The sequence below is a fragment of the Neovison vison genome, chromosome X (assembly GCF_020171115.1).
Source record: "Neovison vison isolate M4711 chromosome X, ASM_NN_V1, whole genome shotgun sequence".
NCBI lineage: Eukaryota > Metazoa > Chordata > Mammalia > Carnivora > Mustelidae > Neogale > Neogale vison.
In genome coordinates, this window is record NC_058105.1 from 26,192,672 (window position 1) to 26,481,029 (window position 288,358).

General features: G+C 39.1%; 2 protein-coding genes, 2 long non-coding RNA genes, 1 other non-coding gene and 1 pseudogene across 9 annotated transcripts in view; 3 read left to right on the top strand and 3 right to left on the bottom strand.

Moving 5' to 3' along the window:
* Nucleotides 1-10,068: 10,068 nt before the first annotated feature.
* STAG2 (stromal antigen 2) lies at nucleotides 10,069-153,284 on the bottom strand. Of its 5 annotated transcripts, none has more exons than XM_044235378.1 (34): nucleotides 153,201-153,284; nucleotides 96,778-96,921; nucleotides 92,824-92,902; nucleotides 87,219-87,383; nucleotides 77,048-77,144; nucleotides 73,043-73,119; nucleotides 68,527-68,731; nucleotides 64,351-64,502; nucleotides 62,225-62,298; nucleotides 61,015-61,138; nucleotides 60,103-60,201; nucleotides 59,925-60,004; nucleotides 53,444-53,551; nucleotides 51,548-51,659; nucleotides 49,694-49,811; nucleotides 48,932-49,035; nucleotides 47,793-47,885; nucleotides 47,568-47,657; nucleotides 46,741-46,944; nucleotides 45,044-45,114; nucleotides 44,435-44,522; nucleotides 44,265-44,345; nucleotides 42,568-42,660; nucleotides 39,423-39,597; nucleotides 34,625-34,764; nucleotides 32,645-32,746; nucleotides 30,661-30,809; nucleotides 28,907-29,035; nucleotides 24,645-24,868; nucleotides 21,117-21,306; nucleotides 20,916-21,026; nucleotides 17,790-17,916; nucleotides 16,803-16,880; nucleotides 10,069-11,999 (listed from the first exon to the last, which is right to left on the bottom strand). In XM_044235378.1, the coding sequence occupies exons 2-34, from the start codon at nucleotides 96,819-96,821 to the stop codon at nucleotides 11,976-11,978; spliced, it is 3,807 nt and encodes a 1,268-aa protein (XP_044091313.1). In that variant the 5' UTR covers nucleotides 96,822-96,921; nucleotides 153,201-153,284; the 3' UTR covers nucleotides 10,069-11,975. The 5 variants fall into 5 exon arrangements, with proteins under 5 accessions (XP_044091313.1, XP_044091315.1, XP_044091314.1 ...); XM_044235380.1 differs by lacking the exon at nucleotides 153,201-153,284 and adding an exon at nucleotides 153,125-153,198; XM_044235379.1 differs by lacking the exon at nucleotides 153,201-153,284 and adding an exon at nucleotides 152,208-152,338.
* Nucleotides 152,823-155,173, top strand: LOC122897191. Its single transcript, XR_006382479.1, has 3 exons — nucleotides 152,823-152,877; nucleotides 154,265-154,576; nucleotides 154,675-155,173. It is a non-coding gene; the product is annotated as an uncharacterized LOC122897191 (long non-coding RNA).
* Nucleotides 155,174-199,826: 44,653 nt separating this feature from the next.
* On the bottom strand, nucleotides 199,827-257,680 carry LOC122896474 (X-linked inhibitor of apoptosis). The gene is made up of 8 exons (XM_044234676.1): nucleotides 257,615-257,680; nucleotides 257,234-257,360; nucleotides 219,522-220,430; nucleotides 218,377-218,476; nucleotides 217,246-217,324; nucleotides 216,504-216,546; nucleotides 210,481-210,681; nucleotides 199,827-200,758 (listed from the first exon to the last, which is right to left on the bottom strand). The coding sequence occupies exons 3-8, from the start codon at nucleotides 220,396-220,398 to the stop codon at nucleotides 200,565-200,567; spliced, it is 1,494 nt and encodes a 497-aa protein (XP_044090611.1). The 5' UTR covers nucleotides 220,399-220,430; nucleotides 257,234-257,360; nucleotides 257,615-257,680; the 3' UTR covers nucleotides 199,827-200,564.
* Nucleotides 223,639-225,951, top strand: LOC122896519 (annotated as a pseudogene).
* A 199-nt stretch (nucleotides 257,681-257,879) lies between the features above and the next one.
* The window catches only part of LOC122896475, a 71,784-nt gene continuing 41,305 nt past the window's right edge, over nucleotides 257,880-288,358 (top strand). The window contains exons 1-2 of the long non-coding RNA XR_006382419.1: nucleotides 257,880-257,968; nucleotides 258,772-258,856. This is a non-coding gene — a long non-coding RNA (uncharacterized LOC122896475). The remainder of the gene's footprint in view (nucleotides 257,969-258,771; nucleotides 258,857-288,358) is intronic.
* On the bottom strand, nucleotides 271,976-272,083 carry LOC122897787. Its single transcript, XR_006382629.1, has one exon. It is a non-coding gene; the product is annotated as a U6 spliceosomal RNA (small nuclear RNA).

Sequence of the window (288,358 nt, forward strand, 5' to 3'; positions counted from 1 at the left end):
ACCATCTTATCCAGGAAGAAATCAAAATATAAAATTAAGATACAGAAATCAATAGCCTTCATATATGCAAGAAATAATCAGAGAAGATAATGGTAGAGAAAAATTCCATTCAAATTGTAATAACAAAGATAAAGTACTTAGAAACAGACCTAATAAGAAATGTGCCAATCCTCTGTGATGGAAATTTCAAACACTCCTGAAAGACACAAAGTAGAGTTGAACAAATGGAAAGATAGTGCCTGTTCTTTTTTTTTTTTTTAAGATTTTATTTATTTGTCAGAGAGAGAGAGAGAGAGAGAGAAGGGGGAGTGACAAGCAGCGGGAGAGGGATAAATAGGCTCTCCGCTGAGCAGGGAGACTGATGCAGGACTCCATCCCAGGACCCCGGGATCACAACCTGAGCTGAAGGCAGACACTTAACTGACTGAGCCACCCAGACGTCCCAATAGTACCTGTTCTTGAATAGAATAACTTTAGCACCATGAAAATATTAGTTATCCTCAAGTTTGTTTTTAAATATACCACAAACCCAATTAAAAAAACAAAAATTTTATATGGAACTAGACAAATTGATACTATCTATAGGGAAAAATAAGCATGCAACAATAGCTAGGAAAACACCAAAAAGGAAACCACGTTTGGGATGTTAAAGCATACTATAAAGCCTTTATAAATAAAACAGTGTGGTACTGCTCACATAAATAGACAGACTGGTGAAACAGAATAGGAAGTCCAAAAATATAAACCAAGTACACAGAGAAACTTAGTGTATGACAAAACTGGCATCCAAAAGCACTAGGGAAAAGTAAAGTAAAATAAAATCACTAGGGCAAAGATGAACTTTTAATAGATAGTGCAGGATAGCCATTAAAGGAAAGATAAAATAAAATAAGAGTCATACCTCACACCACACACAAGAATAAATCTCAAATGGATCAGAGAGCTGAATAAATACAATGAACCATGTACGTCCTGGAAGAATATTGTGAATTCCTATATATGCTGGGTGTAGAGAATGGTTTTAACTATGACTCAAAATCCAGATGCAAAAAAAGATTGATACATTTGACCACATATAAATTGTAAGAACTTTTGCATGGCCAAAATATCAGTTAGTCTCATAAACAAAGTCAAAGACAAATGACAAAAGTGCCTGACTGACTCGGTAGAGCATGCCACTCTTTTTTTTTTTTTTGACAGAGAGAGAGAGATCGCAAGCAGGCAGAGAGGCAGGCAGGGACAGAGAGAGGGGGAAGCCGGCTTCCAGCTGAGCAGAGAGCCTGATGAGGGGCTCAATCCCGGGACCTTGGGATCATGACGTAAGCTAAAGGCAGAGGCTTAACCCACTGAGCCACTCAGGTGCCCCGAGCATGCCACTCTTGATCTCAGGGTCATGTGTTCAAGCCCCATGTTGGGCATAAAGCTCATTAAAAAAAAAAAAAAGACAAATGACAAACTGGGAGAAAATATTTGCAACATGTATCCTAGATAAAGGACAAATGATTTTAAAATCTAAGGAACTCTTTAAAATTGAGTGGAAGGGGCGCCTGGGTGGCTCAGTGGGTCAAAGCCTCTGCCTTCGGCTCAGGTCATGATCCCAGGATTCTGGGATCAAGCCCCACATCAGACTCTCTGCTCTGCAGGGAGCCTGCTTCTCCATCTCTCTCTGCCTGCCTCTCTGCCTACTTGTGATCTCTCTCTGCCAAATAGATAAATAAATACATCTTTAAAAAATAAAATAAGGGGCGCCTGGGTGGCTCAGTGGGTTAAGCCGCTGCCTTCGGCTCGGGTCATGATCTCAGGGTCCTGGGATCGAGTCCCGCATCGGGCTCTCTGCTCGGCAGGGAGCCTGCTTCCTCCTCTCTCTCTCTGCCTGCCTCTCTGCCTACTTGTGATCTTTCTCTGTCAAATAAATAAATAAAATCTTTAAAAAAAAAAAGACATTTAAAAAATAAAATAAAATAAAATTGAGTGGAAAACATGGGGCACCTGGGTAGCTCAGTCAGTTAAGCATCTGCCTTTGGCTTGGGTCATGATCCCAGGGTCCTGGAATCAAGTCCTGTGTCAAGCTCCCTGCTCAGTGGGGAGTCCATTTCTCTCTCTCTGCCCCTCTGCCCCGCCTGCTCATGCTCACACTCAGTCTCTCTCTCAAATAAATAAATAAAATCTTTTTAAAATAAGTAAATAAATAAAAATAAAATTAAGTGTAAAACACAAACAAGCCTGATAATACATAAACAAAAGACGTAAGACAATTCACAATAAAAGATGTAAAAAGGGCACTTAAACAATAAAAATATTCAACTGCACTTCCATAAAAGGAATGCAAATTGATGGGGTCGCTGGATGGCTCAGTTGGTTAGTCTTCTGACACTTGATTTCAGCTCAGGTCATAATCTTTGGGTCATGGGATCCAGCCCCGAGTGGGGCTCTGTGCTCAGCAGGGAGTCTGCTTGGGATTCATTCCCTCTCTCTTTGCCCCTCCCCCCACTTATGTGCTCGCACTCTCTCTAAAATAAAGTTTAAAAAAATGCAAACTGAAATTACACTGAGATACCATTTCTCAGCGATCAGATTGTCAAAATTTAAAAAGTAAGACAAGATAGGAGCACCTGGGTGGCTCAGTCAGTTAAGCGTCTGCCTTCAACTCAGGTCATGATCCCAGCATCCTGGAATCAAGTCCTGTGTCAGGCTCCCTGCTCAGTGGGGAGCCTGCTTCTCCCTCTGCCTACTGCTCCCCAGGTTGTGTGCTCTCTCTCTCTGACAAATAAATAAAATCTTAAAAAAAAAAAGACAAGACAGTTGGTGAAGCTTTGGAGAAATAGGCACTTGTATATTCAGTACCATATGGTGGTGAATGCGAATAGATACAAACCTTAGGAAGAGAATTTGGCAATATTTAACCTAAATACACAGGCATTTACCATTTGATTTACTTGTTTGTTTTAAAGCTTTCTTTAAAAAAAAGATTTTATTTATTTATTTGACAGAGAGAACACAAGCCAGGGAGGGGCAGAAGGCTCCCAGGGAGCGTGATATGGAGAAGTGTGCATATGTATGTGTATATGGATGGGTATTTCCCAACTCTGTCATCTAAGATGGCCTCTAGAAGCAATCACAACTCAGTACCAATGAACACGTGTAGATCCTATATTCTGGTTTCTAAAGACCATTCTCCAATAAAAGGAACTGGGGCTGCTTGGAAAAATGGCTGATTCCAAGGGTGAGCAGGGGAATACAAAAGGAGCCTGGAATATCTTGTGGTATCAGAAAGTAATGAAACAATCAAAGAATTATGAGAACATATCAAAAGATAAACAAAAACTTGAAAAAAAAAAGAGGAGGGGAGCCTGAGTGGTGCAGTCACTTGGGCATTTGACTCTTGGTTTGGGCTTGGGTCATGATTTCGGGGTCCTGTCACTTAGCCTTGCAGCCAGCTCTGTGCTAAGTGCAAAGTCTGTTTGAGATAATCTCTTCCTCTACCTCTACCCCTCCCGCTTGTGCTCTTTCTAACATAAATGAATAAATCTTGAAAGAAAGGAAGAAAGAGAACATAAGACACAGGAGCCAGTTTGAAAGGACTCCCATTGGCCAAATCTGGGACAAATTGATCAACGAAATACTATTAATGAATTATAACCATAGATTAAAATAAATATTGCTGAGTCCATACTGATATAAATAAATAGTAATAACTGATTAAGACAAGAAAGTTGATGAGTTATAGAGTATTTACATGGACTCAAAGTATCTCCCCACAAAGTACTTATTAAATACAAGGCAAAAAAAATAGCAACTTCACAGTGGAGAAACCCAGCATCATCTCAACCAAGTAATCGAAGTTAAATCACCAGTACAGGGACAAATCAACATCATGTGCCTCCTGATACGATGCACTGAGAACACATTATTTCTGTAGTACTCCTCCTAAAAGTGGGTAAGCCCAAGTCTATCTAATCATGAGGAAATATTAGACAAGCCCAAACTGAGGGACATTCCATAAAACAACTGGCCTGTACTCTTCAAATATGTCCATGTTATAAAAGACAAAGACTGGCGATATTTCTGGATTAACAGAGACTGAAGAGACATGATAATTACATGTAATATGTCATCACGAATTATTTCTTGGACTAGATATTTTTATTCTCTTGATATAAAGAACATTAATTGGACACTAGGAAATTTTTAAATAAAATCTGCAGATTAAATGATAGTGTTGTGTCAATGTTAGTTTCTTGATTTTGTTAATTGTACTGTGGTTATGTAAGTGAATATCCTTGGTATTTTAGGAAATACATATTACTTAGAGCTAACAGGGCATAGTGTCCACAGCATTATTAAACCTTTCAGGAAAAAAATGTGTGCATATTGAAAGAGAATGATAAAATATGGTAAAATGTTAACACTTAAAAATATGGACACATGGTTTACAAGACTTCTATGTACTAATTCTTGCAACGTTTCTAGAAGTCTGACATTATTTCAAAATAAGTAAATGTAATATATAAAACATAGGCAAAAAAACCTATAAATATTGGACTCTATTAAGTGATATGCCTCCTAAACAAAATAGTTGTAAAAAATGACAGAACTTTCCACTGTCAGCCCAGAATACCAGAGAAGAGGAGCAACACCCTAACCTAGATCAGCTACCTTGGACTGCAGAAGGGCAGAGAAAAGCCTCTCTTATGTAAGCAACTGTATATAAGCCATTGTCAGGTCTTGTAACAGCAGTGTAGTCTACATCAACTAATACAGATCAAGTACCTGCAAGAGGAGAATGCTTCCAAACAAAATAAACTATTTGTCATTGCCCATGGGTGGCCATGGATAATGGACAAGAAAAAACTGCCAGGAGGAGGATAAGGAAGACAAAAGAAAAGGAAACCCCATCCAGAGAACAGAACCAGAAGTCTTCACAATTTCTGTCTAGCTGGTTTCCTATGAACCAAGTGACTGCTACATTTCCCATCCTTCTGTTTTCTGAATGTGAGTCCCTGTAGTCATTCAGTCCATGCTTCACATTTCTATACTGGGTGTCAGAGGGTATCTGTCAGTATTTGGACCTGATGGAGAAGACTGGACTTGGAGCTGCATGTAGTAACTGGGATAGGACGTTAGGTATGTCCTAAGGACTTCAAGTATGTCCTAAGAATGGCAGGATGGATATACGGGGATGGCAAAAGGGAAAAGACTGAGGGAGAGACGGCCAGTGGTCTGCGAGAATGAGTTCTTTCCTTTGCCCTGGGCATATGACTAAGGTACATTCCCCCAAACCCCTGCAAAGTTAGATGTAGCCATATAACTGAATTCACTTCAAAGGAATGTGAACAAAAGTGATAGATACCACTTTCAGGCCTGGCCCATGAAAACCTCCCAAACACACTCCTCCATGATCTTTGGCCACCTCCAGTGGGCTAGAATGGTGAGGACGAACGACTCTGGGAGACAGGTGTTAAAGATGGCAGAGCTGCTCCCCATTAGCCAGTGTTTCTCAACAACTATGCAGAGAAAAGGTACCTGCCAATTTGGAAGAGCCGACCTGAATTGCTATCAGAAGGAGAAATAAATAAATGTATTAAGTCACGGAATCGTTATGAAGTCTCCTCTTACAACAGCTTAGCCTTCTGCATACAGAGGCTCTGAGGCTCTCAAAGCATGCAATTCTGAATAAAAGGACTTTGAAGGTGCTAAAATCCCGAGAACATGTCGGATAAACCTTTAAACGCTATGGAAGGGCTGGTTAAAATGTGTCTATACTTACACCAAGACTTGGTACAAAGGACCCAAGAGATTTAGAGTCAGAAACTGTGAATCTGACCCAAACAGGTTTTGGCAGGCATTAAATTGAATGCCATGCTCTGCTCCAAGCTTAATTTTAACACCCCATCCAATCTTCTCAACTCACTACCAAAACCATTTGCAAAGGAGGGGAAGATGATGAAATTGGTTGTTCCACTAACACAGGAAGCCAGGAAATTACTAGGCAATTTCCATGTGGCATAAGCCAGACTCTGACAGCCATGGAGGTTAGCACAGTTACAAGTTCAGTTACTCTTGTGCAGGCTTTGGGAAAGCCCCATGGGAACACCCTTCTGTTGGTTCCCTGTGATGGCAGCTGGAAAAAGGGCATCCCCAGAACTCCACCAAAAGGGCGCAACATTCAACCTGCCATCCATGGGTTAGCATGGGGCAGAGGGAAAAACTGTGATTTGGAGGACAAAACTAGTTCTACAGATAGGTTAGAGAGAATAATACTGGTAAGAAAAATTGGCAAAATGCAGGTCATTGGAACACTGAAGTGTTTTGATGGAGTGGTAGGAATGAAGGCCAGATTGGAGCGTATATACAAGAAAGGATGGCAAAGAGAGGAATCCAGGCAGCAAAGGGAGAGAAACAGAGCAGTGGCTAGAGGGAGAGGTTTAGTCAGGGGAATGTTTTTCCCCCTAGTTCTAAGGATGAAAGATGTTTTTATGTTGCTAGGAATGATTGAGGGGAAAATTAATAATGCAGGGGAGGCAAGAAGGGGAATCCAGTGTCTCATATACAGCAACAGCTTATCCACCTACAAAAAGGAAACGTAGTATGTAATACTAGAGGCAAGTAAGTCGGTACATTTACTAGCACAAAGATGAAGGGAGGTGGTTAAAAGCATGGACTGTGAAGTCAGATGACGTGGGTTCAGATCAAGGCTCCATCACTTATGAGTTACGTACACTTAGGCAAGTTGATTTAACATGGGCATCAGTATCTTAATCTGTAAAATGTGTATACTATTAACTATAAATTCAGAGCAAGAATTAACTATCGGTGAAGTACTTTGAAGTGTTCAGCACACAGTTAACACCCAACAAATACTGGATATTTCTTCAAAATTACTTACAATTTCGCTACAAGTACTGTGAAATTATTTAAAAACTAGCTTACCAAAGATTCTTTAGAATATACTTCTCATGCCTAAGATGGCAGAGGGTAAATAAGATAAATTCAAAAATAAGTAAACTTACTGTAGCTGACTTTTTTTTTTTAGGAGCAAGCAAGTGCACAGGGAGGGGACTGAGGGGCACAGGGAAAGGAAGAGAATCTTAAGCAGGCTCCACACCCAGCACTGAGCGCAATGCAATGCAGGGCTCAACCTTACCTCCTGAGCCAAAACGAAGTCGGATGCTTACACAAATGAGCCACCCAGGTGCCCTGTTGACCTTTCATGCTTGCACTATCAGCCCCAAAACTGACTTCAATTGAGCAACCTACTTTTCAAGAATTTACAACTCATTTTTAATACAACCACACAACTGGTGAATTGTAGGAAAAGTACTGTATTTCTCAATGGTAGAATAAGCCCAATGTGACTCAAAGATCCATTTTAGTAAACCAATCAATTTATTATAACTCATAAATGTACCCTACTATGACTATGGACATTTGCCAATTCTAAGGATATTGCATGTAACACTTCAATTACCAAAGGTGCCAAGTTGTGAACACACTTTTTCATTTTTTAAAGCTGATGTAAGGAGGTAGATGGCCAACTATCTTCCAGTTTTGCCCCATCCACCCTGAACAGTTACTGAATAGTTCTTACATCCATGACAGTTGTTTATGCTGTGGCCCTTGCCTGGAATTCTCAGCCTTGGTTATACCTTTCACCTAGCCCACTTCTCAGCTTTTAAAATTCAACTCAAGTAGTAGCTTTATTCCTAGAGCCAAAAGGTGGAACAATCCAGATGTCCATCAACTACTGAATACATAAACTGCAGACACAGACAACATGGATAAATCTCAAAAACATAAACTTTGCAAAAAAATACATATTGTGTAACTCCATTTATATCAAGTTCTAGAATAACCAAATTTGATCTATGGTGGAAAGAAAACAGTTGTTGCCTCTAGAAGGGATGGAAGCAGGGATTGATTGGTAAAGAACATAGAGGAACTTCCTGGATTGATGGTAATGTTCATTACCTTTGATAGGGATTTGGGTTAAACAGCTGTTAAGCATTTATTAAAACTTGGCAAATATGTATGCATAGTATTTCATCACGTATGAATTACACATCAAAAGAAAAAGTGGTAAACAAGTATTTAACTCCTTACTATGACAGGCACACTAAATACTTAAATGGTGGACCCATGTTTGCAATTTTGAAATAAAAAAAAATTTAAGTAGGTTCCACACCCAGTGTGAAGCCCAACACAAGGCTTGAACTCACAACCCTCAGATCAAGACCTGAGCTGAAATCAAGAAGTCGGGATGCTTAACTGACTGAGCCACCCAGAGGCCTCTACTTTGAAATAAACTCTAAAAATGAGACCTATTGATAGATGGGTATGTGGTAAAGCAAATTCACTGTAAAATTCAGCATTGCTGTGTGAAAACCGACATAATAAAATGCTGGGGAAACGAAACCTAAAGTGACCACCTTACAGGAACACTTCTCCCAGAGCACACCCAGTTAGTGCCACCCTCTTCTGGGGTCCCAGAACACCCAATAAAAACATTGACTGTACTTCATTTTGTTAGTTTTGCATCTACATCCCAATCCCCCAGAACCATAAAAAACTTAAGTCTGTCTTATTGGTCTTTGCTTAGCAACACGAGGCCACGTACATAGTAGACAGCTGAGACCTGCTGAAGTGATAGTGAACTTCATCACCTAGTTTTCTCATAAACAAAGGCCTTGTACTTCATTGGCTCTTTTTCTTTGGCTGAGTCATTACAACTACTAGAACAATCTATCTGACCTAGAACTCACTCATGTGAATCCTTTTAAGTTCCCGTAAGGGAGGATATTGAAGGCTATTGAGGCAGGATATTGAAGACCTCTCTTCTGGGTTATTCTCTTCTTTCCCAGTCACTTTAAAGACTATCAACTGGTAACTATTCATGGGCTCAGGGCTCAGATTTAATTTATACTCTCTACAGAAGCCAACTGGGTAGCGTATTAAGGACAATGTTGCTTCACACCACTCAGTTCTATAGCCAGCTGGATTCCACAAAGATGCCCCATTTCCTCACCATGGCACAATGAATAATGTGCCATTCTATCTTTATGCAATTATCTATTATCCTTATGTATCAGTTTCAATCCCTCTTGGGACTTACTGCAGCCAGACTTTCTGAACTTAAATGTCAACTCCCATCACTCACTAGCCATATATCCCTCGCCCAAGAGATTTTAACTTCTTTGTGCTTCATTTTCCTCACTGCCTCCTCATTTAGAAAAAGGTGGTGGGGTGGCAGATGGGGAGATGATAATAACAACTTGTATCACCTACTGTCATGACGTTTAATAAGTTACTGCATGTACACTGCTTAAAACAGTCCCCCAGCTATTAACTATCATTTAATATGCTTACTTCGGAATCACCAATGACAGAAGACTGGTCTTATTATAATATGATGTAACAACTAGACTAACCAATGTGCTAGTTTTACAGTGATATGAAGCCTTTTCTAAGAGTACAATGTAAATCTTGACACGTTGAATAGTTTTTTTTTTAAGTCAATTAGAAAGTTCTTTTTCCAAAAGTTGCCTTTCACTCACCTCCAAGCATGAGCCCCTTGTCTAAGGGAGGTTTTACACACACACACACACACACACACACACACACACACACACACACTCTCATTCTCTAGCTCAGCACACACTGTTAATTTTCTTAACACTCCTTACAAGTTTAATTATTTTATTTTTTAGTCCACTAGATCTGTGAGGGAGGAACCTTATCTATCTTGTTCACTGTCAGATCTCTAACACATGTCTAGAACATAGCAGGCATTCAAATGTATCCTGGATGAACAATGCAGACGTTTTAACGAGTTTTTAACCCACGCCAGATACAAACTGGAGCAATAATGGTTGCAGGCTTCTATTTTAAAGACTGCCCAATTAGGGATTCAGTCTCATTTAAAAATACATGATTCATTAAACATGTAAAATGGCAATGTTTTCTATAAATTATCCCCACCCAAACACGTTAAAAGCTGTGATAAGAAATATGTTTTCTAAACCATTCATAGCCACCCTCCTCCTTTAATTATAAAAGATAAAACATACAACATGCTGTAGGTTTATTTTTATTCAAAAAGTTACTGTCTCAAGACATAAATACAAATCAGAAAACAGTACAATTAGGACAATAGAATGTGGAGGACAACAGGTTAGAGTAATATATAAAACATTTTTAGCTGGTTGAAAACAAAGCTGTAAGAACTGCTTTCACAAAGAAGTACTCCTTTCAAGAGTGAGGAAAAAAAAATCAACTTAGGTTTAAAATCATATATACAGTCCTCTCAGCAGTTCTAGTAAATGCAGTGGTGTGAAAAACAACATAGGCAGTACTTTTTGCACATAACAATATTCGTAGATGGAAAATCTGTTAGACAAGTCTCGTTTCATTTGTTATTAACCATGATTTAATAAAACAATTGTATTGTATCATGATCTTTTAGCTAACCTATGGTTTTTGGCTACCACAGCCCAATGCTTGTTGATTTCTGACTCTAAGAACTGAAAGCCTTTTGGTATTCACCCATCTGAAGATATTCTCGTATTGCAAGCATATTAAGGCATGGAATGATTAAAATAATATACCTCAAGAACTGAGAGACGACTGACAAAAAGATAGATATACATGTAATATAAGTTAATATTTTGTTTTAAACGATGTCTAGCTGCCTAAGCTTCGCAAAATGAGTTGATGTCAAAATGGCAAGTAGCCACTTTCTGTTTTAAACTAATTTATTTGTGAAAGGACATAAAATGAAGTTTAAAGCTTAGCTTTCAAAGAATATTATGGGTTATGAATTCTATTATCCCATCTAATTTACATACAGAGGAAATGTACTGTAACCTGTTAGAAGTATCTTTAACCTGAAGACTGCTTGCAAAGACAGATAGATAAAACAATATAAAATACAAATTTAAAAATCATTTTAAAGCATGAACACTCATGCTTTTCTATTTTTAAACATTGTTAAACTTTCAATATATTTCTGAAACCTCATAATTTTAAGTTGGAATTTAAAAGTAAGAAAAAACTAAACAAACTGCGCAATTATAAAATCAGCACCAATTTATATATATATATAATTTTATTTAAAATTTAGATCCCTATTCCCACACTCTAATAAGCTGTATAATTTTTGTTTAGAATTTTTCTGCAAACATACTACAATAAGCTTCTTTTATTTGGAGACAAAATACAGTGGCACTACTGGAAGGAATATCACAACATTACATTTTTATCTTAAAGGACAAGCAAACTTTCAGGGTTGATAATGGGATAAGCATGTTTGAGACTGGTTACCTTCTGGCAGTTCACTGCATCTGGATTATTTCTGAAAAGTATAGAGAAGCTCTTGGATTTTAAAAATATCTTAAAATACATTTTAGATGAAAAAATTGTAAAAGTTCTGCTTATAAGTTTACTTTTCTCCACAATTACAATATTTAAAAGAAAGCTTTGTTGATTGATGTTTTAAGCATTTAAATTTAGAATGCTAAAAACAATTCTATCCTATAATTTCAGGGCAGGGGAATAAATTCATCCTTAACTTTGTTTCTTGGATGTAAACAGAAATCCAGCAGAGGTCATCATTACTTAGTACACCCAGTAAATAAATGTGAGAGGATTCATGTCTGTACCAAATGCCTCTTTAGATTGTTATATTTTCTTTAAAAAAAGCATGAAATAATTGATTCAAAAGCCAACTAACAGCGCATAAATAAAATATTTACTTTCTAAGAAAAACTGTAGCTTATCATCAAACTGTTTACTTGTCCTTTACTTTTTTCAGGCAAACAAAACTGCCCCTCAATGCACTTGATCTTGGTAAGCATAAGCATGTCATATTCTCCTTAGAGAAAAATCTGTACAGAATTTCACTGTATCTACCACACTTTATTTTAAAACTTCCTCTTCCACTTAGAAAATGACTTCACCACAGATTTAATTGAGTACTGGTATTAAAACATTGACACCCCAAGAACCTAATGAAAGAGAAAAAAAAAATCCTTGTTAAAATTATCATTCATTTCTTTGTAAAACGCATCTGTAAATGTTACATTAATATTTGTTAACATGAAGTTTAATAATGTTAATAAAACCACTCTGAAAAATGCCCCTCCCTTCAGATACATAATTCTAAAATTAAAATTACCATGAATATATAATGAAGTAACAATATCAGGCCTAATCAAGATGTTACTTACCTCACAAATACAACTAAGAGCGGGGACCATGTCTCATTTTTATGTTTATTCATACTCCTGATGCCTAGATAATGCCCTAAACCCAGCTACTCAACATTTGTTGAATGAACAAATGTATGTGCTTCTTTCACATATACTTCGGGCACAGGGTCAATGGAAAGAGCTTAACAATGTCTTGCAAACTTGGTCATCTACCCTGTGGAGTGGGTATAGCTTTTTAAAAGGCATTTGAACATGTAGACCAAAAATATCCAAGAACAATACAAGTATGTAGAAAATTCAGAAAATCTAGCCTGAGTGAATAAAGAGAACTGTAAATTTTAAGAATTTAAATAAGGTGAAATCTGGGCAAAGTAACATATACTGATGACTTTTTATACCACTCCTTTTGGTAAAAGAAGGATAAAATCTAAAAATTATCTGCTATTCAACTAAAATTCTAGCACTTACTATGCTAAGTAATATCTTAAAATAATATAATGAGCTAGTAAAAAATGATTATAAAACCAGAGGTTAATGAGCTAAGTAAGATTAGGAATGCAAAGCGCCTTTATTTGTAAATGAGGTCTCTAAAAGTCACAGAACTCAGAAATTGTTCTGATCTGAAGGAAGTGAGTATTTTCAGACCAGGAAACAAGTATCTATCTGATTACTTAACAATTCATTACAAGGAGGTTGCAAAGTGTTTGGAATGCCCAGTAATAAGAACAGAGAGGATTAATGTGCCCCACTTCTTACCTGTCATTCACCAAAACCACCACTACTCACCCCTTGTTCTCCCCTACCCTCCAATAAAGTGCAGGGGCCTCCCTTTTTGGTTAGAGTCAGAGATTAGATGCTTAGAAAATATTTCCACCAAAGAAGCCTAGATGATGTTTAAAGGTCCCTTCTAGCCATAATACTCTGTGACTCTGGGTAAGGGAAAGTCTGGTGATGAATCAAAGGATATAATCTTAGCTGGCAACTCTTAGTGTAGAGTGTGGCATGAAGATAAACTTTTCAGAGTGCCTAACCAGAAATCATATCAACAGTTTTTTTTCCTGTTTTTTTGTACAGACTAGGTTATAAGTAGATTCTTCTACTAGAACATAAAATTAGCTCCACTAGACTAACCCCTTCTTTCACCAAGTTTATAAGACAGATAATTCTAATATGAGAATCGCAACACAACATAGAAGAATGACGTCAATGACAATTTCTGTGCTAATAAACTACACCTGTTTCTGGTGTTAAAAAGTATAAGGTATAAAAAGTATAAATAGTAAGCTTTTGTGTGTTGTGGCAATACTGACCCACTAGAAGCAGAAAGTAAAGACTGCTTTAAAATGTATAAATAGTACAAATAGCAAGTATAAATATTTAAAAAGTATAAATAGCAAGCTTTAGTGTGTTGTGGCAATTCTGACCCACTAGAAGCAGAAAGTGAAGATTGCCACAAATAAACCAATATTGTTTCCAAATAAAACTCACTAAAACATAAATCTACTATCTTGTGCATATGTAGTAACCCAAAATTGAGCTGCTCGGAGTTCTTACACTACCACTTCTGAATCATGTGGATATCATGTTCCAAGTATATTTAGATTTAGTAATAACTTAGAGCATCTATACTAGGATGTTTTGGGTTATTTCACTTAGAACTAGAGAATCTTAGAACTGGGTATAAAAGGATTTAAGTCCCAATTTTGTTATTGTTTTGATGACTCACATATCACAGGCTTGAGTAAAAACAGATGTAGACTACTGCTTAAAGATAAACGATTTTTACATTTAAAAATGTCCGTCATTCTATTTCTTAAGTTACTGTTGAGACAATAGGTAAAGTCTGATATATATTTTAAAATAAACTAGTATTAAGTTAAATATATATTAACCAATAAATATAAAGTAAGTACATACATATGGTCAAAGAGATCTAAAGATACCCGAACCTTCAAAGATTATTGGCACTCAGTTATGTGACTGCTGCCATCATGTGGTAATACTATAAAACTACAGGAATAGATGCGTGTGTTTATTTTCCTAATTTTAATAGAAGCAGCTACACTACTATCATCTTAGTTATAACATAACATAAAAAATCTATAACAAGTAATTATTAGGCTCCTATCTTTGGCCTCACTCAGATTGTAGTTTTCCTTAAATGCTATCAAAAATACACACACAATTTACATACACAATTTACACTGCTGTTTCATTATTTTAGAAATCTGAAGAACACCTTTTTGCACATCTAGTAAGGGACTAAGGAAACAAATGCCTCAAGCTTTCCTGACTTTAGGTGACCACATGAAAAAATAAAGAGATCTCTAACTGTTCTTATCAATGCTGACTACAGTTAATCATTTTGATTTCTAAATTACTTTTCTTGGTGTTTCTTATAAATGAGGTCTGATTTTAGTTCTGGAAAGTACAACAGCAGAGACAGCATGAAATTTTTAAGTAAAAAAGGAACTTGGATCAAATTACTATTCTGACACTAGACTCGTAAAACTGAACAAGTCAACGAACCACTTCTTCAGTCCCAAGTGTGCTTGAGTATAAAAGTGAGATCCTTTCTCACAAGGTTGCTGAGAGGATCAACTAAATCATGCCTAGCACAGCATCAGGCACATTAATCTCTCACATACTAGCTTCCATCCTTTCATTTCAAGGAGACAGTCAAGGTGAACTAGAATACAAACTCCTGCAGGGCAGGGAGAGCACCGAACTGATTTCAGCACTAAATTCCAGCTCAATAAATTGTCGAATTAATATATCCCATCATAGCTGCTTGAAAAGATTCTTTTACTCCCCATCAGTCACGACCTTCACTTTTTTTTTTAACGAACCAGAAGATACATACTCCTAGATTATCAGGGAACCATATACTTCAACATGCATGTAAACTATAGACTTATATGAGTAGGCCTAGATCACTTATGCTACTGAGAGTATGGACTGCAGATAAGAATTGACAGCACTTGTTAAGATGCAGAATCTCAGGCCACACTCCAGACTTACTGAAGCAGAATCTTTAATAAGATCTCCAGATGATTCATGGGCACATCCAGAGACTGAGAAACACTTACTTACAGGATCTCAGGGTGGCTTATCCAAAGATTCCTACACCTGCTATCCTACGAAATAGTGCCTTCTGACTCAAACATTATTTATAGAATAAATAATTAACAGAATATGTTGGTGTGAGTTAGTCTGTCAAAATTTTTCGAAGAACTATCTGAAAGCAGATTATGAGGTGAGGAAGGGCAAGGAGAGAATAGTAGAAATTGGGGCGTGGGAGGCAAGCCTCAGCCGACGGTCACCAAAGGTAGCAGGTGTTAGGAGGAAGGAGCAGAAATAGGTAGACACTAGAAAGTGAGATGGAAGGGGACTTAACTGGTTTATTCATTTGACAAATAAAACTAAACACCTATTATGCTAGGCAAAACTCAAAATGAATAAAATCATCACTGCCTGGTACTCAGCTTACTGAGCAAAATGTAGTATCTATTTCACTGCACAGATCTGGTAATTATCAAAATAAAAATGTACACGATGTGTTATGAGAGCCAAGAATAAAGCATCTATCTGGAGGGGTCAGCAAAAAGTTTACAGAGAGTATCAGAATTATTAAAGGATGAATTCACTAGGATGAAAAGGAAAGGGACAATTCTGGCAGAGAGAAAAGCTTATTCAAAGTGATGGTGTCATGAAAGAGTTTAGTATGTCTAAGAGGAACATTAAGACTTGATATGGTTGGAGAGCAAGATGCATATAAGGAAAAAGCCAAGATTAACAGGCAAAGGACCAAGAACACAAAAGTCTTTGTTCACCACACTGAGAACCCACAATTTTTTCTTAATGGTAATGGCGAAAAAATCAGTGGAAGACCTAAAACTATGAGGGACAGAACCAGATCTGCATTTTAGAAAGATGACCCCAAAAGAGTTTTAAAGGAGTGCTGTAGCAGCAAGATCAGGCTAACAAATAAATCTAAATGCCTACTATGCTAGGCAGTACTCAAAATGAATAAAATCATCACTGCCTGGCTACTGCAACAGGCCAATTAAAAACTGAGGACAATTTATACCAAGGCATTGTCAGGGACAATACAGCAGTGGGAACAGACAGGAGAGGTACTTAAGAAACAGAACTGACAATACCTAATAATAACCAGTAATCTCAATTACCTTCTCTTTATTATCAAACCTTTATTCAAGTTCTATTTTTTATCATGTCTTCGTATTATGATTTCTCATTCATCCTATCCATCCATAAATGCCAAGGAAATCTTTCTGAAACACAATTCTGATCATGCCACTCCCTCATTCAAACTCAAGCTTACAGGAAAAGTCCAAATTCCTTAACATAACACTCAAGTTCCAGTTGGCCAGGGATTCAAAGGCACTTTTAATCTGTCATCTCCACTGAATCACCCCTCCCATCCTCCTGAAAGCCCTCCTGCTGCCTGACTCCTTTTCTCCTGTCCAATTGTTTTTAACCACTCTCAAAGTGCTGCCCCAGCTCTTCAATCTCAAATTTAGGGATTGCCTGTACTTTTGATTTTGCAATCCTGGGGTACATTTAAATTGAACGTACTGATTCATCCATAATTGAAGCTGGATCAAAGAAATCAGGTTTCAGTTCTGTTCTTTCTCGTCTGTTCTTTGATGGTGGCTAAGGAAAAAAAAAAGGGGGGGGGGAGTTGACAATCGCTATTATCTATAAACCAGACAGCAGCTGAAAATATTAAAATTATTAAGTCTTCATGTGGCATATGTAACCATGCAAGTATACTTTACAATATTTTAAATACTTTACATTAAAACTACAGAATGCATAAAAATACAAAAAGCAAATCATTCACAGGAAATTATTCTGAAAGATGAAAACTAGAAAACTCATTTTTATTTTACTCTAAAAATGCCATTCTCATTTTCCTTTAAAGGTGCCAATTACACTACTCTGAAGAGAAGCCATATTTAATTATTTCTTCCTTTTAAGAAGAATACAGCAAGGTACACTATGAAGTACAATCAGAAGACCTAGCTTATATTAAGTCTCAGCTTTACTGCTGCTTCTTAGTTTTGTCTCCGTGGACAGGCTGTCTTAAGTTTCAATATCCTTCACCCTCCTAACCTACTTCACTAAGTTGAATGATATATGTGGCAAGATGAAATATGCAGAAGCATTTCATGTATCTGATAAAACCTTATTCATATATATATTTAATATGGAAATTTGTCTCAATAATATGGTAATATCAAGTTACTCATGTATTGTTTTGATAATGGCAAATAAATGGAAAATAAGGTGGATATGATACCTCGTATAAGAGAAAGCAAAATATATACTTTATATAGTCCTAAATTAATATGAAAATCTACCATCTTAAACTAAGAGTTAACACCCTCTTCAACCCTACCCTCTCTTCAATCCCTTCTCATATACCAAAATATCTGGCAACTATTTTATTTAATCTTTTTTGCAAAACTTACTTTTCATGGCAGGTATTTCCTTGAATTCCAACTTAATTTCCAAAGGATCTTAAACGAAAATCTGACCGAAATTATTAAAGTTTCTTACCAAGTCTATATCCATGGTGTCAAAATCCATTCCTTCGTTAAGATCTTCAATCCTCCCTTCTGAGGACATCATGACATCTTCAACAATCGGCTCTTCATCATCTTCCATTAGGCTTGTACCACGCCGACTAGAGAAATATAAAAACAAAGTCAAGATCTGAACCAATGTTGTGACTATTAATATACTGGCAGCAACTATGTAGCTCTCTATATTGAAGTGTAATGGAAAATGATGAAATTAAAGGTAAGGGAAAATGATTAGGCATTGATCATGTCATCAATGATGTCAAAACCCCAATGTTCACTTGTCTAAAAATGCTAGGAGCTTTTATTCTACATTACTTCAATACATTTAGCTTGACAGTTCTGATATCCCACATAAAAGTTCAATGAGAATTTCCCACATGGGAACAGACAAGATACCTCAAATCCTTTTTGAAGTAGGCAGGGTACAAATTAATAAACAAATATAAAACAGAGACCAAAGAAATGACATTTTCAGAATACATATATTTTCACTAATATATATTAGTTTTACCCATCATTCACTCATTCACTCGGTACCTAATTTGTACCAGGTACTCACTCACTTAACTCATTCACACAGTGCCTACTATACGCCAGGCTTCTTTTATGTCCTACGAACGGGGAAAAAAAGGGAAGTGAGACATGGTTCCTGCCCTCAAGGAGCTCACAGTCTACTATGGGAAAACAAAGATAATTGTTACAAAATGTGACAAATATCACAAGAAAGGTATGTATCAAGTGCTATAAAAACTACTGAAAGAAGAAATTAATTCTGCTTCAGGTAGAAATGAGCAACACTTAGGATGAAACTTGGATTCTGTGTCCTATGAAACTCAAAACTAAGATATATGTGGAAAAGTAAAAGTAAAAACTTAACACCATAAATGCTGAATGTTATCACATAATTTTAAGGCATAAACTCAGATTTCAAGTTCATAAATTAGCCCAGATCAGCATGAAGGAAGTCAATGTAATAGTGAAACTGAAGGTAACCAGTTGCCCAGTTTGCCCAATACTGCCTTCTTTCTCATTCATTTAACTCTTCTCGCCACTATCAAAATAAATTACTTACAATTTAAACAACACAATGTTGAGTTCTTAAAAAAATAATATAAAGATACCAAGACATGATGTTTAACCCACACAATCTGAACAAACATGTTAACAATGGTCCCTGTTTTCTAAAAGTTCTGGAGAGTAAATGGCAATTTTACTCTATTTGGTAGAGGCAACAATGAAGGAAGTATGTGTACTTTGTGGACCATGTTACAGAAAACCTGAAGTCCATTCTGCATCTCATCTGGAGTAGAAGATATGTGATAGAAACTATAAAAATACAAAGAGATACTTGGAAGTATTTTCAGTTATAGAGCAGATACCATTACAGAAAAATCATTGTAAAACAAAATTTTTTTAAAGTTTCAGGCAAAAATCACTTATGGCACAACAACCAAAAGACTCTTATGGTAATAATTATTTAAATAGGAGAATCTCTTTCAGTCACCTCGGGAAGTTTATCTCTAATGGGAATTAAACTACAAACAAAAGAATAATGATAAATGGTACTGAATAATGAGATGCTATGGAAGATCTTAGGGACTAGCAGAAAATTTTCACGGGAGAGGTAAGGACCAAATAACTGTATGGTAGAATTCCAGAATGGCTGAATTGGTGATGGGCTGGAAGCTAAAAATTAGCTTGTTGAATTCGGAATGAAACAAGGATATATTACAGGGAAATGTGGTCATAGAAACAGAGAAGAAGGAACAGAACCAAGTCATAAAAAAGATGATGACCATATCAGACAAGTTAGGATCCAAATCTATAGATTTAATAGAGTGTACTTTATCTGTAGAGGTTCATAAGAACAGTATAGAAATAACTAAAGCAAATTTTAATAGGTTACCATACATATGGTAAATAATCATTTCTTTAAAAAAAATAGGTGAAATTCTCATTATTTAAAAACCAACAAAATAAAACATAAATTTTAAAAAGGTAACAATTACTATCTCCCAGTATTAAAACATGTGCTACATTATGTTACAAATATAAAGCTTCTGAACTCAAAACTTAAATAATCAGAATCATATGTTTCCTTTTTTGTACTAATCACCGAAAGACTGCTTTTCTGCCATCTCTCCTAGACCAAAGCTAATATTCATAAAAGTCTCATACAGATTCCAGTAAAAAACAAAGTATTTGAAAGTCAAACTACAATTTTTTGCATTGGACATTTATTCATTCAATGAACATTTAACTTAGCACTTTTTATGTGCCAAGCACCAACAGGCAACAAGGTGGTCCCTGCCCTTAAGGAGCTCACAGTCTAGAAAAGGGATAAATTCATAAACAAATATTAATAATACAATGTGGTAAGTGCTACAAGAAATATGAACATACATAGTGTTAATGGGAGCATAGATGACCACAGCTTCACTTAAGGTGACACCTGAGCTTATTCTTTTACAACGATTTTACCACTTGCCAAGAAATGGGGGATACGATACTAAAATGTAGGCAGGGGTCATATTTTGAAGGATCTTGCATGCCATGAGCTAAATAGTTTGGACTTTATCCTGTAGACAATGGGGACCATGGGAAGGTTTATGTCAAAGAGTTACATGACCAGATTCTTATTCTAGAGTTGTCATTTTTGATGGCAGTGTGAATGATGGAGTGGTGGTGGGGAGTGAGGGGAGGAGTGTGGTGAGAGGATAAATGGGAGATTTGAGGGAGGAAAACAAGTTAGAAAGCTAATACAATGGTTCAGATGAGGGATGAGGACCTGAACTAAGCTGGGGAATCAATTAAGATGTAACAAAAGGGGATTTTTAGCTATAATTCTGTGTACCAAAATAAACAAGGATTCAAATTTAAACTTTTTCCAACAGATCAACCTAAGATTGGTCCTTTAGCTAACTGGTGAATATTTAACTTTCAAAGTTTTCTTCTGTTGGAAAGACCAAATTTTAGTTCCTTGATTATTTCAGCTAACTCTAGAGAGTCTGCTGAAATTTTTAGGCAAGGCACACATCAAAATATGTTAAAATGAATTAGTGAACTTCCTAGACTCAGACAATAAGGCACTCTCACTTACATGGCATGCTGAAGATTAGTTCGTAGTTTAACATAGCTCACTGCTGCTCTCTCCTGCTGTTGCCTTGCTTCCTCGTGTTGTCTTTGAGCTAACATCCATGTTACCTGCGTGCTTCAAGGAGAATTTTATTCTTCTTTTAACTTAACTTTTTTCTATGTAATTAATAAAGTTATAATACAGAAAATGATCAAATGTACTTACTTATAATCCAGAGGAGTTTGATGATGTTCAGTCTGCATGGGATAGACACTCATGAAGCTATCCTCAGGTCGTAATCTTTTGGGCTCTCTCATAATCGTTGAGGTGAGTTGTGGTGTCTGCATCATAACTGGGGTGTGCAGTGTTTGTTCTCTGCTTAACCACATACTGTCACTACTACTGCTTTCTTCAGCTAAAAGAGAAAATTAATCGCAATAAAGTTCAGTCACTAACTCTGGCTAACCAAATGTCTACTACAACCTACTCTGGTCAACAAACATCTGGTTACCTTCCATATGCTAGTGCTTGGAACAGGGGAATGTATACCAAGGTATGTAAGGTGCGATCCCTGTCCTTGGAGACAAAGAAAACATGGGCAATGACAACACAGTGTGTAGTGCTACAAGAGAGGGCAGCACAGGTAGAATGGGAGCAATCAAAAGGATCAGAAACAACTCCCCAAAAGTGACTTCTAATTAGTGTAGATACTGTATAAACAGTGACATTTTTCAGGCAGGGAGAAGAACAAAAGCAAAAACGCCGAGGCATGAAACTGCAACGACTGAACCATATCAATTTGCTGGTATTCAGCAGTTTTTGACCTACAAAAATGGCAACTTCATATGGTTCAAACTAAGAGTTTGATACTCCTAGGGTAAGCAGCGAAGGATAAGGCTGAATAAAAAGACAGTAATCAATTTACACAAAGTCTTATAAGCTGTGCTAAGGTGATGGGAACTACTGCCAAAGGTTTTATGGAAGGAAACAATGTGGAAGTTACATGTCAAAGATGGCAGTGTGGAAGGTGGACTTAAGAACATGAAGACTAGTGAGCAAACAGGCCAGTTAGGAGGCTAATTGTATAGCCCAGGTGAGTTAGAGGTGGGAACAGGAATGAATATAATGGAAGAATAATTCCTAGTTTACAGGATGCTCGCCAACTCCAAAGGAAGCACAAATCCATATACACATTAAGCACTGGACCAAAAACACCAGATTTCACACCTGCAAAAGCTATTTGTTTTCAAATCTGTAGATGCTGCCATGATTAACAGAAGACAAATTCACATGCAAGTATTACTGAATTCATAGTGATATTTTAAAAAAGATTTATTTATTTGAGAGAGAGAGAGAGAGACACACACACACACACACACACAGACAGTAAGAGAGAGCATGACAGGGGAGAAGGTCAGAGGGAGAAGCAGACTCCCTGTGGAGCTGGGAGCCTGATGTGGGACTCGATCCTGAGACTCTGGGATCATGACCTCCTGAGACTCTGGGATCATGACCTGAGTTGATGGCAGTGGCTTAAGCAACTGAGCTACCCGGGTGCCCTCAGTAATTTTTTTTAAACCACTGATGTGGGAGGTGAAGGTGATAGCACTTGATGACTGACTGAATATGAGTTTGCAGGAAAACTATTTTATTAGAAGATTATACATGTGCACACAGATGTGTTTTTAAGAAAAGAGTGGACAGGAAAATGTACTAGTACCTCATTAGGTGCCAGATAGATTAGACATAAATTTCACAATCTGTAATATAATTTTATCAGCCCTTAAGTTCTACTGTGTTTAGGCTCCAATTTTGCCTTCAACATTGCCCTGAACTAAAAGAAAAAAAATGCCCTGAACTGGCCAGTCTGTCAGCATCATTCTTCCTTCTTCTAACTTACTAATGCCCCAATTTCTATGGTTTTCTCCAAAAACCTAAACAAAGAATATGGACTCTTTCTGTAAAAGCTGAACTACCTGGTTTGATAATCTATCTTCAAGATATTATATAAATACCAATTCATTTGCTCTCCATGTAGTCTAAGGAAAAGGAGAAAATTGATGGCCCAGCATAAATCTTCAACAATTAACTATTTGTTCAGAAGAGAAATACTTATAGTGATGTGCAGGAAACATCATCTTTTAATCAGATAACTTTTGGACTTAAATCTAAGGTTGTATTGGTTTTAAGTTTATGCAGGGTTTTTTTGAAGATTTTATTAATTTATTTGAAATAGAGAGACAGCAAGAGAAAGAACACAAGTGGGGGAGTGGGAGAGAGGGAGATGCTCCCGCTGAGAAGGGAGCCTGATGCGGGACTTGATCACAGGACCTGGGATCCTGACCTGAGCTGAAGGCAGATGCTTAACCGACTGAGCCACCCAGGTGCCCCAGTTTATGCATTTATATTATTGGACAAGAGATATAACCATTACTCTATGGGACAATCAAGTATTGAACACTATATACTTGACAATGGCTGAAGAATTATGTAGCAATTAGAAAATATGGCCCCCAAATCTTTGACACAACTCACATTAAGAGGTGGACAATTATGTCCCATCCCTCTGAAGCTAGGCCCTGATTGCTTGATCAAGAGAATATGGTGGAAATTATGCTGAACCAGTTTCTGGCCTTAAAAACCTGGCAGCTTCTACTTCTCTCTTCAGACACTTGCTCTTGGGAGCCCAGTAACATGCTGTGAGAAAGCGAAAAGCCATATGGAGAGGTCACATGTAGGTGTTCTGGCAGCAGACAATCCTGCTAAAGCCCAAGCTAATAGCTAGTACCAGGTAAGTAAAGGTGCCTCCATAGGATTTGTCACCAGCCTTTGAGTCTTCCTAGCTGAGGCATCAGACATCATGTCCCTGATATGTCCTAAGTTTTGGGGTAGTCTGTTATTCAGCATTAACTGAAATTTTGGCAATTATGCTAATTTGTTTAGAAGTTCCAAAGGAGGGGCGCCTAGATGGCTCAGTCCTTAAGTGTCCACCTTTGGCTCGGGTCATGATCCCAGGGTCCTGGGATCGAGCCCTGCATCGGACTCCCTGCTTGGCAGGAAGCCTGCTTTCCCTCTCCCACTTCCGCTGCTCATGTTCCTGCTCTCTCTCTCTCTCTCTCGCGCGCTCTCTCTCTCTCTCTCTCTCTCGCTGTCAAATAAATAAAATCTTTAAAAAAAATAAGTTCCAAAGGAGAGTGAAAAAGTCCCCAGGCCCATTACAAACCAACCCTACAGTGCTAGGAGTTCAAGAGACTGAAATGTCATTATTGCATTCCTACTTCTAGGATTACAGACAGAAATCTTTATCAAGTTCTTCATGATATTCCCAGAAATTCAGAAGTCAGAACCTCCCTGAATCTGTTGCTCCACACTTAAACTAGATAATCTGATCTCTTAAGTAACAACTAGCTCTATAATGCTGAGTTCATATCCCTACGCATATATAGTATGGCATACTAATTAAAAAGCAGAGGTTCCAGAGTGAGACTGCCTAGCCACTGAATAGCTGTGTGATCTTATGTAAGTTACTTAACCTCTTTGAGCTGGTTTTCTTATCTGAAAAATAAGGACATACCTGAAGAGTTATGAGAAATGAGTTTATGTATATAAAATGCTTAAAACACAAACTTACACATAACTGGACAAACTGTGCAAGATATTATTTAACAACACACATCTCAAATGTGAACCTACTGACAATTCGGTTGGTAAATGTAAGGGGTAAGTATAAAGAGAAATGAACCATGTTCTTACTGAGTGCAAGTTGCATGCCTTCAACTACTTTCCGTTTTCCTGTAGATGGTTTTGACTTTTTACTCCGCACAGTTGACCCCCGACTGCTGATTCCACTAATGACTGACATGGTATCATCATCACCACCAGCTAGCAAAGAATTTCGGTAAGACATCAGAGGAAGCCACACATCTTCTCTTCGGAGTGACATCTGAAAGGTCATGAACTTTTCCAAGTAAACATACCTTAAAAAGAAGTAGAAACCTTTAATACATAAAACTGCCACAACTCTCTTTCCTCCTTTTTATTTATTCCTCCTAATGATCTTAATGTTCACATGCCATATAGAACATACAATGATTTTATTACAATTAAACAAAAAGTAAATTAGAATGAAACAAAACAAACATTTCCTCAAAGCATATAGTAACAAATGAAGGCGTTAACATTTTCTTTCCTAATATGTCTCTGTTCTATCTTAATTTTACAGGTCTTCTGATAGAAGAACAAACCCAAGTCACATTTCTGGAAAGAAGACTAATTTAAAATCATGCAGTTTGGGTCCTAGTACCAATTCCACCAACCCCTAGCTGTGTAAGTATGGGCACATTACTTCACAATTCAAACTCAGCTTCATTAGTACCCTGACGAGCACTTCTGCAGCTGTCAAGAGTCTCCATTAAATGAAACAATCCAGAGCATTTCAGCTTAGTATTTGTCAAGCATCCACTATGTCACTATGTCTCTGGCACTGGGGATTGGTACAAAAATGAGTTAAGATATGGCCTCTATCTGCAAAAAAGCTTCAGCCTGATGGAAGTCACATATTTGCCCTTGGATGCAAGTATCACAAGGATTCTATGGGTTACATGTAATGTAGCAATCAAAATTCAACTAACATTTGTGTGATTACTTATGTGTTAGTTATTTTTCTCTTGGGATCTTTAACTTTATTCTTACAATCCTGTGAGAAGAGACATTTTCCTTGTTTGACAGATGAGGAAGCAAAAGATTAAGAATGAGAAAGCAATATAACCATGATTCAAATCCCAGGCTTCTGACACTAAAAGTTCAGTGCTTTATTGTCTAAATTATGCTTCAAATACACGAACACAATTTTTGTCAACTAACTATAAAAAGTGCAACCCAAGTAATCTGTTGTCATAATTATGACTAATTCTAATCAATTCAAAAGCACCAGTTTTGAACACCATTAAAGAGAAAGGATAAGATAAATTTGTTACAAAGATATTACTTGGTGTTAGCTCAGTATTTCTTAATTTTATTTCAGCTACACACAGTAGTACAGTACTCCTCCTCAAAGTGTGGACTTTAAACTGGCTGTCAGTCTAAAAACTGTAACCAATCTGTGACAAGATATGGAGCTTGAGCCAAAATACACTCACTGGTAGAAAGATTTGTAAGTATGTATCTACCACATAGCTTAACTGAACATTCCAGATAAGGAGCCCTCCCTGATGCTACTTCCCTCTGATGCTATTTGTCCTCTTCCCTGCCACAAAGGCTACCACTAACTTGAACTTATAACCCCACACAAACTTCCATATTTTTAACATATTTTTTTCTCAATTTTTGATTTAAATTCCAGTTAGTTAACATACAGTGTAACATTAGATTCAGGTTTAGAATTTAGGGATTCAACACTTCCACAGAACAGCCAGGGCTCATCACAAGTGCCCTCCCTAAGACCTTTTTAACCCATCCCCTCACCCACCTCCCCTCAAGTAACCATTAGTTTGTTCTCTATAGTAAAGAGTCTATTTTCTTGGTTTGCCTCTTGTTTCCTCCCATGTTTGTTTTGTTTCTTAAATTTCACATGAGTGAAATCATAATATACTTTTGATATATATTTGTCTATAAACATTATAGAACAGTTTTATACTTTGCTTTTTGTACTCAACATTATGTTTTAAAAATCTAACCATTTTTGGAAGAGTGGCATCAGCTAATGTCATTGTATTAATCATTTTCCAACATGTAAGTCTATCAAATCAACATGTTGTTCACCTTAAAATTATACAATGTTATATAGGTCAACCATATTTCAGTAAACTTAGGGAAAAACTTTTAAAGATGAATAAGATCTGAGGATATAACATGATTATAACTGATGATGCTGTTTTATTATAACACTGAATAGGCTCCGTAGCTCAGGGGTTAGAGCACTGGTCTCGTATAACACTGAATAATTGAAATTTGCTAAAAGAAAGCTGGCTCAGTGGGTTGGGCCACTGCCTTCGGCTCGGGTCATGATCTCAGGGTCCTGGGATCGAGTCCCGCATCGGGCTCTCTGCTCGGCGGGGAGCCTGCTTCCCTCTCTCTCTCTCTGCCTGCCTCTCTGTCTACTTGTGATCTCTGTCTGTCAAATAAACAAATAAAATCTTTAAAAAAAAAAAAAAAAAAAGAAAGCTTAAGTATTCTTAAAAAAAAAAAAAAAAAAAAGCCAGAGTAAGTATGTAAGGTTTTGGATGTGTTAATAACTTGATCAGGGAGATCCTCTCATAATATATACATATATGAAATCATCATGTTGTACACTTTAAATATATTACAATTTTATTTGTCAATTATACCACAATAAAGCTGGAAAATTTTTTTAACATTTTAAAGACAGAATAATCAATTTGGATGTGTGACTCTTATTTCAAAGCCAATTCAATCAAACTGTAGAAATAAAAGTCATTTATGACATGAAACTACCATAAATTTCAAGAATGACTCTGTGTTTAAAAACATTAAGGAATTATATTTACTTTGGAAAAAACCTATCCATTTTGACTGCTCATAATATTCCAGTGTACAAAACTCTATTGATCTCATTTTCTAATTAACAGATGTTGTTTTGAGCTTTCCTCTATCCAAACAATGCAATGGTCAAATTCTTTTATGGTTCTCCATGTACTCACATGTAAGAGTTCCTCTAGGGTATCTACCTATGAACAGAATTACCGGATCATGAGATAGGGAGAATCTTAAACTTTACTAGACATTGCCAAATAGCTCCACAAAGTGGTCTTATACAATTTTATAGTCACCAACAATGTATAAAAGTTTCTTGCTGGGGCACCTGGGTGGCTCAGTGGGTTAAGCCTCTGCCTTCAGCTCAGGTCATGATCTCAGGGTCCTGGAATCGAGCCCCACATTGGGCTCTCTGCTCAGCGGGGAGCCTGCTTCTGCCTCTCTGCCTACTTGTGATCTCTCTCTCTCTTTCAAATAAATAAAATAGAATAAAATAAAATAAAATAAAAAAATAAATAAAAGTTTCTTGCTTCACATCTTTGGCAACACTTCAGACTATCAAGATGCCTTAACTTTTGCTAATCTGCTAGGTGAGAAATGGTTTTTCAATGTTTTAATTTATATTGCTCTGATTAACAGTGTTTACATTAGTTTTTAAAATTGGGATAAATTTATATATAATAAAATGCATAAAATGCACAGAACATTAAGAGTATAGTTGGCTCATTTTGCAAATAAATGCAGTAATATAATCCACACACCTATCAAGATAAAGAATAGTCCTACAAAACACCTTATGTTCCTTTTCCCATTCGATATCCCAAACTTAAAGTATTCACTATTGTGATTTCTATCACCAGAGATTAGTTTTGTCTGCTTCAGGATTTCATGTAAAATGTATACAGTCTTTAAATGCAAAATATTGGTAGACTTTCAGAAGCGGTACATATACTAGGAGTTATTCATATTCTCCTGCCCTTTTATACCTCAAACAGGGGAGTGAATTTTGAGTTTAATTCCATTAGTTGGGTTCTCTTAAAACATAAGTCACCATTTTAGGATACTACACTAGAAAAGTATTCTAACTGGTCTGCTGAGGATAAGACTAGTAGTTAAAGCAGAAAAGATAAAAAGGAAACCTACTTTTCAGGGCACTCACAGCTCAGCACAGAGACTAAGATGCTCCTGGATGAATTACCAATATTACTGTCTGTTAAAGGTTCCCTCCTTTGTTAGACTAAGTGAAGAATGCAGAGAAGGATACATAAAGCATTCAAGTTACACCTCTAAAGCCACAACTACACTGTGAGGGGAACACACAGAATTAAAAAGGAGTATTATGCATAAAATATAGTTATAATCCTTAAATCATAAATTTTCTGAAGCGTAAATTTTTTGTGCATTAATGTAATCCTGAATTTAATCTGTGTGTGAGCGCAGAAAGGAGAAAAACCGAGTATAACAATTCATCTTTAAGAATTTCAAAACAAAATTAAATACAATTATTTTTAGCAAATACATACACTGTTCTTTTGTCTTGTCGGAGTAGTTTAGAAGAAAATTCACTCAAAATATCAAGAAATGCCAAATTTAAAGGTGGATGGCTCTCTCCTTGTGGGTTAGGCTCTTTAAAAGCAAATTCTATGCCATCTCTGCAACAGTAACAAAGAGACAAACATTAAAAAGACTACAATACAAATTTGGTAACTTAGGAAATTTCTCTCTACAGTTTTATTCCACTACTAAGATATTTCCTCTGCTATGTATTTAATCTGAGGAATAAAGAAAATAAGGAGGCTATAGTGTGAGAATGAGCAAATATATTTACATTTTATGTCACTATTACTTTAAAACAAAACAAAAACACACAGAGGTACACACATACACACAGAAGCCTTTACTCTGAATGTGGTTTGGTGTATCTACTGTCCTTCCTTGGTTCTCTTCTCCATAGAAAATAGCCCAAATTCTCTCATGTAATGATCAATACATTTTCTATATTTTTCAAGACATAAAAGGAAAACTAACTTAAAAATAATTATTAAAAACTATTTGTAGTGACCCACGTAAGAGTAAATTTAAAACTTAAACTTCACTCAGGGCCTATTTTAACTATATTTACTTAATAATAAATACCTCTAATCAAAACAACAACCCAATAGTATATTCTTATACTATACTGAAAATTAACTGTGTAAAAAAAAAATCCAGATGAAACTGGAAAGAAGGAAGGTTACGACATGAAGAAAACAATATATTACCTTCCCAAAATAATCACTAATCACTACATGTGTGGTCCTTAAATATTACCTATTATCATCCAATGTATTAAGAGGCATAAAAAGGAATTTGAGCCTTTCAGAACAAAGTGAAAGGAGAGAGTAAACTGAAGTTGGGGAAGGTATGGAACTAACTTAAAGAGCAGGAAAACATCTGTAGGGAGACAATTAACATTTTTATAATTAAGTAAGAAGTATGTGATGCTTGGGTGGCTCAGCTGGTTAAGCGTCTGCCTTTGGCTCAGATCATGATCCCAGGGTCCTGGGATAAGTCCCACATTGGGCTCCTTGCTCAGCAGGAAGCCTGCTTCTTTCTCTTTCTCTGATAAATAAATAAATAAAATCTTTTAAAAAAATAAGTCAGGAGTAAAAGAGACACAGACCAAACAAGAAACCTTTCATAAAATTGGTTGGCTCAGAGGCTAAGCTCTTCATCCAGAATTAAGAAATTATCTGTGTGTTGGTTATGTTAAAACTCTAAAATATGCTCATTATGTGAAAGTATGATTATCAGTAAATTTCATGCCCCAAATAAAATCAGATCATTTCCAGTATTAATAAGGCAAAGGATATATGTAGACAGAAAGGTGGCTATGGCTCAAAACATGGGAAAAGGTCACTACAAAATAGAAAACAGAACCAGAAAGAGAAAAACTGCATCAAGTCTCAAAAATTTCTCTACCTAGCAGTGAGATTATAATAAAAGCTGTTAAGAGATTTTATAGTACCTAATGAATATGTGTTTTTATTCACATAACTTATAAAGATTTTGTATTGCTTTAATTAAAGCAAAGACTTTCTATAAAAGAAGTTTTAGTCCCAACACATGTGTTAATGGAGATAGCATTATTACTGGTTCTCAAGAAAGGATATATGCCAGAGATGTGAAAAAAAAAACAAAAAACGCATCAACTGAGTTTGGTTATTCTAAACAAAAGAATACAAAAAAATTTCATGATTAAAAAAGAGGAGAGCTGAATAAAATATTTGGAGATTACTTGTGTAGCATAGCAATGGCCTCTCTTGTTTTCAATTGATCGAGTCCAAAAGTTAATGCAAAACGTCGAGCAAGCTCTTTTATGCCGCTAAATGTTGAGGATGATCTATCAAAATTATAGCCGTTTTCTTGTATCATTTCATTAAAAAGCTATTTGGAAAGAAAGAAAGCATGTTAAAGAAGTTTTGTTATAATTACAGATTACTAACATCTTTTAAGAATCCCTTATTCTCCACTTTAAAATATAGCAGATGCTCATAAATGAGGCATTTCCTTTTATTCTAAAACTTGGATTTTTAAAAACCCCATGATACAAATGAACAAAAACACAGTCCTTTATCTATTCTGACCAGAGGTAGTTATGGACATTAGACACTCTTAAGGTTATGGCACAATTCTGTTGGGCTGGTGTTAACTGGATCTTAAAACAGCATATAAAAATATAAAGTAAAAAGAAACCCATCCAATTATTAGGCAACTATGCTGTTACTCTACGTTTACATAATGCATTTTCACATCAAGAACTTCTATCATAAATAAGCGCAACAAAATACAATTTTTCAACTACCAAAGAGCCAAGGTTTTTAACAGACAATGGCTACTACTGCTAAGAATATTACACAATGAGCACTCTGACCTGGTAGAAACAAAAACGGAGATAACCTTTCTACGGGGGAATCTGTACTGAAAGCTGTAAAAATTCTCATGTCCTTTGACTGAACAATTCTAATTACTGGACTTTACTCAAAGGAATTATAATAATATTTGTGCATGATACAGAAGTACAAAAATGTTTTAGTGTTATCTGTAATAGCAAGAATGGTAAAAGACCTGAACACTGAACAAGAGATCTTGGTTAAATCATGGTCCCTCTATAAAATGTAGTACTATACGGTCATTAAAAATGCTCAGGGAAGTATTTAATTGCATGAAGGCAATATGGTTTTATAACATGAAAAATTCAGGCTTACAAAATAGCATGCCCAATATGGTTTAGTTTTTATAAAACTTAAGATTTCATATAGGCATAAAAAAGACTAAGAAGGCTATTAAAAACTAAAAATGTATATAAAAGAAAAACAAGAATAAGTTGTATTTTTTTCTAGTTCTTGTATTTTCTAAATGTTCTACAGCAAAAGTCCATTATTTTATAGGAAAAGACTTAAATGTTACCTTTCAAAACCTTTTAAATTTTATTAACTTTAATTAGGAATATCTAAGTATGCAAATGGAACTAAGAGTTTTAACACTTAGATTTCTTAAAAACAAGAAAACTTATGACATTGAAATAGGTTAGGTTATATTCTGCATGCATTTGGTCTCCAAAGACAGAAGTATATTAAGCATATGATTTTTATGCAACTAAACCTACCTCACCACTGTCAAAATGAAAATGAGTATTGCAGTTTGATTAAGATTGATAAATGGTCATTAAAATAAATATGAAAATAAAAAAAGTAAAATTCACTTGAACCCTACCAGAGCAAGTTAGCCACAACTAAAATTTTGGTGATTATTTTTCCAGATAGATATACAGATAAGTACAATTTTATAGGGATGCTATACTATAATCTTTTAAATTTTATTCTCAAACTATGTGTTGTGATCTTTACATATAGTGAATACAGATCTACAATAATTTTACCTTGGATAAAATTTTAAAAGTAGAACTGCTGCCACAAATGGCAAACACATTATAAATTTTAACATATACTGCCAAACTGCCTACCAAGGTTATATCAACACACAGTGCCGACAGTACTATTTCCCCCCAAACATTAGATAGCTGTTACGTTTTGCTAATCTTACCAATCTGAAAGCAAAAAATGGTCTCGCTTACAGTGTCTACTACTTAGATTGAAAATCTTACATTTCTATTTTTATGAACTGTCTACTGCATCCTTTGCCCAGTTTCCTACTTGTTATCTTGAAAAGTATTAGGTATTAATTACGTTTGCCTAACGTTGAGACTCTTCATAACTTACCTGCTGCAAACTGAGAATGAGGGTCTTTGCACACTGAATTTTGTCTATCTGCCTTGTTTTACTCATTGTTTCTTTGATGATATCTCCATAGTCATTATAATACTAGAAAAGAAATTTGTACAAATTAGAGCTTTATTTCTTAAAACTCCTGGACAATAAGACTAGTTTTATGTTAGTCATGTGAGTAGTATATATTACAAAATTCTTATTTGGCTAAAATTATGCATTCAAACAGAGAAAAGAATGTTACTGAAACTTGAATTTCTAAGCATATTAATCCCTAACACCAAAAATTCCAAAATAGACAGTTGAGATCTAATCACCTTAAGCTCCAGACCGGTTTTAAGGAGGTGTGGAGTAAAACAATAATCAGGCTCTACATGCTTTCAAAAGTAACAAAAAGGACATAAACAAAGTTCTTCTGCTCTTTGTGAACTACTAAGACAATGAATATAATCAGTTACTTTTATAACTATTTCATTGTTAACTGGCATGCAGATCATGTGCCATTTCCAACCCTGTTAATTTGGCTTCTAGAAACTAACAGCCTGGGGCCCCTGGGTGGCTCAGTCATTAAGTGGCTGCCTTCAGCTTGAGTCATGATCCCAGGGTCCTGGGATCAAGCCCCGCATCAGGCTCCCTGCTCAACGGGAAGCCTGCTTGTCCCTCTCCCGCTCCCACTGCTTGTGTTCCCTCTCTCGATGTCTCTCTCTCTCTATCAAACAAAAAAAGGAAGAAGAAGAAGAAGAAGAAAAAGAAGAAGAAGGAGAAAAAGAAACTAACAGCCTGTTAATACGTAAAAGAAAACTCACTGTGTCAACATTTATGTTGTCATATTATAATCTAAGACCTTGTTTCAAAATGAAAACGTAACAACTCTCAGAGATAACAGGAAACCATGCCCTTAAGACTAATAAAATTGACTTTACAGGGGCGCCGGCGTGGCTCAGCGGGTTGAAGCCTCTGCCTTCGGCTCAGGTCATGATCTCAGGGTCCTGGGATCGAGCCCCGCATCGGGCTCTCTGCTCAGCAGGAAGCCTGCTTCCTCCTCTCTGCCTGCCTCTCTGACTACTTGTGGTTTCTGTCAAATAAATTTTTTTAAAAATGGACTTTATAATACGTAAGCCTAGAAAGTTTAAAACTCACAGAAACAACTTCACAAACCTTAGTTTTTTTCTTAAAAATCTAAAAATGGTAATGCCAAATAACTTAAGTCCCAGAGTGATTTATGATGGTGTTAGAGTTCTATCATGTGGCAAAATATTTCAAAGAGAGAATTCATTAATTAGGTTTTTGACAAATTTATTACATATTTAACTGGTGACAGCAAGGACTTAAAAAAGTTTATATTCATAATTAGTTTTTCTTTAATCCTTTCTCAAGTAAAATCTATCTTATCATATTTAGTTATATTTCATTAGTATAATTAGTAATATCTTTTCTACTACCACTTAAATATTAGAGAATCTCACAGATACTTATGAAGACTGTGAATAACACACAGTGAATCAAATCAGATTTTCAAAGCCTAAAGGAATCTTAGTTATCACAGTGGAACAGATGAAGAAAGGCAGGATACAACAGGTACTGAATTACTCAAGGTCAGGAGCTACATAGTAACCAAGCCAAAACTATAATGGCTAGATCTCCTGATATGCTACATCAAGCAGAGGAGGAACACCATCCTACTGTCTTAAACTACACCACAAAGATAAAGACTAACAGTGATAGTTAACCCAAAACATTTCCAATATTCTAAATGAAGTGAACTCAGTAAACTCAAAATGTCCATTAATGGAAGACTAGAAAAACGAAGTAATATTACAAAAAATGTTAAATTTTAAAAGAAATTTATTTTATGCTAGAAAAGTAATTTACTATTTTAAAAATCCAAAGGCAAGCAGAAATAAAAGCCAGTGTTACATTCATTTTCTTTTAAGCATTATAAAAAATAAGTTGCTGTCCATTTTCCAACTTTACCTTCATATACTGCTTGAAGATATCTGCAGCAGTATTCATCTCCACCACAGTATATACAATTAGCTTACAAAACGCTGCAAGTAAATTTCTCCTCTTGTGCAGAGCTTCAATTTTACTGGCTTCATCCTCCTGCTGACCATCTGGGAAAAAAGTTACAAACATTAAGCCATCTGTATTTTACTTCAGCCATATGTATTTTTTAATTCTTACTATAAAATACCTTTATTTTGGAGAATTTGAAAAATACAGTAAGCACATTCAAATAAAATACCAATTATAATCACTCCTAAGATCTCAGTGAATGACCAGTCCATTAATCCCAATACACAAAAGTTTTGTGAACTCAAAGAGTAAGCATAAGGCTGCGTATTGAACATGTAACAGGAACCAGTTGAGTGAGTCAGAGGAACTGATGTTTAGTGAAGTCAGGCTTAGCCTGCCTAAGGCAATCATCCACCTCCCTACTAGGATTGCTTGCCAATGAGATCTGCATATTCAATGTTCACTGGTTAAGGCCATTGGGGGCTGGGGGCAGGCAACCTCAGAAATTCTCCTATCCTTTCCAAGGATGACCCCATCCCACCTGAGCCCCAACTCTCACTGACACATACTTACTTTATATATATTACATATACTCATCAAGTCTGACCTAGGAACTATTCTGTCTTTTTAAGATAACTTCTTGTGTTTCTGCTCTGACCCATTATGTGAGATGCTGACATTCAGAGTTATCACGGAAATAGGCTTATTTCCAACTTTGTAGTCAAGGAAGCCGGACTATAGCTTCCAAGTACTGCCAAAAGACTATTTCTGATTATTTGATATTGCAAACAAAATTGTGATGAAGCCTTTTATACAAAAAGCTATGTAAAGAATTTTCCTCTGAACAAACTTTACCAACAAAATTCCTTATTAAAAGCGACCTTATTCTGATTTACATTTCTCTGGTTAGAAGTGAAGTTCAAATTTTTTGTGCATTTATTAGCCATTTATGTTTCCTCCTTTGTGAACTGTAGGGGTATACCCTGTCAGGTCTTCAATATAAGGTTCCCAATATCAGAAAAATAATTTGTAAAATAGGAATGTTCTTTAAAACAAATGTTTATTTTTACCCTACCTCTGATAATCTTCAATAACTGCTATTAAGTTAAAACCAAATTCTGAGACTAGGAATTTAAGACAGACCATAAGAAAAAGTTTTATCGCAAGTGCAGATTCCAGAACCCCAAAGACATTTGCTTAGAAACCTAAAATATCTTGTTTACTCTTTCAGAAGATTACCCTGAACATATCAACTTTTTAAATTGTCTCTGTGATTATAATGGATTTCTACACAATACTGTTACTAATCACTGTTCAGTACTACTCTCAGAAGTACACGTATGTAGAGGTTTTCCCCTACAGACTAAATTATCCAGATATTAATTACCCAGGTTTGAGCTCTGATTTTCTTTTTTTTTTTTTCACCTTTTTCTTTTAAGGTAGGGGTGTGTGTGTATATGAGTGTGTGTTAATCTCTACAACCCAACATGTGGCTCTAACTCATGACCCTGAAATCAAGAGTTGGATGCTCTTCTGAATGAGCCAGTCAAGGCACTCTGGGGTTTTTTTCACTTCTCATCAAAAACTAGCCACCTTTTATCTTGAGGGGATTAAAGAATGTTAGAGAAGTATCCAGCATACTGGGCCTTTCATATATGTCAATTGCCTTTATTATTCTGTGTTATCAGTGCCTCTAGAAGCATTCTCTTTTTCTCACCTAATGTACATGGGCTAACACATCAAATAAATAACCATGGGTCTACAACACCAGGGGTTAGATGAGAATGAAAACCAATGGAAACTCACCCTGTTGGTGGGAGAACAAAACAATACAACCACTCTGGGGAGTATTTTCACAACACGTGGTAGAATTAAGATGCACAAAGACTATATAATCTGGCAATTCCTCTCTTAGGTATGCACTAGAAAAGCATTTGCACATGTGCTCAAGCCGGTAAGTTTAAGGACATTTATTGTACACTATTTATATAATAGGGAAAAAGTGGAAAAAGTTGGATAAAGTAGTCGTGCCTGAGTGGCTCAGTTCGTTAAGCATCCAACCCTTGATTTCAGCTCAGGTCATGGTCTCACAGTCATGGAATTGAGCCCCACTGAGCCCAACGGGGCTCTGCACTTGGTGAAAAATCTTCTTCAGATTTTTTCACTTTCCTCCTCTGCCCCTCTCTGCTCATGCTCTAATATGAATAAATAAAATCTCTTTTAAAAAGGGTAAAGTGGGGCACGTAGGTGGGTCAGTCAATTAAGCGTCTGCCTTTAGCTCAGGTCATGATCCCAGGGTCCCTGGATCCAGCCCCACATCAGGCTCCCTGCTCAGCAGGGAGCCTGCTTCTCCCTCTCCCCTGCTTGTGCTCTCTTGCTCTCTGTCAAATACATAAAATCTTTTTATAAGAAAAAAGGATAAAGTAGGGTTAATTCATATTACATAATAATTCAGCAGTCAAGATGAATAAGCTAAACCATATGTCAACACTGACAAATTTCAAAAATGTTAATGCAAAAAAGCAAGATGCAAAATAAAATGTTCAACATAATAAATACCATTTATATGAGAGCTAGCAACAGAAAATAAACTATATATTGTTAACAGATACATAAACTCCTGGTATAGTAAAATTAAAATGCAAAGGCATGATAACACCAATGCAGGATAGCAGTTATCCCTAGGGAAAAATAATAGGATTGGACAGGGATACAACTGAGAGTTTCATCTGTATCTATACTTTATTCCCCCCTCTAAAAAAACTGCAACAAAATTTGACAAATGCTGATGGCAGATATGGACAAATATGTTATATTTTACATTTTTCAAAAAAACTGGAATACATTTCACTTTTAAATAGGGGGAAAAAAAGTCCAAGAAGGTAAGACTGAGCATAATTTCAAGAAGCTTCTAGAAAATTCAGAAGTATTGGCGAGCTTATTCTCATTCTAGTTCTATGGTGTAAATGAAGCAGAGGCAGTCCCCCAACTAAAACAAAAGGATTATAAAAGAAAACTGATTTTGTATCAATTTTTGGAATACAGCTAGGGTTTCCCAAGAAGTTTTAAAAACTCCTACTCGTCTTTTAGGATCCAATTCAGATGCTAGCTTATTTCAATGTTTTGACTGCCAGACCAGTTAATAGGTCCTCTACATGACCACAACAAAGTGGACATGCTTCCTTATCAAACTGCATTATAATTATTTGTGTTTAGATATTTTTTGCACTTGAATTTTTTTGAAGACTTTATCTACTTATTTAACAGACAAAGATCACAAGCAGGCAGAGAGGGGGAAACAGGCTCCCTGCTGAGCAGAGCGTCCCATGTGGGGCTTGATCCCAGGACCCTGGGATCACGACCTGAGAAGGAGGCAGAGGCTTAACCCATTGAGCCACCCAGTAGCCCCTGCACTTGAATTCTTTTTTTTTTTTAATTAAACAGCTTCAGTTGTGTGTGTGTGTGTGTGTGTGTGTTTCATGTCTTTTCATGTGTCACTCATTTGTACTTCATTCTCTAGGGTGCACTTGAATTCTTAAAAGGAACGGTCTCATTTTTTGATATCCACAACATCTACTTCCTGACCAACAAATGTCAAATAAATGTTAAAAATAAAAGTGTGACTAAACCATCAACTCCAAATAAAAGGTAAAAAATTTTAAGTATATAAACTTTAGTACACGGACTTTTGACAACTGTTTTTGCTACTCTAGGTTTCTCAATTCTCTTCTGGCTAAGTTTTAAATACTTAATAACAAGCTCTTATTGAAAATAAGCTACAAGTCATTTCTAAAATTATATGTATTTAGAATCTAATTTGCAGTGGTACGTTAGTGTATGTATGGAGATTCACATATACTGATGTTATATTTTTTTAAAAGATTTTTTTTATCTACTTATTTGTCTGTTTACCAGAGAGAGTGAGCACAAGCAGGGGGAGCAGCAGGCAGAGGGAGAAGCAGATGCCCCGCTGACAAGGAGCCCAATGTGGAACTCAATCCCAGGAACCTGGAATCATGACCTGAGCCAAAGGCAGATACTTAATTGACTGAGCCACCCAGGTGTCCCTATAATGATGTTATATTGTACTTCAAATTAAGACCAAACCCAGAAAGAAGCCACCCAACACTTTTTTCCATGACCTCTTATTTAAGTAAGACATCTGCTGTATGTAATTAGGGAAGAAAGAGTAACTTACCACTAGGGAAGACTGGTGAGATTATTTTCCTGTGAACATTCTATACTGCCCCAGACATTTACAGAACAATTTCAAACATCTTCTAACACTGAGAAATTACAAAGTTTAATAACCCCCTCAAAATATGAAAACCTGTGTTACAGAAGTATACAACAAAAATGTCACTTAAAGAAATACTTTATTCTGCTCTAACTACCTGAAAACTGGTTATTACCAATAACTAAGGGGAAGAGGGACTAAATTTTACTGAGTACCTATTTCATGCCCAGGCACTGCACAAAGTCACTTTCCTCAATTAATTCAGACAGTTCTGTAAGGTAGCTACAAATTAGAAAAATAGGCTTGGGCTAGTGAGAAGCAAAGATCTGACTCCAAAGCCTATGCCCTTAGATATCACCATGTTTCTAGACTATTACAAAAATTAATATAAATGTGCTGGAACATGCACTTGTTTCATGTTTTCAGAATAAAATATCATATATCACAACACTTTACATCACTGTTACTTCAATTTATGGTGGATGCAAAGACTTAACAAAAAGATGCCAAAAAAATTACCTGCACTATTGTTATCATCATCCTGTTCAATGAAGACATGATCCAGAATGAAGCTGAGCAACTCAGATTGCAATGAAGAATCAGGGGTGTAAACTAATGGCTCTAACATGTCGCGCCCTCCTGACATAATTTGATGGCTGAAGATCATCAGAATATCACACAGAATAGTGAAGGCCTATTAAAAAAAAAGTACAGTGTGCTATAATCCAAGTTTCTCACCAACTGCCACAAGTAACATATATTTAACACAGAAACAGAACCCAACTTCTAAGAAAAATCAGTGTATAGTATTTTCTTAAGTTTTTAGAGCTGAGGAATAAAATTTCTGTAAAAATGATTTCTAGTATTTGCAATCATGCTTTACTAACTGCAAGGTAATTTCATTAAGTATTATTTTTAACAACGTTAAGTGACTTGTGTACAATATATTAACACTACCAAAACATGCAGTCAGGACTCAACTTCAGGTTTTCTGACTCCAAACCCCACTCTCCAGTATATGACAATACCTCATGGTATACATCCCTAAATAGGGAATAACATAAACTTGGTACCATTCCTTTCCTCTATGAAGACAAAAACATACCAAGGAGATCAACTATCTCCCAGAAGAGAGATCACAAAGTCCTTGGTACTTTTTAAATGCTCTCATTCTCAGTATGTGTAGTGATTAAGTAGGGGAAAAAACCACAATAAACTATGTGCCTGCTTAGGTACTCATCTGACAAATCCAATAATATCATAATAAACATAAAGCCAAAGTTGTATCTCAAGAAGCTTATAGAAAACTCTGCCAGGAGTTTTAAATGGATTCAAACATGGTAAAAGTTTTCAGAAGAAAACTGGAAATTTTTAATTATCTGTTATGAACGGGTAACAAAAATAGAATTTAGCAGTCACAAAAATCAATAGCAAATTACATTAAAGGAATTACATTTAAATTACTGCTAAGACAGGTTAACACAGAGCACAAAGCAGATCTCAATAATGTTTTCACCTTCTTAGAACTAACCACATTTACTTCTTCTTCTTTTACTTTATGCTTTTACTTCTTTCAGTTTTTCCTCATTTTACTATGATAGTAGTCATTTACACCCATCAGGATATCTGATTTTACAAAAACTTTCGCAACATACGTGGTAAGAAAAAAAGAGTGATAAGCATGGTGATATTGACTAAAAAAGTAAACTGGCAGGTCAAGTGAATTGACCAGGACAAGAATTTCTGGAAGCTCTTAGGAAGACTGACACACAAGGTATTTCATGACCAAATAATTAATTGCCAAGGACTGAAAAACAGATTAAATAGGAGGTCACATATGATAACCCATAAGAAATTATGTTAACACTTTAATAGGGAATATTACGCTCAATATCTTGGTGGCATATGAAAACAAAGAGGAATACTTCATGTTATTAATTTTGGATCAATCTATACCTCATTAAAATCTATCCTAAGAGTTTAACTCTAAATTGAATTTACTATATACGGAAATTTTTGTTCCTTTCATGTGAACTATACAGATGAAAATTAAAATTTCCAAATCCTTTATTGCTACAATTCAAAACTACATACTTAACACTGGAGAATTTAGCAATGTAGTAATTACAGGAATATACTTCATACTTTTGCAAGAAAAATGTGGAAGTCAGTTACTGGATCTTGGCCATTTAATATCTTCTAATTTATTTATGCCTAAGCATACAGGTATGGGAGTGACAAATGGGAGTTGGAAGAAAAAAATAAAAATTAACAGCTGGATAATAAATGTGAATTTTTAACTATAAAACTCTAAAAGTATTTCACTGAAATCAGTTTTGATACTTTAAAATAAAATAAAATACAGACAAGGGACACTCACAAAGGTTGAAGGACTTTACTAATCGCTTTATAGCTGGATGACCATATCTGAATTGTTTTCATAGTAGCTTTAAGAAGGACGGGACTGGAAGAGACTATGCTGAGTGAAATAAGTAAAGCAGAGAGAGTCAAGTATCATATGGTTTCTCTTACTTGTGGAGCATAAGGAGTAACATGGAGGAAATTGGGAGATGGAACAGAGAAGTGAGTTGAGGGAAACTGGAAGGGGAGACGAACCATGAGAGACTGTGGACTCTGAGAAACAAACTGAGGGTTTTGGAGGGGAGGGGGGCAGGGGGCTGGGTGATCCTGGTGGTGGGTATTATGGAGGGCACATACTGCATAGAGCATTGGGTGTGATGCATAAACTATGAATGCTGGAACACTGAAAAGAAATAAAATAAAATAGAAAGAAAAAGAAGTATACCCTAATTTAAAATGAGTAGTAACCCCAAAAATTAAAAAAATAAATAAATAAACAGTCTCCAACAGAACACAAACTGTTAAAAATAGCACTTCTGATGACGGTTGGGGCTCTCCCCCAATATGCAAAGGTTAAACAGAATGAAATGGTCAAAAAAAAACCTTGAAATCACCATAACCACTTTGACTGTATCATTATTAATATTTTTTATGATTATAAAAATGTCTTCTCCATAGAAGCATTTAAAAAGCAATTGTACAAAAAAGCTTAATCCTCTATTAGGGAATTAAAACTAAATAGGCTCTCAGTCCCAGGATTAGAATTGATTTTACAGATGGGAAAACTACCTATGACAGCAGTTAACAATGTATTTCCACAAAGAGAGCATATGAAGTAGGAAGATAACACTTTGAAGGCAGGGGAATGATTAAAATGTTTATTTCAGACAAAGTCCACATAACACAAAAATAATGTGCACAGTCAGGATGGGCAGGAATGTCAATATCTATCTGATAATATTCTCAGAGATGACAAAACCATGTGGACCCGTTGCCCTCCCTGAGGCATACTTCACTTGTTAAGTTCAAGAATAACTTATGTAATTTCATACATCTAATTTGTATATATGGGCCTGTTTACCAAGTCATAAATAATAACACAGAATAATTTCAATGAAGGTAATCTATAATACAATCTATAAACTCTATATGAAATTATTAATCTTTTTTACTATCATATACATGGACAGATATAAGACATTTCTGCTTTGTTCAACCTCAGTATTACTTAAATTTTCTGTATTAGTTCAGATATTTATTAAGGGTTGCTTACAAAAGATGGCTACCTATGGTAATTACTAACCTGTTCCTTAACAGTAGTATTCACGTTGGTCAGGTAATGCTGACATATCTGACAGAAAACCCTCATCTGTTTCTTTAAACGCAGCAAGTCCTCCTTAAAAAATTTAACATGAATAAAAAAAATTAAATTAAATTAAAAAAAATTTAACATGAACAATTGTATAAAAACCTCATTTAGTACTTAACATACTTCAAATTACATAAAATATTATGATATATTTAACTATACTGACTCCACTTATACATTAAATTCTTTAGTATTTATAAGAAAGAAAAAAACCCAAATTAGACCTTTTTTTAAAAAAAATAACAACAAACTACAGGCTTAAAAATAACAGGTATATTACTGCATAATATCCAAAGTGGGCTGGGTCCTTTAAAATGAGAAAACCTATTATGACTGTATATGGCTATCTTTTAATGAATCTACTACCTCAGAATGCTTAGAGAGTAAAGATTAATGCTCCATCCTTGTTTTGTAATTTGAAGCATAGCCAACTGATGAACAGAAGAAATTAATTAATAAAAAAGACAGCATCTTTCAGTTGTACTTTTTAAAGAGATGGAAAATCAGTTTTGTAGTATTACTCCAATTTAAACAAATTTTAATGTCTTGTAAACTTATATTAAAATGATAAAATCTTTTCCTAAAAACAGGTTTAACTTGATTGATTTGGTAAAGAAAACTTAACCAAGCTTCAGAGTAATTTTGTATTTAGTATCATTCATTTTCACCCTTTCCCCTCTACTCAAAATATAATCTTTTCCCACTTTAGTTTTTATTTCAATGCTTTTGACTTAGATGAGCAATCAAATTTGGTTGTTGTTCCTGCTATAAGCTTGATATTGAGTTAAATGAATTTCTTAGCTGTCTGACAAAAAATACACTAACAACAATACTGAATTGCTTTTTCAAGGGGAAAATACCCATTTCTTGCTCTTTAAAAGCTCACAGAAATTCTAAGCATTTAAAATTATTCTGTGATTTTACACAAAAAATACTTAGTATCAAGACAATTGTTTTTGAGGAAAAAAGCTATGAACAACGAATTCTCTATCTCCAAGATATTACATAGTACCTATAAAAATGTACCTGAATAATCTTTACGGCTTTATGTACAGCAAGTACAATCTTTTTAAGTTTCCAGTTTACAAATAAAAAAAGACAAGGGGCACCTAGGGTGGCTCAGTCAGTTACAGATGAAAAAGGCAATATTGTTTTGGTTCAATTACTAAACAAAGTGACTTAAAATGAATTTGGAACATCAGTAGAAAGATCCTGCATATGAAAAACGTGATCCCAAAACAATACTGAGGCGTAAGAAGATCTAGGGGCAGCTGGCTTGTTATCATCAATTTATATAATGCAATAGCTGTAAGCTTGTTTCGAAAGCTCTTGATCATAATTTACAAAATCTGTATTTCTATATGTTCTCAATACTTTTGAGAACATGAAAATATATAAATTATGCCACCTTAAAATGTGAAATTTTTAAATTTAAAATCATACCTTGAAACATATTAATGTTCTTTCACTGAATATACATCAAACTATAAACATAACTTTCTAATGGTACACATGCCTAAACAGTAGTTTAGAAATAAGCAAGACTTTACCAAAACTGATCTCACTGAAAGTTTGCTGAAAACAGTTAATGATATTTAATGTAATAAGAACTCCACTGGACTACCACAAACCTTTGTAGAGCTGCTTTCAGTTATCTTTGCAAGCTGCCAAAGGATTACATAGTGAGTACACTGCAGTGCATGAATAACTATCTGTAAAAAGAAGAGAATACAGTTAAAACTAAAAAGTCCCAAGTATTCATTCTCAAAGTTAAATACGTAACTTGAAAGTAAATAAAAACCTGCTCAGGCATGTCTCCATTTTCAATTCCGGTTTTCAACAGTTTGTAATTACAAGCAAACAAATCCCACTTTGAAAGATCATGGGCACTGTAAAAAAGAATCAAGTTTTATTTAAAAGTTAAGCTTAATCACTTTTATTCTGGACTTGAATGTTAACAAAATGCTGTCGAAGTAAATATAGCAAACTTTGTAACATGCACCCACAACAACAAAATAATTTATTTTTTTTAAAGTATGCTGGTTGACAGTCTATCAATTATTTCTCACTTCAAAACATGACTGTCACTACTCTTTATATGTAAGCACAAGAAATCTAGCAGAACTGGGACACCTGGGTGGCTCAGCTGGTTAAGCATCTGCCTTTAGCTCAGGTCATGATCCCAGCATCCTAGGACAGAACCCTGCATCAGGCTCCCTGCTTAGCTTCTCCCTCTGCCTGCTGCTCCTCCTGCTTGTACTCTCTCGACAAACAAATAAATAAAATCTTTCAAAAAATATTTAAAAAAAAGAAATCTAGCAGAACTGATAACATTATAACACTAAAACATGCACATTGGTTTTGAATTTGCTACAGTTTTAAGAAATCAGAACATTAAAATTCAACTTACTTATGAAAAGCAGTGATTCTCTTCAATGTTGACAATACCTGATATGCATCATCTTCATCAGGTTCTTCACCCTATGAATATCAATTATATATAACATTAAATCTTAATAACCACCAAGTGAAAAATCTCAGACTATCACATTGGTGGTAACACCTTGAAAAGAAAGAATAGCTTAATACCACAAATTAACTCTGTCATTCAATACCTAGATCTGTCCAAATTTAAAGCAATATGGCTGGAGTAATGAATCAACACAGTCATCATCACAGGTACATTACACCCAAGAGATAAACACTGAATGACATTCTCCCCTCTCTTTGGAAGTAATCTTGACCCAAACTATGAAGACATTTAGTCTTTCACAGTAAAAAATGTATTAGGACTATAAAGAAAAAAAACAGTAAAGGATAAGCAAGAGATCACAAAAACAACACCTAAAAGACAAAACCTTAATGAAAGAAACATAGTGCCCAAGGAAGACATACCAGACCAGTAACAATTTGGATAAAACCTTCTGAATAAAGAGTAGATATGCATAGTCCTTCCTGGATATCAATTTTCCAATTGAGAGTAACTTAAGTTTTTGAAAAACTTAGGAGTCTTGCTGCATGAAACTTGTAAATTTTTCTAAACACTACCAAATATACTGTACTGAACCCCAAGTCTCAAAACATGCTTATTTCTAAACATGGTTTTTCTACATTAATAAACTTAACTAACCCACTGCTTGATTTTAAATTAACTTGTCCTAATCACAATCATATCTAGCCAAGAGTAGAGCCATCACATTTTTAAACTAAGAATGTGATCACTGTACATTAACTTATTTCCACAAACTACCAGTTAAGCAAACTTAGTAAAAGCATGGACTGTTACACAAAAAAGAAAGCTTAAGAAGCAATTATTAAAAGGAAAACTGAAAATTACACTGTTCATATGATTTTTACAACATTAATGACAAAACTGATGTGAAAAAGGCTAAATGTATTGAGAATTATGACTTTATTTTAATGCAAGTCAATTAAACTGTTAAGTACATACTTCTTTTTTACTATGTTCACTTAGCCACTATACAGTACATCGTTAGATTTGATGTAGTATTCAATGATTCAGTAGTTGCATACAACACCCATTGCTCATCACAACATGTGCCCTCCTTAATCAAAAAAGATAAAAGTAAAAAAACTGAAAGTGTATTTGAGTGCCACACTTTAACTTTCTTTGGAAATATTAATAGAACAGAACACAGGAAATGACAAAATCAACAGTGGCTCTAACAGCAATTTATCAAGGCTTAACAATATCAAAGATTATTACCTTTCCTTACTAACACTGCAAAACAGTTAAGAAACAGCCTACTTTTTGAGGCTAGATAGCCACAGTCTACTCTCCTTTTCTGTTTCATTTACACTGTGTTGCCTAACAGCCTCTAGTTCAGCTAAACTCTGGTAACATCTGAAATCATTTCTTTAAAGTTAAAAAAGTGTAAGGGGTATTAGTTTTGCTTTTACCTTCTCCAAGTCACAGATTCTTACCACCTTCCCATTTTGGTGGAAGAGTAACAGTAGTATGATGAATCAAAGAACAGAGTATCTGAATATTTTTCAACATACTGCTAGGGACTATCACCAGGAATGGTGACTAATTCAGTTATTAAAGGGGAGGGACCCAACTGACAAAATACTTTTAATATATACCTCTTGCAGAAAATCTTCAAGAAGCCGGTTAAATTTATCTGCCAACTCATCTATCAGTTGACTTCTTGAAATATCTACCCTGTTGAAGATTGTGAACTCTTCATTACAGAGTGCATGGTAAGTTTTAGAACATGCTTCCAAAACATCTGTATCTGTGTGCTTCTCTACAATATTCCGGATCTGTCGTAGTAAGGCATCCAAATGCTGCAAAATCAAAGTTTTTTTCATTAAAACTAAGGTACATATTAGAAAAAACTAAGGTACATATGATAGGCACAGAAAGCCTATACTAACTTGGTGTAAAGCTTCAAAAACAGTAACTCTACAAGTAGGGCATACATTTCAGTGTGTTTTCCTATTCGTGGTAAATAAATACACTGACCCAACCATACTTATTTCCTCAGCTTTAATGGGAACAATATTACCAACCCCATAGGGCTTTGGTAAGAATGTTAATACAAAGAATTTATATTCCTGGATATATTATGTAAGTATCTATATTCCTGGAACACAGTAAAAGTCCTTACTAAATATTAACTGATTTCATTTTATAATTATTATCCACTTACCTACACCCAATCTCCATAAATCTCTCAGATATAATCAAATAATGGCTAGGAATGAGGGCACGGGTATGGGTATGAATCAAAGGGAAGCCTCATTAATACCATTCTCTAAATCCAACTTATAAAAAACAAAGAAGATATATAAAATGTAGGTTTCCTTTAAAATTAGAAGTTTCAAAAACATAAAGAAACAATATGATGGGACAAACTAAACTAGTAGTTTTTCTTCAAGGTTGTTTTTATACAGAGAAAACATTGTACCTTTTCTAATCGTCCAGTGGTATATATTTCCAAATCAAAATATTGAGGCAACTGCAACAAGTTAGTCACCTTTTCTGCATCTATAGAATACTTTGAAATAAAAAAAATAAATCATGTCAAAACATCACAATAATGTTAAGTAAACATCATGATAAAAATCGGTTTGACATTTCCAAACAAAACCCATTAATTTCTTAGGAATACTCTTCTATTATACAAACTTACCTTAGCTAATAACTGAGGAAGGGCCACAGCAAAAAGTTCAGTGATTTTTGTCCTGTCATCCAACTGGGTCTTCTTCTCCTTTGCTGTCAGCACCTAAAGCAATACAATGATACTTCTAAGCATTTATTAAACCTAATAACACCGTTAGGTGCTCATAAGACATACAAAATAAGTAATGAAACTACAGTTTAAATGAAGGACACTAGAATTTCTACCGTAAAACATGAAACCCAAAAGTAACAATTACTTGCACAGTATTTTTTAAAAGCCACCTAAAATAACAGCACCAAAAAAAAAAAAACCTCTCTAAATAGTTCTAGAGGCAAAATCAGTACCCAATTAAACTAACCAATGCTACCATTAGACAAATAAGTCAACAGTTAGGAACAGGAAAAATTTAGGAGCTTATACAATAATGGGACTGAGTAGCATTTCAGCCTATTCTAAGCTGTAGGCCATGATGCATGGATTATGAACTCAACATGAATTCACTTAGGATAGCATGAATTCTATCATCAATTAGAAAAAGAAGAAAAAAAACAGAAAACAAAATAAAACAGAATGTGTCACATACCATAAGTATTATTTGAAGAACTTTTGTTTCAATTATACACAAACACACATATATAGAGGTGTATACTATGTGATAAACCATGTATTTTTATGCCTCATAATCAAAAAGAGCTTCAAAGGTTGTGAAATTATTGGTCTACAATACAAATATATGTGAACTTTGTAGTGATGAATTAAAATATAATCCAAGGAAATAGAAATTTCTCCATTTTGATGAATAATTATGTTTTAATTCCTTATTTTTATTAAAAGAAAAAGCAAATCTATAAGTAAACCAAAATGCAAAAATGCACCATTCTAAAATGGTAAGCTATATTAAGTCTTGAGAGAAGTCAATCACTTTATCTTCTATAGTAACTAACAAAGTATCTCAAGGAAGGAACTCAGAATTTCCCAAATTGTTAATGCTTTAAAATTTATGTCTAACATATACATATGGGCAAAGATCACCTGAAAAATAAAATGTTAAGATTCAATAATTTGGCTTTATAGTTATATGCAAGAATTTTAAAAATCCTATCAAAAGGAGAAATACACCTTAGAATAGTAAAACTATACCAACATACCCTTTTTCCTGTCCCTCTTCCCACAGGGGGATGACATTCAGCTGCTTGTCTAATGGTACAAAGCATTATTTCAATCAGAGCACTCTCTTGTCTATCTGTTAGTGCTGAAAAAAAAAATCAGAAAGAATTACCCTTTTTATTTTTTCTCTATATGTTACTTACAAGTATTACATAACAATCCTGCCTGTGACAGAATCTGACTTAATGTACTAAAGAAAATCCCATTACTGTATCACAGCTAGGATGAGAATTAAACTTTACTGAACAATACAAATCTGTGTACCACTGGTCCACAATTTAACCCAAGAAAACATGAACAGAGATACCACAAAATTTTTTTAACAACTCAGTACTGACAGCAAGTACATTTTTCTTCATAATATTCATGTATATGAAAACAAAATTATTCATGTAAATTTTCAATTACTTTTTTTATAAAGATTTATTTGAGAGAGAGTGGGAAAAAAAAACACTCACGCAGGGGAAGAGTAGAGCGTAAGGGAGAGATTCTCAAGCAGACTCCATACACAGCCCGAGGCCCAATCTAAGGACCCTGAGAAAGTCATATGCCCAACCGACTTAACCACCCAGGTTAAGTTAACCACCAGGTTACGTTAACCACCCCTCCATTACTTTTTAGTGTATGTGCTGCCAAAGCAAGCGCTCTCAATTACTTTTTAGTATTAAAGAGAAACAAATGGAGTAAACTCTATTTTTAAAACTGACTAGGTAACAAAACACCATAATTAAACATCCATTTACCTTCTTCTCCACTCAGCGGCTCCTCCAGCAACAAGCTATTCATACATTCCCAGTCTTTCAGTAGCTCGGTAGCGCAGTCCCACATGCTATCCACAAGGTATGCTGCATGCTCATGTAACTAAAATTTAAAAAGACCAATGCGCTCTTAGACAAACAGCATACTAGCCTCAACTCAAAAGAATGGAAGCTTTGCTGGCACCATGTACAAACTCAAACAGTAATCTGGTTTTTTAGGTCAAATGGAAAAAAGAACAAAGAAGAAACTGCCTTAGCTTGCTGAGTATAAGTAAACTCACAATAATTATTACAAGAAAATTAATTCTGAAAAAATTATATGCATGTATATTTAGTACCCATTTGGACTCAATACTATATGAGTTATCCACACTAATTTATAAAACACATTGTTAATTTAATGGGAGTAATTATGGTTACTTAAACATTTTTTAAAAATTTACTTATCAATTCAATATATAAGCATATTATTTCTCTTCATTTTGTGAAGACTAAAAGGCCCTACAGATTCCCACCTTGTTTCCAGGGACTATCATTATAATGATACCAAAACCTATCAAAGACATTACCAATAAAAAAATATGGAGGCCAACATCTAACATGAACAAAGAGGGAGTATCCTCAAAAACTTAGCAAAATGAAACCAGCAATATATAGAAAGGGTAACAGATCATGACTAAGTAGGTTTTATCCTAGGAATTCAAGGTTGATTCAACAGTAAAAAAACTAGTCAACATTATTCAAATATTAACATAATGAAGGATAAAATATTCATCTCAATAAAATAATCATCTCAGAACAAGTACTGGACAGAATTCAACATCATTCATGATAAAACTCAACAAAAGGGATAAAGGAAAACATTCTCAAAATAAATAACTACACCATGTTATTTTCATGGTCACATGAAAATGGTCTTATTTAGTTTACCATGTGAACTATTAGGTTCACCATGTGACCTATAACTAAATAACAATGTAGAAATACTGAATGCTTTACCCCTAAGATCAGGAACAATCAAAAGATGTCCACTCTCACCACTTCTATTCAACATTCTACTGGATGTTTTAATCAGTTCAATAAGGCCAGGGGAAAATGGCACAAATATAGGAAAGGAAGAAGTAAACTGAACATTATTTACATTATTATAGATAATCCCAAGGAATCTATTAAAACCTTACTAAAATAAGTGAATTTAGGAAAGATACAGATGCAAAAGCCAACTATATTTCTATATACAGAAAAAAAATTTAAATTTAATTAAAAGACCCTAAAACTGACTGAGTAATACATAACATGAACACGAAAAATGTTATGTTGGATCCTCTCAAATTCTGGTTAACAGGCAAATTTTCAATCTGAGGGAAACCTAGAAGAGCTGAGGTTAAATGTAAATCCCTACCTTCAACAAAAGTTTAAAAAGGAGGTACCAAATACTGAGAACAAAGCGCAAGGTCTATATTAACAGTTTCGCATGAAAAATAAAGAGTTTTACATGGATTAGCTCAATGTTACCTGAGAAATGATTATCCACATTTTTACAAAGAAAATGAGACTTAGAAAGATTAAGCAACTAAACCAGTTACACAAGTAAGTAGAGGAACACAATTGGTAATAAGGTCTTTCTGACTCCAAAATTCATACTCTTAGTACTATACATATATCCCATTATTTGAACATCTTACTACAAGAATGTTTCTCTAAATTTTGTGTAATGGGTACAACTTTATTCTATCCAAGATTTACTATGATATATGGAAGATTTTAAGATGTACGTCATTTCAACCCCTTCTCCAAACTGTTCTGAACTTAAGTACAAAATGAACAACATCAACTAACCTCACTTTCCAGAAAGAAAAAAACCAATGTCTTTACAAGGTTAGCATTTGGACCTTGTCGCCCCCTTCTTTTCATCATTCCATCGTCCTCTGGATCTCTACGACTGAAGAGCCTATGATCAAGGAAAATATTAACTTTTAAAACAAAAAAAACCATTATTTCCTAATTTTAAAAAACAGTTTGGATTCTATATTTAAGCATCTAATAGAATAGAGTAAATGGAGCCTGGGTAGGTATTCTCCAACATGATACCCAAGTAAATAACAGTTATAAATCCTTTTCATTTCATACTTAATGGTACTTCTAGGTCCTCTTCAATTAACTTCTCCAGTTAATTTCATGGAGTTATGGCTTCTTTCTTTTTTTAAAAGATTTTATTTATTTATTTGAGAGAGGGCAAGCGAGCAAACAAAAGAGCACAAAAGCAAGGGAGGGGACATGAAGAAGGAAGAAGGAGAAAGCAGGTTCCTGGCAGAGCAGGAAGCCTACTGCAGGGCTCAATCCTAGGACCCTAAGACCAGAGTCCCAGCCAAAAACAGACACCCAACTGACTGAGCCACCAGGCACCCGTGGATTTTTTTTTTTAATATTTTTATTTATTTGATAGAGATCACAGGCAGAGAGAGAGAGAGAGAGGAGGAGGAAGCAGGCTCCCTGTCGAGCAGAGAGACTGACGCGGGACTCGATCCCAGGACCCCAAGACCATGACCCGAGCCGCAGGCAGAGGCTTAACCCACTGAGCCACCCAGGCGCCCCTGGATTATTTCTTTTTAAAAATATTACTGCATTTTACGCAACTATTTCCTTTTGTAAAGTTATTACACTAGCCCATACCATTTATGCACATTAACCTATGAATAGTCATCTCTTTTAAACTGAACATATATTTTCCTTCTATCTTTCTTGCACAATTATCTCAAAGTGTGAATACAGTGGCATCTTTCTATGGATACCACGGTGGTTTTTCCTTATAAATAACAAAGAAATACCACTGGATAGCAATGAATAGAAACTGGACTATGAACATTTTACATCATGTACTCTAATAAATGCTACCCCACACGCATTTTAATAAAATCCTACCAGAAAGATACAGTTTAGTCCATGTGGTTCAAACTGTTCTCTTTATTTTTTGTTTAAAGAGAAACCGTCTTTTCTTTTTTTAAAAGGTTTTCTTTATTTGAAAGATAGAATGAGAGAGAGAGAGAGCACACAAGCAGGGAGAGGAGAGGGGCAGAGGGAAAGGGAGAAGCAGATTCCCTGCTCAGCAGGGAGCCCAAGGCTGGGCTCAATCCCAGGATCTTGACCTGAGCAGAAGGCAGACACTTAACCAACTGAGTCACCCAGGTACCCCATAAACTGTTCTCTTTAAAAGCCATTACATAACATTTGCCGAATGTTTTCTGTGGTCGGATATTCACACTGCTATCCATACTACTTAATCTGAAGTGTTATACCAACATAAAAAGGACTATGGGGTTTTAGGGATTCTTACATCAAACTCTATCAAACACATAAAGCAAAGCCCTTTAATATTTTCTAAAGCAAGCAATAAGACTTAAGACTAAATATAATAGGGCAAGATTTAGGAACGGACATTGGCAAAAACAATAAAAAATTAGGAAAGGGTCTTAGCATGATGATTTTTATATACTTTGTATGATTTTATATATTTTATTCATTAAAAGACATTTCCCTTTGAAGATTTCATTTACACAAATCAAGTAAATTGGAGAACTGAAACCTCTGAAGGAAAGAGTAAAATGTGAAAGTTTCTACTTGACCAGCATGAATAGATTTTTTTAATGAATTATATATATTTTTAATATTGATTAAAGTATAATAAATTATGGTCATAAAAGTATATTTTAAAGAATAACAAAAATGGAGGTTTACTTTTTGTAGAGAAATTCCCCAGCTGCTACTGCTACTGGCCGGTGAGCTGAATAAACCAGATGGTAGACATTTTCACAATCTTCTGCAGTAAGAACTTCTTCACTACTCCTAAAAAAAAAAGAAAGAAAGAAAAAGAAAGAAAAAGAAAAAAAAGAAAAGGCAGTAGCAGTTTCAATGACTTAACTTTAAGGGTATTGAGTACAATGATCCATGCTCATACATTAAAAAATAATACGCTTTTCACTAACGTGTGTTTAAAAAAATAGACTTCATTTGATTATCATCTGTCAGTAAAAGCAAGCCCTGATAAAAGAGCTGAATATTTTGTCAACATCTAAGATCAATGGGAGGTAAAATGAGAGTGAATACCAAAATTCAAAAATATCTGCTGAAAAGAAGTAATAATGTGACAAGGATATTAAAGAGAAAGGTAGACAAAATAATATAAACTAATGTAAAAAAAATTAAGTGGTGGCATTCTAAGAGCTTAGAGTTAATAATCACAGAAAACACTATATTTCACAGTAATATTAACAAGATAATATCACATTAAAATATACTAACAGCCCAATTATCTCACAATGATAAATACTTCATGCACCATGTACTGAACACCATATGAAGAAATGCAAATGGTTTTTTGAAATAATCAAAATTTAAATGCCGAAGACCTTTAATTACAAACTACCACTAGAAAAATCTTACTGAAATGTACTGCTCACTTTCCTGATCTTACTTTAAAAAAACAAAATAAGCCTAATAAAATCTTCTTGGTAAATAAAAGTCATTATTAGGCCCATCAACCACAGTACCCAAGGGTAAACGTTGTCGAGTTCTTCCCTTACAGACTCTGCTTTCAGGGTCCTGGTGTCTCACAGCTCTTTACCCCCTAATATGCTTTCCGTCTGCTGTGAAATAAACAACCTAAGTTTTTAGCACTCTATATAAATTGAGAACCACAGGACCACCACCAGCAAAAAAGGTCTAAAGTACATTAGATGGTTAGCTGAGGAGCTCAGATCCTTTTTGGTTTTCTTCTCTTTTTTTTTTCCCCCCTTTTTGGTTTTCTGCTATGTCAAGGTTTCCAGAAGTCTGATGTCTAAGGAAACATTACCTCTTTTTGAGAAAAATAAAACCAAAATGTTAAAATTCAAGTTTGGAAAGCATTCTGACTTAAATTACTCTATGTAGAATACTGAACTGTTACTGGAAAAACCACTTGTGTCATTTTACAATGAAAAGATATATTGGGACACCTGGGTGGCTCGGTTGGTTAGACGGCTGCCTTCAGCTCAGGTCATGATCCCAGGGTCCTGGGATCGAGTCCCACATCGGGCTCCTTGCTCAGCAGGGAGCCTGCTTCTCCCTCTGCCTCTGCCTGCCACTCTGTCTGCCTGTGCTCACTCTCTCTGACAAATAAATAAACAAAATCTTAAAAAAATATAATCTTAAAAAATCTTAAAAAAATATTAAATCAAACCAGTTAAAGTATAGTTAAACGTGCAGTAGTCTGCCCATTTTAATTGTTTGAGAAAGACTGTTCTTGACAAGTTTCAGTTATTAGGTATTTACAATGGCCAAATCAACATAAATGAATCTATTATCCTTCATAAAAATATGAGAAATAAGGAAAAATGTCCGCAAGGTATTGAGGAAGAACCAGCTACAGAAATACATGTAGAGTACTATTACTTTCTTATTTCAGAATTCTTCTGATACTTTCATAACATGTATATATATTTACAATTTTTTAAGTCCAACTAGAAGAGAAAATGTCATAGTTAAGACTGCTCAAAATAGCTATTACATATTTAATTCTTCCTCTACTGATAATCACTTATGTTATTTCAAAAATTCTATTAAAAACAATGTATTCGAGGGGCGCCTGGGTGGCTCAGTGGATTAAGCCGCTGCCTTCGGCTCAGGTCATGATCTCAGTGTCCTGGGATCGAGCCCCGCATCAGGCTCTTTGCTCAGCAGGGAGCCTGCTTCTCTCTCTCTCTCTGCCTGACTCTCTGCCTACTTGTGATCTCTGTCAAATAAATAAAATCTTTAAAAAAAAAAAAAAAAAACAATGTAGGGGCACCTGGGTGGCTCAGTGGGTTAAAGCCTCTGCCTTCGGCTCAGGTCATGATCTCAGAGTCCTGGGATCGAGTCCCGCATCGGGCTCTCTGCTCGGCAGGGAGCCTGCTTCCCTTCCTCTCTCTCTGCCTGCCTCTCTGCCTACTTGTGATCTCGCTCTGTCAAATAAATAAATAAAATCTTTAAAAAATATATATTCGTTAGAGAACATGAGCATTTAAAATTTTGAATAAAGATTCTGCCAAGCTTTTCTCCAAAGAGGATATACCAATTAATAGTCCCCCATCACAATGCTTAAGGACCTGGTTTTACACAGCTTCAACAACACAGTATACTATGAAACACTTTTCTATCTTTGTCAAGCAACAGGTTAAAAAATGATCTCATTTTAATTTACCTGTCTCTGAGTGTAGGTGAACGTGTTTTCATATATTTAAGTTTTTATTTTCTTTCTGTCCATGATTTGGTTCTCTAACTTTTGACCATTACTGGGTTTCCATTCTTTAATTTATTGAATATGACTCCAATGGTAAAAATATTTTGACCAATCTGTCACTGGTTTTCTGAGTTTATGGTATTTTCACTTTTCATTTTTATGTAGTTAATTCAATGATTTTTTTAAAAGATTTTACTTATTTATTTGACAGAGATGACAAGTAGGCAGAGAGGCAGACAGAGAGAGAGGAGGAAGCAGGCTCCCTGATGAGCAAAGAACCCAAAGCGGGGCAATCCCAGGACTCCGGGATCATGACCTGAGCTGAAGGCACAGGCTTTAAACCACTGAGCCACCCAGGTGCCCCAATTCAAAGATTTTTTTTAAAGATTTTTATTTATTTATTTGATAGAGAGAGATCACAAGTAGGCAGAGAGGCAGGCAGAGAGAGGGGGGGAAGCAGTCTCCCTGCTGAGCAGAGAGCCCGATGTGGGGCTCGATCCCAGGACCCTGAGATCATGACCTGAGCTGAAGGCAGAGGCTTAAACCACTGAGCCACCCAGGCGCCCCAATTCAAAGATTTTTTTATGTCTAGGTTTTATTTCATGTTCAGAAAGATCTTGTTTATTTTACATATAAAATTATTTACATATAAAAACATTTAATCTCCCCAAGTTTTCATCTAGTACTTTAATGGTTTCATTTACTTACATTTAAATTTAAACATGTCATCCACCTAGAAATTTTTTTTTCCATTTTACTTTATTTCTTTTCAGTGTTCCAGCATTCATTGTATATGTACCACACCCAGTGCTCCATGCAATATGTGCCTTCCATAATACCCACCACCAGGCTCACCCAACCCCCCACTCCCCTCCCCTCAAAAACCCTCAGTTTGTAATTATTTTTATATAAGGAATGAGATGGGAATCTGATTTAATTTTTCCCCAAATAGAACCTAGCTGTCACAAAACCATTTATCTTTTTAAGATTTCTTTATTTGAGGGGCACCTGGGTGGCTCAGCGGGTTAAAGCCTCTGCCTTCAGCTCAGGCTACGATCCCAGGGTCCTGGGATAGAGCTCCACATTGGGCTCTCTGATCAGCGGGAGCCTGCTTCCCCTCCCTCTCTCTGCCTACTTGTGATCTCTGTCAAATAAATAAATAAAATCTTTAAAAAAAGATTTCTTTATTTGACAGAGAGAGAGAGAGCCCGCGCACATGCATAAGCAGGGGGACCAGCAGGCAGATGGAGAGGGAGAAGTAGGCTCCCCACTGAGCAGAGAGCCTGACATGGGGCTCGACCCCAGGACCATGAAATCATCACCCGAGCCAAAGACAGACATTCAGCCGACTAAGCCACCCAATACCCCAAAACCATTTCTTTTTTTTTAAGGTTTTATTTATTTATTTGACAGATCACAAGTAGGCAGAGAAGCAGGCAGAGAGAGAAGGGGGGAAGCAGGCTCCCCACTGAGCAAAGAGCCCGATGCGGGGCTTGATCCCAGTACCCTCAGATCATGACCTGAGCTGAAGGCAGAGGCCCAACCAGCTGAGCCACCCAGGTGCCCCAAAACCACTTATTTTCTTAAAGGAAACACCACCCTCACCCTATACTAGGTTCCTGGATTCTTTATTCTCTGCTACTAATCAGTCTATTCACACACCAGTACCAAAATTTAAAAATTACTAGTTTTATAATCTGACTTAAAATGACACTGGGCAGTCATCACTCATTAGTTTTTATCACAATTTTACTGGCTACTACTACATGATGAATTTTCCATAGGAATGCAAGAAGTAGTATGCTGTATTAAAAAAATACCCTTTGGCAATTATTATTTGGATCATCGGAACAACCTAAATGTCCACTGAGAGATGAATGGGTCAATAAGATGTGGTAAAAACATACAATGGAGTATTACTGATGAAAAGTAAGTGAAATCATGATACATGCTACAACATGAATGAGCTCTTAAGATACCATGCTAAGTGATATAAGCCAGATACAACTGGACAGATTCTTATGTGAGTTACCTAAAATAGTCAAATTCATACAGACAAAAAGTACAACAGTGGTCACTAGGGGCTGGGCAGGAAGGAAGGAAAGGAGAATAGTGTTTAATGGGTACAAAGGTTTAATATGGGATGATTAAAAATAGTTATGGATATGGATAAGGGTGACGGCTTCACAACAAGGTGAACATACTAAATGCTACTAAACTACATTTAAAGTATATCTGAAATTGTAAACTTTTTTTTTTAAGATTTATTTATTTGACAGAGGGAGAGAGACAGCAAGAGAAGGAACACAAGCATGGGAAGGAGAGGGAGAAGCAGGCTTCCCACTGAGCAGGAGCCTGAAGTGGGGCTCCATCCCAGGACCCTGGGATCATCACCTGAGCTGAAGGCAGACGCCTAACGACCGAGCCACCCAGGTGCCCCTAAAATTGTAAACTTTTAGGACTAATATTCCATTGTATGCATGTACATGTATGTGTATGCATACACACACCCACACACTTTTCTTTATCTATTCATCTGTTGATGGGCGCACTTATGTTGTTTCTACGTCTTGGCAATAGTAAATAACATTTCAATAAATATAGGGGTGCATATATCTGTTCAAATTAAGTGTTTCCACTGTCTTTGGGTAAATATCTAGAAGTGGAATTCCTGGATCCTATGGTACTTCTATTTTTAGTTTTTTGAGGAACCTCTATACTGTTTTCATTTATAAAGAACTCATATAAGTCCACATCAAAACTAAAGAAAAATCTGATTAAAAACTCGCCAGAGGGGGTGCCTGGGTGGCTCAGTCATTAAGCATCTGCCTTCAGCTCAGATCATGATGGCAGGACCCTAGGATCAAGCCCCACACTGGGCTCCCTGCTCAGCCAGCCTGCTTCTCCCTCTCCCACTTCCCTGGCTTGTGTTCCTTTTCTTGCTGTCTCTCCCCCACTCTCTTGCCAAGACGTAGAAACAAACATAAGTCAGATAAATACATCTTTTTAAAAATAAAATAATGTAAATTATATTTATTTATTATAAAATAATAAAATAAATCAAATAAAATAAAACCTCAGCAGAAGACCCAAACAGACATTTTTCCAAAAACATACAGATGACCAAATGACAAATGAAAAGGCGTTCAACATCGCTAATTATTAAGGAAATGCAAATCAAAACCATAATGAGGTATCACTTCACACCAGTCAGAATGAAAGACAAAGAACAATATTGGAAAAAAAGGAAGCCTCGTGCACTCGTGCAAAGGGGAGGTGGGTAGGGGAATGGGCGAAATGGGTAAGAGAATTTAAGAGGTACAAACTTTCAGTTATAAGTAAGTCACAAGGGTGGCAGTATGACGACAAGTACATCGTAGGGAATACAGTCAGTAATACTGTAATACACATACTGTGGTGAGGATTTCATAAAGTATATAATTACTGAATCAATATGTTGTACACCTGAAATGAATTTAATATTATTTGCCAACTACACTTCAATTTAAAACTTTTAAATGTTTTTAAAAATTAAATGGTAAATTTTTCAAAAGAAAAAATAAATTACATCATTATTACATTTTAACATAACAGAATGTTTTAAATTCAGATTGTTTCCAGAGAAATTTCAGTAAATACTAATTTCTAAAAGTGTAACAAAATATAATAAGCACATTTAATACACTCAGGTGTTTAATTTTATTTCAAGGGCACCTAAGACAGTGAAATGGTAAGGAAACTGTTAGAATGGGAACACATGAATTCCTAGCACGGTTAAAATTTTTTACTCTAATGGTTTTTTTTTTCCATTTTCTGAGACTTACATGAGAAAATCAAACTTCCAGCTATAAAACTTCCATGACTTAAGTTATTAAAATTTATAACAGATAAATTTAAACCATGTAGTCTAATGTATTATTTAAATATCTGGACATTAGTAATATGCAATAAGAACATACTTACTGTAAAACAAGAGTTAGTAATTTTATTGCTTGTACTGCAACATCATATTCTTTGTCAAGAGTCATAGACACAATTCTATCCTAAGGACAAAAGAAAATTAAGATATTTTTAAAGTAAAAGTAAGAGAAAAATATTTTCAAACAACAGGTAATTTTTAAATACAAAAAGGAATACTAACCTTGAACCGACTGGTAAAAAGCTCCAGTTTGGAATTAAGCTCTTTGTTATAATAAAGCCCTTGTAGAGCAGTGAGACATTTGAGTCTTACCTCACCTTGCTAAATGAAGCAAGAAGAGAAAATTCATTAAAAGTTGGCATATTTTCAACTTGAATATTCAAGACATACATAGTATCTTTTACTTTAGGTTTTTAAATATGTTCCATACAATTCTTCAAAACTCTCATTCTAAAAAACTCTCATCTTTGATAACGAAAAAATAGGAATCAGTACATACATTTAATACTAAATACCTTTGGGGTTACTATTTCTGTATGTCAAATGAAAATTTTTTGAAACTCTGTTCAGAGCAATACTATTGTGAAGACAATAGTAGCATATTTCACAGTAAGTTTTCCCTTACAGAAAGCAGTATCTGTAAAGGATATATGCAAAGAACTTCAAGTCTAGTTAAGAGGCAGCCTAAGAGAAAGGTAGAATAAAAAAAAGTAAAATAAAAAAATATCAGAAACCAAGTTGTAATTTATAATCTGGCTAAGATACATGTTTATAAAGAGAAAAGAAAAGTTATAAAAACTTTAAAAAGTATATAGCACTCACATAGTAAGAATAAAGGCTCTTCTTACGGTTCTAAGAAATGCCTATCCACCACCACCCACATGATTCTAATGTTTGTTTCACTATAAAAAGATTGAAGTCTAAATCAGTTACTAAGATTAAAAAAAATCTAGGGGACCATAGAGACCATGTTTTCATGGTCTTCTATTCAGATAGAAAAGCACATAAAGGAGAAAGGCCTATAGGAATGTGGCCCCAGGTATATCTATACACAGATAACTCATTAGCAATGAGAGCTATAGATAGCTATGCCTATGTATAGACATATAAACATTCTGTAGGGGCATATCTTACCTTATCATGCATAGTCCAGCCAACATATTTTAAATAACTGTCATTTAGAAAGGCATCACTATACATCTTCATCCAAATGCCAATTTCTTCAATGCAAATAGCTCGAATTTCAGCTATTGCATCACTGAATGGAGGAAGGAAAAATTATGTATATTAGTGCCACTATAACATCAGGATTTGTTATTTATCCAAGAGCTGCCAAATACTTCACACCTAGTATGAACATAGCACTAACTTAAAGATCACTGGGGATTTAAAAGTAGAACTGAAGCATGACCCTGAATGTTTACAAACTACTTGGCAAAGCATAATTCTCATCACATATATACTTAAAATTAAACAAAATTACAAACAAAATTAGATCCCCACCTTTTATACCATGCCATACCCCAGCCTCTGCTCACACCTGCTGGGCATGGTGTGTTCAGAAGAGAGCAGGCACACTAGTTTGGTTAGAGCATAATTTTCCATGAGAGAGTTAGTTACATGTAAAACTGAGGCCAACCTTCATTTGGATTTGAATGTCAGACTAAATTATTTTTGATTCATCCTGTAGATACTAGTGAGTCACTGAAGACTTCTGAGCAGAGGAATAACACAACAAAAGAATGTTTTAGGAAAACTTCAATAATCTCTAGGCATGAGAATGAAAACAGACTAAGGTAATGGTGACAAGAGAAACAAAGAGGTAAGAATGTACCAAGGGACATTACAAAGAAAGCGATTCAGTAACTGCCAAGTTGAGGAAGTGAGGGAGAAGTTGAATAAAAATACCACCAACATTTAAAGAATAGGTTACAACAGAAATAGTGGTAAGATTACCTATTTCTTTCCTCTGCTCACTCAAAAGAGTAAAAGAAAATACTTAAATCTATCCAAAATTTCCCACTAACATGCAAACGGTAGAGTCTGGAACGATTATGTATAGCTTCTGCTAACTTAGTACATCCAAAAGCAATTAAGTGTTTTGTACCCTGACTCCTTATCATAGAATTAGATTCCATCTGCTGGGCAGTTACTAGTCAGGCACTTTACCCCATTTTTTCAGAGAGGAAACATCAATTTCATAGCAGTTAAATAACCAGAGTATCTCAATCCGTGGAAGACCTTACCTTCTAACACTGATCTTATTCCAATGTTCTTTCTACTACTTTATACTGCCTAAACCACTAAATATCCAAATCTGAATAGAAGAAATGTCGTGACTTACCGGTATCTATGTACAAACACGCCCTTAAATATTGCATTCATCATATTTTCTATTTCATCTTGATTTTCTTGAAGCTGAAAAGAATACAATATTTCTTTTCAATTGTAATGGAATACAACCAAAATAACATCTAAAAGTCATACAGGTTTCTCCAGTGTTTTGGTGATTACATCTAATTTTCAATTCTACTAGACAACAGTAACCACACAGAAAAATTAACAGCTGTTATAGGTCAGGTAGCTAAAGTCCCTTGATACCTGAATATTTGACTTGGCTTTTACTGTTTAGCTAGTAGATTAGCCTTTCCTAAGGCTCACAAATTTCCATTGCAAAAAGGCACATAAAAATTTGTTAAGTAATTTATTAAAACACGTATCTATTATATAACATATATGTTCATATCCAAAAACATTACAGTATTTCACTATCTTGGTCATTATGATCTGAAAAAGAAAAGTAATGTTAACTAGTACTTGCTCAAAGAACAAAAGAGGTTTCAGTAAAGTAACTTGGTGAAAACTTACGCTACTAAATTCTTCTGAAGGAAACAAGGCTCACCTTAAATAATCAAGGAAACATTTCAAAATCTTGATTTACTTACCAACTCCTATTTTTTTCAATTCAGAGTTTGAGAATTAAGACAAAATTGTTTCAGAGTTTAAGAGTTAGGAGAAAAATCTTTCTCACAGTCCAAATATCAATTAGCTCTTAGATTAGTTTCTGTAATTTTGTAAAATATATTTTTTCTTTTCATGAATATATTCTTGCATTTCCAAGTAATGCTAACAAGGGTATGCACTTCTTATATTCATTAGCACAGAGAGTCAAAGGTACTAAGTGTTCAAAAACTTAACCCTAACCCAGAAATATCAGTATCTTGTATTTGCACAGGAATTTTAACCTCAAAATCCTTTTACCTATACACACTCACTCAATGCTCACAATCTTAAACTTATGTCCAAGAATTGGGCCATAATTCCAAGGCCAAAGACATGCATTATATTTACCTAATAAATCACCTGATGAAATTTAGTAACTAAAATTAAGAGGCAAGAAGGTCAATTCTTCATTTCAAACTGTATGAAAAAGATGAGGGATTTAGGTAGGGGGAAATATGTACAAGATTTTCAGGCTTTTGTTGAGTCAGGGCATTTTAAAAAGTTATTGACTATCTCAGAAATAACCAACTAAAAACTATAGCTATTACCAACCCCAAATAAATCCAAATCAAGTAGTAAGTTCCGAATTACCATGGCAAATACTACCTCAAATGTATTTGAGGTAAAACATTTTTGAAACATCAGATTTTGCCTACTAGAAAAAAACATCACCAATATTAGATAACAAAATACTGTTATCACTAATGAAGAAGAATTTAAATCACGAACACAACAATGAAAGATTTTATTTAGGGGGTGCCTGAGTCAGTTAAGCTTCCGACTCATGATCTCAGGGTGTGAGATGGAGCTCTGCACTGGACTCCCTGCTGGTGGTAGAGCCTGCTTAAAATACTCCCTCCCCTTTCCCCAACAAAATTAAAAAGATTCTCTCTCCCTCTCCATCCATCCCTCCCCTTCTTTTAAAAAAAAAAAAAGATTTTTATTTAGTATTATTTAGCATAAGAATGAATAAACATCTTCCTCATTCAAAGTTAAATTTGGTGATCAGTCATGTCAATCAACTGCCTCCTATACTGCCAAAAAAAAAAAAAAAAAAAAGACAACAACTGAGACACCATAAATAGCCTGTTAAGTTATTTTTCAAAGTGATGTCACATAAGTGAAATCTGAATTCATCCTGACAGCTAGTTCAGGGAATAAGTTAGGAGAGACATGTTCATGGCAGAGATGAATAATACTAAGGCTTAAAACAACTTGTCCAATTGATCCAGGACCTTACTGAAAAGCCTTAAACTCTTAACCCTAGTCTACAAAGAAAGAAAATACACACAAAAGGTACTGTTGGCATGGACAGTCAACAAAACTGATATTTAAACAACTTGAAATGTTATTTAAATTTAAATCTTTCCAAAAAATGTATCTGATAAACTAGCAACATTATTATCATAATTAATATTCAAAGTTGGTCATGGATTAACAGCTCAAATATTTAATGCAGAAGTTTACCTCTTTCCGCTTCTGTAGCAAGAGTTCTAGCCTCTCATTGGCTCGTTTTCCAATCATTTTATTCCGTTCTGCCTCATACTGTCTTTGTGTATTATCCATATTAATGCTAAGATTTAGTGCCACATTCACCAAAGCGGTCATCAACTTCATAGCTATTTTTAAAAGGAAAATTTTAAAATTAGTCTCACAGATGCTAAAGTTTACAATTTAGTATCAAATTAAGAGCAATTAAAGACAAGATGGGCTGTTCTGCTTCTAAAAGAAAAGTACACCTGCTACAAATGACAACAATAAATGACAGCTATTCACATAGACCAGTGGAACAGAGTAGAGAGCCCTGATATGGACCCTCAACTCTATGGTCAATTAATCTTCGACAAAACAGGAAAAAATATACAGTGGAAAAAAGACAGTCTCTTCAATAAATGGTGCTGGGAAAACTGGACAGCTATATGTAGAAGAATGAAACTCGACCCTTCTCTTACACCGTACACAAAGATCAACTCAAAATGGATAAAAGACCTCAACATGAGACAGGAATCTATCAGAATCTTAGAGGAGAACATAGGCAGTAATCTCTTTGATATCAGCCACAGCAACTTCTTTCAAGATACGTCTCCAAAGGCAAAGGAAACAAAAGCGAAAATAAACTTCTGGGACTTCATCAAAATCAAAAGCTTCTGCACAGCAAAGGAAACAGTCAAAAAAACAAAGAGGCAACCCACGGAATGGGAGAAGATATTTGCAAATGACAGTACAGACAAAAGGTTGATATCCAGGATCTATAATGAACTCCTCAAACTCAACCCACACGAAACAGACAAACACATCAAAAAATGGGCAGAAGATATGAACAGACACTTCTCCAATCAAGACATACAAATGGCTATCAGACACATGAAAAAATGCTCATCATCATTAGCCCTCAGGGAGATACAAATTAAAACCACATTGAGATATCACCTTAGATTCTAACTGGCCACCAGTTAGAATGGCCAAAATTAACAAAACAGGAAACAACATGTGTTGAAGAGGATGTGGAGAAAGGGGAACCCTCTTACACCGTTGGTGGGAATGCAAGTTGGTGCAGCCTCTTTGGAGAACAGTGTGGAGATTCCTCAAGAAATTAAAAATAGAGCTTCCCTATGACCCTGCCATTGCACTCCTGGGTATTTACCCCAAAGATACAGATGTCATGAAAAGAAGGGCCATCTGTACCCCAATGTTTATAGCAGCAATGGCCATAGTCGCCAAACTATGGAAAGAACCAAGATGCCCTTCAACGGATGAATGGATAAGGAAGATGTGGTCCATATACACTATGGAGTATTATGCCTCCATCAGAAAGGATGAATATCCCACTTTTGTAGCAACATGGACGGAACTGGAAGAGATTATGCTGAGTGAAGTAAGTCAAGCAGAGAGAGTCAATTATCATATGGTTTCACGTATTTGTGGAGCATAACCAATAGCATGGAGGACAAGGGGCGTTAGAGAGGAGTAGGGAATTTGGGTAAATTGGAAGGGGAGGTGAACCATGACAGACTATGGGCTCTGAAAAACAGTCTGAGGGGTTTGAAGTGGCGGGGGGGAGGTGGGAGGTTGGGGTACCAGGTGGTGGGTATTATAGAGGGCACGGCTTGCATGGAGCACTGGGTGTGGTGAAAAAATAATGAATACTATTTTTCTGAAAATAAATAAATTGGAAAAAAAAATAAACGACAGCTATTGTGTACTGAACACTTACTATGTATCAGTTACCTGTGTTAAGGATTTTTCATGGATTACCTCCCAATCCTCCCAACAGCCCTCAAAGTTAAGTATTATCCCCATTTCATCCACGAGGAAACTAAAAACCACAGAGATTAAGAAATTTCCCTTAGATTACACAGTTCACATAAGTAGTTAAACCAGTATTCAAAACTAGGTGATCTGACGTCAGACTACACTCAAATCCCACTATTCTAAAATGTGTCCCCTACAATGATCTTTTTCAAAGGTTATAAATTCATCTCAGAAAATTGTGGCTCCTGTGGCAGTACTTAGCTATTTTGGTTACCAAAGGGAGAAGGAGCTTAAGTGCTTCATATCAAACCACAATATGTAAAAATTAGTTTCATCAGTATTTGATTTCTTTAAATTTTACTCTATTGCATATCATCATAAAGACAATGGTGAAATTACAAAGAAAAGATCTAGATCTAGATGAAAAGTCAAAGTACAGGGGCCCCTGGGTAGCTCAGTAGGTTAAAGCCTCTGCCTTCTGCTCAGGTCATGATCTCAGGGTCCTGGCAAAGAGCCGCACATCAGGCTCTCTGCTCAGCGGGAAGCATGCTTCTACCCCTCTCTCTCTGCCTGCGTCTATGCCTACTTGTAATCTCTGCCTGTCAAAGAAATAAAATCTTTAAAAAAAAAAAAGTCAAAGTACAAAGAAAAAGATCACTCAATAAAGTCCGTTTTATTACACTTCTTCCAGATCCCCTTACGTTCTGTTACTGAACCCTTGCTCACAGACAAGACTGTGATTTAAAACTTATTAATTGAAGTATCTCACCATTTTATGCCTTTTTAGTTTACTCCAGACTATTTCTCAGATCTGGTTCATTGCGTAACAGAACAACACAAAACTGTATCTCTATCTGTGACTACTGGGTCTCTTTAAAAAGGATTCTCAACTTTATCTTTGGAGCTATTTCACTCTCTTAGGAAACCAGTTTGTTATTCTGATCTAAATTATTCACCTTGTGCCATCATACTTATTTTTATTTGCTTTAGCCACCAAGTTCTTAACATTAAATGCTACCTAAGTTAATAGAGCAAGATCACATTCATATTTTGTGACTTCCAATCTAAAAACAAAAATCCTAGGGAGCGCCTGGATGGCTCAATTGGTTAAGTGTCTGCCTTAGGCTTGTGTCATAATCCCAGGACCCTGGGATGGAGCCCCATGTCCAGCTCTCTGCTCAGCAGGGAACCACCTCTCCCTCTCTCTGCCTGCTGCCCCTCTGCCTGCTAGTGCGTGTGCATGCTCTCTGTCAAATAAATAAATAAATCTTTAAAAAATAAAAAATTAAATCCTATAGAAAGATGGTCTCCATTTTTTTCCTCCACCTCCTTCCTCCAGATTACCTGCATTTTGTTTTTTGAAAATTGAGGATTTAGCTAAAGTACAGCTTTAATTCTTTAGGAAAATGCTCTGGAAAATAATATCCCCATACTTGGAGAACAAAACTTTTTGTATATATCAATATATTCTACCATTAGGGCTTATGATACTATAATAATGCCCAGCTGATTTTTTTCAAACTCCAACAAAAAAATACATATTCAGTAATAGTGTATCAAAAATTTTACCTTCACCACAAAGGAGAATCAAAAGATTTTATAAATACCAACATCAAAAATCACTATTCTAGAAATGTGTGAGGCTTAAAAATATAACTCATTTCAAGAAGCAAAGGATTTAGCTCAGCCTAAAGTTACTGAGAAAGGTAAGAAAAATCAACTATTTTTTTATTTTTTTTAAAGACTTTATTTATTTATTTGACAGACAGAGATCACAGGTAGGGAGAGAGGCAGGCACAGAGAGAGGAGGAAGCGGACTCCCTGCTGAGCAGAGAGCCCAATGTGGGGCTCGATCCCAGGACCCTGGGATCATGACCTGAGCCGAAGGCAGAGGCTTTAACCCACTGAGCTACCCAGGCACCCCGAGAAAAATCAACTCTTATGGTATGGTTAAAGAGTAAACATCATCCTGCAGGGACCATTAAACTAGGAAGGACAGTTCACATCACAGACAAAGAATAAGGAACATTAGAACTACGTATCTAAAATGACTTAACAGTCTCCCTAAATTTTTTGTTAGTATCATCCCTGATAACACATCTTTCACGAATGCAACACATTCCTATCCACCTCTCTTCCCTTTCTGTGGCATGTAATCAAACAGGCTGAACCCAAGAAAATCACCATATACTAACTATAGTATACATTCACAGAACCAAAACTGAAAATAATCACTGCATTCCCAGTAATTCAGAGAGGGAGAGGAGAGAGTGTTCTGTTAGTGGTTACTCTATAAGCAAAATTCATTAATGAGTTATCATTTCTTTTAATGAAAACCATTTTCATCTCTAACCTAAGGAAATATGCAAAAAAACACTTCTAAATACTGACCTGCCAAGGTGCTCGTATGCCGAAATGCTCTGACTTGTGAGTCAGACAATCCTGTTAGAAGTGAAATGACCGTATCCATCATGTACTCATCATATATGATACTATATTGACACTGCCGTACTAACACGCCAATGAATTCACAAAAACTGGATTTGAACTTCTTCCACTGAGGACCAGCCATGGTAAGTGGATAGTCTCCACTATCCTAAAACAAAAATTTTAAACAGTAATTTCATTTAAGACACATGACTTGACAAAATTTTGCTTGTTTATGAAATACTCTAGGCAGAAGCTGAAAAGACTACTTTATCCCACCTTTCTTCTCCAATAAATCCTCAAAGTAGGAAGGAGTTACTTTTGAACAGTTCTGCTCTTTAAGACCAAAATGGGTATTAAGAATTCAATTTAACGAATAAAAATATACGCTAATTACTCAAAGTTAAAAAAGCTTCTCTCATCAAAGCAAAATATTACACTGATAAAGATATACTCATTGAATTTCCTTAAAACAAAAGCCTAACAAAAGCATACCAAAACCAAACCAAAGTTATATTTTTAAATGGATTCAAAACAATGAAATCATATTTTCAACCAGTGTGATGTTATGATTTATAAATAATCAAAAGATTACAATGTATATTTCCATTAGCCTCAAGGACTAGTGGACAGACATAAACAATGACATAATTTTAAAAAACGAAATGGAGGTGCACCTGGGTGGCTCAGTCATTAAGTGTCTGCCTTCAGCTCAAGTCATAATCCCAGGGTCCTGGGATCGAACACCACACATCGGGATCCCTGCTCAGCGGGAAGCCTGCTTCTCCCTCTCCCACTCCCCCTGCTTGTGTTCCCTCTCTGTCTGTCAAATAAATAAATAAAATCTTAAAAAAAAAAAGGAAATGGAAATGTAGCTAGTATAGACTGGAAACACTAGTACTTAAGTATTCTTCTATACAGAGATGAGGCATTCTCCAATGAAGTTACACTGAAAATCCCCATAAACCATTAAAAACAAATCCTTAAATGGGGTGCCTGAGTGGCTTAGGGGATTGACCTTCGGTTTTGTCTCATAGGTTGTGGGCTCGAGCCCCATGTCAGGATACGTGCTTAGCAGGGAGTCTGCTTGAGTCTCTCCCTCTGCCCCTCTCCCCACTTACTCTCTCTCTAAATAAATTAATTAAATCCCCCCCCAAAAAAACCAAATCCTTAAAAATAAAAAGGGCAATATTACACAGAACTTCTAAAGGCAAGAGTTGCTCTGAAGGGTATTCTAGAGACTTAAGATCATTTTATCAGTAGAGTTTACCAATTTTTTTAAACCACTATATATATATATATATATATATATATTTTTTTTTTTTTAAGATTTTATTTATTTGACAGAGAGAGAGAGAGCACGCATAAAAGCAGGGAGAGCAGCAGAGGGAGAGGGTAAGTAGGCTCCCCGCTAAGCAGAGAGCCCAACGTGGGGCTCTATCCTAGGACCCTGGAATTATGACCTGAGACGAAGGCAGTCGCTTAAGCAGCTGAGCCACCCAGGCGCATCCCAGCCATTTTTTTTTTTTTTTTAAGTAAGAGAATGGTAGAGTTTCATTCTTCTGTATATAGCTCTCCAATTTTCCCAGCACCACTTGGTGGCTTAAGACAACAGAAATTTGTAGTATTATTTACAATTGTCAAAAGGCAGAAACAACCCAAGTGTCCACTGATGGATGAATGGATAAACAAAATGTGTATACATACAATGCAATATTATTCAGCCTTAGAAAGGCAGAAAATTCAGATACATACTGTGACATGGGTGAAACTTTAAGGCATTATACTAAGTAAAATAAACCAGACACCAATCAATCAATCAACGTAAGTAGAGGCCCCTGGGTGACTCAACTCATTAAGTGTCCGACTCTTGGTTTCAGCTCAGGTCATGATCTCAAAATCCTGAGACTGATCCCCGTGTCAGGCTCCCTGCTCAGTGGGGAATCTGCTTCTTCTTTCTCCATGCCCTTCCCCCATGCTCTCTCTCACTCAAATAAAATCTTGTTAAAAATAGATAAATAGGGACACCTGGGTGGCTCAGTTGGTTGGACCTGAGCCAAAGGCACAGGTCATGATCCTGGAGTCCCGGGATCCAGTCCCACATCGGACTCCCAGCTCCATGGGGAGTCTGCTTCTCCCTCTGACCTTCTCCTCGCTCATGTTCTCTCTCACTGTCTCTCTCTCAAATAAATAAAACTAAAATCTTTAAAAATAAATAAATTAAATAAACTCTATGTCCACTATGGGGCTTGAACTCATGACATGAGAGAGAATCACATGCTCTACCAACTGAGCCAGCCAGGCACCCCTATTATTTTGTCATCAGAGCAATTTTTTTTTAATTTTAAGTCATGTCACATATAAGCTGAACTACTATTTCTGATTTATGAATAGGATCCTAATATTCTACAAAAAGGATTTCTTCCATATTCTCTGAATCTTTTAGTGACTACACTGAAATGCATCATCTTAATTGTCTGAAACTTTGTTTGCTTACAATTTCAAATCAGATCTCAAGATTCTTAAATAGCTGTTTCCTTTTGGTAAGAAGGTTCTCACTAAAACATTTAATATTAGTAGGTAAATAAAGCAGTCATGTTCCCTGCCCCCTGCTGCCCTTTATCCATAGTTTCACTTTCCACATTCTAGTGACCCCATGGTCAACCTCCATCTGAGAGCAGATGATCCTCCTTCTAAGGTGTTGTCAGAAGGTCAGTAGTAGCCTAAAACTATGTCACAAGGCCTATGTCATTCACCTTACTTCATCTCATCATGCAGGTATTTTATCATCTCACAGCATCACAAGCGTGAGAACAGAAGATATTTTGACAGAAACTACATTCACATAATTTTTTACAGTATAGTATTTAATTGTTCAGTTTTATTATTGTTGTTAATCTCTTACTACGTCTAATTTATAAATCAAATGTTATCACGGGTTACGTATACACAGAAAAAAAACCAGAATATATAGGGTTTACTACTATTTGTAGTTCTAGTCATCCACTGGAGATCTTGGAATGTATCCCCCGAGGATTGGGGGGGGCTACTGTAATACCATTACTCGTAATTACCCCTCAAGTACTTGTGACTGATTAATAGCACTTACTGATCATCAAAGCCTTTTAAACAACTCTTGTCTATCTTTTAGAATGATCACTGAAGGCTCCTTCATCAGAGCAAGTAAGAAAAATGATAAAGTAAAATTCAAATGGGACAAGAGTTTCTACTTGAAAATTCACAGTGACAAGTTTTGAAGAGTAAAGCTGCTGCTGCTAGAATGCAGCTGTGAACAAACAAAAATCTCTGCCCTGAAGGAGCTCAGATTATAGTAAATATAAATGTCTTATTAGTAACAATACTTCAAAGGCATCACTGTGATAACGGATTCACTCAAGTCTAAGCTACTATTTTTTATTTGTATTGTTTTTATTACTCACACTTGAACATAAAGGAGATTTTTTTTAATTTTAATTTATTTGACAGACAAGAGATCACAAGTAAGAAGAGAGGGAGGCAGGGAGAGAGGGAGAGAGAGAGAGAGGAAGAAGCAGGCTCCCCGCTGAGCAGAGAGCCTGATGCGGGGCTTGATCCCAGGACCCCGGGATCATGACCCAAACCAAAGGCAGAGGCTTTAACCCGCTGAGCCACCCAGGCACCCCAAGGAGATATCTTTTTTAAAGATTTTGTTTTCAAGTAATTCTCTATCTACACCCAATGTGGGACTCAAACTCACAACCCCAGATCAAGAGTCACATGCTCCACTAACTGAGCCAGCCAGATGCCCCCATAAAGGAGATTTTAAATAACAACATGTAGAGAGTGGACCACTAAACAACATGAGTTTGAACAGTACAGGTCCACTTATATACAGATTCTCTCCAATAAATATACCTACGGTACTATAAATTTATTTTCTCTTCCTTATGATTTTAATAACATTTTCTTTTTTCCAGCTTACTTTATTCCAAGAGTAAGTATGTAATATATTAACATACAAAATGTTTGTTAATCACTGTTTATCAGCAAAGCTTCTAGTGAAAAGTAAGCAAGCTATTAGAGTAGTTAAGGCTGGGTGGGGAGCCAAAGTTACATGCTTATTTTTTACCACGTGGAGGGGGCGGTAAGCATCCCTAACCCTCATGCCATCTAAGCGTTAACATTATAGTCCTTTGCCTAAGCTACCTGATTCCCCAAATATTGACCAAATCTATCTTTGACAATATTCTAAGACATGTTCTTAGGCACTAAATTTTACTGAAGTTTTAATTTTCTGACAATAACAATAATAGCTACCATTTATTAAGTTCTTATTATAGACCAGGCACTGTAAAATGCTAATAAAGTTTTCAAACATTACTCATTTAAATCCACAACACTAACAATCCATTAACACTCATACTCAGAATTTAAGAATACTTTTAGGTTATATCAAGATCAATATGCATAAAATTATCAAAACATTAGGGTAATAAGTTACCTCATCAAACTCTTCAGTCATTTTTCGAATTATTTCAGAGTTCTGCATATGTCTAAACATTTCTGCTGTGACAACTCCTGAAATTTGCAAGTGTAAGAAGTTAATATACATTGTAGAATGAATAAAAGAAAGAGAATTTCTAAGTCAGTCTCTTACACTGTTAGTCTCCATCACATTCCTACCTGACTTAATCGACTCTTGCCTACAATATGTATACTGGCTTAGTCCCTTTTAATATAATACACGTTATCAAGGGTTAGGCAGCACCCAGGATAACAATTAAAACTTTAAGGATACACCTGAAGACAAGAAAAAGAGTGATAGGTAGAGTTCACTTTAGCCAGGTTTCTTTATTAAGCATTGCCATACACACACACACACACACACACACACACACACACACGACAACTACATCCAATCATCCTCTAAAAGGGCTTCAAATAAACATAAACAGTAAGTTGTAGTTTCCGTTCATCCATAATCTAGCTGGAAGTTTAAATAAAGAATAACAAAAACAGGAAGGAAGGAAGGAGGGAGGAAAAAATAAAAACTATTAAAGATAGTACATAAGAAAAGCCCTAATGAGTGACAATGCCAATAAAGGCCACAGGTCAGAACTAACTAACTATAAATAAATAAATAAGCATAAGTCAGGTGGTTTCACAGAAAAAGAATCTGATAAGAATATTTAGAATTTCAAAGGAAGATGGGAAAGGGGAAGAAGAAGGATGCACATTGTAAGAAGTAAAAGCCAGGTAGAGATCAAATATCAGAAAAGGGATTTCTAGAAGAAATTATGAGTAGGAGACAATACAAGAAAAAATATGCGTGAATTTCCACTGATAGGGTATCTGATTATTTTAAAAAGAACAAATGTAGAAACTGGATGCTCAAAGCTGGATTTTTACTGCTGGATTACTTATTCCTTGCCAGTCATATTACTACTATGAATACCATAAATATGAGGCAGGTTCTACAATCCTGGCTTTACTGATGAGGAAATAAAAGCTAAAGCAAAGAGAAGTTAAATACCTTGTCTGAGATTATTCATCTACATCATGATGCCACCCCCAAGTAAGATCAACTTCTAATAGTGCTGTGAAGAGTCTGCCCTTACCACAACATTAAAGAACTACATGATTATTTTAAGATATTAACAAATCTGGAAGAAGGCACCATTTCTCTTGCTAAAGAAGCAGCATTCTCAAAAACCTTTTGAAGGGTTAATTTTAATCAAGCCACGGATATATCTTCTGAACCTTCCTGTACTTTATACCCAGGTGTTATAAACTTGGCAAAGCTATAGAAGAACAAGTTACTCAATCCCTGAAACAATTTCTACAAAATAAATATGTATATAGCAGTAAATCGCAAAGCAAACATACTGCATACATTTTGACAACTGTCCTATTTCTAAAGCTCCTCTCTCATATCAGACCATTTAACACCCAGAAACCCAAAAATAAGCAGGGAAAAAAAACAGCTTTCACAAATTCCATGCATGTAACTCCTGGGGCAGGAGTGAAGGTGCCATTAAGACATCACGTGTGAGCCCCATGCCTTGAAATTATAGCAGACATGAAGAGAGACTGCTAAAAACTGGCAAAATGAAAAGTGGCAGATGACCAGGAAAGAAGAAAGAAACACTGGTCACAGATTGAACACCACAAAGCAGTCTGGAACCATTCAGTATATAGTCAAACATCCCTTCACACCTCAATAGCTGCTGAAGGCAAAAATACAGTAAAATAACTGATGCTCGCAATGACAATCCTGAGCCCAAAAGAAAAAGCCTAAAGTATAGCACATATAAAGATGTTTCTAAAAGAATTCAATCAAAATAATTCTAAGTATGTTTTGAAAGTACTTAATGACCTTAACTTTGATTAGATGATAAATTCTCCTTTATGGAGTTTTCTTGATTCTAAAATAAACATTATGACAGTGTTTAAATCTACCTGATAATTTAAGTTTCCAACACTTTCGATTTTTAAAAATCCAGACAACCTGATATATGACAAAGTACATCCGAAGGTTCAGTTGGCAAGCTCCTGATTCACAAAACAGAATGGTGCCAGAAAAGTACAATCTGATAAAGGGAAAATGTTCTGACTATAGCCTTGTTTTAAAATTACAATTCAGAAGCCCAACTAGGAAACTAAAACTGACCAAACTACTGTATGAACAAGGAAGACTAAAGATAGAAGTCAGAATTTCAGCTCATCGAGTTATTTCTGGACCTGTTCAGTTGTTCAGCAATCAACCTACTTTCACAGAATCTGAACAGAAAGGACAGGGTCCTTGATTACACAATACAACAAACAGGTTCCTGATTCCTTCTACCCCAGAAAGATAGACTGGACACAGACAAAATAAAAATAATACCAGTATATCCTTTTTTTCAAAGTGTTAATCTGATTCACCATATTGTCATTACTACATTTCTTTTGAGCAGAGTCAAATTTTCTATATTGATTTGCAGCTACCTATGGCTAAGAAGTCAAATTAGGCAATTCTCTGTACTCCAAGGTTTTAAATTCTCTAAAAAGTTTTCAAAAAATTTTTCTTTCTCAAAACTGACCATGTTAATGGCATTACGCAGATAAGACTCAAGAAGTTAATATATTTCTCTATCAGGCCTCATACATAGTATCTAGTATGCATGCTGCAATGAATGTTGTGATCAACCTCGAATAAAAGGCATCAGTTCATAAAATATTGTTAATATGGAATTGCTAAATCATGGTATTGTACAACTGAAACTAATAGAACACTGTATGTTAACTACACTGGAATCAAAATAAAATTTTAAAAACCTAACTGAAAGAAAATCTTTATATACAGTCAGATTATCTAAATCTTACACTGAGCAGTATAATTTTAAGAGTTAGGATTTTAACCCTATGCTACCTGAGAGAAAAAGTAATGTGGAAAGAATGTAACTCAATTTATTTTCAATAAAATGTCACTGAAACAAAGTTAAAAAAATTAAAGACTTTTTAAAAATGTTACTTGTTTTACAATTCCAATAACAGTATTTCTGAAGTATTACTGTAGAAAAAAAGCAGTAGACATAAATAAATTGCTTCCTGGGATTCTTTTTACAGATTTGTTTAAGTCATTCTTTACCATCTTAACTTCTGAGATCTATTTTTAAGCAAACTTCCCTCCTTCTGACTTCTGATGTACATGTTTTTGGTGCCACTTTCATTAAAAAAATGTAATACTCTTGGGAAACTTTCTAACATTTATTTTCCTGGACATCTTCTTAAATTTCAAGGATGGACCAAGTATTAGAGAGAAACAAAATAGATCAAAACTTGTCCATGATTTTGTCTGAATCATTTACTATTTCAGATCAAGATGTATGACACCACCCCAACTTACCTAATTGTGTCCCCCTGCTCAATGTCTGCACTAAATATTTTTGCCCCAGGGAAGACACTACTGTATTTTATATTTTCCCCACTCATACTTCAAAATCTTTTTAAATAAAAAGTGAAAACATTTCCAGTAAGACCCCACTCCAAAACTTCTCTACTTTTTAAGAAAAAAAACTAGAAATTTCACCAATACCTTACTTAACTTAGTTACTTACCTACCTACTTACTTAGTTACTGTCATTCATGGCACTTTTAAACTCCCTACACTTTACAATTCCCTGCCACTTGAACTTGTACCTCTTCGTTATATTCCTCCTCCCATTTTAATCCATTTCTTTGGTCCTAAAACCAGATGCTAAAAGTGGTAAATATATCTAATAAAAGTAATAAATGTTACAAATTGCGAAGCTTTTGGTTAATTTTTACACATGAATACACAACTGTCTCAACAGAGTTTCTTTCTTTGTTCTTTGATCCTTTTTCCTTATACATTCCATATGATTATAATGCAAACAATTCCATATCTTGGCATTATTTTCCATGTAAAGTGCTAATATATATTTAGGTGGAACAAAAAGAGACCATTTCAGAACATTCTGCTTCCAAAATAAATGTATCTTACCTTTACAGCCTGAACACTGAATAAAAAAGTTGATGAGGTCAAGAAGTGCTATATCTCGGTCATGCTTGTATGATTCTATCCAATCATCTACCACCGACTACAGCAGAGAAGGAAAAAAAAAAAAAACATTAGCTTTTGCTAATGTTCTAAGAATTAAGTCTGATTCAAGTCATTAAATTTCAAGATTAAGTAGTATCACATTTCTTCAAATTAATATACATATACTTGTATACTAAAATTTAAAGTTAAATTTTAACAATAAAAGAAAACCAAATTCAGTAAAATAATCGCCTGATAACACATAATGATGATCAGTCTTCTGTTTATTTTGTATTAAAAGGAATCTAAAAACTAACTATGGGACCCAACTCTATAAAGTGTACTTATTTCTTAGTGACATTAAGGATATCCTAGAAAATGTTAAAAATCACACCCATATTTCTTTTTGACTAAAATAGTGTACTAAATACAAATAACACTTAAATATTAACACTGCAATGGAATGAGAACAAAAATCTTTCTAAAAAGATGTAAATGCCTCTGTCAATGAGAAAATGCAGAACCAAATTTTTTTCAACAGTGAACACTATTGGTCCCATGTTAATAACAAAAGTAAATTAATGGCTAAATAAACACAGTTAAGTAGGACAGTTCATGAATCTGTAGACAATAACTCTCCAAATAGATATACAGAGTCAATGCAATCCCTATTAAAAACCCAGCTGGCTTCTTAGTAGAAACTGGAAAGCTGACCCTAAAATCCTTATGGTAATGCAAGAGATCTAGAATAGTCAAAACTATCCTGAAAAAGCAGTGCAAAGTTGGAAGACTCACATTTCATTATTTCAAAACTTACTAGAAACTACAGTAATCAAGACAATACTGGCTTAAGCACAAAAGTATAGATAAATGTAATAAAAATGCAAATCAAAAATAAACTTTCATATTTATGGTTACTTGATTTTTGACAAGGAGGCCAAGACAATTCAATGAAGAAAGATTAGTCTTTTCAACAAATGGTACTGGAACAACTGGCTATATATGCATGCAAAAGAATGAAGTTGGGAGTGCCTGGATGGTTCAATAGGTCAGTTAAGTGTCTGACTCAACTTGAGCTCAGGTTATGATCTCAGGGTTTTGAAATCAAGCCCCACATGGGGCTCCACACTGAGCGTGGAACCTGCTAAAGATTCTTTCTCACCCTCTCCCTCTGCCCCTTCCCCTACTCACTATCACTCTCTCTCAAATAACGAAATCTTTTTAAAAATTAAAAAAAAAGACTGAAGTTGGACCCTGTCTCATACCATAAATAATACTTAAAATGGATCAAAAACTGAAATTTAACAGCTTAAACTATAAAACACGTAAGTCTTCATAACCATATGTTAAGCAAAGTACTCTTAGATATTAGACTAAAAGCACAAAACAAAAGAAAAAATAAATTTCATTTAATCATAAAAGTTTTGTTTCTAAAGACTCCATCAAAGATGAGAGAAGCAACCCACAGATTAGGAGAAACCATATGCACATCATATATCTGATAAGGCACTGGTGCTCAAAATATAAAGGCATATCTCGGTTTACTGCACTTCGCTGCGCTTCACAGTGACAGAGGGAGACAGAGAGAGAGAGTCTGTGTGTGTGTGTGTCTGTGTGTATTACAAGCCAAAGGTTTGTGGCAACCCTGTGTCAAGCAAGTCAATCAGAGCCATTTTTTCAGCAGCAGGTGCTCACCATGTGTCTCTGTCACATTTGGTAATTCTCTCAACATTTTAAACTCTCTCATTGTATTTATTAATGGTAATCTGGGATCAGAGATCTTTGATGTCACTATTGTAGTTGTTTTGGGGCACCATGAATCATACCCATATAAGACAGCAAACTTAATAAATGTTGTGCGTGTTCTGATTCCCCCACCTCTCCCTCTCCTCAGACCTCCCTATTCCCTGAGATTAACAGGGAACAGTATTAACAGATTAACAGATAACAGTATTAAAATTAGGCCAATTAATAACCCCACAATGAGCTCCGAGTGTTTAAGTGAAAGGAAGAGCTGCATCTCTCTCACTTTAAATCAAAAGCTAGAAAATGATTATGCTTACCGAGAAAGGCATGTGGAAAGCCAAGACAGGCCAAAAGATAAGCCTCTTGAGCCAAACAGCCAAGTTATAAATGCAAAGGAGAAATTCTTGCATAAAATAAAGTGTTGTTCAGTGAACATGTGATGACAATGAAGTGAAACAGCCTTATTGCTATATGGACAATGTTTTAGAGATATGAATGAAGGAATCAAACCAGCCACAACACAGCCTTAAGTAAAAGCCTAATCCGGAACAAGGCTCCCAACTTTTCAATTCTTTGAAGGCTGGAGAGGTGAAGAAAAATGCAGAAGGAAAACTTGAAGCTAGCAGAAGTTGGTTCATGAAGTTTAAGGAAAGGAGTCTCCTTTTTTTTTCTTTGTACTTATTAACATTTTTTTCCAATTTATTTTCAGAAAAACATTATTCATTATTTTTTCACCACACCCAGTGCTCCATGCAAGCAGTGCCCTCTATAATACCCACCACCTGGTACCCCAACCTCTCCCCCCCCCCGCCACTTCAAACCCCTCAGATTGTTTTTCAGAGTCCATAGTCTCTCATGGTTCACCACCCCTTCCAATTGGGTAAATTGGAAGGAGTCTCCTTTATATCAAAGTGCAAAGTGAGGGCGCCCAGGTGGCTCAGTGGTTTCAAGCTTCTGCCTTCGGCTCAGATCATGATCCCAGGTCCTGGGATCAAGCCCCACATCCGGCTCTCTGCTCCACAGGGAGCCTGCTTCCTCCCCTCTCTGCCTGCCTCTCCGCCTACCTGTAATCTCTGTCTGTCAAATAAATAAATAAAATTTTTTTTAAAAGTGCAAAGTGAAATAGTAGTAATTGCTGATGTAGAAGCTACAGTAAGTTATCCAGCAAACTAGCTAAGATAATTAACCAGAGTGGTTACACAACAACAAATTTTCAATGTACAAAATAAGCTTATATTGGAAGTAGATGCTATGACTTTGATAGCTGGGGGAAGTCAATTCCTATCTTCAAAGCTTCAAAGAACAGACTGACTCTCTTGTCAGGGACTTAATGCAACTGATTACTTTAAACTGAAGTCAGGGCTCATTTACCATTACAAAAATCCTAGGGCCCTTAAGAATTATGCTGAATCTACTCTGCCTATGCTCTACAAATCAAACAACAAAGACTGGATAATAGCCTGTTTACAACATGGTTTACTGAATATTTAAAGCCCACTTCCAAAACCCACTACTCAGAAGAAAAAAAGATTCCTTTCAAAATATTACTGTTACTGACAATGCACCTGGTCACTCAAGAGCTCTGATGGAGATGTACAATGACATTCATGTTGTTTTCATGCCTGCTAACAAAAAAAATCCATTCTGAAGCCCATGGTTAAAGGAGTGATTTCAACTTTCAATTCTTCTTATTTAAGAAATACATTTTCACAAGGCTATATACATAGCCTTACATGGTGACTCCTCTGATGGATATGGGCAAAGTCAACTGAAAACCTTCTGTAAATGATTCATCATTCTAGATTCCATTTAGAACATGCATGATCCATGGGAAGAAGTCAAACTATCAACATTAACAGGACTTTAGAAGAAGCTGGTTGTAACTAATAGATGACTTTGAGGGCTTCATGACTTTCAAAGGATGTGGTAAAAATTTCCTGCAGATGTGGTAGAAAACAGCATAAGAACTACAATTATAAATGGAGCCTAGGGGCACCTGGGAGGCTCAGTCGGTTAAGCGTCTGCCTTCAGCTTGGGTCATGATCCCAGGGTCCTGGGATGGAGCCCCACGTCGGGCTTTCTGCTCAGCGGGGAGCCTGCTTCTCCCTCTCCCTCTGCCTGCAGCTCCCCCTGCTTGTGCTCTCTCTGTCAAATAAATAAACAAAATCTTTTAAAAAAAGAAATGCAGCCTAAAGATGTGACTGAATTGCTGAAATCTCATGATAAAACTTTTAACAGATGAGCAACTACTTCTTATGGATGATCAAAGAAAGTGATTTCTTGAGGAATCTACTCCAGGTGAAGATGCTGTGAAGATTGTTGAAATGACATCAAAGGATTTAGAATATTACATCAACTTGGATGATAAAATAGCAGGAGAGTTAGAGAAGACTGACTTCAATTTTGAAAGAAGTTCTAATGTGGGTAAAATGCTATCAAACAGTATCTCATACTACAAAGAAACCAACTGTGAAAAGGTATCTATCACTGCAGCAAAGTTCATTATTGTCTTATTCTAAAAAATTGCCATTGCCACCCAAATCTTCAGCAAACACCACCTCAATCAGCCGGCAGCCATCAACACTGAGGCAAGATCCTCTACCAGAAAAAAGATTATACAACTCACTGTAAGCTCTGATAATTAATATTTTTTAGCAATAAAGTATTTTTTAAGGTATATACAGTTCAGACATAATGCTGTTGCACACTTAACAGACTACAATATAAACATAACTTTTATAGGAATTGGGATACCAAAAAAATTCATCTGACTTGCTTTATTTTGTTATCTGCTTTAGTGAAGTGGTCTAAAATCCAACTTGCAGGACCCCTGAGGTATGCCTACATCAAGAACTCTTGCAATTTAATGATTTTATAAAAATATCTTTATTTATTTATTTGACAGAGATCACAAGAAGGCAGAGAGCAGGCAGAGAGAGGAGGAAGCAGGCTCCCTGCTGAGCAGAGAGCCTGATGTGAGGCTCCATCCCAGGACCTTGAGATTGTGACCTGACCGAAGGCAGAGGCTTAACCCACTGAGCCACGAGACTCATGAAGTTTAAGGAAAGGGACTTAAGAGCAATTCAATAATTTTTAAAAGCCAAGTAATCTAATTAAAAATATAGACAAAGATTCTAAATATAGCTCTTTATAGAAGACATACAAATAGCCATTAGCTCATCAAAAGATGCTCAAAACTGGCCACCGAGGAAATGGAAATCGAAAGAAATAGTAAGATATCACTTGGGAAACCTGAGTAGCTCAGCCCATTAAACATCTAGCTTCAGCTCAGGTTATGATCCTGGGATTAAGCCCCACACTGGGCTCCCTGCTTATTGGGGAGCCTGCTTCTCCCTCTCTCTCTGCTTCCCCCCCCCCCGCCTGTGCTCTCTCCCTCTCAAGTAAATAAAATCTTATAAAAAATAAAAAAGGTTTGGGGCCCCTGGGTGGCTCAGTCATTCAGTGTCTGCCTCCGGCTCAGGATCCCAGGATTCTTGGATCAAGCCCCAGATCAAGCCCCACATTGGGCTCCCTGCTCGGCGGGAAGCCTGCTTCTCCCTCTCCCACTTCCCTGGCTTGTATCCCCTCTCTCGCTCTCTGTCGAATAAATTTTAAAAATCTTTAAAAAAATAAATGAAACACAAAAGGTTAAACAGTTACCATATGATCCTACAACTCAACTCCTAGATATGTAATAACCAGGAGAAATGAAGACATACACTAAAAAATTAAAAAAAAAAAGACTTGTACAAGAATACCTGTAACAGCATTACTCACAATAGCCAAAAACTAGAACCAAAGCAAATATGCATCAAAAGATGAACAGATAAACAAAATGGAGTATTATTTGGCAATAAAAAAGAATGAGATTATAATGCATACCACAATATGGATGAACCTTGAAAACATGCTAAGTCAAAGAAACCACTGATAAAGGACCACATATTGAATGAATCATATATATGAAATGTCCAGAATAGGCAAATTTATAAAAACTACGTTAGTGCTAGCCTAGACCTGGGACAGGCAAAGAGAAAGTAACTGACTAACAGGCACAAAGTTTCCTTCTGGGGTATTGAAAAATATTTTAAAATTAGACTGTGGTGTTGGCTACACAACTCTATGAATATACTAAACACAACTGAATTTACATTTTGAAAAAACATTTTAAAATTTTGTAGTTTGTGAAGTATGTTTCCACATAGTATTTTTTTTTTAAATAGGACAGAGCTAAAAAAATAAAAAGCAGCACGTTATTCTTTGGGGGATAGGAGAGGAAACCAAACAGCAGATGAAAACTATTTTTAAATAAACCAAGTTTTAAAAATTAGGATGACAGGGGAACCTGGGTAGCTCAGTTCATTGAGCATCCCACTCTTGATCACAGTTCAGGTCATGATCTCCGGGTCCTGAGATGGAGCCGAACTGCGCTCCACACTCAGCAGGAAGTCTACTTGATATTCTTTTCCTCTGCCTCTCCCCCCATTCTTGCACACACATGCACTCTTTCTCGCTCTAATAAAATAAATACATCTTTTTTTTTTTTTTTAAAAAGCATCAGGAGGGAAAAATGTTTAAGTTATATACAAATAAATACAAAACCTGGGTATAAACTAAATGGATTGTGTGTGCAATCTGATGTACAGAAGTGGTGGTGTCATTACAAATTAAAGAAAAGAAAAAGGATATATTATCTAAGAATTACCTGGCTCAAAAAGATTGACTGGAGATCTTCTAAAATTTTACCTAATTTCTAGATTTCAGTCCTTTTCTATATTTGACAATAGCTTATGTATGTAAACTTAAGATTATTCCCAAATATCATACAGGTAATAAATATCAAAAGAATGTATTATGGGACTGTGAGAGTTTTAAAACATGGCCCAAAATGTTTGACACTGCTCTTCAATAAGTGGTGTCTACATTCCCTTTTTTAGGACTGAAGGCAATAAAAATGATGCTTCTAAGATTAAGTCATTGACCACCATTCCACTTCTGTACTTGGTTCTTCTAGCACAGAAAATCAGATCTCTGCTCAAGACACTCTCCAAACCCAGAAGCCATACTGTAGGAAACCCAAGCCACATGGCAAAAACCATTTGTAGGTATTCCAGGTAATAGTTCCAGCAGTGCCCAGCCTTCAAGTCACTCCAGATTAGGCATCAAAAATGAATAAAGAAGCCTCCAGAGAAGTATAGTCCTTACCTGTTTATGTAACCTCTGAGCATTAAAAGTATCTCAGGTTAAGGCACAAACCATCACGGATGGGAGCACAGACCATTTCATCCCTATTTAGTTCTGCCTGAATTCTAGACCAAGAGAATCATTAAGCCTAGTAAAATGGCTGTTCCTTTACATCACTAACTTTGGAGTGATTTGTTATACAGCAATAGACGACTGGAAGAAGGGCTATTTTCAACAATAAAGATATAAAAATACTTAATGAAATCTTACAAAAAAGATCACCACATCATATTAAAAACTTATTCAAAAAGATCAAATAGAATTTGTACTGGGAATACAAGGCTGCTGCAATAAAAATAATGCAATATAACACTTTAAAATTTTAATCATCAAGCAGTATGCTAAGAATTTATCCAATAAAATTCAATATATATTATCTAATAGAATTAGGGGCATGCACATGCATGATCCCTTTTTTTTTAAAGACTGATTTTTTTTAAGATTTTATTTATTTATTTGACAGAGAGAGATCACAAGTAGGCAAAGAGGCAGGCAGAGAGAGAGGGAAGCAGGCTCCCCGCTGAGCATAGAGCCTGATGCGGGGCTCGATCCCAGGACCCTGAGATCAGGACCTGAGCCAAAGGCAGAGGCTTAACTCACTGAGCTACCCAGGCACCCTTTAAAGACCGATTTTTTTAAAAGATTTCCTTATTTGTCAGAGAGAGAAAGAGAAAGTGCACAAGTGCAAGCTGGAAGGGTAGCATGCAGAGGGAAAGGCAGGGATAGGGAGAAGCAGATAGGCAGGCAGAGATAAAGGGGGAAGCAGGCTCCCCGCTGAGCAGGGAGCCCCAAGAGGGACTCAACAGCAGGAGCCAAAGGCAGACACTTAACCTACTGAGCCACCCAAGTGTCCCAGATCCCTCCTTTCTTAATATATAATAACTATTTTAAAACCAACAGCCAGTCTGATACTTAACCTCACCTCTAATTATTGAAATAGATATATCCTGGGATTAAAAAAATGAATAATATACAGTCCTTGATCAAGAAATTAATGATCTAGAAGCAAATCCAGACATATGCACACCTATAATAAAATATATTAAGTGCTATAATGGAAAGAGAAGAGTAAAAAATATATTCAAGGGGAGAAAGAGACAGAGCCCAAGAATGCTTCTCAAAGAGTGACATGTGATTTAAGTTAATCTTACATGAAGAGTATTCCAGGCATAGGGAAAAACAAAAAGAAAGGTGGGGGGTTGTGGAGAGTAGGGTGGAGACAGAGTATGTACAGTGGCTGGGGAATAGGAAGCACATCATAAAAAAAAATCTGGGCTGGAACTTTTAGATAAGGAAGAACTGTTAGAAGCTTGTAAACAGGAGACTTCCTTGATCAAATTTCGTATTACTAAGATAACACAAGTGGGAGTACACAAAACAAACTGGAGGTTAAGAGTCCATTCAGGGAAATCAGTGGAGAGATACTGTGCACATTTCACTTTTAAGGGTGAAACAGAAAAAACAAGTTAACACAGAGGTACAATCTTAATATATGCCAAACCATAATCAACATAAAAATAAGGAAAAAGTTCATTCTTTAAACACTGAGATACCACTAACAAAACAACTAAATATAAAGCTAAATCCTCACATTTTCTATTAAAAAATTTTTGATGAACCCAAAAGTTAAACAAAAACCCTACAGACTAGACAAAAATAGAACAGCCTAATTAGCTGTGGATATAAGTTGAGATTTCTGATGTTAACAAAAATGAAAGATACCAAAAAAAGATTAATGCATTTAACAGCTTAAAATATTATAGAGAAAAAGTATAATATAAAAAGGAAAGTAATGAAATGGTATATATAACATAACGGAGACAATTTATTCCTTTGATGAAGTTTACCCAAAATGGCAATCAGAGAGAAGGGGACAACTTTCTAAATTAGGGAATGACTAAATAAACCATATCACTATAATATAATAGGACATTATTTTTAAAAATATTGAATGTGTATATGAAATAATTTAAAACATTAAAGAAATAAAATCTATACCTTCATCACAACTATATAAAAGGCAAACCATGTATGACTAAATTAAGGCAAATTCAAATTTTATTTATTATTTTTAAAGATTTTATTTGACAGAGACAGCTGAGAGGGAACACAAGCATGGGGAGTAGGAGAGGGAGAAGCATCCTCCCTGCTGAGCAAAGAGCCTGATGCTCAATCTCAGGGCCCTGGGATCATGACCTGAGCTGAAGGCAGTTGCTTAACAACTGAGCCACCCAGGCATCCCCAAGTTCAAATTTTAAAAGTCACAATCCTCTGTACAACTGGTGATAGCTCAAAACAACAAACAATTTTTATTTTACATGTAAAAATGTGGCTTCTCATTCCCAACTGATACTTAAAAATTTATCTACAAAGACATACATATCAGTTAAGTCCATATTTATAAATAAGATTTGCATTTGTTACTCTCTCATAAGAGAATGCTTAAATGGCTAGTTCTCCATAAATCATTTAATTAATTAAAATTAATTCCCTAAAAAATATTCCCTATGGCTTTTACACAGTAAAAAATAACTTTAGTAAGCATGTATATTCTTTGAGCATAGTGTTTATTCAATTTCTTTAAAACCATATGGGTTTAGTCTCCACTATAAAACCTAAATGCTTCTATTGTCATAAAATTATACAGAAGGAATAAAATTAGGATGATTTGACATGGCTATGACTCTCACTTTTTACTCTTCTGCTAAGAAACAGCACAAGTAATAAACTTTGTAATAGACAACAGTGATCAACATAATTCAAGTCACTAAAGTGGAGAGTGATTATATTAGATCACTCAACCAAGAATTCTATATAGGCAAAGGACTTCATATTTTAATGGCAGCCAAATAAATTCAGGGGAAACTGAAACCTCACAGTTTACATCAGCATATTTTTTTAGCAAATAATTTTTTATTATATGCTATTAAAAGAAAATAATGCAGCAGAAAATGACTCAAGACACAGCTTAAAGGTCTTATGTCTGAATAGACAGATCCCTAGTTTTCTGATGACTTTGTTGCTTTTTTCTAATAAGCAAGTGTTAGTCTCTTTTAGTGCAATTAGAATACTCAGGGATTTTATATAACTCACTCAAGTTTAAAATGAACAAATAAACTGGGAAGAACACAATAAACATTACCTGCATAGCACTCTTGCCCATTTTAACAACTTCAAACAACATCATGTTTTCCACTCCATTCTGTTGGTGATGACCATTCATTCGGTTTGGACCAGAAGGAGGTTTTCCTCCACCATTTCCACCTTTGCCCTTTTCTCCTGGGCCCTTTTTGCCTTTTTTACAAGTCTGCATAAAAATACAAGTTAATTAAGTTATATCATTATCCTTGAAAATTTAAAATAAAGCTACAGCAGAAAGCAGTTAAAAAGGTACATAATTATAACATGCCTAAACCTGACCTAAAGAGGAATGCCATACATGTCATAATAAAATGATACGGTTGAGACAGCTTCTTTGTGGCATCAACTTTTTCATTTACAGTACCAGACACCTCACATGACACTGTAGTAAGGAACACAGCCTCTGCAGACTGACAGACTGCATGGGTCCAAAGTTTTACTCCTATTACCGGAGTGATGTTGGGCAAGTGACTTAACCATACTGTGCTTCAGAGTTTCTAATCTGTAAACTGTGCCTACTCATAGGGTTGCTGCTTTAAGGGGCAGACTGCAGTGGGCAGCAATAACAAAACACTTTCTCAAATAAGTAACTCATACTTAGTTCAAATTTCTAAATTTTAACTACTATTAGTCTTATAAATTATTGCAGTGCACTGATAAAGGAATTCTAAGAAGTATGAATATGTGTATCAACCTCACTCATATTCAGAATAAACGAAGGAGAATTCAAATTTTAAAAATCATGTTCCTCTGTACAACTAGTATAACTCAACACTTATTTATCAAGAAAATTTGTTAATGAACACTATGGAAATGAAGCCCCTTTATAAGGGAGTTGTCAGTACTGGGGAGTGGGGACTTCATAAATCAGCGAAAAGACTGCCTACACGCCTCAGTTATAAAATACTTCCCACGGCCTTTTAACTTGTTATAGAAAAGCAAGTCATTCCCTAACTCAGAATCCTGATTTCTAAAATGTCAAAGTTATATTAAATCTTTACAGATTAGGGGCACCTGGGTGGCTCAGTGGGTTAAAGCCTCTGCCTTTGGCACAGGTCATGATCCCAGGGTCCTGGGATCGAGCCCCGCATCGGGCTCTCTGCTTGGTGGGGAGCCTGCTTCCTCCTCTCTCTGCCTGTCTCCCTGCCTACTTGTGATCTCCGTCTATCAAATAAGTAAAATAAAAATCCTTTTAAAAAAAAAAAGAATATGTGACAGAGATGGAATGTGGTGGCCTGCAAAGTCTGAAATATTTACTGTGTGGTATTTTACAGAAAGTTTGCTGATCCTTGCTCTAAATCACAAAAATGTGGAGGTTGAAAAGAGATGTAGAAATCATCTATTCTAATATGTAAAGATTTTTTAAAGATTTTATTTATTTATTTGACAGAGATCTGTCATATATTCTGTTTATTTTTACAACCCTTCAAAAATTTAAAAAAAAAATCTTAGATCATGAACACTACAGAAACAGGCCATAGTTTGCATACCCCTCATCTACCGCCAGATCTACACACTTATTTCTACTGAAAGCCTGTACGTTTGTATACTTTGTTCCACAGAGGATCCTTCCTCCTTCCTCAAGAGTCCAAAACCACCCTACTCTTAACAACTACCTCAAACTCCTTCCTAACAACTGAAATGTATTACTTGTTAATTTACATTGTTTTGTTAAGGAGATTCAGTCTTTGTGAACCTAAGTCATTAATTCCTAATTGCAGAATGAAAGGTTATTGTTCCCAGTAAAAGTAATTCCAGAGATAAGGGTGAAAGAAAAGATCAACTACAGACAGTACGCCAGAAAAGTAGAAAATGTTAGTGTTAATTAAATGGAATTATAGATTTTCAATTTACCTATCATATGCTTCAATATTCCCTGTTGGTATGGAAAACTAGTACAATTAAAATGGCTCAGTGGATATGCTATGCTAGGAAAAAAAAAAACAATGTGCAAGGAATGATAATACAGGGAAGTACAAGAAGTAAACATGCTAACGTGGGCACAATCTTGTAGAAGAAAAAACATCTCTAAAGCAAGACTATGGGGTCGGGGGATTGGGTTGGGGGGGCCTGGGTGGCTCAGTGGCTAAGCCTCTGCCTCTGGCTCTGGTCCTGATCCCAGGTTCTGGGATAAAGCTCCACATGGGACTCCCTGCTCAGTGGGGAGTCTGCTTCTTCCTCTTCCTCTGCCCCAACCCAACCCTGCTTCTGCTCTCACCACCCTTTAACAGATGTGGGTTCAAACACTTTAACCACTGAACTTCTCTGGACCAGTTTCCTATCTATAAAATCAGGAAGTTTTCTAATTCACAGGGTGGTTCAAATATTAAATTAGATAACGTATTTTTAGCACAGTGCTTGGAACATACATAGCATAGTGTCAAAACGTAGTTACTATGATGATGATGATTATTATTATAATAAATCCTTAAACTGAGACCTAACACCTCACTCACAGCAGTGACTATATAAAGTTAAACTGTGGCACAAAAACTTTGGGGAGTCCTCTAGTCAGATGCCACTGTGAGTCTTATCCCAACTTGTAAATTAAATCAAAGTCAAAAGTACATTTTCAGTTTTGCAAGATGGCTGCAGAATAAGAAAAATTAGTTTTCTAATGGATAACCATATACTACCCACTAGAATTATGACTGTCTTTGGATAGTCATGAGTTAACATTTAATCTATTCACACTTTTGTCTCAAAATGTCTATGTTTTAAGAGACTTAAAAAGGGGGGCGCCTGGGTGGCTCAGTGGATTGAGCCGCTGCCTTCGGCTCGGGTCGTGATCTCAGGGTCCTGGGATCGAGTCCCGCATCAGGCTCTCTGCTCAGCAGGGGGCCTGCTTCCTCCTCTCTCTGCCTGCCTCTCTGTCTACTTGTGATCTCTCTCTGTCAAATAAATAAATAAAATCTTTAAAAAAGAGAGACTAAAAAAGGATATCAAATTATGAAATATGGATTATGTGAACTCTAAAAATATATGCCAAAGATTAATTAAATAAATTGTATTCCATAGATAAAATGGGGTACTCTGACACCATTAGAAATGATAGCAAAAATTCACTGACGGGGCACCTGAGTGGCTCAGTGGGCTAAAGCCTCTGCCTTAGGCTCAGGTCCTGATCCTAGGGTCCTGGGATCCAGCCCCACATCAGGCTCTCTGTTCAGCAGGGAGCCTGCTTCCTCCTCCCTCTCTCTCTCTCTGCCTGCCTCTCTGCCTACTTACGATCTCTTGTCTGTCAAATAAATAAAAGAATCTTTAAAAAACATTCACTGACAGGAAAGCTACTTACAACATACTATTAAGTTTTAAAAGCAAATTAAACAGTTTGCATAGTATGAATCCATTTAAGTAAAAGTCTATGTGCATGTTTATAGACAGATGTATGTACAAAAGAACGGTTCAACAAAATGTTTAAAGATTATCTTACCTCTGTGAGATAGGTTTACAGGGAAATTTACTTTGTTTATTGTACAGTTCTGTATTACGGACATTTTTCCTTTTGTTTTTAAGACTTTATGTATTTGTCAGAGAGAGAGTGAGCACAAGAAGGGGGAGTTGGAGAGGGAGGAGCATGCTCCCCACTGAGCAAGGAACCCCGAGGTAGGACTCCATCCCAGGACCCTGGGATCGTGACCTGAGCTGAAGGCAGAGGCTTTAAGCCACTGAGCCACCCAGGCGCCCCAGACTTTTTTTTAAAAGATTTTATTTATTTGACACAGATAGAGAGAGATACAGGTAGACAAATAGGCAGAGACAGGAGGAAGCAGGCTCCCTGCTGAGCAGAGAGTCCAATGCAGGAATTCATCCCAGGACCCTGAGATCCTGACAATTACAGACTTTTTAAAAGTAAGTGTGTCACGGTGCCTGGGTGACTCAGTCAGTTAAGCATCTGACTCTTGATTCCAGCTTAGATCTTGATCTCACCACCATGAGATCAAGCCCTGCATGGGTCTCCATGCTCAGCGTGGAGTCTACTTGAGATTCTTTCTCCCCTTTTTTTCTGCCCTTAGTCCTGCTTGTGCTCTCTCTCTAAATAAATAAAATCTTTTTTAAAAATTTTTTAAATAAATAGATTTTAAAAATTTGTTATAAGAAAATAGAAATCCAAAATTCATTTTGGGAAAGAAAATGGTGAGCAAAAACAAGTCATCTTTTACACACTGTATTTACACACATGCACAGAGTCAAATGTACTTTCCAAAACATCAAAATAATTTACGCATTCACCAAGTCATTCAGGGTCCTCAGGCTAGGCACTTATATTCTAAATCTTCATTCTGTTGAGTCAGAATCTCACTTTGTTAGGTTTTGGGGTTTTTTTTTAAGTTTTATTTATTTAAGTAACCCCTACACCGAATGTGGGGCTCGAACTCACAACCTGGAGATCAAGCGTTGAATGCTCTTCTGACTGAGCTTGCTAGGGGCCCCTCACTTTGTTACTTTTTATCCTTAGCATTACTTATAAAGAGTAAAACTCTAGTCAACTGGAACCTACTGGACTTAAACTGATTATAGGTTACATTTTCAGGATAGTTTAGAACAAGGAATTTTATTTATTGCTTTGCTTATGTTTGACTACTCATGCGTAAATAAAGCCAACAGAGTATCACATTGTGCTTAGCATATTGTGCTTTACAAAATAAACTATTAGAAATACAAACAACAAGTGCTGGTGAGGATGTGGAGAAAAGGGAACACTCATGCACTGTTAGCAGGAACACAAACTGGCGCAGCCACTGTGGAAAACAGTAGAGGTTCCTCAAAACATTAAAAATAGAACTACCCTATGATCGAGTAATCACACTACTGGTATTTATCCAAAGAATATAAAAACGCTAATTTGAAAGGATATATGTACCCATATGTTTACTGCAGCATTATTTACAATAGCCAAATTATGGAAGCAGTGCAAATACCCATCCATAGATGAATGAATAAAGAAGATGTGGTGTCTACATATACAACAGAAAATTATCCAGCCACAAAAAAAAGAATGAAATCTTGCCATTTGCAAAAACACGGATGGAGCTAGAGAGTATAACATTAATCAAAGCAAGTCAGAGAAAGACAAATACTGTATGATTTCACTCATATGTGGAATTTAAGAAACAAAGGAAAAGAGAGACAAACCAAGAATCAGACTCTAACTACAGAAAACAAACTGATGGTTACCAGAGGGAGGTGGGTGGGGGAATGGATGAAATAGGTGATGGGGATTAAAGACTAGACTTATAACAAGCACTGAATTATGTACAGAATTGCTGAATCACTAAACTGTACACCTAAAACTATTACACTGTAGGTCAACTATACTGGAATTAAAATTAAGAACTTAACAAAATTTTTAAAAAGAAACAATGTTGTATTATTAATTTCAACTTTACAGTAGTAGAAAACAGATAATCAAAAGATATTTGACCTAGAAGCCAAAGAAACCATATACATTCAGAAGGCTTACCATACCAGTGGTGGGGAGAGAACTTTTAAAAGACAACATGTGAGCCATAACTAAAGCAGCTATATATTTTTATATGTATATATGCATGTATGTATACAAATGACCTAAAGAACCAAAATAAAGTCATATATTCTATACATACTTTTCCTTTGCCTTGCTTTTGGTTTTTTCCTTCAATGTCTTCAAAATCTGTGTCAGAAGAAAAATGTGTTTCTGACTCCCTGTGACAGAAAGATAAGCAATTATTTAAAACTTTCTTTAGAAATATAGGTGAAGTTTCTGATTTTTGCCATATTTTCTAAAACAAAAGCTTGGTTAACTCTTCACAAAATTCCTTATTAGCATTACATGTAACTAAGATGCTTTCCCAAAACATCATACCATAGCGTATTACCAAACATAAAATTATATAACAAACTACAAAGCAATAATCTAAAACAAAAATATCTATAAACATTTTTTATTTTCTTAATTTTTAACCAAAACAAAAACGTATAATACCAGTGGCTCTCAAAATTTTAACCACAGGGGTACCTGGGTGGCTCAGTGGATTAAAGTCTCTGCCTTCAGCTCGGCTCATGATCCCAGGGTCCTGGGATCAAGCCCCACATCAGGCTCTCTGCTCAGCGGGAAGCCTGCCTCCCCCTCTCTTTCTGCCAGCCTCTCTGCCTACTTGTGATCTCTGTCTGTCAAATAAATAAATAAAATCTTTTTTAAAAAATTTTAACCATAGTAACTGTGGTGTTCTATTGTAATGGTTGGTTTCATTTTCTGATTCAACACCAGGGAGTTCAGAGAAGACTACATTTTAACACTAGGAACTGGATGATCTTTATTAGGGAATTTTTGTGATATTAAGAATCCTCTGACCACTCCTTGCTCACTCAAAAAATATTTGGAAATATAACTATACAAAACATGTACTTCTGAAAGGATATGTATAAAACATTTTTACAAACTAAACCATTTGAAATACAATACGGGGGGGGGGTGCCTGGGTGGCTTAGTGGGTTAGGCCTCTGCCTTCAGCTCAGGTCATGATCCCAGGGTCCTGGGATAGAGCCCCACGTCGAACTCTGCTCACTGGGGAGCCTGCTTCCTCCTCTCTCTCTGCCTGCCTCTCTGCCTGCCTCTCTGCCTACTTGTGATCTCTGTCAAATAAATAAATAAAATCTTTAAAAAAAAAAAAGAAACAAACACAATAGGGAAGTGCTAACTGATCAAAATCCTTTATGAAGTAAAGAGGTGGTGAACTACAGAACTGATTCTAGTACTAAGAAACTGTGTGATCTTAGACAAGTGACAACCTCTCAATCTTTTCATCTATAAACAATTTACATGCAAGAAAGAATGAAATCTCTAAAGTTTCTTCAATCTCCTCCAATATGTAAATCTACATATTTTCACTGTCTCTCTCTCAAATAAATATATAAATCTGTAATTCTAGGAAGTTGCCCTTTATTTTGGAGTAGGTGAGGTGTTTTATATAATCTGGATGTTCTCACACATAAGGAAGAAGACTAATTTAAATACATATGTATAATGCTTCCTATATATGCAAACATGGCTCTATCTAAGTAGTAGTAATATACCCTCACATTTAAGAGCTGAAGGCAAGGCTTACTTGAAATCTGGGTCATAATGAGTTTAGAACTGAGCCACACCCATAAAAGATAAATTTTTACCACTTCAAATATGTAATCCTAGTACCAGTTTTGCTTAAAACAAATGGAATCAAAATGCAAAGCTATTCTTCTCTAACTAGATTTCTTCTATTTCCATTTTTATTGCTAAAATAACCAGTTGTCCAGAGGTTATGAGGTAAGTAGGTATACTTTATATACCTATAGTAATGGTTAAGTTGCTAGCAAGGAAAAAAATTACTATTAATAGCAGTTACCTACAACATTAATTTAAACAATGTATTGAAGATTGTGGCAATCCTGGGACGCCTGGGTGGCTCAGTTGGTTAAGCCGCTGCCTTTGGCTCGGGTCATGATCCCAGGGTCCTGGGATCGAGTCCCGCATCGGGCTCCTTGCTCAGCGGGGAGTCTGCTTCTCTCGCTGCTTCTGCCTGCCTCTCTGCCTGCTTGTGTGTACTCTCTCTCTCTGTCTCTGGCAAATAAATAAAAAATCTTAAAAAAAAAAAAAAGATTGTGGCAATCCTAACTATGTCCTATAATGTTGTGAGGAAAGGGCCTATAATAAATCCCATTTCCCAAGAGTTAATGCACCAAAACCTGAATGAATACTGTCATATTAACCCTGAAAATCATGACTATTACATCTTAAGAAGATTGTTGTCATCAATAGCCTTCCCACACGCCTATATGGCCTTGCGCAAAAAAAAAAAAAAGAAAGAAAGAAAGATAGATAGATAGATAGATAATGTTTTTAGGTATCTTGTCGTCTATAATTAATATTTCTTTATTCCCAAGACATTTGTGGGACACTAGCTCTCTTAGCTCTCTAACTGCTATAAATCTGCAAACAATCACTAGTCTTCGCAATATTCCAATGGCCACAGACTAATCACAGGCTCAATTACACTCTTAATCCTCATCTCTCCCAACTAAAAGAATGAGCCACTAGAGGTTTGATTACTAACTGGAAAACCTTATGAAGAAAGCTAAAGTGAGTAATCAGGGTAAGAACCTAAAATATCCCCAACCAGAGAAGAAATACTCTTCAAAGTCTGCCTTTCTCCTATGTTTTCCTCTGCTTTTAATATCAAAAGAACACCACCACCACCTATCCCAGGTAAAATAACCTGTGCTAGCATGTTTATGGAGCATACCAGGTTAACCTTTTAGTGGCCTGAAATTTCGTGAGTCATCTATCATATGACTGACTCTTCCACTCCTTTCTCTTTACCCTGTCCCCCATCTCACATACCCAACCGAACACTTGTTTATTCTACCTCCACATCAATTCCCTCTTACCCATTATCCTATTTCAGGCCTTAATTACTTGAGATATTCTAATAGTCAGTAGTCTAGTTTATAACACAAACATTCTTGTCTCCAATCTTAACATATTTAAGAAATTTCATAATTTTATAGTAGTCCAACCAAACATTATATTTTCCTTGGACTATTACCTCAAACAAAAACACGAAATTTTCCTCAAGAATCTTAAAAACAGAGTCCATATACACTGGGATTACTATCACACTGAAAAGCACACTTCAAAATACTAGCAATATCCCCATAGACAACCACCTTTAGTCTCCACCGAAAATAATAAAATTATTTTAAAAATGAATACCTATAAAGCATCAAAAGTAGACACTGGCTACCATTATGCACAAAGTATTTATCTGATGTTTTCAAAATTCGTAGCAGCCAAATTATTTTCAAATCAAGTGTTATAAAGATTCCAACAGCAAATATAGTATAGTATATATGTGTATAAAGTTAAAGGGATCCAAAGGCAGTTTAAGGGTTCCTTTTTCACTGAGGCACCTCATGAAACTGCAGCTTAGTATGAAAACCACTATTACATACAGTAGCTAAAATTCCTTCCTACATCAAATACTAAAGAGTAATTAGAATAAAAGTTGAATAAGGAGTAGAGGTAGCTTTTAAGACAAGGGTGAAGAAAATACCTATGTTGAAGTCACTTTATAGACCAATAAGCATGTAATTTTTTCTGAAAAAAAAAAATATGGACAGCATGTCCTACCCTCCCATATTTAAACTTATTATCAGTGCGTTTTATAACAGAAATCTGGTATTACACCCTAAATACTACTATGTGGTATATATTCCTTACCAATGGGAACACTTAACTTTTTAAGAATTTCATGGCACTCCCTCAAAACAGTTGTGATTGTAAAAACTTAAGTATGGATTCAAAGAACTCCACAGCAAAATAATAAATTGTACTGTATCTAAATTAAAAAATAAATCAAAAACATAGTACAAAAAACATGGAATCACTGTTACAAAGACCAATGAGCTTTGATATAAACTGTTTCAAAATATACATACTTTTATCTTATACATTAGAACTTTTGCAGAAATAATTTTAACTGAAGTTAATATATTGCCCATTTTGTGGAAAAAGTATTTAAGAATTTTCATAATATACTTACTGTAGTAGATTAAAATCAGTTGGTATTTCTGGAGCTGCTATCATTTCTTTATCATCTTCTGGAACACCCCAATGTCAGAAAGATATTCATAGATTTACGTGGGTAAAACAATGGTTTGCTTCTTTCTTCTAAGACAAACAATTCCTTTAAGGGAAGGGATGCCATATTTATTACCAACAAATGAAAAATATTGGGAAGGATATCTGTACTCAAAAATTAAATTTCCCAGGGCCTGCTACTGTCCTTCAGGTAAAAAAGGAATATTTCCCCTTGCATTTGACTGCTTTTTTTAAAAAAGGTTTTTAAGACTTATTTATTTGAGAGAGAGTGCGCAAGCAGGGGGAGGGGCAGAGGGAAGGTGAGGTAAACAGACTCCCCATTGAGCAGGTAGCCCAATAAGGGGTTCCATCACAGGACCCTGAGATCGTGACTTGAGAAGAAATCAAGAGTCAAACGCAGTTAGACGCTTAACCAACTAAGCCACCCAGACACCCTGCCTTTTTAAGATATGGATTTGTTATAAACTGCTGCAGTCCCACAACAGTATTAACAGATACAAAGAAAAACCCTGGGATTATAATTATTTTTAAAATTTGTATAATTCTCGCTCTTTGGTCTTAGCCACAGAAACAAGATGATGAAGGAGGGGACATAATCACTGGAAACCACTGCAGTAAGACACACATTTTGTGCCGCCACTGTGGCTCTAAGGCCTACCACCTTCAGAAACTGACCTATGGCATATGTGGCTATCCTGCCAAGAGGAAGAGAAAGTACAACTGAAGTGCCCAGGCTAAAAGATGAAATACCACTGGGACTGGTCAAATGAGACACCTAATTGTATACCACAGATTCAGGCATGGATTCCATGAAGGAATAACACCTAAGCTCAAGAGGGCAGCTGTTGAAACACCCAGCTCATCTTATGTATTTCAATGATGAGTCACATAATAAATGTTCTGATTTTAATTAATTAATTAAAATAAAATAAAATAAGATTTGTTATGATGCTCTTGCCTGGCTTAAAAAGACATATGCCCTAAACAGACACAGGAAGTGATTCTTCTACTGGTCCTAAAATCCTTATGACAAATTCAAATCATAATACAATGCCTGAAAACTCCACAGCTTTTGCTAGCAGTACCTGGCTGGTCATGAGTTCAAGAGCCATATTGGACATAAACCCTACTTCTTTCTTTTTTAAAGGTGGGGGGCAGGTTCTTCTACGATAGATGAAACATAGAGCCCCCAAAGTCTTACTCATTAATAAATAACCTTGATAATACTATACTGTGTTGAACAGTGAAGGGGAAACAATGTTAGCACTGATCTATTCCCTTAAGAACTTACAATCAATTTAAATACCAATAATGTCATATGAACAACAGATGAATACCATCTGTGACCAAAATAAGTTTAGTTTGGCCACAGGAAGGACAATATTTCTGGTTTTTAAGGTCAAAGATGCAGTTCCTAACTGAGAGAAAGATCTAAAAGCAAATGACAAATCTGTAACAAAAGAGAGAAAATACGCTGAGTCTGAAGCTCTTAATTTGTATAGAATTTTCTTTTATAATTTTCTTATGTTTTCCTTTTATTTCCATGTGAATCTAGGACTTGATGGCTACCTAAAGAAAAAGCAGGTAAGACTTACATCCAATTAATAATAAATGTTAAAGTATCACATACTGATTAGCTTCTAATCTCTCCCAATAAAAACATTATACAAAAAATCCAATTCCATTTTTCCATTAATTTTAAGATTTTTTTAAAGTAATCTTTACACCCAACCGGGGGCTGAACTCATAACCCCGAGATCAAGAGTTGCATACTCTACCAACTGAGAAAGCCAGGTACCCCATTTTTTCCATTAATTTTAAATCTCTAAAAACATCATAAAAATCATAAATGGCTAGTAATATTCAATTAATAAAAATTTAAAATAGTGAACTTCCTAGCTCACTCTAATTAAGCTATCATGAACAACAAAATCATGAGGTAACAGGACAAACAAGAAGAATGAATAATCCACAAATCAAGCCCTGAATAATCAAGAGTTGTCTACACCACCACTTTGAGTTTTTCTTTTTTTCTGAAGAATACTCTTACTATAAAATCTTTATTTAGATATGACTGTTAGAATGGGCTTCTCCTTGCACTAAATTATGGTCCCAGGACTGGCTTCCTCTAAAGCCACTGTTAACCTGTTACTATTCGTATTATAACCTAAGGAATTATCTAAGTAGCGCACCAAAGTTCTGAAACTTGCCCTCACATGTAGGGTATACCCTAGGTTCCTAAAAACCCCAACTTATTTTTAAAAAAACTATTTCTTAAAAAAACAATTTTGTTTTTTCTAAGGGAGCTGGAGAAGTATAGAGCTAGTAAGTTCTATACATGTCAGGTAATCTAGATGGCAAGTTGGAAATAAAGTGCTTGTGCTGTCTGCCCACCTGCAATGACCTCTATCCACCCCTCAAGCATTTTGTAAAACCAAACTTGCTGCATTCCTTAAATATACAATTTTTAAAAAGTAGTTCATAACTATATTCTCCTAAGGGACATAAAGAATGCATCAGCTCTGTAGAGCAGAGAACACCAAATAAATAGGTATTATGTGATACAGTTTTCACCTTCCTATAAATAGCACAGATTTCTAGTGTACAAGTTTTGCCAGGTCAAATTATATTGTTCAGTGTATAGGGCTATCTTAACATGTATTTGGTAATTAGAAACCAAAGCAAACACAAAAGAAAAATGGAATTTATAAAGAGGTGAGTCTCCCAGATGAGTTGTTTGTATTTTAAAAAGAAGTATCATGACATGGTCTAACAAATTTAAAAAAAAATTAGTAAACTGACTAACTCCCTATTCCAGTTAAATACATATTTTAAGAGTTTTTAAATATTAAAAATCCATCCAACTAATTAAAAGTATCTACCATATGCCAAACACAATGCTGGGCACTGGGGCATGCAGTTGTGAACAGGAGAGATCCTTGCCATCATGGAACTACTTGTACCAATAAACATGAGAATGTGTTTCCACAAGAAGGTACTTACCTCTACTGCCACCCAATATTATTAAATATAAATATAAACTGCTTATGTCAGAGTTTTCACTATTTTAATCATTGTCTAAATAACCAATTTGCCACCAAACATTTCTTTATAGCTCAGAATATAAGTTGCTTTGTACTTTAAAAGAGGAGAAGCAATGGGTAAATTAGTATTGGGGTTTTTTTAAGAATGTAAACTTTACATGCAGGAAGGGCTATGAATTTCTTCTCATTTTAAATGTCTACAGCTGTATATAAATACAATTTGCTTACCCCAAAGAGTTACATTTAAAAACTTAAAAAGAAGGTCTTTAAATATACTTAATATCATTTGTCTGAAGTTGGAAAACCCAAAACTGTAATAATATGTAATGTTCAAATAGAAAGTATGAGTTTAATGATTAAACTCACCACACCATTTCTGGACTACTATAAGTTACTAATTTTTCAAAAAATATGCTCAAAGATCACAAGGTGGAGCTCTTACCTAGTGTCAAGGAAAAACTGAGATTTTTTATCACATGTACCAATTCTCTGCAACTACTATAGAAGAGTTAACATTCCAAAAGCTTTGAAAAATAAATTATAGAAATGAAATTTGCTTTAACTCTCAATCACTATGTTCCTTTTGAAAAAAAAATACATCCAAAAACAATTAGCTTCTGTTTATCCTCACTGAAAACTAAGCAAACACATTTGTAGATGAGTTGAATACACTTTAAAACCACTTTCTTAGGCTCATACCACCATTAAAGGTTTGTTAAATATATTCATATATAATTACTGAATTAAAAATGGGTGATTATGTATTTTTAATTCTCTACATTAAATTCAAGTAAATGCTCTCAGCAGCACTGCTTTTATACAGAGATCTAAAAGCTAAAACTTGATCACCATAACTTTTTCAAGTTACCAATAATAAATATGTTTATAGACCATTACTCAGAGTTTACATTACACGTTTAATTCAATAACAAAAAAGCTTTCTTCTCTCACTTCTAAAAACATGTTGGACACCAATTACTATAACATATAAACACAAACATATAAAAAATTATATAACTATGCTTGCATCTTTAACTTCAAATGACTTACACATTCATTAAAATTACCCCCCCCGCATAAAAGAAAGAATACACAAAAAACCTTTTTTTCTATGATAGTGTTTAAAAATCTTAAAGTAATTTTGATTTTTTTGGTAAAAGAATAACTGTTTCAAAGTTCTTTTAACTCAATCTCAAGTGGTCTCAAGATAAAAAATAAAAAGCTGCAAAACAGAGAGCCATCACTAACAAGGTCCCTCAGAATCCACACATTATGAGGGAGTGAGGGAAGCACTTAAAGTAGCTAGGTGTGTTATTTCCCTAAAAATGCAGAAAAATGCAGCTGCTAACAGCCAGCAAATTTAGCACATACAAATATGCCTATCTATTATCTTAACACTCCTCGCAAAAGGATTACATCCTTCTATCTATGAGAATCGCACATAAGAAGTACATAGAACCTTCTGAAATGCAACCATCACTATAAAACAAACACTTTAAAGTAGGAACTACCTAAATATACCGCCATATGTTAATTTACCATACAAAAACACAATTAATAGAAAACTCATACTATTTATGATGGTTAGTAACATGGGTCAAGATTGGTAAATCAAAGCCCTATATTAGGATTCAATTATTACCAACAACAAAAAAGCAAGCAGCAAAGGAAAACAGCATAACAGGGTGGTGACAATGTAGGTGATTTTTACATTTTTAATCTATAATTTTATTGTTCATTTGGAAAAAGTAAATTACAAGGGTGGAAATGTGCTTTTGAATGTCCTCTTTTAAAACCTGAACTACCTGAGAAATTACAAAATGTCTCTGCTGGTAAAACTTGATTTATTCATATTTCAGGTCCATAATCTTATGAAGTAGGTATAAAAAACTAAGTTCTATCATAAAATTATTTTTCTAGGGCACCTGGGTGGCTCAGTTGGTTAAGCAACTGCCTTTGGCTCAGATCATGATCCTGGAGTCCTGGGCTCGAGTCCCACATCGGGCTCCCAGCTCCAAGGGAGTCTGCTTCTCCCTCTGACCTCCCCTCTCATGCTCTCTCTCACTGTCTCTCTCTCAAATATTTAAAATATTTTTAAAAAATAAAAAATTTTAAAAATTTAAAAATTAAAAAAAAATAATCTTTTTAAAAAGTAATCTCTATGCCGACATGGGGCTCGAACTCATGACCCTGAGATCAAGGGTCACATGCTCTACCAATCAAGCCATGCAGGAGCCCCCCAAAAACGATCTTTATCATGTTCATCTACTCAAGGTGAACAGGGAACAAAACTTTATGAACTCCTGACAAGACCCATAGGCGTGCTCCTTTTACTGGCCTACCTACTTAGAAGATAAAAGGAAGAAGTCTCATTTAGGCTGAGATCGTGAAATGTTAAAAAGTAAACTTAGTTCCTACAGTAGCACATTTAATCAAAGCACGCAAGTTATTATCCTTCCTTACATCAAATGATAGGTGGCAACTATGAGAACATAGTTAAGAAATGAAAAGCTCACCAAAAACACCAAAAAACTGTTATATGTAAATACATACACCTTCAAAAGAAGAAAATCTACTGCCCCTTTAATGATTACTAAGACTTTTTTTTAAAAGACTTCTCCTTGCTCAAAAAGGTATTTTTCCTCCCTATGTTTATCTCCCCAATTTCTGCTACACATCTTCTGAGGAAATGACAAGGTGAAAAGAATGACAAATAAAGCAATGATCATGCATACCCAGACCAGTTAACAAAATTTTAACCAGAACATTTTTTAAACCCCCGGAGGCTTGAACTCAGGACCCTGAGATCAAGACCTGAGCCAAGTAAGATCAAGAGTCAGACGCTCAGCCAAAGGAGGCACCCAACCAAAACGTTTCTTGATAGCATACCTATATCATAGCTACCCATATATATCATTTGCAAATATAATTTCCTTTCCATAAGCCTGGGCAGTGTCCTTAAGAATTCTAATGGTAGCACAGGGAAAGGTAATCTGGAAATGATACTAGAAGAAATCTGCGTGGGGCACCTGGGTGGCTCAGTGGGTTAAGCCTCTGCCTTCGGCTCAGGTCATGATCTCAGGGTCCTGGATCAAGCCCCCATCAGCTCTCTGCTCAGCGGGGAGCCTGCTCCCCCCCCCAACCCACCTGCCTCTCTGCCTACTTGTGATCTCTGTCAAACAAATAAATAAAAACTTAAAAAAAAAAAAACCAGAAGAAATCTGACACTTAAGAGAATTAATTACCCTGTCTACATTTCTAACTAACTTGATAGGTCAAATATTTGCCCTTACAAACTTAAAAAATAATATACAGAAAAAAGGCAGGAGGCCAAAAGTAAAAAAAGACTTTCTCAAATAACTAAATAGACAAATTGAACACAATTAACGCCACAACACTTCTGAAACAATTTCTACTTTCAGGAAGAAGGGAAGGAGCAAGCTGGGGCACAGATATGGCATCACTACACATTGCCAGAAACTAAAGCCAGACAGAACTGGAAACATCCACCTGTTCCCTTCCTATTTTTAAGCATATGATAGTAGGTGCTCAGCAATCTTCCTCATTTCCTTGTCTACCCACATTCCCCCAATACCTTCCAAATAGGACTCCAGTCATAAACATAATTAGAATCACCTGGCCCAACCTACATACTGACCTTGCCCCAGATCTCAGACCATCAGTTTTGATTTCTGTAGAAAATTTAGCACGCCACTCCTGAACTTGGAAACAAATGAGTACTACCAGTTGCGGTTAGGGGTGGGAAGGAGTAGGGAGGTAAGAAAAAGGTTCTGCCTTATTCCTGCAGCCCCACTACTGTTTCACCCTATACTCAGTTGTACCCTGTGCCTGAGTCATCCCAGGACCAATACCCTACTTTGTTCTTGCTATATATTATCTACCAGCCCCATCCAAGGAACTGGATTCTTGCCCCTAAACCTACTCTAAAAACAGTCTCTGTCTCTCCAGTTGCCACAACCTCCTCTCATCTGTCTACCACACTAGCACTTGCTACTAGACACGGGATATCATGTCATACCTGATACACTGGACATACATCAGCTATCTAATTCCAAGTCTGCTGATTCCCCAGTGTGCCCTAACAAGCTGTGGTTGATTTTTATAAATAAATATCAAAGCATGTAAGTATCAAATAAATATCAAAATAAATGTCAAAAGATAAAATATTTATCATATATTATCACCTTAAAATCTTACCTCACTCTACCAAGGTCAATAGCTAAATCATGAATAATTTTTTAAAATAGTATCAATGATTACTCTTCAAATCACTTATACCAGAACACCATATTTAGCTTTCTGTAGTAAGTTAATTTTAAAAAATATACGCGCCCCACTGACATTACTTTCTGTATGTTAAGACATCATGAATAAACAGTGATAATTACAACTGGGTGTAGTGGCTATCAGCATTTCAGAGGTGGGACCCAATTAGCTGGTATTAATGAATATCTAGATCTGAAAATCAAATATACAACCATGAGCTAAATTCGTGTGTGAACACTTGTAAATGGTATACAACATAATATAAGCAGAGTACATTATTACCATCAAACTCACTTCACACTGGGCATCACTGGCTCACTGGCAGACTTCAAGCAGTAACAGATACTAAGACAGATTTCATAGCAAAGTAGATGAAAACAAGCTAATCTTGCCTGAATTTCAAGGGAAATCCAAATTTTTATTTCACGTATTCTAAGACTGATTACATGAAAATTTTACATTTATTTACTCAAGATGTACAAAAAAGTATCAAAATGAAATATTGAGTCTTTAATATTAATTCACAGGAAGGTAGAGATAAAATTGTAACTAAGATAATAACAACAAAAAAACAACTAAGATAATAACAATAAACAATAATAAAAACTAAGTATAAACAAGCTAAACCACTTTATGGAGGATAATGGGAAATTTTAATATAAAATTTAGAATTACGGGGCACCTGGGTGGCTCAGCGATTAAGTGTCTGCAATCTGCCTTCTGCTCAGACCATGATCCCAGATTCCTGGGATCCAGGCCCCTGTGAGTCCCAGATTCAGCTCCCTGCTCAGTAGGGAGCTTGTCCCTCTGCTCCTGTCTCTACTTGTCCTCTCTCACTCTCCCTCCCCCTCTCTTCCTCTCCCTTTCTCTCAAATAAATAAAATCTTTTAAAAATTTATAAAAATTTAGAATTGCAGTTACTACTAGTAAACACAAAATTTTTGTCATTTTAGTATGACCACAAAGCACAACATACATCCTACATACTTAATATTTTTGTACCTTCCATTTCTTATTAGATAACACCCTATTAAAATACCTAGCATTAGTATCCACTTGATACAAACTTCTAACCTTTCTACTAACATGCACAGTATACAATTCATGGGCTTGAAATATATTGATACTTAAGTTTGGAAATCCAATATGCTTTCACAGTGAAGTTTATAAAAGCGGTATGGATACTTCTCATTTCTTCTTTATTTTTTTAAAGATTTTATTTATTTATTTGACAGAGAGAGATCACAAGAAGGCAGAGAGGCGGGGGGGGGGGAACAGGCCCCCCGCTGAGCAGAGAGCCCAATGCAGGACTCCAACGCAGGACTCTATCCCAGGACCTGGGGATCATGAATGAGCTGAAGGCAGAGGCTTAACCCGTGAGCCACCCAGGCTCCTAAGGATTCTTCCCATTTCTTATTGCAGATCTAAGAGGTTGGTTCTTCAATAGTAATTCTAAACAAAGACAATGACAGAAAGTCATATGTATTGTACTCTAAATTTATTTAAATCCTAACCCTTAGCTTTCCTAGATTAAAACATGTAAATGACTTTTTAAAAGGTAAATTTAAGCCAGATAGACACCACGAAAAACCTCAGACCAACATCCCTGATGACACCAATACAGAAATCCTCCAAAAAAATACTAGCAAACCAAATTCAACAGCACACTGTAAGTATTATACACCAAGACCAAATCAGATTTATTTCCAGGATGCAAAGCTGGGGCAATGCACCAAAATTAACCAATGTACTATATTAAGAGAATGAAGGACAAAAAATTTCATAATTATCTCAACTGGTCCAGAAAAAGCATTTGATAAAATTCAGTACCTTTTCATGATAAAAACACTCAATAAAGTAGGAATAGCAGGAAAGTACCTCAACAAAGGCCACTTGAGAAAGCCCACAGCTAACACCATATTGAATGGTAAAAAACTGAAAAGTTTCCCTTTTAAGATCAGAAATAAAGCAAGGATGCCTGCTCTCACTTCTATTCAACATAGTATTAGGAATCCTCCCTAAAACAGTTAAGCAAGGAAATGAAATAAAAAACAGAAGTAAAATTACCTGTTTGCAGAGGATATGAACTTGTATGTATATGAAACCCTAAAAATTTCACATTCACACACACACCCCAAAAAGCCCATTAGAATAAATTCAGCAAAGTTGCAGGATACATAGTCAACACAGAAAAATCAGTTGTGCTTCCATACACTAACAATGGACAGTCCAATTTTATTACACATGCTGCCAAAGCGAGCACTAACAATGAACAATCCAAAAGGAAACTAAGAAAATAATTCTATTTGCAATAACACCAAAAGAAAAAAATTCTTAGAAATAAACCTGAACAAGGGAGGCTGAAGATTAATACACTGAAAATTAAAGAACATTGCTGGATGAAATTAAAGACAACACTTGGAGTGCCTGGCTGGCTCAGTCAGTGGAGCATGAAACTCTTGGGTCTCGGGTTTGTGAGTTTGAGCTCCATACTAGATGTAGAGATTACTTAAAAATAAAAGAGGATAAAAAGAAAGAAGACACAAATGAGTCTAAAGATACCCTATGTAAACTGACTGGATGGCTGTTATTATTAAGATGTCCACAGTACCCAAAACAATCTATAGATTCAATGCAATCCCTATCAGAATCTCAAGAGTTTTGCTTTTGTTTGTTTGTTTGTTTGTTTGTTTGTTTTTTGCAGAAACAGAAAAATTCATCATAAAACTCAAGGTACTACAAATAACTAAAATAATTTGGGTGGAAAAAGAAGAAACAAAGTTGGAGGCATCACAATTCCTAATTTCAAAACATATCACAAAACTACAATAATGAAAACAGTGTGCCACTGACATAAAGACAGACATACAGACCAACAGAACAGAATGGAGAGGGCAGAAATAAACCCTTGCATACACATTCAAATTATTTTTGACAAGACTGCCAAGACCACTCAATAAGGACAGGACAGTTTCTTCAAAACCTGGTGCTAGGAAAACTGGATATCCACATGAAAAGTATGAAGATAAACCATTATCTCACACCATATAAAAAATTTCATCAAAAATGGGTTAAAGACCTAAATGTAAGACTAAAACTATAAAGGTCCTACAAGAAAACGTTAGAGGAAAAGCTTTTTAACATTGGACTTGGCAATGATTTCTTGGATATGACACCAAAACAGGTAATAAAAGACGAAAACAGACGAAAGAGACTACATCAAAACTTTTACTTATCAAAGGACACAACTAACAGAGTGAAAAGGCAAACTACAGAATGTGAGAAAATTATTTTCAAATCATGTATCTAATAAGAGGTTAATATCCAGAATATATAAAGAATTCCTACAACTCAACAACAAAAAAATCAAATAACACAAATTTTAAAAAACGAGTAAAAGACTTGAATCAAAATCACATCAAAACCACAATGAGATACCACCTCATACCCTCTGAGATGGCTAGAATCAAAATATACACAAGTGTCTGCAAAGATGTGTAAAAAACTGAACATCTGTGCACTGTTGGTAGGACTGCAAAACTGTATCTGCTATGCAAAACAGTATGGAGATTCCCCCAAAACTTTTAAATGGAACTACTATATGATCCAATAATCCCTACTTTCGTGTACGTATCTAAAACTGAAAGCTGATTCTCAAGATATATTTGTACACCCACATTCACAGCAGCACTGTTCACAATGGCTAAGAAGTGGAAGCAGCCCACATGTCCATCAACAACTGAATGGATAAACAAAGAAAGATGTATACGTACAACGGAATATTATTCATCCTTAACAAAGGAGGAAATCCTGTCACATGCTAACATGCAGCATGAACCTCCATAGCATGAACCTCCAAGACATTATGTTACATGAAATAAGCCAGTCACAAAAAGACAAATACTGTATGACTCCACTGACATGAGGTACCTAAAGTTGCCAAATTCGTAGAAACAGAAAGTAGTACAGTGGTTACCAGGAGATGGGAGGAGTGGGAAAAGGGGCGTTGTTTAATGGGTACAGAGTTTCAGATTTTCTTTCTTTTTTTTTAAAGATTTTATTTATTTATTTGACAGACAGACAGAGAGGACAAGTAGAGCAGAAGGCAGAGAGGGAGAAGAAAACTTCCCAACAAGCAGGGAGCCCAATGTGGGACCTGATTCCAGGACCCTGGGATCATGACCTGAGCCACAGGTGCTTACTGATGAGCAACCCAGGCACCCCAAGTTTCAGATTTTCAAGATGAGAAGTTCTGGACATGTTACACAGGAGTGCCAATGTAACTGCTGAACTGTCCACTTAAAAATGGTTAAGATAGGGGAGGCACTTGGATGGCTGAGTTAGTTAAGCAATGGACTCTTGATTTTGGCTCAGGTCATGATCTCAGGGTCGTTAAGACTGAGCCCCATGCTGGTCATGTAACCTACTTAAGATTCTCTCTCTCCCTCTGCCCCCTCTGCCTTTCTCCCCAAACCCTCACTCTGTTTATTGCTCCCAGAACAGTAAAAAATTTCAACCTCCTTTTATCAAGTAAGCAACTCCTTTATCATACAAGCTCACAAGATTTCATAAATCATCAAACATTTGAAAATATCTTTCTACTGAGCAAGCATATTATAGGCCTTAACTACTGATATCTTTTGAAACATAATTTTCTTTTAGAGGGAGGGGTAGCAGATGGAGAGGCAGAGAGAGAATCTTAAGCAGACTCCATCCTGGGCATGGAACCCTACACAAGGCCAGAGCTCACATCCCTGAGATCATGATCTGAGCCGAAAGCAAAAGTTGGACACTTAAACAAATAAGCCACCCAGTGCCCCTGAAATGTAGTTTTATAAACAAGACACTAACAATTGATACCTACACACTCAACGTACTTTGTTTTGGCAAACAGATTTTGTTACTTATATGCTATGATAAAAATGAACCAGGGCACCTGGGTGGCTCAGTGGGTTGAGCCTCTGCCTTCGGCTCAGGTTGTGGATCCCAGGGTGCTGGGATCCAGCCCCACATCCGGCTCTCCGCTCAGCAGGGAGTCTGTCCCTGCCCCCTCCGCCTGCCTCTCTGCCTACTTGTGATCTGCCTGTCAAATAAATAAATAAAATATTTTTTAAAAAACTAACCAAAGTTTGTGTAACTTCATGGCAAAGGACCCAAAGAAATACCTAGCTTTTGGGGGTTGAACAATTTAATAAGCTAGTCCCAGCTACATTTTCAAATTTACTCACCATATGGTATTAAAACAATCACTGAAACCCATTTAATAACAACATTTCTCTCCCTTGTTAAAAATTTGATGGTATAAGTTTTATAGTTTCCCACAAGAGAACAGCACATAACTTGAAGCTGGAAAAAAGGCAACAAGAACTTTCTAGCAGCAATCAAGCAAACTGCAGTCAAACACATGCAAGTTATACTGATCCTGAAAATATAGCATGTGGTTCCATTAATTTGGGAGAGGGAGCTTATCATTAGTGTAAACCATAAAGATGATACTGAAGAGAGATCAAAATGTTACAATGTGTATAGATTACTGGTACTAGATGTTACAAAGGGCCCCCACATTTTGCCCTATAACCTATTCCATTTTTTTATTTACATGTAATGTATTATTAGCCTCAGGGGTACTGGTCTGTGAATCGCCAGGTTTACACATCACATCACTCACCACAGCACATACCTTCCCCAATGTCCATAACCCAACCACCCTCTCCCTACCCCTCTCCCCCTAGCAACCCTCAGTTTGTTTTGTGAGATTAAGAGTCTCTTATGGTTTATAAGTGACTCTTAATCTCAGAAAACAAACTGAGGGTTGCTTGGGGGAGGGAGGTTGGGAGAGGGGGGTGGGGTTATGGACATTGGGGAGGGTATGTGCTATGGTGATTGCTGTGAAGTGTGTAAACCTGGCAATTCACAGACCTGTACCCCTGGGGATATAAATACATTATATGTTTATTAAAAATTTATTTAAAAAATTTTTTTAAAAAAAGAGTCTCTTATGGTTTGTCTCCATCTTGATCCCATCTTGTTTCATTTATTCCTTTCCTACCTCGCCCAAACCCCTCACATTGCCTCTCAACTTCCTCATATCAGGGAAATCATATGATAATTGTCTTTCTCTGATTGACTTATTTCACTAAGCATAATACCCTCTAGTTCCATCCACGTCATCGCAAATGGCAAGAGTTCATTTCTTTTGATGGCTGCATAGTATTCCATTGTACATATATACCACTTTGTCTTTATCCATTCATCTGTTGGTGGACATATAGGTTCTTTCCATAATTTCACTATTGTGGACATTGCTGCTATAATCATTTGGGTGCATGTGCCCCTTTGGATCACTACATTTGTATCTTTAAGGTAAATACCCAGTAGTGCGACTGCTGAGTCATAGAGTAGCTCTATTTTCAACTTTTTGAGGAACCTCCATGCTGTTTTCCAGAGTGGCCGCACCAGCCTGCATTCCCACGAGCAGTTTAGGAGGTAACCTATTCCATTTTTAGGGCCTTTATACACCCATAAGTGTACTTCATCCACCCTGGTATGCCATCCAATGATGAAAGAGAGAGAGAGAGAGAGAAAACCAATTCTCAAATTGAGCTCTAAGATGATGGGAATTTTTTAAAGTCCTAGAGCAACTGAAACCAAAAGACTACCTTACTTCTAAACCACCACAAATATATTAAAGCATCCTGAAAAACATCTCCCCGAAGGATTATCTAAATGCTAAAAAGGAGGCAGAATAATGATTCATCACACATTTAATATTAATAATGATATGCTATTAAAGGAAAATATATCCTAGAACTAATGCTTTAAGTATTAGGTACTCTTGAAAGTATACTATATTGCAGAGAACTCAAAACTACTATCTTAAATTGAAGAGATTTCTAGTTACTGTGACCTTACTTTTAAGACATAATTTGTTGTACTAATGATTTTATCCACTAAGTCATTAGAAAAAAAACTCAATTAGAAAACTCTTTCCAGGGGCGCCTGGGTGGCTCAGTGGGTTAAGCCTCTGCTTTCGGCTCAGGTCATGATCCCAGGGTTCTGGGATCGAGCCCCGCATCAGGCTCTCTGTTCAGCAGGAGCCTGCTTTTCTTCCTCTCTCTCTGCCTGCCTCTCTGCCTGCTTGTGATCTCTGTCTGTCAAGTAAATTTAAAAAAAAAGAAAACTCTTTCCACAGAAAAACGTGTTGTAATGATCCACTTCACAAATTTCTACCAAATAATTCAGCAAAAATCTGAGAACAACATGCGTAAGGAGATTCTTCATACACAAGTATCTCCCATTTTATTCTATGATTATTACTTTGGCAAAGAGCTCAAAATGCTCTTTTCATCATGAAAAGCAATCTCTCTCTACCATCGATTATGCTCAACCTTACTGATTAATAAATCCCAAACAAGAAAAAAATTTCTTCAACTGCTTCTTGTAAATCATTCTGCTCATTTGCCAAATACTCCACTCGTGTCATTTTACTCTAAAGTTTTACTTCATTAGGCCCCTGCCACCGCCAATGCCTCCCCACCCCCACCAACACACAGGTTAGTCCTGTTATTATATCACCTGCCTTGGCTAGCAGTGACAACTTACCAGGTATTTAACTGTATTTCACCTGTCTCTTTTTCTGTCTAAAATTACACAGTAAAAAGCAGATTTCTCCAATGATGTAAAAATCATCAGCATAAGTACTAGTAAACCTATCTCACTAATTTACATTGATCGCAACTTGCAGACAGATCAAGAAATGGCTCAGGTCACTATGGCAGACTGAACTCTCACACCATGGAAAACGTCATCAACCCAACTCAACATCTTCTGTTAGGTCTGGCACTTAACATCAATGTCTGTAACAAATTGTTTTTGCCAATATACTACTTTCAAGAAAGAACTGTAAAATATATATGGATGTATTTGCGCAAAAAGAAATACTGGAAGGATTGACAAGAAACATTTTTTAAGTTGCCTGTAAGAGGGAGGGGATGAAAGAAAGAACAGCAAAGGCAGGAGTCTCTGCAGACTTCTATGCATACCTTTCTGTATCAAATTTTAACTTTTTATTTGGAATTTTAACTTTTGATTTAGGAAAACAAATTACCACTCTAAATATGAGCCTGAATTTCTGAAATTCCCGAAGTTGAAAAAAATTTAGAGAAATAAACCTAATTGTGTATATCAAATGCATATGCAGAGAAAACACTTATAGTAAAATTGCAAAACAACATCCTTAGTGAGATAACTTCCAAAGACAAAAAGACATATAAAGAAAATTCAGACTTAATAGCTTTGTTGTTTCAATACTGATTCTGCTCTTCTGAAGCTATTTTCTTTTTACTGTTGGACAGCAAATAAGTAATCGTGTTAATGGTATTAAAAATCAAGAGTTTAAGTGTAAGAGAAAAAGGTAGCTATTAAAAAAAAAACCCTTAACAACACACACTAAAAATTTAAAGAAAAAAAAAACACGTGCTAAAATTGAGCTGAAGAACAAAGAGATATCACTATTCCTATCAGAATGGCCAAGATAAAAAATAGTGACAAAAGGTGGATATCCAGGATCTATAATGAACTCCTCAAACTCAACACACACGAAACAGGCAAGCACATCAAAAAATGGGCAGAAGATATGAACAGACACTTCTACAATCAAGACATACAAATGGCTATCAGACACATGAAAAAATGTTCATCATCATTAGCCCTCAGGGAGATTCAAATTAAAACCACATTGAGATATCACCTTACACCAGTTAGAATGGCCAAAATTAACAGAACGGGAAACAACATGTGTTGAAGAGGATGTGGAGAAAGGGGAACCCTCTTACACTGTTGGTGGGAATGCAAGTTGGTGCAGCCTCTTTGAAGAACAGTGTGGAGATTCCTCAAGAAATTAAAAATAGAGCTTCCCTATGACCCTGCCATTGCACTCCTGGGTATTTACCCCAAAGACACAGATGTCATGAAAAGAAGGACCATCTGTACCCCAATGTTTATAGCAGCAATGGCCACGGTCGCCAAACTGTGGAAAGAACCAAGATGCCCTTCAACGGATGAATGGATAAGGAAGATGTGGTCCATATACACTATGGAGTATTATGCCTCCATCAGAAAGGATGAATACCCAACTTTTGTAGCAACATGGACGGGACTGGAAGAGATTATGCTGAGTGAAATCAGTCAAGCAGAGAGAGTCAATTATCATATGGTTTCACTTATTTGTGGAGTATAACAAATAGCATGGAGGACAAGGGGCATTAGAGAGGAGAAGGGAATATGGGTAAATTGGAAGGGGAGGTGAACCATGAGAGACTATGGACTCTGAAAAACAATCTGAGGGGTTTGAAGTGGCGGGGGGTGGGAGGTTGTGGTACCAGGTGGTGGTTATTATAGAGGGCACGGCTTGCATGGAGCACTGGGTCTGGTGAAAAAATAATGAATAATGTTTTTCTGAAAATAAATAAATTGGGAAAAAAAATAGTGACAAAACCAAATGACAGCAAAGATGCAAAGAAACTGATACTCATATACTGCTGGGTATAATTATAAAATGGTAAAAAGTTTAGAAGTTAGTCCTAAAAGCCATACATGCTTGCCACAAAAAATAAATGTCTTTTTTAAAAGATTTTATTTATTTTTTTTCCAATTTATTTATTTTCAGAAAAACAGTATTCATTATTTTTTCACCACACCCAGTGCTCCATGCAAGCCGTGCCCTCTATAATACCCACCACCTGGTACCCAACCTCCCACCCCCCCCCCCCCCCGCCACTTCAAACCCCTCAGATTGTTTTTCACAGTCCATAGTCTCTCATGGTTCACCTCTCCTTCCAATTGGAAGGGGAGATTTTATTTATTTTTATTTGAGGAGGAAAAATGTGTGCTGTGTGAGCTGGGGTGGGGGGCCAGAGGGAGAGGAAGCAGCAGACTCCCTGCTCAGCAGGGCTCAATCCCAGGATCCTGAGATCATGACGTGAGTCAAAGCTGGACACTTAACTGACTGAACCACCCACGTGCCCCAAGAAATGATCTTTATGTGACCAGACAGAAGTGTTATCTAAAAGCTATGGTGGTATCACATTGCAATATATAAATGTATCATCAACACACTGTACACCTTAAACTTACACAATGTTATATGTAAATTGCGAAATGTAAAAATTTTTAGAACTAGAAAACCATATATACATTTACCGTAAGAACCAGCATTTATTCCCAAGCATTTATCACAGAGAAATGGAAATCTACGTCCACACAAAAATATGAATGCAAATGTTCACAGCAGTTTCATTTGTGATGGCCAAAAATAGGAAACGATTTTGTTCTAGGTTGAACTGTGTCCCCCCCAAAAATTGTATTTTAAAATCCTAATCCCCCATACCTTGGAATGTGACCTCATCTGGAGTTAGGTCCTTTACAGAAGTTATCAAGTTAAAACGAGGATTTCAGTGTGGGCCCTAATCCTGTAAGACTGGTATGCTTATAAAAAAGGGAAATTTGGGGGCCCCTGGCTGGCTCAGTTGGTGGATCATACAACTCTTGATCTTGAAGTTGTGGGTTTCAGCCCCACACTGGGTATAGATTACTTAAAAATTTTAAAAAAATATTTTAAAAATGGGGGAGGGGGGATTTGGAGAGACATGCACACAAGTTAGATCATCAGGTGAAGACGGAGGCAGAGACCAAGGTGACACTTTTATAAACCAAGGAACACCAAAGATTTTCAGTAAACTACCAGAAGCTTGGCAAGGGACATGGAACAGACTCTCTCCCACAGCCCTCAGAAGGAACCAACCTTGCCGACACCATGATCTGGGATATTTAGCCTCCAGAAGTGTAAAACGATAGACTGGTCATATAAGCCACATACTTTATGGTACTTTTTAATGAGAACACTAGCAAAGTAATACAAACAAATAAAAACACTAATTCAAATACCCTTCAGTGAGTCAGTGGTTAAAACAAACTGGTACATCCATACTGTGGAATATGACTCAGCAATATAAAGGAATTAACTGATGGAATGCAACAACTTGGATGGATCTCAAGACAATTATGTTGAGTGAAGAAAGGCTAATTTCAACAGGTTATATACTGTATGATTCCCATTTATCTAAGAGCCTCCAGAATGACACAGTTACAGAGAACAAATCAGTGGTTGCCAGGAATTAGGGACAGAATTGAGAAAGGTGAAGGAAGGTGATGAATATAACTATAAACAAGTAGTACGAGGGATCTTTGTGATGATAGAACAGTTCTGTATCTTCACGGTGGTCGTTATACCCATCTACACCTGTGATAAAACTGGACAGAATTGGGGTGCCTGGGTGGAAGCACCTGCCTTCAGCTCAGGTCATGATCTCCGAGTCTTGGGATCAGCCCCGAGTTAGGATCCCCATTCAGCAAGGAAGTCTGCTTCTCCCTCTCCCCTCTGCTCTGTGCTATCTCTCTCCCCCAAATACATAAATAAATATCTTTTAAGAATCCTAACAAGTTTCTTTTTCCCCCTTCAAAAGCAACAAATGATTCTTAGGTGAAAAGGCAAAAAAAGTATAAATGCCAAAAGAATTCCGAAACAGAACAAATTTAGAGAACCCTCACTATACACCATATCACAAGCTTACTATAAAGCTACAGAAATCAAGACAGTACAAACGGTGATCAAGACAAACCTACAAAACTAGAAACCTGAAACAGATGCACATACGCATGGTCACTTGGTTTTTGACAAAAGTACCAAGGCATTTCAAGGAAGAAAGACAGTCCTTTTCAAATGGCTGGATACCCATGTGCCAAAAAAGGTTACTTAAGCCACACCTTGTAACAAATCCAAAAATTAACTGAAAATGAATGCCAGACTCAACATAAAAACCTTAAAGTATAAAACTTCTAGGTGCTTTACTGACTTTACTTATGGTCACTAAAAGGTAAAAAACAATCCAAATATCCTTCAACTGGTGAATGGATAAGCAAATTACATTTACACCCATATAATGGAATACTACCCAATAATAAAGAGGAACAAACTTCTGATACACATAACTCAGCTGAATCTCAAATGCATTATACTAAGCGAAAGGAGCCAGGCTCAATAAGCTACTTATTGTAGGATTCCACGTATATGACAGTCTAGAAAAGGCAAAGAAAAAAAAACAAAAATCTAGACATAAAACAGATCAGTGGTTGCCAGGGGCTCAGGCTGGGAAGAAAGACTGATTACACCAAGATTACTGGGGAGATCTGGGGGTGGAGGTACTAGAATTGTAATATATTTTGATTGCGAAGATGTTTACATAACTATACACATATGCCAAAACTCTCAGAAGTGTACACTTAAAAAAAGAGTGAACTGGACTTTATGTAAATTATCTTAATAAGAATTTTTAAATGTGTCCATCAGTGCTGTCCCCTAATACCAGTCAAATGCTTTCTTCTAATTAATTTCTCTAATATCTACACTTGAACCCCAAAATGATGCTTTAGCCAGTTGAAAAATATTTAATTCAATGTTTCTCTGGTCATTTTAATCAATTAACACATAAGCTGTCCCTCATACCAATGGACACAATTAAAGATTTTAGCCAAAGGCCATAAGCATTTGTAATTTTAACAGAGAACACCAAAACTGGCCTCCCTAAACAAAGGCTATACCAATCTGTACTTCCACCAGCAACCGATGTGTGGGTCTGTTTCTGCACATTCACTAACAGCACTGTCATGACTTCTGAATTTGGGGGGCACCTATGTGTCCTACTCTTGGTTTCAGTTATGTTGTGATCTCAGACTCATGAGACAGAGCCCAGCGTTGGCTCCTTGGTCAGTGTGGTTGGCTTGTCCCTCTCCTTCCCCCTCTTCCCCTACCCCCTACTCCCCCCACAAACCCTCTAAATTTCTCAAATAAATGTTTTTTTAAAAGTTTTATTTGCCAATCTGATATTGTGAAAAATTCAAGACACAGGATAATCTCCTTAAAATGAGGTTCCACTTCACAAACTTAGAAACCAAAAATACTTTGAATAAATCCCATTATTCAAAACTGATAAACTGAAAGATTTGGGTAATGCAGTATTCATCATTATCTGAACTCCTGCTAATGAAAATCAGGAACCAAATAGGTCTGGCTAAAGGGGGGTACTTGCAGTATTAATTTGCACTTCCCTAATTCCCTTATGTTTATTTAAGAGCCATTCCTACTGTCTCTTCCATAAACACTCTATTCATGTCATCTGCCCATTTTCCAAACAGGCTGATGATCTCTTTTTAAGCTCTTTAAGTGTTAGGATAGTCTTTCAGGCTTGATAAAACAGATTCTCTCCACTGCTTCCACAAAGACAGATCACTTCCTGCTAAAATGGCGTCCTTGTGCAATGCAACAGTGGTTACATACAGCCCCTATAATCTCTCCTAGTCTGACTAAACCTTGTCCACCAAAGCTTTATCTTCCAGTCTGCTCACCTCTTTCTCTGCTCCCATTGCCACATACGAAAGATACTATCTTTTGCACTTGAGATTTGAAATCAGCCATCTCCTCTTGAGCTAGCTCACTACTCTCCATGCTTCTCTGATGCACTACCTACCTCCCTTACGTATTTTTTTGTAATGTGCACATTTTCTCTCTCTCCAAGTATGCATTTTTAAAAGTCTGCAAAGGGTTTTTTTCTGTTCACCTTATTATTTCTGTATCATACCCAAAAAGAAAAATGCCCTTACATCATGGTAAAACCAGAAGTCTTATCAAAATACCTAAGTAAAAAAAAAAATACCTAAGTAATGTCATAAAATGGTTTCTACAACACATCATAAACTTTCACTGAACACTGACGGACACGGAGTATTTTTTCAAAGGTTAAGAGTTTTGCCCAAGGTCACACAGGTGAGGAAAAATCTGGGTTTAAACCGATCTTCTGCTCATTTGCTTCACAAATAGATGGGTATCTTGCTAGGCTAATCCACATACCATCTCTTCAGAACATAAATGAGATTATGCTCTTTGAGTCTTCTGAATCAACCCATTCCAAATATAAGATGTGTTGGGTTCCCTTCCTCTGTATTTTAATATCTAAAATGATTACATAAAAAAACCCTGAAATAGCTTATATACTTTGTTCAATATAAGCACTAAAAACAACTGTTTCCTTACGATCGTGTAGCGATCCTTATGATCGCTAGCAAAATCTTGAACAGCAGAAAATCCCCAACAGCTGCATTTTACCATCAATCTTATTATAAAGCAATGAGGCATTTGCTGCCTGTAACTGTGCTTTTCTGAAGGTGAGCAGTGGCTCCAGCATAACACCGACAGTTGATCGCTTAATAAATAATGTCTACATGTAAAAGAGTGGTTCTCTTAAATTCCAACTGCATGAGAATCATATAAAATGCTTGTTTTTTTTTTAAAGATTTTATTTATTTATTTGACAGAGAGAAATCACAAGTAGATGGAGAGGCAGGCAGAGAGAGAGAGGGAAGCAGGCTCCTTGCTGAGCAGAGAGCCCGATGCGGGACTCACTCCCAGGACCCTGAGATCATGACCTGAGCCGAAGGCAGCGGCTTAACCACTGAGCCACCCAGGCGCCCCAAAATGCTTGTTTTTTTTTTTTTGAAGATTTTTTTTAATGTATTGTCAGAAAGAGAGAGAGCACAAGCAGAGGGATCAGCAGGCAGAGGGAGAAGCAGGCTCCCCAATGAGCAAGGAGCTTGATGTGGGGCTCCATCCCAGGACCCTGGGATCATGACCTGAGCTGAAGGCAGACCTTAACCAAATGACCCACCCAGGTGTCCCTAAAATGCTTATTAAAATGCAATGTTGGGACGCCTGGGTGGCTCAGTGGGTTAAAGCCTCTGCCTTCGGCTCGGGTCATGATCTCAGGGTCCTGGGATCGAGCCCCACATCAGGCTCTCTGCTCAGCAGGGAGCCTGCTTCACTCCCTCTCTCTCTCTGCCTGCCTCTCTGCCTACTTGTGATCTCTGTCTGTCAAATAAATAAATAAAATCTTTTTTAAAAAATGCAATGTCACAGGACCCACTTCTAGGGCTTCTTCAGTAATCTGTATAGAAGTCTCAGATATCTGTATTATTCATAAATCCCCTACATAGCTAGGTCCATACCACACTTTAAGAAAAGCCGCTGTAAGCCATAGAATCTGCAGCCTCTAATATACAGAATGACCCAGTTTTAGAGGCAGAGAAGGCGAGAGTAGTTAGGAAGAGAAGGAAACACACTTCCCCTTTCCTGCCTTGGGCCACTTAATTATCTGAACCTTATTCACTCAAATGCCAGAAACCCAAGCTCAATTCATTTCCCCAAAATGTCTTTAAGAAGCTTCCCAGAGTCTAAGCCACCAGTAGTCACCATACCACTCTTCTTTCCACAAGAAGGAAATGGGTCTTTTCTAGAAGATATTGCCCAAGTTTAAGTTAACCAAGATTGAAAATCTCCAGAAACTTTATTCCATATGGACTTCAATTCACCACTGGAATCTTCTTCCTCTTTCCCATTTCTATATTCTATAGAAACACCAGGAACTGCTACTTTCTAGAAAGTCTGAATAACCCAAGACAGAAGTTTACTTATGAAAAGTATCAGATCAAGTTTATTTTTTTAACTATGAGTTTAAGAAAAATACAAGATAACCTCTTTTAGTACTTGTCATATTTTTTAAAGACTTTATTTATTTATTTGACAGATCACAAGTAGGCAGAGAGAGAGAGAAGGAAGCAGGCTCCCCGCCAAGCAGAGAGCCTGATGCAGGAGGGCCTGATCCCAGGACCCTAGGATCAGGACCTGAGCAGAGGCTTTAACCCACTGAGCCACCCAGGTGCCCCACACTTGTCATATTTTAACACCATCGAGCCACTTCCCAATCCTGAGGAGATTCTGCAACAACCAAAAACTAATGTTTTTATTAATGAAATTGAACCTATGGCTGCAATTACAATTCTTGTCTCATTATTCCACAAGAGGTACAGTTTCTCCAGCCTATAGCTATAACCACCCTCTTCTACTTAACCTAGAACCATTCTTTAAAACCCAATAAAAACCCTAGCTTCTTTAAAAAAAAAAAAAAAACCCTAGCTTCTAACATCAGTTTCTGATACCCTCTCAACCTAGTTATTCCTCCCCACCCTATCACCAAATCCACTGCCTAACTACCCTTTTCTATTAACCTAATATTTAGTTCAGCCTTTAAACAATACATTATTCTAATAATAATAATAATATAGTAATTATCCCTGCTCCATGAAATTCTCGACTCCAGCCCTTAATGAATCACTCCTTACAAGTGCAATACATTTAGAGTTAAATGTACAAAATAAAGGATTTCAATTCAAATACTAGGCACCTCTATACTAGTACTTTGAGAGCCCTGATGATAAAAATAACGGGCACAATTTTCAAAACTTAAAAAAAGGATGAAGATGAATAAAACATGAACTCCATTTAATGACCATAATGCTGACATCTTTAGGGATAGAAAGGTACTAATGTCTGCAACGTACTCTGAAATGTATCAAAAAAAAAAAAAAAAAGGTCAATGACAATGGATAGAAGGGAGCAATGGCTAGATGGATGGGTATTGGCAAAGCAAGTATAGCAAAATGTTAAAGATAGAATCTAGGTGATGGACATATGGGTGATCACTCTAGAATTATGGATGTTGTAAATTTTTCATAATAAAATATTGGGGAAAATGAATAAAACAAAGTCATCCTCCTCAAATGAGCTCACAGTGAAGGTGCCACACAAGCAATTACACTATAAAATACAATCAAAGTACACTGGCATAAATATGCATAGGAAGCCCCAGGGCAGAGAGAAGTAACTCTTAACTGGGAAAGAGGAGCTTAGATATGGTTCCCATGTGACCCCAATCTAAATCTGGAAGGACATATACAGTTATGCTGGCAAGTAGGTGCAGGAATATTCCAGACATTAGAAAGCTCAAGCAAAGAATCATGTAGGCATCACACAGCATGGTATGTTAAGAGAACTAAGAGCAGTTGGATACTACTACAACGTGTAAGAGAGGAGGAGAGAAGGAGTAGGTTGGTTGGTTTGGAATGCCCTGATAAACTTCTACTGAATCTCAATCACTACTCACCCCCTCTAAGGCACACTCCCTTTAGACTCCCAGAAAATCACTACCTCTCTCTATTCCTATACTTTACACGTTTCCATCATTACAATAATGATCTTGTATTTATGTTTTTGTTTCCTTAGCTACTTTTTGCATTAAGACTGTGAAATCGTGGGGCACCTGAGTGGCTCAGTCATTGAGCGTCTGCCTTTGGCTCCAGTCGTGACCCCAGGGTCCTGAGATCAAGCCCCATATTGAGTCCCTCATCGGGCTCCCTGCTCAGAGGAAAGCCTGCTTCTCCCACTCCCATTCCCCCTGCTTGTGTTCCCTCTCTTGCTGTGTCTCTGTCAAGTAAATAAATAAAATCTTTAAAAAATAAAAAAGTCAGACAAAAACATAGTCTATTTAAAAAAAAAAGACTATAAACTCTTTGAGGACAAAAACTGCATCTTAGGGCACCTGGGTGGCTCAGTGGGTTAAGCCGCTGCCTTCGGCTCAGGTCATGATCTCAGGGTCCTGGGATCGAGTCCCGTATCGGGCTCTCTGCTCAGCAGGGAGCCTGCTTCCCTCTCTCTCTCTCTGCCTGCCTCTCCGTCTACTTGTGATTTCTCTCTGTCAAATAAATAAATAAAATCTTTAAAAAAAACTGCATCTTATACACAATTCATCACTCTGAAAAGACACCACTAATAATACATATACAAAGTTTTTCTGACAAAGTATGCCCTAAATCACATCCCCATGAACTTCCCACCCAACAGGAACTGTCTAGGCCAACTTATTATAAAAAAAATAATACAATACCACTTTTTCTGGGAAAAAAAACCACTAAATTACAAGTATTCCCAGAAAAAAAATCTACATTTTTAAAAGCTATGGGGGATAATTAGATTCATAAATATGAAGTATATACTGCTAAAATATGTGCTGATATTATAAAATGTGTCAAGGAAAAAGAACAAATTACAGACCAATACATATAAGCTTTTTAAAAAATTCTTCTAAAGCTTTATTTATTTGAGAGAGAGAGTGAGAGAGTGTTTGCACACATGCATGAGAGTGGAGGGACAGAGGGAGAGTGGAGAAGATCACAAGCAAGAGTTCTTCCCACTGAGCATGGAGCCCAACGCACAGCTCAATCTCACGACCCTGAGATCACGACCTAACCAGAAATCAAAAGCTGGACGCTTAACTGACTGAGCCACCTAGGCACCCCTAAGCTTTTTTTTACAAGACTTTATTTTGAAGTAATTTCTATATCCAATGTGGGGCTCAAACTCACACCCCTGATACCAAAAGTCGCATGCTCCACCAAATGACCCAGCCAGGAATCCCACACACCCATACATATAAATATGATACAATTTTTTTTAATTTTTTAAGATTTTATTTATTTATCAGAGAGAGAGGGCAAGAGAGCAAGCACAGGCAGATAGAATGGCCCGCAGAGGCAGAGGGAGAAGCGGGCTCCTTGCTCGGGACTCGATCCCAGGACGCTGGGATCATGACCTGAGCCAAAGGCAGCTGCTTAACCAACTGAACCACCCAGGCATCCCATAAATATGATACAATTTTTAAAAAACATCTTATATTTATTTGAACAGAGAGAGAGAGATCACAAGTAGGCAGAGAGGCAGGCAGAGGAGGAGCGGGGTGTGGGGGAAGCAGGCCCCCTGCTGAGCAGAGAGTCCTATGCGGGGCTCAATCCCAGGACCCTGAGATCATGACCCGAGCCAAAGGCAGAGGCTTAACCCCCTGAGCCACCAAGGCGCTGCCCCTAAATATGATAAATTTCTTTATGCTTACAAATTTTCTATAAGTACACAAAGAAACTATCAGCAATGGTTACTTCTGAAATTGGGAATGGAGGGACTGGATTGTTCACATTACACCCCTTCTGTACTGAATATTTATCATGGGTAGAGATCATTATTTTTATACAAGTAATAATACAGTTAATCCTTCTTTCAGAGTAGTTTGTGTTAAACATTTTAAAAATCCTCTGAAGACATGAAAACCATGCTGCAGAATCTATACGTCTTTCAATGTCTGTGTAAAATACACAAGAAAAGCGAACATTCCAAGGAATACAGAGAACTCTCAATGGTTTCACCTGCAGACATATTCTGAGTGTTAGTTTAAAAAAGAAATCAGGAGCACCTGGGTGGCTCAGTGGGTTAAGCCTCTGCCTTGGGCTCAGGTCATGATCTCAGGCTCCTGGAATCAAGCCCCACATCAAGCTCTCTGCTCAGTGGGGAGCTTGCTTCCCCCTGTCTCTCTACCTGCTGCTCTGCCTACTTGTGATCTTTCCGTCAAATAAATAAGTAAAATTTAAAAATAAAGATAAAAAAGAAACCAGACAGAGTGCCTGGGTGGCTCAGTCAGTTGAACACCCAACATTTGATTTTGGCTGAGGTCATGACCTCCTGGGCTAGGGGATCCAGCCCTGCTTTGGGCTTCACACTCAGTAGGGAGTCAGCTTGGAGATTCTCTCCCTCTACCACCCTTCCACAGCCCCACCACACACACACATTCATGCAGGCAAGTTAGCAGTCACTTGCTCTCTCAAATGGAAAAATAAATCTTTAAAATTTAAAAAAAAAATCAGGGACATCTGGGTGGCTCAGTGGGTTAAGCATCTGTGTTCAGCTTAGGTCAGGATCACAGGGTCCTGGGATGGAGTCCTGCATTGGGCTCCTTGCTCAGCAGGGAGACTGCTTCTCCCTCTGCCTGCAGCTCCCCTTGTTTGTGTTTTCTCTGACAAATAAAATCTTAAAAGAGGCAAACAAATCAAATAGAGGTGTGTACAAGAGCACACACATGCAATGGTGGGGGGGGTATCAATATAACAATACCCTCAACTGGAACCAACTCAGAACAACTGAAAAAGTATCCTGGTAAGTTTTCAAACCACCAAGACCATCATATTATTTACATAGGGAAACTCTAACAAGCTTATTTTAAAATCCATATATAAGTGAGAAATATAAGAATCAATGATGCACTGTGTCTTACAGTACTCACAGATGAATAGAAAAGGAGGAGTCAAAAAACACCTCAACAGTCTTTTTTATGGAAGCAATGAAACAGAAAAGAACACAAATACCATAAAATATATCAACCATAAAATGTATGAAGTAATTTGAAAGGCAGAGGGCAGTAAAGTATTTGCTTTGCTGATTGACAAGCTACACAAAAAGCAATGGGCATAGAAGATTACAGTGGATGGTTTCCCTCGTAATACTGCATTGGGACATAGATCTGGGGCTTAAAGCATGCTTCTTTTATGTCACCAAGAAGCTGAAGATTTGCAAATCCATTAAGGGAAAAATGGTTATATAATATAGGTCTACTTATTGTGGCTGTAATTTTCAAAAACAAGAGGACTAACACTAAAATTCCATGGTAAAATCCAATAGTTGACTGATAATGTGTGCTGAGAGTCCACTTGAAGAATAAAGTAAAAATCCAGTAGTTCATAGTATTCAAGTCCCCTCAAAGTATTAAGATACAATATATTGGACCATGTCATCCAGGTCAAACCCCCTGAATATTTTAAGGGCAATGACCTTCAATGCATACTACACAGGAAGTATGTGAGTTGGTTTTCACAAAATTACATTTAAGAAACTCAGAACAATCACACAGCATCTATTACCTAATAAATCACTTGTTTTCATTTTTCTTCCCAGGCTTTGTCTATATATGTATGCATGACTGCTTAGGTGTAAATTTTTTCAAAAATATAAACACAAAATAGGGGTGCCTGGGTGGCTCAGTCGTTGAGGATCTGACTCTTGATTTCAACTCAGGTCATGATCTCAGGGTCATGGGATCAAAACCGTGAGTGGGGGGAGTCGGTTTCTCTCCTTCTCCCCTCGCTACTCTCCCTGCTCACCGCTCCCTCTCTCTAAACTCTAAAATAAATAAGTATCTTTAAAACTATAAACACAGAATGGATAATAGTGCAGAATTTTTCATTGGTATATGCATTTCTACCATTTCTGTAATATTCATAATGAAAACTAAGGGTTTCATAAAATTCCACCAGATATGATGTACCATAACCTACTTACTTATTGTTAGATGTTAAGACTGACCCCAGTATTTCACTATAACTAACAATGCTTCCTGCACATAGATCTTATGTTAAATTATTCTTGATTTTCTCATTATTAGATCCAAGTAGATCAACATTTATTTGGGGGCTCTTGATTACAGACAAGGTACATTTCTACAGTTTTGGGCTATTTGTAAAATAGGAAACATTCACCTCTACTTTGCCAAAGTTACTACTGCCCAAAGATTAAAAATGATAGCTGTCAAGCATTTCGCTTAGTGTCTGGCACTTAATAAGACTCAATAAATGGTAGTAATATTATTAAAACCTTCAAATCCACTAACATTTAAGATCAGAATAGTTTTTTATATCAATTTGTACAAATGCAAAATAATATAAAACCTTTGGTTGTATTTGCTATAAATGCTTTCTCTAATCTTTAAATTTTATTTATTTAAGTAATCTCTATTCCCAACGTGGAGCTTGACCCCACAACCCCAAGATCAAGCATCACATGCTCTCCCAACTGAACCAGCCAGGTGCCCCAAAATTTGTTTTCATCTTACCTGTTCCTTTCTGTACTGCAAAAAGTGAGTTTCAAATGTAACATTTTGTAAAATATTAACATTATGGAGCACATTTCACATGTCAGAAACGTAACATAAGACACATCTTTAATTATTTTACCATAGGTGATACCCTGCCCATTTTACAGATGAAAAAAACAAAGAAGTTAGGTAATTTCCACAAGGTCACACAGTTGAAAAAAGGAGTCACAAGATTCCAACTTAAATTTGCACAACTCTAAGACTTATATTCGACTACCCCAAGATGCCTCAAAATACATACAAATATTTCAGGAAGCTATTAACCATTACAAGCATACACACGAGCCAGAAAACTATTAAGAAACCCAAATACCTTTGTTACCAGCCAGCCAATTCATTCAATAACATATACATTTGCAAGACCAGAGACCTGGAAGATTAGAAACAACAGAAAACCAGTCTGAGGAGAGCTGAATTGCAGTCCTGGCACATTAGCTTTGTAATGTTAAATTATTTCATAATTTATATATATGAGATTAAGAGTCATTAAAGCTTCCTCCTTATCTAAAATTCTATAGTTCTAAGGAACACAAAACCAGGAAACAAAAATGCATGTTCTAGAGTTTATTTTACCACAGTTAGTTGTGTGACCTTGAGCCGTGTTTGGCACCTCTGAAAGGCTAACTCCTCCTTTGTGTAACCGCCTAAATACCACAAGACTTCCATCCCCCTAAAGGATTATTATGAGGACAAAGTGAAAGTGCTATGTAAACTCTACAATGCACTAAACTATGCTGGAATCATCACTACTGTTACACTTGATTAACACACATAACGAGCAGCACATCTGGAATTTACTCTTAGGTAATATGTTTAACACTGGAAAATACAGTGCAGGCAAACATACTTCCCATACCCCAATCCTCCTACAAGATGGTGGCAAAAAAGCGATAATACAGTTTATAACTATAATACAATAACAATAATACAGTTTCTAACTATTCTTTTCTCATTGGCTTCAGATTTCTTTTCTGCAGCTTGCAAAAGAAAACAAGTTTGGAAATACACCAAATCAGATGCTTAAGAGTAAAAGCTTGTCTTAACTTGTGAAGATAAAAATGATCAGAAAAAATATGCTAAGTCATAATCCAGATAATTATCTCAGACATAGTTGCATATAGCACAAGATTTATTTAATGAACTTTAGAGACTGGGGTCTTTTTTAGCCTTACCTCTAACTTCTCATATTCTATAGTAATACTGACAAGCCCAAACCCCTCAGATCTCAAAACTTTTTCCACTTCTCAAAACGATTTAAACAAAAAGCAAAAAACCCTGAGTGATTTCTAAAAGTTCATAAGTTTAGTTACATTCATAACTAAAACTGAATTTATTTCTAAATAATTCTAAATAATTTCTAAATAACTCTAAATCAGTATCCAGATAAATTACTATCATTTTTTAACTAGGCTCCACACCCAATGTGGGGCTCAACTCATGACCCTGAGATCAAGAGTCTCCTGCTCTACCAACTGAGTCAGCCAGGCACCCCAAGTATCCAGATAAATTACTTAATAAGTTATTCATTCAACAAATATTTGAATACCTACTAGGCACTAGGTACTGTCAGAGCCACCAAGGTTACAGCATTAAACCACAAAATCCCCACTCCCATGGTGCTTAAATTCTAGTAAGGGAAAGACAGACCACAAAGAAAGAAAATAAAGCAGTGGTAAAAGCTACCTTGAAAATAAAACAGGATGATTGTGTTGAGAGGGGAGAAGGGTTCCATTCACTACACTTAAAAATCATATCACATGGGGCGCCTGGGTGGCTCAGTGGGTTAAGCCGCTGCCTTCGGCTCAGGTCATGATCTCAGGGTCCTGGGATCGAGGCCCACATCGGGCTCTCTGCTCAGCAGGGAGCCTGCTTCCCCCTCTCTCTCTGCCTGCCTCTCTGCCTACTTGTGATTTCTCTCTGTCAAATAAATAAATAAAATCTTTTAAAAAAATTTTAAAAAAATCATATCACATGTACATGTATAATCATTTTAACTAAAGCTATAAATACAATTTTTTTATATTTTTTATTTTTTAATCAATACAACTTGTGTTCCTAACTAAAGTAAATCAACCTATAGAATGTTTGAAAATTAAGTACTCTGTATTTCCATTTACCCTGAACTTCTCTTCCCTGACTTGAAAACTGTTTCACTACAAAGTTACTACTGTAGGGGCCCCTGGCTGGTTCAGTCCACAGAGCATGCAACTCTTGATCTCAAGGGTTGTGAGTTCAAGCCCCACAATGGGTGTAGAGCTTACTTTTAAAAAAAAAAAGTTGGGGCACCTGGGTGGCTCAGTCAGTTAAGGGTCTGCCTTTGGCTCAGGTCATGATCCCAGGGTCTTGGGATCAAGTCCCATGTCAGGCTCTCTGTGCTTAGCGTGGAGTCTGCCTTAGATTCTCTTTCCCTTTCCTTCTGTTATCCCTCCCCCTACTCGCACTCTCTAAATAAATAAATATCTTTTTTTTTAAGTTGCCAGTGCATCTTTAATTACTCGAAAGTTAGATAGTCCAGAACATTCTCAGATATCCTGAAGGAAGAATGGTATCTTTTTCCACTGGTTTCACAATGCCTTGGCACTGACAAAATCTCAAAAGGGCATCTATGGACTCTCTTCCTAGAAGTAGTCAATGGACTACCACCTGACATAACCATAAATGCAATCAAGTAGGGACACCTGGGTGGCTTTCATTTGGTTAAGCGGCTGCCTTCGGCTCAGGTCGTTCCCGGCGTCCTGGGATCAAGTCCCACATCCGGCTCCCTGCTCAGCGGGAAGCCTCCTTCTCCCTCTGCCTCTGCCTGCCACTCTGTCTGCCTGTGCTCAATCTCTCTGACAAATAAATAAATAAAACCTTTAACAAATGCAACCAAGTAATAATTTTTTTAATCATGTAATTTTTTTGAAGACTTTATTCATTTATTTGACAGAAAGAGAGAGATCACAAGTAGGCAGGCAGAGACAGAAAGGGAAGCAGGCTCCCTGCTGAACAGAGAGCCCAATGCAATATAGGGCTCGATCCCAGGAACCTGAGATCATGACCTGAGCCAAAGGCAGAGGCTTCACCAACTGAGCCACCCGGGCACCCCAATCATGTAATTTTTTTTAAAGATTTAATTTATTTATATAACAGAAAGAGAGCGATCACAAGCAGGCAGGGGTGGGAGCAGGCTCCCCGCTAAGCAGAGAGCCCGATGCGGGGCTCAATCCCAGGACCCTGAAATCATGACCTGAGCCGAAGGCAGAGGCTTAAACCACTGAGTCACCCAGGCGCCCCACCAATCATGTAATTTTTTAAAAATAATGTCTAGGGGAGCCTGGGTGGCTCATTCATTAACCGTCTGCCTTCAGCTCGGGTCATGATCCCAGGGTCCTGGGATCAAGCCCACATGGAGCTCCCTGCTCAGAGGGAAGCCTACTTCTCCCTCTCCCATCCCCCTACTTCTGTGCCCTCTCTCTCTTTTCTCAAAAAAATAAATAATTTCTTAAAAAAAGAAAGAATGTCTAACAGCCTATTTTACTTTATCCACCCTGCTCATGACTAAAAATAAGCATTACTATCAAGAAACAAGCTGAACTAATAAAAATTTAATTTCACTGTAGGTTTCATTGCTAAAAAGATTACACTGCAGTAAAAAAAAAAAAATCTGAGCTTTTCCCCCTGGTTCTCATACTCTGTTTAAAAAACACTTCAGGGGAGCCTGGGTGGCACAGTGGGTTAAAGCCTCTGCCTTCGGCTGAGGTCATGATCCCAGGGTCCTGGGATGGAGCCCCGCATCGGGCTCTCTGCTCAGGGGGAAGCCTGCTTCTCCCTCGCTCTCTCTGCCTACTTGGGATCTCTGTCAAATAAATAAATAAAATCTTTTTTAAAAAATTAATAAAAAAACACTTAACACGGCTTATCTACAAAGTGTCCACTGAATGCAACTTAGCACTACTGGGCTAAACAAGAGGATGGATAGATTACTGAAGGTTTCCTAAGTAACTGCTACTTGTATATTGAAATGAACTAGAAACACAAAGTGAATAGACATTACAAAATAATACACAGATCCAATTTAAAATAATTAGATATCTACTTAATACTAAAAACCATTACTACCAGTGATTAACCTGAAAACTATTACATACTCATAATTAAAAGGCCCTCAGGTTAAATTTACGTGTTGTCGGTCACATTCAAAATACCTTGCTCAAAAATAAGAGGAAATGTTCCTTCTCGCTAATAAAGAAACCCAAATTAAAGGCATGTGAGATATCACTGGCAAAACTGCTTAAAATAGGGGCACCTGGGTGGCTCAGTGGGTTAAAAAGCCTCTGCCTTCGGCTCAGGTCATGATCCCAGGGTCCTGGGACTGAGCCCCATGTCTGGCTCTCTGCTCAGCCGGGAGCCTACTTCCCCCTCTCTCTCTGCCTGCCTCTCTGCCTACTCGTGATCTCTGTCAAATAAATAAAAAAGTAAATTTTTTTAAAAACTGCTTAAAATAACATCTCCAAAGCAGGGATAGTGTAGTTAACATACATCACAGCTACAGTGGCTCTGTTAGGTGGGTACAATCTTATTGGAAAATAATAAATCTTTAGTTACTTAGAGCTTTAAAAAGTTCATGCTGACTGACAGCATTATCCCACTGCTGGACATAATTAGGGGGAAGAAACACCACAAAACTACTCACAGAAGCAGTGCCTCCAATCTAAAACAGAGGGAAGAGACACACAAACGTACAGCAAGAAAATTGTTAGGTAGTTCATGGCATGGCAAAAAAAAAGGCCAAAGCTCCATTATGTTGCACACCTAAAACAAATGTAATATTTTATGTCAGCTATAACTCAAATAATTTTTTTAGGAAGACAAACATATGTACAGATAAACTGGCTCTGAGACTGAATTCCAATGTGTTTTTCTTCCCAAAGAGCACCAAGTAATTCTCCAGTCACCAGCTCGGTGTCCTACAATTTAACTCAATTCTGACACTATGTACCTCAAGATAGCATCAGATTCCACAGGTTAAGCATTCAGTCCTACAGGACTGCCCTCTCCACCATCACCTTCTGCCACCAGCTGCAAACCCTGTGCTTCTGACCATGAGCTACAGAATGCAGACTCCCGTGACTGCCTCCCCGGACTTCAGAGGACAGCTGCAAATTCAGGTTGTCACCTGTACTTCTAACTAAACAGCTGTAAGTGAGAACTTCCTAGACCCTCTCCTCAGGTTCAGTTAACTTGTTATAGCAGCTCACAGAACTCAGAGAAACCCTTCACCGGTTTATTATAAAAGAATGTAATTCTCAGTACAGCTAGATGGAAGAGACAAAATAAAAAGCAAGGTACAGAGAAAGGACACGAAGTTTACCTGCCTACTCAGAGCTCACCACTCCCCATATCTCTAGGTGTTCACCAACCTGAAAGTTCTCGGAACCCTGGTGTTTTGGCTTTTTTTTTTTTTAAAGATTTTATTTATTTATTAGAAAGATGGAGAGAGAGCACAAGTAGGCAGAGCAGCAGACAGAGAAGAGGGAGAAGCAGGCTCTCTGCTGGGCAGGGAGCCTGATGTGGGGCTCCATCCCAGAACCCTGGGATCATGACCTGAGCCAAAGGCAGCCGCTTAACCCACTGAGCCACCCATGCGCCCCATCTTTGGTGTCTTAATGGAGGCCTCATTACAGAAGCATGATGGACTAAATCACTGGCCAATGGTGACTGGATTCCATCTCCAGCCCCTCTTCCCGCTCCTCACAGAGTTGGCACCACCCGCAACAAACGAGTCCCACCCTCAAGTGCTTTCCAAAAGTAACCTCATTAACATAATTTAAGACATTAACTTTTTAAATGTGAAAAAAAGCAGAAAAGATTTCCATGCAGTGGTGCAGGGAGTAGGGTGCTGCAGGGGATTATACTAGAATATGGAAAAGCATTTGCTCTTTTGTATTCTTCTCACTAACCATATATACATTACAACCATGTAAAACATATACATGGCACTCTGTACTTGCCCTTTTGTAACATTTAACATACTTAATTGTAACTGCTTATTTAGTACCTTTTACCCCCAGCAAATTAAATTCTTTGAGGGCAGGGGACAGGTCATTGCTTTATCTCCAATGCTTAGTACAGTGCCTGCCACATACTAGACACTCAAATATTTGTGCAGCAATTATACTTCTGGGTATACACAAAAGAATTGAAAGTAGGGACTCAAAAAGGTGTTAGTACACCCATATTCATAGCAACATTCTTCACAATAGCCAAAAGTTGGAAGCAACCCAAATGTCCATCATGGATGAATGAACAAAATGTGTTATATACATACAACAGAATATTATTCAGCCTTAAAAGGGAAGGAAATTCTGGCACATCCTACAAAATAGATGAACCTTGAAAAAGTTATGTCAAGTGAAGTCAGTCAATCCCAAAACGACATACATTCTATGCTTCCTCTTTTATGAAGTACCTAGAATAGTCAAATACATGAACACAAAGGAGAACACTGGTTTATCAAGGACTGTTTTGAGGGCAGAGGGGAGACAGGAAATTGTTTAATGGGTAAAGAGTTTCATTACGGGAGGACGAAACAATGCTGGAGATGGATGGTGGTAATGTTTGCACAATGAATAATGCCACTGAACTTTCAGTACACTTAAAATGGTAAAATTTTATGTTTACCAAAATTAAAAAATAAATATTTTTGGTATGAAAAGCATTAGAATTATGGGTAGTTTTCCAGATTGCTAACAGTAAATTCTCTTCATAATATTATCCCAAGAAGCAGAAAAGTGAGAAAATTTTGTAAGATATTCATGTCTAGTATTATTCTACCCAAGATAACTTTTCCACAAAACCTGAAGAAAACTGAAGTTACCTATATACTTTATTTCACATAGAAGTACAAAGGGAAGAAAGAAAAAAAATTTTCCTTTTCAAAATAAGACTAACGAATCCAATCATAATTATCATAGCTGCTTTGCAGAGGACATCAAATTGCAGTGTACTAATACCACTCACATATTTAAGTATAATCAGTTCTTTGATTATCCAAACAAACATAAATGTTTCATACAAAATAATTCCAATGAATTCTTACTTGACTTTTTAGAAAGTAGTAAGCCAGGTATGCCCTCCTTTGTCCTAGATCACCTCCCAGTTTAGTCTTATTCTTGGTAACTTGGGATCCAGTGTGCAAGAAGAACCCAACTCCCAAGAGATGCCACAAAGAAAACAATCTACATAAGGATAATCACTGATTATTATCAGCTTTAAAGATAATTTCAGCCTGACATAACCAGAACTAGTTTTTATATTGTACATAATTTAAAAGCATCTCCCAGAGGAGAGAACATGCCACCTGGATTCTTTTCAAATGTAGACACTTCGGGATTTTATTCTACATTTTCCTAAATTTTCTCCTATCTCCCTGACCACTCTCTACCAATGGTCCTACTTCTTTCTCCTATCCAACAACGAGTTCTCACCCCCACCCTCTGATCCTTTTTATAAATTCTCCCCTCTAAAAGCCATCGTACTCTATGCACAGGAATCTCTAACATGTATCTCCTGGTCTTCTATCTACTGAACTCTGATTGCATAACATCGGCTTAAGGTTGAAGCATCTAAGATCTAATTCACCTCCTTCCCTCCAAAATCAGCTACCATTTAAATGCAAAAGCACATACAATATTATCACTACTGTGTTCCAACTACATTAATCATTACAAGAAAATTTTCAAGAAGTAGAAACAAAGAAAGAGGTATGCATTCCAGGACATCATAAAATAATGACTTAATGTGCTATCAAAATATTAACTAAAGCATCATTATTGAAGTTTCAATACATGGCAGTGTTTTAAACACACAAGTATATTTGCATATACATATGTTGTACGTATGTCTTTTTCTACTAATTTGTAAGTGGCAAAGCTAAGAATCTTCCTGACTGAAGCCTACTCCCTACACATCTACCTCCACACTATGCTCATTACAAATACACTATAAAACCTCAATTAGCAAATCTTTAGGCAAAATGAGGGGACTGAAAGTTAAGACAGTAAGAAGCTGGAAGTCAGACCTCTACTAAGAGATAAAAGGCTTCACAGTACCTAGAAACTAAGCTGAGTGCACGTGCTCCTCCTGAATTGAAGGCAATTCATGAGAAAAGTCTTCTGAAAACTGTAAGACAAGACTTTGTGACCTCCCCACTCCCACCCCCAAACAGGCTCAAGCACATGCCACAGCAGTTCACTATTCCCGGGAATGCCCATCTCGGTGCATTAAAAGTAAATCAGTATGGGACTCCTGGGTGGCTCAGCTGACTCAGGTCAGGATCTCAGGGTCCCGGGATCAAGCTCCATCTCAGGCTCCTCACTCAGTGGGTAGCCTGCTTCTTCCCCTGCCTGCTGCTTCCCCTATTTGGCCCCTCTCTCTCTCTGACAAATAAATAAATAACATCTTTTTTAAAAAAGGGTAAATCAGTTTAACTCAGGGTCAGCTTGCAAAGAAAGTCTAGTGAGTCTCACAATACCAGAGTTAAGGAGGAAAGTGCATGCTGAAGGCAAAGGATATTATTTTATATAACATGACCAAAAAATACTTCACTGAAAGGCTAATTACTTTAAAAAAGAAATGTCCTGAATAAGTGAGGAACCAAGCCAGGCAGAGGGAACAGCAAATACAAAGGCCCTGAGGTAGGAAGCAAATTATTCCAGCCATTTGTTTCTTTAGGCCTCAGTTTTCCAACCTGTAAACTGAGTATATAACATTCCCTACAGCAGGGCACCTGGGTGGCCCAGAGTCCTGGGATCCAGCCCCGCACTGGGCTCCCTGCTCTACTCTTACTTAGCCTGCTTGTCCTTCACCCACTCCCCCTGCTTGTGTTCCCTCTCTCTGCCTCTCTCTGTCAAATAAATAAATGATTTTTTAAAAATAACATCCCCTATACCATATAAGAAGGTAGTATATTACATCAAGTATCTGACACATGGAATGTATTCAAAAACTGAGACTATTACAGTTATCTGGGCACCTATCATTCTGGCAAAACCCTCAGCATATTGTCCAGCACACAGAAAACACTCAGAAAAAATACTGTCAAATAATCCCCATAATAACATAAAGCAGACAGAGGTGCCTGGGTGGCTCAGTCAGTTAAGCATCTGCCTTCAGCTTCAATCATGATCCCGGAGTCCCAAGATGGAGCCCCACATCAGGCTCCCTGCTCAGCGAAGAGTCTGCTTCTCCCTCTCCTCTGCCCCACACCCTACTTCTCTCCCTCTCTAATAAATAAAATCTTTTAAAAATTAGTAACATAAAGTAGATGGGATCGTGCCTATTTTACAGCTGGGAAACCTGTGAATCAGAAATTTGCCCAATCTTCTGCTGACCCCTAAAATTTGCCCAATCTTCTGCTGACCGCTAAACAAACACACTCTACAATTAAAGACAGCACTTAAAATAATATATTGCCAAGATAATGAAACCATTCAAATTACTGTCAACTAATCAGCAGCATTAAGAACATGGACTCTACAGTCAAATTGCCTGGGTTCACATCAAAGCTCCACTACTTCCTAGGTAAGTGTCCTTGGGCAATTTTACATATTTACTCACACCTCTGTTTCCTCAACCATAAACAGGAAATAATAATAGTACCTACTTCACAGGGCTGCTGGGAGGATTAAATAGGTTACTTTTTTTTAAGATTTATTTATTTGACAGAGAGAGAGAGAGACAGTGAGAGAGAGGGAACACAGGCCAGGAGATAGGGAGAGAAGAAGCAGGCTTCCTGCTGAGCAGGGAGCCCAACGCAAGGCTCTGGATCCCAGGACCACCACCCAAACCAAAGACAGATGCCCAACAACTGAGCCACCAAGTAAATGAGTTACTTTTTATTTTTTTAAAGATTTTTATTTATTTATTTGAGAGACAGAGATCACAAGTAGGCAGAGAGGCAGGCAGAGAGAGAGAGGGAAGCAGGCTCCCCGCTGAGCAGAGAGTCCGATGTGGGGCTCGATCCCAGGACCCCGGGATCACGACCTGAGCCGAAGGCAGAGGCTTCAACCCACTGAGCCACCCAGGCACCCCTACTTTTAAAAATCACTTCTATTTCAGTGTCTAGCATTTGGTTATCCAGTGTTAGTAGTAACAGCATAATTTTTTAAAAAGAAAATCACTATCAAAACCTTTCTACTTCCCATGGAGAATTTTAGAAATTGCAAGGCTACTGGAAGTGGAAAAGCAGCAGAAAATGGAGACAGGAGAAAATGAAAAAAAAAAAAAACAAAACCCACCACAAACTGACCTAATGTTGCCTGGACTCAAACCAATTTACCTGAACAGATGCTCCTATTAGTAGTATTATCCTTTAGTAGGAACACTAGTAGTGAGATTATATGCCAACAATGCTTTGGATAACATTTTACTTCATAGTATAACAAGTTTAATTACTAAATTTTTTTTCTTTTTTTTAAGATTTTATTTATGTATTTACTGAGAGAGAACAAAAGAGCAAGCAAGCACACAAGCAGGGGGAGCAGCAGACAGAGGGAGAAGCAGGCTCCCCACCAAGCAAGGTCCTCAATGCAGGACTCCGTCCCAGGACCCTGGGATCATGACCCAAGCTGAACGCAGACACTCAAAACTGACCAAGCCACCCAGGTATCCCTAATTACTAAAAATTAATTCAGATGTCCTATTTCTGAGGATTACGGCAGGCAGAATATAATAAACTTTATCATCTTCCCCCCATCCAACCCTCTTCTAGGTGTTACTTGATGCTTACTACAAAATAGGACACATCACATGCTAACTTCAGACTGAAAATGATTTATCCTTTATCAGCTACTGGTAGAAATAAACCTTTCTGGGAGCCTGGGTGGCTCAGTAGGTTAAGTGTCTAACTCTTGATTTTGGCTCAGGTCTCTGGGTTGTGGATCAAGCCCCACAGGAGGACAGGAGGATCTCAGCAGAAGTCAGACTGAGAGATTCTCTCTCCCTCTCATTCTGTCCCTCACCCCTGCTCACTCTCTCAAATAAATCTTTTTTTGTTGTTTTTTAATGATTTTATGTATTTATTTGACAGAGAGAGGGAACACAAGCAGGGGGAGAGGGAGAAGCAGGCTTCCCACCTAGCAGGGAGCCCAATGTGGGCCTCGATCTCAGGACCCTGGGATCATGACCTGAGCTGAAGGCAGCTGCTTAACAACTGAGCCACCCAGGCGCCCTCAAATAAATCTTAAAAATTAAAAAAATTTAAAAAGAAAAGGGGCACCTGGATGCCTCTTAGTCAGGTAAGCACCTGCCTTCAGCTCAGGTCATGATCTCAGGGTCCTAGGATTGAGCCTCCACATAAGGCTCCCTGCTGGGCAGAGTCCACTTCTCCCTCTGCCCCTTCCCCTGTTCCTGCCGTGCCGTCCTTAATGCACATGCCCACATGCTCTCTCAAATAAATAAAATCTTTAAAAAATCAAAAACACAAGGGGCACCTGGGTGGCTCAGTGGGTTGAGCCTCTGCCTTCGACTTGGGTCATGGTCTGGGGTCCTGGGATCAAGGCCCGCATAGGGCTCTCTGCTCAGTGGGGAGCTTGCTTCCCCCTCCCCCTCTGCCTGCCTCTCTGCCTACTTATGATCTCTCTCTCTATGAAATAAATAAAAATCTTTAAAAAAATTTTTAAAAATCAAAAACACAAGAAATGGGGTGCCTGGCAGGTTCAGTCAGTAGAGCACACAACTCCTGATCTCAAGGATCGTGTGTTCAAGCCCCACAATGGGAGTAGAGTTTACTTAAAAAAAAAAACATACAAGAGGGACACCTGGGAGGCTCAGTCAAACGTCTACCTTCAGCTCAGGTCATGATCTCGAGGTCCGGGATGGAGCCCCACAACAGGCTCCCTGCTTAGTAGGGAGTCTGCTTCTCTTTCTTCCTCTTGCTCATTCTCATTCACTCTCTCTCTCAAATAAATAAAATCTTTCACACACACACACACACACGAAACAACAAGTGTTATCAAGGATGTGGAGAAAAAGGAATCCTTCCATGATCACCGATTATAGGAATGCAAACTGGTGCAGCCACTGAGGAAAACAGTATGGAGGTTCCTCAAAAAAATTAAAAATAGAACTGCCATATAATCCAGTAATTTCACTACTGGGTATTTACCCAAATAATACAAAAACACTAATTGGAATAGATGCACCCCTATGTTTGTTGGAGGATTAGCTCTAATAGACAAGACAAGGAAGCACCCAACTGTCCAACAATAGGTGAACAGATTAAGATGTAGTGGAGGGCGCTGGGCTGGTTCAGTCGGTGCAGCATGCGACTCCTGTCTTGGGGTTTTAAGTTTCAGCTCCAAGTTGGGTATAGAGATTACTTAGAAAATAAAAATCTTTAAAAAAAGATAGATGCGGTATGTGTGTATATACATATATATACACACACACATATGTCTATATATATATATAGTATTAGTCATAAAGAACGAAATCTTTTCTTAAGGTTCTATTTAATTATTTGACAGAGAGAGGGAACACAAGCAGGGGGAGTGGTAGAGGGAGAAACAGGCTTCCCACTGGGCAGGGAGCCTAATGCAGGGCTTGATCCCAGGACCCTGGGATCATGACCTGAGTCTAAGGCAGACATTTAACGACAGAGCCATCCAGTCACCATAAAGAATGAAATCTTGCCACTTCCAACAACATGGATGGATCCGGAGAGTATAATCCCAAGTGAAGGCAGTCAGAAAAAGACAAATACCATGATTCCACTCATATATGAAATTTAAGAAACAAAACAAATGAAGAAAAAAGAGACAAACAAAAAAAATACTCTTAAATATAGAGAACAAATAGATGGTTACCAGAGGGGAAATGGGTGAAGAGATGGGTGAAATAGGTGAAGGGGATTAAGAGTACCTATTGTGATGGGCACTGGGTAATGTAGAGAATTTTTTCAATCACTATACTATGCACCCGAAATTAATGTAACACTGAATGTTAATTAAGCTGGAATAAAAAAAAAATAAATTCAGGGTAGCTCTGTTGGTTAAGTATCTGACTCTTGATTTCAGCTCAGGTCACATCTCAGGGTCATGAGATCAAGCCCCTCAGAGTCAGGCTCTGCACTCAGCGTGGAAGCTGCATGTCCCTCCACTCCTAACCCCACTCATGCTCTCTCTCAAATAAATAAATAAAATCTTTTAAAACATAAAAATAAATTTGTTAAAATGTGTTTTAATTCTCAGAGCAGGAAAAAACAAGCCTTTCTCCTACTTAATGGCCAAAAGTCCTCGGACTACTTTGAGAAGTTTAACTTCCTCCTTGATCTCAACAATTTTGGATTATTGTCTCCATTTTTTAAAAATCTGTATTTATTTTTTATGCGGGCTCCATGCCCAACACAGAACTTGAACTCAGTGACCTTGAGATCAAGAGTAGCACACTCCACCAACTGAGCCAGCCAGAGGCCCCTCTCTTTTTTTTAAAGTAAGCTCTGTGGCCAATGTGGGGCTTAAAATCATGACCCTGAGATCGAGTCTCATGTTCCACCATCTGAGCCCGCCAAGTGCCCCAATTATCATCTCCTTTTATTTTCTTTCCCAAAAAAAAATGTTATCACTAAGAAATCTATAAATCACCCCACTGGGAGGCAGTGTATCACCACATAAAGAAGTATGTTAGACTTGGGTAAAACTGGATTTAAAAGTAGGCTCTGCCACTTACTAGCTGAGTGAACTTGGGCAAGTCACTTAACCATTCTGGAACTTCAGTAAACGAAAATACCACCAACTACATAACAAGGTTGTTTAAGAAATAAAAAAGTCAGTGTTAGAAAAGTACTACAACTTGCCATCTAGTAGATGCTGTAAATGATATCATATAAAGTTCTTCACTGCAAAGCCAACTAGAGGAAATTAATTACTTTTCTTCCAACACACAGTTCTTTAATACGAATATTAATAATGTAATTATAATGCAGAGTTAAATTTCTAGAAAACCTAAGGTTGAATTCAATTATTATTTAAGAATCTGTATAACATACCACATGACACAAGAATTCAAAATTAGATAAAAATACAATTCCCAGTCTGAAGTTAATAATTTACTTATAAGAAATAAATTGAATATTCACCAATACTGTACACTTAAGCACTATATATTTATACACACACTCAAATAGTTACCACTCATGTTAGACTTGCTGTTCTCATGCAGCAACCTGGATGCCTGCGTTTCAGCCTAACTTCAAAAGTTTAGGAAATAATTCCTCACTGAAGAATTTTTTTTCTAGGGGCACCTGGGTGGCTCAGTTAGTGAACGAGTTACCTTCAGCTCAGGTCATGATCCCAGGGTCCTGCGATCAAGCCCCACCCCATCCAGCTCCCTGCTCAAGCCTGTTTCTTCCTCTCCCTCTGCCTGCCACTCTGCCCACTTGTGCTATCTCTGTCAAATAAATAAATAAAATCTTTTTTAAAAAAGGAATTTTTTCTGGGACTCCCGGGTGGCTCAGTCAGTTAAGCTGCTGCCTTCGGCTCAGGGCATGATCCCAGGATCCTGAGATCCTGTCCTGCATTGCATTGGGCTCCTTGCTCAGCAGGGAGCCTGCTTCTCTCTCTGCCTCTGCCTGCCACTCTGCCTGCTTGTGCATACTCTCTCTCTCATTCTCTGACAAATAAATGATTTAAATAGGAATTTTTTCTAATATAATCCCATATTGTCCAAATAATCCCTCTGAAATTTTGCAAGTACATTTTGAACACCCAGATATGAATGCAACTACTGAATATTCCTCAATGAATTGCTCACTTTATGCATTGATAGTTAATCAAAACTCAAAAAAGTACGTATACACAGAGCTGGAAAAATCCATTTGTCATTGACAAATTTGCTTTTCAAAAACATACCTTCATGCTTCAGCTTCCCTGCCAACCATGGCTACCACCACTTCCTCAATTCTCCTGCCAGGAATAAAGTCTGAGGAATGTCTTTTGGCCTGAATGAGTAGTGGAAACAGAGAGGGATAGATCCCAAAAGAAAAATATTATGGCTTTGCTAATATTTCCTACATTTTCTCTATTTCTTTAGTGTAAAAGGGAAATTCTCAAAGGTTCATGTTCCTACCTATCTTTAATACTATTTCTTTAAACCACAAAAAAGAACTTTTTTAGTATGAGAATATTAACCATGTTCTTTGTGGAAATAGACACATCAGTGAGTGTGGAAAAATTCTTCTAGCTTTTAAAAAAAGGGGAAAAGATTAGAGATCCAAGAAAAGAGGATATCATATATCCCCATTCTGAAATGGAAATACTTCAAATATATCAAAACTAAGTCATTATATAGATCATATACAGAGAATGAATTTAATCATATACTGCTACAAAGACACTTTAAGCTAGCATTCTAATAAAGAATTCAAAGTCAGAAAGTTAAACACACAAACACATTTAACTTCAAATCCCTATTTTTAAGTTTATTTTTAAGTAATCTCTACACCCATTCATATGGGGCCTGAACTCACAATCCTGAAATTAAGAGTTGCAGGCTCTTCCAACTGAGCCAGCCAGGCACCCCAAAATTCCTATTTAAAAGCAAGCATTTAGAAAGTGAGATAAAGACACACAAGAGTGCCATGTAACAGTGACTGCCAGGGCACCTGGGTGGCTCAGCATCTGCCTTTGGCTCGGGTCATGGTCCTGGAGTTCTGGGATCGAGTCCTACGTTGGGCTCCCAGCTCCACAAGGAGCCTGCTTCTCCCACTGCCTGCCACTCCCCCTGCTTTTGCACATGAGCTCTCCAGGACAAATAAATAAATAAAATCTTCAAAAAAAAAAAAAGTCATTGCCGACTGCCTCTTTTGCTTTTACACAAAACCATAACATCATTTAGAAGATCTCGGTTTTTGGATAACATGGGGGATGAACATGGGCTCTTTTAACTTCATTTATAAACAACCACCCAAGACTGAAGCATTCCAAGGCTTCACTTACAGTCCTCAATCGTTATTTTTCACCCAAAGCTTTTCATTGGGGCACCTAGGTGGCCCAGTGGGTTAAGGCTCAGGCTGTGATCTCAGAGTCCTAGGATCAAGTCCCACTTCGGCTCTCTGTTCGGCAGGAAGCCTGCTTCCTCCTCGCTCTCTCTCTGCCTGCCTCTCTGCCTACTTGCGATCTGTCAAATAAATAAATAAAATCTTTAAAATAAAGAATACTTGTCACTGGGGCACCTGGGTGACTCTGGCTCAGTGGGTTAAGCCTCTGCCTTCAGCTCAGATTCATGATCCTGGGGTCCTGGGAACCAGCCCCACATCAGGCTCCCCACTTAGCAGAGAGCCTGCTTTTCCTTCTGCCTGCTGCTTCCCCTGCTTTCCCTCTCTCTCTGACAAAAAAATAAAAACTAGAAAAAAAAGTCACCAGGTGCACCTGGCTGGCTCAGTCAGTAGAGCATGTGACTCTTGATCTTGGGGTTGTAAGTTCAAGCCCCACTAAAATCTTAAAAAAAAAATTCTTGTCATTAATCTCAAATTAAGGACACCATATCAAAACAACTGCATTGATGGCTACTGGTTTTAGCCTAGTATTCTTTAATATACAGTAATCCTGTATGTAGTGTTTGGTGGGGTTTTTTTATTTTATTTATTTGACACAGAGAGAGTGCGAGCGCACAAGCAGGGGGAGTGGCAGGCAGGCAGAGGGAGAGGGAGAAGCAGGCTAACCGCGGAGCAGTCCTAGATTAAAAACAAGCAACAGAAGATGTGGTCCATATACACTACGGAGTATTATGCCTCCATCAGAAAGGATGAATACCCAACTTTTGTAGCAACATGGACGGGACTGGAAGAGATTATGCTGAGTGAAATAAGTTAAGCAGAGAGAGTCAATTATCATATGGTGTCACTTATTTGTGGAGCATAACAAATAGCATGGAGGACAAGGGGCGTTAGAGAGGAGTAGGGAATTTGGGTAAATTGGAAGGGGAGGTGAACCATGAGAGACTATGGACTCTGAAAAACAATCTGAGGGGTTTGAAGTGGCGGGGGGGGGTGGGAGGTTGGGGTACCAGGTGGTGGGTATTATAGAGGGCACGGCTTGCATGGAGCACTGGGTGTGGTGAAAAAATAATGAATACTGTTTTTCTGAAAATAAATAAATTGAAAAAAAAAAAGAACTCACTTAAGAAAAAAAAAAAAAACAAGCAACAGCTTTTTAAAATACCAACTGTAGGGGCTCCTGGGTGGCACAGTCAGTTGAGCGTCAGACTCTTGGTTTCTGCTCAGGTCATGATCTCATGGTCGTGGGACTGAACCCCATGTCGGGCTCCCCACTCACTGGGGATTCTGCATGAGTTTCTCTCTCTCCCTCTACCCCTAGGCTCTCTCTCTTTAAAAATAAAATTTTAAATAAATAAAGTCCCAACTGTATTAATTTCATATAATAAACCAAATCCACAAAAAATAACCTTTTGTCTATCAGTGACTATGTGGCCCACAAATATGGTGGGCCACTTCCATGATGGATTTAATGAACTAAAGAAAAGACTTGCAAAATTAGGTAGACCCACTTAATACCCTTGCAGTTGTTTGTAAAATACTGACACCAACAAAACCTCCAAAAGTGATCTAGCTAAGGGATTAAAAAAAAACACAAAAATTCCTCAACGAAATATTAAAATGGCCAAAAAACAGCCAAGTATGAAAAACTCTTAACATCAGCTCTCTACCGGGGCGCCTGGTTGGCTCAGTCAGTTAAGCGTCTGCCTTCCCACTCAGGTCATGATCCCGGGGTCCTGGGACCAAGCCCCAAGTGGAGCCCTATGTCTGGTTCCCTGCACTGTGGGGAGCCTGCTTCTCCCTTACCCTCTGCCACTCCCTCGCTTGTGCTCGCTCTTTCTCTTGAATAAATAAAATCTTAAAAAAATAATTTTTAGGGCACCTGGGTGGCTCAGTGGGTTAAGCCGCTGCCTTAGGCTCAGGTCATGATCTCAGGGTCCTGGGATCGAGTCCCGCATCGGGCTTTCTGCTCAGCGGGGAGCCTGCTTCCCTCTCTCTCTCTCTGCCTGCCTCTCTGTCTACTTGTGATCTTTGTCTGTCAAATAAACAAATAAAATCTTTAAAAAAAATAATTTTTAAACAAAAGATCAGCTAACAATTACCCCCACTAAAAAAAAGGGGGGGTGGAAATCCTAGTTTACAATATAGTATAATCTAAGATTATGCTAAAATTATTTCTCTGTTTGAATTAACCTACAGTAATCATTTTTGGGGGATGGGATGTGTCACAAATATAAACAGGTAGGAACAGAAGCCAACTACAAAAGTCACCCAAAAATAAAGGAAGTATTGATTTTATGATGACACTTCAGGGGCTCCAGGGGTGGCTCAGTCCGTTAAGCAGCTGCCTTCAGCTCAGGTCTTGATCTCAGGATCCTGGGATCAAGCCCCACCCCATCCATTCCCTGAGTGGGAACTCAAGCCTGCCTCTCCCTCCGCCACTCCCCCTGCTTGTGCTCTCTCCGACGCGAGGGCTCGCGCTCTCTGTCAAATAAAAACCTTTAAATAAAATAATAAATAAAAGAAATGATACCTCAATGTCTATAAGACGTAACTCTCAAATTACGTTACAGGATCAGTTCAACCTGAAGTAAGTCTCTAAACTACCTTTTTCTTTCTAACACCACTTCTCCCCAGTCACAAAATTATTTCTCTTTCAGCTTTCTTCTGAGAAGAAATATAAGAACCCCCCAGAAACAGCACAGATTTTTAACATTTCCTCCCAAGAAAACAGTAAGGGGAGTCTGAATAATACATAAGAAAAACACAGCTTCAACAGTCAAAGTAGTTATCTTGGTTTTTCTTTTTTTTATTTAGTGGACCTCAGAAGTTGTTTTTCAACAGTCACTCAAAAGTCCAATAGTCACTTGAAAAAAGACAACTGGAAATTCTACTAGGAAGAATTTTTAAAACTGTCTCTTGTCTTTTGCAATCAACCCCACACCAACAGAAATTCCCCCAGGAGTAAAAATGAACTCTCAGAACATGGCTGTTTAAAGTCATTTAAATCACTTTCACGTTCGAATAAACTGTAGAGGCTGTGAATCCCCTACTATCACTTACTAATTAGGCAAAGTACTCGGCTTCCCTATACCTTAGATTCCTCCTGGAAAATGGAGTATTAATCAGGGACATCATACACCCAGTTTCTCTGGGACAGTTCCAGTTTATGCTATTACCCCAGAATGCCATCTAGTTAGTGTCCCCTTTCATGCGCAAAAGTATCCTGGTTTGGGCAATAAATCATATGGTAATGGGTAACAAGGTCATGAAGATTAAGTGAGGTAATACATGTAAAGCATTTTAACAGTGTCTGATGGAGAGTAAGAGTTCAGTTAGTGTTAACTATTGCTAATGTTAGTCACTGTGAAATACTTTTTTTTTTACTGTCAAATACTTTTTATAAAAAATTTTGAATCATATAATGAACAGAATTTCTACAATATTTCTTTTTACAAATGAATTATGCATTTAACTTCCCACATTCAATTTTCTGAAACAACTAAGTAGCACTAACTGCTTGCAATCAACACTAACCAATTTATCCTGAGATGGCAATATTATCAATTGCATTCATATTTTATTATACATAAATTTTAGTAGAGGCTATATTAAGGTTACTGACAGGAGAGTAACTGAAAAGTAAAATTCTGGGGGCGCCTGGGTGGCTCAGTGGGTTAAAACCTCTGCCTTCGGCTCAGGTCATGATCCCAGGGTGCTGATATCGAGCCCCACATCAGGCGCCCTGCTCAGCCGGGAGCCTGCTTCCTCCTCTCTCTCTGTCTGCCTCTCTGCCTACTTGTGTTATCTCTCTCTCTCTCTCTCTGTCAAATAAATAAATAAATAATTCTTAAAAAAAAAAAAAAGTAGAACTCTGTTTAGAACCAAACCAAGGCCCTTAATATTCTGCAGCCCTTCTCATCCAGGGTTCCACAACGTTGATTAACCACAAAACTCAAAATTATTTGAATGACCATTTCCTGAATTCTCCCAAGAATGGCACAAAACTAGTATCTTGCCAGATACACAGGAGAGAAACTAATTCATTACATACAATGGATGCCTTGGGGCATAATCCTGTTGTAGAACACCAGGGTCTTGTTATTCTTGGGAGTACAAAGAGGTAAATATAGATGAAAAGACTCAATACTGAACAAAGAATCTGGGGTAGAAGAAGACTGCATCACTGGAAAAATTATCTCCCACAGAATGAAGCTTAAGGGAACAATTAACATAAAATATATAAATTTGATTCATGGCTATGAAAAGCACTATACATTGTTTTACTTCATCTCCACTAATTTACTGTAGGCCAGTTATCCAACATCTAGCAGTCCTTCAGGTAAGAAAGTTCTAATTGTAGTTTATGAGAAGCAGAAAGGAGAGAGGAAAAACAAAGTTGAGACCAGGATTCCTGTCACTGATCACTAATGAACCTACTAATGATCAAAGACACCAATATTAACTATTACCTATACAAATTAGAACAAGAAAATTTAGTAAAGTCAAAAGATGAACTAGAATAGCAATTAGAAGCAAGCAGAAATACTAACACAAGGAAAGAGAATTATTTTTAAGGTACCATTAACTAACAACAAATTCCCCTTACATAATCACTCAGAGCAGTGAATTATAAAAGTCGTTTTTATTTATAAAAATAAATTTTTATTTCAAATCTAACTGCTCAATAAACAAGCTGAAAGACTGGGGAACTCCGCTCAGACACACTTAGCCTGTATAGAACATAAATGACACAGGGAAAAAATTCAGTGAAACCACTCTATCCACCATAGCATGACCACCCCCCAAAAAAAATCAAGAACACAATTCATCATATTATCGCACAAACTTTTGTATAATGAGCACATGCAAGAAAAACAAAGCTCAGATTTATTTCAACTAATCTTTTAGTGTAAAACAAAGTTTAGACTTTTCTTTAGGCAGCAACTCATCTAACCCTGTGTAAAAAATCTGCATTTACCTTGCACTACACATGAAAAAAACTTCATTTTACCATATTAAAATGACACATGCTTTGTGGAGATAGATAACCCAAGACTTAAACCACTTACTTAAGGGAAACTAATGAGCATTAACAAAAAAAAAAAAAAAAAGAGTGCCAAGGTTTTGAGGCCAAATTAATTTGGGTCTGAATTCAAACCATCAATTATTATCATGTGACAAGTCATTTATTCTCTAAGTCTCAATTTCCCCATCTGTAAAATGACAATAACCACCTATCTTGCAAGGTATTTAAAATTAAATTAAAAATGTTAAAACAAAAAAAAAAGCTGAAACAGTTATTGGCATTCAAAAGGAACTCAAACTAAATTATTTCTTAGAATATCTCAGGATTCAACAAGTTATAGGACAAATCCCATTACACCAATGTTATACATGCAAAAAGTGTAAATAGGACTTACTCTTTTTCCCTTTAACAACAGTGCGACATTAAAAAGGAATTTTACCTTTGAGTGTACCCTAGATTATTCAGAGTTTACAGTAATCTCTCTAGTTGGTCTCATCAATCCTAGTAATGTATTTTCCAATTAAAAAATTTTAAGAAACAGCATTAACATTATTCACCCATTCCTTTGGAGGAATGGGGAGTATAAAACAATTTCAATAATCTCCTGACTAACCATATGTAAAGACTTCTTGTTTTCTTCTGGTGTGTATCAAAGAGAGAACTATATCAAGCATACATTAGGAATACAGTTCAGGTAGCAGATTACCACAGCTGCTAAAGAGATGTAGTTTGTTTTCTAGAATGCACATATTCAAAACTCCACAAGCAACACCACTTACACTGAAGAAATATAAAATTTGGTTCGATTAAATGCAAAGCAGGCAGCCCAGGATATGTAAAAAAAAAAAAAATCTAACTGACAATTTTGTTTTCTCACATTATCTTCACCAAACAGAAAGAACATGCAATAACCACCACTCATGACAGCCAGAGATACAGAGAAAATATTATACAGGGACAGTACTGAACCACAAATTAAAAGTCCTATGAATGGAACAAATGTAGAAAACTGCAAAAGGAAAACATACAGAAGTTTTAAAATAGCCTAAATCATTAAAGTTTCTTCTTTATTCTCCAGCAATTAATCACATTTCAGTCTATACTGATACCCATAGCTAACTGGGACTATCCCTTTCCTTTGCTAAGGTTCCCAACTTCCAAAATAGGTATACACTAGTGCTCCACTGTACAATAACTGTCATTTCAAGTATCTGAGTAATCTACTAATAGCAATTTCAAAATGCTGATACAAGACCAGGTTGGTTTTTTTGAACATGTGAGGCACAAAAGTCACCACATTAAAGAGATGTGAACATCATCCTGCTAAGATAAAATGAACAGATCACTGTGTCCACTTAATGTAAATTTTAAACTCAAAAGTTAGCTTACAGCCATCAAAATCTGAAGTCTTCCACCTATTATAAAGAACCAAAAGCAAAAAGAATACACTATTCACTGTTTACTCCCTTCCCACACATGACTGTGGGTGGCATCAGTTAAACATGCAGAATATTAAGTACTAAACTGTCCAAGGCATATTTTCACATCTAACACTATATTCCCGAAAGATAATTTATTTGAGCCTGAGCCTGTTCCCCACCCTTCCCTGCCCATTTTAATATACAGGTCCTCAGACAACCACCAGTCAATAAGGCAAGATTTAAAAAGAAAATAATGAAAAATGTAGGATTTAATCTCATTAAAATCTGGAGTGTGTGAACTTTAAAAAAAAAAAATCCTAACTAAACAGACCTCAAAGTTTCCAAACTCATAATCTGTTGGCTTAATAGTTTAACTGTTACCTTGCCACAATAAATCTGAAGCCACAATCCTCATCATCTACTTAAGATTTGCATACAAATAAGAATTCAAAATATGTAATCTGTCTTCTCATAACATTCTTCTAAAGCTAAAATGCTAAATATGAATATACAGACTAATATTAACAGTTATGAGATATCTGTTCCTAGACTAGGGTGGAATTTTGCTTTGATAATGAGGGAACACACTTCACCCAACACAAAAATTAAATATCTATTATTTTGGATTCCCTTTAGAACTTTGACATATATTCAAAAATACATCTCATGGGGTAAAAAGCCTGACACTGAACAACAGAAAACTGCAGAAAATAAGGTACTTACCTTCAAAGAGTGTAAAACAATTCACTTATATATTAATTGTGGAAACTGATTATTTTAACTGCAATGCACTTTTACTGCTGATGGTTAATGGTCAGAATGTCCTTTATAGAACACATTAGAATATTTTACATATCAACTTTTAACTACAACACCAAATCCTTAAAGAGGTGGGATTTAACTCATTTTATAAGTAAACATTTGTTTTCGTATCAGTTACCCAGATAAAAGAACCCACCCCACCCCCACTGCCAGTCTCTGATACCTTGGAATGCTAGTTATTTCACAGTGGGAAAGAATGGCTAATAAGTACATTTCTTATCCAATCCTCTTCTCTACCCATTCATTAAACACCAAATACTGAAACTGAATTCAACTCCTACCTCTATCTTCCAACCAGGAATGCGCCCTAGGGCACCCGAATCCCTTCCACTGTCACTTATTGCAACTGCCAAAGCCCCTCCTATTAATAGTAAATCCCTTTCATACTGACTCACTGTAACTCCAACTTAATGAAATAGACAAGAAGCAGAATTTACAAACTTTGAGAATGGAATTTTCCCGTTTTCAAAGGCTTAAAAAAAGAAACTAAAAGTTGACCACATTCAGACTAAGTTACAAACATTTGAAGTTCAGCCAATTTGTAAGAACGTATATTGCTTATTCTGTATTGGTTCAATTTAAGTATTTTTTCAAAGTTTATATATCAGGCATTGTGTAAGTATTTATATACAAGGACAAGTTTTCCATGCAGTAACTGATACGTAAATATAAACTTTATGTCATCACACCAAAATTCCAAGACAATTTGAAATCTTTTTTCAACTTTTTTGTTTAATTATGGACATTTTCAAATACACACAAAAAAGTAGAAAGAATAATAGTACAATGAGCTCTCCTGTAGTCATCACCCAGCTACAATCAACTCAAGGCCATTTTTTTTTTCCATCTCTACCTCCCACCCTCCCTTATCCAATTATTATCTTCAGAAAAGAATTATAAGAAGACACTGTGCTCAGTAAAGACACTGACAAAAACCCAAAGATAGGGAAGTATCAAAGACTAGCAAGAAATCAAGAATTAAGCAATGTAACTGTCACCCTACACAACTACTTGTTAAGCGGAAAATTTAAGAATTCAGTTAAAAACAAAGAAATGGCCATCTTTAAGAATTTTAATAAAGTCCATAAGATCCAAAGGGCATATTTAAAATTATATCCACAAGGATAAAAAGGAATATGTGATGAAAATGAACTTAAACATCTGCAATTAGCTTACATTCATATAGCACTTGGGCTCAAAATGAAAAAAAAAGAGACTATTTAACATAATGTGTCATAAAATTACAATTCAACCACTTGAAAAGCCGCTTAACACTTATGCCTTAACTGGTCCTTCTGATCCCTAATTATAGATTGATATCAATGTAAAAAGAAAACCAGGCATTTTAATGTAAGTGGTTTAAAATGTTCAAAATTAACCCCATCGTTCACTGGAAAATATATGAAAGCAAGTCTAAACTACCTGAATTGTATGTCATTAAACAGAAATGTATCCACTTTCCAGGGCCGGTTTTTTTTTTTTTTAATAAGTTCACATATACCCTGAAACGCAACGCGCTAGGCTACAGATAGAATTAGAAGACCGCCTCCTGCTCTTGCTTCTAACCAATACGCAGAGAGAGAAGGTTGGCAGGAAAGTGCTGCGAGGACAGTAACAAACACCAGCAGCTCCCGAGCAGGCCCTGCTAGAGCCAGGAATGACGCACTTCGGTAACCCGACTCTTTCTCCCCTCCACCCCCGCCCCCAGCAGCGGTGCTGACACCGCCAACAGCCCGGAGTAGGAAAAAAGACAACAGAAAAAAGGCAGAGGTTGGACCGCACAAGGTTTCATCAAGAAACCTCGATTATTCCTCTTTCGACACTAACCACTAGGACTAAACAGGAAAAGAAGCTTCGTGCTTAAGCAAGTCCCATCATGGTGGTTTAAGAGTCACTAAATTAAGCTGATAATGAGTCCAATACACAGAGACAAATACAGGGTGTGGCTGCCGTGAAATACGGCGGTCCGTGGGAGAAAAGGGGTATGGAATTTACACTCCAGTACGAGGGGAAGATGGGGCTTTACCGGGGGGGGGGGGGGGGGGCGGCCCGCGCATTTTAAGGAACCATTTCAAAGCAACACAAGCTTTTCGTTTACTTAAACCTAATCCCACAGATCAAAAGTTTCTAATAGATATACCGTGTAAACTGTAAATAACCATTTAATCAAGCTCCATGACCCTCAATTAAGAAACTACATCCAAGAGAAAGGCGGAGGGAGAGGGAAGGGAGGGGTGGTAGGCAACAACATATAAAACATTTCTAGGCCACGGAGGAGAAAGTCTCACAAACCGGATGAAACTACTAATGCAATATTAAAAATTAAAGCTGAACACTGCAGCACGAAAAATCTCACGATAAAACCCATTACAGTTCAGAATTAAAAATAAAATGACATATACACCAAGGGAGAGCGGAAACTAAATGTCGAAAGTACAGCGGTTTATAAAAAACTAAAGGCAAAACAAGACCTTCTCGCGACGAGGGGAAAAAAAGGCAGAAATCAACAATACGTTTACGAATGTAGGCCAGAAGAAAATGGGAACGGGGCTCAAAGTTTTGCGGAACTACTTGATGCTGTTTCCCACACCTTCTCTCTCCCATGGCCCATCAGACCCTTTTCCTGCTAAAATCGCCGTCCACAGATCACTGGGTACGCGAGAGAAGAAAAAAGAAAGTCAACCCCAAGCAAGAATAAAAGTGTGGAGGGAAAAAGCAGAAGCTGCCTACCTGGGGCAAGGATCAGCTCAGTTCGTGCCTTGAGAAAGACAGTGCGGGTGGGGGTGGGAACGAAAAGCAGCACTAAAACTAAAACAAAAGTGGCGCCAAAACCCCCCAACAAACAGCCTTCCACTCCCGCCCTTCCCCCCTCCTCCCATGCCAGGCAGGCAGGGCCCCCTTCGGGGCAAGGTCTGCACGCGGGGGCCAACACCGCCAGACCCCAGCCTATTTATAAAATTGTTGCCCGAAGAAAACTGACCGAAGTCGGGCCTCGGAAGGGATGGAGAGATCGATGCCAATCGCTTTCCCAAGCAGTTCCCCCACCACGCGCTGGAGATGATGGGGCGGGGGAGAAGCAGAGGGGCCCGTCACATGAATGTTGTTCCCTCTCTAGGAAGGGAGGAAGAGAGGGAGGGAGCGAAGGGAGGGAGGAAAGGAAAGAGGGGAAGGGAGAAGGGAGGGGGCACGAGGGAGGGGTGTGATCAGAGTAGATTTTCCCTCGCCTCCCTCGGTCCGAGGCCCAAATATACACAACTGAGCCTCCGCTTCTCCCCTCCCCCCTAGGTTCCCAGCACCACCATTTTGCTCTCTTCCTTCCCCTCACCACGATACCGCGCTCTCCCCCACCCCAGCCACGGCCTCCCCGGCTTTCCTCCCCCGACTACGGCTCGCACTCCACCCCACCTCCAGTTTGGGCTCTCCCAGGCTTAAGAGCCTGCCGGAGAAAAGGCACCTAAATCTAATGCTACACAGAGAAGCGGAGCCTCCATCTTGCGCTGCTCCGCGTTCTCCATTTTGGGCCACCCATGGGGGGGGGGTCTCCGTGGAGGCCCCGAGGGAGAGTTGGGCGAGGGAAGGAAGAGAAAATCTTCAGCGAGGGTAGTCGAAAAGAAGAGTCGTGCAGTAGAAAGCCACTCTAGGAGTAGGAGGTAGGGAGGAAGGGGGTCTGGAAGTTCCTTGGTAGTGTTGAGGTAGCCACTTGCGGGGAGAAGGCAGAAAGAAGGGTTGGGGGTTACGCGGGGACGGGGAGGCTTCTCCCCGTCTTGACTTAGCCACCCGCTCCATGGCTGCCCCCGCTGGGGGCAAAGGGAGTAGGGGGGAAATTAAATGGCAACAGAGTGCCCATTCTCTTTCCCTCCCAACTCCTCTCTCGCGCCCTATTTCAACCATACACACCTCACAGTGGGCCCCGCGCCCTCCGGGTGCCCCTCCAAACTTCTAGAAGCTTCGCCTCCGCCATTTTATAACTTACCTCCCCCCTCAGCGTACACAGAGGCAGCAACGAGACTGTTCGCCTCCCCCACTCCTCCTTCCTTCTTTCTCAGGCCGGGGGCTTCTTCACCCCTGGGCTGGTACAAGATATTTTCCCCTTCCTCTTCTTTACACCCTCGAATTCTACTCAGGGACGGAAGCTCCCGCGGTTCTAGAGCGGTGGGGGGTTTTGAAAGTGGCGGTCGGATCCGGCGGGTTTTTTTTTTCTTTTTTTTTTTCTTTTTTTTCTTTTTTTTTTTTTTTTTTTTTTTGGTGGCGCTTCGGGATTGTTTGGGGTGTTCGCTCTTCGGCGACTTGGAGGCGAATGGAACGCGCAGGCGCCATCTGTCGGCCACGAACCCGCGCTCAGCTCCTGTTGGGAGGGAGCGGCATCTAGCGGTAGAGAGCTGGCACTGCAACGCTTGTCTCCCAGCGTCCTCCTCCCTATCACCGACCAATCGTGGCCGACTGCCTCCCGGGTTCCGCGTCTCCGACGCCGTCTGCGAACGAGGCGCCCGCAGGGGCGCGCCGCCGAGTGGGGTAAACAAGGTGCCGTGCCCGCGCCTGACTTACTCATTCGTTTGGCAGCGCTTCCGCCGCGGACCGAAGTGGGCCGCGTTTCCTCTTTCTTTAATGGGTGGGGGGGCCCGAGGGTCGAAAGGAGGTCGTTAGGGATGTCCGGCAGAGCCCCGGACCGTGGGAAATCGGAAACCGGGCTCGCTCGGGACTCGTCCCCCGGGCCCTTGCGCCCCGCGCGCAGCCCGAGGTTGGCAGCCCAGTCCGGCTTCACCCTTCCCTGTCCCCTCCTCTGACACGCCCCAGCGAGGGGCCTTCCGTCCTAGTTCCCAGACCCTCGCTTCCCCGCGGTCCCTACTCCTTACCACCAAAACAACTCTACTCGCGGAACTCTGGCACCTGATCTTAAGTGATTTAGGGGGGGTTGCTTTTTGAGTTTCTGTTTTGTTTTGTTTGCTTTCTGCTTCGGCTGTGGAGGGAAAGCAAGCCGATTCTCTACTAGGAAGACTGACACTGGAGAAAAAAATTTTTGTTGTTTTTTTTTTACAGCCCACGATGCCTGTCTCCCAGAAAACGTGGTCTTTCTCTCGAGGGTCTAGGAGACTTAAGGAACTGGGCTACGAGCCTAGGCCCGCGCTCGACCAATTTATTGACTCTTGGGGCGGGGGGGGGAGAAACGGGACGGAGCAAAGTGGAGGGAATTCGAAATTTGGGCTGAAGAAGTCGAGGGGTACCTACCCCGTTTTCCCCCGCCTTCCTCGATTATCCACCGTGTTCCTGGAAACGTGGGACCCGGCGGCCTTGCGACTTTGTTAAGAATTTTGGCTCCTTCTTACCCTGCTTCTTCACCCCTCCTCCAAGGTGAAGTGCAAAAGGACCCCTTGCGCTCCTTTGACCCCCAGTTAACGCAAGTCTTTATCACCCTTTTTATTTTTTTTGTTTGTTTGTTTTGAATCCAGCCTCCGGGACCTTTGACCGCCGAGAGCTCTCTACGCGGGGGAGAAAAAAACTCGGGGAGGGCCTGTCCCCTCCGAAGCGCCGCTTTTCCTAGGACAGGAAGAAGTGACCTATTACAGTGTCTCCATTGCTGTTAAAGAAGTTCTCGGATTCATACAATAGTGTATAGCTAAGAGCTCTTAGTTCCTCTTTTCTTTTTTAAAAATTTTTGGTTTGAATATTCCTCTAATATTACTTTTTAATTAAAAGAAAAGGAATAAATATATTTAATAACAAGACAAATTTTCTAAATGAGGAGAAACGAAAGACCCTTGTGAATCGTGGAGATTTCATCCGGTATCACCTCTAAAGCATTCCTAATGCAATATAATGATTAATCTCAGCCCTCAAATTATATTCCACACTTGTTTTAGTTTCCCATTCTCTGTGCTTACTGTTATTTTCCTGCAACTTTAAAAAAGAGTTATGGTATATTTAATCAACTGAACAATAAAAGTTAAACAGAAACATCTAAATATCAATAACAAATAAAATCCGAGACATTTTTACTTACCTCTAAAGCTTTCGGGAGTGGAATACTATTCAAAATAAATTTCCATTTCTTTTATAGACCATCTTTGGTAGAATGTTATACAGTTTTTAATAGATTCAAGTTACAGAATGATGCAGCTAGAACATTAAATAGGGAGTAGTGGAAAATTTACAGTTATATAAGTTAATGCAAAATTCCACTTAAAGTAATAGAAAAATTGGGCTTTGTACCAAATCATTTTACATTAATTTAGTTCAGTTGTGCCAATTTAATATCAATTGATATTCAATGATTTCCTGTCTTAGTATTAGCTGAAAACTACTGATTTTCTGCTCCAAACATCACATTATATAGTACGTGGTACAAACAGTATTGCATCTATCTTATAAATTCACATTCTTGTCTGATTGTGTAGCAGCTAATTTTATACTCTGAAAAGTTAAACAATTTTATACAATTTTATACTTTGAAAAGTTCCTCTTTAGTAAACTTATTTTCATCTTGTGAAAAATACCATAGAAGAAAATTAATAACTGTAACTGGTGTAACATCAGAAAAAAATTGTATAGCAAATTTATATTGATATTTAAGTATGTTTCACAGTAGCCTCTCTTTCTAGAGCTTATTCACAAGAATATTTATTAAGCCTTCGGTGTGTGCAGATCACAGTGCTATGTGCCCCAGTTCTATCCGAAGAAGTGAAATTTATTTCATAGGGTCCTGAAAGACAGAAGAGTAAACCTTGGGAATTTGAGGACAAAATGAGAAAATGCCATCAAATGAAATATGTAACTGACAGAAAATAAGCTTTAATCTAATTATTTTGTAACCTATCTGTCATGGAAAAAAATCATCATATTGGGGGCGCCTGGGTGGCTCAGTGGGTTAAGCCGCTGCCTTCGGCTCAGGTCATGATCTCGGGGTCCTGGGATCGAGCCCCACATCGGGCTCTCTGCTCAGCAGGGAACCTGCTTCCTCCTCTCTCTCTGCCTGCTTGTGATCTCTCTCTGTCAAATAAATAAATAAAATCTTTAAAAAAAAATCATCATATTGTAATGACAGGGTGGCTCAGTGGGTTAAGCCTCTGCCTTTGGCTCAGCTCATGATCTCATGATCTCAGGGTCCTGGAATCGAGCCTTGCATTGGGCTCTCTGAGAGCCTGCTTCCCCCTCTCTCTCTGCCTGCCTTTCTGCCTACTAGTGGTCTCTCTCTGTGTCAAGTAAATAAATAAAATCTTTATAAGATATATATATATATATATATATATATAGTGTGTGTGTGTGTGTATATATAGATATAGATATCTTAATGACAGAAGCTTTTGGTGCCTGATGAGAAATAAGAAAAATGAAAGTTGAATACTTAGAACATTTGATGCTATCTAAGGGACAAGACACTATTTGATGCAAAAATATTCTGGTCGCTAGAAATGCACACCCAACAGTGTAGCAGAGATAATCTAGCCTTACCATAATCTGAGTAAAGTATCCCATAGTTCTCTTCAACTCCATCTATACAAATGATTGGAACAAGCTTCTGATTATAAATTAAGTTTCCTAGATAGCCTAGAGTACTAAGCAGCATGTATACATATTCTGTATTTTCTAACACCATTCTAAATGTGACCTAAAATCCAGAAGCCTGAAGATGGATAAATTCGAGTCCACAGAAATCTAAAATTATGTATATCAGAATACCATAAACAAAGTCAAAAGATGAAGCATAAGCAGAATATATTTGCTATATGAAAGGAAAAAGCGTAATACATGTGAAGAACTCTCACAAATCAATAAGGTAAAAATACTGCAATAGAAAAATGGAGAAAAGATATAAAGAGTCAACTTAATGGATAAGACATGCAGATGGCGCTGGGGTAGCTCAGCTGGTTGAGCTTCCCACTATTGGTTTCAGCTCAGGTCATGATCTCCTGGTGGTGGAATCAAGTCCTGCGTTGGGCTCTGCAATCAGTGCAGAGGCTGCTTCTGATTCTTTCTCCCTCTTCCCTCTCCCTCTGTCCCTCCCCTCTCACAGGCATACTCCCTCTCTCTAAAATGAATTTTTTTAAGATTTTATTTATTTATTTGACAGACAGAAATCACAAGTAGGCAGAGAAGCAGGCAGAGAGAGAAGAGGAAGCAGGCTTCCCGCCAAGCAGAGAGCCCAATTTAGGGCTCGACCCCAACGCCCTGGGATCATGACCCGAGCCAAAGGCAGAGGCTTTAACCCCCTGAGCCACCCAGGGGCCCCTAAAATGATTTTTTTTTTTAAAGAAATGTAGGTAGCTAATAAACACATAAAACAATGCTCAACTTCATTCAAAGTCCTACAAATTAAATACACTTTGCCTACCAGATTGGCAGAGATGAAAAATTTGGGTAACACTCCATGTCAGTGAAGAACTAAGAATTCTCATATACCATTGGTGGGAATTGTTTAAAAACAAGGTATCTCAACATATAAAGTGTAAAATTAGGGGCGCCTGGGTGGCTCAGTTAGTTCAGCTTCTGCCTCAGGCTTAGGTCCTGATCCCAGGATCCTGGGACCAAGCCTTGCCTAAGGCTCCCTGCTGAGTGGGGAGCTTGCGTCTCCCTTTCCCTCTGCCTCCAACTCCCGCTGCTTGTGCGCTCTCTCTCTCTCTCTGCCAAATAAATAAAATATTTTTTAAAAAAAGCAAAATGTAAAATTAGCCTAACACTTCTAATTCTAGGAATCTATCATGCAGATATGCTTGTACAAATTACACAAAGATCTATGTAGTAAAACTTTAATCATAGCTTTGTAATAAAGAGAAACTGAAAATAGAAATGGCATCATTTAGGGAATTGGTTAAAGAAATTATACATCCATACAATGGGGTCCTATTTCCATTTAAGCAGTTAAGTACAGGGACATCAGGCTGGCTTAGTTGGTAGAGCAGGAGACTCTTGATCTCGAGGTCATGAGTTCAAGCCCCACATTGGCTGTGGAACCTACTTAAAATTAAAAACAATATTTAAAAGCATGTGAATATATATATTTATTTACACACATATGTGCTTACATATGCATAAAACATTTTTTTAATGATTTTATTTATTTATTTGTTTGTTTGTTTGTTAGAGAGAAAGAGAGAGAGCACAAGCAGGCAGAGTGGCAGGCAGAGGCAGGGACAGAAGCAGGCTCCTTGCTGAGCAAGGGGCCCGATGCAGGACTCAGTCCCAGGACCCTGGGATTACCACCTGAGCCAAGGCAGTGGTTTAACCAAATGAGCCACCCAGGCATCCCTGCATAAAACATTCTTAAAGAATATATAGGAAATCTGGGACACCTGGGTGGCTCAGTTGGTTAAACGACTGCCTTTATTTAGTTCAGGTCATGATTCTGGAGTCACAGGATTGACTCCCACATCCGGCTCCCTGCTCTGCAGGGAGTCTGCTTCTCCCTCTGACCCTCCCCCCTCTCATTCTTTCTCTTCTCTCTCTCTCTCATTCTCTCATATAATAGATAAATAAAATCTTCAAGAAAAAGAATATATAGAAAACTAACGACAATTACCTCTCAGGAAAGAGGTTGTGTAAGCTTCCAGGATTTGTCATTTTACTTTCACTTTATACGTTGCTACCTTGTGTGAATTCTTTTACAGTAAGTGGATGTTACTTATGTGATTTTAAGATCTAATCCTGGGGGACGCTTGGGTGGCTCAGTGGGTTAAGCCTCTGCCTTCGGCTCAGGTTATTATCTCAGGGTATTGGGATCTAGCCCCACTCATTGGGCTCTCTGCTCAGCAGGGAGCCTGCTTCCTCCTCTCTCTCTGCCTGCCTCTCTGCCTACTTGTGATCTCTCTCTCTCTCTCTCTCTGTCAAATAAATAAATAAAATCTTTAAAAAAATCTAATCCTGGTTACTCTGGAAAACAATTTGGTACTTTCTTATAAAGTTAAACGTACACTTACCATATGACCCAGCAATCTTGGTCTCTTAGTCCTGAGCTTTTATCCTAGAGAAATGAAAATGTATGTTTACTCAAAAATCTGCATACAAATGCCCGTAGGAGATTTACTTTTGAAAGTCAAAAGCAAGAAACAACCCAAATGTCCATCAGCCAGCAGATGGTTAAACTGTGATATGGTCAAACAGTGGAATACTACTCAGCCATCAAAAGGATTACTGAGGGGCGGGTGGGTGGCTCAGTGGGTTAAAGCCTCTGCTTTCGGCTCAGGTCATGGTCCCAGGGTCCTGGGATCGAGCCCCACATCGGGCTCTCTGCTCAGCGGGGAGCCTGCTTCCTCCTCTCTCTCTGCCTGCCTCTCTGCCTACTTGTGATCTCTGTCTGTCAAATAAATAAATAAAATCTTTTAAAAAAAAAAGGATTACTGATATATGGGACACCTTAGATGAACCTCAAGAGCATTATGCTTACCGGAAAAAGCCAATCTCAAAGAATTTACACATCATATGATTCCATTATGTGATAGTCTCAAAATGTCAAAATTACAGTGATGGAGAAGAGATCAGTGGTTGCCAAAGGCTAGGGTTGAGGAAAGTGTGTGACTATTAAGGGGTAATGGGAGGGGGTTTCTTTGCAATGGTGAAACAGTTGTGCATTCTGATTGTGATGTTTACTTAAATCAACACGTTATAAAATTTCATAGAACTACAAACACACAGACACACACACACAAGTGCATGAAAAAAATGTGAAATTGGATAAGGTCTGTATTTGAGCTAATAGTACTGTATCAGTGTAAGTTTCCTGGGCTTGACAATGTACTATGGTTACATAAGCTATTATCATTGGGAAAAGCTGCATGAAGGGTACATGGGAATTATCTGTTATTTCTGCAACTTCTTGTGAGTCCTAAACTATTTCGAAATTAAAAACTTGTCATAAGGGACGCCTGGGTGGTTCAGGTCATGATCCCAGCATCCTGGGTTCAAGTCCCACATCGGGCTCCTTGCTCGGCAGGGAGCCTGTTTCTCCCTCTGCCTCTGCCTGCCTCTCTGTCTGCCTGTGCTCACTCTCACTCCTCTCTCTCTGACAAATAAATAAACCAAATCTTTAAAAAAAAATTTTGTCATAAAAAATTGAGTGCTGGGGCACCTGACTGGCTCAATCACAAGAGCATGTGATTACTAATCTCAGGGTCATGAGTTTGAGTCCTGTGGTTGAGTGTAGCAATCACTTAAATGAATAAATAAATAGAAACTTGAAAAAAAATTAATGTTGGTAATAAAAGAAAAATCTCTGGTTAGTGGAAAGGTAATTACTAGACTATATATTAATAAACTGAATTTTTAGGTTTTGTGAACTTTGATATAGTGATTTAACTTCTGAAATCCTTATCATAACCCCTGCATGAATTTGTATGAATAAGGGCCTGATACTGTGACACTCAGGAGTACACTTTGGACCTGTGGCGTCAACAGGAAGTGACATGCCAACAGGCCTTGTCCAAAACGAATAGATGGCATCTTCTAAGACATCTAAAATACCTTATTATTGAATTTGCTGATATTTTTTCACTTTGAGTAACATACAATATTTCCAGTATGAGTTAATGGAACTGAAGCTGTATCTGTATAAAAGGATTGATTGTCCCTCACATCCAACCCCTCCCATTTCTTTTTTTTTTTTACCCCTCCCATTTCTTATCTGAGCTACAGTAATAGACCCATGTCCAATTTCTTTTGCATCTGACCCAGAACTGATTAGAATACCACTTTATTTCCTACTGTCATACTTACTTACTTGCTCTATTCTTCCTCCTTTACTTTAACTCATTCATTTGCAGACTCTCTTACGGGCTCAGTTGGCCTTGACCAATACCCCTCGAATGTTAATGTGCTTAAGGATAATCTTCAACAGATGAATGGATAAAGAAGATGTGGTACATATATACAATGGAATATTATTCAGCCATCAGAAAGGATGAATACCCACCATTTGCATCAACATGGATAGGACTGGAGGGGATTATGCTAAGTGAAGTAAGTCAAGGAAAGAAAGACAATTATCATAAGGTCTCACTCATTTGTGGAACAGATGCAATAGCATGGAGAACCATAGGAGACGGGAGGGAAATCTGAAGGGTGACAAATCAAACAGGGAGAAGACGCTTGAGAGACTATGGACCCTGGGAAACAAACAGGGTTTCAGAGAGGAAGGGGGTGGGGAATGGGGTAACAGGGAATGGGGTAATGGGTATTAAGGAGGACACATTTGGGGGCACCTGGGTGGCTCAGATGGTTGAGGGTCTGCCTTCGGCTCAGGTCATGATCTCCAGATCCTGGGACTGGGCCCCTTGTTGGGTTCCCCGCTCAGCTGGGAGTCTACTTCTCCTTCTCCCTGGGCCTCTCTCCCCTTTTTGTGTTCTGTCTCTTTCTATCAAATGAATGAATAAAATCTTTAAAAAAAAGGAGGGCATGTGTTGTGACAAGCACTGGGTGTTATACATAACTAACGAATCACTGAACACTACATCAAAAACTAAAGATGTGCTACTATATGCTGGCTAACTGAACATAATAAAAATAAATTTTTTAAAAAGGGTGAGCTGGAGATCTTGCTGAAATGCAAATTGTGATTCAATAGGTTTGAGGTTTGGGCGGGACCTGAGATTCTGCATTTCTAACAAACTCCCAGGTCATGCCCAACCCATGCAGCTAGTCTAAAGTCCACACTTTGAGTGTGAGGGCCAGAGGAACAAAGTACAAACTCTAGCTTTCAGTGCCTTCCACAGTCCTATCCAAATCTCATCGCTCGAAACTCTGAACTCTGCGGGGGCAATGTCTGTATAGGTCACTGTTTATCCCCAGCACTTAGAATAGAGCCTGAAATAGGATAGGTGCTGAAAAAATATTTGTAGAATGATTAAAGGAACGACAGAATAAACTAAACAACTACTCCCAGCTCACATATCATACTTTCTGAACAAACTAAATTACTTCCCATTTTCCTAATACTTTCCCACCTCTGTACATTTGCTCATACACTTTTGTCTCCTTTCCCAAGATTTGCCCTATTCAAATTTTCTTCAGCCTTAAATGCCCAGTTTAAGTGAGAAAATCTCCATGAAGCACCCCCTGATGTCCCAATATGGAAATAATCTCATTTTATGAGGTTTCTCCTACCAGATTTCAAATGCCTTGCAAATAATAATCACAATAATATTCGTATTTTGTTCACATTTGCTATAACCACCTTGGCTAGCACAAATGTTAGCATATAGCAGAAAATCAATATTTATTAAATTGAAACAGGAAAATAAAGAATTTTCCAGATCAGCACTATGTAGTGGAACTTTTTGTGATGATCGAAATTTCTGTAATCTGTGCTGTCTGGTATGATACACACAAGTAGCTATCGAGCACTTGAAATGTAGATAGTGTGACTGAGGAACTGCATTTTCTTAAAAGATTTTATTTATTTATTTGACAAAGAGACAGCGAGAGAGGGAACACAAGCAGGGGGAGTGGGAGAGGGAGAAGCAGGCTTCCTGCCGAGAAAGGAGCCTAATTCAGGGCTTGATCCCAGGATCCTGGGATCATGACCCGAGCCAAAGGCTGACGCTTAACAACTGAGCCACCCAGGTGCCCCCAAGGAACTGCTTTTTAATTTTAATTAATTTAAACTTAAATGTAAATAGCTACATGTGACTAGTGGCTATGTACTGGACAGTCGCTTTCTAGGCAATTTTAGTTAACAATTGTTCTACATTCAATAGTATTTTCTGAGTACCTCCGAGGTGCCAGACACAGAATAGGCTACAGGCTGGTGATACAAAGATGAATAATTCATGGTGCTTGACCTCAAAGAGCTTGCAACCTATTAAGAAAAGATAGTCAGGATCAAATAAATTCAATCAAGTGTTATAGATGCTATTATAGAAGACTGACAAAATAGATTGTGTGTACAAAGGTGAATGTGGGCATGAGTCAGAAAAGGCTTTATAAGGGAGTTAAGAGTTGAAATTACATAGTGTTCATTAGGCAAACAAAAGATAAAGAGCTTTGCTCGGGGAGGAGTGTGAACAAAGACATGGAAAGTCAAAACAGAGAGCCCCTCTCCTCCTGGAGCCACAATTAGTGTGGCTGACAACTGGGAAGTGGAGGGCAAAGAGCTCTAGTAAAAGGAGAGCTGGAGAAGTTTATGCTGGAGAAATACATGCACAGGATCCCAATCACAGCCCCCCATCCCCACCACCAAATGCCCATGCTAAGGAATGAGCTTGCTATCTACAGACTATAGAGTGCCATAGAAGCAACGTGCTCAGTTTGACGTTTTAGAAAGATGTCTCCAGATGGTGGATTGGAAAGGGATAGACAACCTAAGAAGTTGTAGCCAGGGTGCAAAGGCAAGAGCACCTGACACAGGGTCCCGAACAGATCAGGTTCAGCCACTTGCCACTAACAAAATCCGAAGGCGGAGAAAGGGTTGGTGATGAAAAAAATAAAAGGATTTATTTCAGAGAGGCCACCACCGGGAAGACAGTGGACTAACATCTCAGAGGCACGCACCCACAGTGCTGAAAATCCTTTCAGGGTCATATAAGGAAAATGTGGGACAAAGGTCGGAGGGTACAAGCAGGTGGACAGGAAAGGTCAGGTTGATCATTGTCCTGGGGTCAGTCATGCCGGGTCTTGCTGGCTCAGGACAGACCTTATTGCTTGAGGGGGTAGTTTCAGTTCCCATCGCAGGATGCTTTGCCCACTGGGACTTTTGCCTGAGTTAAGAGTTAAGCTGGAAAGGAACTTAATCAATTAGAAAGCTAAAGGTCAAAATGGAGGTAGTGAAGTCATCTTTCAAGGTAGATGGGGCTTGGACTGAACAGTGGAAATAAAAATGTAGTCAGGGTCTAGATAGGGTACACGTGATTTTTGGTCTGAAATAAGATGATAATTACAGTGAGCATCTTTGTTTTGTCCTTATTTGATAATCCATTCTATTTTCCTTTTTTTTTTTTGCATATAGAGACATAGCTTTTCACTGGCCAGATCTCCATGGAAGCAAAGTAGAAACTTAGTATGAATATCCGGAAATTTCAGGGAAAAAACTGCCTTCTGCCTTCTGCTTAAATCATTTGAGAAAATACTAGCCAAAATAATCCATTCCTATCAGTAGCCAATTCTTTCATCACTCAGTGCTGTCACTAATCCTAGTTATTTGTATTAAATAGTTAAACATGTCATAGGATTTGTTGCACAGACAGATGACATTTGCATTATTTTTTGAGTGCCAACATTTAGTAAACAACAACAAAAAAGACTTACCAAGACACAGGCACACCTATTAACTCGGACTTATGGATTGTTTTATTTTTTTAAGATTTTATTTATGTAGGGCACCTGGGTGGCTCAGCGGGTTAAGCCTCTGCCCTCAGCTCAGGTCATGGTCTTGGGGTCATGGGATGGAGCCCCACACAGGCTCTTTGCTCAGCGGGGGACCTGCTTCTCTCCACCCCACACCGCCCTCTCTGCCTACTTGTAATCTCTCTCTCTCTGTGTCAAATAAATAAATAAAATATTTTTTAAAATTGTATTTATTTACTGACAGAGCACAAGCAGGGGGAGCCGCAGGCAGAGGCAGAGGGGGAAGCAGGCTCCCTACTGAGCAGAGAGCCCGACATGGCGTGCAATCCCAGGACCCCAGGATCATGAGCTGAGCCAAAGGAAGACACTTAACAGACTGAGCCACCCCGGTGCCCCTTATGGATTATTTTATAGGTTCTATTGTGATGCAGGTGTTTTCAATGTGTTCGGGAGATATTTATCAGTTTATACCTATACACATTCTATGATTACATTATTCTTTTTGCTTGTTGCTGTTGTAGAACTCTTTGGTGGGCATTCCTTTTTATAGAAATAGCGCTAGTTTTGGCAGCAGAAGTATCATTGTTAGCAGAATAACAGACAAACACACACACTCCAAAATTAACATTTTTTACCTATTTTCCTATATTAGTGAAAGTGATTTGGTTAAAATCAGCATTGCCCAAGATCTCCAATACGGCTGTCTTTTTTCAAGACTCTCTTTTATTGGCACTCATGCAAGCTTATAAAGCCAAGATCAGGGGCACCTGGGTGGTGCCGTCAGTTGGGCATCCAACTCTTGGTTTCAGCTCAGGTCTTGGTCTCAGGGTCTTTAGATAGAGCGGGCTCTGAAGTAAGGGTGGAGTCTGCTTAGGACCCTTTCTCCCTCTCCCTGTCCCTCTGCCCCTCCTTTCCTCTCTCTCAAATAAATCTTTTTTTTAAAGCCAAGATCATATTAATTAATGCCTAGGAGGGACACTAACATTAATAACAGCAAAGACTATTTCTTGAATTTAAGTGTATTTGGTGTTAGTAACTACCAACATTAAGTAAAATTCAAACACTTGAACCGCTGTAAGCATTTGATGTCTATCATTGGTAGCAAGTTTACTGTTATATGCTGTTAACACTTCTAATGTTAGACGCTAGAAATTAATGCTAGAACTGTTTGAGGAAAGATTAAGAGGTGTGAAAAAAAGATGAAGGGAGAATTGCAAAGTGGAAGAAGAAACTTCTGAGAAAATGTATTTTATCCCCAAAATATAGACAACACTGGATTAGATTCTGGACCAAACCCTTTTTTTAAACTATAAAGGCTATTTATTATTGGGACAACTGGCAAAATTTGAACAAGGTCTAACACATTCTACAATAATATTTTGGCAATGTTAATTTCCTGATTTTGACAGTCATATTGTAGTTACTAGGAGGTTGTCTTCATTTTTTTTCTTCTTAAGTAATCTCTACACCCAACACGCAGCTCAAACTCAAGACCCTGAGATGAAGAGTTGCGTGCTCCCTGACTGAGCCAGCCAGGAGCCCCAACTGTCTTTATTCTTGAGACATACACACTGAAGTATTTAAGGGTAAAGGAGGCATTACGTCAGCAACTTATACTTTTTTTTAAGACTTTACTTATTTATTTGACACAGAGAGAGAGAGATCACAAGCTGGCAGAGAGGCAAGCAGAGAGAGAGATGGGAAGCAGGCTCCCTGCTGAGCAGAGCCTGATGTGGGGCTCGATCCCAGGACCCTGAGACCATGACCTGAGCCGAAGGCAGAGACTTTAACCCACTGAGTCATCCACGCACCCCAGCAACTTATACTCTGATGGGTCAGAAAGAAAGGTAAATATATTCCTCATATACATGATACATATTATGGTGGTACGTTAGACCTGCTAGCACTGACTCACAAGAGCTGAGTGTGGACATCCTCCCAACTCCAGTTAGTGATCTCACATTGGGATCTTGAAATCAGACATGGTGAAAGCATTTACACCATGAAAACCAGTAAATGCAAGAGATTAGGGCTATTTTCCCCCATGGAGAGCCAGTTGTTAAAACATATTGACCATGGATCAAAATCAAGGATAATGTCCAGAGTCATGAAATTTTTTGTGTTGTAATTGATAGACTTAACACAATTCTGTTTTTTTTAACCTGAGTTGATACATTAACAAAAAACCTAGTGATCTTAAACACTCAACAATTTTAATAGTAGTAAGAATAATAATATTTTTTAAAGAATTTATTTATTTATTTGACAGAGAGCACAAGTAGGCAAGAGAGGCAGGTAGAGAGAGAGGAGGAAGCAGGATCCCTGCTGAGCAGAGAGCCCGATGCGGGATGTGATTCCAGGACCCTGAGATCATGACCTGAGCCAAAGGCAGAGGCTTAACCCACTGAGCCACCCAGGCGCCCCAATAATATATTTCAATACGCCATCCTCTAATCATCTGAAAATACATTTCAAATTTATCCACCCAAGAAAGTAGGGAAATATATACGTTATTCTAGTTTTGCAGTTATTTAGTATACACTATAAAAGCAATCATATCTAGTAGTAAGAACCAACCCAGATATGCCCAAACACTGCTCGCCTCCCAAGCTCCTGAATTCTTCATGGGACTTTGTGACGCTTCATGTTCTTTAACACCTCTTGAGTACTACAGTCCACATTGGTCCCTTCCTTACAGTTTATATAATTGTCTAGAAGATACATAGAAGAGCAACCAGACCAGCCCCCTCTTTTTTTGCACTCTATAGTATTTTTTAAATTTAATTTAATATTTTTCAGTGTTCCAAAATTCATTGTTTATGCACTACACCCAGTGCTCCAGGCAATACATGCCCTCCTTAATACCCACCACCAGGCTCACCCAACCCCGCACCCCCCTCCCCTCCAAAACCCTCAGCTTGTTTCTCAGAGTCCACAGTCTTTCATGGTTCCTCTCCCTCGCCGATTTCCCCCAATTCACTTCCCTCTCCATCTCCCAGTGTCCTCCGTGTTATTCCTTATGCTCCACAAGTAAGTGAAACCATAAGATAACTGACTCTCTCTGCTTGACTTATTTCACTCAGCATAATCTCTTCTAGTCCCGTCCATGTTGATACAAAAGTTGGGTATTCATCTCTTCTGATGGATACTCCATAGTATATATGAACCATATCTTCATTTTTCAGAGGAGAAGCTGAAGAGTCAAGAGATGAACGTCCCCAGTATAATATAATGTCCAGTGACAGAGCTAGGAGCAACACCATAGTCCTCTCATCTCCAAGCCCTCAGGTATTTCTCTATACCACTAGGGAACACACTTTTCCAGACCACATTTAGATACTGGATCATTGTCTTCTGCTTCCTAGCCAAATTTAGTATGCTTACTCATTTTGAGAATAGGAACAACTATCCAGCATAGTAGATAAGTAAAACTCGGTGCTCAGTAGACATTTGATATATCCATTAGCTTAGAATGGCTTTCATAGAGACTTCTTTTTTTCAAAGATGCTTTTAGATTTATTTACAAAGCTGTAAAACCTGACATATTTTCTTAGAGCTGTAAATGAAGAACTGCCTACCAACAATGAAAGTGGATGACTTGTTTCACAGAGGGTTGGACATCCAAATGTCTAGGTGCCAAATCTTAAAATGAGATCAGCTTTGGAATCCCTACTGAGATTTTTTTTTTTTTTTCGGATTTAAATATGGTTTACAGAACACTTTGAGAATCAATTTAAAGTCACTTCACAAAGCAAAACAGTATAGCCATTTAGATGTTCTTAAAAGAGAAGTGTATCAATTATTGTCACAAGAAAATACAAAAAATAAATGCTATCAGAAATTGCGTGGGGAGGGGCGCCTGGGTGGCTCAGTGGGTTAAAGCCTCTGCCTTTGGCTCGGGTCATGATCCCAGGGTCCTGGAATCGAGCCCCGCATCGGGCTCCCTGCTCTCCGGGGAGCCTGCTTCCTCTGTCTCTCTCCTGCCTCTCTGCCTACTTGTGATCTCTGTCAAATAAATAAATAAAATCTTAAAAAAAAAAAAAAGAAATTGTGTGGGGGAAAAAAAGTTGTTTGTCCCTACTTTGAAAAAATAACACTTCCCTGCCGTCTTCAGGATGAGAAAATGACAAAATGTGGATACATTTTCAAAAGGTCTACCAGAGGTGGTTAGCATCTGAGATCCCAGTCATCAGAGAGACTTCAACTGGGATCTTTATTCCTTTAAGAGTTGTTCAAACAGGGGTGCCGAGGTGGCTCAGTGGGTTAAAGCTTTTGCCTTCGGCTCAGGTCATGATTCCAGGGTCCTAGGATCGAGTCCCGCATCAGGCTCTCTGCTCAGCAGGGAGCCTGCTTCCTCCTCTCTCTCTCTCTGCCTGCCTCTCTGCCTACTTGTAATCTCTGTCTGTCAAATAAATAAATAAAATCTTTTTTTAAAAAAAAAGATAGTGTGTGGAGGGCACCTGGGTGGCTCAGTGGGTTAAGCCTCTGCCTTCAGCTCAGGTCATGATCTCAGGGCCCTGGGATCAAGCCCTGCATCGGGCTCTCTGCTCAGCAGGGAGCCTGCTTCCCCCTCTCTCTCTGCCTGCCTCTCTGCCTACTTGTGATCTCTGTCTGTCAAATAAATAAATAAAATCTTTAAAAAAAAAGAGTTGTTCAAACATTCTTAAGGTTTACAACCTACCATTCAGCAAGTTAAGACCAATACGACACCCACTTGACCAATTCAGTCTCTTCCCAAGAAGAAATAACAAAATTGAGTTTTAAAAGACACTCATTAGTTATAGCTGTTGTGACATGAACCTCAGAAACCTTTGAAGTATGACCTTTCAAGTACAATGATCAATCACTATGTATAAAAAAAATCCGATTTTATACAAAGCAGAAGAATTGGTATGCTATTTGATTAGAGGTTAGTGTCTGTACTTCAGTTTGCAGATAGCAGTATGCAAAAATTAAAAGGCAATACAATGATAATGATAATAATAATAATTAATAAGACCAGTATTTGGGGTCATGACATTATCGCTTCAACCAAATTGTAATTTTTTTTTAAGATTTGTTTATTTGTCAGAGAGAGACACAGCGAGAGAGGGAACACAAGTAGGGGGAGTGGGAGAGGGAGAAGCAGGCTTCCCATGAAGCAGGGAGCCCGATGTGGGGCTCGATCCCAGGACCCTGGGATCATGACCTGAGCCAAAGGCAGACACTTAATGACTGAGCCACCCAGGCGTCCCCCAAATTGTAATTTTAATGCTCAAGAGGGTAGCTGCAAATGTTGAGAAAGTCAAAACACCATTGGTTTTTTTAACATACATTTTTTTAAAGATTTATTGATTTGTCAGAGAGCATGTGTGCACACACAAGCAGGAGGAGTGGCAAAACAAAACAAAAACTTGATAAAGTTAAAGATGAAGAACTCCAGAGAAATTCTCATATACAGGTGCACAAAAAAGTGTATAAGAATGTTCATTACAGTACTTTTTATAACGGAAACAACCTAAATGTCCATCACGGAAGAGGAGATATATTGCTGTATATTCATATGACAGAATGCTATGTAGTAGTGAAAATGCACTACTGCTACATAGGTAAATCTCAAAAATGTTATGTAAGAAAAAGCAAGGTTCAGAATAATAGTTAATACATTATGCTTAGTTTATTATGTTCTAAGTGCTTTATATGTATCAACTCATTTAATCCTTAAGACAACATTACAAGGTAAGTATTTTTATGAATTTCCATTTTATAGATGAGAAAATGAGGCACAGAGAGAGAAAGTAATTTGCCCAAGGTCACACAGGTAGTAACATTTGCAGCAGATATTCCAGACCACCTCTGGCTCCACTGTTGGTGCTCCTCTGCGTTGCACTATATACTGCCTCTACTACTGAATGTATGTTGCCATTTAATAAAACTTAAAATATGCACAACAATGTCCTATGGATAAATACCTGTGTGGTAAAAACAAGAAGACATGCATGGAAATGAAAGTCCTCAAATCCATGATTGCAGCTACTTCTGAGAAAGGGAGACGGGAAATGAATGGAGGCAGGAAATTTCAACTGTATCTGTAAAGTCAAATTTCCTTCCTTTCTTTCTTTAAAAAGGATCTTCAGTAAGTATGGGAAAATTTTAAGATTTGACAACATTGGGCAATAAGTATATGGGAGTTTATAGTATTATTCTCTTTATTTTTCTGTATACATAAAACATTTCATAATTTTTTAAAGATTTATTTTTTTATTTATTTGAGAGAAAGAGCATGGGGGAAAAGGGTGGAAGGAGAGGGAAAGAGAGGATCTCAAAGAGACTCCCCACTGAGTGTTGAACCCGATGCAGGGCCCGATCCCATAACCCTGAGATCATGACCTGAGCTGAAATCAAGAGCCAGATGCGTAACAAACTGAACCACCCAGGTGCCCCCATTTGATAATTTGAAAAATGAATTTTGGAGTACCTGGCTGGCTCAGTCAGAAGAGCATGCAACTTTTGGTCTCGGGGTCATGTGTTCAAGCTCCACGCTGGGTGTAGAAAATACCTAGAAAAAAAAAAAAAAACAAACAGGAGAAACTAGGTGGCGCAGTCAGGTAATTGTCTAACTCTTGATTTGGGCTCAGGTCATGGTCTCAGGGTTGTGAGATGGAGCCTTATCTGTGGCTTCACACTCAGGACAGAGCCTGCTGTCCCTCTCCCTCTGCCCCTCCCACTGCTCGTGCTCTCTCACTCTCTCAGTCTCTCAAATAAATAAATAAATAATCTTTTTGAAAAAATTAAAACATTAGGTACTACAAATAACAGTAATGAAAATGTCACAATAAAATATTACTAGTATACATTCATATAAATATAAGTAACTCTTGAGAGACCATGTGTAAGTTCAAACCAGAAGTCCACATAACCATTTGGAATTCCTTTTTTTTTTTTAAGATTTTATTTCTTTATTTGACAGACAGAGATCACAAGCAGGCAGAGAGGCAGGCAGAGAGAGAGGAGGGAGCAGGCTCCCCGCTGAGCAGAGAGCCCGATGTGGGGCTCGATCCCAGGACCCTGAGATCATGACCTGAGCCGAAGGCAGAGCCTTAAACCACTGAGCCACCCAGGCGCCCCTAACACAACATTTTTAATTTAAAGGTCAAACTATTGATTTGAAATGTGGCAGACGACCCGCCAAAATTTAAGATGCACTAGTCTTTGCTTCATTTGGCCGAAAGGGGGTTTCAGCTTCTGTTGACAAGAGAAAGAAACATCTTTATTACTATTTTCCCCTTTTAAGTAGAACAGAAAATTCCCCAAGTAGGTTTCCTTTCCTAGGAATAGTCGAGAGATGGGGTGCCTGGGTGGTTCAGTCATTCAAGTGTCTACCTTGGGCTCAGGTCATGATCCTGGAGTCTTGGGATCAAGTCCCCCACATCAAGCTCCCTGCTCTCCAGGGAGTCTGCTTCTCCCTCTCCCTTGGTTTCTCCATCCTGGCTTCTGCTCTCTCCCTCTCACTCACTCACTCTCAAATAAATATAATCTTTTAAAAAAATTGTCAAGAAAGCTCAGGATTATATAAATATTCATATAGTTCCCCCCACCTTTTAATTTGTTTCTGCCTCCCTCTTATTTACACATTTCCAAGCACATCTTCCATGTACAGAAGAATTATCCCCATCCTTTAACCTGGGAGTGAAAGGAATTTTCCACTACAAATGTTGCTGTCTAACTATTGTGCCCATAAATTATGTTTCTGAAACACTGATTCTCCATGATTTTCAAAGCACTGTTCACTCCACACTGAAGGGGTCAACTTTGGCATATGCTCAAATCTTGAAAGTAAGATGGAGTTAATTACCATGTTCGTGAGACATTTGTTGCCTCTTCTTTCATTCCCCATGTATGTGAGTTCACTCCTTTGGTGTTAAAGATCTGGGAAAAGGAGTTGAGAAGGAAAAATCAAATTATGATACCTTTAATTTCTGTGTCCTAACAAGGAGCTCTAAGTACTTTTTTTAAAAGATTTTATTTATTTATTTTTTGAAAGACAAAGATCACAAGTAGGCAGAGAGGCAGGCAGAGAGAGAGGAGGATGCAGGCTCCCTGCTGAGCAGAGAACCTGATGTGGGGCTCGATCCCAGGACCCTGAGATCATGACCTGAGCCGAAGGTAGAGGCTTTAACCCACTGAGCCACCCAGGTGCCCCTCTAAGTACTTTTATAATGCTGCATTTTCCTTTGCAACTTCCCTTTGAAATGCATGTGTGAAAGCTAAGGAGAAGGACTCAGGCTATCGCTTACCCTTCTGGTTTCATTATCTGTTAACTGGGAATAATAAGACAGGCTTGACAAGCTTTTGTTCTTTGAAGTTAGAGTTAATAAATATAATACATGAATCCATTCTCCTTTTAAAAAAATCAGATCATTAGGGGCACCTGGGTGGCTCAGTGGGTTAAGCCTCTGCCTTCCGCTCAGGTCATGATCTCAGGGTTTTGGGATTGAGCCTCGCATCGGGCTCTCTGCTCAGCGGGGAGCCTGCTTCCCTCTCTCTCTCTGCCTGCCTCTCTGCCTACTTGTGATCTCTCTCTCCATCAAATAAATAAATAAAATCTTTTAAAAAAATCAGATCATTAAAAAGGGTAAAGCTAAAATCTCTATTGGTTAGGGTTCTCCAGAGAAACAGAACCTGCAGCATATCTATATATCTATATTGATACTTATGCATGTGTATATGTATATGTATGTGTATGTGTGGAGAGATAAAGAGAAGGAGAGAAAGAAAGAGAGAAACTGGACTTATCATTAAGAATTGGCTCAGCATCGTGCACCTGGCTGGCTCAGTCAGTGGAGTGTGTGACTCTTGATCTCAGGGTTGTGAGTTTAAGCCCCAGGTTGGGTGTAGAGATCACTTAAAAATGAATGGAGGAATGAATGGATGAATGGCTCAGCACAATTATGGAGGCTGGGAGGTCCCAAGATCTGCGGTTGGCAAACTGAAGATTCAAGAGAGCTGACTAGAGAGGCATGAGTAGCTGATGTTTTCAGTTTGAGCTGCTTAAGCAAGGAAGCAGGAGGAAGGATCAGCCTTTCTGTTCTGTTCAGGCCTTCAACTGATGAGGGCCATGCCCATTCGGGAAGGCAGTCTGCTTGACTCAAGTCTACTGATTCAAAGGTTAATCTCATTCAAGAACATTCACTGGCGGGAAAGAGGGTGGAGGGTCAGGTGAGCCTGGTGGTGGGTATTAAGGAGGGCACGTATTGCATGGAACACCGGGTGTGGTGCATAAACAATGAATCTTGAACACTGAAAAAATAAAATAAAATTAAAAACAAAAACAAAAACATTCTCACAGACACATCCAGAACAAGGTTTGACCAAACACCTGGGAACCCTGTGGTCTAGTCAATTTAACATATAAAGTTAACCAGCACAGACCATCCCCTTGGCCACCTTCCCAACTTGCTTCCCTCCCTTCTCTCCACAAACATTTTTTAGTTTGATAAACATTCTTCCAGATCAATCTTTTAAATACCTTTATCTAAATGGTATAGAAAAATACATAGTATTGTGGTATATTACATAAATGGTATCATGCCATTCATATCCCTTTTTTAAAAGATTTTGTTTATTTATTTGACAAAAAAAGAGTGAGAGAGAACACAATCAGGGAGAGTAGGAGAGGGAGAAGCAGGCTCCACACTGAGCAGGGAGCCTGAGGCAGGACTGGATCCCAGGATCCTGGGATCATGACCTGAGCAAAAGGCAGGTGCTTAACTGACTGAGCCACCCACGCTTATGATCAGGGGGTTAACATCAACAGACGAGTTTGGTGGAAGTGTGAAGGATGGACAATGGGGCAAGACTAGTATCATGGGAACCTTCCAACAGGCTGTGACACTGGGTCAGAGCAGAGATGATGAGGTAGACCCTGGACTAAAACTATGGCGGGGGAGACAGGATTCAAACTCAGGTTTATTAGGATGCAAAATATATGGGCTTTCCACAACATCTTTCAGTGTAATTATTTCATTATGTTTCTAGGTATCATTAATATCTTCATTCTAGTTAAACATATCTTTTTTTTTTTTTACACAGACTTTGTGTCCCCTTCTGGTTTACTTTTTTTTTAAGGTTTTATTTATTTATTTGAGAGAGAGAGAGTATGAGTGGAGAATGGTCAGTGGGAGAAGCAGACTCCCTGCCGAGCAGGGAGCCGGATGTGGGACTTGATCCCGGGACTCTGGGATCATGACCTGAGCCGAAGGCAGTCACTTAACCAACTGAGCCACCCAGGTGCCCCCCACTTCTGGTTTACCTTAATAGTGGGCTTCATTTCATTTCTTACCTTGATGGGGAGGAGTTGAAGGAAGAATTAAACTTCTGCTGCTATCTAGTACCTTCTTAATTCCACCATTGTGTATTTTTGCTTAATAAAATGATTTTGCTTGCATTTTTTTTGAAGATTTTATTTGACAAAGAGAAAGACAGTGAAAGAGGGAACACAAGCAGGGGGAGTAGGAAAGGGAGAAATAGGCCTCCCGCCCAGCAGGGAGCCGAGCAGGGAGCCTGATTCGGGGAACCTGATACAGGACTCGATCCCAAGACCCCAGGATCATGACCCGAGCCAAAGGCAGATGCTTAATGACTGAGCCACCCAGGCACCGTTTTTAAAAATGGCTAAAACTAGGGGCGCCTGGGTGGCTCAGTGGATTAGGCCGCTGCCTTCAGCTCAGGTCATGATCTCAGTGTTCTGGGATCGAGCCCCACATCGGGCTCTCTGCTCAGCAGGGAGCCTGCTTCCCCCTCTCTCTCTGACTGCCTCTCTGCCTACTTGTGATCTCTCTCTCTCTGTCAAATAAATAAATAAAAAATCTTTTAAAAAAAATGGCTAAAACTGGGGCGCCTGGGTGGCTCAATGGGTTAAGCCTTTGATTTCGACTCAGGTCATGGTCTCAGGGTCCTGGGATCGAGCCCCGCATGGAGCCCCACATGGGGCTCTCTGCTCAGTGGGGAGCCTGCTTCCCCTTCTCTCTCTGCCTGCTTCTCTGCCTACTTGTGATCTGTCTCTCTTTCTGTCAAATAAATAAATAAATTTTTTTAAAAGATTTTATTTAGTTATTTGACAGAGAAAGATCACAAGTAGGCAGAGAGGCAGGCAGAGGGAGAGGAGGAAGCAGGCTCCCCGCTGAGCAGAGAGCCCGATGCGGGACTCGATCCCAGGACCCTGAGATCATGACCTGAGCCGAAGGCAGAGGCTTTAACCCACTGAGCCACCCAGGCGCCCCAATAAATAAAATTTTTTTAAAAAATGGCTAAAACAACAGAGCAAGAAGAATCATTCATAAATTTCGGGACTCATTCATTCATTTGTCCATCCATCCATTCAACAGACATTTATAGAGTACCTATTATGACAGGCATTATGTTAGTTTCTGAGGATAAGAAGATGAATGTGACATGATTTCTATTCTCAAGAAATTCACAGTAGATGGCGGGTGGGGGGCGTCCTACAGGCAAATTGACACTTACGATACAATGTGATGTGTGTTCTACCTAAGCAGGAAAGTAGTATAGTGGTTTTAATAGGGGTTCCTTGAGTCAGGTACTTTGGGTCCAATCCTAGCTCTGTCATGTACTAGCTGTCACAGTGGGGATGTCCTTCAAGCAGCTGGTATGAGGATTGAGTTATCCATGTGAGTGATCATTAAGTATTATTATTACGATAGCAGTAAGAACTAGGTGCTATCATGGCACAGAAGAGGGGCACCTAATACAGAATGAGGGGCATATAGGTCAGGGAGGTATTCCTAGAGATTGGGTCTTGAAAGAAAACTGGGAGTTACACAAGAGGAGGGGGCAATAGTTTTTGACACAGAGTCTAGCATGGGCAAAGGCACTGGGACATGAGGCATGGATGAAGTAAGGAGCTACAAGAAGTTTGGGTCGCTGATATATAAAAGGCAAGGTCAAGGGGGGCAATAGAGTGAGATTAGGTAGGGGGACAAATCATGGCAGGCCCTTGTATTCAGTGCTAGAGACTGAACTCTCTCGAGAGAGAGTGACAGAAATCCATGAAGGCTTATGATTAGGGGGCTAACGTTGGCAGACAAGTTTGGTGGAAGTGTGGAGGGTGGAAAATGGGACAAGACTGGTATCATGGGAACTTGCCAACAGGCAGCGACACTAAGTTAGAATAAAGATGATGAGTTAGACCCTGGACTAAAACTATGGCGAGGTAGATACAAGGATGGGACAGTCAAGAGAGATTTAAGAATTGTGATAAGTAGCACTTGGAGGCCATTTGAACAAGGTAGGTAGAAGATTTGAGTCCCTATTTCTGCCATTCACTAGGTTAGGAAATATAGGAGAAAAAGTTTGGGAGATATGTTCTTGGCTTCAGTTCTAAGTGCTTGCAAGATAAAATCTAAATTCCTTAGCATGGCATTCAAGGTTCTCTATGATCTGGCCCTAAACTCTACTTCCAAGTGCATCTCATTGGTATAGCTTTTCCCAGTCAGATTATGGGAAGCTGTTCTTTCAGACTGTTTCCTTAAACCCTTGCCTCCTTCAAGTGTGTCGGGGGCATCCCAGAGTATAACAGGGGAAACAGTCATGGACAGAAGAATAAGATAATGTCCATGAGATAATGAGATAACCTGATGGTCCTCCCCGTCTCGTCCTCTGTATCACACACGATGAACAAAGAGGTGACATTTCAGCTGTACGGTTGTTAAAAATGGCTCCCAGTGAATTATGCTTCTCTGCGTTTCAGGTCCCTTTGCAAAGTGATTCTGCAACTCCTCCTAGCAAGAGGCGGAGTCCATTTCCCTTGCCCTTGAATCTGGGCTGACCGTATAACTTGCTTTGACCAATAATATGCCGCAGAAATGACATTCTGGGATTTCTGACTCCAGGCATGTCTGAAGGTAAATAGCAGTTTTCTGCTTTTGCTCTTGGAATCCAGTTGCCATGGCAAGAAGAGTAGGCAATGGTGCTGGGAAGAGGCTGTGTGGAGGCACGAGAAACCACACGGAGAGAAGACCAGGTGTGACAGCGTCGTAGCTGAGCCCAACCCATAGATGACCCATCAGCTGAGGGAGCCCAGGCAAGCTCAGCACCCCTGCCCAGCCAACCTACATAATCTTGGGAAAATAATAAATCAAGTTGTTTCAAGCCACTCAGTCTGTGGGGGAGTTTGTTATGCAGCAATTGGTACATTAGACAAACTGGCAATGGAAAGGTGAATAGGAATTCCTTAGGAAGATAATGGAGGAAAGAAATTTCCAGTCAGACTGAACGCTACAAACAAAGGCACAAAGGACAGAAAGGGCACAGCCTATCTCAGGAAGGGCAAATGGTCTTGTGTGGTTTAAAACAAAACAAAACAAAAAAACAGAAAAAAAAAGGTGCACAGCAAGGAGTAGTTTCGGGGAAGCTGGATTTAAATTTGGAAGGGAAAAGTGTTGTTACCAGTTATAATTTTTTTTTAAAGATTTTATTTACTCATTTGACAGAAAGATAGCACGAGTAAGCAGAGCGGCAGGCAGAGGGAGAGGGAGAAGCAGTCTCCCTGCTGAGCAGAGAGCTTAATGCAGAACTCCATCCCAGGACCCTGGGATCATGACCTGAGCTGAAGGCAGACATTTAATTGACTGAGCTGCCCAGCTGTAATTGAATGTGAGCTTTGACTCTATCACGTTTTAGCATGTTATACAGGAATTGTGTTTCTCTGGTATTGTTCCTTGTTGCTTTGTAAACAGTTCTCTCCCAAACTTCCTGAAAGAAATTATTAGGTCACCATCTAGTTTCCTTCAAGGCCATCATGTAAAGATTACTAAGAAACACTGTCAGAATTTAGCTGCCTCTCCAGCAGGTAAGTGAATGTTGCCTTTCATTTTTCCTTCATTATTTAAGTAGGCTCCTTACCCAATGTGGGGCTCGAACTCACGACCCCAAGATCAAGAGTTGTAGGCTCTGAGCACTGAGCCAGTCAGGCACCTCCCGCTTTCATTTTTCAAAAGTTTATTTTTTGTTTTTTTGGTTTTTTTTGCTGTTCTTTTATTAAAGACGTGAACATTCATTGAGTTCCTAGCACATACCAGGCACTTGGGATTCAGAAAATGTAAGCCACAGTTTCTACCTTCTAGAAATTAGTAGGCAGTAGGAAATTACAAAACAGCATGCTTAGCCCCAGAAAGGAAGAAGGGACTTCCATATAACAATTATTATCGAAGACAATACTGTATTTTTCCAAGATTTTTTTTTATTTGACAAGAGAATACAAGTAGACAGAGAGGCAGGCAGAGAGAGAGAGAGAAGGGAAGCAGGCTACCTGCTGAGCAGAGAGCCCGATGCGGGGCTCGATCCCAGGACCCTGAGATCATGATCCGAGCCGAAGGCAGAGGGTTTAACCCACTGAGCCACCCAGGCACCCCCGAAGACAATACTGTATTTACAGAAAGAATTACCATCAAGATCCATTATTTGTTTCTGAAATAAGAGACTGTAGGTTTTTAAGCGGCCACGAAACTGTGATTGGCATGATGCCACCAGCTTTGGTTAGATACCACCTGGAACACTTGAATGTCAATGTAAACTTTGCTCCAAAAAAACCAAATTAAGGGGGCACCTGGGTGGCTCAGTGGGTTAAAGCCTCTGCCTTCAGCTGCCGTCATGATCCCAGGGTCATGGGACCAAGCCCTGGGTAGGGCTCTGCACTCAGTGGATTCTGCTTGAGATTTTTCTTTCTCCCTCTCCCTCTGCCCCTCCCACCACACTCTCTCACTCTCTAAAATAAATAAACAAACCTTTTTTTTTTAAAGCCAAATTACATATAGCCAGGCTCCTTTTCCACCTCCTATGTAATCCTTCCGTGAAATCCTCATTTTTAAAGTTCTTTTAATTATTTTCCTATAATTTTCTTTTTACAGACTAGAACCTGTTCTATGTTTTACACATTTTTTCATTCATGTATAATTTCTCAGCCATTTGGAGGTGTTGGAATCCGCTCTGGGCTAATACTTGCAGCCTCTGCATCTGGAGATTCTCATTGCTTCTTTTCCCCTTTTTGCTTTCGATCATACTTTTGTCAGTTCCCTTCACCTAGTCTTTCTACTTGCTCATTAGAAGTTACTGTATAGCCCTTTGGTTCTTTTATAGTGTATCTGGCTGTCAGTTCCCTTTTTGCCCATGTGCCTTTGAAAACCTCTAGGAGAGCAGCCCTTCCCTTTCTCCCATGTTTGCCCCAACATGGTAATCTTGATCCTGTGTCTGCTAAATTCTGAGCTCTCTCCTATTCCATGCTGGCACTGAGAACCCTAACTCAGCCTCCAGGAAATTATTTCCCTCCTTGCTTGGATGATATCCTTCAAGTCTTCCTGGGGATGGAAAATATCATCCGGCTGAGCCTTCAGGATGTTGTTTGAAAGAATGATGTAATTTGCCAGGAATATCTGCACAGTAGTTGGACTTTCAGTATATACATTATTTATCATCGCTTAGCCACACCTAGTCTCACATATCATAAGCATAGGATACTAGGCAAAGATTTGGCTTGGACCTGGGAATTCTTTTCAGTTCTGTATCAAGGTATATATTAGTTTGAGTCTATCTGAGTTACCTCATTATTGACTCACACAGAACATTTTAATTGGAAAAGGTTTTAATACTTAAACAGATGGGCTGAGCCATTTTTTTCTCTTTGATTCCCTCAGGACAATAATTACCTCACCGAAAATGTCAACTAGAGTTTTCCTCATCTCGCTTTGGTCTTATCTACTGCTACCTTTTTGTTTCAAGTATATATTCAAAACCTAGCCTTAATATTTCTTCATTTCCAAAAAAAAGGTTGTATCTACATTTTTGCTATACTTGACACTCTAGTATGAAGATTTAATCTTTAGGAGATTTATTCCTTTCTCAAAACAAATCTGAACCAGACATTTTGCAGTGATGGCACCTGGGTTAAGGTAAATTTCTGCCTAAACATCAGCATGATTTCCTATTCTTATTAATAAAAATACGATTCTATAATAAAAATAAATAGACATTAGGGAGTACCATTAATTTGTTCTTTATGATATCTTAGACCAACTTTTAAAAGAAATGAAGATTGTACAATTCAGCATCTTATTTTTTCTATTTTGAAACCTAAATTCTTTACATGGAATGTTAAGTTGTAATCAAAAACCATTTCTGAGGCGCCTGGGTGGCTCAGTGGGTTAAGCATCTGAATTTTGATTTCAGCTCTGGTTGTGATCTCAGGGTCATGGGATGGAGCTATTTGTTGGCTCTGTGCTCAGTGAGGAATCTGCTTGAGATTCTCTCCCTCTCCCTCTGCCCCTCCCCCCATGCTCTCTGTCTCACACGCTCTCTCTCTTTAAAATAAATAAATAAAAATTTAGAAAAATATAAACATTATCTGCTTTTCTGATGTATCAAACTTTGGTTCTGAATCACTCCATCCTCAGAGGCCAGCTTACCTCTCAGGGGTGAGCTTTCTTCTTTTTGTCTCAGCCATGGGTGGTTTGTCTCCTTGCCCATGCTGTTTGAGTAGGGCCTAGCCAAGTCCTGGTTAACTTTTTTTTAACTGAAATTCTTATTGAGCTAAATGTAGGTTTGCATGTAGTTGTATAAAAAATACAGAAATCCCTTGTACATTTTGCCCAGGTTCCCCCAGTGGTAATGTTGTGGGGTTGTGGAGCGAACAATCAAGATAAAATTCTTGAGATATTGTATGGTGCAACTTAGTAACTTTATTTGAGTAGCACAGGGATAGGGCACTGGGCATAAAAAGCAGCACTCTTCTGTATGAAGCTGGTGGTTATATGCTTAGTGTTCAAGGGGGAGGGGATATGCAGGGAGTATTACATCATAAATGTCTTCTTCAAATTTCTACTCCTAAAACCACTTTTGTAAAATTTCTCTTATAATTTCTGCTTATATAACATATATAATTGCTGCTTATAATTCATTTTGATATCAACCATCAGTGAGATAGACAGGCAGTCATGAGACCCTTTAAAGAACGTAGCAACCAGGGGCGCCTGGGTGGCTCAGTGGGTTAAGCCTCTACCTTAGGCTCAGGTCATGATCTCAGGGTCCAGGGATAGAGCCCCACATCTGGCTCCCTGCTCAGGAGGGAGCTTGCTCCCCTCCCACACCTGCCTCTCTGCCTACTTGTGATCTCTGTCAAATAAATTTTTAAAAATCTTAAAAAAAAAAGAATGTGGCAACCAGCAAGTATTTGATGCTTGTCAGAACTATGTAGGCTATAGGTCAGCCTTCTGGACTAAAGGTGAACATTTTTTTGCTTCTATGCTTCATCAGTTACATCTTGCAAAACTACAACATTGTTGGGGAGGAAGGAATTTACTCTTCCTTTCAAGATCCTTCTTTTTTTTTAAAAGATTTTATTTATTTGATAGACAGAGATCACAAGTAGGCAGAGAGGCAGGCAGAGAGGCTGCCTGCTGAGCAGAGAGCCCAACGCGGGGCTCGATCCTGGGACCCTGGGATCATGACCTGAGCCGAAGGCAGAGGCTGTAACCCACTGAGCCACTCAGGTGCCCCAAGATACTTCTTTTTTAAAATGATATTATTCTCTATTTCATGAGAGACAGAGAAAGAGAGAGAGAGAGAACAGGCTCCCTGCTGAGCAGGGAGCAGGAGATGGTATCTGATCCCAGCACCCCAGGATCATGACCCAACCCGAAGGCAGACACTTAGGCTCTGAGAAACCCAGGTGCCCATTCCAAGGTCCTTCTAACTAGACTAAGAATCACATTGACATGAGACAGATGAATGGGAAAATTAAATTTAGTTTCGTATATATGGGGAGTCCATACAGACATGAAATCTCAAAGACAGGCAACATGAGGCACAAATGACATACTGAGCTAAGAAGAGGGGTAGGATTGGGGATACAAGAGGAAGAAGACAGCAGGAACAGTGAGAGGATGACCCTGTTTCTTAGGTAAAGAAGAATCTCTGTTAATAGCTCTCCTCCTGGTACAGGTAGTAGGCACTTGAGGGGGAGGTAAAGTTTTTCCTGAATCTCTTGGGTTTTGATTGCTTTTAATTTAACTCAAATAATCCTCATTCCAAAGTGGCCCATCGTGGGGCAACCTGCTCTTGGACCCTACAGTATTATATCACAACCAGAATATTGACACTGATAGAGTTCACTGATCTTACTCAGATTTCCCCACTTTTTTAAAAAAATATTTTCTTTACCTATTTTGACAGGCAGAGATCACAAGCAGGCAGAGAGACAGGCAGACAGAGAGGGGGAAGCAGGCTCCCTGCTGAACAGAGAGCCCAATGCGGGGCTCCATCCCAGGACCCTGAGATCATGACCTGAGCCGAAGGCAGAGGCTTTTACCCATTGAGCCACCCAGGTGCCCCGGATTTCCCCACTTTTAATTGTACTAATTTGTGTGTGTGTGCGCACATGTGCATGTGTGTATTAATTTTCATACAATTTTAATCACCCATGTAGATTCATGTATCCACCACCCAGTCAAGATACAGAACAGTTCCAATACCACAAGGATTCCTCCAGTTGCTCTTTTGTAACCACACCCATTTCCCTCTGCTCTCCCCTCCCCAATCCTTGGCAACCACTAAGCTGTCCTCCATTTCTTCAATTTTGTCATTTCAAAATTGTTATATAAATAGATACTTTTCAAAAGTTTTCTGCACGTAGAGTGAGAAACATATGCAGTGCTATAGTATTTCAAGAAGGGGAAAAGCCAAGCCCTCTTGGTGTTTTTTACTCCAATCGAAGGAAAATATTTCCTACCAGCAAAGTAAAAGTAAAATTGACCCACTCTCTGGATATCTTAGTCTCTTTACTTTTTTTTTAAAGATTTTATTTATTTATTTGACAGAGAGAAATCACAAGTAGATGGAGAGGCAGGCAGAGAGAGAGAGGAAGGGAAGCAGGCTCCCTGCTGAGCAGAGAGCCCGATGCGGGGCTTGACCCCAGGACCCTGAGATCATGACCTGAGCCAAAGGCAGCGGCTTAACCCACTGAGCCACCCAGGCGCCCCTGGATATCTTAGTCTCTTTAAAAAGTTCTAGTTTTGTGATGGTAACTGAAGCCATTCAGGAATGGGCACTGCTTTGAGTAGTGGTTTCTATGAAAGGAAGCTCTGTTCCCCTAGGTAGTGCAGACAGAACTCGGGGTTGGAGAGAATGAAAGAAAGCTTGCCTGAAATTCATGTAGAAATTGTCACACATATTGCTCAGGTAGATATAGATTCTCCTTTCAAGTATGACATTCCAAAGGCTTAGAGACCACCTCTCAGAAGCCAAGAACAAAGATCAGACCTCTTTGGGGGCAAGGTTAAAATATTTACTACACAGTGAAATCAACTGCAAGATTATTACAATCATACAATTGTAATACACAATTTCATATCTAAAGAAACGTATCTGGGGCGCCTGGGTGGCTCAGGGGGTTGAGCTGCTGCCTTCGGCTCAGGTCATGGTCTCAGGGTCCTGGGATCGAGCCCCGCATCGGGCTCTCTGCTCGGCAGGGAGCCTGCTTCCTCCTCTCTCTCTCTCTCTGCCTGCCTCTCTGCCTACTTGTGATCTCTGTCTGTCAAATAAATAAATAAAATCTTTAAAAAAAATAAAAATAATAAAGAAACATATTTGACTATTCTGAAATATGTTTGACTTCTTTAAAACCTTTAAAACTACCAGCTGCATTTTTTACTTATTTTAAGAATAAAAACCATAACTTATTCTTTACTTGTTATAGCAAATAAAAATAAAGCTAATTTTTAGTTGCTTGGGAGGAAAAAAAGAAGAAAGGGCAGATCATTTTTATGTCCTTACATTTATCTTGCATTTCAACATTATCACTACCAACAGATTTTATTTTCTTCTTTAAAATGGGGAAATGCCACAGATAGAAGGAAATTAATGAGACACACAACGATATGCAATGTGGGATGCTGGACTAGACCCAGGAACAGAAAATGAACACAAGGGGTAAAACTGGTGAAATTTAAGTAAGGTCAGTTGTTTACTGTTAGGTATGACTCGTGTGTATTTACCAAGGATAATTTCCTGGTTTTCATCATTGTTCTGATTCCTTGAGTTGTTACTATTAGGGAAAGCTGAGTGGAAGATAAATGTGAAAATCCAGTATTGTTGTTGCAACTCTTCTGAAATTTTAAAAGTACTTCAAAATAAAAAGTTAAAAAAACAAAAAAGAAACTGTCACACATATTGACAGAATTCAAGCTGAGCTTAAGAAAAAGGTTGGATTTATACTCATATTCCGTCTTAGAACCAAATGTTCAGGAAAAAGTGTGCTTTCCTTTGAATAAAGATGTCACTACGGATCCAGGGTCATTAGGGTAAAGCTTGACGAGCTTTTCCTGTGACGGGGAGGGATACCACATTCTCTCTCGCTCCCTTCTGTCAAACGGTGAAATGGCAAAAGGAGTTTGTGGAAGGCGGCCCATGTTAGGGGTCAATGGTTCTCTTTTCCTGTGTTCTCAATTAGCTTTGTTTTTCTAGGTTTCCCCTTACTACCCAGATAGACTCGGATGTTGTCAAAACATCTTGCTCGCATCTCCCCTCTAGTTTTCTGCTTGGCCAATCCCAGCCCCCCCTCCTACCCCCCAAATCAACAACTCAACATTTGGATTTTAGCATCTCTTTTCTTCTCCTGCTGTGGAGTCATCTAAAGAATTTCACCTGCTGTGTTTCCAACAGGCCAATTAAAACGGGGGAGAGGGGAGGAGGGAAAGAATAGGAATAAGAACGGCAAAGAAGAAATTACCAAGTATTAAGCAAAGCAAAGAAGGGCCTCCTGTTAGGTTTCAGTGAAGCCATTGAGCTGATCTTTTACAATCTTTGGGGATTATTATCAGAGAGGAGATGAGTGAGTCAATTGAAATGGGAAAATTGAGAAACGTAGGTTGAGAGTGATCTGGAAAACTAAACTCCCCAGAAGGAAAGACTTTAAGAATCCTAAAGCCAAAGGATTAGTGGTCCTTACTACGCTGTGGGCTGCATTCGATTTTAAAGGGAACTGGTATCGGGGCTAAATAATGTAGTAGTAACTTGAGAACAAGGAAAATTCTACCTGAGCTCTGTCATTTTGAATACCTATTAAAGAATGAGTGGAAGGAGCCAGCTCACCGCAGGGTGTAATTATGAACTTTGAAAGCAAGGTTCATGCATGGATCTCAAAGCACATTACCAACTTCAATTATTTTTCATAACACCTCTGTGAGACCATTATTTCCTACAGACAGATGAAGAAACTGAGTCAGAAAGGTTACCAGACCCCTTCAATCACACCATGAATCACCTGCTGAGTTGCTCCTATTTCGGAGTTGTCATTTGAATTAATTGACCACTTCCAAATGAAGAGAGAACTACTTGAGCAGTGCTCTGAGTGAATTCTGGCTTTTTTTAAAAAGTCTTATTTATTTATTTGTCAGAGAGAGAGCACAAGCAGGGAGAGCGGCAGGCAGAGAGGGAGAAACAGGCTACCCGCTGAGCAAGGAGCCGGATTCCAGGACTCAGGGATCATGACCTGAGCCAAAGGCGGGTGCTTAGGCTACTGAGCCACCTAGGCATCCAAATTTTGGCTTTGTTTGTTTGTTTGGATGCAAGGGAGGCTGAATTATTTTTGAGATAGAATGTTGTTCAAGGGTGCCTGGATGGCTCAGTCATTAGGCGGATGCCTTCGCTCAGGTAGTGATCCCAGGGTCCTAGGATTGAGCTCCGCATCCGGCTCCCTACTTGTCGGGAAGCCTGCTTCTCCCTCTCCCACTCCCCCTGCTTGTGTTCCCTCTCTCGCTGTGTCAAATAAATAAATAAAATCTTTAATAAAAAAATGCTGTTCAAAGCGTTATTATTTAACGAAATGTGTGGAAATATATTAAAATACTATTCAAGACACATGCCAGAAACTACAGATAAGCCCATATAGCATAACAGCCCAGTGGGTCCTTTTGTCCTCCATCATTAAACTTGCATACAAAACAAAACAAAACAACAAAGGTGTCATATACAATCATAAAGGTTTTTTTTTTTAAGATTTTATTTATCCATTTGACAGAGAGAGAGAGGGATTACAAGTAGGCAGAGAGGCAGGCAGAGAGAGAGGGAGAAGCAGACTCCGCACCAAGCAGAGAGCCTGATGTGGGCTTGATCCCAGGACCATGAGATCATGACCTGAGCCAAAGGCAGAGGCTTCACCCACTGAGCCACCCAGACACCACTACAATCGTAAAGTTTTAGTATCTGGAACGACCTTCAACAATCTCAGATCCTTTAGCTTTGGTCATACCAATTTCATGAAACCTACCCTAATTATTGGTTCACACCCTCATTTGTCCTTCTGTGTTCCTACAATAATGATAGTCTACACCACACAATCTAGCACTGCATCACACTGTGTTTACATTCTTTTGCTCTTTTGATATTTTGAGTTAAACAACACAGTGGTTACCAAAGACCCATGTATTATGTTTGAAACGGGGGAATATTTTGTGAATGATGAATGTACATCTCCTTTTGCCGACAAGACTATAAACTCCAGGAGGGCAAAGCCTATCTTGGGGGAGACTGTTCTGAAGGCGGGGACCCTTGAAGTAGTCAAGGAGGTGGAGAAAGGGAGTTCTGCCTAGGAGAGAAGCACTCCTATGACTCCTATTCTCCTATCACTACCTCCCAGAATTTCTGCAAGCACTCAACACACACTGTCCGTGTGGCTTAACAAGATTAAAGACGTTGGTGGAGGCCCGAATGAAGTGAAAGAAGGTTTCAGTTAACTCATTAAACAAGGTGGTGTAGGGGCGCCTGGGTGGCTCAGTGGGTTAAGCCTCTGCCTTCGGCTCAGGTCAGGATCCCAGTGTCCTGGGATCGAGCCCCGCATCGGGCTCTCTGCTCAGTGGAGAGCTTGTTTCCCTTCCTCTCTCTCTGCCTGCCTCTCTGCCTACTTGTGATCTCTGTCTGTCAGGTAAATAAATAAAATCTTAAAAAAAAAAAACAAGGTGGTGTAATTTGAATACGTATTTCTAATAAAAATGTGCCTATGTGAAACTCATATATTCCATCCCGCCCCAGCAAAGGCAGTGATGGTTGCAGGTGATGGTTGCCTGGAAAATTAGTATCTTTTCCTTTATTCCCAAACGTACCACACAAAACCTACTTTAGAAATTAAGTTTCCTATTCAGAAATTCAAAACCCATTACATACAAGCTTGAATTTCTCTTCCCTCTAGGGGGAGAGATTAAATGTGTACCCAGGGAGACCTAGTGCACATAAAGAGCCCTTGAGAGGGGCGCTTGGTTGGCTCAGTCGTTAAGTGTCTGCCTTTGGCTCAGGTCACGATCTCAGGGTCCTGGGATCCAGCCCCACATCGAGCCCCACATCAAGCCTCGCGTTGGGCTCCCTGCTCGGCGGGAAGCCTGCTTCTCCCTCTCCCACTCCCACTGCTTCTGTTCCCTCTCTCACTATCTCTGTCTGTCAAATAAATAAATAAAATCTTTACCAAAAATAATGCCCTCGAACCTCTCATTCAAAACCCCCATTTTGGGGGCACCTGGGTGGCTCAGTGGGTTAAGCCGCTGCCTTCGGCTCAGGTCATGATCTCAGGGTCCTGGGATCGAGTCCTGCATCGGGCTCTCTGCTCAGCAGGGAGCCTGCTTCCTCCTCTGTCTCTCTGCCTGTCTCTCTGCCTATTTGTGATCTGTCTCTGTCAAATAAATAAAATCTTTAAAAAAAAAACCCCATTTTTAGTTCTTCAGAGGCGTCAGAGTTTGTTGACTCTGAGCTCTGCACATGCTTCTCTCCTAGGCAGAACTCCCTTTCTCCACCTCCTTGACTACTTCAAGGGTCGCCTCCTTCAGAACAGTCTCCCCGAGACCCTCCCCCAAACAGTTTGAATTAGAGACAGTTACTACTGCCCTTCTGTGTTCTATGACAGAACAGATCCCCTAGCATCTAGCACAGAGCCTGGCACAGAGCAGGTGTTTGATGTTTGTTCATAAAAAGGGTTGAAATTTGTGGAAAACCAGCATGAATTCTAAATTGCATTATATTTGTCAATGCACAACTTTTATTTTTTTATTTTATTTTTTTAAAGATTTTATTTATTTATTTGACAGGCAGAGATCACAAGTAGGCTGAGAGGCAGGCAGAGAGAAAGGAGGAAGCAGGCTCCCCGCTGAGCAGAGAGCCCGATGTGGGGCTCGATCCCAGGACGCTGGGATCATGACCTGAGCCGAAGGCAGAGGCTTTAACCCACTGAGCCACCCAGGTGCCCCTCAATGCACAACTTTTAGATGAGGTTTTCCCATTCTGTTTATTTATTTCTTCATTCCTTCACTCATATATGTATACACTGAACAAATTAACTCTGTGCTTATTAATGGACTAGACAGCATGGTAGTCATTGCAAACACAGTGGTTGGGAAGACATGGTTCCTGACCTCCAAGGTTTGCCTTGGCAATGTAGTGAAAAGTCCTCTTTCCCACTTCCAAATTCTTGAGATCAGAAACACAAATTTTGGAGGCACCTGGCTGGTTCAGTCAGCAGAATGTGTGACTCTTGATCTCGGGCTCGTGAGTCCAAGCCCCACGCTGGGGTTAGAGCTTATTTTAAAAGAAAAATTTTAAAGAAAGAAATGTAACTTTGAGTTTTTCAGAATTAATTTCGTAATTCTAGTTGAGTAGATATGCTAAGGACGTCATACATGTATTTACTGCTTCTATTTGGCCTTGTGGTTTGGTATCATATGGCCAGTCAGGTCTTGGCATCCAAAATAGAGCCTGGATTTGGACATATATACTCTAAGTTCAGACAGTGAGGCAGCCAGTCTTGCTAACCCATGCCAAAAATTAGCTAAAAACATTCTCACTGCCTATAAGAACAGCTTGACTGGTGATTCACCATATGATTTAGGTGAGTCACATAACCTTTATGTCTGGGGTGCCTCAGCTGTAAATTACAGAGATGCTAGGAATATAATGAATGAGAGACACAATGGCAGAGTGCAAGAATACCAGACCAATTATTTTATTGTCCCTAAATTTAATCTGGTTTATGTATTCTTATTTTCACATGTTAGAAAACAGCTGACCTGACTGCCCAAGCCAATCTATTTGAGAACCCCTCAAATGGCAGAGTTTATGAATCTTATTTCCACAATTGTACACGGCAACAATTTCTCCAATTATCTCTGGGCTGTTACCCGTGCATTTTTTTTTTAAGATTTTATTTATTTATTTGGCAGACAGAGATCACAAGTAGGCAGAGAGGCAGGCAGAGAGAGAGGAGGAAGCAGGCTCCCCACTGAGCAGAAAGCCTGATGTGGGTCTCGATCCCAGGACCCTGGGATCATGACCCGAGCCAAAGGCAGAGGCTTTAACCCACTGAGCCACCCAGGCGCCCCTTCCCATGCACTTTTTTTTTTTAAAGATTTTTTTTATTTACTTATTTGACAGAGAGAAATCACAAGTAGACGGAGAGGCAGGCAGAGAGAGAGAGAGAGAGAGAGAGAAGCAGGCTCCCCGCTGAGCAGAGAGCCCGATGCGGGACTCAATCCCAGGACCCTGAGATCATGACCTGAGCCGAAGGCAGCGGCTTAACCCACTGAGCCACCCAGGCGCCCTGCACTTTTGATGTAAACACAAGGAGTAACCACATAGAGACTGGAAGACATAGAGACTATGTATATGAAGGGTTTTGAGAGTCATGGAAATGGCCCAGAAACTATATAAATGAATTTCATCACCCTGTATCCCCCATTAATCAGATGCTGGTCCAGAACTGTTTTGTTTTGTGTAAAACTGCCCATAATTAGTGCAGTAAATTCTAATTAGAGGAATGATTCCTTGGGCTTGTATAGAGGGTTTATACTTTTTGAAGCTCTTTCATGTACATTTACTCATATGATCCTTGCAACAATCCTCTGAGGTAGGTGGAGTGGGGATTATTATCCCTGTGTAGTAATACTTTTGTTACATTTTATTTTGTATAACTAACCAAATCTTGCTTTAGAACTTGTAGGTACCATAGGTCTTTTTACTTAATTCTTATATATCACATAAGACTATAATATATACAAAAAGTTTATAGTGGGAAACAAAGAAAGGTATAAGTAAAGTACATTCTTTTTAATAATCAAATGACAAACAAACAAACAAAAAACCCTAGTTGAAAGAAAAACAGGTTTTTCAGACAAGTTAGTTCATTCTCTTAATGATTAACATGGGCCTTTATTAAATTTCTACTAGGAAATCTATGCACAATGTTTATTTAATAAAAAATAAAACGATGTTTAGTAAGCTTTTATCCATTTCTGATTAATTTACTGGAGGAGAATCGGGATATTTTTGTTTTTAATATAAGTTCTTCGGTGGGGGGGAGTAAGTTCCTCTTAAATATCAGTACATGTTCATGAACATATTCATGTGTTCTGTTTTCCTCAATACGGTTGTCAGTAATCTGGCAGAAGCAGAGCCTAATCATTGCCAAACAAAATTCCAGTATTTAATGAGAAAATACATTTTTGATGCTTTAGCCAAAAATGCAAAGCCCCTTGCATAAGCTAATGGAATTAAAAAGAAATCCCTAGTACCTGGTAATGGAATAAAATTGAAGAAATACAATGCACAGACTTAAAGAAAAATAACTCGCAGAACTTTATGTAACAAATGGACATCTATAATTTTGTATGTAGAGCAGTCCCCCCCTTATCTGTTTGGGATACATTCCAAGACCCCCAGTGGATGCTTTAAGCTGTGAATAGCTCCAAACCCTATATAGACTATGTTTTTTCCTACAGCTGCCTACCTATGATAAAGTTTCATTTATAATCTAGGCACAGTAAGAGATTAACAATAATAAATTAGAGCATTATAACATACTATAATGAAAGTTATGTGAATGTGATCTCCCTCAAAATATCTTATTGTGTTGTACTCACCCTTCTTGTGATGTGAGATGACAGTATGTTTATGTGATGACATGAAGTGGGGGGAATAGATGTAGGCTGGTGAGGTAGCGTTAGGCTACTATTGACCTTCTGATGATGGTCAGAAAGACAATCATCTGTTTCTGGACCACAGTTGGTCACAAGTAACTGAAACCATAGAAAGGGAACTAGATAAGGGGGGACTACTGTAAAATATATCTTTTAAATATATATATATATGTATATATATCTTTTAAAATAATTTATTTATTTGACAGAGAGAGCTCAAGTGGGCAGAGTGGGAGGTAGAGGGAGAGGGAAAAGCAGGCTCCCCATTGAGCAAGGAGCCTGATGCAGGACTCCATCCCAGGACCCAGGGATCATAACCTGAGCCAAAGGCAGATGCTTCACTGACTAAGCCACCCAAGTGCCTGCCCCCCACCCCAAATATATCTTTTTATTTAAGCGACCTCTACACCCAATGTAGGGCTCAAATTCATGACCTCGAAATCAAGAGTCACATGTCCTTGTGACTGAGCCAGCCAGGCCCCCCTGTAAAATGTATCTTTAGTGAAGTTTATTGAAACAAAAATTACTTTCTTTAAAGATTTTTTTTATTTGACAGAGAGAGATACCGTGAGAGAGGGAGCAAAAGCAGGGGCAGAGGGAGAGGGAGAAGCTCCCTGCTCAGCTTGCTTAGGGTTCTATCCCAGAACCCTGGGATCATGACCTGAGCCGAAGACAGATGCTTAACGACTGAGCCACCCAGGTGCCCCTGAAACAAAAATTAGACTTTGAAGCAGGATCATTGTTTCAATCACATTACCTCAACTGATTATACTCGAGTTGTGTTTTTTTTTTTCCAACTTTAAATTCCTCTGGGAAATTGACAGGGGAAAATAATGATCAAAGTTTGGTTTCTTGGGGTCCCTGGGTGGCTCAGTGGGTTAAGGCCTCTGCCTTCAGCTCAGGTCATGGCCCCAGGGTCCTGGGATCAAGCCCCGCATTGGGCTCTCCGCTTGGTGGGGAGCCTGCTTCCTCTTCTCTCTCTCTCTCTCTGCCTGCCTCTCTGCCTACTTGTGATCTCTGTCAAATAAATAAAATCTTTAAAAAAAGTTTGGTTTCTCTTGGATTTTTATTTCTTGTTTTGAATGGGTATCCTTCCATTATTTATTCATAAACTAAAGTTAACAAGTATTGGCCCATACATAATATTTTTTATGCTGTTGTCATTAATTATGGTGAATATAGGCTCTTGAAATCTCTAAACAGAGTAAGATTGGGATAAAAAACCTCTGAGCAGACCAAATCTATTCAAAGCTAAATGGCCAGTTTATGTAAGTATTTGTTATAAACAAATTAGTGATTTGCAGGAACAGAACAGAAAAGAAAATCACCGACTTTCATCTAGATTTAAGATTTTAATTTTGGGGCGCCTGGGTGGCTCAGTTGGTTAAGTGTCTGCCTTCAGCTCAGGTCATGATCTGAGGGTCCTGGGATCGAGTCCCTCATTGGGCTCCCTGCTCAGTGGGGAGCCTGCTTCTCCTTCTTCCACACTCCCTGCTTGTGCTCTTTCTCTGTCAAATAAATAAATAAATAAAATGTAAAAAAAAAAAGAAATTGCAATAAGATCTAATGATCTTATAAGAAAAAAAATTTAATTTTGGTTACAGTTAAGACCAATAGTGACTAGTAAGTGTGGATTTATGCAACTCTGAAGGCCTTCGGAGACCCGACACCACTTCAGGAAAGAAGAATTCAGGGGTGCTATTTATTATGAATTAGAGAGGCTTCGAACTCTTACATTCTATCATTGTAGATTAACTCCTCACATTCCACTGAAGCTTTGGCCCTTTCTAGAAGTACAGGTCCGTTATGTGCAATTTCAACTGATTCCTGTCACACTAGCATTTGTGAGTGCAGCTTCAAATATTTAACTCTTTCATTGCTTGATTGGAGGATAGTTTAATGGCATGGGCAATGTGGGGCAATTAGCATTTAGCAGTGGAAGGGCTAAAGATTTATACTTATTATTAAATTCAAAGAGTACTCTATGCCAGAAAGTTTTGTTGAAAAGTGGAATCAGAAGGGACTTTCAGGATATTGTCTTTTATGTCTTCATGTTTTGATTACAGGAGACCATACAGGACTGGATCAGCAATAAATTATAAGGAAAAGAACAGTGAGGATGACAGTCATTTGCAGAGATTAATTTATAGGTTTAATTTATAGGTTTAATTAATTTATAGGTTAATTTGTAGGTCAATTAATTTATAGGTTTCAGCCATTTAGTTCTTTCTGGATTCAGACCTTGTACTATATCCCAGGGGTTTTCAAACTTTAGCCTGCATCAGAACCACTTACGGGGCCTGTTAAAACACAGATTGTTGGGATACCTGGGTGGCTCAGTGGGTTAAAGCCTCTGCCTTCAGCTCAGGTCATGATCCCAGGGTCCTGGGATGAAGGCCCACATCGGACTCGGCTCGGGCTCTCTGCTCAGCAGGGAGCTTGCTTCTCTCTCTCTCTCTCTCTCTGCCTGCCTCTCTGCCTACTTATGATTTCTGTCTGTCACATAAATAAAATCTTAAACACACACACACACACACATAGCTGTGTCAAGCCCCAGAGTTTCTGATTCAGTAGGTTTGAGATGGGGCCCAACAATTTGCAATTCTAACAAGTTCCTAGCTGTTGCAGATGCTGCTGGTCCCAGGACCACACTTTGAGAACAAGGTATCCATTCACCATGCAGTTAGCTTACTCATCTATATATTTCAGGTTTTATTTATTTGAGAGACAGAATGAGTGGGGAGGAGGGGCAAAGGGAGAGGAATCAGACTCCTTGCTGAGTGCAGAGCCCTAAGTGGGGTTCCATCCCAGGACTATGAGATCATGACCTGAGCCGAAGAGGCTTAACTCACTGAGCCACCCAGGTGCCCCCTTTTATAAATTAAGTAAACTTTATGCCCAGTGTGAGGCTTGAATTCACTGTGTCAAGATCAAGAGTCACATGCTCTACTGGCTAACTCAGCCAGGTATCCTGAAACTACTAACTCCACATTTATTCTATAATCTATAAACAAATTACAAATGACATAGTGAGAACATAGTTGTTTTTTTAAAAAAAATTTTAGTAATCTCTACACCCAACGTGGGGCTCGAACTCACAATCCCAAGATCAAGAGTCACATGCTCTACTGAGCCAGCCAAACCACCCCAATAACATAGTCTGAAAGCGTTCTTATTATTTTTAAAGATTTTATTTATATGACAGAGAGAGGGTGGACGTGTGCGCACACTCTTGAGCATGGAGAGGGAGAGAGGGAGAAGCAGACTCTCCACTGAGCAAGAATCCCAGGGTGGGACTCAGTCCCAGGTCCCTGTGATTATGACGTGAGCCGAAGGCAGAGGGTTAACAATGAGTTACCCAGGCATCCCTGAAAGTATTTTTAAGTATCAGTTCTTTTTTTTTAAGGTTTTATTTATTTCTTTGACAGAGAGAGACATAGCAAGAGAAGGAACAGAAGCAGGGGGAGTAGGAGAGGGAGAAGCATGCTTCCTCCTCAGCAGGACCCCGGGATCATGACCAGAGCCCAAGGCAGACACTTAACGACTGAGCCACCCAGGCACCCCTTAAATATCAGTTCTGAGGGGATTTACCCTAATCTTCAAATAGGGGAAAGGGGAATAAAGTTGACTTTAATTCTTATTTAGATGTCCATTAAAATTCAGCAACAGTAGAGTGTTAAAAATTTTTGTTTGAAAAATTCTAATCTGCGATAGGTACATAATAAGGTAACTACAGAAGAAATTACATGATGCCTAGGATTTGTTCTAGAATATGCAAGCAAAAAAGGGGAGGGAAGCAGGGAAATCCCAGATGAAACAAGATGAGCAAAATGTTATTTATTTATTGAATATTTTTTATTTATATAACAGAGAAAGAGAGTGAGCACAAGCAGGGGAGTGGTGGGCAAATGAAGAGGGAAAAGCAAGCTCTTGTGGGGCAAGACGCTTAACCGACTGAGCCACCCAGGTGTCCCCAAAATGTTATTTATTGAAGCTGAATGAGGAATACCATGGAGTTAACTATAATTTCCTTTCTACTTTCTACACGAAAGTTTGAAAATTTCTGTTAAGAGAAAGCTTTTTTTAAAAAATATTTCATTTATTTGACAGAGAGAGATCACAAGTAAGCAGAGGCAGGCAGAGAGAGAGAGAGGAGGAAGCAGGCTCCCCACTGAGCAGAGAACCTGATGTAGGGCTCGATCCCAGGACTCTGGGATCATGACCTGAGCCAAAGGCAGAGGCTTTAACCCACTGAGCCACCCAGGCACCCCAAGAGAAAGCTTTTTTTAAAAAAAATTTTGGTGCCCTCTCTTGGGCTTGAATTTCAAGAGAAAGTTTGAAAATTCACATCTTTATCAATATTCATTGAAAGTATAGTTGACATGAAGAAAGGTAGGCTGCATTTTAATTTCTTGCTCATGATTTGTTATGGTGACTAATATCGTCTCTTGGGACAAACAGGCCAGTCTTTGTGGGGAGAGGGTAAAATAGTTCATATTTTTATACATTTTAAAAACAGACTTTTCATGTACTTACAGATTTTTATAATATGAAAACAGACGCCTTTTTTCTTTTAACAGGACATGACTTGATGTGTACCTTAATGCCAGGCCCAATAGCAGAAAATATATTTAGGTTTCATTTTAGTATTTTTAAGAGGGCTATTTTATTTTTTCTAAGAAAGTAAAATAAATACAAAGGAATAAGATATCATTTTAAAGAATAGTACTTTATTGAATAAGTTTTATTCACAGAAAAATAAGCTTTAATCTAAGTTGACTGCCAGATTATACAGTGGAAAGCTATTTTCTTTGTATTCCATATTGATGGAAAGGTTTCTACTAAATGAAAAAAGTCATAAAATTATATTCACAAATATAGCACTCTATCTGAAAACATTTCACGATTATTCACAGCACTAATACAATGACATAAGAATTCGTCATTCTGTCAGATTAAATATTAACAGTAATGAAAAAAATGCAAAATCTTCTAACCAAAAGTACGTTAAAGCCTTTATTACATCAAATCGAAAAACGCGTATTTGTTAGTAAATACAGGGAAAATGACAAAATATACTTATATAGTAATTTTAAATGTTGCATTAATGATACACAATAAGAATGTAGGAAATGCCAAAAAAAATCTCTATGCATATCTGCAAATATCAGTCTTCAAAATAGAATCTTACCACCCAAAACATTAACGTAGTATTGTACAATTTGAAGATATATGTATTTAAGATTGTCCTACTGTATTAGTCATAAAGTGTCATTTAATATGTAGTGAAAGTTATGTTATAAAAGAAAGACTAGTTGAAAAAATAAACATTTGAGACCTCCCAGGAGAGGTAACTTGAAGTTTTTCACCTTCAAACCATGTGTCAGTCTGGGCTGCCACTAATTAGCTAGATAGCTTTGAATAAATCATTCACCTGTGAGCCTCAGTTGTCTCACCTGTAAAATGAGGGGGAAGAATCAGATACTCCTCTAAGGTCACTTCTAGCTCCGACACTCTAGGATTCTAGTATGCCACTAGTGAAATTCACATTGTGCTAAGTGAGTAAGAGTCAAATTGACACTGATGATGAAAGTAGGAATAAGCCAATTGTTTCTATTAGGAAAACTCACTGAATTCAATAAAAATAGTTAAGTTTTTAAAAGAGGAACTTAAATATTTTTAAGGACCTGACCTATTTATTATAATTTACATCTTAACTATGAGAGCTGCCAAAAAAAGATGAGTAAGAGTCACCGAAAGAGTTATCATCTAAGTCTTAGCCCAAATTTCCCGAGTCAAGGCAAACCCCTGAAGGGTTAGAGAGTGTGCTGGGAAGGGAATGAACATTTGTAGCAAGTATCTGACACCCAGGGTCTTCCTGAACTCTCCTGATTTTATAAGACAGTTATTATTCTTATTTCAGAGATAAATAGCTCTCTTTTTAAAAGCAAACTTGGCTAAAAATAACTACAACTGTCAACAATCCCCTCCTGTTTTCTTATTTCTCTAGTGGAAGCGAAAAACCTACCCCATTTGTCCCACTCCTCCACCCTTTCCCCTCATACTCTACCCCTGGGGAATCGGGAAATAAAACAATGATTTGGGCCTAAAGAGTACAATACACGCACCTAATGCTGTGGTGGTAGTCTCCATTCAGAGTTCAAAATACCAGTTTTATCCACTCAAATGAAAACAGAAAAAAAAAGCCTACCAAAATTTAAATAATGTAACCACAAAAACAAAAGATCATAGTTAGGCAGGGCCAAATCCCATTATATACACCCATCACACACACCCTACCCCATCTTAGCCCTTAACCAAAGGGGGGAAAAAAACCCCAAGAAACCCAAACCTAGCAGGAAAGGCAATACAAAGCCGTTAATTAATAAACTGGAGTTTAGTACTTTATAAACATGAAACCCATTTTTCAAAAATTAAAACAAGGCTTTTGACCGGCACACCAAATTATTATGAATAGAGAGAACTACTTATTACCAAACAACCTGACTCTTCACATGACTAAAATGTAGTAAAATAGGTGGTGACTTGGAAATCTTTAAAGTGAACTTTCTAACAGAAAAGGAATGTCTACATGTAGATACGAAGAACTATTTTGGGAAAGGGGGAGGCGCAGATTTGGATCTGGTTATATTTTGACCTTGCAAGTAATCATTTTTTGCACAACTAGATGGAAAGGATCCAGTGCTTTTTATAGTGAGAACACAGACAAACACTGGTAAGTCTTAAAAAAAAATGTGATTAGAAGTTGGAGTGCTGAGTGATTTCAGAACCTGAAGCAACAGCATTTCTAAACAATTCTTAAAATAAACTTGTTATCCACATCAGCTTTATGCATTACATTTCACAACTCATGGGGAGAAAAAAGGTCTTTCTTAACTCTAAACATTCAAGTTTTAAAAGAAGAGTTTTAATGAACTGAGGCTCCCAGAACAGGAAAAGCCTTATGTTAAAATAATTCAGTCCCTGGCCAACAACTAGATTGAATTAACTACCTGACTTGGAGCTGACATGTTCTGGAAAACACATTTAAGAGCCTTTAACACTTTTCTCCCCTTGTAATTTAAATTCAAAGCATAGACTATATAAGTAAAAGTTAACTTAGTGAACATTTAACTAAACCTAAGTGGAAGTGCAAAGGTAAAGAACTGAGAGTTTACACCATAAAACAAGACATCCCCCCCAACCAGGGAGGTCATTATTTAATTTGAAAAGTTCTCATTTAAATTCGCAATGCTTTAAATGACTGTCACTTAAAAAAAGTCATCCACAGAGGTGAGGAGAACATGACAATATTCTTTCTCATAGAAAATACAATGAAAATAGGATTTTTAAGTTTCACCTTCAAATGTTTCTCTGCAGTAAAATGCCTCACTCACCTCTACTGACAGGTTGGTTTAAGAATCTTTTAAGCAAACCCTGGATGTTGTATGAAGCACTTTTAAACTTCTATTTTTTAATCTCTATTGACTCTTATTGAAGTTTTATTTTCTTTTTAATATTTAAACAAGTATTCTCATTTTCTTGTCAATATTTTGTAATTTCCAAGAGATTTTAAGGATCTTGAGAGAACATTTATTTCAGAAGTACCTACTACTATTACTAGTCAAGGAAACAAAACAATTTAGGTAAAGACTTGACATTTTGTCCTATATACATCTTAATTATCCAAACAGTAAAAACGCACATGAAACTTTAAGATACAAGATGATATGAGAATCTCAACATGGAAAGCTGTCACTATAACTACAAGCAGTGTACAAACATGCTTCTACTTTTTCCTACATAAGCTGACAGATGTTTAAAATACTGGGTTAACAAAGATCTTTTAGTAAAGTGACTTAGGCAGGCTTAAACTAGCAAGGATTAAGGATGAATCCTTACTAATTAATTGGAAGATCTGAGACATATTTTATATTTCATTTTACAAAATCAGGAATATTTATTTTGAAACAAGAGAAGACATGGTCTACCTGTCAGAAAACTACCACTCAGAAATATTTTTCATCCACAAAAGCAGGAAAAACAAAAAAACATTTAAATTTCACATTGGCACCAAAAAGGTTAACTGCTCTGCCTTCTTGGATTAGAAAAACTAAAGCTGAGCAATAAGTAGTTTTGCAGGCGTTTGAACATGCCTAAGCCTTTAAATCAGTAAAATACTTTCTAAAAATTCTGATTACAAAATTAATACATACTTACAAAAATCCAAACAGAACAAAATGAAAAAAGTAGAAAGTGAAAGGCCCCTGCAACCCACCCCCCACCCCCGGGCCCTACCCTCCCCCCACCAAGAGAAACCACACTTAACAGTTTGGTGCTTTATCGATCCAAATCTTTTGTTCTATACATATACAAAACACACACACCTTCATCTGACTCATTCTATACACAGTGTTTTGCCACTTCAGCCTACACTTAATATATCTTTGACATCTTTCCATGTCAGTACATGTTGGCTAGATGGTATTCTATCCTTAAATACCCTTTTAACAATGGCAAAATAATTTTTTACAATCACCCATCCAAGCACGTGTGTCTAATTTTAAAACAGAATGGACAAAATACTAAAACACAAAGACAAACATCTAAAAATAATCTCTATCTTTCCACCAGTGTGGAACAGTTCATTCCTTTTCACACAAAACAAATTATGTGATTGGGGAGATTAACTCTAATCTCCACGTTTACAAAGAATGCTCCATTTGTTAAGCCTCTATGAAAAGAATGAAAAATTCAGCTGATTAATTCACTTACACTTAGAAACTAAGTTAGTGTACTACAAATACACATTGTGATCAGTTATACAGTATGATGCTTCTTAGTCTAGATTTCAATTAAATAAGAGTAAAAAAAAGGATATACAATATATCTAATATTCCCCCAAATCCAGAAATTCAAATTTTAGATTATGAACTAGAACACTGTAGTTTACATTTTGTCTACTTGGCAGCAAATGCTAATGGCATTCAATGCTGATTACTTAAAGTCAGTTCACATCACACACTCAATCAGGGTAATGACAAGAACATAATGCGCCTAACTGTACAGTTAGATTAAGACATAAAAATTTTTTGCTTGAAAGTAATGACTGTGTAGCACATGGGACATTTGTCAACTGCTTCAGCACATTGTTTACAAGTGACCAGATGTCCACAAGGAATGAAAACCACAGCAATATTTCTATCCATACAGATTTTGCAAAGCTTTTCCTCTTGCAGGAGCCTTAGCTGCTCTTCAGCACTGATCTCTGCACAAAGAGAAAAGAAATGTGTTAATTTTTACTTTCTTAGTTGTTGAAATGTACTGAAACAATGTGAACCCCTACTGTGTGCCAGGTGCTAGGCAAGGGCCGGGAGACAGGACAGCTCACACACGAAGCCTGCTCTCAAGCAGTTCGCAGGCTAGAGAAGGACGTGAGCTGAGGCTATGGAGGGAAGCACAAAGTACAAAGTGGTAAGTGCTATAATAACGTTATGTACCAAGGGCTCAGGGATGAGATGAGAGAACCAGTTCTTCTGTTCAGATGAGGTGGGAAAAGCTTCTCAGGTTGGCAGCTGCAGGGTGTGGGGGACGGGGGAAGAGGTGGAGTGACATTTAAACATGGCCAACAACTTGCCAGGCGGAGAAGCCAGGGTTAGGTAAAATGGAGTGACGTACGGAAAGGGCATGACTTACTCCAGAAATGGAGGGATGGATGTGAGGGACACTTTTGAAGTGGGACTACTAGGATTTGGGGACTGACTACATGTGAGGGATAAGGAAAAAGAGGAACCAGAGTTGATTTTAAGATTTCTAGTGTGGCTACAAGGGGTTGGTGATGCCAAAAGGAAATATTGGTTTGGCATTTTTCAAGTTGTTTTTGAGGTGTCTGCAGGGCATCTGTATATAAATGTCATTGGACAGCCATGTCTTGAGATCAGAAGTTAGGGCTAGAAAAAGAGATTTGGGTAACATCAGCATATAGGTGGCACTAAAGTACTTGTTTAATTCAGCCTTTCCCAAACTAGGTTTTGAGGTGTTAACAAATACATTACAAAAATGTGTTTCATGGTCAAACAAAACAATAATGACAGGGGTACTTGGGTGGCTCAACTGGTTAAGTGTCCCACTCTTGATCTCAGCTCAGATCTCAATCTCATGGTTGTGAATTCAAGCCCTGTGCTGGGCTCCACACTGCACGTGGAGTCTACTTTAAAAAAAATATAACTATAATGACAACAACCAACAATGGCAGCAGTTAATAGTAACATAGCACTTATTATTACGTGCCAGGCACTATTCTAAAGGCATTACATATTTTAACAATCTTTGTAGACCAGTGGTTTCCAAATGTGGCCTCACGTGAGAATCACTTGGGGCATTTTAAAATAAGATTTATTTATCTATTCCTGAAAGTGGGGGAGGGGCAGCAGGAGAGAATCTTCAGACTCCCCACTGAGTGGGGAGCCACTCTGGGGCTCCATCACAGGACCCATGAGATCATGATCTGAGTCAAAACCAAGAGTTGGATGCTTAACTGAGCAACTTGGGCGCACTTGGGCATTTTTTAAAATGATCGACTGCTATGCCCCATTTACTAAATCTAAACTTTCTGGGTATTTTTGTTGTTGTTCCAAAATTAAAATATGCAAAATAAAGAAGATATGGTTTTATACAACAACAACAACAATTATTTCTGGGATTACACACACTGGCTTGGGAACCAATGCTATGAAGTACAGGTCATATCCCCTCATATCCCCTGTAAGTACAGTACAGTACATATACCCTCTTAGAAAGTCACATTTAGGGGCGCCTGTGTGGCTCAGTCGGTTAAGCCTCTGCCTTTGGCTCGGGTCATGATCTCAGGTTCCTGGGATCGAGCCCCGCATCGGGCTCTCTGCTCAGCAGGGAGCCTGCTTCCCCCTCTCTCTCTCTGCCTGCCTCTCTGCCTACTTGTGATCTCTCTCTCTCTCTCTGTCAAATAAATAAATAAAATCTTTAAAAAAAAAAAAGTCACATTTAACTACAGAGTTCCTTTTTTTTAAAATTTTTGCTCCCTTTCCATGGCATCCCCTTTAACATCCTGGGGAACACTGTTTTTTTTTTTTTTAAGATATTTATTTATTTATTTATTTGACAGGTCACAAGCAGGCAGAGAGGCGGGCAGAGAGCTCCAGGGAAGCAGGCTCCCCGCTGAGCAGAGAGCCCAATGCGATTTCAGGCTTGATGCTACACCCTGAGATCATGACCTGAGCCAAAGGCAGAGGCTTAACCCACTGAGACACCCAGGTGCCCCAGAACACTGTTTGAAAACAAGTTTGAGAAACAGTGGTTGAGTTTTGTTCAACAAATATTTACTGAACACTTAACTAGGTTCTAGGAACTTGAGATACAACAACTAGCAAATACAAAGGCCCTAGGCCCCTAATCATTCATAAACTAGTGAGAAACACAAGTAGACAGGAAATTATAATAGAAGGTAATGATAAGGGTAATTGCAGTATGTTATAAAGAACACAGGAAAGGTGTAAATGTGCATGTACACATAAACAGAAGGCCACTTCGAAGAAATTATAGTTAAACTGGGTCCTAGAGGAGGAGGAGGAGTTAACTAGGAAAGATGGAGGGGGGACCCTGGGGGACAGAGGCAGTGGGAGAAGAGTGTTCTGGGCAGAGGAAACAGTACAGGCAGGCTCCGAGGGGAGAGACAGAACCAGGACTACAAGTACACGGATAAGCCTTGGGGAGAGACACAGCATGACTTGAGGCTACAGAAGATCAGCAGATGTCCCACCATGAAGACTTGGGAACCCACCTAAAGGAGTTTGGACTTGATCCTAAGGGCCCTGGGGGCCAGTAAAGGGTATTAACCGGGAGAGAGATAGGAGGAGATTTGTGCTTTGGAAAGGTATGCCTGACCAGGGTGGAGAGGAAGTATTATTTAATCTTTCTTCTTAAAAAGCAACCTCATGGGCATAATCAAAACTGTAAGCTCCTGTAAGCTCAAACAGGGACTGCACCGGAGAAAAGATAAAGCACCTGTCCTCAAGAAGCTTCGTCTGAGGTGTTGGACAGAAAAGGAAAACCATTCTAAAACAATGTTACAAATGCTCTCATAGCAGCACATATAAAGAGGGAGCTCCGGACTCTAATGTGGGTACTGGGGAAAGCTTCAAAGAATGACCTCTAAGTGGAACCTTGAAGGATGAGTTCACAAGACGGATTTAGGGGACTGGGGGTGGAGTGGGGAATAAGACTAGGTACACAGACAGGGAAAAGGCAGCTGGGGTGCAAGTAACAATGGAAGTAAAGAGATGGCACTCTGCACTGATTTGTCTCATATGAAAGCATTTAACCAAGAAAGTTAGAATCAAGTACATACTCATGAAGCCCCATAAGGAGGAAAATAATTAAAAAATTTACACATGGGGGCACCTGGGTGGCTCAGTGGGTTAAGCCTCTTAGCATCCTGCGATGGAGCCCCGCATCAGACTCTCTCTGCTCAGCAGGGAGCCTGCTTCTCCCTCTATCTCTGCCTACTTGTGATCTGTCAAATAAGTAAATATGATCTTTAAAAAAAAAAGAAATTTACCCATGACTTTTAGATGTGATGCTCCAATGAGTAAAAATGAACACTGGACCTAGAAGAGTCAAGTTTAATGGAGACAGAAAGCACAATGTCAATTACTGGGCTGGGGGAGGGGGAATAAGGATGTGTTGTTTAATGGGGACAGTTTCAGTTGTTTAGATAAAAAGAGTTGTGGAGACTGGCTGTACAACTGTGAATGTACTTAACACTAATGAACTTGAATGTTTAAAAATTTTAAACATTTTTTTTTAAGAGGAACACTGGACCACCTGTCAGGAAAACTGATTTTTATTCTCCACTCGCTGAGTGATCTTTACCAACACCACATCTATACTTCAGTTTTCTTACTGAAGTAATGAAAGTTTTTTTTTTTTAGATTTTATTTATTATTTATTTGACAGAGAGAGATCACAAGTAGGCAGAGAGGCAGGCAGAGAGAGAGAGGAGGAAGCAGGCTCCCTGCTGAGCAGAGAGCCCGATGCGGGACTCGATCCCAGGACCCCGAGATCATGACCTGAGCCGAAGGCAGCGGCCTAACCCACTGAGCCACCCAGGCGCCCAATGAAAGTTTTTTTTAAAAAGAATTTATTTATTTATTTGACAGAGAGAGAGAGAGATCACAAGCAGGTAGAGAGGCAGGCAGAGAGAGAGAGAGAGGAGGAAGCAGGCTCCCTGCTGAGCAGAGAGCCCAATGCGGGGCTTGATCCCAGGACCGGAGATCATGACCTGAGCTGAAGTTAGGGGCTTTAACCCACTGAACCACCCAGGCGCCCCTAAGTAATGAAAGTTTTTATAAGATCTTTCAGGTTCATTTTGGTTCTGATGATTTGTGATTCTGTTTTACAGAGCACAGTGGAATGAAATGCCAGGCCTACCAAACACTGTTATTGATTTTTCCTACCTTATTTCAGCCTTATGTACAGCAACTTACTTGACATGGTGAGGTTCTGGCCATAGATTTCACCTCCTGAGACTAATAGTTTACCTCTGACAATTTTATTTCACTCAAATCTTCGGGTAACTATTGGATTCTACATCCTTTACTATGGTACCTTTCCCCTTACACTGTCTTTCCTTTCTTTAGTATTTAATTTATTTATTTGAGAAAGAGATAGAGAGTACATAAGCAGGTGGAGGAACAGAGGGAGAGGGACAGGAAGACTCCGCACTGAGCACAGAGCCTGATGCTGGGCTCAATCCCATGACCCTGAGCCATAACCTGAGCCAAAATCAAGAGTCAGATGCTTAACCACCTGTGCTACCCAGGCAACCCATCTTTTTTTAAAAGATTTTATTTATTCATTTGAGAGACAGAGAGAAAGCTAGAGTTGGGGTGGGGGAGGCAGACTCCCCTGCTAAACTAGGAGCCCAATGTGGGACTAGATCCCATGACCCGGAGATCATCACCTGAGCTGAAGGCATACGCTTAACCACCCGAGCCACCTAGGTATCCCCAACTTTTAAAAAAATTATTTGAGAGTGACCACATGAGTGGGAGAGAGGGGAGAGGGAGAGAGAATCTCAAGCAGACTGGCCACTGAGCACAGAACCCAATGAGGGGCTCAATCCCACAATCCTGAGTTTGATCGACCCTGAGCTGAAATCAAGAGTCAGATGCTTAACCGACTGGGCTACCCAGGTGCCCCAGCACACTATGTAACCTTTAAAAAGAAATGAATACACTATCAGATACTATTTTTAGAAGATCATTTACTGGGCTATTCTCTGTCACATAGCCATTGGGATAAAGTTAGTACTGAATCTAGGATTTCTCAGCAACAGTAAGAGTGTAGTTTTTCTAATAACTTCTACCCACTTTACCTCAGTTAGGCCCATCTTCTCTTCTGGATAGAATTAAGAAGAGTCTTAGTGCCAGTCTTTACTCATCAGCCCTTGGTAAGAGGAATAGGCAGTAGCTCTGGTGTGAGAAGATAGCCTGTATCAGTTAACCTCCCTCTCAATTTAATGAGACCAAGGAGACAACTGATGAATTCCAACTCCTGCTTCTGAAGGCTGCCATTTGCTCAGGCCTTCCTTCCCACACCATCCTAGTTTGTAGGCTCTCTGGTAACAAGAATGCCCATCAACTCCTGTTGGATAGAAAACAGACACTCCCTAAAGTACTCTGCCCCTTGTTCTCTTCCTATTGCAACCCACTAAATCATCCTGTTGCTGACAATACCTTTAGGTATAAAAACACCTTATTGTCAAACTTGAGTTGTGGTTTAGATACAGAGAAAAATGATACGGTCACTTGTATTTCTATTGTAGTAGAAAAATGACCAAGTCAGTGGTTCATTTTACCACTGCCAGGATAAGTGAAGCTATTACCGGTTTTATTTTTTTTTAAGGCTTTATTTATTTATTTGAGAGAGAGTGAGAGAGAGAACAGAAGAGGAGAGAAGGTCAGTGAGAGAAGCAGACTCCCCACCAAGCAGGGAGCCCAATGCAGTAGTTGATCCCTGGACTCCAGGATCATGACCTGAGCCGAAGGCAGTTACTTAACCAACTGAGCCACCCAGGCGCCCCTATTACAGGTTTTAAATGAATGCCTATTTAGGAAAAGAACAGTATGCTTTCTGTTGAATGTTTTTTATCAACAGATGTAACTTAAAAAATCACTATTATTCTGTTTTGTGACCAATTAATTATCTGAATAATGTTTTAGAAGCACTGGAATTAACTTAAAGATCAAAAGGGTGTATTCATATTTTAATTTTTATTTTTTTTAAGTAAACCCTACACTCAATGTGGAGCTTGAACTCATAACCCCGAGATTAAGAGTCACCAGCTCTTCTGACTGGGCCAGTCAGGAGTTCCAAAAGGGTCTTTAATGTAAAAAAAAAAAAAAAAGTAAACTTTTAGATTTATTAGCACTGGGAGAATTTTCAACCTTTGTGAGAGGTGGTCAAGAGCTCAAAGAATAATGACTATAACAACGGTTTGAAGTGGCGGGGGGGTGGGAGGTTGGGGTACCAGGTGGTGGGTATTATAGAGGGCACGGCTTGCATGGAGCACTGGGTGTGGTGAAAAAATAATGAATACTGTTTTTCTGAAAATAAATAAATTGGAAAAAAAAAAACAACGTACCTCAGTACCCAAAATTATTCATAGTTTGAAATGTACTCATAGTTTGCCAAGCAAACATCAAAGAGTTGCTTTCATCCTTTTTTTAAAAAAAGATTTTATTTATTTATTTGACAGAGATCACAAGTAGGCAGAGAGAGACAGGGTTGGGGCGGTGGGGGGGTGGAATGCAGGCTCCCTGCTGGGCAGAGAGCCTGATGCAGGGCTCGATCCCAGGAACCTGAGATCATGACCTGAGCTGAAGACAGAGGTTTAACCCACTGAACCACCCAGGTACCCCGAGTTGCGTTTATCCTCAAAGAAGGAACTTATATATTTTTTAAAGATTTTATTTATTTATTTGTCAGACAGAGATCAAAAGTAGGCAGAGAGACAGGCAGAGAGAGAGGCAGAGAGAGAGGGGGAAGCAGGCTCGCTGCTGAGCAGAGAGCCCCATGCGGGGCTCGATCCCAGGACCCTGGGATCATGACCTGAGCCGAAGGCAGAGGCTTTAACCCACTGAGCCACTCAGGCACCCCAGGAACTTACATTTTTTACCTTTTACTGCATAAACAACAAAATGGCAGTTCAACCGGGATGGGGCTGCTCTGGCTGAATAGGCTCTTACACCTCTTGTTCCTAAAAGGAGTTTATATGCTTCCCTTGCACATTATTTAATGCAATTTTTAGGGGCACCTGGCTGGCTCAGTCAACAGAGCATTTGACTCTTGATCTCAGGGTTCTGAGTCCAAGCCCTGGGTTGGGCGTGGAGTCTATTTAAAAAAAAAGTTTAATACAATTTCCATATATGATTTACAGTTCCAGGGTGCCACTCATTCAAGCTCTATTTAGTAATATGGTGTGTTTACAGGTTTACATTGCATGAAAAGCTGCAGAACACTCTAAATCCATTTTAATTACAAAACGTACAGATTCCACACATGATCATAAAAGCCTTCATTATTCTTTATCTAAACCCACACCTACATAAATAAATTAGGCATGCCTGGGTGGCTCAGTCAGTTAAGTGTCCATCCCTTTTTTTCTTTTTTTAAAAAGATTTATTTTAGAGAGAGACAGAAGGGGGAAAGGCAGAGGGAGAGAATCCTCAAGTGGACTCCCCACCCAGCATGGAGCCTGATCCCACAACCCATGAGATCATGACCTGAGTTGAAACAAAGAGTTGGATGCTTAACCAACTGAAGTACCTAGGCACCCCAGCATCCAACCCTTGATTATGGCTCAGGTCATGATCCCAGGGTCATGGGCTCAAGCTCTGCAAAGGTTCCAAGCTCAGTGAGGAATCTGCTTGAGATTCTCTTTTTCCCTCTCCCTCTATCCCCTCCCCCAGCACTATCTCTAACATAAATAGGTAAATCATTACAAAAATAAAATAAAATTACTAAACTAGTGGATCTTACTTGAATACCAATTCGGACAAATCAACTGTTACGAATGTTTCAAGACAATGGAAAAAATTAAAACCAACTGATATTCAAATGATATTATGGAATTACTGATAATTTTGTTAAGTGTGGTAACCGTATGTTATGGAATAAATGTATCCACTCAAAAATTCCTATGTCGAAGCCCTAAACACCCAATGTGATGGGACTCACAGACAGGCCCCTGGGAGGCAGGTAATTAAATTCAGATGAGGTCATAAGGGTGGGACCTGCTAATTATGGAATCGGTATCTTTTTTTCTTTTATTTCTTTCCTTCACTTTATTATGTATGTATGTATATACATATGTATGTATTTTTATTTTCATTCATTTTAAAGACCTTATTTTTTTTAAAGATTTTATTTATTTATTTGACAAAGAGAGATCACAAGTAGGCAGAGAGGCAGGCAGAGAGAGAGAGAGAGGAGGAAGCAGGCTCCCTGCTGAGCAGAGAGCCCGATGCGGGCCTCGATCCCAGGACCCTGAGATCATGACCTGAGCCGAAGGCAGCGGCTTAACCCACTGAGCCACCCAGGCGCCCTAAAGTCCTTATTTTTAAGTAATCTCTACACATAATGTGGAGCTCCAACTCACAATCCCACGATCAAGAGTTGCATGCTCTACTAAGCCAGCCAGATGTTCCATGGAATCAGTGTATTTATAAGAGGAAAAGAGACCAGAGTGCTCTGCCTTTACAGAGAAAAAACCGCCATCTGCAAGCCTGGAAGAGCGTCCTCATCAGGAACCAAATATGCCAGCACCTTGATCCTGGACTTCCTGACCCCCAGAAATGTGAGAAATAAGTATCTGTTGTTTTAAGTCTATGGTATTCTGTTAGAGCACTCTGAGCATAGTTTAAGTTACTGCTTAACAGGACAGCATTAAGTTAAAAAAATCTTTATCTGTTACGTATATATTAAAGTATTTATAGGTGAATGATATATGTGATACCTGGAATTTTCTTTGAAATACCACAGCAAAAAATGTTGGGGGAAAAAAATGAAGCAAGATTGGAAAACTGATGATGATTACTGTATCTGATTTATGGGTACATGAAGGTTCACTGTACTGTTTTCTCCAATTTTGACTTTTTTTGAATTTTTTATTAGCAGAAGGTTTTTTTAAAAAGATTTTATTTATTTATTTGATAGAGTGAGCACAAGTAGGCAGAACTGGAGACAGAGGGGGAGGAGAAGCTGGTTCCCAGCCGAGCAGAGGGCCCCATGGGGGCTTGATACCAGGATTCTGGGATCATGACCTGGGCTGGAGGCAGAAGCCCAACCGAGAGCCACCCAGGTGCCCATAACAGAACGGTTTTCTTTAAAAAATTTTTTAAAGATTTTATTTATTTATTTGACAGACAGAGATCACAAGTAGGCAGAGAGGCAGGCAGAGAGAGAGGAGAGAGGAGGAAGCAGGCTCCCTGCTGAGCAGGGAGCCCGATGCGGGGCTCGAACCCAGGACCCTGGGATCATGACCTGAGCGGAAAGCAGAGGCTTTAACCCACTGAGCCACCCAGGCGCCCCAACAGAACGTTTTTTAAAAGAAATTGTTTATCCGGGGCACCTGGGTGGCTCAGTGGATTAAGCCTCTGCCTTCGGCTCAGGTCATGATCTCGGTGTCCTGGTATCAAGCCCCGCATTGGGCTCTCTGCTCCGTGGGGAGCCTGCTTTCCCCTCTGTCTCTGCCTGCCTCTCTGCCTACTTGTGATCTCTCTGTCAAATAAAATAAATAAAATCTTTAAAAAAAAAAGAAAGAAATTGTTTATCCCAGGGGGGATGTGAGAAGGAAAAAAATGAATGGGTTACAGTCATATAAGATACGATCCATAATGAAGTACTATTAGGTGTTTCTTGCTTTTTAAAAATAAAAACAGCCATGCATACCTTTTTGTAATGAAGTTTGGCTTGACTCATCTTGTGTATTGTCTTTCTGAGCACTCACTAAATCTGAAACGAGAATCTCAAGTGATGTATAGTTGCTCCCAGATGTCTGAATTTTTTCCTCCATTATTTTCTTAATGTCCTTGAAATTGAATCCCATTCGTAGAGCCTCTTGTAACATAGGATTTTGGAAGATGGCATCATCTGAAATAAAAATTGGTGAGGAAAAAGAACCCAGAGTTTAAACAATTATTTTCATTAACACAACTCAACAGCGAAGTACAGTTAAGAAGGGGCGCCTGGGTGGCCCAGGGGTTAAAGCCTCTGCCTTCAGCTCGGGTCATGATCTCAGGGTCCTGGGATCGAGCCCCGCATCGGGCTCTCTGCTCAGCAGGAAGCCTGCCTCCCCCACTTCTCTGTCTGCCTATCTGCCTACTTGTGATCTATCAAATAAATAAATAAAATCTTTTAAAAAAAGTACAGTTAAGAAGAAAAAGGTACGCAGCAAGAAAATTAAAAAAAATCAAAGCTACTCTGGGAAGATTTTAAAATACTTAAGCACTGAATAATCAGAATTTTATAATCATTGACAATACAGTATTATTTTGTAGCACTATGAATTGAGATTAGATGCTTTAAAGACTAAAGAAATAGTGCAAGATTAGGTAAAACTGAGAAGATAAAGTTAAGTGCTTCAAAAATCAGATTTTTTTTCCAAATCAGCTGTACTCATTAACAGCTAACCTACATACTTAAGAGTAGATGTCTTTCCCAAGTCACTAGCAATTATTTTGGAAAAATCATGGGAAATGGGGGGAATTTGGAGTCTGTGACCTTGAATGTGTGAGCTTCCTATCTCTGAGACTTAGTTTCTGCAGCCAAGGGGGGTGAACTAGATAAGGAAACAAAATGAATAGAAATTCACTGCAATGGTACTCGAAGTAGAAATACAGGTTATGAATGGAACTGCTGAAAGAGGACACTTACACCCTCTGATTCATCAATTCTACTTGATTACTAAAAATAAGTACAAAGGTCCACCAAAAAAAAAAAAGATCCACCAAAGACATACACAAGAAAATTCATAGCAGTGTCATTTGTAAGAGCCTCAAACTGGAAACAACCTGAACATCTATCACCAGGTGAATGAGCAAGTAAACTGTGGTATATTCAAACACTACACAGCAACAAGAAAAATGAACTTCTGCCACAGACAACATAATCTCACAGATCTGATGAACAAAACGTCATCATAATGATGAACCAGAGACAAAAGAATATACCAAATGATTACATTTATTGGATGTTCAAGACTAATCTATGGTGGGGCTTCTGGGTGGCTCTGGTCATGATCCCAGGGATCAAGCCCTGAATCAAGCTTCTTGCTCGGCGGGAAGCCTGCTTCTCCCTCTTCCACCACCCCCTGCTTGTGTCCCCTCTCTCACTGTGTCTCTGTCAAATAAATAAATAAAATCTTAAAAACACAGAAGTCAGAACAGAGCTTGGGGTAGATGTTGATTGGGAAAGGGGCCTGAAGGGAGTTTCTGGCATGGTGGGAATGTTCTATTACCTTTTATTTTTTTTTAAAGATTTTTATTTATTTATTTGAGAGAGAGCGTGCAAGCAGTAGTGGGGGGTGGGGGGTGGGAGAAACAAACTCCCCGCTGAGCAGGAAGCCCTCTGTAGGGCTCCATTCCAGGATCCTGAGATCATGACCTGAGCCAAAGGCAGATGCTTAACTGACTGAATCATCCAGGTGCCCCCAGTTCTATATATATTTTTAAAGATTTTATTTATTTATTTGACAGAAATCACAAGTAGACAGGGAGGCAGACAGAGAGGAGGAAGAGGCTTCCTGATGAGCAGAGAGCCCGATGCGGGGCTCGATCCCAGGACCCTGAGATCATGACCCGAGCTGAAGGCAGAGGCTTTAACCCACTGAGCCACCCAGGCGCCGCCCCCCGCCCAGTTCTATATTTTGATTTGACTAATGACTACACAGATAAATGCATGTTGAAGTTCACTGACTTAAATACTTAAGATTAGTCTATTTTAAGCATTTTATTTTATGTGTATTATACTTCAATACATGTTTTTTAAAAAGAGAAGTTGGAAAGGGATTTGATTTTAAGAAATATTACATGGTAAGTAATAAGAGAAGTAATAAAGTAACTTAAGATCTTTGATATGTTGGGAAGTTATAATGCAGATAAAAGACCATTTATGAGACTACTAAAGCAACTGAATCAGAAATAAGGGCAGAAACTAGGGCAGAACCAGTGGATTTTTGACAATATTATAAAGGTTGAATTCATCAGACCTGGTGGCTAATTAAATGTAGAGGGATTAAGGAAAGCAAAGAGCTTAAAATGACTCAAATTACTGGGCAACTTTGTGAACTGTGGAACTATTAACCAGCTTGGGGGGAAAAGAACAGGACTGGATTCAGTCTGAGTGATTTTTAGAAATGCTGAATTTGAGCTGCTTTTTGAGATTTCTAGGTGGATGTGTCCAGAGGTCAGCTGGACATCACTCTTTCCTGGTTCTACTGTCTGATTTTTTTTCCAGCTTGTTTTGCTGGCTCCTTCTGCTCACCTGATTAGACACTGGTGGCTCCCCTCTATTCCCTCACTGATTCCCCCTTTTTAACAATCTCTCTGGATACCCCCCAATACCACAGTTTTACCCTTATTTATGTGAGTTCCAGATTTTAAGACCCACCTACTTGGATATCCTGTAGGTATCTCAAGGTTATCCTGCTAAAAAACAAAAGCAGGGACAACAGGATATCCACATGAAAAATAACTGAAAGGGCCCCCACCTTACACTAACTCAAAATGGATCAAAGACCTGAATGTAAGAGATAAAACCATAAAACTCTTAGAAGAAAACATAAATGACCTTGGATTAGGCAATGGTTTCTTAGATATAATACTAAAAGCATAAGCAACAAAAAAAATAAGATAAATTGTTTTCATCAAAATTAAAAATTTATATACATCAAAGTACACCAGCAAGAAAATAAAAATGAGTGAAAATATTTGCCAATCATATATCTGACAGGGACTTACATGTAAAAAACTAGAATGTACAAAGAACTCTTATAACTCAGTAACAAAAACATAAATAACCCAACTGAAAAACACGCAAAGGCGATGGACACTTCTCCAAAGAAGACATACAAATGGCCACTAAGCACACAAAAGGATGCCTGACATCATTAGCTATCAGGGAAATGCAAATCAAAATCACAATAAGATACCATTTCACATCCACTAGGATGGACATAATAAAAAGACATACAATAACAAGTGTTAACAAAAATGTGGAGAAACAAACTAGATCCCTTCTACACTGCTAGTGAGAATGTAAAATGGTGCAGCCATGTTGGAAAACTGGCCATGTATCAAAAGGTTAAATGTAGAGTTACTATATAACCCAGCAATTCCATGCTGAAATTTATACTCAAGAGAATTAAAAACCTTTGTCCACACAAAAATTTGCACACGAATATTCATAGCAGCATCAGCATCATTCATAAGAGCCAAAAAGTGGAAACCCAAATGTCTATCAACTGATGAATGGATAAAGAGAATGTGGTATTACCCATACAAAGGAAAACTTTTCCCCCATAATAAAGGAAGGAAGGATTTATATGAGTACCACAACATGGATGAACTTCAAAGCCACATATTATTATCCCATTTATATGAAATGTCCAGGATAGGTAAATCCAGAGAGACAGAAATAGATTGGTAGTTGTCTGGCTAGACTTGAGGGTTAAGGGGCAGCAGTGGTGACTGACTGCTAATGGGTACACAGTTTCTTTTAGGGATTATGATAATGTTCCGCAATTGAATATCAGTGATGGTTCCACGACCCTGTGAATATACTAAGAAACACCAAAGTGTACAGTTTGTAAGGGTGAAATTTTTGCTATATGAATTACATGTCCATTTTAAAACATTAATCCTGAACTAGAGCAAGAGTCTCAGTAGTCATAAAAAGTACAGTATAGGGCACCCGCGTGGCTCAGTTGGTTAAGCAACTGCCTTGGGCTCAGATTATGATCCTAGAGTTCCAGGGTCGAGTCCCACATCGGGCTCCCTGCTCAGCAGAGAGTCTGCTTCTCCCTCTGATCTCTCCCCTCTCATGCTCTCTCTCTCTCCCAAATAAATAAAATCTTTTTAAAAAAGATTGTTAGGGTGATTACTATCAAGAAATGTTACAGAATCTTTTTTTTTTTAAAGATTTTATTTATTTATCAGAGAGAGAGAGGGGGAGAGAGCGAGCACAGGCAGACAGAATGGCAGGCAGAGGCAGAGGGAAAGGGAGAAGCAGGCTCCCTGCTGAGCAAGGAGCCCGATGTGGGACTCGATCCCAGGATGCTGGGATCATGACCTGAGCCGAAGGCAGCTGCTTAACCAACTGAGCCACCCAGGCGTCCCAATGTTACAGAATCTTTAAAAAAAGATTTATTTGACAGAGAGAGACACAGTGAGAGAGGGAACATAAGTAGGAGGAGTGGGAGAGGAAGAAGCAGGCTTCCTGCCAAACAGGGAGCTCAATGTGGGGCTGGACCCCAAGAATTATGACCCAAGCCAAAGGCAGATGCTTAACGACTGAGCCACCCAGGCGCCCCAAGAAATGTTACAGAATCTTCATTTGTGGATAATTTCAAAAATATAGGCTGGAATAAGTGATTTCTTAAACTTTAGTACTTATGCCCATTACAAAACCTGTATCAAACATCATCAAAGTGGCTCTCCTTCTTAAGCGTATTTATGCTTATATATAGTTTTCTCGTGTAACGCTTAGAGGATGCTGTAAGGAGTAGGGAATTAGCAGACATATTCTACAAGACCAGCACTCTCACCCCTGAGCTATGGAGCCAGCAGACATACTCTAAATTAAAATTTTGTACTATTTTTGAAACATGATACCTAAGTTGAGAACAATATCTACAGTGTGATGTAGGTTTCAGAAGACCCTGTTTACAGTCCTAGTTCTATTAATGATTCGTAATGTAACTGTGGGCAGGTCACTTAACCTCATTGACTGTGTTTCTTCACCTGTGTTTCTTCATCTGATAATGGTATCATCTCTGCTTAACATAGTATCTTTCTGGTTTTTAAACATGTTTATGATGAGTTAATAATCTTCGGGATAAAAACCTCTACCTCTCTATAATGTAACAGAAGATAAACTGAACCATGCCCCTCTGCGAAGAAACTGGGGGATGCACAAAGATGGCATGGGATAAGGAAGCAGGTAGAGCTGATCATGGTGATGGCACATTAGCAGATCACATTGGATTCATGATCCCGGTTAACTCAAGAAGCACCTGGGACAAAAATACACTTACCTCTTCCTTTTTTGATTTTAACAGAAATGGCAATAGACAGTCATTTGGATCCAAATGGACAGCTGCTGCTCCTGAACTTAGAAAAGCTAACTGCCCAACCTCCATAGGAATGTCATTTCTTAAAATTTTATTTATTATTTTTAAGTATAATTAATATGATTTTATATATGTAACTATATAACTTATAATATGATTTAGTGTCATTGAAAAATTTTCCAGTACAATTAATGTACAGTGTTACCTTTGTCACATGAATGTTATTAATATATAAATATCTGGCTTAAATTTATAGGCACTTCATTAATTCTTAGCTTTATAGCAATCTCATCTTAAATAAAGATATCTTAATTACCTTGAAAGAATAGCCTTACGTCTCCACCCTATAAATAACAACTGCAATAAATTAGCAATGGAATTAAAAGTATATTTATTTTAGGGGCACCTGGGTGGCTCAGTGGGTTAAGCCTCTGCCTTCAACTCAGGTCATGATCTCAGGGTCCTGGAATAGAGCCCCGCATAAGGCTCTCTGCTCAGCAGGGAGCCTGCTTCCCTACCCCCTACCCCCGCCTGCTTCTCTGCCTATTTGTGATCTCTGTCTGTTAAATAGATAAATAAAATCTTAAAAAAATAAAAGTTTATTTATTTTAATAAACATATTTACCAATTCTTTTAGTTAATGATGTTGTTTTTTCAGCAGTTCTTACCTAAAACAGAAATATGGATTATAAGTTAGAATTCTTTTTGGTAGAAGGCAGTTACCTCAAATTGAAAAGTTATACTAATCATGAATTTATAAGTTGGCTTTATTCCAATTTAACATATGAGAGTTTGCAAGAGGCATAATATGATGAAGCTAGAAAGACGTTAACAGATCATCTAACCCAATCCATTCCCTTTACAGACAAGACGTTGAGGCGTCTTTATCAGGGAGATAAAGCAACTCCATCGAGGCTAGAGAGTTCATGGTAAAGCCATAATGGCAACTCAGGCCTTCCATTCTAGTCCATGGCTCTTCCCATGTGGTGCTGATACCTTGGCCACCCCAGGCTGCACTGTCAATTTAGATACGTTTTTGAGATTTTAAAATACTGTCTATGAAAAGTTTACAACTATTTATGAGTATAAAACACATTACACAAAAGTAATTTCAGAAGCTGGGGGGTTAAGTACTTTAGTTCTTCAAGCCCATTTTTGTTTACGGTGATCACTGAATGAGTCAGCTCATGGTGATTCCCTTTTCACAAATCTGCTTCAGGTCAAGAACAAGCATTCTTCAAGATCTCCTCTTTAAGGCTCACTATACATTATTAATTTAAGATACTATACTGTGAATTTTACACCAAGAAATCATTGCAAAAGAAATTAAATATTTAAAATTAGGTATTCTACAATATGTGACTTACCATAGAGTCCTCAAGTGAATGGGTTAAATGAATATTGCTTACATATTCTTGTCCCTTCTCTTCTAACAGATATTTACACCTAAATAGTTAAAAGAAGGTTAAAAGAAGGTTAAAAGAAGGTTCAACTTTGGTATCTGACAAATTAGTAAAGTATAAGAAAAGATATAATCTCCATGGTCTTAATTCCATGAACGTGCTTTTTGGCATTTCTAAGAAGCTGCAAAATGAAATGTTATCCAATTCCCTATCAACTGCTGTTTTAAAGTTAAAAAAAAAGGGTTCCCTTTGTTATGCTACTTTGCTAATCTTAGTGAGGCAAAAAATACCAACGTGAGAACTTTCAACTTTTAAACAAGTTATTACATTATTGCCTTAAGATTCAAAAATTTTTTTCAAATAGTTAATCTTAAATTTTATTTAAAGGATTAACCAACTGTACATTTTAAAGGAATTTTTTGGGCTTTCAACCTTTCCTCTTAAGGCTTTTTAGGTTTAAGGTTTATTTTCAAACAATCACTCTTAAGTTTTAAGTTATACTCTTTTGCAGGCCAAAAATTCTACACCACCTACATATATGTATACTTTATTTTTAAAGATGACAAAGAGACATTTAGAGTATGTCATTATTATTTTAAGATGCCACTGATTATAAGAAGCATGATTATTTTATGTGCCATGAGTGCCAATTAAATTATGACCCACCACTAGATGTGTCTTTTCAAAAATCTTAAAATATGAACAACTGTATGTCTTAGAATCAGTGAGACACAGAACTATTTGCTAGGGGATGTGATGGGTTCTTAGGAAAAATCCTTGGCAACAAGGGCTCTCTTGTGCCCACTGTGAAAAGAACCCACTTCCAACAACAAAACTATATATTCCTAATTTGTTGTTTAGAAATAGAATCATCTCAATGTCATAGATACAACACATAAGCAACAAATGCTTTGGTCACCAGAGAAGGCTTAGGGTTTTTTTTTTCTATAAAGTAGGTGACCCCATTTTTATAAACCTGGTGTGAACTGCAAGCCATGGTGAAGGCAAAAATAGTTGAGGTGAAAAGTTATTCAAGATTTTCCCATTGCAAATGTCTAACTTGCCTGTTCCTGAATAAACATTTAAATACCTTACCCTGGATACCACTTAGCATGTTGTTCCCAAGGGTCTTCACTGGGCTTCCAATCAGTTAGCCCTCCTCCACAGTGAAAGCATTTTACTTTATCACCTTCCCCTAAGAAAAGACACAAGTAAAAATACATGTATTTGTGCAACTGGAAGCTTATGAAAAAATACCCCCTTTCATACCATGAAATTAATCATTTCTAAATTACATGAAAATCTTACAGCTTCAAGGAAGATATTCAAATTCATATCTAAGTAAAAGATATGATTGAGGAGGAAATGCATAGTGAACTCACTGATTTAATTGAGGTATTTTACATGCCCAATTTTTATGTAAAAAATTACGACTGTTAACTTCTTTATAACATGTCATTTAGGGCCACCAATACTACACTTTTTCAAACTGTGGAACTTTAAAGTTCAGCTTAACAAAAACACAAAGTAAGTTTCTCTAAGGTTATTATAGCTACGTGACACTAAACAAGCCTTCAAGATTGCTATAGGAGACTATGTAAATAAAATACTGAAATAACTAATAATTTGTGTTTTGGTACAACTCAATCCTAAAATAAATGGGTCAGATATATAATGGTGTAACTTTTCTGAATACTCCTGGAAGCCATCACACCAATGGCCCTTCCTGACACGTTTACAGCAGTCCCTTTGAGAAGTGCTTATCTGAAGCAAGAAGGCATCATACAAGTCAGCTTTCAAATACACAGTTTCTGTACAAAAGGCAGATATCAATTTTAATATCAGCCATACTAAACTCTTTAATGTTAACTCTTTTTATGAGATGTAGAAAAAATGCATGTAATACCTGTAATACATGACTGAGCTCAATAAATTAGAGTTAATATTACGGTCAGACCCATTCTCTCAGAGAGAACTATCATCTTTTGCATGCCATCCTTCTCCAAAAAACAATCACATAAAGGTAAACATAAGTCACAATATGGTAGTCATTCTCCCCTAAACGTAGTGGTTACACTGCAGATTCAGCATAAGTGTTTGCAGATTAATACTGATATAAATAATCATGCCAGCCTACACATAAGTATTTACCAGTTCAAGGGGCTAAAGGAATCTACTTTTTAAAAGCACTAGAATAGTTGGAAAGTAAGTTATTAGCCTGGTTTTATAATGAAGTTTACCTAAAGCATAAAATCCAGCTCTTGCAAGCTGCTCCTTGTTAACTGAGTACATCCACGTCCCAAAAGTAATGATCCGTGCTTCGTAATCTGCCATGCCTGGATTTCTTGGAACATTTGTTGAATTTGGGAAATTCCTATCAGAACTCACAACATCAGATTCACTTCGCATGTTAACATTCCGGCCCAGAACAAAGAAGCAGTTGGGAAAGTGTCGCCTGTGTTCTGACCATGCACGATCACACGGTTCCCAATTTTTCAGTTTTCCACCACAACAAAAGCACTGCACTTGATCATCAATACCTGTGTAGTAGAGTCCAGCACTAGCTAACTCTCTTGGGGTCAAGTGGGCATAGTTTGGCCAGTTCTGAAAGGACTTTAATCTAGCTTCTTCACTACACATGGCGGGATTCCTCGGGTATATGGTGTCTGATATATCTACAACCTGCCCAGTTCGCAAAAGATAGTCTGCATGAGTCTCAGATGGCCTGTCTAAAACAAAATGATTTCTGTTTCCCAGGTAGCTTTCCACTTTATACTGACCATTTGGGATACCAGGATTTGTAGGTTGTGCAGCGGTATTTTCAAAATAAAAGCCATTGATAAATCTGCAATTTGGGGATACTTTCCTGTGTCTTCCAACTGCTGAGTCGCCATATTGCCATCTATCTACTGCTGCATGACAACTAAAGCACCGAACGACGTCTCCTTCACCAGTATACAGAAAACCAGCTCGTGCTAGTGTTGATGCGGAAACAGGACTACTACTTGGAAAATTAGCAAAAGTTTTTAATCTATTAAACTCTTCTACAAATTCTTCATCCTTATCGATGTCTGCAGGTACACAAGTTTTAGATCCTTCAAAACTGTTAAAACTCATCTTCTCTTGAAAATAGGACTTGTCCACCTTTTCTAAAAAGAGAACATTACATTAGGAAATCCAAAATGTGAAACATAGGCAATGTAATTTTGATATTAGGAGCTAACAAATTACCTACTGATGACATAAAATTAATTACACAATCTCTAAGAAACCCTCTAATTCTAAATACTAGAGCTCTATATTACCACAAGATTCAAGTTATAAGATAAAACCTAGCATTTTCAATTTTTAGAGGAAAGTAGTATTTTAGCAGGTAGAATAGAACTATTCATTTTTAATTGCTTATTTCACATAAACATGGAAACTATGTGATAAAGAATATATTAAAATTATTAACCATGCAAAATTATTAATTAGGAAAAACAAAAGCATAAAATATGCAGATTCTCAAACTTTATGCGTAATTGTTATAATGGATCATTATATATTCAAGGCATCAAAGTTCAGTTTTTACAATTTAAAAAAAGTATGTTCAGAATCTTAACGAATTAATTTTTGGTATTTCTTTACTGTTCTGCTTAGCAAAAGGTATTTGAGTTTTACTCATCGTATTGGTTCCAATATGTCCTTTAAGAGCATCAAATGTTTCTGATTTTCATGCATATGAAAACAGGACTTTGTAGTCCATATTTTGTTGGAATCGGATCATTTCAGGTGTATATATTACTGCCCTCCAAAGAGTAGCTCAGGAAAAATACTAAGTATGGGTAGACCCTAACTGCAGTTACTTTTGCTGTCAACTTCCCATGGTCAAGAAACAATCTGCTCAAATGGAAGAGAAGTGCTACTGCAGCCTCATTAAAGCTGCTGAATTACAGCTGTGTAACCTTTAACCCAGATAAAATAGTAAAAGGAACTAGCTGGATTATGAGAAGGATGGCCAGATAATTCATCCTCCAAACCTAGACACTTTGGGAAGTGAAAAATGATGCTACTAATAATTACACTAGGACAAGAGGCGTAAATCAGAGTTGCCTCAGGCAACCTGATTCTCCAGAATCTCACACTGCTCCTAATACTGTGCTCAGTATATGCTTGGAAAAAAAAAGTCACAATAATTCTGTCTCTACTTCGTATGTGCATTAATTGATTTCTTGGGAAGAATAAGGAGCCCTGGCATTATGTCGGCACAATATGTCTTAGAACATCATCTCATAGTAATGTTCAACACAAGGCTTCTGTCCTGCAGGCTGGCAATAAACCTTTGCCTTTCCATTGGCCTTGTCAATTTACAATGGTAGTAATTCATATATACCACAAGAGCTGAGATATTATCTGTATACACCAATTTTTGGAAGATAGACTCCATGATTCTTCATTATTGTTTCCCAGATGTCTGAAAACATTTTGACACTAGCTTCAAGACCCCTTGTTCAGGGGCACCTGGGTGGCTCAGTGGTTGAGGCCTCTGCCTTCGGCTCAGGTCATGATCCCAGAGTCCTGGAATCGAGCCCCGCATCGGGCTCTCTGCTCGGCGGGGAGCCTGCTTCCTCCTCTCTCTCTGCCTGCCTCTCAGCCTACTTGTGATCGCTGTCTGTCAAATAAATAAATAAAATCTTAAAAAAAAAGACCCCTTGTTCAATCAGCGTAAGCTAGATGACAAAAATCAAAATTCAAAGAAACTAAGGCTGGCTGACAGGCTGAGATGAAATTTCACAGGGTTATTAAACATTACATTCTGACTTTAGAAATTTATTGTACAACTAAAGGAAAATGGAAACTTGGTTTGGAAAGAAGTCATGTGAAGGCAAATCTCTGTATTAAAATCTTGGGATTTTAGTTAATTAAAAATTCCATTATGAGGGGTGCCTGGGTTGCTCAGTTGGTAGAGCCTGAGACTCTTGATCTTGGGGTCGTATGTTCAAGCCCCATGTTGGGTACAGAGCTTATTTTTAAAAAAAATCATTATGAGCCAGTATCAAATGGCTACTAAAAAGAAATTTAAAGCAACCCCAGGCTGCATTAATGTCCAGATGTACAAGGCCTGCACCCAATTCAGCTACACACTGATTATTATTTTCAGTACTGGAAACACTTCAGAAGGAACATTAACAAAGCGTCCTATCTATAGACAGCGATCGGGATGATGAAACTGGTGCTCAGTGAGGAACAGGTAGAAGAGCTTAGCGTGTTTATCTCAAAGGGAAAAAAATATGGAGGGAGAGCGAGCTGTAGAGGACAGAATAATTACCGTTAGCTATCTAAAGGGCTGTTATATAGGAAAGGGATCAAATTCAGTGTAGCCTGAGGACAGAGGCTGAGTCAATGAATATAATTCTAGCCAGTAGATTTTAACTCAATACAAGGAGGAACGGTTCAAACAATCAACAGCAGTGCAGAATGGATTGGGGTCTTATAGATTTCTCCCATCATGAGAAGGCACCTGGGCATACACTAGGAGGCAGAACAAAACATTTCTAAGTCCATAATGACCCTGAGGAATTAATGCTCAATATAATCCAAACATATGAAAATTCCCTTCTCTGAAGTGCTAAGTTTTATTTCTCAGGTCAATCAAAACAGAAGTATAAAATCAAGGATCTAGTCTCATTTTGCAATAGTGGACATTTTGTATGGTTCAAGTAGTCACCCCATTTCAGATATTATTATATAAAACTCCATCATTCAATAATAGCAGGAGAATCTCTATTTGAAGCTTTCAAGTGGAGACCTCATCTTCCCAAGGGTTATTTCCATGCTAATAGTTTAGATTTCACTGTTTTGAAAAGCAGATATTTATTCAGAAGCACCCAACTGAACACTACACATACATTATCAGAGTGTGAGCTGTTGAAGGGAGTGAAAGCAGAATTACCAGGGGTTAGGGGTGAAAAGGAGAAAAATGACTGACAACAGATAGAAATCTTGGGATTGGCGGAAGGCACCAAAGGAAAGGGATGAGACAGAGGATTTTTTAAATAAAGGATTTAAGTGAAATGAAGGTGGGAGAGATGATATTTAGAAAATAAGCATAGATGAAGCACGGGAATTGTGAATAGAGAAGAAAATGGGGTACAGATATTGGAGGAGGGTGATAAAAAGCTTTAGATGTGAAAAGGTCTAAACGTAATAAAGTATGCTGAGATCATTTAAGGCTTCTTCGTGAAAGCACACTCTCAGGCTTTATATTGAGTAAGCAGAAAGATAAGAAGGCACGGAGAGAAAGATGTCAAAGAAATCTCTGACATTAAAGGGGCTAGGTAGTCAGTAATCTTGAATGGAACGGTCGTTGGGAAAATGGTATCATGGAAACCAACACGGGCGCAGAAAGAATCAGCAAGCAGTGCTACATGTTTATACGAAGGACATGGAAGATTTCAAGATAGTGAGATGTTGTTTAAAATATATACATACCCAAAAAATACACATACATGTACATATACATACATACACAGTACACATACAGATTTAGCGTAGTCAACTGGGTAAAGACAGCCATGAATGGGTACCGAGGAGTGATCGATTTTTAATCTATCAAAAATGTGGTAATGGGGGGGGACAGAGGGAAGAGAAAAATATACACATAAAACCCACCTACTGATATCTGCACATAATACAAAAGTTTCTTTTTCTTTTGTTTAAAGATTTATTTATTTATTTGCCAGGGAGAGAGAGAGACTGAGATCCTGAGCACAAGCAGGCAGAACAGCAGGGAGAGGGAGAGGCAGAAGCAGACTCCCCGCCAAGTAGGGAGCCTGACGTGGGACTTGATCCCAGGACCCTGGCATCATGACCTGAGCTGAAGGCAGACGCTTAAAGACAAGCCCCCAAAAGTTACTATCCCTCCAAACTTTTACTACTAAAGTTTTTTAATATATAGAAAAAAGGTTATTTTAATGGGGAATAGGACATAAAGTAATTTGTACATTAGACTGCCACCGCATGACAACATATACTCATGGATAAGACCTGTAAGGTAATTTTTTAAAAGCAAACTCTACCCCAAACATGGGGCTTGAACTCACGACCCCAAGATCAAGAGTCGCATGCTTCACCAACACATCCAGCCAGGCACCTCCCTTTCTTTTATCATAGGATAACTTATATTAAGTGAATAAATTATGTTAGGATGACAGGAATACAGGTGATCCTTTTCTCCAGAATGTCTGCCCCACCACCCTGCAAAATGTCTTTAATAATATTTTCACTTACAGTCTCTCAGATTGGCACTGTTGGCCCGGATCAGGAGCCCAGGCACAGGTCAGGAGCCTAGTCATGGGGGAGGTGGATGAAAGCAAGGAGGTGGATAGGCTAACTGCCCCCTCAACTTCCCGCACTGGAGCTCGGCAGAGAGGTGGAAGGAATTGTGCCTCTACCCGCTGCACTGCCAGACCACTCCCTGCTGCCCTGTGAAAGCCCCGTGGAGTTCAGTGGAGCTGAGCACCAAGATCCAAGCTACCATGATAGGTGCATCTGCTGAGCTGTGGATTCCTGGGCAGCAGCTGAGGGTGCACATGTGCCCAACTGGCACTCCACACAGAGGCAGCCCAGCACTCAGCAGGACAGTGGTTGCCAGGGCATCCTGGAGGTGAAGAGCAGGTCTGGCAATTAATCTCATTGGTTTTTTGCTAGAAAGAGCAAACCTTGGACATTTTGAATAGTTTTATGGATTACTATGACATGTTCATAAGATACCTAATGTTGACAATTTATTAGGCTATGCAGACTTCCAGGGAGACTTACTACCTACAAATAATAATTATCACAAAGGTGTTTCAACAGACAACCCACACTTAGGATCTTTATGCAAAAAGAGGAAGAGGCCTCTACCTTAAGAAAGAGGCACTACCTTAGTGCCTAAGGTATAGACATGCTAATGAAGAAGGAAAATGTTTACTCAATGCATTGTGCTTCCTCAACACCCAGTCATTGGTATGTCCCAAGCTGTTAGACTTGCATCTTCTATTACAGCCATGAATATCCTCCCAGAAAAACATCTTAGGGTTAGTTTATCTTTACAAACACAGGACTGAACATTCTCCAGGACTCGATAGCCAGAATGGTTTCAGAAAGCTCAAGGGAGACACCACACGGCTTTGGTAAGTCCCAGGGATCTTTCTGGTTTAAAGCGCAGGATTACTGAATATTAATGATGAAGTTTTAGAAGTTAATGGCATAGAAGTTTCAGAAAAGAGTTTTGATCAAGTAACAGGATGACTGAAACAGATGCAATTTCATCATAACAGCCAGACAAGTAAACCAGAATAACGTTACAAACAGTAGGACTTCCAGCAGCTCTCGCAAATCTACCGATAATAGCCTTCTTGGCTATCCACAGCAAATTAAACTAAAGTTTGACCAAAGGATGAAGACAGTGATGAAGATGACATTATTACCGAAGATAATGTATGCTACAAAAGAGTCCTAAAGCTCTTCTCACTATCAGAAAGCCTGGAATGGTTAACACACATTGAATAAACTTCATTTTGAGTCTGGACAAAATGGTTCTATTCCTTCTGAGTGTAACATCCCTATCAAGTGGCACAAACAGAATTTGAAACACATGTACCAGATCAAAATCTCTTAGAATATGGAACAATCATATTATGAAGTCATCATTTGAATGTTTTCTGAATGAAGATGTCATAGGACTTGTAAATATGGCTACTTGAAGAACTTCTAAACCTCTGAGTCAGTGATCTGGAACAGGTATGAGAACAATAGTGTTGCAAGTTTAAAATGTTATGAAAATAAATAAAAACAGGAAGTAGATTAGTGATTGTGCACAGCTAGGGCAGAAGGGGACTAGAAAGTGACTGCAAATGGTTACTGGGTTTTCTTTTCTTTTTTTTATTTATTTATTTGACGGGCAGAGATCACAAGTAGGCAGAGAGGCAGGCAGAGAGAGAGAGAGTGAAGCAGGCTCCCCCACTGAGCAGAGAACCCGATGCGGGACTCGATCCTGGGATCCCAAGATCAGGACCTGAGCTGAAGGCAGCGGCTTAACCCACTGAGCCACCCAGGCGCCCCGGTTACTGGGTTTTCTCTTCAGAGTAATGAAAATATTCTAAATTAGACTGTACTGATGGTTGCACAACTGTGAATATACTAAATGGCAACAGAACTGCACACTTTAATTTTACGGTAGGTGACAAGTATCTTGCTAAAGCTGTTTAAATGCTAGTTTGGCAATTGTTAGTATAAACTGGTAGATCAGAGGTGATTTTTAATTAAAAAAAATTTTTTTTAAGTAAATGCTATGCCAAACACAGGGCTTGAACTCACAACCTTGAGGTCAAGAGTCACATGTTTCACCAACTGTGCCAGCCAAGAGCCCTGGATCAGATGTGATTTTAAGGCTAAACCAAAGGGACCTTTGCTAATGAAATTATGTGTTTTTTTATATGGAAAACTAGATGTTACTGTACATTTTCAGAAGTAGGTTGAGAGGACAAAATCACTTCTATTTGAGGTGGTTTAATATTTAACCTGTTACAAAGATCCTAGTTAATTTTTCTTTCAACTACATTCTTCAAATTCTAATATGAAGTCTAATTCTTATTTTTTTCTACCCTGAGGACCTCAGTTCTTACGTTTTCAAGGTTTTCTTTTTTTAAAGGTTTTATTTATTTATTTGAGAGAGAGAGAGAGAGAGAGAGCCAGCGAGCAGGGGCAGGGTACAAGCAAGGGGAGTGGGAGAGGGAGAAGCAGGCTTCTGGCTGAGGAGGGAGCCCAAGGCAGGGCCATCCCAGGAACCTGGGATCATGACCTGAGCCAAAGGCAGATGCTTAACCACTGAGCCACCCAGGTGCCCCAATATTTTATTTCTTAATATTCTTCTGTTCCTAATCATTACAAATCATTTTCTGAAATGCAGTTTTTTCTAACTTCTAAGAAGGCAAGCCAACTGGCTGTTGTTTTTTTTTTTTAAAGATTTTTATTTATTTATTTGACAGAGAGAGATCACAAGTAGTCAGAGAGGCAGGCAGAGAGAGAGGAAAGGAAGAAGGCTCCCCGCTGAGCAGAGAGCCCGATGCGGGGCTCGATCCCAGGACCCTGAGATCATGACCTGAGCCGAAGGCGAAGACTTAACCCACTGAGCCACCCAGGCGCCCCCCAACTGGCTGTTTTTAGGAGCTTCTTTCTATATTATGAAACACTGATGCTATGTTCCTGAATTATGAAATTCTGTGAGTTTTTAACATTCGCTCTGTTCATCTTACAGCTTACATATTTATAAACTAGTTCCAAATAGGTATAATTCATTACTAAATGCAGTTAATGACACGGACTCTGGTAATATAGGAGACTCTCCTTTAAGTCTTATCTTCATTCTCTCTCATTGAAAGCATTCTTTTTGCTGTGTCTACACATATGTCAGCACACTTTTGAACCTTTTTAATGTATTCAAGTAGTGTGAATTGTTTTGAAACCAAAATACACATAGATTGAAAGATTTTTACACACAGGACAGATTTGTGCACAAATTTAAACAGATAAATCTACGCGCAGATTTATACAAAGATTTTAGATCTTCTTCGGTGGGATTATTCTAGGATCACTGACTACACTTTAGAAGAAAGTTGTGGTATTTATTATTGACAGGTAGAGTTTGTCATCCATATTATTTTCATTAGGCTATTTATTTCTTGCATATCCACTTAGAACAAGTAAGAGTAAGGCCGCTGGGATGCCTGGGTGGCTTAGTTGGTTAAGCCGCTGCCTTCGGCTCAGGTCATGATCCCAGGATCTGGGATCAAGTCCTGCATCAGGCTTCTTGCTTAGTGGAAAGCCTGCTTCTCTCTCTGCCTCTGCCTGCCACTCTGCCTACTTGTGCTCTCTCTGCCAAATAAATCAATAAAAATCTTAAAAAAAAAAGAGTAAGGCTGCTAACTTTCATTCTTTGCCTGACTTCCCTGGTATTTATCATTGTACAGTGTGCAAAAGCACTATAGTATACATGTATATAGAAATTAAGAATATCATGAAGTATATAAATTCCTTACAGTTTATGGGTAATTGCCCCAAATCTATTTATTACTTTATTTCATTAACTAATCTCTATGCACAATGTGAGACTCAAACTTGGGACCCCAAGATCAAGAGTCACATGCTCTACTGAGCCAGCCAGGCACCCCAATTAATTAATTTTATGGTAGGTCTGCTATGGACACCTTTGTTTATTTTTTTTTAAAAGGATTTATTTATTTGGGGGGAGGGGCAGGGCAGAGAGAGTCTTAAGCAGACCCTGCACTGAGTGCAGAGCCCCACGCAGCCTCGAAGCCGGGCTCGATGTCACAACCCTGAGATTATGACCCATTTAACCAACTGCACTACCCAGGCGCCCCATGCATGCCTTTAGAAACAGTCGTGTGCTATTAAAACAATGTAAGACCCAAGTGACTACATTCTGAAGGGCATATTCTCTAAACGGTTAAAAAAAAGAAAAAAAAAAGAAAATCCTGATTAATTGAAAAAGAAAAAAAAAACACAACCTCTAGTGTTAAAGCAATAGAAAAAAAATCCCATGCAGAGAGAAGTATTTTTTGTTAGATTTAATAAAAGAATACTATTCAGAAATGTATTAAGCTTTTTAACAATACCTGCCTTACTTGAAACAAAGATTAATATTTTTTTAAAAAGTTGTTTGGTAGTCAATTATTACTGGCTAAGGTAATTTTAAAAAACAATGTACCCCATAATATCATGAGTTTCAGTATCACAGCACCTTTGAAAATATAACTAAGCAGTTTCAGATGTGTACCAGTGATGAAAAGTCTGCAAATTAATATAAATTTATTTAAGATGGCTAACTAGGATGATGTCTCTGATGACTGAAAATTAAATACTATAAATACCCATTAAATTTTTTAAAGTCAAAATAGCACCTGAATAATAAATAACCATTCTTAACAAATAAATAGTAGAAGCTTTAGTGGTGGGTTTTTTTTTATATCAAGCTCACAGATCTCTACAATCTGTCTATGCTTCACTCTTCTGGTCTCTGGAAGAAATTTATCCAATCACTACAGGCTCACTTAATGAACTACAAATTTTTTAAGATTTTATTTATTTGAGAGAGAGAGAATACCTGAGAGAGAGCACAAGCAGGGGGAGCAGGAGAGGGAGAGAAGAAGCAAGGAGCTCAGCAGGGAGCCCAATGTGAGGCAGGGCTCCATCCCAGGACCCCAGGATCACAACTGGAACCTAAGGCAGCCACTCAGTCAACTGAGCCACCTAGGCACCCCTGAACTACAAATTCTTAACATTATTCCTGCAACCAGGGGCTTTGTTAACCTCTCATCATGAAAATGCATTTCTTAAGTAATTATATTGATGATACGGCACAGTACAAAGGGAACAAAACGATTGTTGCAGGTTGAATCATGCCCCCACAAAAGGTATGTTTAAGTCCTAACCACTGGTTAGGAATGTGAACTTACTTGGAAACTGGGTCTTTGCAGATGTAATCAAGTTAAGATGAGGTCATTAGGATGGGCCCTTATAAGGACTGAAGTCCGTGTAATAGAAGAAACACAGACAGGCACATAGGGAAGATGGCCATGTGAAGGTGGGGGCAGAGACTGGAGTGATAATGCACCATCAATAAGCCAAGGAACACCAAGGATCAGTGGCAACTCCAGAAGCTACAAGAAAGGCGTGGAACAGATTGTCTCCAGAGTCTTCAGAGAGAATGTGGCCCTGCCAACACCTTCATTTCCAATTCTAGCCTCCGGAACTGTGAGAAAATAAATTTCTGTTTATTTAAGCCACTCAGTTTGTGGTACCATGCTATGGCAGCCCTAAAAAAACTTGTAACAATGATGTTAAAAATTAGACAGGAATTATGCAAGCAATATATCCCTATTAGCTCCCACTGCAGCACTATTATGCTTAAATACATTATGTAATTAAATAAAGTCATCTGTTTAAAACTCAGAAAATGTGTGTTTTTAAGAATCTCATTTACAGAGATGAACCATGAGAGACTATGGACTCTGAAAAACAATCTGAGGGGTTTGAAGTGGCGGGGGGGTGGGAGGTTGGGGTACCAGGTGGTGGGTATTCTAGAGGGCACAGCTTGCATGGAGCACTGGGTGTGGTGAAAAAATAATGAATACTGTTTTTCTGAAAATAAATAAATTGGAAAAAAAAAAAAAGAATCTCATTTACAACATCCTTGCAGATTCTTCTACTCCAAACCCCAGAAAGATTACTCTTACTCCAGAAAGAGTACTCTAGTACTCTTTACCCTACTATATCCTCTATACAATTTGCTGATGACCCAAGTTTTACTAGGACAAGATGTAATAATTTCTGTATGCATGTCTGTATGTGTGTATATACGCAGTACATTGTTAGAATGGTCCTTTTTGGCAAGGATTGTCTTACCACACCTGTATTCCCAATGCCTAAGGAAATCAACATACAGTAGTGCTTAATGAGTGGTGGGCAAAACCATCTCTAGTAGGTTACTGCTAATATTACACCACATCCCACCCACCATCTCCCTAGGACACTTGAGATTATGGTGAGCCCTAAAATTTATTAATATATGCTTCAGAAATGTGAACAAAATAGGAAATACAGGCATACCATGCAAACAGCACAATTCTTCAGTGGTTAAAACCTATACTAGGGGCGCCTGGGTGGCTCAGTGGGTTAAAGCCTCTGCCTTCAGCTCAGGTCATGATCCCAGGGTCCTGGGATCGAGCCCCACATCAGGCTCTCTCTCTGCTCGGGAGGGAGCCTGCTTCCTCCTCTCTCTCTGCCTGCTTCTCTGCCTACCTGTGATCTCTGTCTGTCAAATAAATAAATAAAATCTTTAAAAAAAACTCTATACTAAAATCACATTTTAGGGGCCCCTGGCTGGCCCAGTAGGAGAAGCCTTTGAATCTTGAATCTTGGGTGGAGAGATTACTTAAACAAAAACTTAAAAATCACATTTCAGGGACGCCTGGGTGGCTCAGTTGGTTAAGCGTCTGCCTTCGGCTCAGGTCATGATCCCAGCGTCCTGGGATCGAGTCCCACATCGGGCTCCTTGCTTGGCGGGGAGCCTGCTTCTCCCTCTGCCTCTGCCTGCCACTCTGTCTGCCTGTGCTTGCTCTCGCTTCTCTCTCTATGACAAATAAATAAATAAATAATCTTTTAAAAAATCACATTTCAAAAATATAGGATTCATAAAATTTTTCATAGTAACAATCAAAATTTTATGTGTTCACCATAAAATACTGTAGTTTCAAATTTATCTTAAGATTCTCTCTCATTGGGGCACCTGGGTGGCTCAGTGGGTTAAAGCCTCTGCCTTGGGCTCAGGTCATGATCCCAGGGTCCAGGGATAAAGCCCCAAGTCTGGTTCTCTGCTCAGTGGGGAGCCTACTTCCCCCTCTTTCTCTGCCTGCCTCTCTGCCTACTTGTGATCTCTGTCAAATAAATAAATAAAATCTTTAAAAAAATTTCAAATTTTAGCCAAATTGTTTGTTTATCCTAGTAGGGTTCTTCAAACCATGACATACTATAATTCTTTTTTCTTTTTTAAAGATTTTATTTATTTGACAGAGAGAAATCACAAGTAGGCAGAAAGGCAGGCAGAGAGAGAGAGGGGAGAAAGCAGGCTCCCTGCGGAGCAGACAGCCCGACGTGGGGCTCGATCCCAGAACCCCCGGATCATGACCTGAGCCGAAGGCAGAGGCCTTAACCCACTGAGCCACCCAGGCGCCCCTATTATAATTCTTTTAACTTTAAGTAATCTCTATACTCAATGTGGGGCTCAACCTCACAACCCTGAGATCAGGAGTCGCATGCTCTTCCAACTGAGCCAGCCACGCACCCCTCTTTTAACTTTAATTTAATGGTCAACAAAACGTTTTTGAGATTAATCACAATCACTCAAATCAAAAGTTCATTGCCTAAAATTAAGCACCAGAGTCATTCAAATAACTAAATGACATTAATGAGCACTTAGCTTATAAGCTCAGTCAATAACCTAAACTTATGAATAGTGCCATATACAATAGGTACTTGATCATGAAACCTACTTCTATAGACACCTGCAAAGGCATACTTAGAATCAATAAATAGAGTTATCAATTACATGCTCTATACTTGATTTATAAAGTCAGAGTAATACTTAAATTTTGAGCACAGACCTCCAGTCTTTGCCTAATTATTTATAATAATTAATTCCATAGGTACAGTTGCTCAGAATGGACACACAGTAAGATATTCCCTCCTTTTTTTAATATTCCCTCATCTTTTAACAAATTATGCACCTGTGTTTCCCAAAACAATGTTCTGCATGAAGAATACACAGGTTTGGGGCTCAATAATTCATTAAAGATCATAAAAAGGCTCAAAATCACTATTACTATTCCCTCTTTCATTTTATTGGCAACTGTTCAAAACTTAAGCAATTTACCATGCTTGCTAATCAGCTGCCTCTGATTAAAAAACAAACCATCTACAGTCCAAACTGTAGATCCATGACATAATTAATATTATTTATGCTTATTCAGAGCCCAGATCAAAACCTTTGCTAAAATCTGAACAGGCAGAAAAAAAAAAAATCTCAAGATGGACATTAACTCAATCTTTAATACAAATGTTTTCTTTCTTATTTTTTAAAAGTTTTTGAAGATTTTGGGGATGCCTGGGTGGCTCAGTCAGTTAAGCCGCTGCCTTTGGCTCAGGTCATGATCCCAGGGTCCTGGGATCAAGTCCCACATTGGGCTCCTTGTTCAGCAGGGAGCCTGCTTCTCTCTCTGCCTCTGTCTGCCACTCTGCCTGCTTGTGTGTGTGCGCCGCGCGCTCTCTCTCTCTGACAAATAAATAAATAAAATCTTAAAAAATTTTTTTGAAGATTTGTTTTTATTTATTGGGTGGGGAAGAAGAGGAGCAGAGGGAAAAGCAGACTCCCTGCTGAGTGTGGGAGAACCGATCCTAGGACCCCGAGATCATGACCCGAGCCGTAGGCAGACGTCTAATCAGCTGAGCCATCTAGGTACCCCTCATGTTTTCCTTTTCAAAGGACAGGAATTAAAAAAGAATCTTACGATGCAGGCTGCGTCCTTTAGTATATTTAACCTTTTAAGACCCTTTCCAGGGGCGCCTGGGTGGCTCAGTGAGTTAAAGCCTCTGCCTTTGGCTCAGGTCATGATTCCAGGGTCCTGGGATTGAGCCCCGCATTGGGCTTTCTGCTCCACAGGGAGCCTGCTTCCTCCTCTCTCTCTGCCTGCCTCTCTGCCTACTTGTGATCTCTCTCTCTGTCAAATAAATAAATAAAATCTTTAAAAAAACACTTTTCTGTGTGAATGTACACATGCACATTATAAATATTTCTAGAGGGGATTTATTATACATGGTATTTTATAACTTGCTTTTTATCTTTTTTTTAAAAGGTTTCATTTACTTAAGAGAGTGAGTGAGAGTGAGCACGAGAGTGAGGAAAGGGGCAGAGTGAGAAACAGACTGCCTGCTGTGCAGAGATTCCCCCCCTCCACCTGCCAAATGTGGGGCTCCATCCTGGGACTCCAGGCTCATGACCTAAACAGAAGGCCAATGCTTAACTGACTGAGCCACCCAGGAGCCCTTGCCTTTTTTTTCCCCATTTAATAATATAGCATAAGCATCTTCCCACATCCATCTTTATCTTGATTAGAACATTATTTTACATGGATGACTAAGGTGCCTCAGCGCAGTAGGTAGTGCATCAGTCTCATAAATGGATGACCAGTACATGACTATACAAATGTATCATGACCTCATCAAATCATATTTCTGAACACTAATTTTAGATGTATATTTCATTTTATTTTTAAAAATATTTTTATTGGGGCGCCTGTGTGGCTCAGTGGGTTAAAGCCTCTGCCTTCGGCTCAGGTCATGATCCCAGAGTCCTGGGATCGAGCCCCGCATCGGGCTCTCTGCTCAGCAGGGAGCCTGCTTCCTCCTCTCTCTCTCTGCCTGCCTCTCTGCCTACTTGTAATCTCTGTCTGTCAAATAAAATAAATAAAATCTTTAAAAATATATATTTTTATTTATTTGACAGAGAGAGAGAGAGCACAAGTAGGCAGAGAGGCAGGCAGAGAGAGAGAGAGGGAAGCAGGCTCCCTGCTGAGCAGAGAGCCCGATATGGGGCTCGATCCCAGGACCCTGGGATCATGACCTGAGCCGAAGGCAGAGGCTTTAACCCACTGAGCCACTCAGGCGCCCCTAGATGAATATTTAAAAAAGAGACAATACACACATGATCAAACAGTTCGAGAAGTCACCTCATTCATGTTACCTACCCTGTACTTGAAATCCTCTGGTTTCCCTTGAAGGGATTCAGAAGCTTTCCCCAAATATGCCACTTTGGCATGTGGATTACTTTAAGTTGAAGTCAAATCAAGGCCCAAAGACTAAAAAAAAAGCTTTTACCTTCTCCTTAACTGCCTAAAGGAATTTAGATAAAGGGCCCCATCCAGGAAGAGGATATTAGAGAAAACTACAAAGAATTTGGGTTAGGTGTGCTTAAGCTCGGGGAAGCTCTACCAGGCCTGGAGATCAAATTCCTCTCTGGTACCACACTCTCGGTATGGTCTGGTAAACATTTGTTTATCAAACATTTGTTCTTCCCACCTTCTTGTAAACGGTCTTTCTCCCCTTTGAAGTCTCAGACCCCTAACCCCCACCCCCGCCAGCTCCGGATGGCAAATAAGCCTCAACCACCTACCTGACTGCCTGCAGCTCTCATATTCCTATGTGGCTTCTGTACATACTTAAATTTGTTTTTCTCCTGTTGTTCTGTTTTGTATCAATTTACCAGCCAAAGAGCCTGGAATAGCAGAGTAAAAAACTTTTCTCCCCAACAGTTGGTGAGCCGGGCAGGAGCAACTTTACTGACTGATCATTGCTTGCTCCAGGGCTACGGCAGCTGAGAAATCCTGGCATCTCCAATAGGCATGGCAGAAGGTAAGAATTCTTACCATGTCAGTCTTCTGGATCTCTGCTTAAGGGTCCAGTGGAAATTAGAGTGGTGTGAGTCCTTTTTTTCCTTTTCTAAATTTAGATTAGTAGGAAAACATATTTGTGAAACTAGTTCCTTGGGTATAGCCACTGTGGTAAAGATCTATTATGAGTACTCTTGATTTTTTTGAGTACTTTTTATTTTCATTTTTTAAAAAAGATTATTTATTTATTTGACAGACAGAGATCACAAGTAGGCAGAGAGAGAGAGAGGAAGCAGGCTCCCTGCTGAGCAGAGAGCCTGACGCAGGGCTCGATCCCAGGACTCTGGGATCATGACCTGAGCTGATGGCAGAGGTTTTAACCCAGTGAGCCACCCAGGCGTCCCGAGTACTTTTGATTTTTATTGATCCTTTTCCTCCCAGAGATAGTCACTGTTTTCCTTTGTCTCTGCTGTGTTGTCATAAGAAGGAAGACCATAGGGTAGAGAACATAGCTCAGGCCCTGTAAGTCGGCTGTTCAAGCCGGCCTCACTGATTGGTGAACTCATGGTTCTCACCAGACCAGTGTCTGTTTATACAAACTTTGCTATGGGTTAATGAGCACATGAGGTAAAGGCTGCTGCTAAGAAACATCTTGGAAGCCAAAGTCACAAGATTGGAGGGTATAGGTCAAGTATTTAAGAGCTATTACAGCACTGGCCACGTAATCCAAAGACTCCTGTATTAGAGTAAGTTGGAACAGAACAGGTTAGATTCCTATTAGGTCACCTGTCAAACTCAGAAAAAATTCCAGGCAAGTTACTCTGTAAACCACCACACGATCCCTAAACCAGTGGAACATCCATCTTAGGTATTAGTTTGGCTCGAGAGATTGGCTTAGCTAAAGCTGTTAACATACATATACAAAAAGCTGAATAAGGTTTTCCTTTTGTCTTGTTCTATGTCTTAGAGAGTGTGGCTGTATGACCAGTGAGAATATTGTCTCTTGTCTCTGCCAGCCAGAAGATGCACATACTAGGGTGCATCTTGATGGCCAAAGAGACTGGGGTTCTGAGACATGAAATCACAAGCAGCACTCTTTTCACCTAACTGGGTCCCATCCCAGTCCATAAGGGGCTTTTATGGCAACCTTCTTTGTTTTCCTAGTGTTGGAAAAAACCCATTCTAGTAATGCCTGGTGTCAGATTAGTGGGTCTGGGACTGGAGGTGTTTTTTTTTTAAAGAGATTTATTTATTTATTTCACAGACATAGATCACAAGTAGGCAGAGAGGCAGGTAGAGAGAGAGAGAGGAGGAAGCAGGCTCCCCGCCGAGCAGAGAGCCCGATGTGGGACTTGATCCCAGGACCCTGAGATCGTAACCTGAGCTGAAGGCAGAGGCTTAACCCACTGCGCCACCCAGGCACCCCCCTGGAGGTGTTTTTTGCGAGAAAACAGAGACATGATTTTCATACCATTCTTACAGCCTGTAACAACAAAGGGCTTTACTTTCTTTGACTATCTTTGGGAGTGAATTTTCAGGATCCTGTAAGGACTGCATCTTTTGCACTCTCTTGTAGGATACCTCTTGCATCCTTGGTTAAGCCATAAAAAGGCTTCCTGATTTGAACCACTACTGACATTAATAGATGCTACTTGTTGGGGCACCTGGGTGGTTCAGTCAGTTAAGCATCTGGCTCTTGATTTCGATTCAGGTCATGATCTGAGGGTCATGACATCGAGCCCCATGTCAGGCTCTGTTATCAGCGGGGAGTCTGCTTAAGATTCTCTCTCCTCTCCCTCTGCCCGCTGCCCACTTCACATGAGTGCACTCTCTCAAATAAATAAATCTTTAAACAAACATAGATTCTACTTCTCCGTGGCCAGATGATGGATCTTCAGAAATGAAAAAGTTCTATATTAGAAAAAAATTTTTAGAGAGCTCTCATCCTGAACAACTGTCTTAATGGTACTTCTGGGAAAACCAAATTAAAAAGTAGACAGAAAGACACAGAAGAGCTAGCCTTAGAGATTCCTTTAACAAGATATAAGAATAGAAATGAGAATAAAAGCTGTGAAGTCCCCAATATGAATTCACCTTCTTAAAATCTGGTCCATCTCTTCAGCAAATTCTTTAGTCCCCAGAGCTCCTTCACCTTCCTCAGAAAATCCCTTAAAGCACTTAGCTGCTTGTTTCAGCTTCCCCTTCCCTACAATATTTACAGGGAGTACTCCAGCATGATCTCTAAGACTGGGGTAGAGAAGTTACTCAGGTAAATACTGAAAGTCAGAAAATAAATTTAACAGAATTACCTAGGATGGACAATAAGGCTCAGACATAAGGCTTATTTTGCTGGGTTCTATAATCAGGCTCCTCCAGTTTCCTCCTAGGCAATGTCCCTAAGAATTTCATGTCCCCTGGACAGCAGATCTTTTAAATTACAAAGCCCTTACCTCTACTTTCAGGAGCCTACCAAATTTAAAGAGGGATTCAAAAAATTAACGGCCACTTACAACTCCACTCAGCCAGACCACCTCCTGAAAACCTCCCCCTGCCTGGAATTTCTTCCAGGCCCTCCTACAAATATCAACTGAAGGCGATGTTTGCGGTCAATAGGGAGGCTTTTCCCCTTAAGGTGAATTCAAGGTTGAACTGAACACTAAGAAAGAAGGCCTTTATTAAAATGCTTTATACAGGGGCGCCTGGGTGGCTCAGTGGGTTAAGCCTCTGCTTTCGGCCCAGGTCATGATCTCAGGGTCCTGGGATCGAGCCCCACATTGGGCTCTCAGCTCAGCAGGGAGCCTGCTTCCCCTTCTCCCTCTGCCTGCTGCTCTACCTACTTGTGATCTCTCTGTCAAATAAATAAATATTTTTAAAAATAAAATAAAATGCTTTATACAGACTTTACAAAACTGTATTAGACTTGGGAAATGTTTGCTGTCTATCTGGCTAAAAACTGACAAGGTTTTTTTTTCAGGGATGCCTGGCTGGTTCAGTTGGTAGAATATCCAACTCATGATCTCAGGGTCATGAGTTCAAGCCCTATGATGGCCATAAAGCTTACAGCTTACGTAGTTCTGTGGTAAGAGACTGGCCAGGTTGAAAGCTAATATTCAGAGTGTGACAGGAACTTTTTTGGCCTCCTCCCCTAAGTTGAAATAAAACTATGTACCCAGAGGGAAAGAAAAATCTTCTAATGTTCTTGGGTAAGGATTCAAGTTGCAACCCAATTCTTGGAGGGCCTGAGAGCACCTGTCCTTATCTTACAAATCTTTGCAAAACTAGAAATGCAACTCTAGAGGCAATTCAAAGTTCACCTGTACCTTTTTACCATTCCCCAAACCTCTATTTATCTCCCAAGGCTTGTAAATATTGGCCTTAAGAAGCAGAAATTTATCTCAGAGGAACTTGTACTCTTTCCCTGTGCCTTTGAGGTTTTTAAGTGTAAAATCTTACCTAGACTATGCCCAATTCCTAAGAGTGGTGTGGAAAAAAGGGGTGGAGGACAGAAACCTTTTTAAAATATAAACTGCTAGCTTTGCACAGTGGCAGCCAATGAGATTTATTTGAGACACGATTATTGCTAATACAAACTGCTAAGGCTTTTGTGCCTCAACTCTAGACTACAGCCTCCTTAAATATTACTTGTCAAGGACAAGTACAAATCTTTTAAGTCTTCTCCATAAATATGAGCTAAAAAGCTTCTATTCAGGTAAGCTAAACATATTCTGAATGTTCTAGGACTTTATTTATTTATTTTTTTAGATAGAGCATGTGTGCATGCAAACATGAGCGGGGGAGGAACCGAGGGGGAGAGGAAGGAGGGGAAAAAATTTTCAAGCAGGCTCTGCCCTGAGCAGAGCCTGGCAAGGGGCTTGATCTCCTGACCCTGAGATCCTGACCTGAGCTGAAACAAAAAAGTCGATAGCCACCCAGGCACCCCCACAACTGTTCCTTTACAAACTAGTGAGTTTTGCATTATCATACCCATCTCATGGCTAAAATGCCCAACATGGGGCTTGAACTCACGACCCTAAAATCAAGAGATGCATGTTCTATCAACTGCACCAGTGAGGCACCCCTCTTATGGTTAACATTTTAAAACAAGGTCTCTACCTGCATTTATCTATATATTTATCTCTGTGTTGTAGATGGGTGGCATTTTCTATCTCTAGGTGGTATTACTAAAGTTAATTTGTTAAAAAACTCTATAAAATTAAATGCTTATAAATTAGGTATCCCGAAAGTTCTCAGAGACTCTCTTCCTCTCCCCCTGCCTCTCCCTCATGTGGGCTCGCTCTCTCTCAAATAAATAAATATTAAAAAAATAAATAATAAAATAGGCATGTTTTTAGAGTTATCAACACTGATTATAATACAGACATTCAACTTCTATTCTGCCTAGGTTTACTAGTCAAGTATATAGCTCTTACAGAAAATAGCTTGGGGTGACGGCTGTCTAATGTCTCATGAAGTTTTTTCTGAGTAGTCTAAACACAACCATTGGGAGCAAGTGATTTAGTTAGATGTGAGATGTTAAGTGAGGTAGAGGTTTTTGGTTGAATTTTTGAGCAGTTAACTATATTTTACAGTATGTGTACTTAAAAATAGCTTCTAGGGGCACCTGGGTGGTTCAGTGGGTTGAAGCCTCTGCCTTCGGCTCAGGTCATGATCCCAGAGTCCTGGGATGGAGCCCCGCTTCGGGCTCTCTGCTCAGCAGGGAGCCTGCTTCCTCCTCTTTCTCTGTCTGCCTCTCTGCCTACTTGTGATCTCTGTCAAATAAATAAACAAAATCTTTAAAATAAATAAATAAAAAAAAGAAAAATAGCTTCTAAAATCTTTTTGGTAACTTTACTTTTTTAAAGGATTTTATTTGTTTATTTGGCAGAGAGAGAGAGCACAAGCAGGGAAAGCAGCAGGCAAAGGGTGAGAGAGAAGCAGGCTCCCACCTAGCACGTAGCTGATGTAGGGCTTGATTCCAGCACCCTGGGATCATGACCTGAGGTGAAGGCAGACGCTTAACTGACTGAGCCACCCTGGTGCCCCCTTTTTAGTAACTTTAAAGTTTAGAGTTTTGCTAAGTTAAATGATAGAAGTTTACTGAATATCTAATTTCCAAGTAAGATAAAACAATGAAACGTTAATTACTGAACACAGGGGAAGCCTGGGTGGCTCAGTTGGTTGGGCGGCTGCCTTCGGCTTGGGTCATGATCCCGGTGTCCTGGGATGGAGTCCCACATCAGGCTCCTTGCTCAGCAGGAGCCTGCTTCTCCGTCTGCCTCTGCCTGCCACTCTGTCTTCCTGCGCTCACTCTGACAAATAAATAAATAAAATCTTTAAAAAAAATCACCGAACACAGGTTTTTATCTAGTTTTGGGTTCCTGTTACACATAAAGATAAATATGGGTCTATTAGTAAACACATTTTACACCACACTAAAAGACTAAAATGAAGAAGCATATGCTTATAGGAATTATGAAATGTACTAAAAAATTTGCCAATCTAAAAGAATACTGATGTAACTGTTCACAATTGCTTATTAGTTTTAAGCAGAAAAAAAAAAGCAGGTTGTGTTTTTGGCTATGAAAGTGCATGAGGTATGGAGATGCATTTGTGCTATAGGAAAAGAAAGTAATTTGTCCTTAAGTCAACCTGGTTATTTCAAATTGGGAAAGGTGAAAAGAAGGGACAAACAGAAAGTTGGGAACGCAGAGAGAGAGAGAGAGAAAATCCTACCTGGTGTAATCAAGCTGGCTAAAATTGAATTGCTGGGGCACCTGGGTGGCTCAGTGGGTTAAGCATCTGCCTTTGGCTCAGGTCATGATCCTGGGATCCTGGATCAAGCCCCGAACTGGGCTCCCCACTTAGCAGGGAGCCGGCTTCTCCCTCTCCTCTCCCTGCTCATATTCTCTCTCTGGCTCTCTGTCGCTCAAATAAAATCTTTAAAAAAATTTGAACTGTTATTACAAGGGTTTTTGTTTGGGTGCCTTGGTGGCTCAGTGGGTTAAGTCTCTGTCTTCAGCTCAGGTCATGATCTCAGGGTCCTGGGATGGAGCCCCATATCGGGCTCTTTGCTCAGCAGAGAGCTTGCTTCCCCCCCTCTCTCTGCCTGCCTCTCTGCTTACTTGTGATTTCTCTCTCTCTCTGTCATACAAATAAATAAAAATCTTTTAAAAATTAGGGTTTTTGTTAAAAAAAAAGGGGGGGGGACGCCTGGGTGGCTCAGTGGGTTGAGGCCTCTGCCTTTGGCTCGGGTCATGATCCCAGGGTCCTGGAATCGGGCCCTGCATCGGGCTCTCTGCTCAGTGGGGAGCCTGCTTCCTCCTCTCTCTCTGCCTGCTTCTCTGCCTACTTGTGATCTCTGTCTGTCAAATAAATAGATAAAATCTTTAAAAAAATAAATAAAAATTAGGGGTTTTGTTAAATTTAATTTTTTAAAGAAGATTTTATTTATTTGAGTGAAAGAGTGTGCCAGCAGGGGAGGCGCAGAGACAGAGGGATAAGAAGACTCCCTGCTGAGCAGGGAGCTGGACACAGGGCCAATCCCAGGACCTGGAGATCATGACCTGAGCTGAAGGCAGATGCTTAACCTACTGAGCCACGCAGGCACCCTACAAGGGTTTTTAAAATAAGCTTTAATATTGGTAGTACACTTAGGTAAAATTAAAACTCAATTTTTCATTTGCTAAAAGGACAATGTTTCCTTGGACTATTGGTCTGCTAATTTAAGAGACTGTGAAAGGTTTTTCTTTACCTTTTAAGTAATCTTCTTAGAAAGTAAAGATTTTGTATTTTATTAAAATAATTTCCTGTGCTTTATCAGCTCTTCGATTGGTTTTGCTCACTACTATGTAAGCTTTTGTATTTGCCCATAAAATCTTTTGTCACTCTGGTTAAATAATGTTTCATAATCATCTCTGATCCTATTTAGTCAAATGTTTTAAAATATTTTGGTATTTTTTACAAAGTTTTCAAAAATTAAATTACAAATAAAGTCTTTTTGACCTCAAACTAGTTTGGGGATTTTTCCAAAGGGCACCCTTGAACCTCTCAAAAGATTTGTTCTCTCCATAAAAAGTGAGATATTAACTAATTAGGCTCATTTGGTATGTTAAATTACATGGGAAGCATTGTCAAATAACTGATAATAATCTTCTTAAACCTAAGTGTTCCAGAAATCATATGACATTTTAAAAAAAGATTTTATTTATTTATTTGACAGAGAGAGACACAGTGAGAGAGGGAATACAAGTAGGGGGAGTGGGGGAGGGCAAAGCAGGTTTCCCACCAGCAGGGAAAGCAGACCAGAGCAGAAAGCAGACACTTAACTGAGCCACCAAGGTACCCCTCATATGAAATTTCTAGAAATCTGGGGGTGCCTGGCTGGCTCAGTTAGTCAAGTGTGCAACTCTTGATCTCAGGGTTATAGGTTTGAGCCCCAAGTTGGGTGCAGAGATTACTTAAAAATAAAACCTTAAGGAAAAAAATTATAAAATATTCTAAATTCTGAAAAAATTCTAAAAATCTGTTACATACTGGTATGCTTGCCATCTTAAAACCAAATCAAAACAACCAAATTTCCTTGTCAACCGCATTATAACAAACACTCATCAGATCTTTAACCATTGCCATGTTAAAGGCTTTTGCTACTTACACTTATTTACTCTGATGCTTTTGCAAACGTTCCGCACAAGTGTTTCACCTTCGGAGAAATTCACGGGAAGGACTCTTTTTGCTTTTCCTTTTTAAGTAGGCTCCCTGCCCTGAGTGGAGCCCTATAGAAAGGACTCGACAGGTATGCTAGAATATGGGTTTCCAGTAACTTTAAGATCATAAAACTGAACTGGGTGAGAATTTTTGGAACAAATGTAAAAGCTGGATTTAACAGAACAAGTACTAATTACATAATACTGTAAAGAACTGAAGAGGTTGATTAGGATTCTTTATGACTTGTTTATAATTCCACTTGTTCTTTCGTCTTTTTTTTTTAAGGTTATTTATTTATTTATTTGACAGACAGAGATCTTAAGTAGGCAGAGAGGCAGGCTCAGAGCCCGCTGATCTGAGAGCCCGATGTGGGGCTCAATTCCAGGACTCTGGGATCATGACCTGAGCTGAAGGCAGAGGCTTTAACCCACTAAGCCACCCAGGCACCCCTCGTTCTTTCATCTTTTATCTTTCAGATATAAGGAACGTTTTCTTTACCAAAAAAAAAAAAAAGATTTTAGGGACACCTAGGTGGCTCAGTCATTAAATCGTCTGCCTTTGGCTCAAGTCATGATCCTAGGGTCCTGGGATCGAGCCCTGCACTGGGTTCCCTGGTTGGCAGGAAGCCTGCTTCTCCCTCTGTTGCTCCTCTGCTTGTGTTCCCTCTCTTGCTGTGTCTCTGTCAAACAAATAAATAAAAATCTTTTTTTAAAAAAACATTTTAGGGTGCCTGGGTGGCTCAGTGGGTTAAGCCGCTGCCTTCGGCTCAGGTCATGATCTTAGGGTCCTGGGATCGAGGCCCGCATCGGGCTCTCTGCTCGGCAGGGAGCCTGCTTCCTCCTCTCTCTCTGCCTGCCTCTCTGCCTGCCTGTGATCTCGCTCTGTCAAATAAATAAATAAATAAAATCTTTAAAAAAAATTTATTTATTTATTTGACAGAGAGAGAGACCACAAGTAGGCAGAGAGGCAAGCAGAGAGAGAGGAGGAAGCAGGCTCCCCGTGGAGCAGAGAGCCTATGCAGGGCTTGATCCCAGGACCCTGAGATCATGACCTGAGCTGAAGGCAGAGGCTTTAACCCACTGAGCCACCCAGGTGCCCCCAAATAAATAAAATATTTTTAAAAAAAGATTTAATTTATTGGGGCACCTGGGTGGCTCAGCTGGTTAAGCGTCTGCCTTCGGCTTGAGTCATGATCCAGGGGTCCCGGGATCAGGCCCCAGGTTGTTGGGCTCCCTGCTCAGTGGGGGACCTGCTTTTCCCTCTCCCTCTGCCGCTCTCCTTGCTTGTGTTCAGTTTCTCCCATTTTCAGATAAATAAATTTCAAGTAAGTTTATTTGCGAGAGAGAAGTATGTGTGCATGGACTCAAACTGGGAGAGGGAGAGGGAGAGGGAAAGAATCTCAAGTGGACCCTGCCCTGAGCATGGAGTCCGAAGTGGGGCTTGATCTCACAACCCCCAGATCATGACCTGAGCTGAAATCAAGAGTCAGATACTTAACCGACTGAGCCAGCCAGGCACCCCAGGAAACCCTTCTTCTTAAGCTATGACCTTAAGCAATTTGTTAAATGATACCTTTGAGAGCAGAACTGGAACATACATTTTTTACCTGATCCATCCAGAATTTGGAAACTCAGTATTCTTATTTTCATGGCAAGATAGTTACTTGCATAGGTTCTATAAGAATCTGTTCTCCCTATAACAGGACACAACTGGAAACACTGGCTATAGTACCAAGGCTTTGACTGAGATGTTATGTTTGAAAGAGACATGCACAGACTCAGAAACCATTAGACAGCTTTAAGGAGCTAAGGCTAACTTCATGGAGCCAATAAAGCCCCTTGGAAAAATCAGCCTGATACCTTGCTTACAGGGTTCGCAGTAGCCTTACCAGGTAAGGAAGGAAGGTCACCTTCAAGGAGGATAGGAACTTTAGGAAATCCTGGGAATCGTCAAAAGAGAAATTAACCCAAATCTGTAAGTATTACAGGTTAAGTTTGATGGCAAGTCTTAGCTTGGCTTTCTAACCCCAAGAAGCCTTTAAAGAGTCCAATCAGATTTCTTTTTTTTTTTAAAAGATTTTATTTATTTATTTGACAGACAGATCATAAGCAGGCAGAGAGGCAGGCAGAGAGAGAGGAGGAAGCAGGCTCCCTGCTGAGCAGAGAACCCCATGCGGGGCTTGATCCCAGGACCCTGGGATCATGACCTGAGCCGAAGGCAGAGGCTTTAACCCACTGAGCCACTCAGGCGCCCCTCCAATCAGATTTCTCATGAAAAGTTCCAACAAAGCAGATTAAAAGAGCCTATATGATAAATCAACACTCTTGTTACACTTATGTAAATAGGCCATGTTTATTGAAACTAGACTGAATTTGCAAATAGACAGGTATGTGATTATCTTTGATAAATATGGGGGGGATCTGACAGAGAAAAATTATGTTTCAGTAATACACCATTATGAATACCAAATTCTAGTTCTACTGGGGCACCTGGGTGGCTCAGTCAGGTTAAGCATTTGACTCTTGATTTTAGTTCAGGTCTTGATCTCAGGGTTGTGAGCTCAAGTCCCACATTTGATTCCACATGAAGCCTCTTAAGAAAAGTGTGGGGTTGCCTGGGTGGCTCAGTTAGTTAAGTGTCCAACTTTTGGTTTCAGCTCAGGTCATGATCTCATGGGTTGTGGGACTGAGCCCCACGTTGGGCTCTGGGCTTAGCAGGAAGTCTGCTTGGAGATACTCTCCCTCTGCCCCTTTCCCTGCTTATGTTCTCTCTAAATAAATAAATCTTTTTTAAAAAGTCTCAAGTGCTAGTGCTATTGTCTTTGAGTTCTACCTATAAACTGGACTGGATTCTGAATCCAGAAGTTTCCTCCAATATTTGGCTACAACTCTCCAAACTAACATTTCTAAATTTACCCCAACCTCCTGAGTTGGAATCAGAGGACTAAAACTTCCCCTTTTCCAAAGCCATGTGAGCTCAAGTCGGACAACTTCAGAGAAATCACAACAGCCCACATACAGTCTTCATGCCTATTGCTATGTGGACCACTCAGAAAGATCACCAGAGACATTCAGAAAAATCTTTCAGAATGCCACTGTCTGCCTCCACTCTATCTGAAGCTGCTTCAAGCTGAACATCTAGAAATCCTCTCACCAGGCTGCCCTCAGAACTCAGAAACTAGGCGGGTACGGCGGGTACCTGGGTGGCTCAGTCCTTAGGCGACTGCATTCAGCTCAGGAAATGATCCCAGGTTCCTGGGATGGAGCCCCACACTGGGCTCCCTGCTCAGTGGGAAGCCTGCTTCTTCCTCTCCCACTCCCCCTGCTTGTGTTTCCTCTCTCACTGTATCTCTCTCTGTCTAAAAAAACAACTCAGAAACTGAAACTTTCATCTGCTCTATTAACCTTTCTGTTTCGTTTTCACAGAAATTTCTCTTATTAAATACCCGACTGCATCACAGCCCTAACTTTGGGAGCTCAAGTGCATCACCATCTCCTGAAATGAGACACAACTATTTAACAAACTGACTATTCTCAAGATTAAGAGACCAGCTCAATGAGATGGAGCAATATACCAACTCAACTTCTGGGTTGTGAAACTTCATGGGCAAGCTTCAAAGGCTGGACTAAAGGGTTTCAAAAGAAGCCTTCCCAAAGTGCCCAGCTTTGGTATGAGGATTACTTTTTAAATATTTATTACTATTATTACTGATTATAATTTCTACACCCAACTGGAAGCTCCAATTCACAACCCCGAGATCAAGTTGCATGCTCTTCTCAATCAGCCAGTCAGGTGCCCCTCATTTTTCTAAGTAAACTCTACCCTCAATGTGGGGCTTGAACTCAAGACCCAGGGACCAAAAGTTGCATATCCTACCAACCCAGCCAGCCAGGGGCCTGGGGCCTGTGGACTACTTTAACCGGAAGTGAGTCAAGCGCCAAAGATTCAGGAAATGCTTTTACCTCCTCCTCAACTGCCCAAAGGAATTTAGATACAGGGCCTGGTCCACGAAGAGAACTATCACCATAGATAACTGCAAAGAATACGAGCTAGGTGTGGTAAACTGGGGAAAGCTCTGTAGGACCTGGAGATCAAATTCCTGTGTTTCATTGTCTATGTATGGCCCCGCAAACGTTTATCAAACATTTGTTCTTCCCATCGTCCTATAAACTTTCTCCCCTTTGAAGTCTCAGACCCCTACCCCCTGTGCTCCCTAGCTTAGGATGGCATATAAATCTCAAGTCTGACTGCCTGTAGATCTCATGTTCTTATGGGGCTCCCATATGTATGTAATCAAATTTTTTTTCCTATTAATCTGTCCTGTATCAGTTTACCAGCCAAAGGAACCTAGAAAAGTATAAAAATAATCCCCCAACACATTCCCAGTAGCAATAATCCTTACCAATTTGTGTATTCCTCCAGAGATGATCTATGAATATACTAAGCCACCCAGGCACCCCGGAAATGAACTTTTTTTTCCCCAGAAATAAACATTTTAAAAGATACCACCATTTTTGTCCTGTTCGGCAGGATAGTGATGGCCATCACTGCCAACAATAAAAATATAACAGTGGGAAAGGTACTATGATAACAGGCACTCTTGCTAGCTCAGTGGGTTAAGCCTCTGCCTTCAGCTCAGGTCATGGTCTCAGGGTCTCGGGATCAAGCCCCACATCAGGCTCTCTGCTCAGCGGGGAGCCTGCTTCCCGCCCCCTCTCTGCCGGCCTCTCTGCCTACTTGTGAACTCTGTCAAATAAATAAAATCTTTGAAGAAAAATAAAATAAAAATAAAAATTGGTATACTTTTTGTGGTGGTGGAAATGGGTCAAAGAAGTAAAGGGGATTAAGAGTACACGTATCTTGGGGCGGTTGGGTGGCTCAGTTAGTTAAGCATCTGCCTTCTCCTCAGGTCATGATCCTGGGGTCCTGTGATCAAGCTCCATGTCAGGCTCCCTGCTAAGAGGGGAGTCTGCTTCTCCCTCTGCCTCTGCCCCCTGCCTTGCCTCCTCTCTCCACTCCTCTCTCCACTCTCAAATAAATAAATGTCTTTTTTTAAAAAAAGAGTACACTTACTTACCTTGATGAGCACCAAATAATATATGAAATTGTTGAATCATTATTATACATTTGAAATAAATATAACTTTATGTTAACTACACTAGAATTAAAAGTTTTAAAAAATTAGTACACCTTTCCTAGAGTAATGTAGCAATATGTTCTAAAATCTTAAATATGTAATTATCTTCTGAACCACCTATTCTAGTTGAAAGCATCAACTTTAAGGAAACCATCAAGGATTTTTTAAATAAAATATATATAAGGATATTCAATACAGTGCTACTGATAAACAAAAAAATTCAATATCCAACAAATGAGGACAATACTTCGGTAATGTGGATACTAGGCATTCATTAAAAACTGAGGTTGTAGAAGAATATTAAAGGACACAGACATATGTTCACCCTGTTTTAAGTGAAAAAAAAAAAAAAGCTGATTACAAAATACTGTGCAGTATAATCCTAATTATAAAAAAATACAGATATATAAAGACAGGCTAAATTATACATCAGAATTCTACTGTGGTTCTCCCTGGCCAGTGGGATTATTGATTTTTATTTTCTTCTTTGTGCTTAATTTTCTAAATTTTATCCAGTAAATGGATTAGATTCTAATCAAAAGAAAAAAAGCAGTTGGGCTCTTAATTAGTCCGGTCCCTTATATAATCCTACTCAGCCGACTGGGGGGTGTTACTTGGCTATATGCCAGGTCACAATGCTTCCTTCATCTGTAAACACATTAGCCCGGTAAACTATCAAAAGCAGGGCCTGGTATTGCAAGGTTTGGGTTTTTCATTCACAAAAGATCATTCTCATAACAAGGAGAGGGAAGGATATATTCTTGGTCCGTATCTTTTTGCCTTTGGTGAGAATTTTTGCCAGCTTGCTACTCTGTAATATTACTGTTAGATTACTAACTCCAAGCCACACCAATGAGAAAGAAGAAATTGTAAACTGATGTCAACACTGTCAATCATCAGGTTAAAGAAGAAAAGAGAGAGATACAGGTCAACTCCCAGAGGTAAAAGCAGTAATCAGGTCATGTCCACAGTGGTTGGCCATGAACAAATGTCATCTGGTGCCCTGCTTGGTGGCAGTAAATCACCAGCAGTGAAGACTGAGAAATACAGGTATTACAATTGCTACTTATTGTTAACTTGAGTTGAAAATGGGAGGGACTAATCACAGGCCTGTACCCCTGAAACAAATAATACATTATATGTTAGCAAAAAAAAAAAAAAAAAGAAAAGAAGAAAAAAAGAAAATGAAAGGACTTTGTTGCAAATGTTTGAGTGATGTCTATAGCTGGAGTTCTGAACTATTCATTCACTGTGTTATAAAAATCATCAAATAATTTGGGGCCTGGTAAGAAGAAGAGTTGCCTGTAATCTTTCCCCCAAAATTCCCCTAGTTTTTACAAAAGGGAAATTCTGAATCAAGTACATTATAAACTAAAATCATCATAATTTGCAGACACCCACAAGCAAAACTTGTTCACCAGAGCTGACTGTATTTGTGTTGACAGGATAACAGAAATCACTCTTTCATTTTGAAGCATAAGGAAGTTAAATGATTTCACTGAGGCCATAGAACTGATTGGTGGCAAAGAAGTGGAACTTACTCTGTTTGATACTTACACAGATAACTTATCCTGACAGAATGATTAGGGTACAGGACTTAAAAAAATCAGATGGTTCCACACGTGCCATGCTGAGGGTTTTTTTGTTTTGTTTTGTTTTGTTTTAAAGATTTCTTTTTAAGATTTTATTTATTTATTGGACAGAGAGAAAGATCACAAGTAGGCAGACAGGCAGGCAGAGAGAGGAGGAAGCAGGCTCCCCGCTGAGCAGAGAGCCCTATGTGGGGCTCGATCCCAGGACCCTGGGATCACGACCTGAGCTGAAGGCAGAGGCTTAACCCACTGAGCCACCCAGGCGCCCCATGCTGAGGTTCTTTAACAGATGATTTGGTGAACAGGTAATACCTACCCTAGATATTTCTCAGAATTAAGTACTCTTCCATGATCATGTTGAGATCTCAAGCCAAGTGCTGAAACAAGCTCTTGGTAAAAGCCAACATCTTTTACTTTTCTCCAGTAAAAATAGTTAGTTCTATCTGAAAGTCACTCTGCTGCCTATACGCATGCAGGTTTGTCTTCTGTCTGGGTTTGAATTAAAAACACACCAAGTAAAGGAGACTGCCACAGCAAGTCACTACAAGCCAAATTAAAACAGTACCACATAGTTAATGAGTGCTCATGTGTTCTAAACTATCTACAAACTCACTTTCATTTCCCTCCATACAATCATGTTAGCTACACATAAAACTACTATAACATGCTGAATTGAAACTGAAAAATGTCACCCTATTTAACAGAAGGTCAAAAACTCAACATAGAGCTTGTGTGAGTCCATGGCCCATCCTCTCTTTTTTCACCACGTCACCTCTGATAATAACTAAATACGTATGTGAATTACAATTAAAAGGTTTTCATATGTGGTATCTAATTTAAACTAAGCAATATATCATAGCCCCCATTTGAAATATGGGGAAACTGTGGTTTTCTGATAGTTACTCATCAAAGATCATACAGTAAATGACAGTCAAAAGACAAACCTGGTGATTATGAGCAATATGGGTCTAAAGAAATTACTCTAAGAATTACTGGCAGAAGGGTTAGTCTGGTGAGGCAGCGGAAAATGTCAGTTCCTGGCCCTTTCAAGGCTTGAAAAATTAGCGGGAGCCACTGAAAGGTAAAGCACATAGCAATGTAATTACATATAGGAGAGGCCTATATTGTGAGGCCAACAAAATTAGCACAAGATGTATAAAAGTTCAAACCATATGTAAGAATTTATAGATTCCAGGGAATACACAGTGGTACCAACTTTCCCCAGTTAAGGAAATCAACCTTAACTCACTCAGTTCAACCTGTGCCTGATCATCTGAGTTCAAGCTATTTCCAGTCTGTACAGGTAAACCTCAGTTTCACCATGACCTATATTCTTGAAAATACATTATAAAAGCAGATCATGGCAGGGCGCCTGGGTGACTCAGTGGGTTAAGCCTCTGCCTTTGGCTCAGGTCATGGTCTCAGGGTCCAGGGATCGAGCCCCACATCGGGCTCTCTGCTCAGCAGGGAACCTGCTTTCCCCCTTTCTCTCTGCCTACTTGTGATCTCTGTCTGTCAAATAAATAAATAAAATCTTTTAAAAAAAGCAGATCATGGGGACACCTAGGTGGCTCAGGTCATGATCTTGGGGTCCTCAGATCAAGCCCCACAGACTTCCCTGCTCAGTGGGGAGTCTGCTTCTCCTCCCCCTACTGCTGCCTCTGCCCCTCCTCCCACTCGTGTTCCCAGTCTGTCTCAAACAAATGAAATCTTAAAAAAAAAAAAAAAGCAGATCATGGTAAGTGAATCACATGTATCCTTAACTAAGATTGGGGATCCATCATACCAAAATCAAGTTGCAAAATGTATCAAATAGCAAAGCTACAACAATACCAGAATTAAAAATAATAAAAGTCCATGCCAAGTCCTACAAAATTACATAAAATATGCTTTTACCACACAAAGGACAATCTAATATTAAGTATAATCAGAGCACATAAAACATGTAACTCGTAAGTCTGGCCTCAACTTCTTTTGGTAGATATAGTAACTAATCAACAGCCGCTTTGGTTAATTTCTCAGAGCATAGAAAGTCCTTTTTTTCAAATTATCTGGAAGGCCTTAGAAGTTTCAGTTTTTCCTTTTTTATCTAATACATTATAACAAGTAAAGGCATTCAGTCAACATTTTTTTTTAAGACTCCACTTCTTTGAGAGAGAGAGCACACAAGCCAGGGGAGAAGCAGTGGGAGAGGGAGAAGCAGATTCCCCACTGAGTGGGGAGCCCAACCCAAGGCCCAATGCCAGGAATCAAGACCTGATCCAAAAGTAGACACCCAACCAGCTGAGCCACCCAGGTGCACCTCAGTCAACAATTTTTTAAAAGATTTATTTATCTGAGAGAGAGATGGGAGGAGCCAAAGGGAGAGTGAGAACTTTTTTTTAAATGGTGTATTTAAACTAACAAGGCAAAGAAAAGAATTCAGATATTTCTGACTTCAAAATAGATCAATCAGCAATAAGCTAATTTTTAAAAAAGACTTTATTTATTTGACAGAAAGAGACAGTGAGAGAGGGAACACAAGCAGGGGGAGTGGGACAGGGAGAAGCAGGCTTCCTGCGGAGCATGAAGCCCGATGTGGGCCTTGATCCGAGGATCCTGATATCATGACCTGAGCTGAAGGCAAAGGTTTAATGACTGAGACCCCCAGGTGCCTCATAAGCTAATTTTAAAAACCCAACATCAAAACAAACAAATCAAAAAGCACCCAGTAAGCATCTTACAAACGCTTAAGCAGTATTTTTTAGCTTGAGGTCTTAGTGTTGATCTATACCTGATAAAACTCTTCCTTTAACTTGACAAGAGTTATGCTTTCCTTCTTTCAGCACCTAAATGAAAGGCAGACATCCCAGATTTATTCACTTCTCACTGGGAGAGCTACAGTGTTAGGCTTATAAAAATACAAACAAAAGAAACACATCTCCAAGGGAGACAGAAACTTAAGCAGACTCCACGCCAAGTGTGAAGCCCAATGTGGGGCTCGATCCCACAACCCTGAGATCTTGACCTGCACCAAAACTGAGTTGAATGCTCAACCAACTGCACCACTCAGGCGCCCTTCAGTCAACCATTTTTTGCCGGGCACGTACTTACTACATGCCAGTCACTGTTAATACAGTGTTGTAAGAATTTGGCTCAGGGGCGCCTGGGTGGCTCAGTGGGTTAAAGCCTCTGCCTTCAGCTCAGGTCATGATCCCAGAGTCCTGGGATCGAGCCCCGCATCGGGCTCTCTGCTTGGCAGGGAGCCTGCTTCCCCCTCTCTCTCTCTGCCTGTCTCTCTGCCTACTTGTGATCTCTGTCTGACAAATAAATAAATAAAATCTTAAAAAAAAAGAATTTGGCTCAAAGTAGAAGGTGCTCAGGGTGTGTTGGTTGGGTTGTCTCAAGCTGAAAACCATCTTAAGTGCTATCTCAGCATTTCTCACTTCAGTTCCTCAATTCATTCAAAGATACTGAGTTAGTCAATTTTGATCAAAGCAATACCATCAAAATATGTGTCTAAGAGATCTTCTAAAATATAACATGCAATGGAAGAAAAGCATGACTACCAGAATCGGAGAAATCTGGATTCAAATCCTACCCCTGCAACATAATAGCTATTTGGACTTTAAGCAAGTTACTGAACCCTTCTGAACTTCCACAAATTTTCTCTCCTCTGTACTATGATAATCCCAGAAACCCAGTTTTTCCCTCTTCAACTTATTCTATACCCACCCTACAAGATAAAACAGGCCAGCTTTTAACACAGTAGTGACACAGATATCATCACATCTTCAACAAATTTAAGTTCAAGTACTTAGCATGTGAAATTTTTAAAAAATAAAGTATTCAAATCATAAAGGCAGAAAAAAATGAAAGAATAATCACAAATTATTAAGGTTTCTATCTCCACCTTATTCTTAATTTCTTTTCATTTTATTTGAGGTATTTATTCCAAAAAGATTTTGAATTGTTATTTGGGATTTTTTTCCTTTGGTAAAATCTGAGATAATCAATTAAAAAAAACTATTATAATGGATTTTCAATCTTTGGAGTCAACTAGCCCAAACCTGTTACTTTATAAAATGAAGGCAAAGCATAGAGTAAGATGTAGGATATGGGGCACCTGGGTGGCACAATTGTTAAGCATGCAGCTCTTGGTTTCTGATCAAGCTGTGATCTGCAATCGGACCCCACATCAGGCTCCTAGCTCAGTGTGGAGTTTGCTTAAGACTCTCTCTCCCAGGGTGCCTTGGTGGCTTAGTAGGTTAAGCGTCTGACTTCAGCTCGGGTCATGATCTCAGGGGTCCTGGGACTGAGCCCCCCCCCCCACAACAGGTCATCCCTCAGCAGGGAGTCTGCTTGTCTTTCTCTCTCCCTCTGTCCCTCCCCCTGCTTGTGCTTTCTCTGTTTCAAATAAATCAATCTTAAAAGAAAAGAAGAATATGGAGGATAAAAAAAACTACATTTTAAAAGACTTTTCATGACACAGGAAATCTTCAATATAGAATGCTAAGAAAAAAGGATTACTGCAATGTACATACAATATGAGCCAAAACAGTATAAGCAAGCATAAAAGAACAGGATTTTGCTTCTTCTCTTTATACTATTCTCAATTTCATAAACTTTCCATAATAAACATATTTATCTTAAAATTTCAAATATTCAAAATATCCTATGTTTTAAATGGGATATTTAACTCATAAAATGTTAAGAAAATAGAAATATGTAGGCACTGAGGGGTTTAGTGACTTGCTCACAATCTCACAGCTAAATGGAAACAAAGCCAAGACAACCCAGGCATCAAATCCAGGGCTCTTCTCACTGTACCACATGACCTCCACGACATGAAAATAGTAAAACGTTCACCGGGAATTGCACAGGAAGAACTGATGAAGAGCTGGAAGCCCGGAACTTTTAAATTTTGTTAGCAATAAATACCTTTTTTGCCTTAAGTTAAAAAAAAGAGTATTCAACATCAATTTCTTTTACCACTACTGTTTTTGTCTCCTCAAATCTACTCACGATGACCTTAAATAGTGGTACAGATTACATTTTATAATACTATTACCAGATTAGAACACGGAGATAAAGTTTGAGAACTGACAGCTCATGATAATCTCCCAGCCTCAAGAGAACAAGGACATCTATTTTGCCACATCTGTCTTTTGAACCCTACACCACACAGTAAAATCCATGGCATACAGTAGGTGATCAATAAATGTTTACTTTATCAAGTGTAACTTTCCCCGCCTCACATTAGCACTAACTACCAGACTTTTAAATATTAGAACAAAAATAACCAATGACAGTATCATTTCATACTGGGGTAAGTGTTTACAAGGGAAACAAAGAATTTATCCAACAAATTAATGTTTATAACCAAATGTAAGAGGTACATCTAGGTTAGTAAAATATTTCAAGCACTATACAAATTAACTGGCATGTTAATTATAGTAATTCTTATCTACTGAAATGGGCCTAACCTTTAGCCAGCATTACTTTTTCTGCCTAGCTGGGAGTCTCTGAATGGACTACAAAGCAATAAAGTTACAAAGGAAGAACAAGGGGTACTGGACTAGGACCCAGACCTTAGTCCAAGCTCTTCTAATAATTAGATATATAATCTTGGGCAAGTTACTTTTTCAACTCTTTTGAGTCCCAGTTAATCTATTCATAAAAAGAAAAGAGTTGAAGTACTAATCACTAGAGACCCTTCCAATCTCAATTTTTAAAAAATGATTCTTATCCACAAAGATTCTACATTCAGATTTTTTCACTGCATCAAACTGGGTTATCTTGAATGTTATAGTTTGCTATATTACTTGATAAGGAAAAGTCAGCATATTTTCTAAGAATATATAAAGATTAGTAGTAACATATTCTTTTTACCACCTTATATTAGGGACAACAAGAGAACACAAGAAATGTGAGCATCTGATAATCAGGCCTGCTCTGCCAGGTAGGCTGACAGGAACCATACTGTATTTTACAATATAGACCACTGATACATAAATGCATATATATATATATATATATGTCTTTACATAGCACAGATAAATACTTATGTTGATATACATAGAGGTGTGTGAATTTTAAAAATTGTTCCTAATTGTAAAATCAATACTTATGTTAAGAAATTCCAAAAAGGGGCGCCTGGGTGGCTCAGTGGGTTAAAGCCTCTGCCTTCAGCTCAGCAGGGAACCTGCCTCTCTGCCTACTTTAGATCTGTCAAATAAATAAATAAAATCTTAAAAAAAAAAAGAAATTCCAAACAGTATACTAGGCCACATGTGAAGTGCAAATTAAAAAACGTCCCACCCCTCTCCATCCCTCCATTAAGTAGCCACTGTCCACGTTTTTCTTGTGTATACGTCAAGAAATTATCTAAGCATATTCAAATATGCATATGTGCGTGTGTGTATAAATCTTAACCTACTGTTGCCACTTCTTGAATGATGGGGAAAGTATCTCATGCACTGGCTTCATAAACACGTTAAATACATCGAAAGTTGTAGCACAGCTGTATGGTACGAAGCGGTGTACGCTTCCGAAGTGTGCAGTGAATTGAATGTTTAATTTTCTTGCTTGGAGGCATGTGCAGCAGTTGCTCTGAAAGAGCGGTGAGCAAGGAGCCAGACAAGCTGGGTTCTAATCTTAGTTGAGTAGCCTCAGGCAAGCCAAGAAATCTTCCCGTACCTCAGTTTCCGCTTTTGTAAAATTAAGACGATTCGACTAAGATCCCTTCCAACTCTAAAATGTTATAGTTCTAAGATGGCCGTCTGTAACTGTGTTCTCTTGAACTGGTTTTAAGAAATCCGAAGTAAAAAAAGGGAAGAAAGATACACCATAGCAACCTCCAGTCTTACAAGAGTACATTTCTATGCGTCACAGACTATCAAGGTATAGTGTGACAAACCTAGGGACATAATTATACTTGAAAGCAAAGTAGTAGATTATTAAAATCGGATAGGTTTTCACAAAGCTTTGATTGACCTTTTTTTTTTGGAGGTGGAGGGGGCTGTCGCTGAAACTCTTAGTTTCAGCAATAACCAACCCCCTCCTCCCAAAAACAAGTGTATTATGGAGTTAAAATAATGAAACTGAAAGACTGAATTTTGTTTTACTCACAGAATATGCTCGGGAGGTGACTAGGGCAGCAAAGATTGGAAAGAATTACTAGCTAATTTCCTCTTCCGGAAGCTCTTTGGCTCCTATTCTTTCTGCTTCACAAGCCCTTGCCAGGCACACTCCACCCAGCTCAATACCTGCCACACGCATCAGATGGGGGGGGGGCCCTTTGATCATTAAAAAAAAAAAAGTTCTTTGACTCCATTTACCTTAGGGGTCACAGGGTTTAAGAAGGCACCCGGCCACCTGAAGCCACCCACCCACCCACGCCTTCCTTCGGCGCTCCCAGGAACCTGGACGAGCAGCCGCTGCTGGGCCACCCGCGCCGCACACGGGCGGCCTTCCCGCCCTCCCCCGCAGCGCGGGGCCCGCGGGGAGGGGGGGTTGAGGAGGAGGAAGCCCGTACAGGCAGTACCCACCGCGCTAGGAGAGCCAGCCCGGATCGCCCGCGGCGCCCCGCGCGGTCCGGAGGGGAGGGTCCTGGAGGAGGGGCGGCCCGAGCCCCAATCTGGAAATGCCAACTCCGCTCTGCGGCCGGGCCCCAGCCTAGAAGGAAACGGAAGTCCCTTCGTCTCCCGCAGGCGCACCTACCAGCCCGCCCATCGCCCGGAGGAACCCCGAGTCCAAGGCAGGGCCTCAAACAGACACCGGCCACTGTCGCTCAATCTCACGGCCCCGGCCTCGCCACGGGTACACCCCCCTACACCCCGCAGCAGACTCCTTTTACCGCCCCCGCCCGGGGGCCAGCCTCCCGCCCGGCAAGGCCCCTCCCTCTTCCCCTCCGCCATTTTCGAACATACCCTTCGGGCCCTGGCGTCCTTGAGTAGTGCTGAGCCCTCCCGGGGCGCAGCCAAGGTCCCGCCACTTCCCTGGGCCGGAAGGGGGCAGCCAGGACAATTGAAGTCCTTGTCCCCCCCCCACCTTCCCCCCCCCCCACAGCTGGAAGCCACAGCCTGACCTGGCGGATGCGCCTGCGCAGTGTGTACTTCGCAGTCCCCGCCCCCCCGCTCAAGCGTTTCCTCTTTACCCTTGAGGTGTTTTTTCCCACGGCTTTTACCTGCTGGACTCTGGTGTTGACCAGTCGGGGACTAGAGATAAAATTACGAATGAAAAGAGCGAACAAGTTGCGTTCTCATTGTAGACCAGGCAATGTGGTAGGCATATAACGTGTTCTTTGTTGTAATTTTGACAACTCTGTAAGATAGGCACTCTCTTATCCCATTTTACAGAGGAAATTGAGGCCTAGAAAGGATAAGCCCCTCCACTAGCATGCAACTAATAAATGAGGGAACTGAGATTAGAATATGGACTGTAGCCTAGTTGGGAAGGATAAAAGGAAAGAGATTTTCATTTCGGACAGCAAGGGGATTGAGAGATAAAGAAAGGGAAAATGAGTAGGATGAAAGCAGAAGGCAGGGAAAACTGGAAATCTGGTACATAAAATGTTGAGCATATCCTGGATTTATTTCAGGTATGCTATGCTGTAAGATTGTCAAATAGACAAATGAATTTTGTTTCACAAACTTGGGAGCTCCCTTATGTGCTGGCATAGTGACATGAGAGGTTCTGAATGAGTGTTTCATTTAAAGAGGAAGATTTTAAGTATCACCTCCATCCTCAAATGATGTTGCTCTTCTTGAAAAGGGAACTTGGAGGGAGGAGAGGAAAGACTTCTTTTTGGTTGTTAGCCTTTTGCTAAATATTACCCTCTCCGATCCTCTTTTACTGTCATAGCTCTGAGAATCTCACCTCTGACTTACTGTGGTAATACTAATTGCAAGCAAATACTTATCTCGCTTAATTCTCAGAGCAATCTTATGAAATATGTAACGACCATCATTTCCATTTTACAGAGGAAGACACTGAGGTTTAGAGAATTTAGGTGGCTTGCCCAAAGTCACACTGAGTAGGTGTGGGAGCTGGAACACTGATTCAAACCTAGATCTTCTGATTACAGGTGTGTCTGACCACTACTTGGTCTCCTGGACTGGCCTCTCTATCCCTAGGACTGGTCCCCAGCATTACAACCTGTACAAGGTCATGTAAGTTAAACCCTTCAACACTACTTCCCAGATAATGTTAAAACACCTTAGCTCTATGTTCACTCTCCCCTGGACACCCTACTGTCAACTGAAAGAAAACCATCCTCAAAGTAGGTTAGCAAATGCTTTATTCATTGTCTTACTGGGGACTATAGCCTGGGAAAACAGTCTTTCAGATGGCTCTGAAGAACTGCTCCAAAGCTAATTAGCTACCGGCGATTATATATACAAAAGGGGAAAAGGGTATGCCTGCTTGCAAGCAGCTGTCCAAATACTTGCACATCAAAGGGTATAATTTGTTATGGTTGTAAAAATTAAGGCTTAAAAGAAATTAAGCTTTATTGATTTCCACACAGACACAAGAAAGACCCTTAGGTCATCTTAATACTTTATGTTTCTATCATATGTGTTTAAAAATATTGCTTGCATGTCTCTGCTTAATTGGTTTTCCAGTTCTTTCTGTTTTTGATTCTTCCTTGAGGTCACTTGAGACGGTCCCAGAACGCTGTCATCAGTCATCGACTGTAGTTTTAGTGCACACTATCTTCTAACAAAATAGAGCTATGAACTGTGCCCCTGCCCACCTCCAGTTTTTCTGCCTTCCATTCATTTACTGAAATGGCTCAAGGGTAGAAAGACTGCCCTTACTCAAAGCCTCTGATTCCTTTGAGGGTCATCTCTTCTTCCTATTCTGAACTCTCTTGGCACTTGAATTTTTATTTTTGGTTTTGTTAGCACCTTTTCAAAGTTTTAATTAAATGTGTATAACATAGGGGCATCTGGTTGGCTCAGTCAGTGGAGCATGTGACCCTTGATCTTGGGCTGTGAATTCCAGCCCCATGTTGGGCATAGAGATGACTTAAGAAAAAGTATATGGTGTAAAATTTACCATTTTAACCATTATTAAGTATACATATCAGTGGCACTGAGTACCTCGAGAAGTTTTTATCTCACTTGGCACTTGAATTTGTGCCCTTGTTATGGAACGCAGTGCTTTCTGTGATGTAATATACCTATTTGTGTACATGTCTTATCTCATCTATACCTGAAGTTCATTTAGGGTAAGATCTGTCTAACTCATTTTTGTAATTCCTCCAAAGCTCTTGGAGTCATCTTTAATCCACCCCCCATTCTTCTATCCCACATCCAATTCATCAGCAACTCCTATCCATCTCAATTTTCAAAATATATCCAGAATCCCACCAATTCACATTGACACCATTATGACCCTGGTCTGTCTCTTGCACTTTAGCTTCCTCGCTTGTCTTGCAGCTTACATCCTTGCTCCTCTCCAGTCTATTCACACAGCAGCCAGAGCTATGCTAGTAAGTCAGCTCATTGTCATTTTCATTTATCCTCAGCCCTCAGTGGCTCCATTTTACTCAGGGTAAAAGCCACAGATGTATAATGGCCTACAAAGACTATTGTAGCCAGCCACCAAGATGATCTCTACTGATCTTTACCTCTTGCTCTTCATGCCCTTGGCTAGTTGTCTTCTACAGAGAAGTAGGGCTGACCTGTGTAAACTAATAGAATACTGTGGAAGTGATGGCAGATGATTTAAAAGCCTAGGTCATAAAAAGCATTGTGGTCTCTGCCTCACTCTGTCTTGGATTTGTTGCTCTGTGGGAAGCCAGCTGTTATGTCATAAGGATTCTCAAACAGCATGTAGAGAGGCCCACATGGGAGAAACCCAAGTCCTTCCCTTCTTCACCTCTACTCCTCCCCCACCACCAACAGACACCAACTTGTCAACCACATGAGTGAGCCACCTTGGAAGAGGATTTTTGAGGCCCAGACTTCTGATGACTGCAACTTCTTGAAACCCAAAGCCAAAACCACCAGCCAAACCATTCTTAATTCCTGTGTATTGCTGTTTTAAATAGCTAAATTTCACTTGTTTTTATTTTTTTCCATAATCTCCATGCCTAACGTGGCTCAAACTCATGACCTCGAGATCAACAGTCCCCTCTTCCACTGACTAAGCCAGTCAGGTACCCCTTAAATAGCTAAATTTTAGGCATCCTTGTACAGACATGAGTAACCTCTCCAAAGATTGTATTTTTCTAACTTCACACCTCCTGTGTCCCTTCGTATAAAACCTAAACACCATGCCTCAGCTATGTCTGCCTTTGCCGTTCACATCTCCCAAATGACAAATCACCTAACAAATATTTTCCAAGGGCCTGGCGTGTTTATGAAATTTTTAGTCACTCATTCAACAAATAACTTCTGAGTAGCTACACTGTGCCAGACACTATTCTAAGTACTTGGGCTAGATCAGTGAAGAAAAGAAAAATTCCTGTCCTCTTGGAGCTTAGAGTCTAGTAGGGGTTGGTAGGAGACATACAACAAATAAACACAATAAAGAAAATAATTGGAGTGCCTGGGTGGCTCTATGTGTTAAATGTCTGCCATCAGTTCAGGTTCATGATCTCCAGGTCCTAGGACAGGGCCCCACTTAGGGCTCCCTGTTCAGCATGTCTGTACAAGGATGTTTTGTTGTAATTGTTTTGGTCGAGGAGAAGGAATATTTAGAGAGGAAAAGTACAAAGGTATATTAGCTTGGACCATCTGAATTGCCAGTGTTAGACCATTGCCAGATACTCCAAGCAGCAATTTAATGGCAAAAGGGAAATAGATAGCATAAAGATGCAGCAGAAATGAGAAAGAGATAGAATCAAGAATGAGTAGTAGCATTAACCTTGAATGGGAAAAAGGATACATCCTTAGAGGCTAAAAGTGATGAGATGTAGGTAAGTAGAGAAGAATCTAGAGGGTGATCATCACACCTCAATGGCGGCTGGATTCTGTGGAAAATAACATATGTAGTTATTTGCTGGGAAGAACAGCCAAAGTTTAGCACTATAATGCTTTTTGGAAATGCAGTTTTAAGTGAAAGTCCAACTAAATAGAGAGCAGAATTGTTTACAGTGAAGGAAGGTGGGGTGAGCCCTGACTTCCAGGCATTGGCCTCAGAGCTATGTACCTTCTGGCAGGAAGGAGTACACACCTGCATAGGATTACTCTTGACTCAGCACCAGAGAACAGCCTCCGTGAAGGTCATTCATGCTGAACAGTGTCTATCAGCAGCACTGCCCCTCAGTCTCCTGACTTCTGCTCAGGTGTCTTTTTTTTTTATTAAAAGATTTTATTTATCTATTTGACAGACAGAGATCACAAGTAGGCAGAGAGGCAGGCAGAGAGAGAGAGAGAGAGGAAGGGAAGCAGGCTCCCCGCTGAGCAGAGAGCCTGATGTGGGGCTCGATCCCAGGACCCTGAGACCATGCCCTGAGCCGAAGGCAGAGGCTTAACCACTGAGCCACCCAGGTGCCCCTGCTCAGGTGTCTTGATTGCTAACTCTCCCTCTCTCCTTGCTGCCAGAAAGATGGCTACTGTAATTTCCTCTCTTTGAGCAGTCACAAAGATGCCTGCCCTTATCTCGTGCCCACAAAACTACCAACTCCAGTCAGCCCTCTCTTTTTTTCCTTTGCTTTTATCTTCCAGGACTCAGTCATACAGAAGAGACCTTTTGCTTGTTTGGAGTAGGGACCAAAGAGCTCACTCTCAAGTTAAGCTAATGGAAAATTCTGCCCAGGTTTCTAATCTATTCCTATGGTTGTACACAATGTTTTTATTATAATAGTTTTTTTTAAGATTTTATTTATTTATTTGACAGACAGAGATCACAAGTAGGCAGAGAGGCAGGCAGAGAGAAAGGGGGAAGCAGGCTCCCTGCTGAGCAGAGAGCCCGATGTGGGGCTCTATCCCAGGACCCTGAGATCATGACCTGAGCTGAAGGCAGAGGCCTAACTCACTGAGCCACCCATGCGCCCCTGTACACAATGTTTTTAGTCTGCAAAAGTCCAACAACAGTGTCAAGGGCAGGATATTGTCATGGTGTGTCTGGAGTAGGGTGAAGGTTATAGTTACAGGAGTTGAGGTCCAGGAGAGGCGCTAGCATGTTGGAGGTGTCATCACTCAGGATGATAGTGGGATTTGTGTTTAGGGAGGAAGACTGAACCAAAGGCCACAGATGTCAATAGATGTGAGGAAGTGTCCTGAATATAGATAGATTCTAATTGTTAGCACTTACTGAGAGTTTACCATATGCTGGGCACTGTCTTAAGTCTCTCATAATCCTCTCAGTAACCCTATAAGTTAACTGTTCTTTTAATTCTCATCTTGACTCGGAACCCAAAATGGTGCCTGCCATATGGTAGGTACTCAAGCCAGATCAGGTCACTCCTCTGCCTAAACCCCTGCGATGGCATCTCACTTGGTAGAGGCAAGCACAGAGTGCTGTGGGAATCTAGAGGAGAGCTCTAGAAGCGTGGGAGGGAGGAGAAGAGTGAATCAGAGCTGGCTCTACACGGACTTCAGTCTTGAAGGACAACCAAGATTTAGCTAGCTGAGGAGGTGGGAGAAGGGCATTCTAAGACAGTCAGCAGACGTGCTGACTCACGGAGGTGGAACAAAACAACATGTAGCTGGAGAATGGCAGTTAATGGAGAATGGCCAGAGTGCAGCGGCTAACATGTATTGAGTATTTTTATGTTCACATTGTGTTCAGATCATCAGTTAGATGATCACATTTAATCATCGTGCAGCTCCTGGAACGTGATATTATTATCCCCATTTCATAGGTAAGAAAACCGACAGAGAGCTTAGGTTGCCCAAGGTCTCAAAACTAGCAAGCCGGAGGTGTGGGTGGGTGGTGATGGCGGGGATGCATGGAGCCCGACAAGAGAGCTGTGGCTCTGGTAGTCGGGGCCCAGATAAAATCCTGGTATATTAGTCTACTCGAGCTGCCAGAGCAAAATACCACAGACCATGTGGCTTACACAACAGAAATTTATTTTCTCACAGTCTTGGAGGCTTCAAGTCTGAGTTCAAGGTGTTGGCAGGTTCAACATCTGAGGTCTGTCCTCTAGGCTTGCAGATGGCCGTCTTCTCTCTGTGTCGTCCATCTTGGTGTGTCGGCCTCCTAATCTGTTCTCAATGAAGACATCTGGCATATTGGATTAGGGCACACCCTAATCACCTCGTTTTTAAACTCAATTGCCGCTTCAAAAGCCTTATCTCCAAATGCAGTCACATTCTGAAGTACTGGGGGTTAGGACTTCAACATGAATTTGGGGGAGAAGGCAGTCCAGTCTCTAACACCTGGCAGGGCACGTTACATCATTTGGCCTTTATCATGTAAGTCAGTGGTTCCCAAACCCGAGGGTGAGCCAGAATCACTTGAACACCGATTTTTTTTTTTTTCTTTTTAACAGACACAGCGAGAGAGGTAACACAAGCCAGGAGTGGAGCCTGATACAGGCTTCAATTCCAGGACCCTGGGATCATGACCTGAGCTGAAGGCAGACATTTAACAACTGAGCCACCCAGGCGCCCCTTGAACAGCTTTTTGACAGTACTAATTCTTGGATACTCCCCACTCCTGTGATTCGGAGTCAGTAAAGCTAAGCCATGTTTGGTGGAAATGTAAAGCTTGGCCACAGGCTCCAGCTGATTCTGGTGCTGTGTCTATCTGGGCTATGTTTTAGGGAAATCAACTCCAGGCTGTTTAGAGACAGAAATGTGAAAGGCAGAACTTTGACATTTTTTCAAATTTTATTGTTATTATTATTTTTTTAATTGGGAGAAAGAGATAGAGGGAATGCTTGAGTGGAGGGAGGGACAGAGGGAGAGTGGACGGGGAAGCAGACCAGGAGCTCATGATGGGATCCCAAACCAAGTCTGATGGTTAACCAAGTCACCCAGGTGCCCCAAAACTTTGACTTTTTTTTTTTTTAATTTTTATTTTTTATTTATTTTTTTTTAAAGATTTTATTTATTTATTTGACAGAGAGAGATCACAAGTAGGCAGAGAGGCAGGCAGAGAGAGAGAGAGGAGGAAGCAGGCTCCCTGCTGAGCAGAGAGCCCGATGCGGGACTCGATCCCAGGACCCCGAGATCATGACCTGAGCCGAAGGCAGCGGCTTAACCCACTGAGCCACCCAGGCGCCCCAAACTTTGACATTTTTAAAGAAAATTCAAGAGAGGGTACCTGGGTGGCTCAGTCAGTTAAGCGTGTATCTTCAGCTCAGGTCACGATCCCAGGGTCCTGGATCAAGCCCCACATTGTTGTCAGGATCCCTGCCTGCTTCTCCCTCTGCTCCTCTTCCTTGCTCCTGCTTTCTCTCTCAAATGGACTCTGAAAAACAATCTGAGGGTTTTGAAGGGGCGGGTGGTGGGAGGTCGGGGTACCAGGTGGTGGGTATTATAGAGGGCACGGATTGCATGGAGCACTGGGTGTGGTGCAAAAATAATGAATACTGTTACGCTGAAAATAAAAAATAAATTTAAAAAATATATATAATGTTTAAAAACTAAAATACAAGAGAGTATAATTTCATCATAGGGTAGGAAATGATTTTTAGACCAGTGGTTTTCATGCTGTTTGCTCTCATATCCCTCAAAGAATTTTGAAAAATTATGGATTCAGTTTTACATGTTAATGTGACATAAAAATGTTTTCATTTTAAGTTAAGATACTTGCAAAGGATGTAATTTCCAAGATATTATAAATGGTGACATAAAAACCCAAATCTATCATTATTTTAAATGAATTCTAAGTACCATAGTGGTTTGATACCCATCATCCATATGAAAGTTAAAGGGATAAGATCTTCTTTAATAGCCAGAAAATTGTTATCTATTTTTGTCTTTAATTCATTTTTCCTTTCCACTTCTCCCATAGAATTTTATCTTAAGTGATATATTTTTATGCTTAGATTTTTATTTTTATTTTTATGCTTTAATTTTTACTTTATTGATCACTCTATCATATTTCCTTTTTTAAAAAAAAGATTTTATTTATTTATTTGACAGAGAGAGATCATAAGTAGGCCGAGAGGCAGGCAGAGAGAGAGGGCGACGCAGGCTCGCTGCTGAGCAGAGAGCCCGATGCGGGGCTCAATCCCAGGACCCCAAGATCATGACCTGGGCCGAAGGCAGAGGTCCAACCCACTGAGCCACCCAGGCGCCCTATCACTCCATCATATTTCTTTGCACAAAAATGTGAATATAAAACAATTTTTTAGCAAATGTCCTATAAACATTTTAGCTATTAAAAAATTTCTCTGGATTGAGTTATTTGTAACTGTTATTATTGGTATAAAATTGCTCAAAACACAAATTTTTATACATTTTGATAAATTAATGGAAAACATAAAAGTCAAATTTTATTGGAAATGCACCCTTGAATGAGATGGACTTTTTTTTGTTCCTTCCAGTATACATATGGGTGGATGAATACAACCTGTTGCTAGAATGAGAGTTCAGTTTCAATTCTGTTTTTGTTTTTATGATGCACTGAGAAAATTGTTCAAACATGTAAGCATCTGAAAATATAATAGTATTGTAATAACATCATAATTTAATTTTTGAGCTCTTTCTGAGTTGTTTGCCAAAAATCACATAATGATCTATCAGAAATGTCTTTTTATGATCTCTTGTCTGGCTACTTGATTAGATTTTCCTTCAAATTTGTTGAAAGCAAAGGATTGGAAACCATGTGACTTGTAAAAGGATTTGTTACTCATTCACTAGAGTTATTCAATTTCTCACCTTCTAGGAGCCATACCAAAAAGGCTTTTTAGATGACTAGTAATTGTACCTCTTTACTTTTTCATTGAGTGTTACTTATTTAACCTGATATACTCAGAAAGGGTTGGAAAATTAAAATATTAATTTGAATGAATATTTGCCAATTTAGTATTTTAAAATAAATATTTCTGTTTCTTTTTGAGCTTTAAATATTTTTTCATCAAAAGCTTTTGATGTTACTGATCAGAGTTTGTTCAATTTACAGAAAATGCCCACTATATAATCTAACTGGAAGTCAGTCCTCTTCATCATAAAAGGTCAAATGAGACTTATTTTGTTTTAAAAAGTCTTTTTTTTTCAATTCAAATAAAAATGTATTAATGCCTTCCTTGTAACAACTATCTCAATTCTGCATTCTCATTCTAAGATAGATGAGGCTGAGCCTTGCCATGAATTTGTTGCCTAGATGAAATAAGGCACTGCCGCCCTCAGTATTTCTTACCACAGTTCTCATTGCTTTGTTCTCATGGACCTGTGTCTCAGAAGCAGAAAAGACACAAGACTTTGACTAGAGGAAGCTTCCTCAAGATCTACTTGTTTTAAACAAGTAAAGAAATTGATAGAATTGTACACAAATGTCCATACCCTTGACACCTAGATTCTACAATTGGCATTTTGCTGTGTTCACTTTAATACTGCTTTTTCTATCTACCCATTGCTCTATCCATTGTTGGGGTAGAAGACCTACCTTTGCCTTATGGTCCTTCTAAGTGGACTTAGAATCAAATTGTCATGAGACAGATTGCCAGGAGGAAACCAAATTTAACAGACGTATGTGTAGTAAATCTACAGACCTGGAAATTCCAAAGACAGTGAGGCAACATGAAGCTTATGTGAACTAAGGAGAGGTCTGAGGATACAAAGAGAAGGCCATTAGCAGGAAGGTGAAGGGAGATGTTTAGAAAAGCAAGGTGGTTCTATTATGCAGTTAAGTTCCTTACATAAAGGGGAGTCTGTGTTAATAGCATTCTTCCTGGGGCACCTGGGTGGGTCAGTTGGTTGAGCCTCTGCCTTCAGCTCAAGTCGAGATCTAGGAGTCCCAGGATCAGCCACAAAGGGCTCCCCGCTGGCGGGGAGCCTCCTTCTCTCTCTGCCCCTCCCCCTACTTGTGCACTCTTTCTCACTCGCGCTCTTGCTCTATAGATAAATGAAATTTTAATTTTTTTTAAAAAGATTGATTTGGGGGCGCCTGGATGGCTCAGTGGGTTAAGGCCTCTGCCTTCGGCTCAGGTCATGATCCCAGGGTCCTGGGATCGAGCCCTGCATCGGGCTCTCTGCTCAGCGGGGAGTCTGCTTCTTCCTCTCTCTCTGCCTGCCTCTCTGCCTGCTTGTGATCTCTGTCTGTCAAATAAATAAATAAAATCCTTAAAAAAATTGATTTTATTTATTTGACAGTGAGATACAGTGAGAAAGGGAACACAAGCAGGGAGAGTGGGAGAGGGAGATGCAGGCTTCCCACTGAGCAAGGAGCCTGATGCTGGGCTTGATCCCAGTGACCTGAGCTGAAGGCAGATGTGGAATGGCTGAGCCACCCAGGAGCCCATAAATGGAATCTTTTAAAAAAAGAAAAAAGTTCTCTTCCTGGTACAGGCTCTGCTTTCCAATGTAAATTTAGGCCATTTGTGGGACCTAAAGAGCTTTTCCTGCATCTCCTTTTGATTACTTTTAACTCAAAATAATCTTTATGCCAAAGTGGCCCATCTTGGGGCAGCCTGCCCTGGACCTCTATACCTTCCATTAACCCATGTTATGTTTTTACGCATTTTAAAGTAAGTTTCAGACATTAGTACACTTCACTCCTGAAAACTTCAACATGCATATTATTTGCTCTTGTGTTTTTTTGTTTGAGGTAGGCAATCTTCATTCCCACCACAGAAGCAACCACTGTTCTGACTGTTCTCACTAATAATTCATTTTCCCTGTTCTGTAATTTCATATAAGTATAGTATGCACACTTTTTAAAAAAGATTTTATTTATTTATTTGACAGAGGTCACAAGTAGGCAGAGAGGCAGGCAGAGAGAGTGAGAGGGAAGCAGGCTCCCTGCTGAGCAGAGAGCCCAATGCGGGACTCGATCCCAGGACCCTGAGATCCTGACCTGAGCCGAAGGCAGCGGCTTAACCCACTGAGCCACCCAGACGCCCCAGTATGTACACTTTTAACAGCAATATTTTTATTTGTCCCTTTGGCTCACCAAACGTTTTATATTAAGGGAATGAACAAGGTTCAGACTGGGGTAAAGGAATATAGGCGTTTGTGAAAGGAAAGGAGGAAATGGAGACCCAGAGTGAGGCCACCACACAAGCATTCTGAAACATTTCTTTTAGGAAAGAATAGATATGGCAACTGAGGATCTAGAAATTAATTCCGTCAAAGCTGTCCATACTCTTAAACACCTTAAAAGTCTTCACATACCTTCAGGGAATATATACCCTAGACTGAAGATCACTGTCCTAGACAAGGTGCATAAAGGACAACTGTAAAAGAAAAAGAATTAGTAAATTCAACTGTTAAAGATTCAAACTTTTTCGTAAGAATAGACACCATAAACAAAGAGAAGAGACAAGATATTTACAACATGTAAGAAATATGTAGTTAGCATCCAGAATAAAAAGAGCTGCTTCTTGGGGTGCCTGGGTGGCTCAGTCAGAAAAGCATGAGACTCTTGGGGCGCCTGGGTGGCTCAGTGGGTTAAGCCTCTACCTTCGGCTCAGGTCATGATCCCAGGGTCCTGGGATCGAGTCCCGCATCGGGCTCTCTGCTCAGCGGGGAGCCTGTTTCCCCCCTCTCTCTGCCTGCCTCTCTGTGTACTTGTGATCTCTCTCTCTCTGTCAAATGTGAATAAATAAAAAATCTTTAAAAGAAAAGAAAAGCATGAGACTCTTGATCTTGGAGTTTTTAGTTTGAGCCCCATGTTGAGTGTAGAGGTGACTTGACTAAATAAAACTTTAAAAAAAAGATTTTATTTATTTATTTGACACAGAGAGAGAGAGAGAGAAATCACAAGTAGACAGAGAGGCAGGCAGAGAGAGAGGGGGAAGCAGGCTCCCTGCTGAGCAGAGAGCCCGATGTGGGGCTCGATCCCAGGACCCTGAGACCATGACCTGAGCAGAAAGCAGAGGCTTAATCCACTGAGCCACCCAGGTGCCCCAAGATCTGCTTAAAAAAAAAAAAAAGATTTATTTATTTATTTGAGAGAAAGCGTGCTTGGGGGGAGGGAGAGACAGAATCTCAAGCAGATTCCCTACTGCGCACAGAGCCCTATGTAGGGCTCTATCTCTTGATCCATGAGATAACGACCTGAGCTGAAACCAAGAGTCAGATGGCCAACCCACTGAGCCACCCAGGTGTCCTGAGAGCTGCTTCATAAAGAAAAAAGATTAAAGACAAACAGCTTAACAGAAAAATGAACAAAAGATAACAGTAGATAATATATACAGTAAAATATAGCTATTTTGAAAATATGTTTATGGTGCCTGGCTGGCTCAGCTGGAAGAACATGCCACGCTTGATCTCAGGGTGGGGAATTGAAGACCCACATTGGGTATAGAGATTACTTAAATAAACTTAAAAAAAAAGAAAATATGTCCAATTTCATTAGTAATCAGAGATATGCAGATTAAAATAATAAATGCCCAAGAGAAATGAAAACATATATATGCAAAAATACTTGCCAAGAATGTTCATAACAGCCTTATTCAAAATAGCTCCAAACTGAAAAGAGACTAGGTGTCTATCACCAGAAAAATGGATCAACAAACTGTGTCATATTCATACAATGGAATTCTACTCAATGACAAAAAGGAGCAAACTAAGGGTGCCTCGGTGGCTCAGTTGGTAGAAGCATCTGCTTTCTGCTCAGATGATGGTCCTGGGGTCCTGGGATGGAATTCCGCTTTTGGGCTCTCTGTTCAATGGAAAGCTGCCTTCTCCCTCTCCCTCTGCCGCTCCCCTGCTTGAGCCTTCTCGCTCTCTCTCTCAAATAAATAAAGTCTTAAAAAAAACCAAACTAAGGATGCCTGGGTGGCTCGGTTGGTTAAGCAGCTGCCTTCGGCTCAGGTCATGATGCCAGCGTCCTGGGATTGAGTCCCACATGGGGCTCCTTGCTCGGCAGGGAGCCTGCTTCTCCCTCTGCCTCTGCCTGCCTCTCTGTCTTCCTGTGCTTGCTCTCTCTCCCTCTCTCTGACAAATAAATAAAATCTTTAAAAAAAAAAAACAACCAAACTAGTGGTAGAGGCAGCCACATGTATTACTCTCAAAAACATGCTGAGTGAAAGAAATTGTCCACCAAAAAAGTTCATATTGTGTCTAGAAGAGACAAAACTAATCGTGAAAAAAACCAGAGCAAACCAATCAGAGCAGTGGTTACCTGGTGGAAGTGGGAGCAGGGGTTGGCCTGGAGGGGAATTAGGGAACTTTCTAGGGGTGATGGTAATGTTCTATATTTTTATAGAGGTCTGGCTTACGTGTGTGTGTGTGCATTTGTTAGAACTCAGCAAATATATATTCATGGTTTGGGCATTCTACTATGTATATATTTTACCTTAAAAATCTGTAAGCATGGGGTGCCTGAGTAGCTCAGTGGGTTAAAGCCTCTGCCTTCGGCTCAGGTCATGATTCCAGGGTCCTGGGATCGAGCCCCGCATCGGGCTCTCGGCTCGGTGGGGTGCCTGCTTCCTCCTCTCTCTCTACCTGCCTCTCTGCCTACTTGTGATCTCTGTCAAATAAATAAATAAATAAAATCTTTAAAAAAAATCTGTAAGCAAATGTTGAACTCTCGTGAACGATATGCATGCTGAAGTGTTTAGAGGTGAAGTATAAAGATGGTTTCAATTTACTTTCAAATACATAACAGAATATGATAAAGGGATGGATAGATACATGATAAAGTAAATGTGACAAAATGCTCATGTAGCTACCACCCGAGTTCACTGCACAATTTTTTAAACTTTATGTTTAAATTTCTTTTCGTAATACAGTGTTAGGAAAAAAGCAGTAATGAGATACTGTCTTACACCCATCATTGGCAGAAACAAGAACTGATTGTGTTGTGTGAAGATGTGGTAAAATGTGGTGGAAGTAGAAACTGGTATGACCACCTTGGAGAGTAATATAACAATACAGAATAAAGCTAAAAATGCTCATATTTTATGACTTAGAAATTCCACTTCTAGTATATAAGCTACAGTTTCATGTGCCCAGCCAGATATGTGCAAAATATTCTTTGCAGCATGGTTCCTCCCCCTAATTTTTTATTTTGAAATAGTTTAAGATATTAAGTTGTAAGAATCATATAACGAATACCTATATACCTTTATAAATTGTTAGCATGTTGCCACATTTGCTTTATCTATGTGTAAATATACATTATTTTTTCCCTGAATCTGTTGAGAGTAAATTGCATGGATTCCCTGAATACTTCAGCATGTATTTCCTTGTTTTTTTTTTTAAATAAAGACCTTTAAAAATATGAAATGCTTCACGAATTTGCACGTCATTCTTGTGCAGAGGCCAAGCTCAATCTTCTCTGTATCGTTCCAATTTTAGTATACGTGCTGCTGAAGTGAGCACAGCATGTGTTTCCTAAAGCAGAAGCATTCTTCTACATAGCCACAATACAATGATCCCACTCAGGACATTTTAACATTGATTATAACGCTATTATCTGATTTATAACCCATATTCAGATATCTCTAATTACTGTAATGATGTCTTTTAGAGGTGTTTAAAACTTCATCGAGAATCCACTCAAATGTCACAGATTGTATTTAGTTGTCACCTCATTTAGTCTCCAGTAAAGTTCCACAGCCGCCGTCTTGGTGCCTTTCGGGACATTGACTTTTGAAGAGCCTAGGCAAATTGCTTTGTGGAATGTCCTTTCGTTTGGATTTGCAACATTTTAGAAAAGGGGAGCCAATTAGATTCTAGGCCCCTCAGTTAGTGTCAGAAACAGCAACAGCTTCCACTGGGTAGAAGGAGGCAGACCTTGTCAGTGGAATCAACTGTAGCCTCAACCAGTCATGTTTGGATATAATCACGGCTTGGCTGAGTGGAATGGCTCAAGGCTTGTCAAGCTTACCCATGAGACAAGGCCTGACTGATCTGGCTGGTAAAAAGACAGCAAGTCACTTCGAGACTTAGACATTTTAGTAAGTAGACAGCAAAAAGAAAAGTAAGCCTAAGTTGCCTGCTTGCCATGATCCTTGTTCCACATACTAAAAAGGACAACACCAAAACAACAGTGTTCCAGTATTGCGGAGGAGCTCATTCTAGGCTGCCACTAAGGGGTTTTATATTCTGCAGCTCTATTCCAAAGGCTTAGGAGAGAGAGCTTCATATCCCATCAAAACCAGGGAGGTAATAAGAAACTGTCTCATGACAGCCTGCCAGGAAATACAGGGAGTTGACTGGGAGACAACCTCCTTACAGACCTCCTGTGATCTTGTGTTTCAGGAGGCTCACAAGGCATTCTGCCACAACTCAGATACTTCAAGCCTTTCCCTGTGTGGATATGTGCAATGTCACCACAGGAGAGCTATTTCTGTAATAAGGCTATTTCTCTATTGACAATGACTAGAAACAGTACCAGCAGTGGCCATGAGTGAATACAAGGACTCCGGCCTCTCTTGCATGATCTGGCATTGACCTGGATCGATCATGATTTGGAGGAAATCCAAGTTCAGATTTTTTAGGTAACTGGATATATTAGGTTAGTTCCTAGAATCTTTATGTTGTCCTAGAAATAGATTCACTTCCCTTTGCTGCCCTGCCAAGGGAGAGGAGGGATTAGTGGTAGTTCACGAGTTTGGCTACTATGTCAATTGCAGTACATTTTACTTTTTATTATTTTGTCCTTTCTAGAGCAGAGGTTCCATTTTCTAAATTCTTTGGGTTTTCTTTAGAAATTCCTAAGCAAAGCTCTCTGTGTTAAGGAAAGAGCTCTTAACTGGTGTTTGGCTCTAAATTATAGTCGCAGCAAGGTTTCTGTCCAGAGAGAGAGCTCTCACTAAGTCAACACTTCTATACTTCAGGATGGTGTCTGAACAAGGCCCATTTCTGTTTGGGTATGCCGCATGTTACAAGGCATTAAGAAAAATTAAGACTAACATTCAGAAAGTCAATAACCCACAGGAAGCCTGTGGACTATTTTCAACATAACATATCAGAAGCCTGAGAAAATGTATGCCAATGATCAAAAATACTAGGCACTTGGGACATAAAATATGCAGCTGGGTTAGTTGGCAAAGTCAAAGAGGCTATTGTAAGAAGGGGAAAGGCATCTTTCAAAAAATGGAAATAATAGCTTCTAATGAGAAGAAAAGGGAAGTCTGGAAAAATATGGCAGCTCAGATACAAAGTAGAAATTACGTGGGCTAAAAGAGAATGAGGAGTTCTTTGCCAGGGACTCTCAAGCTTCTCTGTGAAATGTATCCGGGAGAAAGCCAGCTAGAGAATCAGTGGGATTACAAGGATTAAAGGGGGATTTGACGTGTGGCAGGAGCCTAGAAGGTGGGGGTTTCAGGTTGCTGGTGGCTTAAATGAGAGGGCTCTAGCAAAGCTTTGGGTGAGGCTCTGGAGAGGTGACTGAGGAAGAGAAGTTTTAGCTTTCTCTCTGTCTCAGTGTCTTTTTTCCTCCTCCGACTTTATTCTCTCCCTGGATCTGCCTCATCTTGCTCCTCTTTGACTTGAATGTTCCTTTTCAGCTTCTCTGTGACCGGATCTTGGTCATTTCCAAATTGTGGTGCCTAACGGAGACAGCAGAATGCCTTGGATTGGTCTCTCTCTGTAGGCACACACGTTCTCACCTAAGATCGGTACTAACAGATGTCTGCACCTAAGTAGCTCTGATTAGGAATAGGGGAGTGGTGAAGAGTGGCCTCAAGGTCCTTTGCTACTTCCATTGGTGTTTGGAGAGGGTAGACAACCTGGTCACCCTTGACCTAGTAGGGTTTAGCTAGGGGATCCTGACACCTGCTGGTTACACTTGGGAGGTGCAGAGGAGTTCTTAATAGCCCCACCCCTTCACCATTTACTTAACCACTTATTGAGCTATTAGCATGATAAGAATCATCTCATTTAAAACACACAACAACCCTCTGAAGTATCATTATTTTAACTTGACATTTGAGTTATTTATGTTGAATAGTTGTGAACTGATTTAAGCAACGGGATAAGGGATTTTTTTTTCTTTACTCAGCTCTTGGGGCGGTGCCTGCCACATAGTAGGTTCTCAGGAAATATTTGTTGAAATAACATTTTGTGAGGCACCTGGGTGGCTCGGGCAGTTAAGTGGCTGCCTTTGGCTCAGGTCATGATCCCATGATCCCAGGGTCCTGGGATTGAGCCCTGTGTCAGGCTCCTGGCTCACCCAAAAGCCTGCTTCTCCCTCTCCTTCTACGTGCACCCCCCATATTCTCTTTCTCTCTCAAATAAGAAAATCTTTTAAAAAGGTATTTTGTACTTATCAAAATCATGAAACGTTGATTCAGAAGACAGTATCTTTGTAATAAAAATGATGCGGGGGTGTCTGGGTGGCTCATTCTGTTATGCATCCAACTCTTGATTTCAGCTCAGGCCTTGATTTCACGGTTATGATTTCAAGCTGCATGCTGGGCTCCATGCTGGGCATGGAGCTTGCTTTAAAAAAATTGATGTGAGTGCAGTACTGCCAGCCAGATAAGCCTAGACTCAGTCTGCTGCAACTCTTGCTTAAATGCTCTTTCTCAGAAATCTTCCTGCCTCAGATACTTGGAGACCAAGTCTGCTGCTGAGAAAAATTCAAATATATTGAAACTCTACTCACCTACAGTCATCCTAGACTATCCTGGACACCATAAGGCTGAGTTTCTGTTCAAATGCGGCTATTTCATATTGAGAAACCACCAGAAAAACCACAAGTTTCGTTCAGCTGACATGGCTCAAATGCTGCCTTCCTAAACTCCCCTACCTGCACATTAGGTGCCAAGATGGATGTTTGCTGAAGATGTCTGAGATGATGGACAGTTTGTTAAGAGAGGAAGACTGTGAGTCAAGTGGCAACATTCAGTGAATGACAGGGAGAGGGAGAGAGAGACTGACCAGTAGTTGTTAGATGACCACAATGAAGAGGAGAAAATGAGTGAATGGTATGAACCTCAAGGAAGCAATGTTAGAAGTGTTATGGCTTAGAAGTAGTGATGAAGTAGTAGGAGAATGTCAACCCTGTCTCTAGGTCCTGTGATATGTGGAGATGCAGGGGAAGTGGTGTCTTGACCACTGAGGGGAAAACCATGTTTCATTTAAGGCTGGAAAATGGGAGTTTCCATGGAGGAGAGTTTGTCTATCTTTTTAAAAAAAGATTTTATTTACTTATTTGAGAGAGAGCAAGGGAGAGGGAGAGCAGGAGTGGGGTGAAGGGCAGAGGGAGAAGCAGACTCCCTGCCGAGCAGGGAGCCTGATGCGGGGCTCAATCCCCGACTCCAGGACCACAACCCAAGGCAGACACCCAACCGACTGAGCCACCCAGGCACCCCAAGTTTGTCTGTCTTTGAAAGAGAATTCTCTAGGGCCAAGTGGAAAGGTCTGGAAGGGAAAGGTGGCCATGGGAATTTGGGTGGGTGAGATAGCAGAGGGCAGTGTGGAAACAGAGTGACTACACTATCAGAGGGGCTTCATCTTGGATAGTGGCCAAATATGGTAGAATATAAAGAAGAGGGGTAGTAGCTTCCCTCAAAGCTAAGGCAGGAGACTGGGACATTTGGAGTCATTATTTTGAGACTCACAAGGGAGTTGCAGAGATAAACTCAAAGCCATCTGAGTGATTAAACCTGGCAGGTAGAAAAGAGAGGGAGCAGAAGGTGAGTCGTGCCTCAAAACGGCTGAAGAGTGAAAGCCTCTACAGATTGGCTGACATCATGTGAAAAAGAAGAGTTTTTTCAGAAGTCAGTAAGCTGCCCCATAAGAAATGCTATACTCTTAGGCCCCAAACTTTAGTGGGCTGCTTGTTTTCTGATTTCAACATCTCTTTGGATGACAGCTTCCTGAAATTTCTTGGCAGGCTCTTGGTAATTCCTTTTATTTTTTTTATTTTTTATTTTTTAGAGATTTTATTTATTTATTTGACAGAGAGCGATCACAAGCAGGCAGAGAGGCAGGCAGAGAGAGGAGGAAGCAGGCTCCCTGCTGAGCAGAGAGTCCGACTTGGGGCTGGATCCCAGGACTCTGAGATCATGATCTGAGCCAAAGGCAGCGGCTTAACCCACTGAGCCACCCAGGCACCTTTTTTTTTTCTTTTAAGATTATTTATTTGAGAAAGAGAGTGGGAGGAGGGACAGAGGGTGAGAGAGAGGGAAGGGATGCCCCCCCCCACTGAGCATGAGGTTCCGTCTCACAACCCCGAGATCATGACCTGAGCTGAAATCAGTAGTCAGACATTTAACCAACTGAGCCACCCAGGCACTCCTCTTGGTACTTTTTTTAGATCATTGTTCTTGATCCTCATAGAATTCATTAAGGTCTGTGTTCCTTAAGACCACAGATCAACCATGTCTGTCTCTCAGATGCCCCTGTATTTCTGTCTCTGCCCATTTGACACGTTTTCATAATGGGAATAAAGGAAGTGAAGCATTTGAAGATCAGAGATTTTGAGGTGGAGAAGAGGGAAATTGAGGAAGCATATGTTGATGTCCTTGTTATTTCTTGTACAGTGGAAAGCATGGTCAATGGCTGAAGGTGATGGGGGTAATTCTTTTTTTGTTAAGATTTTATTTATTTATTTGGCAGAGAGAGATACAGTGAGAGAGGGAACACAAGCAGGGAGAGTGGAAGAGGGAAAAGCAGGCTTCCCGCTGAGCAGGGAGCCCGATGCGGGGCTCAATCCCAGGATCCCGGGATCATGACCTGAGCCGAAGGCAGACACTTAATGACTGAGCTGCCCAGGCACCCCAAGGAGGTAATTCTTACCTCACATGGTTGTGAGCATTAAAAGACATAATGCATATGAAGCATTTAGCACATGTAGCTCAATAAATAGAAGTTTTATTTTTTTAATGTTTTTTGAAGTTTACTTATTTTTCAGTAACCTCTGCACCTCACATGGGGCTCGAACTCACAACCCTGAGATGAAGAGTTGCATGTTCTTTTGACTGAGCCAGCCAAGTGCCCCTAAATTAGAGTTTTAAAGAGCTCCCTGTGAAGAAGTCAAAGTCCTGATTGGGCACAGAAGTAGTCAAGGCAACTGACAGAGGTTGGGCAGTTTCAACTGGGAAAATGGTGTGGAGTTGGGTAGGTGGTGTGCGTCTAGGCAACACTTAGCAAGGGATGAAAGCACAGAAGCTGGGATCTAAGCAAGGACAGACCAGCAAGCTACTAAAGGTGAAAGAATAAACAGGTATCATCACATGGTATAACCTTAAGCAGTAAGTTTTAAGTGAGGCACGGATCTTGGAAAACTGTTTGCTAGCTAGGGGGTTGCCTTAGACCCAGAGGTTATATCTTTCCACAGCTGAACTTTATTTTATTTTATTTTTATTTTTTTTAAAAGATTTTATTTATTTATTCAGCAGAGAGAAGGAGAGAGATCACAGGTAGGCAGAGGGGCAGGCAGAAAGGGGGAAGCAGGCTCCCCTCCAAGCAGAGAGCCTGATGCGGGGCTCGATTGCAGGACCCTGAGATCATGACCTAAGCCGAAGGCGGGGGCTTAACCCACTGAGTCACCCAGGCGCTCCATGCGGTTGAACTTTAAAGACCATTCGTTATGACCCATTATGGAGGCTAGAGAGCCCGGCTTTGTATTTTTATCTCTGCAAACAGAGTTTAGAGTTTCTTTAATAATCCTTAGTAGAGGGTGTCTGGTGGCTCAGTTGGTTAAGCGACTGCCTTCAGCTCAGGTCATGATCTTGGAGTCCGAGGATGGTGTCCTGCATGGGGCTCCCTGCTCGGCGGGGAGTCTGCTTCTCCCTCTGACCCCCTCCCTTCTCATGCTCTCTCTCAAGTAAATAAATAAAATCTTATAAAAAAGTAATACTTAGTAGATAGGAAGAGGGTATAGTGAAATTGGGATGGGGACAGGGACTGGCAAAGGAAGAAATGGATGGGGGAGCTTAGGATAGTAAAAGCCATATTATTGGAGTGTTTGATAAAGGGATGAAGCCAAAAAAGGGAGAGTGTTGTGTAGGATAGCAGACAAATCTAAAAAAGAAGGGGAGGCAATGGAATAATGGCGTTATATTTGCTTTCCCTCCATCAAATATAGTACCTAGAACCCAAATATGTGAGAGCTAGAATCTTAATCCTAAGTAATAATATAATAAATCTCTAAAGTCTGAAGTAAACTTATTTATAAAAAACGGATTAAAACTGTACTAACAAAACAAGATGAAAAAAAAATCTGAGTAAGCAGCATTCACAAAAAACATTTCCCTGGTTATGTTTTCAGTTCTTTGTCTCTTAGAATAAAAGATGTTGCAGTGCTTTATTTTATTTTTTAAAAGATTTTATTTTAATCTCTATACCCAACAACTTCACAACCCTGAGCTCAAGACTTGCATGCTCTACTGACTGAGCCAGCCGGGTGCCCCTGTTGCTGTGCTTTAAATCAGTGGGAAATTTTAAAATTCACTTGTTATGGTATAAAAAAAATCTTAGTCCTATTTTCAATAGGTACTGCTAACATATACTAGTAGTATTTTAACAGTCACAGTTGCTTGACAAATACAAATGTTTGATGAAATGCAGTTGGCTAAATTATACTTTCTTGTCTAAGGAGGAACATTCCCCCCCCTTTTTTTAAAGATATTTATTTATTTATTTATTGAGAGAGAAGGTGTGCAGACATCAGTGTGGGGAGAGGCAATGGGGAAGGAGAGGGAATGACAGAATCTCCCAAGTAGATCTCCCACTGAGTACGGAGCCCCACCAGACCCGAAATATGACCTGAGCAGAAACCAAGCATCAGATGCTTAACTGACTGAACCACCCAGGTGCTTCCAAAGAGGAACATTCCAGGGAAATGAAAAGATGTCCTCAGCATTTAAGCAGGATCTATCTGTACAAAAGAAGAGGAGTAGAAGCAAGGTATATTAGTTTACTACGGCTGCTGTAACAAATTACCCTGAACTGGGTCACTTAAAACAACGGAAGTTTATTCTCTCATAGTTCTGGAGGCTGGAAGTCTGAAAAATCAAGGAGTCTGTTGGGTTCCTTCTGGGCCTTGCTCCTTCCGAAGGCTCTGCAGAAGATTCCTTCCTTGCCTTTTCTTAGCTTGTGTGGGTTGCCAGCAACCTTTGATGTGTAGACACATTCTTGCAGTCTCTATCTTCACATGGCATTCTCCTTTCTGTGTGTCTCTGTGTGTCTGTGCCCCCAATTTCCTCTTATAAAGACACCAGTCATATTGGATTTAGTACCTCCCCTAATCCAGTATGACTTCATCTAAATGACTTCATCTAAACTTGATGACAGGCGCCTGGGTGGCTCATTCGGTTAAGCCTCTGCCTTCAACTCAGGTCATGATCTTAGGGTCCTGGGATGGATGCCCTGCATCGGGCTCCCTGCTTAGTGGAGAGTCTTCCTCTTCCTCTCTCTCTGTCCCTCACCCCCACTTATTTCTCTCTCTCATTCTACTCTCTCAAATAAATAAAATCTTTAAAAAACAAACTTTCACAGGTTTTGAATGGACACGGATTTGGGGGGATACTATTCAACCTAGTACAAAGGGGAAATATGCTCTCTTGAAAGCTGGTATTACCAGGACAGCAAATGTACTCCGTGTTCACGAGACTATCACTGAGAATGGCAGAGGAGTGACTGGTAGAGAAACTAAAGAGGAAAGGCAGAATTAAGAATTAATGATAATGGTGAAAGGAAAGGTCTTCACTACTTGTTTGTTATTGAGATCTCTTAGTACCTGTGTAGACTGGATTTCTGGGAGGACTCCCTGGCCTCTAAGTTGAAGCTGCTGATGTGACCTATGTTGTCAGAGTACAGTATTGCCTGTAGACAGCAGAGTTGCTTCAGAATGAGCATTCTCTTTAGAGAAGAGGGTTATGCTATTCCAACAGAAATTCAGGGTATGGAAACGGGCAGCTTAGTTGTACTACTGATGGGATGTGTAGCACCCACCCAGACAGAGACTGATATGCTGTCACCATTCAGCATATTAGAATATGGTCCCTTGGGCACCTGGATGGCTCAGTCCGTCAAGCGTTTGGCTTTGGCTCAGGTCATGATCCCGAGGTCCTGGAATTGAGTCCCTCATGGGGCTCCCTGCTCAACAGGAAGTCTGCTTCTCCCTCTCCCTCTGTTCCTCCCCACTGCTCGTGCACTCTCTCTCAAATAAATAAAATCTTAAAAAAAAAGAATATGGCCCCTTCCCGGAGCTGGGTTTATAGCTACACTGCTTAAAAAACAATGTCCACCTTTACCCAAACTCAAACACATATAACACCATTTAAACTCTTTAGAAACAACCTTACCCCTGTATCTTACCAAGTCAATACATTGCCAGAAAGCCCATGTTGTCAGTATTCCTAGCACTACTCATCAAGCCGAAGTGAAGGCTCCTGCACTGGCCACTATATGTACGCATCTGACCTCTAACCACGTGGGGACAGCTGTATCTCCTGAGAGCCTAAGGCCATTCCAGTCTTCAACATATCTTGGCAGAGTCCTGCTCAGATCACTGTTCATTGTTCATACCCACATAGTCCTCAGCAAGTCAGGAGATAGCTCTTATCTGAGAACTGGACTGCCCCCACACATCTTTAAAGTTTTTTCACAATTAAAAAAAAAAAAACCAGGGACGCCTGGGTGGCTCAGTTGGTTGAGCAGCTGCCTTCGGCTCAGGTCATGATCCCAGCATCCTGGGATCGAGTCCCACATCGGGCTCCTTGCTTGGCAGGGAGCCTGCTTCTCCCTCTGCCTCTGCCTGCCACTCTGTCTGCCTGTGCTTGCTCTCACTTCACTCTCTATGACAAACAAATAAAAAAAAATCTTTAAAAAAAACATTAAAAACATTAAAAAAAATTAAAAAATAAAAAATAAAAAAAATAAAAATAACTTTTTAAAGTTTTCCACAAAATAGCCCTGTACCAGGCCAGAACCCATAACCAGTATGTAGCACACCAGTGGACAGATTCAAATGCAAACAAGAACAAGAGTCACACAGCTCATTAGCAAGTCCATACGCATGCTTGCTTTAGCACATCATGGGAAGGTTAGCACAAAGACCAAAACTTATCTGCACTTTCCCTAGATCTCAGTATTCTACAGAACGTACAAATCAAAGACCCGGGAACACACTTATTCCATCATCCATTAAGCCATCAGGAGCTCCACCCCAGAACAATAATCCAGAGTCAGTCCAGCACTCATCACACTAGGAGGCTTTCCCCAACAAGACTAAGGTCCATATTGCAGATTGCTTCTTAGCAAACCAAGAAAAAAAAGTCTTACACAGAAAAAGGATAATATATAGCACCATTGAACACCATACGAGAAAGTCCTTGTTGAATAGGACTGATAACTGTACTCACACTTAACTCATCAGGAAACAGCCCTCACTTGCATGAGATCCTATGCCTATACCATTATAAATATCAAAAACACAATCTGAAGCAGACCATCAAACTCCCATACCATCACTTAGCATGGTGGGAAGATTCATATGGGGGGGGACCCTATATATATGTTCACCAAAGAAGTAATGAGCCCCTGTGAAAAACTGAGCCATGACATAGATCTACCCCAGCACACCACCATAGAGCCCATCTCAGATGGGCATGTATAGTCATACCAAACCACATGGCCCACTATGAGACAGTGCCAACCCAGAACAGAGCCTTCACCCATGTCACTCCTCCATGTGCCAGAAGACCAGAAGACGTTCTCTTCCCAGACCACATTTTGTGGTTACATCAGGACTGCGTATACCAGGACAAAGCCCCCACAAAGATAAACTTAAAGCTACATCATCACTCAGGTCATCTGGAGAACCCCACTCCTCAGCTACCACTGGGTTTAAGGCACATACCTTCATCCCCTCTTGGCACCATCGTTGCCTAATCCTTCCCAGACAAAGGCCAACATCTACTCCACCATTGTGCACCCTAAGTGGCAGCATCTGCTCCGAGAACAGCCATTTCTTTCTTCCTATATCAGTGCTTCAAACACAAGGAGATAGCCCAAACTAGGGGGCTATACCAGCACTTGGTGAACCAACAGACAGCTTCAGCCAAAAACAGAGCTTGTGAGTACATCTCTGCTCAGCAAATCACTGGACAGTTGGGATGACCAGACCACTGATCTGCATACTGAGCATAGTCTCTTGCTTAGATTAGGACCACTTGGTACAGACAATGCAACCCCAGAGGGGATAGGATTAAGTCACACACCCCCAATTTGGCATACCAGGAACCATCAGAACATGAATCATACCTGGGCCATTGCTCAGGATACTGCAAGCAGGGCTTCCCTAGTCAGACCTGGACATAGATCCTTGCCCAGTGCTCAGCTAGCCATGACACAGCCCCAGGCCACATCCCATGCCACTGCTTGCTCAGCAGAACAAACTGTGATGCTGATTCCAGCACCAGCTGAAGCAACTCCCTTCAGGACAGGATCTTCCCTTTCCTCATACCTAGCAAGGCACAGGACAATCTTTGCTGGGGATATGATACTTGCCACCCCTCAGAACTGGGACTCAGTGTCCTTATTGGACTCAGTGTCCTTAGTTGCTCAGGATAATGAACGAGAGATTCAGTTCAACCTGAGACCTCTCCCTTACCCTTTGCAGTAGGCCTGGACACAGCCCCCATCCAGAACCTTCACTTCTATCTCTTCGTTCTTCGTTCACTCCTTTTCTACTGGGTCCTTCCCCAAAGTCCCCCTTATAACCTACTGCATCTCTCTCTCCCATCCTAAACACCAAAGCCAGCCCTTTCTACTTCTCTTTCTATTCATGTCAGAGCTGAGCTATTTGTTTGTTTAGTTATTTATATATTTTTTAAGATTTTATTTATTTATTTGACAGACCGAGATCACAAGGAGGCGGAGAGGCAGGCAGAGAGAGAGAGGAAGCAGGCTCCCCGACAAGCAGAGAGCCCGATGTGGGGCTCGATTCCAGGACCCAGAGATCATGACTTGAGCCGAAGGCAGAGGCCTCAACCCACTGAGCCACCCAGGTGCCCCTAGTTATTACCTTTAAAAGATTTATTTATATATTTGAGAGAGAGCGAGGGTGAGCATGAGTAGGAGGGACAGAAGGGGAGGGAAAGAGAATCTCAAGCAGACTCTGTGCTCAGCGCAGAGTCCCACTCAGGGCTTGATGTCATGACTCTGAGATCAAGACCTGAGCTGAAACAAGAGTTGGTTGCTTAACCGAGTATGCCACCCAGGTGCTCCAGAGCTGAGCTTTTATTTTTTTTTTTCTAAAGATTTTATTTATTTGACAGACAAAGATCACAAGTAGGCAGAGAGGCAGGCAGAGAGAGAGGAGGAAGCAGGCTCCCTGCTGAGCAGAGAGCCCGATGCGGGGCTCGATCCCAAGACCCTGGGATCATGACCTGAGCCGAAGGCAGAGGCTTTAACCCACTGAGCCACCCAGGCGCCCCCCAGAGCTGAGCTTTTATTTATTTATTTATTTATTTTTTAAAAGATTTTATTTATTTATTTGATAGAGAGCGATCAGTAGGCAGAGAGGCAGGCAGAGAGAGTTGGAGAAGCAGGCTCCTTGCTTGCGGAGCAGAGAGCCCGATGCGGGGCTTGATCCCAGGACCCTGAGATCATGACCTGAGCTGAGCGCAGAGGCTTAACTCCCTGAGCCACCCAGGCGCCCCAGAGCTGAGCTTTTAGAAGAGCATTCTGTAGCTCTGTGTCTACCTCCTCTGCTGGCTTCTGTCATCATGCCTTAGTTACCACCCACAAAGGTTACTCATCCAGCCCCCTCACCTCCTGGACCTGGTGGGGAGATCAGACACTGGGTTTCAGCTTCCTCAGTGAAAGTGTCTCCTCCCTTAGGTCCCTGGATTCTATTCCTGCATCTTCCTACCTTTCCACACATCCCTTGTGCCATCCCATGTCCCATGGACTCTGTTCTCTAGGCCCCTGAGATCTCCCCCAGTGCCCTCTTCTTTGTACAGCTTCCAGGTGACCTGTGAGGCTCCTGTCAGGTGTCCCTCCCCAAGAAACCCTGGCTGATCCCACCCACAATCCCTGCCTGGCCTTGCCTCTCTAGCACAATGCGACCTTGCATTCTGGAGGGGTGCATCCCTCCCCTTCTAGAGCTTAGGTCCTCACAGGCAGGAACCCCCTGTCGCTCACCTCAGGGTCCCCTGTTCAGGGTGCAGAACCTGATTCTGAAGCAGCTCTTGATAAAATTGTGTACCTCTGGGGCTGGAGAGCTGGGTGTTTGGAAGCAAAGAGGCAGCTAGGACCTGTGCATGGGTTCCTGAGCTCCCAGGAACAGGCGGGAAGCCTGCATATTGCTGGTTTGGGGGGGCGGGGGAGCTTTTGCAGAAGGTGGGAGGGGCTGTCAAATCAGGCCTGCTCCCAGCAAGTGGCAGCAAGGGCAACCTCTAATAACCCCCATAAGGGCTCAGTAAATGTGTGTTGAATCAGCTGAGAGGCGTCTGTGCAGACTTAGCCATCATGAGAGGCATGAAGAGCCCTTGAATCCCCGCTGTTAGTAAAGATAATTTGGCAGGCAGAAGAGAGGGAGGTTGCATGAGCAGCTTGTAGAGAGAAGCACCCAGCTGCAACAGAACAAGAAATAGTGGCCCGACAGTTTTAGGTCAAGTGCAGGGCTCTGATGGCTTCTGGGAAGTGGGGGGAGCCAGGTGCCTTCCTGTATGCAGAATCAGAGCACTCTCCGTAGTAATGGGTGATGCACACCCACACTATCACGGTTATGCCATCATAGAGGAAAGGGGTGGCGTCAGGGTGACCAACTGTCCCAACCTTCCTGAGATGGGGGAATTTCCAAAGAGCTGGCACTTTCGGTTTGCAAATTAGGACAGAGCCCTGGGCAAACTGGGACAGTTGGTCATGCTTGGTGGCAGTGGAGGGAGTATCAGTCTCAAGTGGGGCTCGCTTCCCCTCTGCTATTTAGAGCACGGGGACTCAAGGAGGCATCAGTCTGAGTTGCAGCCCCATCTGGATGTTCCAGTGGGGCTATGGGCCTGTATCAAGTTTGCAAGGGGAGGGCTTCCTGGAGGTGGCATGGGTTGGGCCCTCTTCTCTCTACTGGAGGGCTTATCCTAAGGGAGTTGGGTCTCACTAGCTTGGGGTCATTGTGTTCGGCAGGGGTGCTTTGAGGGTTAATGCATATAAAAGGGCCAAGCCTTATGTGCAAGCTGCATGTGAGATACGCAGGAAGTCTGAAATTATCCTGAGCTGTTTTGCCACAGCGTAAAACCTAATGATCACGAGCGTGGCTCTGCGACCATGGGTCCCAAGAATTTCAGGGCAGTTTTTACTACAGTGTCAGCATTGTTTTGTTTATTTATTTTTAACTGAGAATAAATTCACATCACATGTAATTTGCCATTTTATTTTTTTAAAAAATTATTTATTTGCTTATTTGTTTGAGAGGGAGAGTGTGAGTGGCAGGGAAGGGCAGAAGGAGAGGGAGTGGAAGAGGCAGACTCCTCACCAAGCGTGGAGCCAGACACAGGGCTCAATCCCAGGACCCCCAGATCTGCCAAAGGCAGATGCTTCACTGGCTGAGCCACCCAGGCACCCCTAGAGCATTTATTATTTTTTAATACTTGTGAGATGCATGGTTTGCACATGGTCTCAAAGCCACACTCTTTACTCCTGCCCAGGGCTCTGGGGTCGACATTCTGCAGTTTCTAATCTGAGAGAGAAAGCACATCCCACCGTGGCCCTTACAGAGGAGGAGAGCTAGAGCTTGACCTGTCCTCTCCACATACTGTTGTGTGAGACAGCCTTTGCCTGTGATGCTTGTCCTTACTTTCATGCTGTATTTTATTCTTCAAACTCTACATTTGCAAGCATTGTCATGTTGGATCTCTGGATCTTCAGTAGCAAGCCAACCCTGTTCTCACTACTGGGAGCTTGAAGTAGGGGAGTTGTGCCTGCTTCTTGTCTGGAGATTGGGGGAGGGGCCAGGGGGACTGTAGAACTAAGCTGTGCCAGTGTGGTATGAAAGAACAGTAAAGTGCCATCTAGACATACGGCACGTAGACATGTAGACCTATGAGAGAGGCCCAAGGTCTGTCTGATTCCAAAGCCCATGCTTTTGATAACTTCTCTATACTACCCTTTCTTTCTTCATCAGGGATTCCTGTCACAAAGGAAGGCTTTCCATTTTATAGCCTTGTGTCTCTACTTGGAACTAGGGCTTGGCATGTTTTCCTTCCTTCCTCTCTCCTTGCCTCCCTTTCTTGATTCCCTATTTACTTTTAGTCCTTCTCCCTTCCTTTCTTCCTTTCCTCCCTGTTTCTCTTCTTTCTTTCCTTCCTTTTAAAATTCCTTCTCCTTGTTTCCTTCCTTCCCTCCTACCTTCCTTCCCTCCTCCTTTACCGTTAGGATTCTCTCATTGTCTATGCTACCATCCTACAACCCTGGGTAAATACCTCAGTTAACCCACTACTTCATACAATATCTTGTAAAAACTGGACCCTAAGATTCATATTAGCTTCCCGCTGGCAGCACTGCTGAAAGAACATAGAGGATACTCCCTAGCCCACCTCACAGGTATGTGGCAGACAGGGTGAGATAGCATACCAGGAGCTGCGCCTACAGGAGGAAAGTGCTGGGTATTTTCCATGGATCTTCTTACCCTCCCCTCCACACCACCTGATCCATTCTCCACATTTTACTGCCTTGTCCTGCTCCCTAGGAGACCAGCCCTTCCACGGTCTATGTCACATGGGCTTCTGGTTGGGTTTGGCCAATGGCAGGCGCTGACATGGGCTTAAAGGGTAGAAAGAGAGAAGTCAGATTATGTATGCTTTCTGTTCCCTTCCTGTCCAGCCATGGTTCTGGAAAGGGCAGCATTCCTCAATGACCACAACAGCTATCAGGCTACCTTCTTCCATAGCTCCTTCTCTTACCAGGTTCTAGTATTACTCCCCTCTCTTGGCCCCTTTTGGTCAAGGGTTATTTCCCTCTCTTACGAGTCCCTGAACACCTTATCATCCCTTGTTCTCTTATTCCTGTCCACATCTTCATTCAGTTCATCTCGCATAAATCCTTTGAGTGTTCCATCTGTCGTTTGCCAGGACCGTGCCTCATACAAGCAGGACAAGGAGCCACCCTAGAACTGGGGCCAGGATAGTGCCATTTCCATCAAGCCTGGGGTTCTCTTCTCCATCAAGAGAGAGCACATGTTGTCAGAGCTATGGGTTTGGGTGCTAGAAAAAACGGTGAATCCAAATCTGAAATTGGAATGCAAAAGGCATTCTTTCATACAAGGCTCTTGGGCTTTGTGTGAGGAAGTGAGGTATGAAGGCCAGGCTTTGCTAGGACTATCAGACCCTAAACAAAGTGGATGGTACAGAATTCTATTCACTTCTGACTAACTGGTCTGTGTCAAGGTGGCTCAGTGCTCTCAAATCCAGACTTCATGGGAATGAACAATCTTATCTGAATCAGAGAGAGTGATAAATCAGGATATCATTTTAGTCCTTAGTAGGGCAGTGTGAGTACAGCATATTTCCTTTGCCTACATTGTTCCCAAGCCAGCTATCTGCCAGCCTCTATGACCTCCTCGAATGATAGTAATCATCTGAGGTGACTATTGTGGGTCTCCTGGTTTGTGTTAATTGTTCCCATGGCTGGAATTCAACCATGTCTGTGCATGTCTCATAACTTGGAGGGGAGGCAACACAAAGCTATTTATTTGCA

Coding starts and splice junctions, on each gene's coding strand:
- STAG2 (XM_044235378.1), bottom strand. CDS start 96,821: ATGATAGCAGCTCCAGAAATACCAACTGATTTTAATCTACTACA. Junction 62,299..64,350: donor TGCTACAGAAGCGGAAAGAG/GTAAACTTCTGC, acceptor TATTCTTTTCAG/CTTCAAGAAAATCAAGATGA. Junction 30,810..32,644: donor TCATTCTCAGTTTGCAGCAG/GTAAGTTATGAA, acceptor CTTTCCAAATAG/CTTTTTAATGAAATGATACA.
- LOC122896474 (XM_044234676.1), bottom strand. CDS start 220,398: ATGAGTTTTAACAGTTTTGAAGGATCTAAAACTTGTGTACCTGCAGAC. Junction 217,325..218,376: donor CATGCTAAGTGGTATCCAGG/GTAAGGTATTTA, acceptor TTAACTATTTAG/GTGTAAATATCTGTTAGAAG. Junction 210,682..216,503: donor ATCATTAACTAAAAGAATTG/GTAAATATGTTT, acceptor TTTTTATTTCAG/ATGATGCCATCTTCCAAAAT.